Here is a 288,358-nt window from a genome sequence, read left to right as displayed (position 1 = left end):
CATCACTGCTCACTTAGGTATAGTTCACCCCAAATTAGCCCATGATTTACTGACCCTCAAGTCATTCCAGGTGCATATGACATTCTTCTTTCAGACAAATACAATCAGAGTTATATAAAAAAAAATGTCCTGGCTCTTCCAAGCTTTTTAATGACAGTGAATGGCCTCTTTTGAAGTCCATAAAAGTGTTCGCCATCATCATTGCACTCAGCTGTTCCCCATTATCATTGTTAGTTCTATGTTATATATACCCTGCCCGTTTAGTGTTTGTTACGGAGTCCTTGTTGTTTATCACACCACTTCTGATACCCTGGGTTGCCTGTATGTTCTTGTATTTGGATTGCCTAATGGATTACGACCTATTGCCTGGACTGTCTGTATGACTACAGATTTCCCCAATAAAATACTGCACTTGGATCTTCCCTGTCTTCTTGAGTGTGGATCGTGACAGAAGGACTCACAAGATCCAGCGGTATGTTTTTCAATGTCTCTTCCCCAGCCACCGAGCGGGAGAGAAGACAATTTTTTGAGGGGACACGGTTGGTCAGATTTCACGGGACCCGTGGAGGCCGCAGTGGAGGAGGTGGTCGAGAGGAATCCCGACACTATTCTCCACTCTGGCCTCTCTTCGACCCTGCACTCTAAAAACCGCTGGGTTGTTTAAACCCAATTTTGGGTCAAATATGGACAAAACCAAACCTTGGGTTAAAAAATTTATTTAAAAATGTATCCCAACGGCTGGGTTTGTCCATATTTGACCCAAAATTGGGTTGAAACAACCCAGCAGTTTTTAGAGTGTGGGTTGGTGATGTCCAGTCCAGAGCTCCATCCGCCGCTGATTCCGCCCAGCCAAGAGCTCTGTTCGCCACGGTTTCCGTCCAGCCCAGAGCCTGCACTTCGCCATCAGAAATGGCGGAGGAGGAGGAAGACCTCCAGTCTCCCCAAAGACCCGGAGGTCGTCCTCGAGCAGTCCGCTGTCGTCCCGGAGGTCGTCCCCGAACAGCCCGCTGTCGTCCCGGAGGCCGTCCCAGAGCAGCCTGCTGTCGTCCAGGAGGTCGTCCTCGAGCAGCCTGCTGTCGTCTCGGAGGTCGAAAGCGAGGGAAAGTCTCCGCCCTGGCCGTCCGAGGGAAAGTCTCTGCCCTGGCCGCCCGAGGGAAAGTCTCAGCCCTGGCCGCCCGAGGGAAAGTCTCCGCCCTGGCCGCCCTAGGGAAAGTCTCCGCTCTGGCCGCCCGAGGGAAAGTCTCCGCCCTGGCCGCCAGATGGACTGTCGTCTCCACTCTGGCCGCCCGATGGACTGACATTTCCGTTGTTTTTACGTCTTGGAGCGTCTGGTAGATTATCTTACATTATACAGCTTGGAAGACAGGGTAAGGCAAGTTTATTTATATAACACATTTCAAAGTGCTTTACACAGAAAGTAATAAAATTATTCACAAAATAAAAGCAAGGGAAATTAAAACAGTTATAAAAGGAATGAGACAATACAGTTATAAAAGGAATTAAAAGAGTAAAAATATGATAGATAAACTTTGCATCTGGCAAAACAGATTTTTGACAGATGCTTATCTTACTGTTGTACTGTGTCTGTGGTGTTCTTTCGGTGCCTCTAAGTAATCTAATTGATGTCTCCAATAGACTGGATTTCCCCCTAAAATCGAACAGGAGGAGCTCTAGAAAAGGAATCGATCCAATCCGCACCCCAAAGATTTGTTCAGAGGCTCTAGGACTGACTGCAGTCCGCACCCCACAGAAGAGATTTGGTCCCCGATCTCGAGTTTCACATCGAAGACAACTTTTTCAATGATCTTGTGTATGAAAGGAAGATTACTCATTATGTAGATATGTTGCTATCTCTTTTCAGGAGTGGCTTAACAACTGCAGTTTTAAGGGACTTTGGAAAAGTCCCAGAAAGATTCAGATTCAACTTTTATTGTCATTGCACAAGTTTTCAGCCTGTACAACGAAATGCAGTGTTACATCTAACCAGTCAATAAATTATTAAAGTGCTTATTCTCATAGCAATGCTTAAAAAGTTCGATAAAAAATTCAGAAGGTCCATAGGCCATATTGATTTCATATAGTGCATAGTTAAGATGTATTGGTTAAATGCATAATGATCAGAGGTAGTCAGTCTATAATCCAAGAGCAATAAATAAATAAATAAATGAGAGAAACGGCGGCGGAGCAGCACAGGGACAAGGGACTTGATGTTGAGCAGCGTTATGGTGTTGGGAAAAAAGCTGTTTCTGAGCCTACTGGTGCGACTCCTGAGGCTCCTGTAACGTCTCCCAGACGGGAGGATGGAAAACAGTCCATGACTAGGGTGTGTGTGGTCCTTGGTGATATTCTGAGCACGTCGCAAATACCGTGAGTGATGTAGATCAGTAATGGCTGGGAGTGATGTGCCAATGATTTTTTGTGCAGTTTTCACCACTCGCTGTAGTGCTTTCCTGTCAGCCATTGTACAGTTCCCATACCAAACCGTGATGCAGTTAGTGAGAATGCTCTCAACTGTACAACGGTAGAAGTTACAGAGGATCTGAGGGGACAGTTCAGCTTTTTTCAGTTTCCTGACGAAGAAGAGGCGTTGTTGAGCTTTCTTGATCATAATGGAGGTATTGAGTGACCAGGAGAGGTCTTGTGAAATGTGGACACCCAGGAGCTTGAAGCTAGTGACCCGCTCTACTTCAGCCCCATTGATGTAAATGGGTGTGTGGGTGCCTGCCTTTGCTTTCCGAAAATCAACAATGAGCTCTTTGGTTTTGGAGGTGTTGAGCACAAGATTGTTATTTGCACACCATGCAGCCAGACGCTGCACTTCCTCCCTGTAGGCTGATTCATCATTGTCACTGATCAAGCCAAGCACCGTTGTATCATCTGCAAATTTGATGATGGAGTTAGTGTTGTAAATGGGGGAGCAGTCATGGGTGAAGAGGGTGTACAGTAATGGGCTGAGCACACACCCTTGTGGCACACCAGTGTTTAGAGGAAGTGTAGTGGAGAAGAGGTTATTTAACCTCACCTTCTGGGGTCTGTTGATCAGAAAGTCCAATATCAAATTGCAGATGGATATGCTAATGCCAAGCCTGTGTAATTTCATGATCAAATCAGATGGTATGACTGTATTAAAAGCTGAACTGAAATCGATGAATAGCATCCTTGCATATGAATTGCTATTATCTAGATGGGTAAGGGCAGAGTGGAGGACTGTGGATATGGCATCCTCAGTCGATCTGTTGGCACGGTATGCATACTGGTGGGGGTCTAGTGCAGGAGGAAAACTGGGCTTGAGGTGAGATAGGATTAGCTTGTCAAGACATTTGGTGATGATGGGGGTCAGTGCTACCGGTCGATAGTCATTCAGGCACTCTGGGTTTGATCGCTTGGGCACAGGGATTATGACGGTGGTCTTGAGGCACACGGGAACAACAGCCTGGTCCAGTGACAGGTTGAATATATGTGAAAACTCCAGACAGTTGCTCAGCACATGTTTTCCACACGTGCCCAGGGATCCCATCCGGGCCGGCTGCTTTCCATATATTCACCCTGCTCAGTACTGACTGCACGGCAGAGACAGTGAGTCTGAGGGGTTGGTCATCAAGTGGGGGAGTAGTTTTGACAGGCGTAGTGTTGTTGTCCCGATCAAAGCGGGCATAAAAGTTATTGAGCTCATTAGCAAAGGAGGTAGTGGTGGTAAGGGGGGTTGAATTTACTCTTCTGTAGTGTGTGATGGTCTGTATCCCTTGCCACATGCGTCGGGGGTCAGAGTTATTGAAGTGGTCCTCAATCAGAAGTTTGTGGCTATGTTGGGCATTCCGTATTCCCCTTTTCAGGTTAGCCCTTGATGTGCTATAGGCTTCTGCATTGCCAGATCGAAAAGCAATGTCACGAGCCTTTAGCAGTAGACGGACATCCTTGTTCATCCAAGGCTTCTGATTGGGGTATAACTTGATCTGCTTGTGAGTTGTGACATCATTGACGCTTGTATTGATGTATTCCAGAACAGAAGAAGTATATGTCAATGTCCAATTGGGAGTCAGAGATGGCATTGGTGGCGAACAAACTCCAGTCTGTGCGCTGAAACCCAAGCTGTAGTGCAGCCTCTGCACCCTCGGGCCAGATCTTTACATTCTTTACTGTGGGTTTCACCCTGTTAATGAGGGGTGTGTATCTGGGCAGCAGCAGCAGGGATAGATGGTCAGATTGACCCAGGTGGGGGAGTGGTTTAGCTTTGTAGGCCTCTGGTATGTTTGTGTACACCTTGTCCAAAATTCTGTCACCTCTGGTCGGGCACGAGACATGTTGTTGGAACTTGGGGAGTACAGACTTGAGGTTTGAGTGATTAAAATCCCCAGCAGCAATAAATGCCCCTTCTGGGTGTGCAGTTTGCTGTTTGCTAATGGCAGCATATAGTTCTTTCATTGCTTGCTTAGCATTGGCATCAGGGGGTACATAAACGGCCGTAATAACAGTACATGTAAACTCTCTGGGTAGGTAAAAAGGCCGACATTTAACAGACAGATATTCCAAGTTCTCAGAACAGTGACTCCCGGTCATGACAGCGTTCGTACACCAAGCATTGTTGACATAAATGCCCAAACCACCACCTCTGGTCTCACCGGAGTCTTCAGATGTTCTGTCAGATCTAAACATAGTCCGCCCCTCCAGTTCGATCGCGACGTCCGGAACACGGCCGTTTAACCAGGTTTCCGTGAAAATCATGATATTACAGTCCATAATCTGTCTGTGAGAGGAAATCCAGAGTCGTATTTCATCCAGTTTATTCGCCAGTGACCGCACATTGGCTAGGAATAAGCTTGGTAGTGGTAGCTTATATGGGGTTAGCCTTAGCCTAGCTCGTAGGCCACCGCGCTTTCCCTGCTTCTGTTTACGGTCTTGACGCCGCCTCCGAGCCCTCCTTCCTGGGAGAGCTGATAAGTTAGAGCCCGACGTTCTGGCTATCACCGGTGGAAGTTGAAGATTTTGAAAGATGTTACTCATGCAGAGTGCGTGGATGTCAAGAAGTTCTTGTCTACTGTAAAATATATTCCCATGATTGTAGCGAGGAAAAAGCGCTGCTAATAATAAACAAACACTCAATAATTCATAAAAACTGGGGAGACGCAGAGCCTCGCGCTGTACTCGGCGACACCATCGCCAGCGATCCTCAAAGCGATCCACAAAGAAGTGAGGAATTAACAACTTCTAGGAGATCTGCTTCTAAACAGTATAACACACTTTTGAAAAAGGAAGTGGGGAGTGTGTCAATGGTACAGGTTGATGTTTTAAGGTGCTGTACTCCTTCTTCCAAAATGTTAATATTAATTTATTTGAAATCAGCCATAGTAACTTTCTGAGGATGTGCCCCAATCTGTCTGACCTCAGTGCAAAAAAAGGATATGCTGATAGCCTTTCTGATATTATTGATTTTCTCAGAGAAGAAGGAAGGAAACTTACTGCATGGAAGAAGGAAGCAAAGAAGGAAGCAAACTAACTATGGAAGACCCAGGACATATTTCAATATAACTCAGATTGAATTCGTCTGAAAGAAGAATGTCATATACACCTAGGAGGATTTGAGTAAATCATGGGCTAATTTTCCTTTTTGGATTAACTATTCCTTTGATTTACTCATGTTATGAAGGTTGAAAGGGGGCAACTGTAAAGCAACACATTCTCACAACTTCAGAGGCACAACAATCATGTTATTTGTCATTCATTCAATCAGTCAGTCATTCTATGGTATCAGTAGCATTTAATATAATTTTGATTTCCAAACATCTCTAATCATGGAAGATGGAAAGCAACTGCATTTATTATTAATGATTCAATACTATATTAGCCGATTTGATAGTTTGAATTTGAGATTATTATTTTTTACTATGTCGGGCCGGATAAGGTGCAGAATTATATTTTTGGCAGCTGGACAATTTTATGTTATTAGTCTAAAACAATAACACACCCCTACTGGTTATTGAAGATTATTAGGCTGTTAACAAATCAACTCATGTTTAAATACTATTCAATGACAAGAAAGTGGATTGTATTGAGTCATACTTTATATTTTATATAAGCGATCTACAGATATACTGAGCTTAACTTTAATATCTCTTGTCACCATGAGAAGCATTTTAAAACTTCAATCAATCAATCAATCAATCAATCAATCAATCAAAGAAGTGCTGAAAGTATTGTTAGCACTGATATAATACAATAAGGCAGAATTAGAGCTTTTGAGAAAATTTTCACCTGTGACAGGATAAACCTGGAGTAACGAGAGAAAGCGGGGATGTGCGGCTTGTGTTAGTGTGTGTTAGGGGAAGCAAAGAACTGGCAAAATAGAACAAATGGCCCCTGAATGATGGTTTCATTACCGCTGTCTGGTCTCTGGACTCAAACAACTCCTCTCAGCATTTTGACTTCCTCCCTTTGCCTCCTCCTCTCCTTTTTCTGTCTTTTTATTTTACCTATTTGATTGGGTAAGATTGTTGTAGACCAGTGCTTTTATACTGCTTAGTGTCTAATATTCTAAGTATATTACAGTTACATCCAATCAATTTTTGATTTCCGTTATACAACCACGTCTTTCATTGATTCAACAAAAGACATGCGGTTTTCAATGGATTTATTGATTTTGACAGGGAAAGCTCTTTGGGTGGACACAAATTAAATGAAAATGTTTGATGCTACACAGGAATAAGGCTTGTTCTCCTGAATGTGGAAGGCTTGCTTTTCTCCAATTAGTTAAGAGGGGTCACTGTCATCCATTCCAAAGAACAAAATAAGTACAGGGCTTTTTCAAAACCTACAGTCAGCAGGTACAGTGTAGCAAACCGCAGAGATGATGAACTCCATCCACACCAGCTGGGCTGTAGAGTGTTTACGTGCTTGTCTGGCTGTGTGAGGTTTTGTGTTTGCAGAGACAATCTGGTGGTATTATCTTAGTTGTGACTATCCACAGCACTATATTCTAGCCTAGATATTTTACCATTAGTCTACCACTGCCCACAATAATAGAGCCTCCCAATCATCTTATTCGAGTGTTATTTTTCTGTAAAAAACAAAGACATCTGGACCAGCAGGTGCCTCTGTTCAAGCATTCACTCCAGAAAATCAATTACAATGTACTGAATGGGTATATGAGCCAACAAAGCATAAAGTCCCAAAGGAGATGTGAAGCACGATCAGTTCCATAAGACACATATGTAATGCTTAATTTAGCTTATATCATATTTTTATGTCCATTTTCTTTTTCTTTCTTTTTTTCACTTATTTGAATCTATGTAAATGAATACAGGTTTATTAATCAGCACAAAGTAATATTTAGGGGAAGACGGAGTGAGGTACCACCTTAACAGCGTGCATTACCTGTATATGTTCATGAAAATGCACCATCCAATTATTAAACGGAATAAATGGAAACATTTGCTAATTTATTTTTACCTGAGGCAAGAAGCCTCCAGGGGTAAATTGATACCAGCTCTCATCTGATTTTTGAATGGTTTGTTTTTGATGTAATTAATGTAAAATACTAAATCAAATAGTACATTTATTTATTTTGACAAATATTTTTGAATGGCTGAATAATAACAGACACAATTAAATAATAGAATCCAGTCCAACAACACCCCCAAAGCTTGCACAGTCATATAACTCTTCGTATGATTCAAATGTTTCTCTGAAACGTTAAGTACTTTTTATTTATATTATTATTATTTTTTAAATTATGCATAACAACTTCTATTCGCTCCTTCTGGTTTATGCAGATCTTCTTCTTCACTTGTTTTTGGTTACAGAGATGCTGTATTATTTTATAAGATCCATAAGAGTGCATTTTTATGTTGTTTTTATTTGTTGTTATTTTGTTCTAAATATGTTTTGCTGGCTTATACTTTGCAGAACATAAAAAAGGAACGCTGACTGCATGTTTTATTAATGTTGAGCCGAACAAATCGTATCCAGCCTATGACAGTGTGAAGGACAACACTGCCTGCAGTTTCAGACCATTGCTGCCAATCATTTGCTTTTCAGCATTATCACCTCGGTAATGAACTTCCTTCTTCCTTCCTTCCTTTTCTTCTCATTTCTTTGTTTTCCCATCTGCAAACCTTTATCCATGACGGCTATGTGGAGAGTCAGCAGAGCGTTTCAGAGGTTCAATCTCACAGATGAACAACGGCAGGTAGTCAAGCAGAACATTAGATGAAAGACAAATAATAAAGGAGAGAGAGAGAGAGAGAGAGAGAGAGAGAGAGAGAGAGAGAGAGAGAGAGAGAGAGAGAGAGAGAGCAGAGAGCAAGATAACCCAAAGCCTGGCCCAATTTTAGTGACACCTTTGAATCCATGAATCCATCCAGACCCATTGCATGTCAATACCCAATCAGATTCTTAGCTTTCTCATAGGGCCACCAAAAAGTGCCAAGGCCTATTCCTGCTTTAATGGTGCAGGGTATTAATCCTCGTCTACCATTTCAAAGAGACAGAAGACTATTACAAGCTTGACACTAATGAGCTGCACATCCATGAAACGAGGCCCAGCACTGCCAACTTCATTATCTGAATGAAGTGCTTGTGGAGTAGCAGAGAGCCCCACCAAAGTGAAGGGCCTGTCACAGCAACTTCTTATTACACAGATGAATGATAAGCTCTGGTGCCATAGTCAGTTTGGTGGTTTGCATGTCTCCTGGAATGACAGAATCCCAGCTTTACTGTACAACAGGTAAAACTATAACAAAATAATTTGAATATGATTCCTGGCCAACCGCAATAAAACAGGTTCATATTGTATAAATAGTACCAATTCTTTTAACATAACAATTAAGTTCACCGCTTATGTGAAATAATTTTTATTTTTGGACCAAAACATAGTTTGAAAATCCCTTTGAAGGGATAGTTTACTCATCATTTACTCACTCTCATGTCATTCCAAACCTGTATGACTTTCTTTCTTCTCTCTTTTGAAAAATGTCTCCATCCATACAAGCAAGTAATATGAACTATCCCTTTCAGGGTCTCTCGCTGCTAAGACAATGCTAGTTCTTCATGCAAACTTTACATAAGAAGAAGGTATGCACTGAGATGAGCAGAGTTTTGTCTTTTAAAATTGTGACTGGCCTGGAGGTTTGGGCAGCTGTGTTCTCCAGCAACAGGAGAATTCGATGGTCTGTTTACCCCCAACTACATCTCAGCAGCGATTCAGAACATTCGTCACTGAGCACAAAGACAACACGTGCGACCTACTGTAGACACGTGTGTCAAGACATGTGACACCGGAGAGGTGTGCTGCTGCCTTGGGAATGAAAGCGTAACAATGCTAATGCATCTTGTCTATAGCCTATGTAATGTTATTAATTCTACCAAGGAAATTACAGATTTATAGTCTGCTATTTGCCATTGTTGAATGCAGAAAATATACCAAGTTGTATGGTTTACCTTGTAAAAAAAAACAGAAAGAACATGGCAAACATAATGAACCGTTTAAACATAATGCACCTTCATAATGAAACTAAAAGGCAACCAAGAACCTGTTATTTCAGCTGAAAAATGTTTTGATCTTAGAAAAAATGAATGTTTGTGTGCTTATGGTTTGTGCAAGAGACAAGGAAGGGAGGAGGCAGGAGCTAGTGGTGTCAAACTGTGAAACACCAGCTGTTTTTCAAACAATCCTGTTGATTTTTACAGTAGCCACCCACAGGGGCTTTGCTTGGTGCTGGTTCCGCTGGTGCGCCAAACATTGTTATTACCTAACCATGTCTGCGGAGAACTTCTGGCCCTGGATTTGTGTTGCGTGGTGATCACAGCTGGAGATTTTTAATGCTGAAATCTTTTTTTCATAATTTAAATGGCATAGACATTCAGTTAATTAGCCATCAAGCTCTCTTTCAGCTGTCTTGCATCTAAATGTAAAGAATGCCCCTCTAAAAATAAAGGTACCAATTTCCCCCCCAAGACAGCTCACAATCACGCAGCCCAATGTTTCATCAGTTACCTACAGAGAGAAATAGAGGCAGGGGGGCTTTCATCACATACACACCGTGCAGGATCAGCTTTATCAGGGCCTAAAAGCTAAAAATACTGAATATTTATAAGAAAAACTAACTTTTATGTTCTAAATTTGTTTTAAATAAAATATATTTGTCTCAGATCTTACAAATGCTATATGTCCGTAATATCTTCTGACCTCCTAGTACAACCATTGTTGTTGGTTTTTCCCCCTCATCATATTTTGATTTATTAGCATTTCCATCTTTTGACCATCACTTAAAGGTAGGGTAGGCAGAATTTGTCAAAAAAAACTTTTCCCCAAATTTGTTTAAACTGTCTTTATATACCAATACATAATCAGTGTTGGGTGTAACGCGTTACAAAGTAACGCGTTACTGTAATAATATTACTTTTTTCAGTAACTAGTAGTGTAAGGCATTACTCGTCTGAAAATGGTAATATTATTACAGTTTCCCCGAGCTAGTTACTTGCGTTACATTTGCCAGTAGCACCATCGCACACAAGGCACAGAGAACAGAAGGGAAGGGGAGGAGGGCGTGAATGGAACACAGTGATTGGTCTGGGTTTGGCACGAGGTATCATTTACCATCACCGATTGGTCGACACCCGTGAGCCAGCCGCAGAGCGGCACCCTCAAAGACAGATGGGGAAAAATGGTAGCGTCAACAACGGCAAGCTCTTTTCAGAGGAAGGTTCCCAGCAACAGAAAGCTAGTTTCGACGGGTGGAGATTCAGTAATTATTTTGAATATGTTCAACGGAAGGAAAATAACTTGACGGTGAAGTGCACACTCTGCCCGGGGAGAAAGCTGCTCTCCACCGCTTGTAACTCTACCTCCGACAGCACGGACACATCAAGCTTGTTGCGAAGCGACAGAGGCTGCGTTTACACTTGGCATTAACATGCGACCTGTATCTGGATGTTGTCCACATACACATTGAAAAGACGAGTGTAAACGCGCTTCTGATCGGAATGTTATCCGATCAGCGTGTCCAGTTTCGGAGGTAGTCGAGGACGCATTGTGATCGGATCTCAGTGTAATGTAAACGCAATCCAGCCATCGTGTCTGCATTCACAGGTGGACGTCATTTAAATCCCCCCCCAGTCTCCCCACATGGCTGTCAGAGAATAATGGCCAGACGCATTTCAGTTTATTTAGACTTACATGATACTGTGTGTGTCATTTTTCATTTTAATTGTGCAACATTATCTGAACGAGGCGATCGCCTGTACAATCACAGCTGTGAGGCATGAGATCTTAATGAAGAGCGTGCGCTGCTTTGCCAGAGGAATAATAGGAATACACTTTTTATTTTTATTTATTTTAAATGATGACTGTTTTTATTGTTTCAGCATGTTTATTAATCTCCCATTTCTGTTAATATAGTCATTGCATGCTATAACCTTAAACCCCGATGATCGATGATGTGACTTATATGGTTATTTTTGTAGGCCTATGATCAACTCTGCACAAGTACAGTTGTTTGTAGTTATTTGTGCTAGACAGTGCCAGTCTGTTGTTGGCGTAATAAAGACCCAAAGAACACTCCTCCTTTGTATGTTCTCCCTCCATCTGATACATCTCAGGCAATTATGGTAATTAAGAAAAAAAATGTAACTAGTAATATAACTAGTAATATAACTAGTTACTTTCTCCAGGGAGTAATAAAGTAAAGTAAGGCATTACTATTTTTGAGAGTAATATGTAATATGTAATATATTACTTTTTTGAGTAACTAGCCCCAACACTGTACATAATTAAAATGTAAGCACTCTGAAAAAGAGAGTATACACATTGAGTGTCTGTAGTCCTCTCAGGTCTGCAATAAACACAGCTACTTTGCCTTTGCCTTTGCCTTTATGCCTTTATTGTCATTGTACTTTAAAATACAACGAAATTAGGATCGCTCTCCATTGGGCGTGTACGATAAAATACAATAAATAAACCTTATATATAAAACAGAATAAAAACAGAATAAAAATAATAAAAAAACAGAATTAAAACCGTAATCGCAGTGCAAAAGTTGACAGTGAGTGACTGAGTTTGTCTAACAACATTTGTTTATGGAAACAATTGCATTTGGAAAGAAACTATTTTTAAATCTGGTAGTTCTTGTTTGTATAGACCTGTAACGCCTACCCGAAGGCATCAATTGAAACAGATGGTGGCCTGGATGAGTATTGTCCTTGATGATGTTCTTAGCTCTTGAGAGAGTACGACTGAGTGCAATGTCTGACAGGGAGGGGAGGGGGCAGCCAATTATGTTTTCTGCAATCTTGATAATTCTCTGCAGAGCCTTTTTTTCGGCAGAAGAACATGCAACAAACCACACCGAAATGCAATATGAGAGAATGCTCTCAATGGTGGATTTGTAAAAGGACACCAGCAGCCTCAAATTCATGCTGTTTTTCTTGAGTATCCTCAGGAAGTGGAGTCGCTGCTGTGCCTTTTTTACAACTGTTGTGGTGTTAGTTGTCCATGAGAAGTGATCTGTAATATGGATACCCAGGAATTTAAAAGAGTGAACTCTCTCCACGCATTCGCCATTTATGAGGAGGGGTTGATGGTGTGTATTACATTTTCTATAGTCTATTATGAGTTCTTTTGTTTTTAGAATGTTTAGAATGAGGTTATTGGCAGAGCACCACTCAGAAAGATTCTGTACTTCTTGCCTGTAGGCGGACTCATCCCCGCCCGTTATAAGTCCTACCACAGTAGTGTCGTCTGCAAACTTTATGATGGAATTGGTGGGAAACGTTGGTAGACAGTCAGAGGTATACAATGAATATAGGAGAGGGCTCAGCACACAGCCCTGTGGTGAGCCGGTGCTAAGCGTAATGGTGGAGGAGATATGGGGACCGATTCGGACAGTCTGTGGACGATTTGACACACATAGTTTTTGACACACATAGATTTGATCACATACTTATTTCCATTCGGGATGAATTAAATGATTGGCTGGGCGACTGTCACTCTCCCTTGCTACCATGGCTACCACCCCTGCCGCTACAGGATCTGCCCACATGCGCGCACCCATTTGACTCGAGGAGGGGAAGAGGCACGGAAGCTAGGAATAATCACAATTATGGCAGAGAAAGAGCAGTCAAAATTCCCAGTACCTGCATATACAGTCAGCGAAGGCAAACAAGGCAAAAACAAGGCAAGGACCTGTCCTTGAGCCGACGATGCGGTAGGCTACTTGTCTCTGAAGCGTAGTCCTCATTAGAGTCAGTGCTTTCATCGTGGAAACTCTTAGATGCAAAACCCCGTATATGTTATGAATCTTACACAAAATTCACCTTCATCACAGTGTAACTGATGGTAATGAGAAAATGTGTATCAATGCAACCTGTTTTTAGTTTTGTCTTATGTTACTAGCTCGTTACCGAATCAAGCTCAATATATTTTAAAGGGGTCATGACATGGGTTTTTATTTTATTATTATGTTACCTTAGGCGCAATTATAGTATTACTATAGTTTTTTTTACAAAAAACTTTTAAAATGTAGAGATTTATGACCTTTTCCCACCCTGTTTCTCATCCTCTGATTCAAACAGTCTGTTTTGGGGGTGTTTCCCCTTTAAGAGTTCAGTGTTAACGCCCACTGTTATGATTGGCTAACGTCAGTGCCTATGCAGCAATTATTAACGCCCCCAGCCAGAACGTTTGCGGATTCAGCGTATTTAAAAAGTAGTTTAAAGTTTTAAATACATTACTTACAGTTTGCGTCGTCGTTGTTGAGCCCAGAATAGTCGGCACGGACTTATCTTTGAGCAACAGTTTTCTGGCAAAGCTCAAAACAGTCTGTTCTCAAAACAGTCATCCTTCAAATGTATGGAACAAACGCTTAAATTAACACTGCCGTGACTGAGACGTCCGCAAAAAATAAAGTGCATCCATTTTTCCCTGACGACTGGATCTTTCGCAGCGTATTCAAAGATGTTGTTTGTCCACAGCCAGGAACAGCACATCTGCGTGGCATCGTAATTTCCCTGTACACAGACCCACTCGCTAACCGTCGACTGAACACTTGTGAGGCGCGCAGCGCGCGGGCGCGACAATGATACGAAATGAGCGTAGTTGCCTTGCGCTTAAAGGGTAACTAAACACTAAACCAACTTTTTTTAGTTAATGATCTGTAAGAATGGAGCTTCATAAATGCTGTTCATTGATTCGAGTACTTTTTTTAACATTTGAGTATAAAGTGTTTTAATTTTCAAATATATGGTGTGAAAACGTCTGAGTGCTGCCCTCTTCAGGTTAAACGGAATCTCCTGAAGTAGGGGTACTCTCTGATGTAGGGTACTCTGTGACGCTACTCTGCCACGCCCCTTGGCAGCCCCTGGTATAAAAGCATCTGGTTCCGTCAACACCATAGCGAGTCAGGAGTTGGAAATTGGAATTACGAGTATTGAAAACGATCAGGATAGCGTATTTTAGCATCTAGTTAGCATAGCATTTATATAGTTATTTAGATTATTTTGTGTAGCCTAGCTAGTTATTTAGCATAGTTGTGTTGTTAGTTAGTAGCATAGTATTGCATCAGTTAGGATAGTGTAGATTGAGCTTTATCTGTGTTTAGTACAGTGGTTAGGCTGGTATAGGTGTAATGTTGCCGGTTGCAACAGCACTGCTGGACTGTATAACTTTCCACCAGACTTGGAAATTAGGCGCCAGTGTTTACATGCACTTGTGTGCCAAACGCTGCTCTTCCTGCATGGACTCCACAACCGCCGGCGCGTTTTGCTGGATATTTTTTTTCACATAGTGGCAAAATATGCTTAACGGAGGTCAATAGTAATAATAATCCACTCAGATACTGTCCCCATTCTCTCTTGCGCGTGTAAACTTGTATTGTACTTATTATAACTTGTTACACGCGGCTACTTCGCTAGCATCGTCGGATGCCGATCGCGATGCGGGAGTTAATGCGATGCAATGCAACACCGCAGTTTGAGCTCGCGGCTCGAATTGATATGGTTTTGGCTCTGTGTCCACAGACAATTCGTCCACTTCAGGGGAAGTTGGGGGAGAAAAGTCCTCGACTTTAAATGACCGCTCTGTTGTAAAGCTACTTGCGTCACCCCAGTCACTCTCCATCTTAGCGAGTCTGACAGCAGCTGTCAATCACTACGTCACTGCGGGTCTGTCAATCACCCGCTCAGCCCCGCCCTCGGTTCGTCCGTTGGGCTCTGCCCACTTTTCCAGCATTTTTCAAATATTGCCAGTGGGTGGAGTCATGCTCTGACCAGGGGTTTAGTTACCCTTTAAAGCATAGTTGTCTTGTGCTGGAGGCGGTCTATGTGCAAACGCTGGTACGTCACTTCGTACCGTGACGTCACTTACCATGGATCCAGAACGAGCTGTATTTAGAGCTTGATTAAATAAATGATTTGTTTATAATGGGGAGGAAGTCTTAAGCTATGAAACTTGCAGGACGTTTTAATGGTACAAAGACCTCTTATATACCAAAAGATCAAGGCAAATTTGGTTTCTCATGTCATGACCCCTTTAAACTTTACCAGTATCGATATGCTACCTTGATAGTGAGTACTAACAGCCATGTTAGTTGTTTATATTCATAATGATAAAGTTAGGTATTTTATTACATGTGGTTCTGACATGATCACTACATGCACTGCGCTCCTCTCCGCTCGGCGCTGGTAAACTCGTCCTCCTCCAGCTGAGTGGTCGGTATCACGCGTTCATGTGTTTTGGGTGCGTGGCTTTGGAAGGAGCCCAGAAGGGAGGGGGGTGGGAGTGAATTGAATAAGTAGCTGTGTTTATTGCAGCCCTGAGAGGACTACAGACACTCGATTTGTATACTCTCTTTTTCAGAGTACTTACATTTTAATTATGTATTGGTATATAAAGACAGTTTAAACAAATTTGGGGAAACGTTTTTTAGACAAATCCTGCCTACCCTGCCTTTAACAGTGACGACCCAACTGTGAGTGCTGCGACCTGGTGGGCCCACCAATTAGTGCAGTCAATTGAAGGCACATGCGTGGACAGCGAACACAGATGACAACATCGGCTTTATTGTTGCCTGAGACTGGACAGCGTTGTATATTTTTTGACATGATACTGAATAAATTATGACACCATTTTAAATTTGGGGGTAACTATCCCTTTCAGAAACTACAAGAAAGGATACTAGATATAATGTATTATGCACCTTTTATCAGCATTGTGATGATACTGACTTTAACCAAGGAAGGCTGCTCTCTGAACACATACTCAAAACATCCCCAGACACACACAAGTGACCCAAATCTATCAGTTTCTCCCTTCACTCACTCAGACAGATTCTGTACCTCTCACTCATTGTTCTCAGCCAACTTTGTCCATTTCGTCAGACTTCCCAAGTATTTTGCATACAGCTGTCAAAAGCTTTCAGTTCTGCCTACAGTCAAACTCAGTGTGCTCCAGTTCAATTTGTATTCAAATGAATTAATGCCGTCACACATATTTTTGGATTACAAATCATATCATTTTTATAAAAGAGGGAAGTGTGCTTTTTAACATACAGAGAGCTCAACCACTGAGTGCAGTCCTTCAAACAGTGAATATTCTAAGGCATAAAATGGATTTTCTTATTCAAATGAATTCCATGAAAAATATCAAATTGCATTGCGGCTTGTGCTTGCATGCGTACCATTTGCTACAGTGTATCCGTGTATCTGGCTGCTTGTTTGTATATAAAAAAAGAATGTGTTGAGTAACTGGCTTTTGATCATTTCATCTCATATCAGCAGCGTGAACATCTCTGAACCCTTCTCAACAGCTCAAATCAATTCGAACAGCAGATCCATCAGTACAGAGTCAGATGTACATCCGAATACATTAACATGACTGCTGCAATCTCAGCTCTTTGTGTCAAAAATCATTCGACATTTTGTAGCACACTGTGAATGGATTTGTCTGAACTCATGAACATGTTGTATTCAAGAGCTGGTGACTGTAGTTGAGTTCAAAATGAGACTTCTCAACTTTCAATTTGACAGATTCTGTGACCAGGCCATTGTATAATGTAAAGTCTATATTTTATGTATAAAAGAATCAAACTCAAGAACATGCTGATGATATTGCCTCTTGTAGTGAAAAAAAGCAAGAATATTACACTTAGCATTCATACAATTGTTGATTGTTCGCACTGAAATGAAAATTGCCATCACTTTCACATGTTATTCCTGCAGAATAGATTTTGGAAAGTATTTCAACTATCTTTGTCCACACAATGAACAATTGGGTCCAAAACAGTATTGACTTTCATTTTAAAGGGTAAATAACCCGACATTTAACTAGGGAGACAGTGGCTCAGTGGTTCATGTAGGTTGTCTGGTTGGTGGTTCAATCCCCGGTTCCACCTGATCAAGTGTCGAGGTGTCCATGAGCAAGACAACTAACCCCAGCTGCTCCCGACGAGCTGGATGGCGCCTTGTATGGCTGACACCGCCATCGGTGTATGAATGGGTGAATGTGAGGCAACATGTAAAGCGCTTTGGTGGCCATTGGGTCTGTGAAAGCGCTATATAAAATGCAGTCCATAACCCCTAAAACAATTTATTTTTAGTTAATGGTCTGTAAGACTGGGGCTTTATTAATGATGTTCATTGATTCAAGTAAATTTGTTGACATTTGGGTATAAAGTTTTTTTATTCTACAATATATGGTGTAAAAACGTCTGAGTGCTGCCCTCTTCAGGTTGAACGGTGGCTACTGCAGTTGAATTTTCCTATTGGATGTTGTGGTACTGCGTGATGTAAGCAGGTACCAGCTCACCACACCCTTGCCTACAGAGAGACGGGTCTCAGGTGCACGCCTGAATCACAAAAACAAACGTTTGTGTCAAGTGAAAGCATCAGGCACATTGGCTACCTACATAATAAGCTGTTTTAAATGTAAAATGTTCAATGCCGTGCTGATGTGGGCTCGGGTCGGGTATCAATCCTCTATTTCAAACACACAGCGCAACATTCACTGAAGCATCGAGCAACAGTTCGACTGCAATGTGAAGTTTATGCAACAATACTAACTAATATAATTCAGAATTATTTCTTACCTTAAAATCTTTCTTGTCTTCAAATCGCGTTCTTCTTCTTCTCAGGCCCGTCGCGACAAGGCAAGCAAGAGGGTTAAAAAAAAAATCATACAGGTTTTGGATGACATGAGCATGTTGACAGAATTTCCGTTTACTGTAGCTGTACTATCCCAATAATATGCTACCTTTTGTTATCACCCTATTTCCAATTTTCCAAGTGTTAATTTTCTTTGTTCTTTGCTTATTAATTAATTTAAAATCTTCTATGCTGACTTGCTTGAAGGTGTCCTAAACCTTCATCATACAGCTTATCTACAGTCAGGCAGGGGTGACATCATGGTCCTCTTGATTATGTCTTGATGCCAGATGTTTAGGCACCTCCCTTTAGAAAGTCCATGCCAGAGCAATTTAAGTGTAAGGAACAGACATGTGCCAGGGACTGAGAGAGCCAGCAGGTGCATGGGCAGATGGATTTTGAGGTTACCTCTCGTGTCTGCCCTGATTAACGGGAAACTCTTTCTCTTAACTTCTTGTGCTGAGGCTGCAGTCTGCTAAGTAGCACAGCCAGTCCTGTGGATGTGGAGCGGCCTCTCTCCGCAGGACACATGGCTGTTCTTTAAAACAAATTCTTGGACTCACCCAACACCTCATCTAGCATGGTTAAATGGGTCAGCAGCTCTCAAATGCATTTTAAATTATATGTGTTTGGTGCTTCTGGTGTGTTTATAAGGAATAATCACGTTTCAAAAGACAACTTGAAATGCGTAAAAAAAAATCAGTAGACAGTATCATAAATCATGTTGTTTTTTTGTTTACCGTTTTTTAATAGCAATAGTCTTTATGAGTTCTGTCAAAGTCAATTCAGATAAATTAGGGGGTTTTTATATGTGAAATATTGCTCATCGAGCACACTTTGAGGTTTGGAATGGGTATCGTTTAGTGGTGCTCAAGAATAAAATGCTTTTTGTCTCTGGGAGCCATTTCCCCAAAGCCCTCAATATTTCCAGTCATATGTCAGTGTAGGCTGGAAGAAGAGGCCCAGCTGCAGCAAACAGTGGTATAGGATCAACAGAAAATCTATCAGCTTTTCACTCTGCAGTATCTATCACACTGTCAGACTGTGCTAGCATCAGCTCTGCTCTGTAGTGCTCAGATCAGCTGAGCCTTGCTTTACCTGGACCTCTTCTCGTCCACACTGCCTCGGTTTGACAGATAGACTGTCGGGACTTGTAAATGTGAATGCTGATTGCCTTTTTATTTCACTTCTGTATTTTCTTCAAATGCAATGCATTGCTACAACATTTAGATCCTTAGCCAATTGTTTCATTGTACTGAATAACAAAAGCCGCGTTTCCACTGAAATTACCCGGAACAATTTGTCCCAGGAACTTTTTTCCCAGGAACTTTTTTTGCCCCAGACCGGTTGCTTTCTGCGTTTACACCGCGGTCTAAAGTACCGGGAAGATTATAAACTGAGCGCAAGTTCGCAACTGCTCCTCCCAGTCTGAGACGGACAGTAATCAGTTTTGAGCACCACATTTATAATAAGTATGGAGGAGATTCAAACTGTGCTGCAGTTGTTTGTGATGTATTGGTTTACTAACGAGGTAATTAACAAAACGACAGAAAAGAGACAAGCACTGATAAGCGTGTTCAGAAAGCTCGTAGCTAATGCTATAAAATTAGACGATGCGGACATTGACCGCGAGATGGCTGGGACGAACGCGCAGAAAATTTCCTGTTACACAAATACGCTTAATAAAGCCTGAACCTCGTCGTCGGTCCAGCTGTGTTTTATTATTATTTTTTATTATATTCCATATTTGCAGACAGACAACTCTTACTGCATGAAGCCACAAACCGCAATAGATTTTTAAAAATGCCGGTTAAAATAGAATGCTGCGTGGAGTCATCCAATCAAAATGCGGCGTGAACACAACCAATCAGCATGTTCAGCGCACAAGTCCCACCCCCGAAAGTTCCTGAACTTTGAAAAAGTACTAGCTCGCGAGCAGGGACTTTCGGAAGGGGAAATATTTACCCGGAACTTAATTTAGACCCTGGTTCCTGCGGTGTAAACACACCGAGTACCAGCCCAAAGTTCCTAGTTCCTGGGGAAAGTTCCCTTGGTGGAAACGCGGCTAAATACAAATTTGTTCTGTGATTTTTTTAAACTCATGTGAGAATTGTTTTATTAAAAATATTATTAATAGATAAGAAACGAAATGATGCAAGTATTAATATGAATACATTATGATTGCATTACAAGACCTATGTAGCAATGCCCAGTGTGCACATTGGGTTAGCCTGCTTCATTCAGACTTGATTCCTTGACTTGAGACAGATTATTCTTTTTTTCTTCTTTTTATGTCTGCTACTGTACTTAAGTACATTTTTCAAACATCTGTGCTCTAGATTTTGGGGAATTTTTGATTAGCTATATTTAAATGTATGATATCTTATTATTAATAATAATAATAATAAAACTGTTCTTCATTACTTTGAACTAAAGAAATTAAGACGCTCCGAGATTGTGACTGATTTGTGCTGAATCATTATTTTGAGGCTTTTCTTTTTAGAAAATCCGCTGAACTTGTTCACATAGTGACAGGAATGAATTATTCTGGAATTGGGCCTATCGATTGCCTCAAAGTAAGAACTCATTGATTCATTGATTGAGTCTGAGCAATAATGGTACAAGTTAGATTGTACATAGATAAAAAAAAATGACATACCTGAATACATTAAAAAACTTCCGTGGCAGAAATGCAAAAGGAGTAATTTTACTGGATTAATATTTCATAAGAGTATCTGTTCTATAACTCAAGTGCAGGATATTTGTTCTTTGCCATTGACCATTTTATCCAGGTTGTGCAGGTCAGTGAATACACATAAGAACAAGTATGGCAAATGGATCACAGTGCAATAGCATGGTACCATATGTGTGGCAAGGTGAAACACTTATAAAATAAAATGTATTTGGCCTCAGTTTAATCCATTTACAGAAGAAGTATCAATATAAACACTGTGCTGCATATTTGCCTACACTGTGTACTGCAGTGAACTGTTGATGGGATTGAATGCATAGCACTATAAGCTTCTGGTTTAGTTAATCTTAAAAGTGAAATGCATTCTCACACCTTAATCAATCAAGGTAAGCTCATAGTTGCAACTTTCCAGGACTAGTGTGTTTTTTCAGCTGTAAACTCTTTTCATAGTGCTGTCTCTTTAACTTTAACATTTATGGTTATAAGGAGGAGAAAAGCCTGCATACTATCCAATCACTCACCAGCCTCTGGCTCCTTGCACTTAATAAGGAATTAACAGTACCAACTGGGACTCACGGAAGAAGATTTATGTAATCTAAAACAGGCACAAATAAAGTTACTTGGCACTTAAATGGACCCATTCGGTGCAAATCCCACTCAAAACGGCACTCAAAGTGAGAAGTATTCTGCTGTGCAATGTGTCCAATAACATTAGAGACAAAAGAATTTCAAAATTCAGCCGCTCTGATTTATTTCCATGTGCATATGTGACCTCGATTTCAAAAATGAGCTCAATGTGTATTCGGAAACATGTCTGTATTTGTTACTGTAATGTTCTCCAAAGCAGGTTGATCCGAATCTGTGTCGACAATTTGCAGAAGAATCATTCTCTTTCACTTCTGACTTCAGGCCTGTGAGCAACTGTCAAAGAAAGAACATGTAAAATGCAAGTAAATAAAATATCATAGAGAGGTTTAGCAGCATTGACTCGCAGTCACTTCGATTAATCTGTCACTGCCTACCCTCGTTTACTACCCATGGTTTTCTTGGGTGGCCTTAGAGGATAGGACTACTGGGTCAATGTAATTCTCCACTACAATATAAATAAACCGCTCTGGCTCTCTAAAGTAAAATATGTGTTTGAAAAAGCCTTCATCTGTATCACTGCCAGCAATACGAAATGTTTTATCAAAGTCTATAATAAAAAAAAGGAAAGGTGACTATGGGGAAGAAATAGAACAATAAGTGGGGAAAAATACAGAGATCTAACTTTTCTTTGAAAGTATCTTTCAAGTTGGAGCTTTTTAATACAATAAACATTAGAGTGTCTCATTCAGTCCCTCACACAGAATAAAAGAGCGGCTGGGGAATATGGGTTCCTTCTGCTGCCGTGTACTGACAGACCTGTGAATGAATTCCCACAGAACAGAACGACTCTTCTTCCACATTGAACTTTGGAATAAACGTTATACTGAAGGCACTGCAGATCATTTTTTTTCCCTAGAGCCGAGGGATTATGTTTGGCTTGTCTGCATTTAACTACAACAGAGATGAGAGAAAGTCTTGAACTGCGTAACTCTTCTCTTGAGGCAGTGCATGAAAGAGACATCCACATTAAGAGCATCAAGGTGCTAACAAATAATTGCATGATTTTGATTAGATTTAAATCATCAAATCCTTATAATGGCTTTTTTCCCTGATAGAAGATTAGTGTACGTTTTTATTCTGTAGCGTGATTCAGAGGAGAGTAGTTGAGTGATGTGCAGGCATTGAAATAGCAGACCACCTGCACAGCAGGACAGACAACACACTTTGTAATCATTGTGTAGTGTATTCTGTCTGGAATTGTTTCCAGCTCCTGTTAGCTTTTGTTCTTTAAATATAAGTGTGAGAATGGAGAGACAAAACTCAGACCTGACAGTGCAATTAAGCATGTGGCTTACATGAGTTGAGGTCATGGAAAGAGAGATGCATCATCTGTAACCCCATGATACAATCCATGTTGTGGCTGTTTCAGGCTTATCTTGAACTTGCAGTCAAAACCTCAACGAGAATGAACAGAGGTACAGTATCACACAAATGGGTTGTTACTTTCACTCATATCAAATATGCCAAGCTTGAACATTATATTTATACAGTTTTTGTAGTTGTCATAATAAATGTTTTCAGGAAAAGAGAAGAAAACTGTGTTTTAAGTCCAACTTTACAGGCTATATATTATCTCCATATCCATTATTTTTCCATATTCCAGAGTTCCAGGGGATCTGGGGCAATTCTCTTTTCAATGTGACTATGTGTGTGGCATGGTCAGGAGAAAGATATATAAGATAGTTACAATGGTTTACAATGCCACTCAAGAGTTATGGGTAGAAGATGCCATTAACTGCCATTAACACATAGTTATAACATATAACATTATCCCGCATGGTCATTCAATGATTCAAATAAATGGTCATTCAAATAAATAGATGTCTAGAGACCTGTGATACAAATATGACTATTTGTTTCTAGTTAAAAATAAGGCATACGTTACAAAAATGTCAAGAGGGCCTGGTGGAAACATACAATGAAAAAAAAAAAAAAAAAACGAACAAAAACAAAACATATGTGACGGGTCATGGGTGTTTGCAGGAACGCAGACGAAGACAAATAACTAAGTTCCAAAACACAAAAGTTTTATAAATATTCCAAGCAGAACACACTAAATGACACATAATGAAGACTGGACCAGGGGTGCAGGCAAGGGTGCAGCATAAATAGTGACTTGAACAAGGTCATTAATCTAACACATCTGAAACAAACAAACTCATGATGTGACCATGGAAACTAAAGAGTGGCGGGAATACAAACAAAGAAACACAGGAACTGATGAAATACAAAATAAAAGTCAGTGAAAACTAAAAGTCTGTGAAGAGTGTTGTTTTAAGTGACATGCACTGACGATGAATAACATTAATTGGTAACACTTTACAATAAGGTACATTAGTTAACTACCTTAGTTAACATGAACTACGAATGAGCAATACTTATTCAGCATGTATTAATCTAGATATTAGTTTCAACAATTACTAATACGTTATTAAAATCAAAGGTTGTAATTGTTAACATTAGTTAATGCACTCTGAACTAACACCAACAAACAATGTACAGCTGTATTTTTATTAGCATTAACAAAGATGAATACATACTAAAACAAATGTATTGCTCATTATTAGTTCATACATGAACTAAAGCTAACTAATAACCCTTATTGTAAAGTGTTACCAATTAATTATTGTTGATTTCACCGCAAACACAAAATCATAAGTGACTTAAAGCTGTCTTGCTAACAGACCATTTTATTATTATTAAACAGACCATACTATTTTTAGTAACCATTGACTTCCATTGTGCGATACAAAAACCTCCATACAACAATGTGGTGGGGGGTGAAAAAAGTAATTCATTCTATTAATAATTTAATACTTTTTTAATTCCAACTAGTTTTAACTAGTGATGCTACGTCATGTGCCAGCCTTCTCCATATGATTGTAAAATACAAAATAAATACAATATTTTTTTAAATAGATTTAATAGGCGTAAGTACATTTATTTTGACAAACCTCGCTCTAATTTTCAAAAGAGAGTTGTTTTTTGGGGGAAAAACAGTCTCTCTTTGTGCAACCTTTGAAATAAGCTCCCTTGGTCTCTGTCTTTGTATCTAATCTTTTTACAAAGAGTTTTGGCATGCCATTTGAAGTGCTGATTAAAATCAGTTAATATAATCATGCTTTGATCCCAGCAGGCAGGGTTTCCAAATGAAAGACAAACACATTCACCATAAGTACATAAGAAGATACTGTCAAAACAGATTCTAATTTGATTCCTTGCTTGGACAAATATGTCTCTAAGAGCAGGATGATTGCAAGTACATGGGAAGCCAGGGGAAGAGGAAACAGCCAATCAATGTCGAAAACAACACAGATGAAATTGTGTCATGGCTCTGCCATACAAAGTTGTCACAATGGATTGATGTTCCAGCTGCATATTCCAGCCCTATATGCAATATATCCACATGTTGAATTTGAATTAAAACAAAATTACCTTTGCCCTTGTGAAGATAAATCATGAGCAACAAAGGGTTATGTTGCTCTTTTGTGTGATTGCAACATTCCCATGGCACAATGATTATGATGTGTGCCAAATTTTATATGCAGCTTAAGGCAAGCTCACACAATAAGACTTTGGGTTGGATTTTGGTGTCAGATTTCCAAGGTCTGAACCAAAAAATGATTTGTATCGCGGACAAATCGGTGCTCGTTGCGATGCGTATCATATGCACGTCAAAACATTTTTGCATATAAATTCCATGATGAATACACTGCTTGGTATAGAGATGCATTTAGTGTGACCGGGTTGGTCAAATATAAGCATATCAGTGAAATGATCTGCGCCTGTCTCAACCAATCACAGACACTGCGATATTTTCAAATCAGTTTGATGTCATGGCCAAGTGATCTTGTAGTGTGAGCAATGAAACAACAATTGTACACTGCTCTAATATCATGCACCTCAATGTACATGAATACAAGGCGACAATTTGATCATAATTCTTTAATTAATTTGCATAATATTGCCCCCCCCCCTAACGGCAGTCACATGGAACTTTCAAACTGATTGTGAAGCAGCTGTTACACAAAACCATTAACCACAAATAAGTTGGAAACAAAAAAGTATGGTTTTCGGGCTAATCATAATTATTAAATTAAGTAAATACTTAATCATTATAATTCACAATTATTTTGAACATAATTATTTATAACCACCCATTTACAGAAATAAGATGTAAAGAATAACATTTTAATGAATTAATTATTGGTAATTCTCACCTAATACTCTCATATTCTCATAATACATAGTCATCTTATGAAGGTAGTAAGTACTATGCTTGCTTGGCAGTGCTGGAGTGGAAATAGTAGAATATTACAATTGTTAATGTTATGCTTTTTTGTGCTATATTTTATTCCTTTGTTTACGGCAGGGAAGAACAATTAGACGTTTCAGTGAATTAGCCTACTTGTTTGTAAATATGGCATTATTATTATTCTACCAAAAAGACTTGACAGAAAAATTACGTTGCAAAGCATATTAACAGCCCAGAAAGCAAATATTGAGTTATAGTTCTTTGGCGTAGGCCCTGTCCGTAGCTCGCAATCCGAGGGTAACGGAATCTGCATATCCTGTCTGAAGACGAAGGCAGGGGTGCAGCCGACACCCTGGGAGGTATAGGAAGGGACCATCCTGGTGGTGGTTGGGGAGGATGGAGGTGAATTTGTGCGTCAGCATTTGTGAACTCAGACATGTGCAAGTACCGATCTTTTATACTACGAGTTAGATCAAAATTGGTTGGATGAGAAGGTAATGAGACGTGAAGTGATGAAACAATTGAGTCTCCCTGGCAGACCATACGCTAAAGCTTTCATATTTATACAGCCCATCTGGTCTGGAGGTCGCATACTATCTTACCACAAAATCCATGACTAAAACTCAACTAAAGCTTGAAATCTGGAATTCCATATTTCCATTCTAAAGCCACATGCACATATGGTCGTAATTCCATGGGGTTTCTGTACTTTCTTTTTGAAATGAATGACTTCCAGAAGCCAGAAATTTCATTCATCTTGGTTGGGTGCATCTATTTGGAGTTTAAAGTTTCATCCCAACAAACCACTTGCAGTAAAAATATGTGTATTTCCCCACACAACAACCATATGTTGTACACTGTCTCATACTGTGCAACACAGCTCACCTTTGACAGACACTGCAGGATAAGCCTCAGATATTGTGAATAATATATTGCACAATTTGATTTTGAGTCTTTGAAGCAGGTTTCAATCTATTAGCACAAACACTGGCATGAGCCTCCTCATGCTCTTTGTGCTGTGGTGTAGGTAGGAGAGCTCTATGAACTGAGGTTATCAGCTCAGTTATGAATTTTTCATCAGGTGCTATCTGGCTTCCATTTGCGCAGGGTCACATTTATCAGGTATTGGATGTCCTCATGCTAAATTATTCAGACCTGCTTGTCAAATTCATGATCACGGAGACCTATGATGACTTTTTCTATAATGCCTAACTCATGAGTTACCAGTGTTGGGGAAGCTACACTAAGCTACAAGCTACTCAAAAAGTAGTTAAGATACAGTCGAGCTACCCTTCAGAAAAAGTAGTTAGCTATACTACAAGTTACTATCAAAACGTAGCTGACTATATTGAAAGTACTTTTTTCTTTTTTTTTACAATGACATTGTATATGACAAATAACAAAATAATTGTTAATGAAGAATGTTATAAGTAATTAAGATTGTGGGTTTAAAACAACAATGCAATTCAATTATGATTTCAAAGAGTAACCTATTGTTTTATTTTGTAAACTCTACAAAGACACCCACAATAGTCAAATATAGCCTATGGGCCCTATCTTACACCCGACGCAGTTATCATTTTCACGCCCTGCGCCACGATGTTTAAATAGCAAATGCATTTGCGCCCATTTGTGCACCCATAGTACTGAAAATGCTGGTCTGAAAATGAGGTGTGTTCAGGCGGATTGTTGGCGAGTTGCTATTTTGAGGCAACAGAAATAGACTGCGCCATTGACCAACTGATACCTGGTCTAAAGTCAATGGCGCAATATTTATTTTTTTTGTTATTTAAAGAGCGCGTTAGTAATGTGCACCCATTGGCGGGTCCACAACGCGCTTACACTCTGCTTATTAAACACACAGGGATGCACAGGAGCACTCAAACATGCCACATATTTAAAATAAAAGGATTACAATGTAAACTATTATTATTGTGTACATAAAGATATGGTGGAATCCGGCTTGTCCCGTAGATGGTCTGCTGGCCCACTTTTACCTCGCGCACGAGCAGTTCCGTTTGCGCTCTCGAGACGCGTTCGGTCTTTCCACTATCAAATTCCGGCATCTATATAGCGAATCCGCCATAACGCGAACGCAACTGGCATTTAAAGGGAATGAGAGATGAGTGTAGAACTTTCCAGCAGGTATAACTAGTGTTACATATGAATATATATGTATATAGATCTATATATTACAAATGATGGATGTTTATGTTATTTTCTTACTAGGTTAAAGGTTTGTTTATTATTATTACTGGTCACCAGGTTATTTTTCTAGGCTATTTGTCTGTATGCTTAATTAGTTAGTGCGCAGGCTCCTCCGCCTTTAGGTTTCAGTTTTATTTAGTTGATGTTCAGGACTGGTATGCCTTGCCGGTGAGTGACTATAAACTAGCATTGCTAGTATTCCAGATAAATAATTAATGTCGCATAATTGGGGTTATTTTATTAGTTAATTCTGGTGTTTGTGTTTTCATTGCAGGTTTACAACCTAACCCAACTAACTAACTAACGTCACTATATCCAACTGACAGGCTAACGTAGCGATAGCATGCAGGCTACCTAGTTTGTGGATGAGTATTGTGTATGTGTGTGCGCAATAAAAGCTCAAAGTGACTCGAGTTGTATCCGCCGTACTTGTCCTGAAACCCTTCCAGTGGGGAGTTTATTGAGCTATAGCAGGTAGCTTAGTAAAGAACTAGACAATGAGACTCTGATTGGTTTAACACACATAAATCATAAAACACACTCATTACTCATTAAGAGAATAGGGACAACCCTTTTAGACCATGCGTCTGGCACACCGACCATATTTCCCGTCGTTAAACTAGCAAAAGTGGATTTGTACACACCCTAAGTGAACTTGCTCCCTGCGCTTTATACCATGCACTTAAATTGTTAAAATAGGGCCCTATATCTCAAACTGCAACTGATACAAATGTAACATCAATGTAAGAACGAAATGTATGCAAATTAAATTTGATACATAGGAGTAGTCAAAAATGTAGGTTAAACACACAGCACATGCCCTAATGGAGCTCGCAGCATTTACTGTGAATGGAGCCGCTCTGAGACGAGAATCATGAGCAGCTTGCATGAACACAGCAGAAACCTGCTTTCAACCTATTTAATTAGATAACAGACTGTATGATAATTCTAGTAATATTATGATTTTGTTTTCAAAACAAAGGTGCAAAACACAAAGTTGGTAATCTTATAGGTCCTGTTTACACCTGGTATTAAGATGCATTTTGGTCAATTGGATCACAAGTAGACAAGGAAGACACATACCCGTTTACACCTGGTATTTTTATCCGTCTCTTTTGTCCACTTTCAACCACTTCTTTCCTGATTTCTTCAAAGGGAAGGGTACAGGGGCGGATAAATGTATGGACTTTTTTAGATATTTCGATCTAATGGACAAAATAAGCTTGCACAATTTACACATGAATGCTCCTGGAGACGACGGAAAAACATATGGAGAGCATCAGCTTTCGTTTCTGCTCTGACAGCCGCAAGACCACGCCGAACGCTGTGAGTGTGTGTTAGAAATCAGAAATGGCGCGATAACATTGTTCTTGGTACGGTTTTCGTCTTCAAACCAAATCCGGGTCTTTAGCCGATAAAGTTTAAATCCCATCTGGCTAGCACATAATGTTTTACCCATGTGATAATGAGCTGATGAGTTGAATCAGGTGTGTTTGATTAGGGAGACAAAGAAAACGTGCATTGTTGGGGGTCCTTCAGGAGCAGGGCTGGAAAAACTGCTCTAGAGGACACTTTTGGGAATGTCTCTAGTGGTGTCTACGGGGGCTTTTATACTGGGCTCATTTGCTGCAGTCCGAGCCCGAGCACAATTGTTCCCGGCGGCCCCCGCAGCGTTGGTCTGGTTTCAAACTCAATTTGATGTTATCGAACCCAGGTGCGTTTGCAGTCATCTTACGTCATCGCAAATGCACACGGAAAACGCATGGGGAACACAACTCGACTGAGCATAGTTTTATTTTGTTGTTATTTTGGTGCTATTATGCACAGCATAGTGAACGACAACTGTGTTTATGCATTTTGTAATTAAGCACATATCCAGGTGACGGCGTGTTTTGGCAATTTACATGCCATCTGAAATTTGCTTCTAAAATTAGCATTTTTATTGTAATAGCAACGAAAATGACCTATTCATTGCCATTAAAGTGAAACAACTGAACCTAATAAAAATGCTAATTATATATATATACATATACATATACATACATACATACATACATATACATATACAGACAGAGAGAAAGTATTGTTTATTGTACTCTTTTCTACCTTTTTTTAATAGGCCCTATGCACAGCTTCACTACTTCCTGAACTTAAGCAGTGTCCTTTGTTTCCTGTCTGCCAGGATTGGCCAAACTGATTAATCCAGGTGTGTCTGACCAACAACAATAATCAGACACACCTGGATTAATCAGTTTGGCCAATCCTGGCAGACAGGAAACAAAGGACCCTGCTTAAGTTCAGGAAGTAGTGAAGCTGTGCATAGGGCCTATTGGGACTTTTAGGAGTGTGTAGATTAAACCATGGCTATCTGTTTGGTGGGGGGGAATAAGTGCCCATTGGACAGACACAGAATGGCTACTAAACTTCAGGATGAGAAAGTCCACATTCCATCATTTATGTAACATACTTAGGCCCTTTCTCACAAGACAGGTTACAAGACTCAGAGCACCAATCACTGTAGAACATCATGTAGCAATTTGCCTGTGGCGGCTTGCTACAAACCTTCAGTACCGTTCCATATCACATTTGTTTAGAATTGGTCTATCTACTGTTTGTAAAATCACACATGAAGTCACAGGTATTATTTCCACCCATTTGCTACCAAAGTGGATTAAAACACCTAATGACAGTGAGTTTTGGGACATTGTAAAAGACCTCAGTGAACGCTGGGGAATATCCACAATGTGTGGGTGCCATAGATGGCACACACATAGACATTATTGCCCCACCTGAAAACGTACTCGGTTACTAACGTAACCTCGGTTCTCTCTAGAAGAGGGAACGAGTACTGCGTCGAAGAACGCTACGGGAAAGATATTTCTTTGTCGAGATTGAAGCCTAAAATTAATCCTTAATTTTGTAATAATGTAAAACGCTTTTCTGAAGCATACAACCTAGGCGGAGCAATACAGCTCACCCATTGGCTGCTCTGCCAGAAAAGCACAGCCTATGCGAGGCCAGGACGCTGACCAATGAGGGAGCTTCGCGCCCTTCTGCGTCACCTCCCGCCCAAACAGGCGTGGCCTAGGCCTATAAATACGAGCATAGCTGTCTAACACGCCGATTTTCGTCAATGAAGCGACGTAGCGCGGACACGCACGGCCATGAGACGCAGTACTCGTTCCCTCTTCTAGAGAGAACCGAGGTTACGTTAGTAACCGAGTACGTTCTCTTACGTAGAGTTCTCTCGTACTGCGTCGAAGAACGCTACGGGAACCCCATGTAAAACGCCGTGCGTGCTCTTGGACCGACACAGACACCTAAGGGCGAGCGCGCCCTGGTATACAAGTGCCAACCCCAAGAAGTATAGGGAGAGCGGCTAAATTAGCATCATCCCTTTATAGTAGTGCCTCTTAAGGCATAATAGCATATATATGTAAATATAGATATATATGAGGGGTAATAGCATGCTCATGGGACACATTGTCAGTGAGTGATGCTTAAACATTGAAGTGACCTGGGCCGCAGCGCGGGGCAGGAACACTTATACACATTAAACATTGAAGTGACCTGGGCCGCATCGCGGGGCAGAAACACTTATACATAGTATTCTAGACCGAGAGCAGTTTAGCCTGCAACGCAGGAACCTCTAGGTTATAGAACCTAATAAATGTAGACGGGGAGGCCCAGCCTGCCGCCATACAGATATCTTGTAACGAGATTCCGCTATACCAAGCCCATGAAGAGGCCATGCCTCTCGTGGAATGTGCTCTGATGCCCAAAGGGCATTCCAAACCTCTAGATGCGTAGGCTAGCGCAATGGCGTCCACTACCCATCGAGACAGACTCTGTTTCGTCGCGGCTCGCCCCTTGGAGCGTCCGCTGAACGAAACAAAGAGCTGCTCCGTCTGTCGAAAAACAGCGGAGCGGGACACATAAGCTCTTAATGCCCTGACCGGGCAAAGGGGGCTATTTCCGTCCTCTGAAGCCGGCAGAGCCGACAGGGAGATGACCTGAGCCCTGAACGGTGTGTTGAGGGACTTAGGCACGTACCCATGTTTCGGTTTCAATACGACTACAGAGTCGTTTGGCCCGAACTCCATACAAGAAGCTCTCACTGAGAGTGCTTGCAAGTCTCCCACACGCTTCACTGAAGCGAGAGCCAAAAGAAACACGGTCTTGAAAGACAGGTGTTTCATGTCAACTGAGTGAATAGGCTCGAAAGGGGCCCCTTTCATAGCGTTCAACACTGTAGAAAGGTCCCAAACGGGGACTGAGGGGGGCCTTGGGGGGTTTAACCTCCTGGCGCCTCTAAGGAAACGGACCACCAGGTCGTTCCTGCCTAGTGAACGGCCAAGCGTTGGATTAACGAACGCTGATATGGCAGCCACATAGACTTTGAGCGTGGATGGGGTTCTTCCCTTATCCAATAGCTCTTGCAAGAAGGAGAGAATCTCCGGTTCTCCACACTGAAGTGGTGACAGACCTTGATCTGAACACCATCCAGAGAACACCGACCATTTGGAAGCGTAGAGCCGTCTAGTAGACGGAGCCCTAGCTTGCTCGATCGTGTCTAACACTCCTCTTGGGAGGTTAGCGGGTACCCGTTTATGGCCCATACGTGTAGGGACCAAAGCTCGGGGTGAGGATGCAGGATCGCGCCCTTGGCCTGTGAGAGGAGGTCTCTCCTCACTGGAATCGGCCACGGGGCAGTACTTTTTAGTCGCATCAAAGCTGGGAACCAGGTCTGATTCGTCCAGTATGGAGCAACCAGTAGTACCGAGCATCCGCTCTCCTTGATACGCTCCAGCACTTGAGGCAGGAGTGAGACAGGAGGAAAGGCATAGAGCGGACGGCGGGGCCAGACTCTGGCCAGCGCGTTCGCGCTCTTCGAAAAGAATTCTGGGCAGTGAGCGTTCTCCTGGTTTGCAAACAGGTCTATCTCCGCTCTGCCGAACCTTTTCCACAGCAGACGCACTGTCTGTGTGTGTAGGGACCACTCTCCCGTAGGAACATTGTTCCGTGAGAGTCTGTCCGGGCCTACGTTCAAGTGGCCTGGCACGTGTGTTGCTCTTAACGAGCGCAGGTTGTGCTGGGCCCACACCAGTATGCGTTCCGCTAACCTGAATAGGTTTCGGGACCTCAGGCCACCCTGGTGGTTTATGTAGGCTACTACCGACACGTTGTCCGAGCGGACCAGGACGTGGTGTCCTTTTATCCGGGGACAGAAACGCCTCAGCGCAAAGTCCACCGCCATCATTTCCAGGCAGTTTATGTGCGGTAGTTTGGCTCGCTCTGCCCATTGGCCAAAGAGCGGTCTGCCGTCGAGCAGTGCTCCCCAGCCTGAGGTGGACGCGTCCGTGGACACCACCTTCAGGCTCGAGGAAGTCCCCAGGCTTACACCTGACCGGTACCAGTCTGACGCTCTCCATGGTGTCAGGGCTGAAATGCATTCCTGAGTGACCTTGAGGCGATAACGACCGTGTAACCATGCTCGGCGCGGTACGCGCGTTCTCAACCAGAACTGTAGTGGGCGCATGCGCAGCAGGCCCAACTGCAGCACTGTAGAGGCTGAGGCCATGAGGCCCAGCATTTTCTGAAATCTCCTGAGCGGCACTATGTGGCCGCTGCGGAAGGATTTCGCCATTTGCAGGGTATTTCGCCTGCGCTGTGATGACAGGCGTGCTGTCATAGACAGTGAGTTCAGATCCAGTCCTAAAAAGGAGATCCTTTGACTGGGAAACAGTGAACTTTTCTCCCAATTGACTCTCAGACCTAAGCACTCGAGGTGATCGAGTATTAGTGTCTTGTGGTGAGCGAGTTCTGACGGAGATTGAGCTAGAATCAGCCAATCGTCCAAATAGTTCAGAATTCGAACGCCTCGGAGTCTCAGGGGTGCCAGCGCCGCGTCCATGCACACTGTAAATGTACGAGGTGCTAGGGATAGGCCGAATGGCAGGACTGTGTACTGATATGCCCGGCCCTCGAAGGCGAATCTCAAAAATCGCCTGTGACGTGACGCAATTTGTATGTGAAAATACGCGTCTTTCAGATCTATCGCCATAAACCAGTCTCCTCGGCGAATTTGCGCGAGGATTTTTCTGGTCGTGAGCATTCTGAACTTCCGCTTTGTTAGCGTTTTGTTCAGACGCCTTAGATCTAAAATGGGTCTGAGACCCCCGTCTTTCTTCGGTACCAGGAAATATCTGCTGTACAGACCCCCTTCGCTCTGAGCTTGAGATAAAGGCTCTATGGCCCCTTTGCTCAATAGCTTCGCTATTTCGGCTCGAAGTAGATGTGCTACTTCTGTTTTTACCGTGGTTTCGACTTTTCCCGTGAAACGGGGAGGGCGTCGATGAAACTGTAGCGAATAGCCTCTTTTTATAGTCTCTAGCACCCATTCTGAGACCCCGGGAAGTCTTTCCCATGCATGTGCACGTGTGCTTAGGGGTTGAATGTAATCTGGGCCCTGGTCGCGAAATGGCGGCGACACGAGAGCAACCGTGTGCTGTAACATGGACGCCGTGGCGTCTGAGGCGGGGGACATGTTTAACACAGTATGCGTCCCGCGCGCGCTCTGTTCTCTGAGTTGAGAGAGAGCACGCGGGGCGAGCCCTACGGGGCTCGTTATGTTTGTGAATAAACGTGGGCGCTTGGTGGCGGGCACATTTATAACACCGGGGACACTGTGTTTGTGTACTGACTGACCGTTCGTTAGTTTCGTTTTTACAGAAACCGCGGAACGTGCAGTGTGTAGTGGTTGTGGGCACTGGATAGTGGGCACGCTCACTACATGTAAAGCACAACCGGCATGAGCCGATTTTATGTGTGCAAACCCTGTGTTGAACGGGGCTGTGCTTGTGTGAATGAATGGGCACTGGGTGGGCATTGCAGTTACACACATTACACCATCGGCCTTGGCCGGAACACCAGAAATTAAACTCTTTTTTAGATTTATCTGGGTCGCCGTGAAAACGGCGTTTGTGTGCAGGCAAACGGGCTTTACGGCCGGTTTGTTGGCTGCTAAATACACTGGTACAAACACGGAACTTAGGGCTGTACAAGCGAAAACCTTTGGTGGAAGTCCGGCCGCAGCGGGACCCGAACACCGTCGTTTTCCTAGCAGGGCTAGGATGGCGCCGAGGCCTCGGGCTTGAGTGAGATCTTGGGCCGAGGACCACGCGGTGGCGGGCGGCGTCCGGCGGAGCGAGACCGTGGTCTCTCTCGGGCCTGTTGCTGCTGGGCCGGTGCGGCGGGCGCGGGGCGCTGCTGAGTTCGGGCAGGCGGCTGTTTAGGGCGGCCTGTTGCGGAACTGGAGCGCTTTGGCAGAAAATGTCTCATGGCCTGCGAAGTCTTCTGTACCTCGGCGAATCGGTCCGCGAAGTCCTTCACGGAGGATCCGAAGAGGCCAGTCGGTGAAATGGGAGCGTCGAGGAACGCAGCGCGCTCCGACTCCGCCATTTCGGAGAGAGTCAGCCACAAATGTCTCTCGGAAACAGTAGCTGAGGCCATAATCCTGCCGATGGCGTGTGCGGCGGACTTTGTAGCGCGAAGAGCGAGGTCTGTGGCGCTACGTAAGTCCGGAACACTGATCGCGCCCGGGCCTTCCTCGTCTAGCTTGCAGAGGAGGTTAGCCTGGTGGATTTGGAGCACCGCCATGGTGTGCAGCGCCGATGCAGCTTGTCCGGCGGCGGAATACACGCGGCCGTTCAGAGCTGACGAAGTGCGGCAAGCTTTAGATGGTAGGACTCCCTTAGCCCGCCGTCCAGCAGAGGGTGGGCAAAGGTGAGTCGCTACAGCCTCCTCGACCGGAGGGAGAGCGTGGTAGCCTCTGTCGCGAGCACCGTCCACTACGGAGAATGCTGGCGAGGCAGAAGTACGTACTCTGGCTGAAAAAGGCGCCTTCCACGATTTCGCTACCTCTTCGTGAAGCTCAGGAAGAAAGGGTGCGTGTCTGGAGGGGGGCGCAGCGCGGTCTCCAGCGAGGAAGCGGCCATCCAGCCGGTTGAGTGCAGGTTGTTCGGGCGTCGACCACTCGAGGCCGAGGCTCGATACGGCCTGTGTGAGCAGACGCATCAGCTCTGCTTCGATGCTGATCTTCCCTCCTCGACGTTCCGGAACGGCGGGGGAGGGGAGGTCCACAGAGCTCGCCCATCCCTCGCTCTCCGAAGCGAGAAGCGAACAGCAATCGTCATCCCCCTCTGATACGGCTTGCTGGTCGTCCTCCATAACGGACAAAGCGGCGTGCTGCGGCTGTTGTCCGTCGGTGAGCGACTCAAGCGACACGTTGAGAGGAGCTAACGGCGGTGGCGGCGGCGAGCTCCTCGTGGAGGGAGGTTCCGGGACCCGCTGAGCGCGGCGCTTCTTACGGCGCGGCGCTACAGGGGGCGGTTGAGCAGTCTCGGCGAAAGATGCAAGGCGAGTCCGCAGAGTCGCGATTGGCATCATGTCGCAGTGATGGCAGCCGCCATCACCGAGAGCGAGAGCTGCATGTTCCTCGCCCAAGCAGGAAACACACAGTTCGTGGTGGTCCCCGTCGATGAGCGCGGCTCGGCAGGAGCCGCAGGAAACGCGAGACATCTTTAAAAAGACACTCGTTGCTCTTTTGTGAGGAAAAAATGTGTGCCGCGGTAGGCGAACACACACACAAAACACACACAAAACTGAAAGGATATTCCACGCCGGAGAAGCGCAGCAGGGAACGGCGGCTGAAGGCGGCGATGACCAGCGGCTTCAGGTAAGGGCTCGTCCTGCTGAGGTGCTTGTTCCAAACGGCTGTGGCGGCTCGAATCAATCCAGCGATGCGTGCAGCTTCGTTAAATTTAAGAAAATCGGCGTGTTAGACAGCTATGCTCGTATTTATAGGCCTAGGCCACGCCTGTTTGGGCGGGAGGTGACGCAGAAGGGCGCGAAGCTCCCTCATTGGTCAGCGTCCTGGCCTCGCATAGGCTGTGCTTTTCTGGCAGAGCAGCCAATGGGTGAGCTGTATTGCTCCGCCTAGGTTGTATGCTTCAGAAAAGCGTTTTACATTATTACAAAATTAAGGATTAATTTTAGGCTTCAATCTCGACAAAGAAATATCTTTCCCGTAGCGTTCTTCGACGCAGTACGAGAGAACTCTACGTAAGAGAACCCTGTAGAGTACTACAACTAGAAGGGGTCATACTCGATCATCGTCCAGGCCATAGTTGATGACAAGTTGAATTTCTGGGACATAAATGTAGGCTGGCCAGGGAGAGTGCATGATGCCCGTGTTTTTGCTAATTCCTCCATTTACCAGAGAGGTCAGGGTGGCATGGTCTTTCTCAGCTTTACAGAGACAATGGAGGGGGTAGATGGTCCACTCATGCTCCTGGGAGATTCAGCATATCCTTCGCTGCCATGGCAAATGAAGCCCTACCCAGAAAGAGCTGGATTATCTCACATTCATCAAAATTTCAATTGCAGGCTAAGCAGAGCACGAATGGTTGTGGAGCTTTTGGGCATATACATTTTGTTTATATGCACAACTGTATCAGCATGTTGTGTGCTTCACAATTTTTGTGGGGAAGATTACCAGGAGATGGAAGAACAAGATGAGGAGCATGGAATGCACCGAAAAGTGTAATTCAAATTCTCTAAGTATTTTAACTGAAACACTACTGAATGAACTAATTCTCAAAATATCTTTAAAAAAAAGTATCACAACAACAAACAAAATCTTATAAAATACATCTGGTTAATTAAACATTATGGTACCATAGTAGCATTGAACTGCATTGAAAATGGTACACTGCTGCTCAAAAAGATATTTTTTTTATGTTTATTATTTAGTCCCCTTCTTCACAACACACTCCACTGCTGGTGTAGCATAAAGAAGCTCATTCATATAGGGGCATCTTGGTGTTGTTATTAGAGGACGGTGTAGCTCACTCATATAGTGGCCTGATGCAGGTGGAGGGGACTGTAGATCACACATGTAGGGGCCATGGCTGACGTGGATGGAGAGCGGTGCTGGTTTCTCATGTAGGAGCCCACTCCTGATGTGGATTAAGGAGATTGTAGCTGACTCATGTGAGGACCGATGGCAGAATTACGTGGAAGGTTTTGTTGGTTACTCACAAAAGAGCCCATTGCTGATTGATGGGATCGTAGTTGACACATGTTGAGACCTATGCCTGATGTGGGATGGCCAGCACAACGCTCCGCAAAGATGTTGTTCATGAGTGTCATAAACATCTGAGTGGTAGCTGCCTGTTGTTCCTGCAGTGCTTTGTACTGGCGCTCATCTGCCTCCTGTTGTGCTTTCATATATTGTGCTAATGTTGCACATTCCTGCTGGACACGTACCTGCTCTGCCCAACTAAACTCCTCATGCTGGACTTTTTAAAGATCCATAAAGGCATTTAGAGCATCAACCATGTTCTCTCCTTTCCTCTTTCTTTTATTTCCTCTGGGAATTGGGGTGTCCAGGTGTGGGCCCTCTTCTGTGTCATGCTGACTGGTGATACCACTGGTGCTTTGGCCTCTCACTTCATCTACAAAATAAAAATAAAGCAAACTCAGCTGGTGCAACTGCATTAATCAGGGTCCACCAAAGGTACAATGGCGTTAAAAAAGTTTTTGATGTGTAAAATGTTTAATGTTTTTAGAAGAAGTGTCTTCTGCTCACAATGGTTGCATTTATTTGATAAAAAATAGTAATATTGTGAAACATAATTAAAATGTATAATAAATGTTTTCAATTTCAATATATTTTAAAATGTAATTTTGTTCTGTGACGCAAAACTGAATTTTTATTCAGTTCAGTTTTATTATTTTATTTGTATTATTTTTATTTTTGGGGTTTTACCAAACTCAGAGTTTATTCTGTTTTCTTCCAGAAACTGAGGCGGCCAGGCGGAATGACCTTCTCTTGCCTTGTGATAGTGGTGCTGCAGTGGGTTACACTTTTTAGAAATGCCTACGTGTGTGATCCACGTGCACAGTGACGTGTGTGTGTGAGTAGAATTGCGCTTTTGGAAAAGCCATTAAGTGATCCTACCGCCGGTATACTCAGCCTGGTTGTTTGGTTAAATTATTTCTGTCTGACTTTGGGGAGAGTGAGATTTACAGATTTTTCTTGAAATTCCTCCTACCCTTGTGGGTAGAGGACAGTGTTGGTGTTGCCATTGCATACTGCCCTCTGTGATCACCTCTCTTGTAAATTGCCATCATTTGTACATGTAGCGCTGAGCGCCCTTTTTAATGAAGATACTGTTTTAACTATTTTTGTACGTCAATAAATACCATTTGTAAATTGCTTGTACTCATGTCTCTGACCTTCCTGGCACACACAAACCTGTGACCTAGTGTTAATTGCTAAGTTATTTGGATATTCCCTGATTGATTTAGGGTGGTGTAGTCGACAATTATCAACATAAGCTAAATCATTTAGTAAAACCATATACCGCTCCGTCATATATATACTATACAGAATGTCCTCTTAATGCTATCAAATACATACACACACACACACACACACACACACACACACACACACACACACACACACACACACACACACACACACACACACACACACAGTGTATTGTTAACGTTAAGGAATATAATACTACTGTAAAGAAAAGGCCCTACCTTTATCTGATCGCTCCAATTCAGACAGAGATGTAGAGGACATGTAGTGACTGCTACTGCTGCAAAATTATCTTCGTCCATGCCTTCAACAGAATGGGTGGCGTGTTTCTGGGAGACAGGTGTGCTTTCCCAATAGGATTCTAGAGTATGAGAATTAAGGGTCACTTGTGGGTTTTGTACCCATAATTGCATCAAGTTCATCAAACCACATGAAATGAAGCTAGCGCAAGTTCTGCCAGGAAGACTCAATCGTTCACGTCACTAATTACCTTCTCATCTATCCAATCATATCATATTTACTGTAGCATAAAAGGGTAGTACTTACACATGTCTGAGTTCGCAGATGCTGTCGCTCCAGTTACCACCATCCTCCCCGCCTCCACTAAGATGGGACCTTTCTTTCAACCCCCCTACTCCACCAAGTCGGGTCCTCCCTCCATCATCCCTAACACCACCAGACAGGCTATCTCCTCCATCCTGAAGACTTCAGAATGTTCTTTTTCTCCATCCACTCCGCCACCACCAGATGGCCCCTTTCCTTACTTTGCGGGGGTGGGCTGTGTCCCTGCCTTCGTCTTCAGGCGGGACACGCAGATTCCGTACCCTCTGAATGCGAGTTACGAACGGGGCCTACGCCAAAGAACCTGATGCATCAATTGAGCTGCCTGTTTTACGCAACTCGTCTCGTATTTTCAAGTATTGCTGACAAAGTTTTTTCAGTTTGAAACGACATTGCTCGCTAGTTCTGTTGAATCCAAACTCTTTTAACTTGGCGCTTAGCAATGCAAAAACGTCTGCCCTGTTCCAAACTAAACTGTCTGTGAGAACGCCCCCTAAAGCACGTGTTTAAATGTGACAATGTCACTGGCTGACAACAGTCCGTGACGTGACTACTGGTGCAACCTTGAGTATAAAGGAGCACCTGTATTAGACGTCATCAACTTATTTGTCTGAAGGAGACATTGACATGCAGACCTGATGCATAGCAGAGAGATGCAGTGTCTTGTTTCCCCTCTCAGGGAACCATGGTTTGATGCATAGCCTAACCCGTGAAATTCCCTTTCAAATGGGAACTAGCACTGGATCCTCTAGACTAGAGGACACTTTGGGGAACCAATGTGCCTAATTTGAATGACTGCCTAATTGGCTGATAAAGTACAAACGAAGACTTAACGGATTTAGATGGCGGAGTCAGATTCCCTCACTCAGGTCCACAGAACTATCAGTGACACTATTCCCTACAGCCACCACCTAAGCTCCAAGCCCTGAGACAGGCGGAGCTCAAAATTCTGGTAATGTCAGCCACTACTCCAGACATTATCTTTAAGGGAATACTGGCACAGGAAAACAAAGGTTCCCTCGCCTGTCACTCATGACCTGAGGGAGCTACTTAAGGGCCCGCTATCAGGGGGAGACAGCTTCAACCTTATTATTGACTCATAAAGGCGCAACCTGCTTGGAAATCTAACCAGTAGGGAGGTAGCTGCGGCTTTATGAAACATTAAGAAGCTGCCTTAACATATGAAACCAGCCATAAGGGGGAGGCATAAACCGTATGTATATTTTAGTTGCAAAATGCTTCATCCTGTCTGACCTAGAATCAATATCACGCAAGGCCAGCACTTCTGAATTAAGGGTACTCAACCAGTGAGAAGGGATGCAAAACCCACTTCTCGCCAAGGCCCAGAGATGGGTTCTCTGGGGAGCTGAGGACTCAGCAGAAAGACCCTCACTCACCCAAGACTATGATCCCCAACTTAGACTAGGCTAGAACTAGGGACGATATACCCTAATAAAGCAACCTTATGAGGGAAATGTACACTACGCGCACAAGAGGAAACTAGAAAATGGCTGCAAAGTGTTAGCTGTGCTATAGTCTCCGAAGTCTGCCTGAGCCGGAACAGAGCGTGGAGGACCCAAGAGAAGGGATCCCGGTAATGAGGAGGCTACACTCCATGGTAGTGCCTGCAGTCTGGACATCATCTCAAGCTCTCTTGAGGGAGCAAAGGACCTGATTAAACTGCCTGCTTAGGGGCGGAAGGCCATTTCTACTTCACTGCTAACACAAGGGAGTATGTTGCTTAAGAACCCACTATTGGTGGGAAGCAGCTACGACCTTGCAAATATGCTAAAGTTTACATTCTAGGGAAGCTGACCATTAAAAGAACCCGAAACAGGGAAGGCAGTGTCCTCTAGATAAATAAAGTAGCCTGCTGCTTAGGGGACCCCGATTCTTGGGGAGGCAGCTACGGCATCATTACCACAAGGCAGCCACCGGTTTATATAACCTCACACCAGTGGTAGGCCGCTGCAACCTTGAAACTTCAGCATATTAAAAAGGGAGCTGCCTACTAAAGCCTCTTAAAAGAAGGCTGCTGCCCAAAGGTTATTAGAAGGGAGCTATCTTTTTCTTAAGGGAGCCCAAACAGAGGTGGCAGGAAGCTCACCTTTTTGGAGATTGATGTTGCTGTTAAATGGAGCTCAGAAGAGCAGAGGCCTCAGCAGTAAAACTCTCCATAGTGAGAGGAGGCCAAGCTGCGCTCGACCTTAAAGACAGATTATCACATCGGCTCACAGAGAGCCAACACAATTGATGCCACTGTTAAGACAGAGCTCAGGTGAGCGGAGGCCTCAGCAGAACAACTTTCTATAGGGAGAGGTTGCCAACCATACTAAACCTCAAAGACAATTTATCAAAGCAGCCTCACAGAGGTCCGACACACTTGATGTTACTATCTCGCTGGAGCTCAGGTGAGTGGAGGCTTCAGCAGAATGACTCTCTGTATAGAGAGGAGGCCAAACTATGTTAAACTTTAAAGAAAGCTTATCACAGCAGGCCAGAGAGAGCCAACACACTTGATATCACTGTCTAGACGGAGCTTAAGAGAGCAGAGGCCTCAGCAGAACGACTCTCTATGGCAAGAGGAGGCCAAACAATGGCGATATTGAAGACGGGTTACTACAATGTCCCACTGAGGGCTGACACACTTGCTGTCTTAATGTAGCTCATCTAGAGTGAGAGGAGGCCAAACCATACTCAACTTTAAAGACAGATTATCACAGCAGCCCACAGAGAGCTGCTACACTTGATGTCACTGTCTAGATGGAGCTCAAGAGAGTGGAGGCCTCAGCAAAACGACTCTCTATAGCGAGAGAAGGCCAAACTACACTCAACCTTAAAAACAGCTTATCACAGTGTAACCGGGTATTTAGCCCATCTTGTAGGGGAAATTTGTTAGCGCTGCCCCGGAAGACTGAATAATGAAAGGATCTTAGTCCCCACTTCCAGTGCTTTTAGTCTCGTTACACACTACTTTTATGCATGTTGTGTCCTACTTTATTGGGATACACACTACAGACTGATGAGGGTAGGCTTCAGTTTGAGTATGTCACAAGAGGTGAGTTCCTGAAGTAAAAGTATTTGTGAGACACAGTCTAATAGTACTCCTCCCTCCCCTGGCCTAATAAATTAGCTGAGACGCCCCTACTCCTTGACAGCTCTAAACAAAAAGGTACAATGCAGGTAAGTACAAAAATTAAACAATATTTATTTTCTGTATAGCTATAGTGTATATATTTTTCCTTGTAATTAAGTGTTACTTCAGTCTTAGAAATCACTAAATAAAATAAAATAAATAAAATGTATGGTCTTTGAGTTTTCTTTTAAACTCAATACAACACAACCACCTTCAATGTAAACGTTATAAACCGTTCACTTGTACAATTGTAAATCCCACTTCAAATGAAAGAACACATGTATTTTTTTTGTAAACACCACTTAGGATGAGTTCTCAGTTTTCAAATGATCAACTTGAAATGATCAAACAATCACATTTAAAAAAACAACAACAATGACATACACATTGACATTTCACAGTAGGACGAGCACTTAAGTGAAACGTCCCTTTATGTGTTCACTCACAACTGAACTCTCACAGTTCACTGTCCATCAGATCAAAATATCAAAAAGGAATAAATTGAAGAGTTGAGCATTGTCTTGATGTAGCGTGCATTGAAATTAACCTGAGTTTGCATAGTTGAATCACTCAAGCTCAATGAAATGTCCCCAAAAAAATCCAAAATGAGTCAAAAAGCAAATGAATCAAACTGAGATGATTTAAACTCAGATACACCAACTGCGATGTGTCAAACTGAGATGTCGTTGGATGGCAGGGTAACACAAAATAGTCTGAAACTCAAATCTTCTTGAATGTTCAGCACCAACTGCAAATACAGCAGTTCCCATCTCAAGTGCAACGACAAGTGCAGAACACTCAAATGCGCGTGCCCAGTTTGGTTGAATCATTAGTTTGTAAGGCTGCTTCTCAATCAAGATGAAAGAAGAATATCTTCAATCGTCAGCAATCAAGCTAAACTTGTACTTTAAATGCACTCACGGTTCTCGTAGCCTTCACAAAGCATTACTGCATCACTCTAGCAGACCAATGCAATGCAATCCATGGATCAAAATACAAAACAAACTGCGAAACGCGGGACAAAGTCTACAAACATCACTTGATGTCGTCCTTTATTCGACTAAAGCCCAGATTAACTTCCATTTAAGTTACTTTATTGAACGAGCTTCTCAAACACGACACAACACTCACTTTTTCTGTGAGGCACTCTCATACACCGCACTCTTCTTCTTCTTCTCCCCTCACAGCACACACTGAACGCCGAAAACCAATCCACCCGTCAAAATAAAAGTCTGCAAATATAATTATTATTTTACAATAATATATACCCGTTACAACAGCAGCCTGCAGAGAGCTGACACACTTGATGTCACTGTCTAGACCGAGTTCAGGGGTGCGGAGACCTCGGCGAACGACTCTCAAGGATGAGAGGAGGCCGAACCACACTCAACCTTAAAGACAACTTATAATATAAAATATATTTATTCAAGAACCGCTATAAAGACAAAACAATCTCTGTTACCTTAAATAATCAGTTTATCACTGTAAAGCCGCTTTGAAACAATCTAAATTGTTAAAAGCGCTATATAAATGAAGATGACTTGACTTGACAACTTATAACAGCGGCCCACAGAGAGCCGACACACTTTACATCACTGTCTAGATGGAGCTCAGACGAGCAGGGGCCTCAACCGAACTATTCTCTAGAGCGAGAGGAGGCCAAACTACACTCAACTTTAAAGACAGTTTACCAAAGAGGACCACAAAAAGCAGACACATGAGGTCACTGCCTACAGTAAATGGAGCTCAGGAGGGCAGAAGCCTCAGCTGAACAGCTTTCTAGAGCGAGAGGAGGCCAAACTAAGCTTAACCTTAACGACAGCTTTTCATAGAGGCCCACAGAGAGCATACACACTTGATTTCACTATCTAGGTGGAGCTCAGGAGAGCGGAGGCCTCAGCAAAACATTCTAATTTAAAGGCTCATAAAGGAGTTGCTTGCTTAATCCCCAGACTATGGGGGAGGCGACAGCAACCTCAGAGAGCAAAAGGAAGCTGCCTAAGGACCCATTCTGGGAGTCTGCCTCAACCCTTTAATTCTGTGTCTAAATCCTCAGAATTAGATCTAGAAAACGAATCAGTACCAGAGCTAGCAAGAGGAGCTTAAACAAAAATATACCTCTTCGACTCCTCCCATGCTGCTCTGTCTACAACCCCGTGCTCGATCCCGCCTCACCGCTATGACCTATTAAAAAAAATATATATATATCTTGGCATGTCAAAAAATCTCAAGGACCCCAAAAACACCTTGGTCCCCAGAGGGTTAACTGTTTCTGAGATAGTTTTGCGAATACATCCTACCCAGCACATCCAGCCTCTTCCGTCGAAGGCATTCCACCCAAATGCACGTCACTTGAGTACGCAGTGTGAGTTCCCATTCGAAAGGGAACAGAATCTAGCTTTTAGTCGTGCTACACCACTACTTGCTGCAAAATGTAGTATGCTACTCTAAAATCTACACTGTTTTAAAAGCAATGAGCTTTTGTCAAGCTAATGAAAAATATAGTTAATAGTGTCGCTACTTGTAGTTAGCTACTCCTCAACACTATGGGCCCTATCTTGCACCCAGCGCAATTGACTTTGAACACCGACGCATGTATCATTCCTATTTTGCACCCGCGCACAGCGGGACTTTTCCCTCCACAGACGCACGTCGGTAAATTAGGGAATGAACTTGCGCTCGCGGGGGCGGTTCAGCGCAAAGAGGAGGCGTGTTCCGGCGCAAAACTGCCCTGGTGCTATTTTCCAATTTTAGAAAGCAATTGGGCCACTGACCAGGAAAAAACAGTCTAAAGACAGTGGCACGTTGCGCGTTAGTGATATGGTATTTTAAGGGCACGTGCTTGGCCATAATGTAGCGTGTTAACGCGCATCCACTTTGATTCTCTAATAATTATAAACAGACGAAGCAGTTTTCATTTTTGCAAATCATACATTATTACAAGGAAAAATATTAACACACGAGGGAAATCATTGTTGTGTCCGTGAAGATGTGAAAAAGATCTATCTAGATTTTTTTTTTTAAATCTAGATTAGGCTACACATTTACCCAAATTATATGCCTGTTTAACCGAAGCTAATTTGGGTGGGTTTCTCCCATCATCCCCAATGTCACTTCACTCCCCAATGTGTTTTACGGCCCTGACGAGAACATCGGTCTCTTTGGCTGTGAACTGCTCCTGTCGTGCGCTGGCAAATCCGCCGTTATAATAGCGATCCGCCATGGAACAAGCGCGCCTGCTCTTAAAGGGAATGTGAGACGACGCTCTGATTGGTTTATTTCACGTTAAGCCCAAACCACACCTATGAATAATGAAGATACTTCAGACCAACCCCTTTTAGATTTGCGCCAGGTGCAAGAGTCGTTTATCCCGCCGGGAAAATAGCAACAGCGCCTGGATCCACCCACAAAGTTACTTGCGCTTTGCGCTTTGACACTTGCGTTTCAGATCGTTAAAATAGGGCCCAATGAGTTACTATCCTGTCTTTCCCTCCTCCTCTCTCCCTCTTTCTTTCCCATTGTCTCCACTTTACACTGAAATAACGGCATTTCTGTAGTGTAAGAAGCGTTCTATAAAAATAACCTAGTCGACAACAGTATTAATAGTTGCAGATCCTATTGTTTCCAATTTCAGAATGAGTTCATTAATCTCCAACCACAGTCTCACGGAGGAAGTGAGTGTGTGCAATGCTGGGCAGTAAATGAAGCGAAAACCTTCCAAACATTAGAATTGTTAATATACATTTTTTTTTCATGCTATATTCCTTATTTTATTTATGGCAGGGCAGAACAAATTTAGACTTTTTAGTGAATTACTCTTTTAAACATGTGAAGGGCTAATACAATGTGGAAAGTTTCAGGCTATTCAAAAATGTATGTATGTGTTGTGTATATTACTGGAAAGTACTGCCTTTACATCACACCACAGATGTCATTTAGTAGTTTTCAACTAATTGCATAAACATTTAGGAAGATGTTTATTTACAATTTAAACATAAACTTTAGGTTGTTTGTTTGTTTATTAATTTATTTACTTATGTGAGTGCACATAATAATAAGAATAATAATAGATTTTATTTATAACGCACTTTTCATTCCAAAGAATCTCAAAGTGCTACACAGTAAAACACAGTAATAAAAAAAAAAAAACAACAAAAAAAAAACAATCAGCACATAAAAGCCTTTTTGAATAAAAAAGTATTCAATTCTGCTTTAAAAGTGTCCAGGCTCTGTACTGCTCTCAGCTCACTCGGGAGGTGGTTCCAAAGCTGCGGTGAACAGAAAGCTCGGTCCCCCATGGTACGAAGCCTGGTGGTGGGGACCTGAAGAAGCAGGTGGCCTGATGATCTGAGGGTGGGTGCGGGGTGAGGATTTCAAAATGATGAGTTCTTGTAGATATGGTGGTGCATGTCTGGTGATACATTTTTGTGTGAGCAGGAGGATTTTGTAGTCAATCCGGAATGAAACAGGGAGCCAGTGCAGTGAGTGTAGAATGGGAGTTATATGATCATATTTTCAGACTCTTATTTGGACTCTGGCAGCGCTATTCTGGATGTATTGTAGCTTCTGGATATTTATGCCAGAAATCCCAATGAAGAGTCCATTGCAGTAGTCCAGCCTGGTGGAAATAAAGGCATGAACAAGTTTCTCTGCATCTGGAAGAGTTAGAAGGGGATGGAGTTTGGAGATGTTTCGAAGATGGTGGAAGAAGGTTTTGCAAATGTGTTTAATATGGTCATTGAAGGTCAGCTGCGGGTCAAACCGAACCCCTAGGTTTACGACTGAGGAGGAGAAAGTGATGACCTGGTCGTCAAAGATGAACTGAGATATGGGAGAGTGGATCTGATGAGGGGTGCCAACAAGTAGTGCCTCAGTTTTACTGGAGTTCAGCTGGAGGAAGTTGCTTTTCATCCATGCCTTTATCTCCTCAAGGCATGTAGTGAGTCGTGATAGGACTGTGGAGGGGCTCGGGGCAGTTTTGATATAAAGTTGCATGTCGTCAGCATCACAATGGAAAGATAGTCCATGTCTGCTGATGACAGAACCGAGGGGAAGCATGTAAAGAATTAATAAGATTGGGCCAAGAACCGACCCCTGCGGAACACCACATGTAACAGGGAGCAGCCTGGACTCACATTCTCCCAATATAACACGCTCAGTCCTGCCAGAAAGGTAGGACTGAAACCACTGCAGTTACTGTTCCCGACAGTCCAACTGTGTTGTGGAGGAGGTCCCATAGGATGGTATGGTCCACTGTGTCGAATGCTGCTTTTAGGTTGAGCAGAATGAGCAGTGATGGTGATCCTGAATCAACTGCCATAAGAAGGACATTTGTCACCCTGAGCAGAGCTGTTGCGGTACTGTGAGCCGAACGAAAGCCTGATTGAAATATCTCAAATAGGTTGTTGTGTTTTAGATGGTTGTGAAGCTGAGAGGCGGCTTCCTTCTCAAGAACCTTTGACAGGAAGGTGAGGTTGGAGATCGGCCTGTAATTTCCCAGGACCTCCAGGTCTATGGTTGGTTTCTTGAGTATTGGACGGATGACAGCAGCTTTGAGGGCAAGAGGGACAAAACCAGTTTTGAGAGAGAGATTAACAAACTCTGTGATGATTAATGCACATAATCTCAATTTTTTTTAACTAAGCATTTTATGTACTATTTCTTTATATTTTAAAACATTGTTAAATGTGCAGAACTATTTTATCTCTGTGTGTATGACTGAGGGGGAAAAAACAAAACAAAACAAAAAACACAGAAAATACATTGGACAAATGTTGGACCTGATGTTTCATGCTTTTTTAAAGTGCCCCTATTAGGGATTTTTGAAAATTACCTTCCATGCAGTGTGTAATGTAGCTGTATATGAACGTAAGCAGTCTGCAAAGTTGTAAAGCTGCAAGTGCATAAAGTTGGTTTATCTCAAAGAAGGAGTCAATTCTGAACCGCTCAAACGAGTCGTTTGGATTTCAAATCTATTCCACGTCACAATTTAGTACATTTGCATAATGCCCACGTACATTCTGCTTGGACAGGACATCTTGCTGTACCTCGTTCGTGTGGATATCATGTCCCCAAGACGCCATGGTCTCCGCTTTGAAAGTAAATTTGGTTTATTTTCACTTCCAAAGGATGAGGCTGTGAATAATCAGTGGTTAAAATTAATCTTTACTATGATACTATAACAGTATAATACCAAACATTTGCTGTGTTCCCTTCATTTTACTGATGACTGCTTCTCATACCTCAGAGTTCAACTCGGGATTAGCAAAACGCTTGCTCTAGAAAGATAGGTCAGTAACCAATTTATTTGTATAAACTGTTTATTGATGTATATATTTTCTACCGGGTGTTCAACATACTTAGTTTTGTGTTTTATATTGTGTAGGTCTCCTGCTAACTGGGTAACTCACGTCATTACTGTATTACCGACATATTGCTGCTAATCAACTGTGGGCCACACACAATTATCTAAAACTGCATCTATGTATGCAGATTGTCTGTCAGAAGGAGGGAATGGAGACGACTAATGACTGAACCGACTAATAGGAATCTCACTACAGAGGCCAATCTACTTAGAGTGTAACTAAATGAGCCAATGCAGATTGCCGTGCAATCATTTGCAGCAGCTGCTCTGCCACACAGTGCGGATATATAATGAGCAGAAGGTGTGATTGCACTTCAGTTTTTCGCTGAGTATCCGAGCAATTGGCCAGGCCGCTCAGCGGGATACAGGAGCAGTGGCGACGGGACGTGACATCTCCGTTCCCTTTCAGTCGGTCATGTTCGACACCACGTCGGACTGAACCGACTAATAGGAATCCCTACCAAAGCGTCACATCTGCTGCCCCCTTCCAGTGCCCTGTGCAAGCCTCCTGCCCCTTCATGCCTGGAAGGACGATAGGAGAGGGCTTACACAGAGAGTGTCTATCACTGTTGTTCCGTGGTAACCCATAGAGTGAGACTATTGGATAATACTGGTAAAGTGTGCCCTTTCCGTTAGGAAGGAGAACGCTGCAGAAGCCACATTCTTCCCTGAAGGAGTTATGTGGAGATATACATATGGACTAACCCGAAGGTTGTAATTTATATGAGATATCGGGTGACTTAGCCCAAAAGAAAGACATGGGCTTCCACTTAGGAGTAGCCGTGGAAGAATACACATATGTGATCCCCGCAGTGTCCTACATATGGCAGCCAGCCTAGACCTGGTTCTCAAGAATTCAACAGATAAAGACCTGGCCTCCTCCGAGGGTGGAGGACTCAACAGGTTTTTCACTCTGGAGCAATATAGGCACACAGTAAGGTGCAGCAAGCCGACAGAGCCAGGTGTTTCTACAGTCTAAGTGTTTCTACCCATTCCGGGAGGAGGCCAGCTCTACACATAGGCTATACAATTTAGCACGTGTTAGGTGTCGCCCAGCAGCTCTACAGATATCTGTAAGCGAGGTGCCACATGACAACGCCAAGGAGAATGCAACGCCTCTCTTGGAGTGAGCATGCAATCTGAGTGGGCAGGGCACGCCTTGTGTTTGGTTAGCCAAGGCGATGGCATCCTCTATCCAGTGAGCCAACCTCTGCTTGGAGACAGCATTTCCCTTCTGCATGCCTCTGTAACAGACAAACAGCTGGTCTGAGGTACTGAGGCTTTGAGTTCTGTCCCCTACCCTCTTGATAGAGGCCGATGCAACCAGCAGCATGGACAGAAGCTTTAAGTCTGCTGACTGAAAATGCATAAAGGGAGTATCCTGAAGTGCTCGCAGCACCAGGGAAAGGTCCCAAGAGGGTATGGAGGAGGGTCGAGGTGGATTTAACTGCCTCACCCCCCTAAGTAACCTGACGACCAGGTCGTGCTTCCCCAATGATTTGCCATCTATGTGGTCGTGATATGCTTAAATGCAATATAGAATGGTGTAATATGGGTCAGTGCAATATCAGGTCAGTCAGGGCATGTGCAAAATTGTGGTTTGTGCAATACAGTCTATGCTTTCCTGTTTTCTATATGTCTTTTGTTGTCCACTCTTGTTGTTATTGTTTGTTTTAACATGATGCGATCACTGTTCTTGTCCTTGACTCTCTGTACATAGTTTGTATATAGTGTATTTGTATGTATTTATTAATTTGTGTGTAACACCAACCTGCCAGGGGGTCTGCAGATGTAAATTAGCCTAAGGCTATAATCTGACTTATTTACATTTGTGAAAATGTTCATTAATATGTATTGTCCCTTTTGATTTTCAAATAAATAAAATAAATAGCAGCAACATGTACTTAGAGTGTGGAGGGAGACAGCCCTTGCTCCATCCCTTGCTACAAGAAGGAAAGCACAGACCCTATTGAACATATTTGGGTCCTCTCGCCAAAACAAGTTCCAATTCAAGGAGCACGCCCGAGCCGAAGCAATGGTGTTAAGTACCTCTGGGGGAAAGTCACCTAGAACCTGGTGCCATAGGGTGCCCCATCTCTAAGAAAGAAGGTCCTTCCTCAGAGGAATGGGCCAGGGACGGGCTGTCACAAGGACCATGAGTTCTGGGAACCAGGTCCTGGTGGGCTAATAGGGAGCCACCAGCAGGACCTTCTCCTCATCCTCCCTGACTTTGCACAGGGTCTGTGCATGTAGGCTCATTTGTGTAAACGCATATTTGCAAAAGCCCCGGGGCCACGAGTGTTTTCTCGGTCAGGGATTAAAACAGCTGGCAGTGGGAGGTCTCTGAAGAGGCAACCATGTCTACCTGAGCCTCCCAGAACTTTCTCCAGATCAGCTGAACCGCCTGGGGGTGGAGTCGCCACTCTCCCAGGAGCGCATCTCGTTATAGCTCGTCGGCCACACGGTTGAGCACGCTGGGGACATGAATGGTCCAAAGCGACCTCAGATGCTTCTGACTCCAGAGGAGGAGATGCCATACGCCCCAGGAGCCTCTGACAAAAAAATCAGTTGGACCGGCGTCCTTCCTTTGAACGTATTCAAGCAGTTCAGCACAGACTAATCGCTTTCCTCTGTGAGGTGTGCTGTCTGTGCGACCGAATCCAATTCCATACCGAGAAAATAGATACTTTGCACGGGGGAGAGTTTGCTCTTTTCCTAGTTGACCTGAATACCCAACTGGCTGTGGAGACTGAGAACCAGGTTCCTGTGTTTGGATAACTGATCTCAAGAGTGTGCCAGTATGAGCCAGTTGTAGTTGATCCAAACGCCCTGTTCTCTCATGGGAACAAAGGCCCCCTCCATGACTTTTGTGAAGACGCGGAGAGACAGGGACAGCCCGAAGGTCAGTACATTTTACTGATATGCTCGTCCCCTGAACGCAAAGCGCAGAAATGGCCTGTGTCGAGGGAGAATCCTTAAGGTCGATCGCAGCAAACCAATCTCGGGGATGGATGCATTCGAAAATGTGTTTCTGCATTTTGAACGGTATTGTGGAGACTCCAATTCAAAACTCGCAGGTCCAAGATCTGTCGTATCCTACCACTTTTCTTGGGTACAATGAAGTAGGGGCTGTAAAACCCTGACCTCATGTCCACTGGAGGGACTGGCTCTATCGCGTCCTTCGCCAGTAGGACTGTGATCTCCGCTCGCAAGACATGATGTTTCATAAACAAAGTTCGGGAGGAGCATGTTCAAATAATCAATCCAATCAACTTGTCATCAAACAATCACCATGTCTACCCTATCAGCATGAGAGGACGCATATATATTCACTCTGTCAACTCACCTAACATTCCTTGACAGTTTTCTGCATCCCTCCACCACCCTGACTCCTCACTCTTGGCTTATTCTTTCACATTCAGGAATACGGGGGGAGTTCTCTGGGTTCGTTCCGAATACCGAGCCCTCTCCTCGGACAGCACGCCAAATATGCATTTATTCTATCTGACTTATTTGTGAAATGGGCATCCCCGAAGGAAGCACACTCACCGTAATCCTCAGGTCACCTGCGCTACATCCTGAACTAACCCCCTGAGGATGGTTAGATCGTGGCAGAGGTGCAGGGACTCAGCCTCTTTGCAAGAAACTGTCTCGCCAGCAGCTCAGAGATGGTCATCTTCACACAATGGGTACATGACTCATCCACGAAAGCTGCCTCAACGTGATCAATGCCCAGACACGTGAGGCAGCGATCATAACCATCCCGCGATCCAGGTAACGACCGCATCTAGAAGTAAACAAGTAGAGTGACATCTTTAAAAAGACCCAGCACTACTTGTGTAAGCTCTTTCAGGGAACTGCTCTCCTTGGTGCTGAAGCACGCAGGGGAACAGTCGCAGAAAACACACACAGGGATGTGTGCAGCCTGTACTGTGCTGTCTTTCTCTATGGAGGGGGTCTTTTACCAGCTGTGAGAACGGCCTTTCAGCGCTCACAACAGCGCAACGTACCAGCTGTGAGAACAGCCTTTGTTTTGCTCAAATGAAAGGCAAAAGAAAGAAAGAGAAAAGAGAGAGAAAGAGAGAAAAATCGACCCCGCTGCCATGTCGTATTGCCAGCACCAGACATGAGAGGTTCTTCCTGGAGAGCTTGTTCTTGTTGAAACGTCAACACTCTCTGTAGACAGCATTTGAAATGCTCAGCTCCTCATCGAAAATCTGAAGTGCAATCACACCTGCTTCTCGTTATATACCCGCGCTCCGTGGCAGAGCAGCTGTTTCAAATGATTGCACGCCAATGTGCATTGGCTCGTTTATTTACACTCGAAGTAGATTGGCCTCTCTAGCTAGGTTCCTATTAGTCAGTTCAGTCCAACGTGGCGTCGAACATGACCGACTGAAAGGGAACTAGTTCTTCCAATGTTTCATGGTAAAATCGACATCATCATTATTTACTGTCTTTAGTCTAGAGCTGTAGGAAGCCTCCGGATGGAGCTGAAGTTCAGTGTTGGCAATGGGCATTTTTGTTTCTGACACACACTGCACAGAGTAGACTAGTCACAACAGACTGAGCTGTCTGGCCAATCAGAGCAGAGTAGCTTGCGGAAAGGAAGGATTTACAGAGATTGATTCATTCATTGAGTCGTTTGAGAATCATTGAAAAATTAAACCGTTTTTTGACATTTGATGTATGCAAACCTGTTGTAGGAGACCCCCACAACAAAATTAGGAGACTTTAAAATAGCATAATAGGGACACTTTAAGAACTTGATGTATGTGTGTATGCTATTGGAAACCATCACACAACACGTGGCATTTAGTAGGCTACATGTACAGTGCATTTATATATATTTGAAATAAACTATGCATAACTATTAGAAAGACATGCTCTAAACTGATGCTTTTATATAACTTAAGATAAAGATAAATATGCATTGGATATTACCATTTTAATCTAATATGAGATGAGAAAGACCTTTGTGCAGAAAGGACAGAAATCAGTTTTGGTTTCAAACACTCCAAAGTCGTCTGTAAAGGTTATATCCGACACCTCTTAAGGTCATGGTTTAAAGAGAAAAAAAGATCAGCTATTAATAAGATACTTAAGATTAAAGTTAGGTAACACTTTATCTCTACAGTATACATTAGACATTATACTAACTATAATATACTGTATATACCAGTCATATGTATGTACATGTGATTCCCTGTTTGTCACGTGATCCTGCCATGTGTCTTGTCATTGGTTAATCATCTGATCATTGTTCACAGTTGGTCCTTGTCTTGTAATTAGTCTGCATTTAAGCCCTCATGTTTGCACTGTGTCTTGGTCGAGTATTGAATGTTCCCTTTCGAACGGTCACTTCGTACTGCATAGCTATACGCAGTGGGGGAACTCCTTTTCCTCGATTTACTGAAGCCTATAATGTAAAACGCATTTTGCAGCTGCACAGCTAGCACAGTGAGTGTCTGGCTCACTCATTGGCTGTGCTGTGGCAACTGTGAGCTAGCATAGCGCCATGTCACGTCAGAGCCCGCCAAGGGGGTGTGGCCTTAGCCTACATTAATCAGGGGGGCAGTGTTCCCGGAAGACATTGAAGCTTCCCCGGGCGCCGCCATTGATTAGCGGACCCCCACCTGCTGTTAGCATTCCATTGACTCCCATTCATTTTGGCGTCACTTTGACATAAAATAACTTTACATCTGAGGCATTTAAAGACATTTGTCCATTGTTTATTTTTAAAGAAACACGAAAATGTATAAAAGGCATAATTACCTTGTATCTTACTTAATGGCCCCGTAGAAGCAGTTTTTGTAAAAATAGGCTAACGATTGCATCATAACCACGCGACTCTGTCGCACAAGTCGAGAAATTACCGTATAGACAGGCAGAGAAGCTCGCAAGCAATCGGGGGGACGTGGAGGCATAAAGTCAAGGGAGAAGCCCATAGAGAGTGATAAAGTTGCTCCTGCTGCTAGCTCATGGACAGCTAATACTCACGCTCTCCGTCTCTGCGAGATTCGGAAGGGAATGATTCAGATTTCTCTAAGCGCAGCTACTAGAAGACCTACAGCTGTCATACAGGTTGCTCACGTCACATCTACGTCGTCAAGCTTAGTTTGAGCCTGCGCAGTTCGCTCAGTCATCAGGAAGTGAGTGCTTTTAATTGACTCCACTTTTCTCCGTTGAAACCTATGGGGTCGCTGTGTCTAGTTTATATACTGCCTATGACTTTAGTCCCAGAAAAATGCCATTTTAGCAGATTTCACTCCTTCAGCGACAACTTCACGTCTCTGAAATCTTGAAAGCCTTAGCCGTCGAACAAGCCCTTTCAGCCTGAGCGAGCAGCACTAAGCGGACTGCGCCTTTACTCCAGAAGTCGTTTCTCCTGCCGCCATTAACCTGTGGCTATCCGGCGTCAACACATATCCTTTTTTATCTGTGATTAAGAGCGCGAAGCGTTGCTCCAAATGCCTCCCTCCTCTTATGCCATGTGCGGATGCAATCTGCAAGCTGCATATCATGCCTGGGAGTCAACCACGCCGAGTCTGCCGGCAGCTGCTCTGTCTGTGAGAGCATGCACATCTCTGTGCTGCGGACACGGCTAGCTCGCTCGCGAGACTTAGGAAAAGGGCTATGAGTCGTTGCCGCCCCTAGAAGAGGCCGTGGCCGCTCATCTTTGCCTGCTGATACCTGCCGCCAGGCGCGACCAGCGAAGCGCTACCCACTGCCCTGTCGTGCTAGACGCTGTGCCACCGAAGACCTCTTAGCGTCGAAGGTAAAAAGAGAGGGCTCGTGTCTCGCGCTAGCCGGACCACCCTCAAAAATACCTGCAACACTTCTCACAGCTCCCTGTTCAGCTCAGGCGGCTGGAGTTTTTACTATTGTAAACAGGCCCGCTGCATTGCACGCACCTCTACAAACAAATGCCGTTTTCACGGCGACCCAAATAAACCACAAAAAGAGTATGTTTCACAATCACAACACATGGGTTCACGGTCCCCCTTCACTAGGCGGCCCACTCCCAGTTGTTACTCTGACTTTCCTCCAGGCAAAAGCCTTTACAGTCAGTCCAACACTCAGTGTTGTCAAACGCTAGCCAAAAGGGGCGATGGCCTGGCAATTGCCATCCCTGATGTGTCGAGTTGGGTCATAAACACTATAAAGCGAGGCTACTCACTCCAATTCGCTCGCAGACCCTCAAAGTTTCAGGCGGTTGTGAATCTGTTAGCAAAAGGGGCGATAGAGCTAGTCCCCTCTGCGCTAAAACACTACAGCCGCTATTTTCTAGTCCCGAAAAAAGACGGCAGTCTCAGACCCATACTAGATTTGAGACATTTGAACAAGGCTCTCATGGGACGGTCTTTCAAAATGTTAACTACCAAACATATCCTCGCGCAAGTTCGCCCGGGGGATTGTTTTTTACAATGAATCTGAAAGATGCATACTTTCACATTCAGATAAACCCCTGTCACAGGCCATTCTTGAGATTCGCCTTCAAGGGTCAGGCTTATCAATACACCGTTCAGCCGTTCAGCCTATCCCTAGAACCCCGTACATTCACGAAGTGCATGGATGCAGCGCTCTCTCCCCTGGGACATCAGGGAGTGCACGTGCTAAATTATCTCGACGACTGGCTGGTGCTGGCACAGTCGAGAAACAAGCTACTGTCACAGCTACAGAGATTTGATTCTGGCCCATTTGAAATGTCTGGGTCTCAATATCAATGTAACCAAGAGCAAACTGAACCCCAGCCAGAGTGTGGTCTTTCTGGGCACAGTTATCGACTCTATAACGATGACAGCGCGGCTTACACAAGAGTGCGTGCTCTCGGTGCGACCGCAAGCAGCCTCATTCAAAGCGGGAGAGCGCGCACCTCTAAAGAAATTTCAGAAACTTCTCGGTCTCATGGCAGCAGCATCATCAGTACTCCGTATGGGATTACTGCACATGCGCTCGCTGCAGCACTGGCTCAAACGCCGAGTGCCAACCCATGCATTCCAGTCAGGCAGCCTGCGCATCATGGTGAATCACAGTTGTTTACGGACCCTGATTCCCTGGCGGGCTCAGGGATGGTACCAAGAGGGTGTGACCATGGGAGTAGTTTCCAGGAGGAAAGTGTTTTTTACAGATGCATCCAACCAAGAGCTCTGCACAAGGGCAAGCCTGCCTCCGGCCTCTGGACGAGTGTGGAGCAGAGCTTACATATCAACTGTCTGGAAATTAAAGCAGTTTGTTTGGCCCTCAAAGCATTTCCGTCAAACCTCAGAGGTCACCATGTCTTAGTCCACGTCAGTGGTGGCCTACATAAATCGCCAGGGCGGCATCAGGTCGGGCAACCTGTACGCCATAGCGAGAGACCTCCTCTTGTGGGCACCAATCTGAGTTCTCTGAGGTCAGCGCATATCCCTGGCATTCAGAATCTGGGTGCGGATATGCTCTCACGGGGCAACACTCGCCTAGGTGAGTGCCCCTGAACTCTCAGACGGTCAGTCCTCAAATAACTCTGGCCCAGCCTCCCCGTTTATGCGTTTCCCCCCGTTTCAATGATCCCCCAGGTCATAGAACGGGTCAGGGAGAGTGGATGCCCAGTCCTCCTAGTGGCCCCCCTCTGGGAATCCAGGCCGTGATTTTTTTCAGAGCTGGTTCAGTTATCGGACAGGGTCCCCTAGCCTGTTCCGCTGAGGAGAGACCTCCTCACACAGGCCAACGGGACGATATGGCATCCGCGACCCGACTTATGGGCCCTCCATGTCTGGCCCCTAAACGGGGACCCTTGAGGATCTACAGACGGTTCCGCTGGTGTGGCAAAGTGAAGAACCCCAAAAGGTTCCTCCAGGCTCCTTTTATTTTTACAGTGGCAGGCTTCAGTAAATCGAGGAAAATGAGTTTCCCCACTGCGTATAGCTACGCAATACTCGTTCCCTACTCTCAGGGAACTGAGGTTACGATAGTAACCGAGTAGTTTCCTGTCTATGTTCTTGTTTTGAGTTTCCAGTTTCATGCCTCTTCATGCCTTTGCTTTATGTTTGATCACGTTTTGTTAATAAATTCCATTTGGGTTCTCACTTCAACTTGCCTCCAGTGGACTAAATCATTACATATATTTTTTTTTTAATTGATTTTTTTATTGTCATACTTGCCTACATCCGCTTGCTTTGCCCCTACTGTACATGGGGATGATTATAGATTTTCCGGGTCATGCGTCCAGCCTATAATTTCCATTAAGCTTTGCACAGTTACATATGCTTGAATAAGCTGTGTTATAAGTATGTGGTTATTGTAGCAGTTTAGAGCATAGACATGTGAGTGTATGCCATTTGTAAGTAGAAATCTAACTCTGTAAGGCGTAATTCAAAGTAAAATGCTTTGTACAAAAGGAGCTTATAGCAATTACAGGACTATAATTTACAATAGCTTTTAGCTTAAAAAGCATGTACATGGTGCATGTGCAATTTCTGGTAGCCTACTTTCTTTTATCGAATGAAAAAATATTTAAAACTAAAAAGATGGCATCAGAAATTATTTATGAATCAGTCCTCTCCTTACAAAAATGATTAGAATGTAAAAAAAAATAAAAAATAAATGAATAATATCAGGTATATATAATTAATTCTGCAATATATAATGACTTTTCCTTATCAGTCATGTGCCACGGTAGGTCGTTGTCAAAGCATTCCCTATCTGCAAACAAACACAAGAATATTATCCTGGAAAATGACATTATACCTGGACAGGTCTCCTTGCTGATGGGAGTTACGTGTAATGTCACACACAGACTGTTTTCTTAATGTGTGTTTGACTCTAAAAGCATAAAGCAGAGATGTTATCAAAGCATAAAAAGCTTAGCTTCTTATCTGAGAGAGCACAGCAGCTTTGAGAACATGGAACAAAAGATACAGGAAACACCACTCCAGTAACACAGTATGCATGTATTATTGTCCCGCAACACGACAGAGGTCTGGATAACGGTTAATTGTTTTTGTAATTGCATGCTGTCAAGCCAGAAAGCAGCGTGACACTATCATGTTGAAATTAACTGAGGCATTTGGTGAAATCCATTTACACATGAGGTGACTGAACAAACTCTCATTTTCATCAGTGGAGTTGGTGGCAGGAACCTCACAGATGTTCTGTTTAATCTGGACGCAGTGCTGTCAAATCTTTTGTAATCCTCTTTGCACTTTTTGCATAGTTACATTTATACAGCCATTGTGATGCAATACTGGTAAAATATATATATATATATATATATATATTTTTTTTTTTTTGCTATGCAAGCAAATATTATTTTAAGCTTCAGGGATGCTAAAATATTCATGTAGTTTATATTTAATATTAACTATAGATGCTGTGAGTCCTGTTCATGCAGTGAGCCAAAGGATATTAAGAATAGTGTAGGTATAGAGGCAAACATTCATGTGAGCGGTCCTTCTCAGTGCACTGCTTAGAGCCAGAGAGTGAGCGAAGAGATCACATGAGCAAATCCAGCTAGATATTAGCTGACCCGACTGAGCCAGAGGTTTTCTCCTTTTCCCTCTGGCATGAGAAAGTGTGTGAATGTAATACAAATTAATTAATTCTGACCTTTTTAATGAAAATAAGTCATTTTCAGAAGTCAGAGGAGCATAATATGACACTTAGGGCCCTATCTTGCACCCAGCGCAATTGACTTTGAACACCGACGCATGTATCATTCCTATTTTGCACCCGCGCACAGCGGACTTTTCCCTCCACAGACGCACGTCGGTAAATTAGGGAATGAACTTGCGCTCGCGGGGGCGGTTCAGCGCAAAGAGGAGGCGTGTTCCGGCGCAAAACTTCCATGGTGCTATTTTCCAGTTTTAGAAAGCAATTGCGCCATTGACCAGGAAAAAAACAGTCTAAAGACAGTGGCGGGTTGCGCGTTAGTGATATGGTATTTTAAGGGCGCGTGCTTGGCCATAATGTTAACGCGCATCCACTTTGATTCTCTAATATAAACAGATGCAGCAGTTTTCATTTTTGCAAATCATACATTATTACAAGGAAAAATATTAACACACGAGGGAAATCATTGTTGTGTCCGTATAGATGTGAAAAAGATCTATCGAGATTTAAAAAAAAAAAATTCTAGATTAGGCTACACATTTACTACCCAAATTATACGCCTGTTTAACCGAAGCTAATTTGGGTGTGTTTCTCCCATCATCCCCAATGTCACGTCTCTGTGTTTTACGGCCCTGACGAGAACGTCGGTTTCCTCGGCTGTGAACCGCTCCTGGCGTGCGCTGGTAAATCCGCCGTTATAATAGCAATCCGCCATGGAACAAGCGCACCTGCTCTTAAAGGGAATGTGAGATGATGCTCTGATTGGTTTATTTCACGTTACACCCAAACCACACCTATGAATAATGAAGATACTTCAGACCAACCCCTTTTAGATTTGCGTCCGGCGCAAGAGTCATTTATCCCGCCGGGAAAATAGCAACAGTGCCGGGATCCGCCCACAAAGTTACTTGCGCTTTGCACTTTGACACTTGCGTTTCAGATCGTTAAAATAAGGCCCTTACTCTGTTCATGTTAAATAAAGCCGCTTTTATTAGGGTGCTTATGTATGTGCTTATGTATGTATGTGTGCATGTATGCATGTACAGTATGTGAGTGTACGTACACTATTGTCAAAATGTTTTGAAAGAATAATCTTATGCTTACCAATCCTGCATTTATTTAACCAAATATGTGGCTCTGACAGTTCAGGGGGCCAGGGTGGATCCGACAGTTCAGGGGGCCAGGGCGGACCTGACCATTCAGGGGGCCTGGATGGATCGGTCTCTGAGGCCTTAATCAGTTACCTACTGCCCCTCCCCAAAATTTTCTCGAAACGATACTCTGGAACGGCGGCAGCCATCTCGGGATGAAGGTTCGCGGGCTGGAGCCGATGTGTGTGCTGCCCATACACACATCATAGCCGTGCTGACTATGAGGAGCGCTGCATCATCCAGAGCTGACTCAGACGCGGCGGCCATCTTGTCTGGAGACACTGGCTCGGCGGACGTGGCGTGAACAGCCTCTGGCTCGGCGGACGTGAAGAAGCTCAGGCTTGGCAGGACTAACGCGAAGAAGCTCAGGCTCGGCAGGACTGACGCGAAGAAGCTCAGGCTCGGCAGGACTGACGTGAAGTGGATACTGTGGGTTTGCGGGGCTCCTGCAGAGTGAGGCCTGGAATTGACTCAGTTCCCAGGAAAGATGTCATATTGATGCCATTGAATGTCTCTGTACAAACCCAATATATGCCTCCACGTCAGTGGTACATTCACACACATGCATGTCACCCATACAGTTTGCACTGATGCACCCCATGGCATATGTTTGCTTGTGTAGGCTACCTGTTGCTGATGAAAGTCTGTATGGTCACTTTTGTCTTCGGGACTGAGAACTCAATGTCTGTTATTACCCCAAAACAAGCTGCAATGTGGACTCATATAATCGCAGCAAGGATTTCCACTGTATGTTAGATCATCTGAGATGAGCTCGGGTCCAGAGAACTTGCTGGCATCTCCACATAGAACTTATGTATAGAATTCTCCTTGCATGACAGAGATTCAAGTGGCATTCCTTGATGCACCAGCAGACTGTTAAGTGAAAACGGTTTTCCAAACAACTCCCGAGCCCATGTGGCTGTATTTAACAGAGTGGAAAGACGGTTTCTCATGCAATGCCATCTCAAAGGTCACGCACATTCAACAGACATTTCCTGAATTGCCCTATACATGTACTGAGATTTGTCTCGATTCCCTGAATCTTTTCACAATATAGTGTATGGTAGAGGGTGAAAGACCTTAATTCTTTGCAATCTTGCATTTAGAAATGCAATTTATGAGTTGTTTGACAATTATCTCATGACATATGGCACAAAGTGTTGAGCCATGACCCATATTTGTTTGCAAAAAGTGAGATGCTTTGTAACAATTTCAAGGAAAAGGAATTAAGAGGACAGGGTCAGCATGGTTGAGACTTGTGCGTTTTATTCATAAAAATAAACTCCAAACAAAAATGCATGCCCTTAGCACATTCACTATAGTTTTACTACAGCACTCTCAGGGGGCTTTCACACTGGGCTCGTTTGCTGCGGTCCGAGCCCGAGCGCGATTGTTCCCGGCGCCCCCCGCAGGCTTGGTCTGGTTTCACACTCCTCTTGATTCCATCGAACACTATTGCGTTTGCATACATATTACGTCATCGCAAACGTGCACGCCGCATGATAGAAAACAACGTGAGGCAATATTGTGTTTTTTATTAATTCGGTGCAAATATGCGCAGCTGAGTGAACAACACAGGTTTACTGTACGTGTGTCGCATAAGCTTCTGCTGCTTGCTAACAGACTCTTTTGAGGAGACAGTGGATTTCCTAATTTGTTGCCCTGATTTCACACGCTATGCGCGAATACACTGCAAGCTCACTCTCGCTCCTTTCCAAGGTAAATCATCAACTCTATCATCCCCTTACATGTGTTTTATCTAACTAAATACATCATAATCAGCTAAAACGCACACGCAGGTTACTTTACATCCTGAACAAGTGCGCACCCGACTCCGTGATAATTTCACATTCACGCCAACGGTTCGGGAGCAACCGAACTCAGACCACCTCCTCCAGGTAGTCTTGGGTTCGGTACCCCAGTGCACACCGGGGTCCGCACGACGGCATTCACATTAGCGATTTTTCATGCGAACCATGACCCGTTCCGAACTAAACTGCCAATGTGAAAGCCCCCTCAATCTACTCCAGCGGACTGCAGGACCACACAAGTCTCCAACTCTCTCTCTTCTCATTTCTTGGTGGCTTTCTATTGTCTCTCCATGCCAATTACTGAAACGGGACACAGGTGTTTGTTATTTGGACTTAACCCACTTTCTCACCGCTCGTCTCCCAGCTCTCTCTCCTATTGCAGACCTCGCTAAACCACGCACTGAAAATTGCATTTCTATTGCATCTTTTCTGGATTTGGGGTTGTATGAAATATTATTACAATTTTAAATAACTATTTTATATTTCATATTTTCTGTCATGTTAACCCTCTGGAGTCTAAGGTGTTTTTGGGGTCCTTGAGATGTTTTGACATGACCTGATATTTGTATTTTTTTCAGTTGCTTATAAACATATTAATGGCAAAGGTGTAATTACACTCTATTTAGCACGAACATGACTATCATAATATGTGAGCAACATGTATGTACATGTTTGCATTTTTGAGAGAATATTATTTATGCGTGGTTATTCAAAAAACTCAAACTTAAATGTTCTGATATAAGACCACAAACGACCAACTTCACATATTCCCACAATACTTTTGACTAATGGATGTTGTCGGCTAGAGTATTTACTTCAAAATGATCTGAAAATCATCCGGGCTAATCGTTCACATTAAACAATAGATTGATTTAAATTTTGTAAGACACTTTTTGTTTGGAAAGGCAATATGCAGGGGGGGCGTGAATGATCCAACAAGGTCATGAATAATGTCCTCATTCACACCTGGAGACAAAGAAGACCTGCTAATGCTGCATACTAATTATTATAACCTTTATTTTACCAGGAAGAATGAGCCTTTCACTGAGTGTGTCACTGAGCCACACAGAATGCAAAGAATGCAAAGACAACACACACACACACATATATATATATATATATATATATATATATATATATATATATATATATATATATATATATACATACATACATACATACATACATACATACATACATACATACATACATACATACACACACACATCTACAGAATTGGTTCAGAGTTGGAAACATCTTGAAAAAAAAGTGTATTTTTCCACAAACTGTGTAGGCCTATGCTTGCAAATTGTATAATATCCAAGGTAAACATTTCTAGTAATTGTGCAGTTAATTCTCATTCGTATTTTCAGAAAGTTTTGGATTATGTAGGCTATCCTCTCCCCAAATTTGTCACTAATAAAACACAAAAATAATTTAAAGAGAAGGCTTATATTGACCTTTTAAGATTTTGTTTGCACCTTGGAAATTAGGTTTTGATGTGGCAGTAAACTTTATAATCTATCCAAAACGAAATGTTGTCTTTCATATTTCGTCTGTAACATATCGTCTTTTATAATATAGCCTATATTAGGGCATAAATGTTAATTTGCAGTTTAAAATGTTGCTTATACAAAGACATTTTATTTCAACGTACTCAGTCGATTTTTACTCATCTCAGTAGGCAATAGATATTTCATTCACACACACAGACACGCGCGAGCTGTAACGTTAGTAAACAAACGCATGCACATGCGCCGTGCATTCATTCAAACACAGAAACGCGATTCAAATTTAAACAGTCTTTTGCGGATTACAGACACCAGTTCATATCGCGATTAGAACAAAGCACTTACTGATGATCTGCAGCTGGATCCGTTGTTCGGCTACTCCAGCACGTTTGAGGTAAAATTTCCAGGATAATTACGATATTATTAGCAGAGCTATTCCTCACAGCGAGTGTGTTGTCCAGCTGTTGTGGGCGTTGACTGGTTTGCATGTGTTGCTCCAGATTATCTGTTTGAATAGCGCGCGCTCTCGATGGGCGTGTCACATTAGCGGAGTAATGAGGTGCCAGAACGATAATGAGCACAGCTGATCTCTCGCTCTTTTTATATAGATTACATAAACAGAGAATATTTGTTTTAGATTTGAATTAGATAATTTAAAACTACACACTTAAATGATTATAGAGATATATAGCTCATGTCTGAGTGAATAGTATTCGCTGAGTTTTGTTTGAGTTTAGAGAAGTGCTTCAGAAAAAAAGTTCACGGAGATGGAGAGGCATAAAGCACTCCCTGTTTACTTTCTTTATTTTACAAAAGCACAATGTTTTATTTCGATTGTAAGTGGACACATAAAAAAGTAGACATTTAACAGCTTATTTTTTCATATTTCTTAAGTCTGTATGACCAAAACCGACGGAGTATTTTAGGTCTATTTTGCTGCTATGTAAAAAAAAACGAGCAAAACGCGCCCACGCGTTTGCCGACCTCAGGGGGTTAAAGCTGAAAATTTGGTAGCCATTACTCCAGTCTTCAATGTCCCTGTCATGGATCTGCCAGGCTCGCACCAACAGCCAATCACAACGCACACCCTCACCACTCACACCTGCACCTCGTCATCACCATCATCAAGCCAGCTACAAAAGCACACATCTTGTTTTACATCATTGCCTGGTCTCGTTTCTATAAAATGGACTACTTACCAATTCTACAGTGTTTACACCAGCAATTATCTCCAGTGTTAGTACTCCAATGTCTATCTCCCTTTTGTGTTCCCCTGTCATCAACCTGCAAAGGACCATTACCGGCATACTCACCAAACACGACGAGGTGTGGGCATACAGCCATCCGTCCAGCTATCCACAATCTCCTGCACCTGTAAAACAAGGAAAGTCTTAAAGGGCACCTATTATGGAATTTTGAAATTTACCTTTCATGTAGTGTGTAACATGGATCTAAGTGAACAAAAACATCCTGCAAAGTTTGAAATATGAAAGTGCACCGTATATAAAGTTATTGTCTTTCAAAAGTAAGAGTCGACTCTGAGTCATTTTTATGAATCGTTAGAAGACCGAAGCTTTTACTCTGACTAGATGACGTCAACTTGTCAAGTTATTTGAATACGATACGCCCACTGCTCTCCAAGGCCAGGGAAAAACATCATGGTGACGAGATGCTGTGTTCTGAAGTGCGACTCAAGTGAAGTCAGCATTTGAAGACTAAGTGGCTACAATTCATATATACAGCTATACCACAGAAGTTTAGTCCGAGCCTTGTGCTTTGTTCGCGCCATTTTGAAGATGATTGCTTTACCAACTTAAATGCAATCAAACTTGGATTCGCGAGCCGAATGATACTGAAGGAAGGTTCAGTTCCAAGTGTATTTGCATCAGCTTCCTCCTCCGTATCACAACCTGTAAGTGTTATTAATAATTGTGAAAAAAAATCATGCTTAATAATTATTTAGTTTGTTGTGTAAGCACCGTTTAGCTTTTAGGTCTTCAATGACAATTGTATTGAGATATGTGAAGTGTTTGTCGTTGTTTTCGGAGTTGTCTTAAAGAATAGAATAATACCTCGTAGTAACGTACCGGTAACTGCATTTTTGTTGTTGTTGTAAAAACGTTGTTTATGCATCGGGCTAATGCAAACAAAGACTGATTGTGCTTTTACAATATGAACTCTGGGCTATGCTCGCTAACATAACATTAAATTCTTTATCTTATTTTTAGTTTTTTACTACAAACTACAAAGCAGTGGACTATAATCATTATTATAACACAGTTTAATTGATAAAAGCATCATTGTACTTCGTGTTAAACAATAAGTATTATCTCTGTAAACACTGCTGGGTCATCTGACCAATCAACGATTAGCGTGGCGCAAAGGAGGGGTTTGGAAAAATGAGTCGTTGAACGATTCATTTGGGAGTCGGTGAGCAAATCAGGTAAAAATAAATGCATATTATACGACAACTAAAGTGTTTTTTTTGTCATTGCATGCATGTAAAACTGTTGTTGGGGACTCCCAAAACAACATTAGGAACATTTTAAATGTCATAATAGGTGCCCTTTAAATATTAAGTGTTACTCATTCTGCAAAATCTATTTGAACCGCATACTCACCTGTACTCTCCATTCTTCTCAGTGCTGTTAATAAAGCTCACTGTTCACTGTGTCTGAGTCTGCATTCTATAAAAGTCACATAATTATTCAGGTATATGTGTGTTTGGTAAGGTAGATGACTGTATGCATGTGATGAATCTCAGCTTGCAGACAGAATGGTTTCCCAACTCCCTCGACAATTCCATTTAGCCTGCATTTTTGCCCATTCAGGTCACACAGTGTCTGACCTAGGTAGATGGCAGAGTAGAGAGAGAGGAAAAGGAGAGTAAAACTGAGAGCAAACACCCCTCAGATGCACACATTCATCCACACGACTCTGCTCCACTGCTCCTTTCGCTCACAGATAATTAAAGTCCTGTGGGAGTTCCTAGAAGGACTGCATCCGTAAGTCCAGCAGTCCTCCTGAGCTGTAGAAACACAGGGCAGGAGAGAGGTAAGGCTGAATATAAATTCAGCCTTCCAGACAGGCACTGTCAGACAGGAGCCATTTTTTACTTCTCTAGTCATTTTGCACTGCCCAAAGGCTGTTAGGAGAAGAGTGGAGAAAATCTAAGCCTGGGGTCAGTCAGGCAGCAAAGCAAAGGGCCATAGTCATCTCCTAATATAATTATCCAATCATTATGATTGGTGATGTGCCTGAGTTATTTTAGGCCTAGAGAGTCTGAGTGTGGATGGAACTTGAAACTCCAGAGCAACTCTCTGCCCTGCAGACTGTGTGATATGAGGGAGGCAGAGCATGACGGCATCTGTCTGTAGTGTGCTTGCTAATGCTGAGGGTTTTTCAGTCTGAAGTCAGTGAGGGGAAAGGGTGATAAACATACGACAGAGCAGGGGACACTGGTGTGATTAATTTCAAGGTCTGATGGATAAAAACAAGTAAACAATGAACAAACAAAGAGTTTGTCCCTTCTCAACTGATTCAGCACTATTTTCACCAGAGTTCATCTCCACAGATATTATAATTAAGTCAGATTATGCTACTTTATCAAACTTAGATTTTTAATAGTTAGAATTGCTATAAACTTAAAGATACAATATGTAACAATTTTGTAATAAAAGATCCAAAAATCAATTGGACAGTGTGATATATTTCCTGCAGTTATGTACTTACAATATCCCAAAAGTCTCCAAAGATTTTTTTATTTCAGAGAAATTCCAATTTTAAATAATTGTCCGTCCCAGAAAAAAATGTCGCCTGTCAGTGACGCAATATCCTTGGTTTCCGCAATATCACGTGGACAAATGCGGAAGTGTATAGCTGTTGTGTACATCATGGATCACCATTACTCTTTGGCGAGTATTGAAGTGCCAACAAAACGTAAGCGTCCATATGGGGATGCACGCAGAATTTGTGACAAACGGAGGAATAAAACAAGGATAAATATCGGTGTGGCGTTTTCGAGATGGAGAGAGCTTCGCGAGAGAGAAGGGGGACAAAATCAGTAAAGTTCCTCTAGCTGGGACACCACCTCGGGTCTCGCACGTTATATGATGACACACTTACCCACGACACTATCGTGATGTGATATATTATCAACATTATAAATTATACAGAATTGTCGGCCGCGTCCCCACACCCACGCAATAGCCTATTATGATTTCCGTCATTATTTTAATATATTTGTGTACCAGGTGGGCCGGCCCACATTGGCCGGCCAGTCCGTGACCAAGATTATGGCAGTGCAATTAAATACAATTGGATATCTGTTGTTAAAAAAATATTAAGCCATTACTTGCAAATGTCCGTTCAAATTTAATTTTACTACGATTGGTTTGAACACGCAAAACAACACTTCATTAACTATAAACATCCTAAAACTACACAGCATTAACCTAACAAATCATTTGACAAATAGCTGTAACAGGATAATATAGCATAACATTTCACGTTCCTTGTAGTTAATTCATTATCATGACATAAAATTTCACGTTCAGACGTACAGGTAATCAGTGTTGGTCAAGTTACTTGGAAATAGTAATTAGTTACTGATTACTGATTACTTCTCAAAGAAAGTAATCCAGTTACTTTACTGATTACTTATTTTCAAAAGTAATTAGTTACTTTACTAGTTACTTTACTAGTTAGGCCTACTTTACTTCAAAAACATGATGCACGACCTGAATACGCTATAAAAGCAGACCTTTCAGCCTAATTCTATTCTTTCTGCATATTCCATCATCTAAAATTGAATCAAATTAAACATTCTCTTTTTTAAAACTTGTTTAATTAGTTTCAATATTTTAACTTTATGCACATTGCATCAACCAAAAATTGAATTAAATGCAACAGTCTCAGACTTGAAGAAAAATGTTGAACATTTAACCAATTTCTGCAGAGTCCACCATATTTTAACGAAATACACAAAGTCCTTCTTCTGTTAACTTATATTTCTGCATATTCCAGCATATAAAATGCAAATATTTTTTTGTAAAATCCTCTATTCGAATAGATTCAAATAAAATACAGCAATAAAATAATTAAAATGAAAGTCTCTCAGACGTAGAAAGCCTTTCTTTAAAGTGAATTTCGTTTTGTATAAATTGTATCTTAATTTTAATAAATATTGCATCAACCAATTGCATGTATTTAATGAATAAAAAGCAAATATAGCAGACAATAATAACCGTGACATTGAGGCGGTAGCGCGCCGCGTTCACTTGCATTGCATTGTTAAAAGCCTTTCTTTAAAGTGAATTTCGTTTTGTATAAATTCAATTCTTTTTGTATCTTATTTTAATAAATGTTTCATCAACCATTTGCATGTATTTAACAAATACAAGGCAAATATAGCAGACAATAACCGTGACATGGAGGAGCCGGCGCGCCGCGTTCACTTTCACTTTCATTGTTAACTAGAGCGCGCACCTCATAAATGAATGAAACTCAGCGTAGGCCTATGTCTCATGATACATAACATTAGCATTAAATATCTTTGCTGCATCCTTTCTAGAACAGACAAGGGCTTTCTTGCGGCTCGCATCAGCATTTACGGATGATGAGTTTTGTGATGCGGTTGCGGATTAAATAAATAATACCCCATTCGCGCAGCTCTATCGATAACAACATTGAACACTAGGCTACACAAATAGTATTTTTTTATTTTATTTAGGCGATTAATTTTCCATAGTGACATAGGGGGTGCCGGATCCAATAAAAAAGGTTCCGTATCCAACGTCGGGCGTGTTCCGGCTCAAATTAAGCCACGACTCACGAGACAGTCTAACGAAACAACATCACAGTAACGCAGTAACGCTGCCTCCTTACGGGGAAGTAACAGTAATCTAATTACTGTTTTTGCAATTGTAATCCCTTACTTTACTCGTTACTTCAAAAAAGTAATGGGATTACAGTAACGCGTTACTTCTAACGCGTTACTGCCCATCACTGCAGGTAATACAAAAACTAATAAATTACCTCATTTGTGATCATTATTCATTAATTCCATACGTCTCTGGATGTTGAAAACGACATCTCCCATCGTTCCACTCTCCTTCCTAGCGTCAACAAGCTTCGCCTTTGTTATTGTTGGAAACAGTGCCCTCTTGTGGCTTAAAATCTTACATACTGTAGCTTTAAGTGAAAAAAGGTTTTCCTACTTTATATTACGCAATATTATTTACTAACACTCAAAAGTCAGTATGTTTTTGTTTATTTAGTGTCGTGCTCACCAAGGCTGCATTATTTTTATTCAAATACATTAAAAACAGTGATACTATTACAATTTGAAATTATTGTTTTCTATTTGAATGTCATATATGCCTGTAAAGGCAAAGCTGAATTTTCAGCAGTCATTACTCCATTCTTCAGTGTACATGATTCTACATAACATATTATATGCTGATATGGTGCTCAAGAAACATTTTTTTATTATTATTATAAATGTTGAAAATGTTGTGCTGCTTAATATTTTTGTGGAAACCATATCTTTTTCCAGTGTCCTTGAAAATAAAGTTTAAAAAAACAGCTTTTTAAAAATTAGAATAAATATTTTGTAACATTATAAATGTATTGGTTTCACTTTATTTTTTAAGTTTTTTGATGGTATTTTGATCACTTTATTTTGATATTTGATTTGATGGTTAACATATTCGTTGATTATAAGTAACGTTGCACCTACATGTCATGTCAACTAAAGGCGGACATACACTGTGCAATTTTCAACCAATTTTGAGCCAAATTCTGACTTGTGTGACTATTTTTTTCTGGCATGTCAAAAATTGTGACTGTATTGCACCGTTGACGCAGAGCTATGAACCGATTGCCCTAAACTGCAGTGCTTTTCCCCTCACTGCGCCTGAGCGAAAACATAAGTTTAACCATTTCATCTGCAGCAAGAAAGAAAATAAAAAAAAGTAGATCTTAAATTCTGTATCAAACTAGCCACAAAATATGGTTGCTTACCCTTACGAAAAATACGTTTATTTAGGCGTTCTATTAGTATACTTCTTCCCATTTAAGCCCGCAGTGTATAGTTGTCATTTTCCTGTAAGTATTTTTCTAGATGTTATCCATGTTTAATGTCTCAATGACATGCAATCAAGCAACCAAGTAAAGGATTTCAAGAAAAAAAAAAAAGGTATTCACTTCCTTCCTGTCACATGAGGCTTTCAACTTCCTACTCCTACTTCCAGGAAGCATGGCGAAGGCAAACCCTCCCAAAGAAAGGTCATTTTCATGTTAACAATACGATTTTTTTTTACATATATATATCTACATAATCATGAAGGTCTCTAGAATTATCCAAACAAAACAAATCTTACAAGAGATCTATAGTTTTTTGTATACTTAGTCAAAAGTGCAAGCGGCAATATTTGCCTTGTACATATATCATGGGAAAATGGAGTATACTGTGTTAATAGGTTAATAAATCAAGGTTATTGGTCTTGTTTAGTGCATAAACATAACTTAACCCTTTAAATGACATCTGTATGCACTGTTATTTTTGTTATTTGCCATTTTGTTATTTGTTTTTTTGTTTGTTATATAGATATATTTTTTTCTTCATTCTATTTATTTGTATTTAATGCCTTGGATGGCTGCACTTTGTTCTGAACTATGTTCCACCACTTTAACCCTTGTGCGCGTTTCATTTGTGGTTTACAGTCGGGCTGTTTGGAGTCTTAGAGACCCCAGGCAACAAAATGTAATTTTGTAACAAAATAATTGTTTTTTTGTTTTTACAATGTCATTTTACTCAGTTTATTAATGTTTTTACTTCACATTTGGACATTTTACTCCACAAAATTTATATAAATAAATGTAAAAAAATATATTTTTAATATATAGGTTTTTATTAAAAAATAAAAAATAAAATAAAAATTGTCAAATTCACCTTATAAAAGACCCACATTTCTAAATTTCATTCATTGGGATAACATGGATAATTTGACATGGTTTAGTGTAAGATTTTTGCCCATATTTCGGAAAAATTCAGTTTTAAAAGTAAAAAAAAGATATCACTTTAACCAGTAGATGGCTGCAGAGCTCTAAAAGACATCTTTTCACTAATGTTTCCAGTTAGATTCATATCTACATATTATTATTAATTAATAATATGTATATGAATACGACTGGAAAAAGTTGTGAAAAGATGTCTTTCAGTTAGTCAAATAGCAAATAGCCATCTACTGGTTAAAGTGATAATTTGTTACTTTAAAAACTGCCTTTTCCAAAAGATGTGCAAAAATCTTACACTAAACCATGTCAAATGATCCTTGTTATCCCCATGGATGAAAGTTAGAAATGTGGGTCAAAAAGACCCCAAACAGCACACAAGGGTTAAGACAAATGGATTTATTGTTTGTTGTGTTTTAAGATTTAAGAATCTCACTAACACCTCTTCCATGATGCCAAATGTTTTCCTCCTATTCATATTTTACATTGAGGGGGTCCAGAAATAAATCCAGAATATGTTCATATAGGAAACTATTAACACGACTATATGCATGAAACCATTCAGAAAAAATTGGGCACAAATGGATTTTAAACTAAAAATAAGAAAGTATACTTTGTCTACTTTTTATGTACTTCTCAGAAATACACTTTATGTACTTCTCAGAAATATACTTCAAACTGGACTTAAGTATACTTCATAAAATTAGCTAAAGAAGTGTACTTATTTTGCATAAGGGTACATCCAGTTCGTGTTGCAACATGGATAAACCATATATTACCCACGTATTCAACTGCAATGTAGCTATACTAAATGCTAAATCATGTTAACATTGATAGATGATGCCTATTTTTACAATATGCCTGGATACATGATATCGTCTATTGCCGTAACCAGGCACGAGGGTGTTTGTTATTTGGTTTGTTATTGAGGTCATCCAAGCTAAATAAAAGCATTAATTTATCCCATTCCCCCCAACCCCCACCCCACCACAAATTAATAAAATCATACTGACCTCAAACTTTTGACTGGTAATAAGGGACTATTGTATTTTATCTTTCTTAGCTTTTGAAACTGACTGTTATATCAATAGTCTCATTAAAATAAAATGTTTAAAAATGTTCTAAAGCAACATAATTACACATGTGAAACTTGTTAGGTGACATTTTTAACTTCGAGCAGATGTTGATTTTTGAATATAGCTGTTTATAGACTGATCATTGACTGTACCCAGGTCATCCATCTTCAGCAATACCTATAATTAAAACCTGTAGCTTGAGGTCAAAACCTGTGTTTTGGAGACTAATGAGATGTCTCTTCACAAAGACAAATGAGCATAGCTGTTTCCAAATACAATTTACACTGAAATGGGTGTAATTGGCTCTACAAGATCAGCCAGGAGTGAAGTTTGATTGGTTTGTGAGTTCAGAAAAATTAATAAAGGTCTTTCAAATTGTAAATTGTAAAATGTATAATAATGATGTACAACTACTCAAGTACTTAATATCCCTGCACATATCTTATCTTAATAGGCAGTCTCACACTCATCAGAAATGACAAAGTAGTCCATATATATATATATATATATATATATATATATATATAAAGCGAGCGGTGAGTTTTTTAACCGCGTATGCTGGGTGTGCTTTATGTCAAAAATGCACCTAGTTCAGATACGTTGGATGGGTTTTCGTGTTCTCAGCTTAGTGCTTACTCATGACACATGGCAACAAAGCTAAAGTTTATATATATATATATATATATATTGTGGCGGACTACCATTGTTCCGACACCAGTCGCCCCTGGCAACACACTCAGAGCAGCTGACCAGTAATCAACACACACCTGACAGCTATCTCCGTTCATCCCGACATCAGTTGCTCCTGGCAACAGACACAGAGCAGCTGACCAGCAATCAACGCACACACCTGACGGCCATCAACCAACTCATCACTGGGGCCATATAAACACCAGTGAAGAAAGACAAGTTTAGTTTTGATCACGCAGACATTCACTAATATCTGTTTACCCTTTTCTCTTACAGAGAGTGATTAATGAGAAGGAACCTGGAAGCCTTGGAACTGGAAATTCTGATAATTTTACTGACTCTCTCGTTCATCAAAATGAACAAATCTTTATTTGAGTAATTTCGTTCATTTACGTGGCTTTAAAATGTTATACTTTTAACAGCTAAATTCAACGAAAAACATCCACATACGCAATCTTGATCATATTTTGAATTAAGAAATCATTATAATGCAGCCAAAGTTTAGAGGGGGCGAGACTGCCGAGACTGCACCTCCGTCCGCTGCGGTGCCGCGCCGTATAAGCTAATGCGGATTCTTGAAACAGAGCTGATGCGTTTACTCACGCAGGCCGTAGAGAGCCTCGGCCTTGAGTGGTCGACGCCCGAGGTGCCTGCACACAACCGGCTGGATGGATGTTTCCTGCAAGGGGACCCCGTTTTGCCGTCTTCAAGACCCACGTCTTTTCTTCTTAAGCTACATGAAGAAGTCGCGAAGTCCTGGAAAGCCCCCTTCTCAGCCAGAATGCATACCTCTGTCTCAGCAGCATTCTCCGTGGTGGACGGTGCTAAAGACAGATGATACCATTTTCTTCTCCTGTGGAAGAAGCTGTAGCGGCCCATCTGTAGCGGCCCATCGAATGCTGCAAGCACGGCGTCTATGTTACAGCATACCGAAGCTCTCCGGTCGCCACCACGTCACGGCCAGAGCCCAGATCAAATTCAACCCCTAGCTATTCATGCAAGTGCATGGACAAAGCTTCTCGGGGTATCAGAATGGGTGCTGAACATTATAAAGAGAGGCTATTCACTACAGTTCGCTCAACGTCACCGCTGTTATGGGGTGCAAATCAAAATTACGGTAGAAAAGGAAGTAGCACATCTACTTCGAGCTGAAATAGCGAAACTGTTGAGCAAAGGGGCCATAGAGCCTTTTTCTCAAGCTCAGAGCAAAGGGGGTCTATACAGCAGATATTTTCTAGTACCGAAAAAAGACGGGGGGCTCAGACCTGACCAGTTATATCAATACAACGATTGGCTGATTCTAGCTCGATCACACTCAGAGCTCATAGAACACAGGACCATATTACTCGAACATCTCGACATTCTAGGTCTCAAAGTCAATTGGGCTAAGAGTTCACTGTCTCCCAGTCAGAGAATATATTTTCTGGGCACAGAACTGGACTCGCTGTCTATGACAGCACAACTATCGCCACAGCGCAGACTATTCAGAATATTCAGCGTATGGCGAAAACCTTCCGCTGCGGCACTATATTCCCACTCAGAAAGTTTCAGAGGATGCTGGGTCTCATGGCCTCAGCATCTTCAGTACTCCAGTTGGGTCTGCTTCGCATGCGCCCACTGCAGTTCTGGCTAAAAGCACGAGTACCGCGTCGAGCGTGGTCTTTTTCGCCTCAAGGTCGATCAGAAATGCGTCTCAGCTCTGAAATCCTGGAGAGCGACCGATTGGTACCGGTCAGGTGTAAGCCTGGGGACTTCATCGTGTGTAAAGGTGGTGTCTACGGACGCCTCCACCTCGGGATGGGGAGCGCTGCTCGAGGGCAGACCGTTCTTCGGCCAGTGGTCAGAACGGGAAAAGCTTCTACACATAAACTGCCTGGAAATGATGGCAGTCGACAACGTGCTGAGGCGATTTTGTCCCCAGATAAAAGGACACCACGTTCGGACAACAAGTCGGTGGTGGCCGCCTATATAAATCGCCAAGGAGGTATCAGGTCCCGAAACCTTACAGGCTGACGGAGCGCTTCCTGGTCTGGGCTCAGCACAATCTGCGCTCGTTGAGAGCAGCACACGTGCCAGGCCATGTGGGACTAGAGCCCTGCATTTCAGCCCGAGCCCGACGGGCCCCGACTTATTTACGCCCCTAGGGCCGGGCTTCGGGCCAATTTTCACGTCATAGTTCACACGCGGGCCGGGCCTCGGGCCTGTTTTAGGCTTATCCTTCTTTTTATAGCCTATTTCAGACATGTATTAAAATTAAATATGAGAAGTTGACGATGGAAAAACAAACATAGAAAGACGTTTTAAACCTATCACACTGACATATGACTGACACATGACAGTCTGCTCGCTCGCGCTCGCGCACACACACACACACACGCACGCACACAGGTTTCCCGGCGGCACGACCCAAGATTTGCGCGACCAGCTCGCTGTTTTTAGTGTCCCCGCCAGCAGCAGAAGTATAGCGAGCGTGACTTCAGCGCAGCTGGAATAGTTCAAGAAAAAAGTAGCCTACGACTGGATTAAAACCTTCCACTGTGGATGCTGTGATTTTTCTTAATGATGCTCTGTAAGTAACTGTTCTTAGGGGGCTGTCTTGTTGGTTTTCGTTTGAAAACGACTTTATTTTCATCAGTCTGTTGGAAACTATTGGAAATAAGAATGGCCATGTTCTGTAGTGAAGACTTGATTTTTGAGGTAAGATAATCTGCATGTTTGTTTTTAATTTAATGCCATTTATTTGATTTGTTTAGATTGTAGGCTATAGCTCATTTCGTTTGCGAGAGCTGTTGCGACTGTGAGCAGCAGAGCAGTTTGCCTCAGCTTTTAAAAAATGATAATAAACGTTTAAACTATAACTGTCTATGTGTGATATGCTTAAGGTGTTTTATGGATTTTATTGTAGCCAAGTAAAGTGTTGATTTGAGAGGCTAAATGGATCAAACATGTTTAACTCGCTGTCGGCTGCTTGGTCGTCAATAAAAAAACAAAAAGAAACCAAACATTTGTTTAAATTAACTTAAAAAAGAAATGAAAAGAAACATAACTAACAAAACGGACCTATTTTAATGGCTGCAAATAGCTAGTTTGCCCTAGGCCAGGCTACAGCTGGGTATATATAATATAAAGGTAAACAATGAGTCCGCACACCAGAAAGTGCTCCTAGGCAAATTTAATGATTGCTCACCGCATGTAACGTTTCGGGCCCAAGCCCTTCATCAGACATATAATATAAACAGATATATAAAATAAAAAAATATAAAAAAAATAATAAAAAAACGGGCTCGGGTCGGACTCGGGCTGATAATTATGATGAGCTGTCGGACACGGGCCGGGCTAGGGCCTGAGCGTCTCGGGCCAGGGCCGGGCTAGGGCCTAGATTTGAGGCCCGTGCAGGGCTCTATGTGGGACCAGATAGGCTGTCCAGAAACAATGTTCCGGCAGGAGAATGGTCTCTACACCAGCAGACAGTCCAACAGCTGTGGAAGACATTCGGCAGGGCAAAGGTAGACCTGTTTGCGTCTTAAGAAAATGCTCACTGTCCGGAGTTTTTCTCCAAGAGCAGGGATGCGCTGGCCCACGTCTGGCCCCGCTGCCCGCTCTATGCTTTTCCCCCTGTCATGCTCCTGCCTCAGGTATTAGAGTGAATCAGGGAAAATGGATGCTCAGTGCTTCTTGTGGCTCCATTATGGAAGAACCAGGCTTGGTTCCCAGTTTTGATGCAGCTGACAAGCACTGCTCCATGGCCGATACCAGTGAGGAGGGACAGAGCTTTGGTCCCTCTACATGTGTGGGCCATCAATGGGTACCCGCTAACCTCCCGGTGGGAGTGTTAAACACGGTCACTCAGGCTAGGGCCCCGTCTACTAGACGGCTCTATTCCTCGAAATGGTCTGTGTTCTCTAGCTGGTGCACAGCTCGTGGCATATCACCCCCAAACTTGTGGGGTGACGGAGGTTCTCTCCTTCCTGCAAGAGCTACTGGATAAGGGCAGAACCCCATCCACGCTCAAGGTTTATGTGGCGGCCATAGCAGCGTTTACTAAACCGACGCTTGGCCAGTCACTTGGACGGAACGATCTGGTCATCCTTCCAGACCTCCCTCAGTCCCGGACCTTTCTACGGTTTTGGAAGCCATGAAAGGTGCCCCATTCGAGCCAATCCAATCGATATCAAACACTTGTCTTTCAAAACAGTGTTTCTTCTGGCTCTCGCTTCGGTAAACCGTAAAGCGCTCTCAGTGAGCACGACGTGTATGGAATTTGGGCCAAATTACTCGAAAGTCATACTCAAACCAAGGCACGGGTACGTTCCTAAATCCCTCAACACACCGTTTAGGGCACAGGTGATTTTCCTGTCGGCCCTGCCGGTCTCTAATGAGGAAAAGGACGCGAGCTTCCTTTGTCCGGTCAGGGCATTAAGGACTTATGTGTCTTGTTTGACTGTCTTCAGACAGACGGAGCAGCTCTTTGTTTCGTTCAGCGGAAGTTCTAAGGGACTAGCTGCGTTGAAACAGAGTATATCCAGATGGATAGTTGATGCTATAGCGCTGGCTTACACTTCTAAGGGCCTGCAGTGCCTGTTAGGTGTCAGAGCGCACTTCACAAGAGGCATGGCCTCATCGTGGGCTTGGTCTAGTGGGATTGCCTTGCAAGATATCTGTATGGCGGCAGGCTGGGGACACGACTCGACGTAGTGGCGTTGGGGGGGATGGAGTAAGGTCCCGACTTGGTGGTGGTTGGGGAGGAAGGAGGTGGTTGAAGCGACAGCATCTGCGAACTCAGACAAGTGTAAGTACCACCCTTTTATGGTGGCTATTAGGATATGATTGGATAGATGAGAAGGTAATAAGTGACGTGAACGATTGAGTCTTCCTGGCAGAAATTGCAAGCGCTTTAGATACTGCTTTAGATGCGACTAGCTTAGTGAACTCTGTACATTGTTCGGTTCCAGCTGTAGAGCCTGTGCAACAGGGCAACTGGGTGACCGTGAGACACTGTAGTCACGGGACAAAACACTGCTCTTCCGTTTCGATTACAACATTAAACAGGTTCTCCCCACCCAGTGAATTTGCGCTAGGCTTCATCTCTGAGCTCGGAGCCCTCCCCCTGCCTCGCTGTCTTGCGTCTGTATAGCTTTCCATTTTTAATCTCTATTTACTATCATTCCTTTTTGTTCATATCTGTAAATATATCGTACTCATCAGACAGAATTAGATAATATCAGATATCTGGTTATCACATTGATCTGACTTAGCTAGCTTTATCTAAATCACTATCACTCGCAAAATGCGCTAGCCTTCCGCTAGCCTGTTAATCTGTCATCTGTGTTTGCCGTCTTTTTTTTCTCACGCGCGCGCGCTCCTTTTCGGGACTATCAAACAACTTCGGTGAGTAGGATCACTCAACAAACACAGTGACTTGTCTTCTCCTGTTATTGTCACCTGCACTTAATGTCACGTATAGTATAGCCTTCTCTGTCAGCGCCGATGACTTTACATGTGATAAATGCAGGGAGACAGTCAGGCTAACAGAGAAGATTTCAGAACTAGAGACACTCATCCAAACTTTAATTGAGGATAGTAAGAGTGCAAGCGCTTTAGATACTGCTTTAGATGCGACTAGCTCAGTGAACTCTGTACATTGTTCGGTTCCAGCTGTAGAGCCCGTGCAACAGGGCAACTGGGTGACCGTGAGACACTGTAGTCACGGGACAAAACACTGCTCTTCCGTTCCGATTACAACATTAAACAGGTTCTCCCCACCCAGTGAAACACCCACTGAGAATCCTGTTGAAAGTACCCTAGTTATTGGCAATTCTATTACATTCTACTATGTAAATTACATTTAGCCAAGGCTGCAAAGCCGACTCCGTGTTATAAATATGTTAGACCTATCACTTCTGCCACTAAAGATTGCTTTATCAATTATCTTTCTAATCAGTTTCATCATCTCCACATCTTTGATAATATAGAAGTACTAGAGGTATTAAGGATTTCATGGAAGTAGAGCTCGATTGCTTGAAGAGAGGCTTTAAAAGCAGCTAGATCTGCTTATTTTTCAACCTTATTAGTAGAAAATAAACACAATCCGATGTATTTATTTGAAACAGTGGCTAAACTAACGAAAAAGAAAGCTTCAAGCCCAGAAGTGTCCAAGCAACACAGCAGCAATGACTTTATGAACTTCTTTACTTATGAGATCGATAATATCAGGGACAAAATTATAACTATGCAACCGTCTACTACAGTATCGCATCAGCGAGAGCATTGTAGTCTCCCTGAGGAAAAATTTGATTAATTTGTTGCTATAGGAGAGGAAGAATTTTGCAAACTCGTTAATTCATCTAAATCGACAACTTGTATGTTAGACCCTATACCGACTAAGCCACTGGATACTCATAGATCCTCTTCTTAATATCATTAATTTGTCTTTGTCTCTAGGATACATACAAAAAACCTTTAAGCTGGCTATGATTAAACCGCTTGTTTAAAAAATGCAACTTGATCATTCAAAATGAGTCAATTACAGGCCGATCTCGAATCTGCCTTTTCTGTCAAAGATATTAGAAAAAGCAGTATCCTCACAACTGTGTTTCTTTCTAGAAAAAAAAATTATATCTGCAAGGATTTCCAGTCCGGATTTAGACCGTACCATAGTACCAAGACAGCTCTCTTTAGAGTCACAAATTATTTGCTCATATCATCCGATCGTGGTTGTATCTCTCTTTTAGTGTTAGTCGATCTTAGTGCTGCATTTGACACAATTGACCACAACATCCTTTTAAATAGACTAGAAAACTATGTTGGCATTAGTGGAATTGCACTAGCATGGTTTAAATCATACTTATCTGACCGTTATCAGTTTGTAGCAGTAAATGAAGAGATGTCTTATCGATAACAAGCTCAGTACTAGGACCGCTGCAGTTCACTCTGTACATGCTACCATTAGGAGATATCATTAGGAAACATGGAATTAGCTTTCACTGTTATGCCGGCGATATTCAGCTGTAGGCTATATTTCTTCGAAACCGACCAATTCACAAAATCAACGGAATGCATAGCTGATATAAAAATTTGGATGACTAGTAATTTCCTACTACTAAATTCTGAAAAAAAGAGTTTCTAATATTTTGGAGAAAAAAAAACTCTGTACGTATTAACAGAGAATACTGTCTAACAATTGATGGCTGCTCTGTCAAGTCTTCGTCATCTGTTAGGAACCTGGGTGTGCTCTTTGATACCAATCTTTCATTTGAAAGCCACGTTTCTAGCATCTGTAAAACCGCATTCTTCCATCTAAAAATATATATCTAAATTACGACATATGCTTTCAATGAAAAATGCGGAACAGTTAGTTCATACTTTCATGACCTCAAGGCTAGATTATTGTAATGCTCTACTGGGTGGTTGCCCTGCACGCTTAATAAACAAACTACAGCTGGTTCAAACACAGCAGCTAGAGTTCTCACTAGAACCAGAAAATATGACCATATTAGCCCCATTCTGTCAACACTGCATTGGCTCCCTATTAAACATTGTGTAAATTGTTTTATATTGCTGACTACTTACAAAAGCACTAAATGGTTTAGCTCCCCAGTGCTTGAGCAAGCTCTTAATGTATTTTAGTCCTTCGCATCTATTGCGGTCTCAAAACTGCCCAGTTGAGAATATCAAAATCAACTGCAGGCGGTAGATCCTTCTCCTATTTAGCACCTTTGGAACAGTCTTCCTAACATTGTCCGTGAAGCAGTCACACTCAGTCAGTTTAAATCTAGACTAAGAATGCATCTCTTTTACCTGGCATTCATATAGAGCATTATGCATTTATATTATTCAAAACACTTAAATGATTATTAGGCTGCATAGATTAGGTCAGCCGGAATCGGGGACACTTTCTATAACACCTGATGTACTTGTTACATCATAAGAAGAATGGCAATCTTTCTGTTTATTTTGAGGTTTGAGAAGAGAGAGAGACAGATGCAAGTAGGGAGTATATCACTGATGTGCTGCGGCTGTTGATAAAACCTGATTGGAAAGGTCAAAACAAGGTTGTTGTCAGCTCAAATATCCAAGGAATGCTGGGAAATGCTTGGTTGCATTTTGACAACACAAACACAATCAGACAAATAAGAAGTAGGAGGAAAAAATGGAAACAACTGTGTTTCAGCTTTGCATTCATGAATCTGCAGTCATATGACTGATTAATTTACACTGTAGGCCTATGTTTTTTTTTTTTTTTTTACTTTGTGTGTGGGCTTGTGTTTGACTGTATTTATGTGCTTGTATTCAATTCAATTCACATTTATTTGTATAGCGGATTTCACAATACATATCGTTTTAAAGCAGCTTTATAGAAAATGCATGTCTACATACAATTTAGAGTGTTCTGTTATTAGAGGTAACTGACTGTATTTCAGAAATGTACAAATCACGCAATTAGCTAACATCATGTATTTTTGGCAGAAACAATGAGCTCATTGATTATTACAAGTTGTGAACATAATGATTATATATAGACAATTTTGAATCTGTGCATGTTGATTCAGAGATTGCATCATCTGAAGTCATCTCTTCACAGGTGTTGGGGCGTCTGAAGTCTTTGTAAGAGGCTGGATCCAAACTGGAGCTGGTGTAGACTTTAGTTACCTCAGGACCTCAGGATGGGCATCCCAAGATAAAACAGAAAAGCAAATGGAAAATAATTAGTGTAGCTGCTGTTCACAACATTTCAAGCAAAGATAATCACATACATTTGATCTGATATAACTGGAGTACAAAGTTATGAAATGTATTATGTGAATGCTTGGCTAAAGAGATGTATCTTTAGTCTAGATTTAAACTGAGGTAGTGTCTCTAAGCCCTGCAAATCTTCAGGACTGCTGTTCCAGAGTGTAGGAGCCAAAATTCTGAAAAACTCTCTCTCTCTCTCTCTCTCTCTCTCTCTCTCTCTCTCTCTCTCTCTCTCTCTCTCTCTCTCTCTCTCTCTCTCTCTCTCTCTCTCTCTCTCTCTCTCTCTCTCTCTCTCTCTCTCTCTCTCTCTCTCTCTCTCTCTCTCTCTCTCTCTCTCTCTCTCTCTCTCTCTCATGCTAAAGTCTCTAAACTTCTCCTCTCGAAACAGACTACTACCGGCCCCCTTGACCCTATTTTCTTAAAGCTCACGCACACACATCAACACATCACTCCTCAATGGCACTTTTTCCACTATATTCACTCCACTGCTTAAAAAAATTCTACACCCTTGACTTGGAAAATTACAGACTACTTTAATGGATTGTAGGGCGATAGAAGATAAATTATATACACAGGAGTTGAACCATTTAGGTCCTTTTAAAGTCTGCGTGAACCGGAAGTTGCAAACGACTTTTCTCAAGTGTTGTGACGCATTTCCGAGTGAAACGGAATATTGAACAGAGGGCACGGTTTTACTTCAGCGCTCCTCCTCTCCATCTCTCGCCCATAGCAGAGTAATGGTTTGAGGGGAGTGGTTAAGTGTTTAACCAACCCAAGTTGTCAAGCCTATGTCATCAGAAAAAGACTCATTTCAGACCCAGAAGTAACTTTTCAGACTTTGATTAAAGATAACTTCGGCAAACAATTTTTTTCCGTGTATTAACTTGCACAGATTAATTGTTTACCACAAGACGAGTAATATCCGCAAACAAAGTAAATAGGGTCAATTTTGATTTCATGCCTACTTTAAGTCAGTAGCAATACTTTGTAATCGATAAGGAACTTATGTTGACAGATAGCATGTTCTGTAGCTTAGCGATTTGTCTGAGGTGGAAGGCTGTTTATGAAATATGATTTTCGAAAGACAAGTTGCTGACAAATACATCACCCAGGTATTTTACTCTGGATAAAGTAACAGTGCATCCTTCTAGATGCAAATTAAAAGATTATGTGTATGTTTTTTGGTCCAATACGTAAAACCTGAATTTAATAGAAGAAAATTAAAGGTCATCCAATATGTTATATCTTTAACACACTCTGTCAACTTTAGAGATTTCATCTGGTTATGATGAAATATATAACTGAGTATCATCAGCATAACAGTGGAAACTAATTACATGTTTTCATATAATATTACCAAGTGGCAGCATTCTTAATGAAAGTAATAGGGCCTAACACAGATCCTTGGGCCACTCTGTAATTTACTGACGTTATCTTCGATTTCCCCCCATTTAAAATAGACAAAATGGTAACGGTCTGATAGGTACAATCTATACCACCTTAATGCCTGTCCCTGAAAATAATATATACATTTTCTAGTATTTTAAACATAAATGGAGTATTTTAAAATGGTTTAATAACGAAAGGCTTAACTTCCAGCTTGAACGGTCTTGGGATATGACCTAGAGATAGAGACGAGTTAATAATATTGAGAAGAGGCTCTTCTGCTACATTTTAAAACTCTTTCAGTAGTTTAGTGGGTATTGGATCTAATAAACATGTTGTTGTTTTAGATACAATAATACGTTTATTTAGCTTTTCCTGTCCTACTTGTAAAGCTCTGCAATTGTTCTTGAGGGGCAATAATTGCGGCTAAATCATAAAATGCTGTCCTTGTTTTGCTCACTCGTTTCAAACAATCAATAGATTTGTTCTTGACCTGAAGTGACATGGCAACCAATACAGTCGAATGTGTCCATGAATAAGCCCTTCTCTTTCTTACTAACTCCAGCCTACTCCTCAGTCAACCTAAGACAACTAAACACAAACCTTGACCAAAACTATCCTCTTCCTCTTCCATTTCCTTTTACAAAATCCAATGAATTACTTGTTTCCTGATAGTTTTCAGTATTCTTTGTCCATGCAAATGTGTCTTGAAAATACAGCATGCTTTAATTTTGCAAATGACATTTAACTAAAGAGACATGTTTTATTTAAATGCACTCTTCGTTGATTTGCACATACTATGTGCATGCTCTTGACATTTTTGGAAATATCCTTTTAACTCTCTCACTTCGCTCAGAAGCAAAGCAGGAAGCAGTCTTTTTCTGTAACCGTTTGTTGTGAATAAGTGTTTCTTTTTTTCTATGTCAATACTTCATTTTAACCCAAATAATTATAGTCATTTGACAGATAGCAAATAATTTTAGCACAGAAGCTGAAAGATTCCCACTGCATTCAGTAGCCTATTTGCTAAAATATAGCATTGTATTTATTGTGTTGACTATATTCAGAGGTCCTTCTGAACATTCAATGTAAAACCCTGTTTGCAACCCATGTTATTATAATGAAAATGTTTTTTCTTGTACAAATACAACACTCTTTTTTCTCGAGAATAATGTGCACTGAATTATGCATAATAATATCACAAACGTATTAAAATAGTAAATATGGTTTTGTCATTTATTATTTTTTTCAGATTTCCTGCTGACATGGTATGGCAACTCTGATCTTTTTTCTGTGTTCACATGCATGTGTCATGCAGCTTATCTTCCCGTCTTGTGTTGGACTCGTAATGTTTTTTTTTCTTTCTTTTTTTTTGTGTTTTTTTTCTATTGTTTCTGTGCTCTCCTCCTGTGTTTAGTTCCCTTTTCCCTTGTTGCTTTAGCCGTGTTTCCACCGCGGGAACTTTCCCCAGGAACTAGGAACTTTGGGCTGGTACTCGGTGTGTTTACACCGCAGGAACCAGGGTCTAAATGAAGTTCCAGGTAAATATTTCCCCCTCAGAAAGTCCCTGCTGGCGAGGTAGTACTTTTTCAAAGTTCAAGAACTTTCGGGGGTGGGACTTGTGCGCTGAACGTGCTGATTGGTTGTGTTCACGCCGCATATTGACAGGGGGACTCCACGCAGCATTCTATTTTAACCGGCATTTTTAAAAATCTATTGCGGTTCGTGGCTTCATGCATTAAGAGTTGTCTGTCTGCAAATATGGAATTTAATTATAAAAAAACACTGGACCGACGACGAGGTTCAGGCTTTATTACGCGTATTTGTGTAACAGGAAATTGTGTGCGCGTTCGTCCCAGCCGTCTCACATTCAATGTCCGCAATACATCACAAACAACTGCTGCACAGTTTGAATCTCCTCCATACTTATTATAAATGTGGCGCTCAAAACTGATTACTGTGCGTCGCAAACTGGGAGGAGCAGTCGCGCGCAGTTTATAATCTTCCCGGTACTTTAGACCGCGGTGTAAACGCAGAAAGCAACCGGTCTGGGGCAAAAAAAGTTCCTGGGAAAAAAGTTCCTGGGACAAATTGTTCCGGGTAATTTCGGTGGAAACGCGGCTTTTGACTACCTTGTTAGTGTCACGTGGTGACTTTTCCTGGGGCGGAACCATAGTGGCGGAACCATAGTGTCAGAGATTTGTTCCGCCCGGATCAAACACCACCACTTCCTGTTGACCTTCCCAGCGCCAAAAATCAGGGTTAATCGACGTCAGGTGTGCCAATGAACAGCGCGATCCCCGGATTGGATGAAGGGGAAGCAGGAGGAGTATAAGGAGGGCTTCCAGAAATCAGTTGGGGTGAGTTGTTGCAGCGGTCACACACAGCTGCAGCTGTTAGTTCCGGGTCGGGTTCATACCAAGCGTGGTGGTAGCCGCTTCCAGCCGTCGCGGCGAGAGGATCTGGGCATCTGGGCAAAATACAAAGGACGACACCTGGTGAATATTGTGGACTGAGCGAACAAGGATCCGGAGAACTGCGAAGAGAAAGGAAGAGACGGGGTTGAGTATAATACAGACCGTGTTTTGCATTGTGATTCAAGTGTCAAGTGTGTGTTCGCTGTTGAGAGGTTACCTGCAGGACAGCTTCCCGGAAGTGCCGATAACCGAATCCCTTTGGGAGAGAGAGAGAACGGCGGCCAGGACCCGAGCCGAGCGCTGCAAGAGAGCACAAGACAAGCATACAGATTGATCCATGTGTGAGTACCCTGAGAAATCTATGCAGTAACAAATTCATCGAAAGTGTATCATCTGTGAGCTATGTGTAGTTGGACCTGGGAACACGAGTGGCCCCACTGTGGAAAGTGAGCGTGGGAGAGCCAGAGGTGGTGGACAGGAAGGACGCCGGGGTGGTGTGGCAGCGACGTCTCTCTTGCTGGCCCTTCGCTAGAACAGCGCTTCAGCGATCCCCCCGAGATAAACGACGTAGGGAAAAGTGGTCTCTGGACCTTAAGTGCACTTGGATTACGTGTGAAGTGCCGTGGGTGAGTCAGTGTCTTGACTTTGAAAGTGTACACTTGAAGTTTGCCGTGTTGTCACAAAGACCACTTTCCTGACCGGCTCCCTCTCTGGGGAGGATAGGATCCTGAAGTTGGCGGAGCAGCTGGCCCATATATTTATGCCGTGAACATTACACCACTCTCTGTCTCTATAAACTCCTATGATCAGAGCCAAGTAAGAACCCCTTGAGCAACTGTATTAATACGTTAGCTGTGTTGGAGGAACTTGTGTGTGTGTGCAGTGCCGGAGTGGAGAAGAGGGGAACGCTCCCGCATGCTCCGAGCAGACGCATCCCGGGCGGATACACTTACCTGTGTGGAGTCGCCTGGAGAAGCGCTCGATCCAGCACCGCCGCCGTGTTCAAGCCCCCGAGCCATCGCTATCACCGAGCCTGAGACGAAGAGAGAAACGGACGCATCGCGCCTACGAAGTTTGTGAGTGAGACCCATTGAGCGAAGTTCTACTTACCTGTGTACCAACCGAAAGACCCAGAGTTGACCCAGATCCAGCGGATGTCCTGGAGGTGCTTGCCTTTATACCGCCGGACCACCGACCCACCCCTCAAGGAAGCCACCGAACCCCGCCCGAGACTAGAGGTAACCCTGTCACCCCTGACCCCAGTACTTCCCTGCTGTGTCTTTGTGCCCAGGAGAAAAGAGCGCGCCGTGGCGTGAATGTTCGTGAGGTGCTTACCTTTATACCGCCGGACCACCGGCCCATCCCTCAAGGAAACCGCTGAACCACGCCCGAGACAAGAGGTGCGACCTGGGAAAGAGAAGGAGAGACGAGTAAGCAAACAGAAGGACAATAGGGCCAAACATTGAGACAAAGGACGAGACGACTCATCTGAGGTTCCCTCGTGCCTGGGAGAAGGAGCGAGCCGTGGCGTGGACGCCCTGAAGGTTCGACCTAGGAAAGAGAAGGAGAGGCGAGTAAGCAAACCGAAGGACATCAGAGCCTGACATTGAGTCGAAGAACGAGGCAACTTATCTGAGGTTCCCCTGTGACGGAGACAGCGGGCTCCGAGGCGGCGTCCTCACCCTCCAGCCCCCCCCCCCCCCCCCCCCCCCCCCTGGATTTTAGCCCCCTTCACTCCCCCCTCCCCCGATTTTAAGTAGATAAATAAAGAGTTGTCTTTTAAACTTTCACTCCAGTGTCCTCGTTGTGTCTGGACGTTTGGGGTATCCCTGGGAACCTCCCCGAGGTGGAAACTAAGGGAGGAGCGGTACTCACGCGGTCCGCTCCGACCTGTGACACTAGTTTCTACAGTTACCCTTGTTTGTCACCATAGCAACCCTAGTAGGTTTCCTTGAAAATGAATCACCTTCACCATATATATATATATATATATATATATATATATATATATATATACTATGAAAGTCAATGGGACCAGTTAACTGTTTGGTTTCCGACATTTGTGTTCAGCAGAAGATAGAAATGCATACAGGTTTGAAACAACTTGAGGGTGAGTATATGATGACAGAATTTTCATTTTAAATGTTTATTTTAAACTATAAACCACAGTGTTTTCCCATGTTCCTTGTCTGGTGTTGCTCCTCATGGATGTATTGTGTGTGTTTTTTTTAGTTTCTGGTTCCCCTGGATTATCTTGTTCTTTGCCTGGATTATTTGGATTTGTTGCATGTTATTTTGTTTAAATAAACTGTATACTCCATTTGGATCCCACATGCTGGATTTACTAAAACAGCCATATTACAGCATGGTACCTGGCTTAAAAGCCACATTATCATTATATATGTATTTATTGTGCTAGTTTTATGCAAGAATAACAGCTGGCAGCAGACACTTAAAATCATTTTTGTCCATTTGAAATAAGGTTTATTATTTAACTAGTGATGAAAAGAGTGAGAAATAATGTAGATATGACAACAAATATTTGTGATAAGATAAATGAGTGAAAACAAAGATGGCATAATAAAGTGATTGTTGTCATATATATTTAGGTAACAGATCACTGAAATATTGATAGTTGAATCCAATCATAGTCGGAGGCATTGTCATGTGTTATTTCCACTACTTGGACATAGACAGTAAAAAAGGGACTCATTGAATGGGTTTTGTTCAATGTGGATACAGAACAACACAGAGAAGCAGAGAGAACAATAGAGAAAAATAATGTCTGGGTGAAGGAGAGTAATAGTTGAAGGAGAAGAGGAGTAGTTCAGGACGATGGAGGAGAAGAGTTAGGGAAGAGGAGGAAGAATGTGTGCTGGACTGTGCATCTTTATATATATATATATATATATATATATATATATATATATAAACAATGGTTTTCATATTGTCTGCAAGTAGAACTGAAACATCGCAAGTAATGCAGTTTTCACTATGTGATCAATAGTATTTGGACAGTCAATTGCACTATTATTGACTATTATGTTCATGATGGATAGGCAACTAGTGCTAGTTTTGACTGGATGATTATATTTTTAATTTGGTATGCTGGGTTTTGATAGAGTTAGTATGTAGAAAAAGTTTTTTTTAACGTTTTAAAATGTAGAGTTTGTATTTTTTTTTAACAAAATGTGGTTTTGGCTAATTGTGTGATGTATGTGTGTTACTCCGTTAAGAGTTTAGAAAAAGCACTTTGAGCATTGGTAAACACTGGTTAGCAATTGTAAAAACTGTAATTAACCTCCAGACATTTTAATTATTTGAGTTACTTACTTTATTATATACTCACTAATTTATGCAAATTTATTATTTTTGTGGACAATGGTTGTGCTTGAAGTCAAAAAGTTTGAGAACCACTGTGTTGGATGTTTCAAAATTAGAAGCTGAATGTGGTTGTGTTCACACAGCAACAGAAAACGGATGTCAATCTTGTTTTAGGGTTCACACTCAGTTCAGATATGAACAAAAGTCAAAGACTTAAATATCCAAAACTCAACCACAATTTGATAGTGAGTTTGGCAATTATAATTTTTGGTCATTTCAGGAAATCACAAACTTTGATATGTACTTTATTTAGTTTCACTATGGTTATGATTATGGTATGATAATCATTGTAATACTTGTTTGTAAATTGTCACCTCATGCCAAACACTGACTTTCTTAACATATCCTCTGTTTCTGAGCTGTTCCCTTGTGCTAACCTGTATTTAGGGCTGTGCTAGAGTTGCTTTTTACTGGCTGAGTTGTCTGAGAGAGCTATACATCACAGAAACTGGCCCTTGTCCTGTGAGTCTCCATTTAATAAGCTATGCACTCGAGATAAAGATGATTCATCCAAAACAAATGAATTGATACAGTGGAGTTGGGCATCTGTGAGGCAGTGTGAGTGTGTTCACAGAAGCAGGAGCCTGGCACACACGACAGATAACAGCAGGAGTAATTCACACTAATGCTGGGCATATATCAACAGCCAAGAGAGGACTTAGGCTGGCAGAAAGTGAAAAAGAAAGTGAGCGTGAGACTGAGACTGAGCGGAAGCAGAGCCCTGCATCAGATACACAGAGAGAAACAGAGATGCTAACAGGATTATTTTTGTTAGGTTGTTTAATCGTGCACGCACCAGAAAGCCTCCCATTTCTCAATCTGAACTCCTTTGAACCATGACATGCACGTTTCAGTTGTAGGATTACATTCAGCATGTTCTGTTGTAGGTCTCTAAAAAGAAAATAACTGGTCTAGACAACTGATACATCTGCCATGGTGGCACATGTGCCAATCACATCCTTGGAAAAATATTTTCTTAAACTGGGAAGCACAATTGAATCAGTGATCTTTTGAATTGCCATTTAGCACAGATAGCAACATCAGCGAGGAAATTGACAATGGTGATTGTCAACGAATGGTTTCTCCTCAACGATCCATTATTGAAAAGATCACTGAATCCTTATTTTACTGGCAATATGTCACAACAACTTCAAGAACTTTGCAAAATTAAAGGAATACATAATTATTTGAGATTGGCAAGTCTCAACTGAATTTGATGATCATTCACTTGATATTGTTTCTCCATCCGATTTTATGATATTGTGTATTAGTCATTACTTAGTCATTACTCAGTAAAGTGAGTATACACCTACCAACATTATTTTATAATAAAAAAATATATAATTTAAATTATTATTCAAAAATATATATGTTCATTATCATCATTCAATTTAGACCTGTTCTTAAAAAACTAAATATAAGCATGGAGCAGTGGCTAGGAAAGATGTTCATGATCACCACCAACTAATAAACTGCCACAATTTAATCTTGTTTATTAAATAAACCTACGCCTGATTTGAGTTTATAGACCTATTGGTATCAAAACACCTCTAAGATGAGATTTGAAAAATGGAACAAGGCGTCAACTCTTGAATTTCATCTGCACGGAAAGTTACAGAATATTTCAATTTCTGAAACTAAAGTCACACATAGCAACCTCCAGATGTTCTGAATTATCTCCCAAAGCCACAGAACACTAATGAATGTTATTTTTCTGGTTGTGACCAGGGATCCTTAGGGCTGGCCAAAGGTTTTGCCATGGCGGCAGGTAATACCCCTCCATCTCATATGATCCCATAGGCTGTCTAGAATATATAATTATATCATTTTATGATTCTGCCTTTTTTTTCCCTTTTCCTTCCTTCCTTCTTTTTTTTTTTTTTTTACAAAAAAGACATCCATTTAAAGCTGCTGTGGACATATTTTCTTACTGATTAAAATGTAGATTCTTATGTGTGATGCTTGTCATGAGCATCAGCTGAACCTTCATAAGGTTCAACATTCAAAAGGTTTTAATTTGTACACTTTTGGTACCAACATGTACATTTGAGGTACTAATATGTACACTGTAGGTACAAATGTTGAAAGGGTACCAGCTTTTGTACCTTTTTTTCAGATAGTGTTGAAATTACGTCATACAACTATGTGTTTCTGTCGTTGTTGTTGTTGTTATTGTTTTGTTGTTGTTTTTTGCTTTATTGGAATGCATAATTTTGCTCTTTTGTTTCACCTTCAAATTTAGTCTTCATGTTTACCATCTTGGCAACACCCTGAGGCAGCTTTTTTCTAGTCATGCAATTACCACTTTTATTTACTTGATTACTTTGGATCAAAAAGTCCAACATTATTGTCAAAATTGAATTTCAATAACTAAATCAATGAAAAAAATATAATTGGCATGTAGCAACAAAACAATTGTAGAAATGTTGCTTATTCAGCTCAAATCACACTAAATATGTATTTTTTCTTTTGGTCCAGCTAATTTTCTTAACATTCTAGGGTTGTGATGACACAATATCAGATAAATAAATGCATAGTCTTTTATTAACTGTATACAGTATTTTTCATTGTATATTTCTTATGTAGCTAAAATATTACTTGCATGTACAACACAACACAGATGTAATGTTTAACCCAACATATAGAGCCAACTGCCACAAACTGTGAATAAGCAGAAGTGTCACTGACTAAGCGCCCTACAACTGATGGCACTGCCAGCTTGCTGAACCTGTTGCCACGGTATTGGTCAATTGGTCAATACTGAAGCCACTTTTTCAAAACTCTTCATACAGACTGCATTACCAAGTTGCATCTTGGCCAAACAGTTAATCTCACTTACAAAACGTCTCGGGTAACGACTGTAACCCTTGTTCCCTGAGGAGGGAACGAGACACTGCGTCGTTGAAAACGACTCTTTGGGGACGCTCCCTAAGCGTACGCCTCTGAAGTATGAATGAAACTAATCCAATCCTGATTGGTGTTGCGTCGTGACGTAACGTGACGGCATAACCGGATGCATAAAAGTGTCGCCGGCGCACACACATATTAGCCTCGCGATGAAGCAAGCCGCTCCCAGGCGTTAAGGGGAGTGGCAAGACGACGCAGTGTCTCGTTCCCTCCTCAGGGAACAAGGGTTACAGTCGTAACCCGAGACGTTCCCTTTCGTAGGGAACTCGCACTGCGTTGTTGAAAACGACTCTTTGGGGAACGAATACCCACTAGGCCACTCACCAAAAAAGCCTGTCCTAGAGTGAAGCTGATCTCAGGCACTTAAGCTAGGACGAGAGCACTCATGCGCCAGACGCACTAAGGAGGTGAAGACAATAAAACCTGATGAAAGTGTGCAGGGTAGCCCAACCGGCTTTCTCACAGATCTCCTGGAGGGGCACTCCCGAACGGAGGGCCCTAGAGGACGCCATGCCTCTGTTAAAATGAGCCCTTACGGCCAAAGGTGAATGCAAATTGCGCACCTTGTAGGCCTACTTATGGTTTGTTTGGATGCCGGGAGCCCCTTATTAGGTGACCCAAAACACACTAACAGTAGGTCCGACCTCCTCGAAGAAGAGGGCCCCTCAAGGTGAATACTCGGAACCCTGACTGGCAGAGCAAAGGAACCTCTCTTCTTCTGCCGACACATGAGGTGGAGGATGAAATGCTCGCAGGACCATGGACCTAGCCATGTTAGAATGCACTTAAGGCACAAAGCTGGGTCTCGGGTGCAGGATGGCCTTAACACTGCCGGGGGCAAAACCCCAAGCAAGCTGACGTTAGTGCCAGGGCTTGGAGATCTCCCACTCTCTTAATAATTTTAAGAAATAGCTAAGAGAAAGGCTATCTTGAACGTGAGGTCCTAGGCGAAGCCGACTGGATTGGTTCGAAGGGAGCCAGGGATAGCCCTTCGAGAACCACCACCAGGTCCCAGGAAGGAACCCTGGAACTGACTGCCGGTCTCATCCTCCATGTACCATGGAGAAATAGTATGACCCGTTGGTGCCTCCCCAAAGGCCCATGGGCCGAACTGGCAGCCACGTACACCTTAAGTGTGGACGGGGAGAGACCCGCAGAGAAACGATCTTGAAGAAACTCCAGAACTGGAGCCACTGGGCAGTTAACTGGATCTAACTCATGTTCTCTACTCCAAGTGGAAAAACCTACCACTTGAGGCCATATAATCTCATAGTAGACGGAGCCCTAGAGCTAAGTATGGTTTTGACTACCCCAGCTGATAGACCGGCATCTAGGTACTGGACCCCCTCAGGGGCCAGACCCACAATTTCCACAGCTCCGGGCGAGGGTGGAATATTGTGGCCTCCGCCTGAGACAACAGATCCCTCCTCAGAGGAATCTGCCACGGCGGAGCTATCAGAAGTGAAAATATGTCTGAAAACCATACTTGGGCCGGCCACAACGGGGCTATCAGAAGAAGACTGATGCCCTCCTGACGGACCCTCTCCAGGACTCCCGGGAGCAGAGCGATCAGGGGAAAAGCGTACAGGCGAAGCCTCGGCCAAGCCTGTACCATGGCATCCAACCCCAGTGGGGCTGGATGAGTGAGGGAGAACCAACGTGGACAGTGGGACGTCTCTCGAGACGCAAACAGATCCACTTCCATTGGTCCAACCTCTGCCATATCAACTTCACCACCTCTGGGTGAAGTCTCCATTCCCCGGGCCTCAGCCCCTGCCTCGACAGGATGTCTGCTCCCTGATTCTGAACCCTCGGGACATATATTGCTCTAATAGATAATAATTTCCCCTGGGACCATAGATTAATCTGATGCGCCAGTCTGGATAGAGGGTGCGATCTGAGTCCCCCTTGTCGGTTCAGATAAATTGATGTCTGGGAGGAAGCTCCTCGGAGCCCTGAACACAGCCAACATCTCTAGGCAAAATATATGCCAAAAATGTTGATGGTTCTGCCACAGACCCCTGGCAAAGCGGCCATCCATGACCGCGCCCACGCCAGTGAAGGAGGCGCCTGTCGAAACGGTTTTCCGGCGACATGATGCTGCTAACACTGGCACTTGGGACAGGAACCAAGGTTTCTTCCATATTAATTAGGGAAACGAAGGCATTGGCGCGTAACGCTGATTGTTCGGAACGGATTTCCCCTTGGGGAAATCCCCTTGGCTATCAGCCACCACTGAAAGAGCCTCATGTGTAGAAGGTCCAAAAGGTATTATGTTGGACACAGCTGCCATGAGGCCCAGCAGTCTTAGAAATTGCTTTACAGTGATGGCCTGGCCTAGCTTTACCCCGGACGCCATGGCCCAGATGGACTAGATACACGCAGGAGACATATGTGCCCACATTGTATCTGAGTTCCATACCACGCCCAGAAACTTAGTTTTCTGAGCTGGTACAAACACGCTTTTCTTCGTGTTGAGTCTCACCCCCAAGCCCGGAATACGGCCAAGGACGACATTTCGATGCCGAACTGCCATTGCTCGAGACTGAGCCAGAATGGGCCAGTCGTCGATTAAATTAAGTGTGAGGATGGCCTGAAGCCTCAGTAGGACCAGAGCTGCATCCATACACTTGGAGCTTTTGCGAGGGGAGAGTGCTAGGCCAAATGGAAGAACCCGAATTTGGTACGCTTCGCCCCCGAAAGTGAACCTCAGGAACCTCCTGTGTATTGGAAGGGCGGAGCACGGAAGTATTCGTCTTTTAGACCTATCGTGATAAACCGGTCCTCGGACCTGATTTGATTCACGATGAGCATCTTGAACCTGAAGCTCCTCAGAGAACGATTTAAGTGACTCAGATCTAAAATCGGCAGGAACCCTCCATCCTTCTTTGGAACTATAAAGTACCGGCTGAGAAATCCGGACTCCCTGTCTGGAGGAGGAACCCATCATATGGCCTCTCTGACCAGTAAAGAGTATATTTCTTGTCCCATCACCCAATCCTGCTTATAAGCAGGATCCATGCAGATATGTTGGGTAATCGTTTGACACGCTTCAACAAAATCTATTACGGGAACCAGCCCCTCGAGGCTGGTTTCGGGTATTCTTTGAGCATTGTTCTCGACCCCCTGAAGCAGATGACCGGCAGGGATTAGTCGAGACCGATTTTGTAACCATTGTCAATGCCCTTTTTCAAGCCTTTTGGAGCGAACACAACGGTATGCGTTCCCTGGAAACTGATGTGTAACTGAAACTGAAACGAAGCGTCTTGGACGGCGGGCAACCACATAGTTTTGGGGTGGGTGGGAGGGAAAGGGTCTAATTTTTATTTCAGGTAGAACCTCTTTCCTGAAGCCCTCTTGCCTGAAGGACGGCCCTCAGGTCATCCTTGTTTGAACTATCTGCTTCTGAGGGAGTGGGTATGTTCAGCATCGAGGCGGATGAACGTGAATTAGTCTCGCCAGCTCACGTTCTCCATTGTTCAGGTTCTGGTTGATTTATTTTTTAAAAATAATAATTTGTGTGAGAATGCAGGGTCAGAGTCAGTAGGTTATTACACACACTGGCAGAGATCGTCAGCAGGGAGTCCGAGACAGCCAATCGCAGCGCAGAGGCAGAGAACAGGTCGTAGTTCACAGCAGGAGTCAGTCACTGACAGGATAATCCGCAGATGTGGTCCAGAGCACAACAATAGTCCAGAGCAGGCACGCCGTCCACTCACACATTAACAGCAACACAATACTCCACTAAAGCCAGCGAACAGAGGGTGTATAAATAGTTAAATAGTCCAAAGACAATGACAAACAGCTGGAGCCCATAATGAGCCTGTGCAGAGGATTCTGGGAAATGTAGTCCAAGAGTCCAGCTGTTTAGATAGCCGGGATCTGGTGTCAGTGCGAGTGGAGATAGCGGGATCTGGCGAGACTAATTCACGTTCATCCGCCTCGATGCTGAACATACCCACTCCCTCAGAAGCAGATAGTTCAAACATCAGGTTCTCATCACGGGCAGAAGAAGCCGCAGCGCGGGCTTCTGCACCATGAACGGGAGCCCCAGAACCTTTAAATAGGGAATGAGAAAGTGCCGCAGCAGTCTCATTCTCATCTGCAAAATCCTATCGCGAACCCCGCGATCTGATTCGCCGCGCGCGAGCTGTGTGAATTTAACTCACGCTCACCCGCCTTGATGCTGAACACATCCACTCCCTCGGAAGCAGATAGTTCAAACATCGAGGTCTCGTCACGGGCAGAAGAAGCCGCTGCACGGGCTTCTGCACCATGAACCAGAGCCTTAGAACCTTCAGATGAAGAATGAGAAAGTGCCGCAGCAGTCTCATCCTCGTCTGCAAGATCCCTTTGCGAACCCCGCGATCTAAGTCACCGCGCCGCCTCAACGGATACGGGACCTGAACCACGGGGAACGCGAGTGCAGTACTGATAGGGAGTGTTTCACAGAGATCACAGACAGCCCCCTCGAGAGCTGCCCGTCCGTGTTACACTCCCAAACAATTCACACACAACTGATGCGTGTCCCCACTCGTAATATATTTTGGGCAGGGATGCACACATCTAATGAATTGCTCACTCGCCATAATACAGTGACTGGATCAGACAGACAACACCAAATAAGAAAAAAACAGAGAGCGCTTGCTGAAGAGCGAAAGCTAATATGTGTGTGCGCCGGCGACACTTTTATGCATCCGGTTATGCCGTCACATGCTACGTCACGACGCAACACCAATCAGGATTGGATTAGTTTAATTCATACTTCAGAGGCGTACGCTTAGGGAGCATCCCCAAAGAGTCGTTTTCAACGACGCAGTGCGAGTTCCATATGAAAGGGAACTTATTTCAGCAACAAGGGTGAATTGAAACATGTATCTTGCATTGTTTGCTGTTGAATTAATTGATTGTTAAAAGTACTAAATTGAAAGAAGATCATACTGTTGTGTTTCGGTGATTAAACCAAATGTTCTTTACATATTTCAAATGTTCTTTCATTACATATTACAATAATCTTATGTTTGAAACATTGATTATATGGACTAACATGTGTTTAACTGTAATGAAAGCATGAGATTGTAGACCATTGGTTCTCAAAGTGCGGCCCTCTGGCGGCCCGCGATAACATCTGATAACATTTGTAAAACTGTTAAAACTGTACATTGCTTTGAAAAAATTTTTTTTCGTTTAGTGGTGTTTAGCGGCATCTATAGGCATAAGCGGTAATTACGACCGATCGCACTTGACCTCTCACTCCCAGAAGGCATCAACGGAACGGTTGTCTGTAACGTTAGATGGATATGATGGAGCGAGAGCCAGGGCGGGAGCCTGGCCCTTCGAGAAAAAAACGTCATGTTAGCGAGGAGAAAAGGCAGTTTCAAGATAAATGGACAAACGATTACTTTGTCGAACCTCACGGGTCGGATAAAGTCGTTTGCCTGATCTGCAAGAAGGTAATTGCAACAGAGGAACATCAGAGGAATCGTGGCCAACCGAAAAGAGCACCACAAATCCCATTGAAATTCAAATCCCATTGCAATTTAAAAGGGTATGTTGACCAAGTAATCAATATTCAGTGTGATTTAATGACAAGCTTATTAATAGCCTCGTTTCCATTACCTTAAATTTTTTTTATCTAATTTCTGATCATACATAAAATAATAATACATTATTCGCAACTACTTTTATTTATGTGAACTCATAATAACAATAAAACTTTGTGCTTTTGTCAAATAAAATACAACAATGCTTAAAAAAGTGTCAAAAAGTCATAAACAAAAATCTGAAAATTCGTCGATATTTACTTTTTTTGCGCAGCAGTTGGTGTTTCAAATTAAAATTTTGGTGTTCAAAAAGACTTTTTGAGAAGTGTTTCGTTTCAAAAAGACAACAACCGTTCATTTTTCAATTACGGATTAAAATAGATAGATAGGCTAATAATAGGGCAAAACATTTGCGCAAATCTGTAATGGTGCTTTCACACCGGACGCGAATAGCGCGTCAGGCGCGAGTCATTTCAATGTTAAGTCAATGCAAAGACGCGTTATGCGCGTAAAACGCGTGTAACGCGTCTTTGCATTGACTTAACATGGAAATCACTCGGGCCTGACGCGCTATTCGCGTCCGGTGTGTGGGTGCAGTAATAATGGAAACGCGACTGACTGCACCCACACACCGGACGCGAATAGCGCGTCAGGCGCGAGTGATTTCAATGTTAAGTCAATGCAAAGACGTTTACGCGCGTAACGCGTCTTTGCATTGACTTAACATTGAAATGACTCGCGCCTGACGCGCTATTCGCGTCCGGTGTGAACGCACCTTGACAGGCAATGATATGATGATATGCATGATGATGATGACTTGTTTGGTAAGCTTCTATTTTAAAAGTTTCTCTCTCTCTCTGTCTGTCTCTCTGTTTTCTCTCTCTCTCTCTCTCTCTCTCTCTCTCTCTCTCTCTCTCTCTCTCTCTCTCTCTCTCTCTCTCTCTCTCTCTCTCTCTCTCTGTCTCTCTGTCTGTCTGTCTGTCTGTCTCTCTGTTCTCTCTGTGCTCTCTCTCTCTCTCTCTCTCTCTCTCTCTCTCTCTCTCTCTCTCTCTCTCTCTCTCTCTCTCTCTCTCTCTCTCTCGTACTTGAAATGGACTGCACACAGGACTGTTATATCCAAAATTTGTCTGTTGAGGGTAGAGAACACTAGGGATTTTGTTTGAATTGCAATTTTTCTCAAGATTTTCACAAGTTTTGCCAGGTTTAGCCTCAGTTATAAATTAAAATGTGTTTATTGCAGTAAATTTAAACTGTAGAGATGCAACCTGGTCATTAAAATTATTTCAAATGGGATTTTCTCTTCAGTTTTTTTTTTCTTTTTCTCCCCCGCCCCTTTGGCGGCCCTCAGTTCAATGTTGGGTTCCTAAATTGGCCCTAACCTATCAAAACTTTGAGAACCCCTGTTGTAGACTAACTGTAATGAAAGCATAAGATTGTAGACTAACTGTCTTACAGGTGTGATCAGTTTGGATTTCTGTAAGCGAATACAAAAACCTTTAACTTTTATCTTAAAAGTTTGAATGATTTTTTTTCACATACAGTTAATCAGTATTTCATTATAGGATAAGAATAAGATATTTTCATTTTACTGACTGTATTAGGGACTGTGGAGTTCTCTCCATGTTGGTGTTGGTATCCTCTGGTTTTCCCCCACAATCCAAAGACAGGAGAGGTGAATTGGATACTGTTTGCCTTTAGGTGTGAGTGTGAATATGAATGTGTGTGAGTGTGTCATCCCTGTGTTGGACCGGCCATCAACCCGTTCACACTAAATGCGTCTATATAGCACACAGTGTGTTTATCGTGCAATTTATACGCGAAAATGAGTTTTTACGTGCATAGGATACGTTTGGGTAGGTTAGGGTAGGTTTAGTAGTGGTGTGGGGTGCGTATGTATTATGCATTTGGTTAGAATTAGTGGTGTGGGGTGCGTGTGTATTACACGCAATGAAGTGCGTATCAAATGCACGCGAGAACTCCGTACCAAATGCACGTAAAAACTAATTATTGCATATAAATTGCACGATAAACACACTGCGTGCTATAGAGACGCATTTTCATGAGATCAGGCTGGGCCATCTGTCCAGGGTGTATCCTTGCCTATTGGCGCTTTTCCACTACACAGTACCAGCTCGCCTCGTCTCAACTCGACTCGCCTTTGTTTGGTTTTCCACTGTGTAAAAGTTGTACCGGTACCTGCTTCCAGGTACTTTTTTTCGTATGACCTTCAGCGAGGTTCTAAGCTAGCTGAGGCGATACTAAAATGTGACGTGAAACACGGCAGACTGCTGATTGGTCAGAGAGAATCGTCACTATTCACTGCGTCATCATTGCACGCGCCAGACGGAGTATCCTGAATAACCCCGACATTTTTAAATAGATTGCGTGATATACCCATTACTAATATTATGTAAAACAGCATACACTCGATTTCCTCCACTGTCATGTGTGTGTGGGTAGCGGGTGTGTGTCACGTTGCTATGACGACCAGGTACTATTGTGGAGGTAACTACTATCTGCAATGGAAAACGGAGCGAAACGCGAGCCGAGCCGAGACGAGACGAGGCGGTACTGGTAATGGAAAAGCTCCATAAGACTCAAGACGCTCCTCCCCACGACCCTACATGGGACAAGTGCTTTTGAAAATGGATGCATGGATGGACAGTACTCTGAGGGTTCAATTTATCCCTCTCTCTGCCACTCTTCTTTCCCCAGATGTATATCTATGTTTCACTCTGAAGCCATCCTGATTCACCAAAATACTACTGTAATAGAGACTAAAAATAAGACACCTGGGTAGCTTTCAGCTGAAATTCTAATTAATTGTGTTTTAAGATAATTATCATTTACAGTTTTTTTACAGTCGCTAGGACACATTTCTCAATACTTAGGTCACTTTTTCAAAACTCTTCACACAGTGAGCACAACATAAGTATATGTGGGCTAAACTGTGGATCATTTATCATTGCTGTGGCACAAAATGCATTCAATGACTACATCTTTCAAATGACAAATTATTTTTTCACTTCGACACAACAACCGCCAAAACTCTGTGTACCTACAGGCCAATTTGCACATGCTTACTGTTATCAAAACTGTTAAACTTAAGTTCAAAACAATAACATATTACAAAACTGTATACTGTACGACAGCATTTTGCCACATTTCTACAGTAATATTGTAATGAAATATATTTTGAATCTAAAAATGAAATGGTATAAAAACAATTGATCTGTATCGGTGGATGGTGTGTATTCTATGATTCACAGTTTGGTCTGAATAGACTTCTGTTTCACTGAATGTGTGAAGTTTTGAAAATGTGCCTTCAGTATTGACCAATGTTTGTAAGCAATTGAACAAAAAAAAATATTGTAATGTGCTGCCTGTGGAATCTAATCATGGGTCACAGAGCAAAAAAACAAACAAAAACAAAAAAACAGACCAGGCCTCTTTCAAAAAAGCAATTCAATCATTTAATTTGAAAGCTGTATTTGCATTCCTACAGCCCCCATATTCCCATTTACTTTCCTCTGAATGGTTGATCTGCTCTTTTTACTGTGAGATAAAGCACTGTAAACTTGCTTTTATTTATTATTTTGTAATTATTTTTATTTTTTTGTCAAAAAAAATCCCTAGAAATCATTAGATCTCCAGGTCTACTATTACTAATTGTACATATTTTAACTATTACTACCAGTATGTTAAATTACAAGTTGGTCTATATTTTAGTTTCTGTGAATGCCAGTTTCATTCATTTGTTTTATAACATGGACTTATTTGGCAAAAATGTATTTAATTTTTTGCCAGGCGCTATTGTGTACATAAATATATGGTGGAATCCGAGCGAAAAGAGAAGGCGTGTTCTGGCGCAAACTTTCCCTGGTGCTATTTTGCAGTTCCAGAAAACAATTCCGCCACTTACCAGGAAAAATCATTATTGTGTCCATGAAGATGTGAAAAAACAAATCTAGCTTACTTACACATTTACCCAAATTATTATACTCCTGTTCAACCGAAGCTAATTTGGGTTGGTTTCTCCCAACCTCAATGTCACTTCTCTGTCTTTCACGGCCCTGACGAGAACGTCAGTCTCCTCGGCTGTGAACCGTTCCTGGCGTTCGCCTGGCAAATCCACCGTTATAATAGCAATCCGCCATGAAACAAGCACTTCTGCTCTAAAAGGGAATGTGAGATGATGCTCTGATTGGTTTATTTCACGTTACTCCCAAACCACACCTATATGAATAATGAAGCTACTTCAGACCAGACCATTTTAGATTTGCGTTGTGCACAAGAGTCATTTATCCCGCCAGCTAAATATAATAGCAACAGCGCCCGAGATCTGCCCACAAAGTTATTTGTGTTTCGCGTTTGATACATGCGTTTCAGATCGTTATAATAATAGGGCCCGCTCTGTCTTTCCACTATCAAATTCCGTCATGTAAATAGTGAATCTGCCATGGTGCAAGCGCAACTGGCATTTAAAATGAATGGGAGATGAGACTCTGATTGGTTTATTGCACGTAAAGCCCAAAACACACCCATTACTCATAAATTATATTTATAAAATATTAGTAAACTGCATTTAATAAATGAGACTATAAACATAATGTCATTGATATGACAAATTAATTCAATAGAATCAAGATATTAATGCCACAATTTGAATATTCTTAAATAAGGATTCAAACACACATTTTTGCTTATGTAAAGTTGTTAATACGCAAATAATGTACATTTTGCTGTCAATACATCAACATATTACGGTCCAGTGTCTATGGAAGTGTAAGTAGCCTAAATGCACGTTAGGTAAAACCACACTTGACATAAAACACTCATGAGATCACTTTGGTCATTGTTTTATCTGAATCTTCAATTTATCTTGAATCTTCTATTGCAGCACAATTTTACCTCAACACGTATAGTTGCAGTCATCTGACAGCATGGAGTAACGGTCACAACACTAGTGAGCATCTCAAGAACCACAACTCTGATTGTTACAGCACTTTTGATAGCTAGTGTGACTTTTGCCTCGCAGCATTTTTGTGACAACTGTTGTATGTTTGAAAAGATTTGCCCTGAAAAGTTGTTTTTCAACACATCTATCACATCAGTCTCCCAGAGCAGCATTCATCCCCTGTGTCTTATCCAACAGCTCTAGTCTTAACTGTTTTGCTATACTGCAATTCTCACGTGGCCTGCCCTGCAATCTTATTTTTAACCTCAGAGGTTCAATGAGATCTCAGACAGATGGGTCAAAAGCCTTCAGAATCAGATATGACTCCAAGAAGTTCAGAGGCAGATAAAGCATCAGCGATGGGAGAAGCAAAGGTGAAACAACTTGATTCTCCTTGTTTTGTCTGTTGAATGCTAAAGATTATACATGTTTATTGCCACAGTTCCAATATTTTGGAATACATTCATGAGTCTTTAAATAGTGTCAAAGTTTTCGTTGACATGTAATCTACATGACGCACAGAAAACACTTTTCTTACAGTTAATGTGTTTTCCAAAATATTTTTTTTTATAAGATTTTGTAACAATGCAAGGTATCACTTTGAAGAAAGCAGTGTTTTTTTTCCAGTTGAAATAGACTCAAATAGTTATGTCTTAGTCTTTCAATCTTGACTAGCTTTGCTAGCTCTTGACTGAGTCTGTTTTGTTTTTGTCATAAAGTGGCCACCAGAGGAAGGCCGCAGATCTGTAGTGACTTCCTTAGACACAGACACCTACAGGTTAAGCTGATACCTTCTATTAGTGGAGGTGTAAAGCACTTTTTTGAGCATTCAAATGGGCTTAAAAATGTGTATGGGTGTGTATGATTTTTTTTGTAATTTTTTCTTGTGCTCTGAAAAGATATGCCAGAGACGAAGACTCAAACAAGTCTGAATAATTCTCACTCTTATAACTTATATTACACATTATGTTACATGCACTAATTTGAATGAGAACATACTCAGATTCAATCTTTTTTTTTAACTGTTGATCTATGTATTTCAGTTCTACACCACCCTTTTCAGTCTGATCGAAATTTCATTAGGATCGACCTCAGTCGGATTGATTGAGGTGTTTATATGAAGGCTTTTCAGCCTGATCACTCGGCCATATCTGATTATAAACACATTGTTTGAGTGCATGAAACAGAAGCTATTGAAATTTTGGTGGTGGGAGAGTTGGTGTTGAACTTACTGTATGTGACATGAGGTTGAAGACTGTTTACACCTGTGGGGATTGGATGGCGAGTTCTCCCTCTGATGTGATGAGGCTCATTTCATGTCTTCCACCTTGTGAGCTGCGGCCAAGCACTGACATGTCATTGGCATTCTATAGAGAAAGTAAGCGACACATGTACAATAGTGAGCCCAGAGTGACAGATAGGTACAATATGAACTCCCTGAAAGGGTATAAAATCTTAAACACCATCAAATATTTGGGGTGGGTGTCGTTAGCATGACATGTATGACAAGACTTCTTAAACTGAGAGCCAAAGGCATGGTTAGTGTCACTCAGCTTCCTGTTGACAGCCAGTGATAGGGGGGTGACAAGTCTCATGCCTGGATTTATGTATGCATTTATAGATACCCTTGAGTCCAAGTGAGGGCAGTGGCTGCCCCCTGCTGTGTGTGTTATGGGCAAAATTAGCAGCCTTCACCAAAGTGTTGTTTGGCATGTCCCTTGACGAACCGGGATGGATGTTGTTTGCGTAAACTGTCTCTCAAATTGGGCGCACAAGTCGTTAGGCATGAAGAGGAAGTGGAGAGCACTTGGTGCTGCCGTAGCAATGGGGAGGCTATCACAAGAGCCTATTTCTTTTCCAGTTTTGTTGAGCTCATCTGATCTGGTGATCAACAGTTATCAAGCATCTCATGTTTGCCCAAAGAATAATAATAATAAAAAAATATTGGTTGTTCTGTTTGTGTTTTGTTTTGAGTTTGTTTGAATAAAATTTAATAAAATAAAATTTGAATAAAAGTTACTGTCAGCGCATAGATGCTATTCTCCTGTTTACTTCAACCGTCTGTGACAATATGCCATAATTAGAATTTTTTTTCGTCTCATAATTGTCTTAGTATCTCCTAATTATGACCTTTTTTATTTATTTTACTTTTTTTATTTACCAAAGCATGTTTTCTGATATAATACCAACGTATATATATATATATATATATATATATATATATATATATATATATATATATATATATATATATATATATATACGTGTCATCGAACATGTCATTCTCCATGCTTGGAGATGCCTCCTCCTCTCGTGCTTCACAAGGATCTATTTTGTGTCCACCTTCTGTTTACCATGTACATGCTACCCATGTCTCAAATTATGCGTAGTCATGATATTGATTTTCACTGCTATGCAGATGACACACAATTGTATGTCCCTGAAAGCCTGGTACCACATATCCATCCTGCATCATGTCCTGCTTCACCGAGATTAAAAATTGGATGTCAAAAAAAACTTATAGTTGAATGCAATTGAATGACTCCAAATTAGATGTACTTATAATTACCCCTTGGAGCCCCAGTACTAGTAGCATTAATAATCTCTCCTCTAGTCTGAGTGCCTTATCCAATAATGTTCGAAAAGAGTCCTGCAACCTAGTTGTCATCGGTGCAGTCTTGCTTTGCACAACTGAGACAGCTAACGAAGATCAAGTCATTCCTTTCTTTTGCAGATTTAGAATAGTTAATTCATGCTTTTATCTTCTCCAGACTTGACTATTGTAATGCACTTTTTTATGGTATCAGCAAGAGAACCAGCTGATTCTAAACGCTGCTGCTAGGCTTTACGCACAAAAGAAGTGACCACATTACACCTATCCTTTCTGCCCTTCTCTGGTTACTTGTGAGTTTTAGAATGGATTTTAAGATAGTTTTTAAAGCCTGGAATGATCAGGATCCTGCCTATATCTGTGATCTGCTAACTCCCCATGCGCCTGATCGCTGCTTGAGATCCTCTGTTAGGGCCTTACTAATAGTTCCAAAATCTTGACTTGTCACTAAAGGGGCTTTTGCTGTCTGATGGATCTCAGGCAGGCAAGCACGTATCCTCCTTTAAATCTCTTCTTAAAACTCACTTTTATTGTATAGCTTTTTCTTAAACTAATAGTATTTGTTATAATTATTAAAATGATTCTATCATTTTATATTTTAAGTTATGTATCTTATTTGTTTTGTAATTGTCTTTTTGTAAAGCACTTTGCAACTTTGTTTTAAAAGGTGCTATATAAATAAATAAAACGTTTTCCTCTGGCAGTTAAGATGAGCGAGGTATGAAGGGGGTGCTCCCTGCAGGTTTAATAAGTGGACAAATCCACCAGGGGCTTTCCATCAGTAAGGTCTGATGTCAGCAATAATGAAACATGGGGGCGGGGATGGTTGGGGGGGCATTTGCATGTTTGCTGTCAACAGAAGCTTTATGAGAGCACACCGCATGAATCAACATAATTAGTGCAGCTAATGCCTGCTTTTGATATGAAAAAAAGAAATAGCCTCACCATCCACTCTCCCTCTCTCTATCGCTCTAACACATTTTGTTTGTCTCTGTCTGCTATGGATGACAGGTGGGCAGTAGTGTTGTTGTTTCTATTGCAGCTGCATATCCAGTGCAGGCACAGGTGTCTGTCCATAATGGGGCTCATCCTGGCCTCACAGCAGACACTTCTGTCAAGGATATTTCAGTCACAAAGAGGATGCAGCAGAGCTTATTATTTCAGTTTGCCATATTCCCCATACACCCCAAATTTTAAGAAAATAATTAGTTTATTGAGAGTTTTATATTTTCAAACTATACAAACGTACTACTCACTAGGACATATGTCTTCTTTTATCATGCATAAATAATATATTTTTATATTCAGTGTTGAAATGTAAAAGCTTATTAATATTAGTATTATATTATGTATTAAAGTCATCATGAAATAAAAAATCCACTATTCATATTTTTTATGGAACATTTCAGTATTAACTATAAATTATTTATCCATTATTATTAATAATAATAATAATAACTTTCTAAATCAACTTCCCCTCTCTTTTGCAGTGACATCTGTTTGTGTTTACTGGCATCAGGGTGGGACAACCTGTCACTCAGATGAGATCTATCAATAGCAAACCACAATAGCACCAATGAATTCCCATGGAGAAAATCAAGTCCTGAATTCAATTTTGTCTTGTTCAAAAAGACGTTTCACTTGTATATAATAATGAAGAAAATACAATTGAAGCTTAGATATCTTTAATGCATAAATTACTAGGTGTTAGTTATCTGAGTTTTAGATTTCTCACTATCACCTTCCTTCTTTATGTTGTCACCTGCTGGCAACAGGATGTGCTGTTGTTGTGACTTTTGTGTCACCAAAGCAGGCAGCAGACACAGACTACTGACAAGCCAGGCAGGGGCTCCACTGCTTCTACAAGAGAGAGAAAGACAAAGGAAAATGGAGAGAGAGAGAGAGAGAGAGAGAGAGAGGGGGGGGGGTGCAGAGGAGAGGAGAAGCAGATATGGAGAGAGAGAAGGAGGCACAGTGAGACAAAGAGAGACAGAGTACAGAAAAGGACTCACGACTCCAGAGAGAACGGAGGGAAAATGAAAAGAGCAAATCGAGAGGCAGGAGTGAAGGAGGGAGCAATAGGGAAGGATAGGTGGGTGTTAGGAGAACAATGTGCTATACAACAGATGTTTGTTTTTCAAAACTGCAAGATCCGCTGCCCCTACAGCCACTGATTATTGTTTGTTATGTATGGGTTTTTATTAAATGATGTATGTGTTTTGTTCACAGAAAAGAACCATCTCATTATTAATTTGGGAGTCGGGCTACTCACCCCAAAACGTCATATACTGACGGGTCTTGACCATACGTCAACATACGACGAAAAGGGTACCCCTATAACGTCAATATGAGACGCAGACATAAGCGCACCAGCAGAGCCTCCTAGCGGTACCCTAACGCATACCTAAACCCAACCATACCCGAATCGTCACACATGGACGTTATAGGGGTACCCTTTTCGTCGTATGTTGACGTATGGTCAAGACCCGTCAGTATGTGACGTTTTGGGGTGAGACTGTGTTAGTTTGCGCTACGTATATGTGTTTGATTCACTTTAAAGAATTTAATAATTGTTCAAGAATCAGACTACATTTGTCACTCGCACCATATGTTTTGCTTTGTAGATGCAGTAGTGATTTTTTTTAGAATGGTATTCCATTCACATCGCTGCAAGACTGCATGTGTGAACCTATCTATATATCTTGCTTCCAAGTCCAATACATTGATTTCTCATCAAATAAGCTAGTTTGATTTGGAAAAATGTTTTCTCTTTAACTCAGGTGACAGAAACAGGTCCAGAATAATGACATTATTGTCAAATTTTATTTGGTGAATTATGTTATTTGATACATTTTTATCAAAACGTAGGATCATATTTAAGCAGTATTACACAAGCAGGGGCGCTGTTGTTGTTTAACAAATCAGTTGAGTGAATTATTCAAAGATGCACTGATTCAAAGGCGGTCACTCTTTTCATTCCTGAATAAATTAAAGTGTTTTTAAACGAATCGGCTGAATTTGAAATTAATTAAATGAATGAGTCAGTGATTCCCTCATAATCCCAGTGCTTGTCAGCGCTGATGGAATGCCGCTCAACCAATCAGATTCGATGGCCAGAAGTAATTATTTTTCCACAGTTAATAACAGTAAGTGGAAGTCTATTAATTACAACACCACTTAGTTAATGTTGTGGTTGTGTTTAGTGTTCTGTCTTACAGTTGGCCTGGGGCCTGTACCATGATGGTAGAAACTCAGGGTTACGGAATTTGTTTTGAGTTGACAAAACCAAACCAACCCAATAAGGCTTTGTTGGAACCATGATGCTGTTCATCAACGTTCTCTTTGAACGGCTTTGATCCTGAGTTCATTAAAAGTGTGACATCAGTAGAGAACAGCCAGTCACATGCCTTGAAGCTTTTAATTTTGTAAAAGCTTTACAGAACTTTATTGTAAAGAGTTTAAACAATGTTTTTTCATGATTGTTCAATGAATATACCATTTTTGCACATGCACCTGTGGAACTGTCCTTAAGACACTAACAGTTTACAGACTGTTACAGTATGACAAGTTGAAAGTGGGAGGACATCTCTTTTTTTGCTGAGTTTATAAATAAATATACAGAAACTCGAACATGTAACCTCACATGTATTTTTTAAAGCCAGCTGTCTATCGATTCCAAATCTTATTCATATCACATATTATTGGTATATATTTATATTAATTTAATTGAAATACTTAGTAAATATTGAAAAACTAGATTAAAAGATTGTGTAATGAATCATGGCTATACTATTGTATAAATTATACCAAACAACATCATTATAATAATCATTGCTAAAAGCCAGACAATTTTGTCTTCAAAAATATTTTACTATGTCGTGACCTTTAATTTTGAGCAAGAGAAACTGGGTGAGTGATTTATTGTGTCAGATATGTGTCACTTTGCTCACAGCTGATTGGTCAAATTTCAATTTGAGATCTTTTACCTAAGAACATAACCTGCCGTGGAACATATGTAACTATGGTTATGCACTGCTAAAAGCCAGACCACTTTTAAGATGCCTAAAACCCAAGGTTGGTGCAAACTAAACTGAAACATACCTGGCTAGCCACCTAAACTGGCTTCATGGTATAACACTTCAAGTTGGAGTACACCAAGTTAGGCCCTTTGTAAAGTTGGCTTGTTAGTTATACCTATGCCATCACATGCATAATCTGTTGTACATTTAAAAAGGAATTATTTCTGAAAACCTGATTTTTTTATGTGTGTTATATTTGTTTATAGTTCAAATGTGATCAGATCAGTATAATGTGTTATAGAAATAAAGGCCTACTCCTTTTAAGGTTTCACTTTATTTGGATGGTCCCTTTAACACATTCTGTTGTCTATAAGTAACATTGCCCCTTCATGTCTACTAACTATCATTAGAGTGTTAGTAGAGCATTAGTAGACTGGTAGGGTTAGGGGAATAAGTTGGCATGTAGTTGCAAAGTTACTTATAGTCAATAGAGTGTCTGTTGGAGGAGCATCACAATAAAGAGTTTGCAGATATTAAGCAGACAGTCTACTAATACTCTAATTGCAGTTAGTTGACATGTATTTGCACAATTACTTATAGTTAACAGAATGTTCAAAAGGGACCATCGAAATAAAGTGTTACCCATTTTGCTTGTTTGTTATCTTAATATAAGGTTGTTGTTTTCCCCCCCCAATAGACTGTGTTATTGATTGAATTCTACATAAACATGGGAAGTTACCCATGTGACTGTGTGCAGTCTTGAAGTTGAGACAGCGAATTGGGAAGATATCTAGGAGATTTACTCATACTAGACCTTTGGATTTAGTTTTGCCTTTATCAATACAATTCAATAAAACACCTTTTTGTGTTTTAGTAAAGCTAGGCTTTTCCAACATTTTTAGAGGTGGTACCAGAACAGTCCTGCGAGACTAAAATTGCTATAAATTTGAGCATAAACAACAACATTACATGATTGATTATGACTAGGAATGAATAGGATATTCCATGACTCTCCAGTGACAACAGAACATGTAAAATTGGATACATTTACTCAGTGAGGACAGAGAGCACTCCAGTGGCGTAATGCTGTGTCCTCTTCTTTTTGCATTCATTGTAGTGAATGAGATAAGATTGTTTGTTTCTCTTGTCCTGTGAAATCAGCGATTGTGTCCATATAGAATGGAGACAAAACATTGTCAGATTGTTTTCTCCTCTCAAACTGAGATTTGTTGCTATGGGAATAAAGTGTTCAAGCTGTATAAAGCGTATGACTATTTGCATCATTTCAATCTCACAGGATATGTGAAGACTAAGTACTTTGCATATACTAATACATAAACACAAACATATATATCTGCTCATGCTTTTGTGCTTGATCAGTGCTGCTCTTTCTCTCTTTCATAACATTCTTGAACTAAGTAAAATGTTTGAATTTGGGAAATTAAAGTATTTACTGTTTTTTTAGTAGGCTACATCAATCTTTTTTTGTTTCAAATATAATTGGATTCCTGAATTGATGTGATTCCATAAATTGTAATAAAATAAAAATAAGTTATGTGTTTGTCTTTTCATGTTTGTCTTTCTTTTTTTGCCAATCTAATCCAGCATCAGTGAGCTCACAATGTCATTGTTTGTCTAGTTTGAATATTTATAAAGCAAATTCCCTCCAGCTTCCTTCTGAATATTGTCAGTAAGAATTGTCACATTCTTCACTTCCATCTACTGCAAATAAAGGTCATTTGAATTTTTTTTTTTTTAATAATGTAATTTCTTTATTTATGAGTAATAGGCTACATGATTTTTGTACTTTGAACAACCATACTTGATCAATGAATGCTAAGAGATCTGTTATGAGGAAATGTCTACATAAACCTGTTTTAGGGGTCTCGACAATCACCATCTTTAGAAATTTCTATTATCAAGCACCCTCCCCCTTTTTTAGGATTATAGGGTATATGTCGAACGTCGCATGACGAAACCGGAAACCTGGTCACATCGCATCCGCTTGTCATAGAAAGTGTTAACAGCCGTATGAACTGACGCCGATATCTATGGAATTTTAAGGTAATCAGCTAACCTACCTATCTCACTTTGTTATTGGCGTTTTATTCTATTTAAATATCTTAACGTTAGTGTGAAGATTTTTATTTTTTTTTTACTTTTAAATATCGATCTTCACATGCGAGGGACATTGGTTATGATCATCTTTGCTCGCTCCTTTTAAGTTATCTTGAGTAAAACAGTAAAAAAATGCATGAAGCACATACAAAAGACCTGAACCGGAAGCGATGCGTTCTGTTTTCCGGTTTCGTAATGCGACGTTCGACATATACCCTATTACACGTCTGTAGACATTTCAATTTCATTTTGCTTTGGAAAGAAAACAATTTATTATAAAGACCAAGTAGCGGTTGCATCAGCAACCTGCAAGTGTTTAGCGGCAAACCCACTGTGACTAGCAACTATTTACTGGCGTCTTCCAGTAAATCAAGTTGGACTGCAGTGCAAACATCATATAATTAATATTCATGAGTCAAGCTGATACATTTTGGGACAATTTATTTTCTGGTTCAGACTAGGTCATGTTAGATTATTGCTAAATACTAATTTAACAGTTGGTCCTCTTATTATTTAAGGATTTTGTGGAATATTTTATAGCTAGACACACATACACACTTTCTGACGTGTGGATGACTTATGAAGTAAGTATTTGCAGACAGGCCAAGGGTAGTTTATACCACCCCAAGCATAACAACCGAAATATATAATTGATGGCAAAGTGAGAATATGCAGACACTAAAGTACAATTTTTTTTCTTTTTTGGTCTGTGATGGCAAAGCTGAAATTTCAGCAGCCATTACTCCAGGCTTCAGTGTCACATGATCTCTAAAAAAAAATTGCATCATGTGTCTGATGCAGTTAAATGCATCCTTGCTAAATAAAAGTGAGAAAAGAAGATTTGAAGAAGCAGAAGAGAAGTTGCTGGCACATAAAACTTTTTAAAATGCATGTTTTTTTAAAAAAGATATATCTACAAAGGGATCACCTTCAGTGCGCACAGACATACATTTCACCTGAAAGTGAGAAACTTCAGGCAGTCCTCAGGGTCTGTGAGGACCAAACATGTTTTTGAGCCAGAAAAAATCATGGCGGCAGCTTCACCTGTTGACAGCTGATGTGAAAGCTGTCCCACACACGATTCATACCTAAAGGATATAGAAAGTGTCAGAGGGAAGTATAAATGTATAGGTCTTCCTTTAAAATAAACAAAAGTAAAAATACAATATTTTGATTGTGAACAGCACGGAACCCCAGACCTTGTTTCTTTGTATATTTTTATAACAGTGCCCACACTGAAGCTAGAACAATCTTCAAATAATAAAATCTGTTGTTGAATCTATAAGGCTGCATATGGCTGATATTCACATCGAACATTTTGCCTGCTATACGCCTACCTAAAGCAGGATATTGATTTTAGATGCAATGCTCACATAAAGGCCATCATTACAGTGAGAGCAGCTTGTTTCATGGTTCCTGGCCCCTCTGTCCTCTACAATGCACAATCAAAGGCCATTATTGTAACTCCCCATACATCAATAGCATCACCCAACTGTGTGTGCATGCGTTCGCTGTGGGCGAGTCTGTCATGAGAGACATGCAGGCTGGACTGTGGAAAGGCTGTGCCTGTGAGCAGCTTAACCTGTGTCACGGTGCAGCTGAGTGGAAATCAGTGACAATCAGTGGCAGCGCAGGTCATTTTGGAAAGCAAGAATATAGAATTAAATTAAATTTAAAAGAGCAGGCAGGTATGTTAGGAACTTCACAGATTTTTTGTAGTTTTCCTTTCTTTGAAAGTAAAAAGTATATATATATATATATATATATATATATAAAAAAAAGGTATAAATCCAAATATAAAAGCATATACAAATAAATTAGGCAATACCAGATATATCCTTCATAGGTGATATATTAACCCACAATGAAATATACTAGATTAAAATCACTAGAATATAACAATTTCATAATATGTTCATATACTGTATGTGTAGCATTTCAAGTTATTTTTTTCTGTGCCACTTTGGGGGGAAACTGCAAAAACACATCTGAATTGATAACAAGACACGTGGAATTACATTTATTTACTTCCTAAAGAACAGCGGGGTGCGTTTAAAAGTTGGCACCTCACAGCGCATTGAAGAGAACTGATTGAAACTGTTCAAGAAGAATGAAAGACAATGGATGAGCAGTGTTCTCTGAAGCTGTCCAGCAGTCTACTTCAGTGTGAACAAAGGAAATGATGGTGTGAGCAGCCGCCTCTTAAAATTAAGAGGCAATGTACCAATATACAATTATGTCTGCATTTAAATCACAGAATTAATGTTGTGTTTTGCTTAAACATATTGAATACTATAGTAGTTTTCTCATGTGTAACCCTTTGTAATGCATTATGCTAATGTGAGACTTTATGATGTGATTACTTTGAATGTAAATTGGGTAATTTGATTTGCTGTTTATGGGTGATGCAATGGTGACGCTATGAATACGTATGGGGAATTGGTGCGCTGACATGCACAGTTATTGTTGTGTGAAAAAAAAGAGACATGAGCAGAAAAGAGTGTGCACAGCACAGGTGAAGCTAGAATGACAGCCGTGTGTGTCTCACTATATGAGCTCTGATAAATAAAGGTCAGTAAAATCCCATATTTCCATGTATGCCTGCATCAATACGTTGGACCCACTTACAAGAGACTGGAGCTTCCTCTTATGTTCGACAGCCCCTCTTACACTAATTAATGAGAAACATTATGTTAGTATCACAAGGGTGGTACTGAAATACTGTAACAGAGTTGCAGAAGAACCCATGTGCAGTTTATTAACTCCAAACATGCACAAAATTAAAATAAACAAAGACTTGACACAAACCATTACCTCACCAGCAGTTACTAGACAAGGGACAATGGTAACATGAGGGCTATACATACACAGAGACTAATGACTAACAAAGGACACCTGTGCACAATCAAACAATGAACCAATGAAAACACAGGAAACATGTTAGTATACCAACCAATATGAACATAATACATAAAACTATGACAGGAATGGAATCACATGACACAGGAACCTAGACTAAGCCAAGTTACAAAAAACTAAAAAACAAACATGAAATATAAACGTGATACAAAACCCCAAACCAAACGTGACAAATACACTACCGAATTTGGTAACACTTTATAACTGCACGCTATTAATAGGTAAGCATTAGTAAACAGTTAATTTGTCATTTATAAAGCATTAATAGACATTAATAAGCAGTTTATAAATATGGCTATAAATGCTTTATACTTGATCTAAAAGCATATCTTTAATGTGTTTAATAATTGTGTTTTCATACTTTATTAATTATCAATATTTATCATTTCTAAATGAAGTATTGCATTATTTACACACCAGTTATTTAGTTGTCAGTGGTACATAACATCACTTAAAAAGTGTAAGTAAATTATTAATAAACAATTTAAATGTACATTCTTACATATTATTATTCATACATATAGTAATAGTTACTTAGCGTTAATAAATGCTAGTTATAAAGCATTTAGTAGTTGTTAGTTAAATATTTTTGTGAGTTGATCTAAAGTGAGGACTATTCATGCCAAGTATTTACAAAGGAGATTTAATGGCTGTTAATATTTCTATGTTCTGTATCACTGCGTTGTGTTTGTTTCTTTTTTCTGTTCAGAAGACAAATGAGACTTTAAATCTCATTTGTAAATGCTTTGCATATCTAGTCCTCACTTTAGATGAGCTCACAAAAATAGTTAACAGACCACTACTAAATGCTTTATAACTACCTCAATTTACTACATTTACTAACAATTTCTAAGTGATCTTATGAATCACTAACAACTCTCTAATAACTGGTTTGTAAATAATGCTATACTTCATTTAGAAATGATAAATTGATCATTAATAAATGACAATACAATTATTAAACACATTATAGATATGCTTTTAAATCAAGAATAAAGCATTCTTAGCTGTATTTATAAACTGATAAATTAATGTCTATTAATGCTTTATAAATGTTTAATTAACTTACTAATGCTTAATTAATGATTATTAGCGTGCAGTTATTATAAAGTGTTACCCCAAATTCAATAGGCTTTTATTCAGCAAGGATGATCAAAGCTGACTATAAAGACATGGTTTGAAGCAGCACAACTTTTTTTTAATGTTTTCAACATTAATAGTAATAAGAAATGTATCTTAAGCAGCAAATCAGGATGGCTAGATTAATGGCTGCTGAAAATTCAGCTTTGCCATCACTAATAATAGTTTCTTGAATCTTAAAATAAAAAAAAACAGTTCTTTTAAATGAAAAATAAATCACATCATTACTATGTTTACTGTATTTATTATTACATTTATTATCACTTGTGACAAAATATTTTATCTCACACAGATCATCTGTTCATGATCTAATTTAGAAAAGACACTCTGCATTTAGATTCAGTTTAAAAATAGCCAGTAAGTATAAATAAAGTGCTATTATTTACTCTCTGCTTTCAATTTTAAAAGCTTGTTTATGTGTTTGTCTCTTTCTTCTAAGTCACTATGATGTCTAAAATCAGGATGATATGAAAAACATGGCTCTGGGGTCAAGGCGAGAGAGATCGACAGAGAGAGAGAGATGTAATTGGCCCTGAACAGCAGTCATATCACTTGCCACCTGGGTTCCTCAAACCCCCTTCACCTCAGAATAGCAACAGAAATGCTGCTAGTGCCGTTCCTCCCTTCTTTCTTCTGAAATTCCAAATGTCTTTCATTCCTGCCCCTTCGTCATCCTGTCATCAGTCCGTTACTTTGATGAATTGACATGAGTGAGATTTCTGAGATGTCATACCTTAAGGCTTTTTGCTTTGAAGTTAGTGCTGAGCTTTTGCAACACATCTATTTTCATTTCAATTTACTGTGTGATTCAACTGCAGAGGGGGCCTAAAAAGTGTAAGGGACTAATAGATATCTGGCCCCAGCTCGACCTCTGAGTGCTTGGGTACCAGGTGAGTTGAAACAATGTTGCATTACAGCTCAATAATAACCTCTATGTCAGTGAATCAGGCCAGACATACTTGAGTATCAGCGAGCAATAATGCGATTCAGACTGAAAACGAAAATGAAGTTCCTGTATAAGAGATTAATGAGTTGATGACAGCTGAATTGGGATTATATACAGCTGGCGAATGTCTTCCTCAAATAAATGAACCAAATCGTCCCCTTGGAATTATAAGGTTCTATCTGCATTCTGACTGGTTTTGAGATATTGAGCTTTAAAGTTTTTGCATTCCATTCGACTGTGTAGAAATAACCTTTTTATTTTCTAAATAAAAAGTTCCAAAATGTACACAACTTAAAAAACAACATCACATAATGTAAATAAGTTGTTACAGAATAAGAATATGTGAATAACTAAATTTTGACAAAAATGTCATTGAACCTTATAATTCCAAGGGGACGAAATGGCTCTGCAAGGGGTTGTTTCAAGGGGTTTATTCAGTCATATTTCAAGTGTGGCTGCCTGGAATGAAAATGTTTGTGTAGAAAAAATCCAGGGCAGAGATTCACAGAAATGTTACTGAAATAACAAAACTAAGCTTTTATTGTTCGATGCAAAATTATTTTTAAAATGTATCATAATGTATTCTCTGAACTCTAGAGAAATCCTCCCTCTAAACATCAAGATCAACATAAAATCACACAGACTTAATTGTGTGTGTGTGTGTGTGTGTGTGTGTGTGTGTGTGTGTGTGTGTGTGTGTGTGTGTGTGTGTGTGTGTGTGTGTGTGTGTGTGTGTGTGTGCGTGCGTGTGTGTGTGTGCGTGCGTGCATGCATGCATGTATGTGTGTGCGTGTGTGCATGCGTGTGTGCATGCGTGTGTGTGCGTGTGCATGAGAGAGGGGGGGGGGGGGGGGGGTATTAGTTAGTTAATAGGAGTTAAATGAAAAGCGTGAATGTGGGTGTACTCAATAAAAAGTGTACACATTTCACCAAGGTTAGATTTCTGGTTGCAAGATAAAGATCCATTTAAATAAAAAAAAAGCGAAAATATTTTAGGGAAATGTAACTAAACTGAATGCAACATTTTCAAGTTTCATATCAAAATCCTATGTGCTAGTGTATAAGAGAGCATTTGTACGCAGTAAACATCTTGAATGGAAATTGATTAAAGAAAAGCTATGCTATTTAAATAATTACTGGATGGCTGGAGACATGTCTTGAAACAGAAGTGTGTTATCCAAACACCAGATAATTACCCTATTAAACATGTACACAGATACAACATGAATGCTTTGCACTTTTAATTAACAGGGAGCTGTCCTTGGTGCTGAACTATGATTCAAGCTGTAGTTTAAGTCAGCAGTCATGTAGCAAATGCTTTTGTCCAAAGCGACTGTACGGACACTTATTAGAGGGCTGGTTTCCCTGCAGCATCCTGGAGTTCAGTGTCTTGCTCAAGGGCACAAATGGTGATAGCTCATGGCTCGCTTTATGTGGGGATTGAGCAAACTTACCACAACGCAGCAGAGAGCCACATCATCATACATCAACTGTTTTAAAGTTTTCCCATTAGATAGCCCAACGGATTCATGTTTGTCATGTAGACATGAATATGTCAGACCTGCTAGCCAACTTCAGTAGCCCTTTCATTCATTTGATCTTTCACTGATGCCCACTGTACAGAGATATCTTCACTCTTTCACTTTGTGGCTCTCTCCTTCCCCTCACTCCCCTGTGGGAGAGAGCAACATTGGCATTCCATACAGACATTCCCTGCACACACAGAGAGGGAAGTTGCACATGGACACGTAATTGAATTCTTCACGTACCGGAGACAGGAGTATGTTGGACTCTGTTCTGACAGCGTACAGACAGAAGAAACACAGAGGCGTGGACTCCTGGCACAGTTACAGAGAGAGGATTTGTGTTTATCCCTGCATGCGTCCTTCCGATCACATCTCTTCCTGTCCATCTCTCTCTCTCTCTCTCTCTCTCTCTCTCTCTCTCTCTCTCTCTCTCTCTCTCTCTCTCTCTCTCTCTCTCTCTCTCTCTCTCTCTCTCTCTCTCTCTCTCTCTCTGTGTGTGTTTGAAACTTTATCTCTTTCAGACACTTTGTACTTTATTTGCAACAACGTTATATCACGAGAAACAAGAAGCTGAGTGGAATGTTAATCATAATGATTTTTTGATGTTGTTGTTGTTTTAATTGCAGTCAGAGCATTATGTTAATAACGACTGATAATGAAGCACTGTCTCTCAGGTGTAGTTAGATCTGTTAATCTCCCACGTGTGTGTGTGTGTGTGTGTGTGTGTGTGTGTGTGTGTGTGTGTGTGTGTGTGTGTGTGTGTGTGTGTGTGTGTGTGTGTGTGTGTGTGTGTGTGTGTGTGTGTGTGTGTGTGTGTGTGTGTGTGTGTGTGTGTGTGTGTGTGTGTGTGTGTGTGTGTCATTATCTAACACAGATCTTCTCTAGTGACTGAGGGAAGATTACAGTAATAAGGACAATCTACCATAAAAAAAACTAAAGCATTTTACTGAGTGATGTTAAGCTTTCTTTCTTTTATTGCATTCTTAATTTTGTTATTTCAAGTGCGTGTAGTCAAAGAACAGAACATTAATTCTACCTCTCATGATTGTGTATATAAATATATTTCTATTTTTGCATTAAAATACCTGTTCATAACAACTGTTGTGGGCATTACCACAGAACACATTCACAACATAATGCTTTGAGATTATTTAAGGTAAATATATTATCTCCGATAATGCTCTTAAATTTACTTTAGTTACATATTACTGTTTAGTCATATTTCCTTTCATGCACTCTCATGTCCTGTTTTTGGTTTTGTATAGGGCTTAAAAGTGTATAAAGGGCAGTCCTATGTTGTATATTAAGCTGTTGTGAAACTGTTTTGTCCGTTCAGAGAGTTAAACAAACAGATAACAACATTAGGTATTTAAAAAAAAATAGTTTTTCTTCAGCAGTGTTCTGCCAGCTTGTTCTTTAACTCATCAAATATTTCTAGGTAAACTGAGACATGAATAAATCTGTAAGAGTGTGTAGGTGTAAAGCATTATTCAGAGCACAGCATGACTCTTTGAAATAATGTCCCACGGAAAATTATCATTCTTACCATTTGAAAACTTTAGCTCCAGGCAAACAACATTAAGACAACGAGATAAGACTTGACCCAAGTGATCCCTTTTAAGAACCCAAAACCCTTAAAACTCTGTTTTGATATAAAAACAGAGATGTTGTAACTTGTAAAGTGATGAATAGGCTTTAAAGTGATAGAAGCTTTAAGATGTGGTGCTGGGCAAGGCAAGTCTTAAAGACTTCAAGATGATGTAATGACCGTAATGAAAAAAAAAAACCTATACCAAAATGTATTTAAAATACCTTTCATACCAAGTATACAAATCCTTTAAAGGGATAGTTCACCCAAAAATTTTAATTATTTCATTAATTACCCTCATGTCGTTCCAAACCATAAGACTTTCGTTCATTTTGCTCTCTGTCCCTCCATTGACGGCTACATGACACTTCAAAAAGTTCATAAAGTGATCGTAAAACTAATCCATATGAATTGAGCCGTTTAGTCCTATTTTTCTGAAGATACTCAATCGCTTTATATGACAAAAATATTTAGTTTATGCCTTTATTCACATTTACAACAGAAGCTCAACCGAACCTGGTTGACGCGCGAGAACAAACATTGTGTGGAAGCTCAAACTCAAAGCGTAACACGAGAATGACGACACAAGTTCCATTTTAGCACAATCAAATATATTTAGGTACAGTATATCTTTAGTTGGACCTCAGCACTATTTCCAAATAACTAAAATGCATTTAAAACAAAAGTAGTGGTTCCAATTTAACAGACTTTTAAGTATATCAATGTAGTATACCATAAGTATAAATGCAGTGTACAATTGCAGGGTATTTATATTAAGTACATAAATATGTAAATGTATTTTTTATATACTAAGCATAAAATAAAATGTATTTCAAATACATGTTGGTATATTTATTTTCACTAGGGGATGCATGTGAATGAATTTATTTGTTTCCAATACTGCTGACATGTACACCAGGTAAACATGAATAAACGTAAAAACATAACTATGAACATTTACAATGCAGTTTAAACATATAAGTGCATGTATGTAAATACAAAAATATATGTATCTAACGAATATTGTTAGCATGGGGTTGCAGCAAACACACAAAGAAGAAAATGATTGTAAAACATTTATTTAATAAACTTGACAGATTACTCCAGGAACAGGTAAATAAAGAAAACACAACCTAAACAGTGCTTAACTTAAATGAGACCGGAAAACTGAACACTGAAAACACAAGAACTTAAATAGTAATGCAAATTAGGTCATTAATGACACACAGCTGAAAGAAAGAACCAATCATATTCGTAACCATGGTAACCAAGGAAAAGTGGGGAAACTGAACAAAAAGAACACATGAGCTAATTAATGCAAGCTAAAAAGTTCCAGAATAATGACACATAGGCCTACATGACAAATATAGAGTACACTGCATTACATTGGGAATGCATAAGTTGTTGTATGTAATCGCATTAATGATGTACATATGGTGGATTCCAAATATGCTCCTAATTTTTTTGCTCTTCTTACTCTAAAAACTAGTTTTATATATACATAAAAAAAGGTACGCAAGCTGTCACTGGGGCTGTACCCTTTGTAAAAGGTACACTTTTGTAGGCTACCTTTTAGGCACGAATATGTACCTTTTAGGTGCAAAATATACCTTTTCGGGATGAATATGTACCTTTTTGGTACAAAAGTGCACCTTTTAAGAAGGGTACAGCCCCAGTGACAGCTTGCGTACCTTTTTTTCTGAGAGTGGTATACAGGTATATGTATGTATATAAACAACCCCATACATCTCTTACGTGTGGGAAGATTTACATTTGGAAAACGAATGCAACAAAGCGATTTCACTTGATTTACAGAGCTCTTGAGAGGTGATATGCAGTAATCAAACAGTAATTGGTGTATATTTCCGTTCGATTAGCAGGCAGAATATACAGGCGAGGAGCTGTAAATGGGGAGGCCAGAAGTAAGATGAATTACCAGACAGGGAGGAAGAAATTATAGTATATTAACATTAGCCGTATATGCTACATAACAGTTTGCATAATCAGTGTTGAGAGGGGCCATACTGCCCTCTGACAGCTGCTGGCCCCTAGACAAGTCACTTGATCAACCACAATGATTCAAAGGCTGTGACAGAACATCCATGGTCCCAGGATCCTCTGATTTCTTAATTAGTGCATGCTTGTGCAGTGAAGGTTCTCATTTTCCAAACACAGATCTTAAAATATAAATATCCATTTGTGATTTGTGCGTATAGAATCAAATTAATGTAAGCAAAATAATAACCTTGTAGGCATACTTTGTAGGGCAACATGACTTCAAATACCAGTGAGCCATCAATCGCATTAGTGTCAGCATGATCAAACACACAAACCTTGTTCCCTGAGTGCTTAATGAACAGGCATAATTAATTATCTCTCTGTATTTGCGAATAATAACAGGGAATTAAAAGGCATCCTCTGGTTTAAGCACTACCTGTACAAAAGGGATCTGCTTCAGATTAGCTATTGAATTTTGATGAATTTACTGACAGATTCTTAATCCAATAATATGACATGCTGTTGCCTAATATGGTATGATAATTCTTCATTACTGCTACTTTCAAGTTTTACAGGATTAGACTGTGATTAATCCACTGCCTGTATGTTTGCTAAGCAAATTGTCTTTAAAGCACGTCCCTCTAACACATGCAAAAAGCATAATGCCAGATAAATATGATCGGAATCTAAAATGGAAGTAGAGACATGACCAAGAAGTTTTGAAAGGCCCAAAATGCCCTTGCCTATCTCCACAATTAAGGACATAAACACATCGTTTCAGCTATTCATGTGTGGCTGATTCTTTCTCCTTCACCAAACTCTCCTTGTCTCTTCGCAGTCCCCTGATAGAGTGAACAAAGTTCCCTGCCTTGGCTTGAAGACAGAGACCTTTGTCCTGAGATAAGGCCATCAGCACAAACAGTCCCACAGGCAGCACTGACGTGTCCCATCACTGTGCTGCTTGAGACATCCCGAGTTCGCTGTGGAAGGACTGTAGGGAGCAACCAAGCATCTGGTTAAGAGTTCGGAGAACTGGCATCAGTGACAGCTTATCTGGCTGTGAGATCTGAACTGCGCTCAGCGTGAAATTGTCGAATGCCAGGGATGACATTATCTGGGTTTCTGCATGCTTTCCCTTGCCTGGAGCATCTGATGACATTGTCAGCGCAGGTGACCAATCCGCAAGGAAGAAGATACCAGACGGCATCAGCAGCATTAGTACCAGGATCGCGCAATTCTTCAAACAAGCAGCAATCTAACTGTCAGAGTAAATCTGTAAATATGTGTCATTTTTACCAATTGAAAACATTTTTCATAAAACAGAGCAACGCTGGATTCTCAAATTTGTAGTTTATGAAATGTGTATAGCCTACATTCAGAATGAAAACCATGTTTTTGGAAGAATGTAATACAAATTTATTTCATGCCCCAGTATAGTCACTTAATTCGTTTCTTATACGGCAATTAATCAGTATAATAAAGCTGCGAAGGGAGTGTGTAATTTAAATTCAGATCAAAACTATCACAATTAGTTTGACCATAAATCAACTGTTTTATTTCTGCCACTTTGTTCCAAAAAGCACTGAGAAACTAGACACAGTCTGACACTTCAGATTTTCATTTAGATAATAGTATCCCATCTGGTTCCCGCCACGCCTTCTGTCACTCTCAGTCCTCCCATCCAACCTCCTTATCAATTACAAAGCCACTTTTAAGTCCCAGTTAATAGGATGTTAATGCATTATTGGTTCTGAGGGTGATGTGCTATTGAAGGGTGAGATGGACATTATTGCCCTTGAGCACAATCTGGGACCAAGACAAGATCTGCATTTTAATATTAGCAGATTATTTTAAAGTGGCAGTATGCACTTTTTTCTTTATGCGTGTCAGCATGTTCTGTGGGACTGTGTTTTTGTCATTGATACAGTTTGGTATTTCCCATACAAACACATATGAGTGTGGAAAGCATTTGTTCACTTCATGCAGTGATAGTATATGCACAATCACCATGTATCATCAGTCATTTGTTATTCGCAGTGATAACACTATACCTCATTCATGTTGTATGAGGCAAAAACCATGTCCTTTATCCAGGGAGCGAAATCTCTTCATCTGTGTTCTGTAAATTGAAGTAGATGGAAGACAAGATTACTTATTGTGATAACACAACTCAATACAAATGCTAATTGTAACCTCAAGGCACAGACAAGTAATGCTGAGATCATTTTCTGTTTACAACTTGTACAAAGTTAGTATGAGCAAAATATGAACAAAACACCAGTGTACGTTAAACTTTTCAGTATTGGCTTGCTCAAGGTCAAGGGCAGTTGATAAAGCAGAATGACGTGGATGAGACAATGTGTCTGGTATTTTACCCCTACTGGTACAGAAGATGCTGTAACTGCAACATTATATATAATATCAGCAAAAATATCTGTCTCCATTGATGTCCAAGTAACATGTAAACTGAAGAAAAAAACAACAACAGTATATTATAGTAGATGTTTTACCAGTCCCTAATTTTTGATAGGATTCTAACAGCTTGAAACCATCTTAACTGTTTGTTGTTGTTGTTTTATTGTTTCCGGGTTCTGGGTAGTTTCAATGCTCACCAAGGCTGCATTATTTGGTCAAAAGTACAGTAAAAACAGTAATATTGTGAAATATTATTACAACTTAAAGTAACTGTTTTCTGTTTTTTTTAAATATATTTTCAAATTGTATTTATTCCTGGGATTGTAAAGTTGAATTTTCAGCATCATTACTCCAGTCTTCAGTGTCACATGATCCTTCAAAAATCATCAATATGCTGATTTGCTTCTCAAGAAACATTTATTCTTATTATCAATGTTGAAAAAAAAAAAAAAAAAAAATATATATATATATATATATATATACAGAAAATATTAACCAAAGATGGCAGCACCGGATTGCTTGCCATTAAGATTAATGAGGATGTTAAGGGGAAACTCCCTCCAGGTATAATGGATTGATCACAGTGGTCCAGGAGGATGTAATCTCTACCCACTAACTTCCTCTTTTATTGTATTAACCAATCAAATATGATGTCATATCTGTCCCCTCTTTCATGACCAAATGCAATAACTTTCTTCTTCCAGCTACTAATCAATACTGAAAAAGTCGATTGATTAAAATGTATTTAGTCCTCTGAGATATATGATTCATCATATTTTAGACGGAAAGGTTACACAATCAAAAAATGAAAGCCCTTCATTAGGTCTGAGGATGATGGAATGAGAAAATCGATGAATCGCATGGAGGAAGCTTAAGATACTCATTGCATATTTAAAGCAGCATTGACCTGAATCTCATTCTCGTTTTTCTCTAAAGTGCCAGAGAACAGAGAACCAAGGGTCATTTATTTTCATCCCCACTACAGTAGCATTTTGTGGAGAAAGACATATCCCTCTTAGTGTCCTCATGTAGGCATTGTAAAGCGCTTTTGAAGTGGAAGTTCAACACTGGAAATCCTTGCATCACTCGGAATCTAAAGAGACAGGCGGATTAATTGCTTTGGCAGTGACGCTATCATTGGAAACTCTCTCTGGTTGAGTGTGGGTACACAACTCTGAATGTGTGTGCGTGTACGCAGTGTCTGACCAGTCACTGACCAGATATGGCACTTGTCGTAAAACGTCTGTGACATAATCCCCTTCTCAAAGAGCCGGTGTCCAGCTGTGCGAAAATAATACATGGGTGCAATGGAGAGCCATGGAGAGCCGAGTCTGATGCGAGGGGTCAGTGGTCGTCTGTCAGCTTTTAATGTGCTGTTAGCAGTTCAGGAGCAGCGGCATGATACAAGGGACTTAAAATGTCTTAGTGGCCTGTGCTCTGAATGTGGCTCTTCTATCCTTGCCTCTGGGATTACTTCTCTTAGAGATAAACTCTCTTTATGTCACAACCAAAGGACAGGAAGTTCAGCCTGGCCTTGGGTGAGGAACGTGTTCAGGCACGTTGCCAGTCTGGGTTGTAAAGATACTGTAACAAAAGCTGCAGCATTCTGTCTCCTTCAGATGGAGGGTGAACCAACTCCAGGGTAAAGCTGAGGAAATGTATTTGTTATTAAAGCATGCAGGTTCACAAACCAAAACCAAAAAAGTAAGCATAATGTATGCAGGACAAGACATTAATGGTATTTTAAAACCACTCAAAAAGCTGTCACACATCTTAGTTCTGTTGTAATCAATAAGGCTGCTGCACAATTACATATCTTATTTAAATAATTGTTTATTACAATGAGAGGATTTGTGAGTGTGCAGAGCTCAGAATCCAATGCCAGAGTTTTTGTTCAGTGCTAACTTAAACACCTCTGATTGGCCATTTGTTTGTGATTGGCTACTCAACACAGCAAAAAACACATTGTAGATGACGTTCTCCAGAGCGCAAACACTGATCCCCACTAGATCGTTTGCCAAATATGTTTCGCCAATATGCTATTACAGAGAAAACTGATCCTAGAGCAGCCTTTTCCGTCTAAAAGTAATCAGCAGCAGGCAGTGGTTTGAGCGATAAGATTTCATGCTAGTCTTGAGCTTTACAAATGCTTCAACTCCGCCTATGTCTAATCAAAGTTTGTATAGCCTACAGTATTTTTGTTTTTTTATAACTTGCCTCTATCTGGGAAAAAAAAAATTGCCCTGTTTCCGAAACAAACATATTTGTAATTTATTGCTGTCTCCCTGAAGAATTAGAGATGTATAGTTGGGACTTTCCCTTTCTAATGAAACTAATAAGCAGCCTTGTGGAAACAGCAAATGTCAAGAGGGACACAACGGATACAGTCTGGAGAACGCCCGAGCCAAACTGCATACTCATAGATTAAAAATGTCAATAGCGTTTATTTTCAGTTGACAGAGAAGGAAATGCAGCCTCAAATAGCTGAGGCTCAATTGCAGGCAAACTGCATCACATTGATCAAAGCTGATGCTGTGGCAACAGCAGGCAGTAAAATCAGACGTACTTACTGGATTTATTAAAATGGGCTGTGGGAACTTGACAAGCTGTAACCCAGTCAGTGTAGATAAACAGGAATATACAAATGGGATTGCTTCAGGAGATATTCATGGAAACAGTCTTTTGTAATAGCCATGAGTATGCAAATCCAATCTGTAAATGCAACAGAGGGATGTTTGGGTAACACCACGTAAAAGACGAAATAAAATAAAATCTTCCTTGATGTCTTTTGCTGGCAAAATACAGTTATTAAAATAGGAATACACATAATCAGGAGTTTTCTCATTTTTAAGTTGGTCACATGAATTTGCTGCATTGACTTATGTGTGCAGTGTGCACTGTATTTCATATATCTATACACTACTGAAAATAGACTTTTTTTTTTTTTTTTTTGCCCTGCAAAATGTTACCAAAATCTCTACAGGGAAATTTCCAATAGGAACAAAACACAACCAGGATTTTGCATGATGGTGAAAGGTTTGCCAGAAACAGATTTTGCAACAGGTTCAAGTTGGTTATTGTGAATTCACAATGACCAACAGAAAGCTACTTGATTTGAAAGAAACTTCAAACTAAGCCACATTCAAAGCTGTTCTAAAATACTCAATAAACACACACGTGACCACATTACGTAAGTGTTATTTTGCTGCTACATCTCTGAGATGCTTGACAACAATTCTGCTAAACATAACTACATTACTTGGCAGAAGAATTGTTATTTGGTTTCAATACATTCTTACATTTGAAATGGTTTCATGAATTTTACAGAAGATATAGGCTGTTCTCTCATTTTAATCCACAGCGTCATGGCTACTAGAACCAGCTACTCTTCCAGATCACAGCCGACTTCAGATTTTCCAGAAAGGTTTTTACTTATCATTGCTTTCTTTCATGCATGTTTTCAATACCAGTGTATTCTTAAAACAGGTTCATCACATAGCCTACTATTTTTGTTTTTGTGAATGAACTAGATTTATTGTGAAATAGAGGTGTGCTAACAACAATCTCAATGGTTTCTCCAAAAGGTAAAACTGTAGAAAAACTTTAGACGTGATGTCACCCCGTCTCTTAGACGTTGACGTCAGGAGCGCGCATACGTCAGCGCCGTCGGTAGATCAGTTCAGTTCGGCAAGGTCGATCTCAGCGCCGCTAGCTGACAAACATGATGTCCCTTGCTGCTCGTTCGGGGACGTTTTCCCCTTACTTACAAGCTACAAATTATGTCGTGGCGGGTCCACTAAAGCCTCTCATACCCGGCGTCGTCATGAAGACCGATAAACTGTTGATGGACACGAAGAAACCGTTCCTGTGCCGCGAGTCCTTGTCTGGGCAGAGCGCTAAGAGCGGCCTCGCCGTATCCATCAGCCTCAACGGTGAGTCTCACTGCACGGTTTGGTGAAATCGAGGGTCCCGGTCTCATCGTAGCGCGAGGAGGTCGTGCAGCGGGCGCTCGCTCAAGGGCACGATTAAATCACTATGTTGAATGTGTATTGTAAGATAGTTTCTTGTTTTTGTAGAGTTGTACGCAGGTAATGCCGAATTTGTATTATTATTAATTTGTGCTGAATGCATACTGTATAACGAAAAACATTAGCTCACTTGCTACATCAGTTAGCTTGACTTAGGCCTCGCTAATGTCCTTGCTGTTAACTTACGTAAGTAAGATGTTAGAAAATCAGCCTGTGACTCTTGTGGTGAAATAACTTTATTGCCATTTCAAAGTCCTTAATGATCGGCTTACGACAACATAGTAAACTAAATGCCAGGATATTGTAGAATTCGGGTAATTTCGTGTAGCTGCTATGTTTTAGGATAAATCTAGCTAATAGTTTCTTGCTAAGATAGGCCTAACGTTAACTTACGTAACTTATTGCTAACGTAGAAGATCAACTAGTTTGCTCTTATAGAAGCAGTGTATTTAATGTTATATATTAGCAGTTTCGGAGTGAGTTGATAAGTGACCAGTAGCTAACGTTAGTTGAAGAATCTTAAACATGATCAAGAGTTTATAACATTTACAGACCCAGGGACCCCTGGCCATGACAAGCTAAACAGCCCTTGTTTGATTACCAATATGAGTTTGGCTATACAACAATGTGTAACAGATCATTAGTTGAAAGTAGAAAATATTATAAACATTTTATTAATGTCTTTGGATGTTTTATATACCAGCATAATATTGAGGCCACATTGAATATCTGATTGATTTACAGATAATGTTGTGAATACATGTCATATAGATCAAATGAGATTTCCCCAATGGTCTGTTGATATAGAGAGCATGTCAGTTTAATTACTTTGTGCATACGGATATATAATCCAAATATGAAATGAGATGCATTCTGTTTGATGTATAACATTATACATTTACTCAATTTAGAAAATGCAGATTTGGTAATTAGTGCCATTATAAATTCCGTAAATGCCGTGTCATTAAATGCTTTTTATCTAAAACTGGCCAAATATGATTAGACAATGCGGCCTGGTCAATATAGTGTCCTGTCACTACATTTCATTTCATGCAATTTATTTTTCATTCTTTGTTTTTTAGCTCGTTCTTCAGTGCGTTTCGCCCACACAGACATCAAGATCCCTGATTTCTCTGACTATCGCCGACCTGAGGTTTTGGACTCAAAGAAGTCCTCACAAGAGAGTGGCGATGTCCGGCGGGCCTTCTCCTATCTGGTCACAGGTTCCACTGCTGTGATTGGAGTATATACTGCCAAGACAGTCGTCACACAGTTTATCTCCTCCATGAGTGCCTCAGCTGACGTGTTGGCTCTGTCCAAGATTGAAGTCAAGCTATCAGACATCCCTGAGGGTAAGAACATGACCTTCAAATGGAGAGGGAAGCCCCTGTTTGTGCGTCACAGAACAGAAAAAGAGATTGCAACTGAAGCAGATGTCAATCTCTCAGAGCTCCGGGACCCCCAGCACGACAAAGAACGTGTTCAGAACCCGACCTGGGTTATTGTCATCGGTGTGTGCACCCATCTGGGCTGTGTGCCCATTGCTAATGCTGGTGACTATGGTGGCTATTACTGCCCATGCCACGGCTCTCATTACGACGCATCTGGTCGCATTAGGAAAGGCCCTGCTCCGCTCAATCTGGAGGTGCCTTTCTACGAGTTCCCAGACGATGATACAGTAATTGTAGGATAAAGGACTGTGCTATAATACTATAATCAGCAATGAACATGCGCTTTACTTATTTGATTTTTTGTCCTGTATCAGACACATTATCTGCATTGACTCGATGGGTAACAAAGGTTAATTGTTAGTAATAAAGTGTATTTTATCTGATGGAAACCTCACTCAGCTCTTATTTATTCAGTCTCAATATACAGCATCGCATGGGTTGTTTGATTTTATGCATTGCAGGTTTTTCAGATAAGGAACAAATTAGATCTTTACATTGCCATAACGCACAATTGTTACAGTGATAAAGACACAGAAAGTCAGGCAGGTGATGTTTGCAGAGTGTAGGCCAGGTGAACAAAAAATTAGCAATTTACAATACACAAGCAATGACTCTTCACTGATATTTTCTTTTGTCATAATCAGTGGTAAAGTGACAACTGTTTGATTTTGGCTTGGTTTCAGTAAAAGCTGATGAGGACAGCAAACAATTTGAAATGTGGAAGTGTTAAAATGCCCTTTCTGAACTATAAGGTGTACAGAGATATGAATTAAATAAAACTGTCTGATCACTGTATGATGTCATTGGTTTTTTTAGTCCCTTTTAAGGTGACTTAAAAAAAATAAAAGACTGATATTACCAGAACATGATCTCAAATAATAAACTTGATAAAGATCATGATTTTTAAACATTTACTGGCGGTCGGACTACATTGTTAACATTTACTCGCCTGATGGTTCAGCAGCTGTTCAAGAACTGCAAATTCAGAAATGTTTTGCCATGTGCTTCATCTCTTTTGAGAGAAGCTTCATAAATTAACAAAAGCAAACTATATTTTGGGAATACCTGATGGGTTTCCCTGGTCTTGTAGATCTGTTACAAATTAAATACATTATAAATTCACCATTAAAACAAATCATTTTGTTTAACTTGCAGTGCATTTTATATTTGAATGCATTTTCAACAATATGAATGTTAGTTGCAATAGCAAGTGGAGTAATTGCAACTAAGAAAATCTTAGTTACAACGAACAATTGATTAAAGGTACCAAGAACACTTAAATTCTGTAAAAGGTAATAGCTTGTTCTTTAATCAAGGTGATCATGTGGTGCTAGTGGAAAGTAAAAAAAAAAAAAGGCTAATATGAACAGTAACGATTAAGAAGGTAAAAACTGGTCAACAGGTCTGAAATTCTCACATTGATTTTATTGAATAACAAACAGCTCTAAAATAAGTATCTGATGTCTGTAGATGTGGCAATAGGGAGATGGTATATATAATTTCTATGAGCTTCACACAATTTCTATCTCTTCACACAGAGATAAACTAATGAGCTATTTGATCATTTTTACTTTGTGAATAGTTACATACATAATCTGTACTATAATACCATAATCAGCAATGAACATACGCTTTACTTGTTCGATTTACTTGGGTGCAACAAATGTGTTTGTGTATGTAAATCTCAATCATTGCAGAAATTTGTAGCTTTAAACATTTAATTTTGTTTTCATAAAAAAGCAGAAGTCATAATATGCATACTTGTCACATGTTTAGTAGAACCACTATCTAACAAACACAATTATTTTTACTCCATAAGGTCATGTTGGATTTTGTCTTTTTTTAATCAGAATGTTCAATTCAATTCAAGTTTATTTGTATAGCGCTTTTCACAATACATATTGTTTCAAAGCAGCTTTACAGAAAATGCATTTCAAAAATATACATACAAAAATACAGTTAGTGAATCATAAAATTTAGGGCATAACATATCGCCGGCGTTGGGTCGTCTCTTCACAGGCGTCGAGTCGTCTCATCACAGGCGTTGGGGCATCTGAAGTCTCCATGAGAGGCTGGATACATAACTGGAGCTGACGAACTCTATTTGAGTTATCTCGGGACAGGCGTCCCGAGATAACAACAAAAAAGGCAGATGGGAAATAATTAGCGTAGCTGCTGTTCATAATATGAATGCATTTGATCTGATTTTACTGTAGTATAAAAGGTATGAGATGCATCATGTGAATGCTTGGCTAAAGAGATGCGTCTTTAATCTAGTTTTAAACTGGGAGAGCGAGTCTGAACCTCGGACAATATCAGGAAGGCTATTCCAGAGTTTAGGAGCTAGATGTGAAAACGCCCTCCCTCCTTTAGTGGACTTAGTTATCCTAGGTACGACCAGAAGCCTCGAATTTAGCGATCTTAAAGAGCGCGATGGATTATATGGCGATAGAAGATCCCTTAAATACACAGGAGCTAAACCATTTAGGGCTTTAGGGAATGTCCATATGAAGTTGATGTTCTGACGCATTTGCTACAATTTATGTTGTAGGTCTTGTCCACACTAATATGGTTTTCTAAACACATCTTTTTCTCTCTGGTTTGACCTTCCGTCCACACTGAGACTGTGTTTTTAGCAACGAAAACAAAGCTTTTTGAAAACTGTCCAAAGTGGATACATTTAGAAACGCAAATATGTAGCTAAAATATGTTACTTTGCTCACTCTTTATACCACAGTCCTGCAAAGATGACAGAAAATTAACTTGCATGTGCAATAGATACATTTATTGTCCTGCAGCAAAACATGAGAGCAGTTACACTTTAGACCAAATATATAATGGTGAGTGCGACCTGGGCGCATCAGTGAATGGTGAGATATTTTGCTAAATAAAATTATCCTGCCAGAAGAATTGCGTGATAACTTTACTATGTCTTGTTCTATTTGTATCATCTCAGTGAACTTTTATGAGGGTCTGCGCATGCACTGTAAGGTGAATTTAGCGTTTTCCGACATTCCAGCTAATGTGGACAGAGACCGTTTTGAAACGAAACCTCCGTTTTCAAATATATCCGGATTAATGTAGGCGTAGCCTTAAAAACTTCCAGATAAAGCTGAAAACGTAGCGTTTCCAGATAAAGTAAATAGTAGTATACTGAAGCAGCACAATGACAGGTAAATGACAGCGTTCCTCTCATTCAGATATTATTTGAATAGATGTTTCATGGCCATATTATCATATAGAGTAGCTTTTCTCCTTGGGTGCATTTCGGTTTGAATGTCTCACAGGTCTGAGAAAGACATCGGACATGTCTGCAGGTTAATACAGTCGATATACTTCTAAGCTGGGCTACAATTAAGGCATATTGATGCCACTTGACACAGGCACAAAGCATATGATTTATTTGAAACATTTTGTACAACCTAACAAATGGCACATTTAGGTATGCCTTTTACTATTGCAGTTCTAATACTATTCTAGCCAGTCTTTTTAAAATTTTGACCTTTTCTCTGAATGTGTCTAGATAGCTTCCCTGAACATGCATTGATTTCATTTTCTGGCAGGCTTTGGGAATTTTAATACATTTAATGCACTGGATTGCCATATTCTCTGCCTTCCAGAGCATCCAGCACTTATATGCAACCTGCTCAGACGTCCTGGAGTCCTCAGCTCTTGCCAGGTCTTGCTGCCAGCAGCTTGGCGGACATTCAGGCCTCACTGATAGAATGATGATATCCCAGGGGTTGGCAGGGTACCATTGTGTATCAGCTGAAAATCAAAGAGATCCCTGGATCCAACATATGTGTTTAGCATCCAACAGCAATATCTTTATTTGGGCTAATTTCTGGGCAAGAACTTGCTCTGAAATGCAAATTTCTCAAATTCAGCTCAGGGTTCATCAATCATTATGGGCTGATTAAGACCCTTGTATGAAAGACAAACTCAAGTTTAATGAGGGTTTTTTTTTGACTGAGGTATAACATATTGTTCTTTTTTTTTGTCACTTCATTAATTTATTTCAATTTGACATGTCTCAATTGGATTCCTCTAGTTTAAGATGCACATCTGCCTGTACAATACTGCATATTGCACAACCTCCCTGTAGGGACAATACAAATCAGTCCAATGGGAGAATCAGGTAATTCGTGTTTTTCTTTTTTTTTTTTTTTTACAAATAACTCAAGATTTAAATTGTATTTTGGTAACAAAGGCTTGTTTGATTGAAATGAGTTATTTTCTTCTGGTGCAATAAAGTGCTGGGCAAAGACCAAAATACAGCATTTTGTACTCGCATCACAATGCTGGTGCCTTGTTGATCATTCTTCATGTTGGAGTTGATTGCTTCAAAGCCTATGGAGGAAGTGTGTGATGATTCAGATTCTGCATCCATTATCTTTGAAGAGAGTATGTGACTATGAGGGTGGAACAAGAAAACTAAGACAATTAGCTTAAAATTTTCTCAGATTTGCTTCCCTATTATCTGATGTGTCACATTAATGTTATAATCTTCCATTTGTCTCAGGGGTGATCAGATTACGATGAAAGATTTATTAGGCTCCCCGTAATTCATTTGAACTTGTTTTGCATAACTTAACATAGTAATGAGTTTTCCTTTTCTTTATTAAGAATGGCTGCTAATGCATCTTTTCCTCTTTTCCTCATTCAGTCTGTTTAGTAATCTGTTCCATCTTCATGACAGTGCACTTTTATATTCAATAAACCAAAAGTGTCTTAATCACAAGTGATGCATACTTTTGTTTAACCTTATTTCAGAATTACTGTTTAACTAATCCATCTCCATATAAGATAGAACTTAAATTCGTAAACATTTTAGAATCATTTAGCTATCAAAATATTATAGGTCATGCTCTTGAAAAAAGCCTGGGCTTCAATAGTGATAATTTGACACTGTTCATAATATATGCTGGTTTATATTTATGAATGCTTTTAAGATTAAGCCGCAGGGCCTTCTAATACAAGTAATTTTAACAATAATGTTCTTGCTATTGCTGAATAAAACAACCATAGCAATAACTGATTTATCAAATTACTTGACATGCATAACCATATGATCTCAGTCAAAACATCACTTTCACATAGGCGTGGGAATTTTTTTGTATTTTTTATTGGTAACACTTTACAATAAGGTTAATTAGTTAACATTAGCTAATGCATTAACTAACATGACCTAACAATGAGCAATACATTTGTTACAGTATTTATTAATCTTTGTTAATGTTAGTTAATGAAAATCCAGCTGTTCATTGTTTGTTCATGTTAGTTCATGGACATGGTGCATTAACGTTAACAAATACAACCTTTGTTTTTGATAATGCATTAGTTAATGTTGACATTAATATTAACTAAGATTAGTGCTGTAGAATTATTGTTCATTCTTAGTTCACGTTAACTGTTAACTAATGAAACTTATTGCAAAGTGTTACCTTTTTATTTAATAAAGCTGACATGGAAGAGATGCTGCTTTCATAACATATAGCAGATTTCTCCAAATAAAATCATTCTTACATAAAAACATTTCTTATTAGATTTGAATATTAATACGCCAGATCCATTTTGTGATCTCCAGTGTCTTTAAAAACAGACTGATTCACTGTGCAAGTGGCTCTGTGTATATTCTGATGGTGAGCTTTACAGGGCGAGAATGGAAAAATTCAAAAAGATGCCCCATTGTCGTCCCCTCTATGTGCATGAGTGTGAATAGGTGGAAATGAGACATCACATAGAAATAATCGTATCATTAGGGGAAATTGATCTCTGCTTTCATACTATGGTGCAATGTTGCCTGCAGCTGGAGCTTTACAAGCCCCGTCTAAAAAGCACCCTCCACATGTGGCACTACGCACTCTGCCCACATGTGCAATGAGTGCCAAGAATGGAGCCTAAATGACTCTTCACTCTGGAGCGAAGCTGGGGAGCGAGGTTGACGTGGGGGACTAGAGAATAATAAACTCTAATGAAAGTCTCTCTTTTCTTCCTCCTTGTGTGCCAGGAGCTTTTGTGCTCTCACAAGCAGGCGCTGATCTACGGGTTGGGCTGTGAAGAGCTTCATTAATCCTGTCAGTCAACAGCAAACGACAGCTGAGTCATCCTCTGGGCATAAGTAAAAAGACAGAAAACAGCGCCCCAGGTCACCCTTCGGGCCACTCCCCTTGTGAATGCACAATCACTCTGTTCGATTACTTAAATTTTAGATTTTTTAAAAATCTCTATTTATGTCATGCTTCGAGCAGCCACCCCTGCTATGGCCGTATCTCTCCAGGATTTTGCTTAATTTATGGATTTGGTCCTCTTGCTCTCTTTATTGCACTTGTGCATCCCAGTGACTATAGCTGGCCTGGCTTCTCTCAATGCACATTAAAGTGATAGGTCACCCTAAAAATGAGATTTCTGTCATTAATTACTCGCCCTCATGTCATTCCAAACCCGTAAGACTTTCGTTCATCTTTGGAACACAAATAAAGATATTTTTGATGAAATCCGAGAGCTTTCTGTCCCTCTATTGACAACTATGCAACAACCACTTTGATGTTTCAAAAAGTTCATTAAGAGATTCAAAATAATCCATATGAATTGAGCGAGTCCAAATTTTCCGAAGAGACTCGATGGCTTTATATAATGGCCAGATTTGTTGCTTAGTGACGTGTATGTTCAAGTAAGCCAGAAATGCGCAGATTCTGCGCAATACGCTGTATTTAATAGATCATGATGACTCGAGTTGAGTATTTGCGCTAAATCCGCGCAGATTTGGCTTACAAGAACTTTCCCAGCAGTGAGTAAACACAGTAACACAACAAATTGGCTAGTGATACCCGCTAAAGTAAATTTTGACCTGCATTTGGCGGGTTAGCAGTTGTTATTTTCAAAACCTGGATATATTGATCATCTCCTCCCCTTTTTTTAAATGACCAATAGCGTTTAGTTTATATCACAGCTCGGCCAGAGCCATTGAGCTCAGTAAACCACAGTTTCCTCCGAATCCCTAACCTGTTTCTCCTCCTAATCCCCTCATCATCGCTTTAAAATATAGTATTTTGTGCAGAATTCAAATGGGTTCAATATGTTTTTTTTGGTATGTGCCTACTCGCACATATGACCTGCTCTGTGCTGTCGTCTTTCTGTACCGAAGCAGACTGTGTGCGAGCTCAGCGGTTTGCGTGACTAATATGAAACCAGACTTCATTCGCCCCATTGGAAAGCATATTTTATTTTATTCATATAGTAAATGTGTAGACAAGTGATCGAGAAAGTATTTCTAAAACTCAAGCTCAAATATTCTTCTTCTTCTTCTTTGTGTTTTATGGCGATTGGCAACCATAGGGCCATTTGATTTCATTCCCGCGATGCGTAAAACACGGAATCGTGGAATCCAGGCATAAACGGAATTTACCTACTGTAACGCGGAATTTGTCAGATCTTGAACAATTTTGTCACATTTGCCAGAAAAGTAGGTCATTCAACTTAAATAAAATTGCAATATGGACTAGTGTCTGTGAATATTAAACTGCATAAAGACTATTTAAATTAATCATGCATGATCTGCGTGTGTCAATGAATGGTGCAGACGCGCAGTTTCATTTACACACACACACACACTAAGGCACGCATGATGTATGAGGACATGAATGCATGCACTTCATCTACACAGCTGCTCTGAGAGTCACTTCAAAAGCATTTTAGCTTGATTTGAGACAAAAACTATCGTCATATCATAAAAACACAGAGAGACTCAAAGGTCTACATGGCAACCCGTCAAAATAAAATGAATTACCCAAATCGATCACCCAAAATCTATATAGTTTAAATGTGAACAATTATCATACAGTTTTATACATGTTTGGTATCATTTGAAATGTCTCAGTATGACTGGTACAAATGTCTCATTCCCAAAGTAAACCAAAAGGTAATAGTTCTTAAGAGTTTAGAAATATCTTGCACACAGGAGGGTGTGTCTTCCAGGCAAATGGCCTACTGCTCTCAAAATGTGTAACCTCTGAATGCAAATTTCCATTGTTAGCACATGTTTCCATGTGAAATAAGTTTTCTGTCTATATAATGAAATGTGGCGACTTGTAAGTCAATGATGCTGAGAGTGACCAAGACTCTAAGCTTCATGTATTTTCTAATGTCAGATTTGCATATTTTCTCTTTATTCCAGAGTATTTGATGTTTTGTATATATCTTTGAATTGATTATGAAATTGGCATGATACATTTCCCTGACATAATAAATTGTAAACATTTGATTTTATTCCAACTGACTTGTTGGAAATTGGCTCACATTTTGATGCACAGATATCATTAAAACCTTTTAATTTATGGAGTCAGATGAAATAATATAATATATATGATAAAATGCATAAAATTACTTTGCCACGAGGAAAGACAGTATCGTATTCCTTCACCCTTTGATCGGATGCCGCCATTGGGCCGACTGAGCCAGGCTTACATAGATATGGTTTTATATGGTTTTGTTTTTTTGTTGCCAAATTTGTTTGGAACAGTTGTTGAATAAACAATTTAACTGAAAAATGATGCCTGCCCATCTGTTTGACTGACAGTTTTATTGATCGCTGAGATAGCATTGACTTGGAAAAAAGTTGGTTCAAGATAAAAATTAAATAATAAAAAAATAATTGCTACTTTTGCCATATTGCTGCTGCGGAATAGAATCACATTTCCCAGTGTGGTAGCTTCAGTGTAGTGAAGCTACATTTGAACTGCTAGCTTAGCTCACTACATTTTCCAAGTAGCTTGCCCAACACTGGTTTTAGCACCAGCTTATATTTATCATGTAGGTGGCGGGACACTTCAGATTCTAGCATTTGATTATGAAAATGTCTCTTCAGAAAATTTTAACTAAATTGCTCAATTCATATTGATTAGTTTTACTATCTCTTTATGTGGTAGTTGCGTAGCTGTCAACGGAAGGACAGAAAGCTCTCAGATTTCATAAAAGAGACATTCATTTGTTCCAAAAATGTAAAATAAAAATTTCCGAAACGGGTTTAGGAACGACATAAGGGTGAGTAATTCATGAAAGAATTCTCATTTTAGGGTGAACTACCCTAACTTATCGTTAATACACATAATAAGCAGTGACAAAATAAAATAGGCACTGAAAAAATAAAAGCCATTAAAACAATAAATCAACATTGAACTTTAATATGATGATCAAAACAGCGACTGGTTTCTTAGGGTGCGCAGCTCAAATATGAGTTTTGCTGCAACAGATGCTTGACTGTCCTCCCCCAGTAACACCTACATTTGAACTTTTTCTGACAGTTATGGAAAATGAGGTTTAAGAGTTTTTTAAGTTTCTGTCTCTTATGTTCCTAAATGTATTACAGTGAAGGAGAAAGCATGCCTCTGTCTGAACCTAACCAGTGTCACAATGAGCACAGACTTTCTTTTGAAGCCATTTCTATCTGTTTATACTGTGATCAATGAGCTTGTAATTTATATCACTCGACTATGCAGAAATATTCTGCCAGGTCACGCTTTCTGTTTAGAGTTATTTGTTCTAGTTTTTACTACAGGAGCTCCACAGAGTCACCTTTGGTCACTTGTGCCAATGAAAGTGTCAGTTTCATTGGTGCCCAAATCTTTGGCTAGGACAATTTGAAACATGTATTGTTCCCTGAGTCCACCTTGTCTTCCCCACATCATAGGAGCTACGGTGTGGAGAAGCCCCAGAAAGGCTTAACATCTGACTGTTGTGTGCCCAGAATGAAGCACATGGTGGATCAGTGATGGTTTGGGCTGCAGTATCATGGCATTCCCTTGCTTGATGGACGCTGGCAAGGACGCTGATGGACACTGCCAAGGACTACCGAACCATTCTGAAGGACCACATGCACCTAATGGTTCAGGGCCGTGTGTTAGGATGATAATGCACCAATACACACAGCAAGACTGGGGACATAATAGTTTGATAAACATGCAAGTGAAGTTGAATCTCATATGGCCTGAATGATAACCAGATCTAAATATTTGTGAGCCACTTTTTCCTTTTTTCTTTTTTTTTAGGAGCAAGTCAGAAAATGTTTTCCGCCACCAGCATAACATAATGACCTGGCCACTGTTCTGAAAGCAGAATGGCTCAAAATCCCTCTGGCCACTGTGCAGGACTTGTATCTGTCATTCCCACAATTAATTGATGCTTTAATGGCTGCTAAAGGAGGCCCTACACCATACTAAAACCAGGTGTTTCAGTTTCATTGTCCAATACATATTGGGATAAAAAAATGTTTCTTTCCATTCACTGCCAGACCCTCCCGATGCTCTGATTTTTAAATCAAGGTAGCCATATAGAGTATGTCATAAAGCAGAATTTCCCAGCGTGAAGGTGTATTCTGGTTTCCTATGATCACTAGGTTGTCTGCATAAAGAGGACATTTCACCATGGAATTGCTGATTGTTCCAGCAGTAATAACTCATGAATGCATAAGCTGAACAGAGCTGGACTCAAACTGCAGCTCAGCCTCACTCCATAGCCTTGTGTGAAAGATTTAGACTTTTATTGCCTAATTTACTCTCTTTCTCTCTGCCCTCATTCTATCTCTCCTCCATGCTCCTTAGTCCTTTATATCTGTCCTCGGAGGAAGAAAGAAGCTGTGCTTTGAGTGATAGGGATGGGGCTCTCAGCAGGACTTCTTAATCTTGTTTATATCAGAGTAATTAACACTTCTTTGAACTCAGCGTATTTGGCATATCCAATTAGTTGCGTTTCCCTTTCCACCAAATAACACAGAATGTGCCTTTTCTGATCGCATGCTCTTAAACAATAGTTCGAGCACATATATGTCAAGACGGTCTTGACATAATCTACTTGAATAAAAATGCAGGAATTTTAGGATGAAACATTGATTTGGCGGGCCAATTTATGTGTTTATCAAAAGCATGGCTGGAGCCTCTACTGTGATATAAAGAGAATGTCTTTTGTATGCTGCTTTTTAGAAGTCCAGAGTACAAAATTATGGCTTTTTGGAGGGGATAATTCTCCTTAGAGTGAATTTCCAACTCTGAATGATATTGCTTTGAAACAGAACATAAAGTTATATTAAAAATGTATGGGATGCCATAAACACAGTCCAAAAGTCCCAGTGCTGTTGGACTATATAGCAGCCCTCTTGAACATCCAATCACATTTGAGGACCAGAAAGCATCATGTATCACCAAATATAAACCTTAAAACACATATCAATTCAGTTTAATTACTTTCAAGGTACTACTGCTTGAAAGTTAAATCTATTATTTTATCCCAATCATTGAGGGTGACATTTACATGTTGGCTCTACCTTTCAACATAGTAAACTTTTTTTAGCTTCCATCTCTTTAAGATTTATTTATTGTATTGTATACAATATTGTATATATTTATTGTATTGTAAACAAACTAAAATTGGAACCTGAAATTGAGAAATGTCTGGATAAAAAGTGAGCTACTTAAAAATAAAAAATAAAAAAATGTTGCTGTGTATTTGGACAGAATGTAAAAATAAAGAAGCTTAAATGAAAAAATACCTTTAGAGAACAAGAAAAGAGTTAAAAATGGTTGGTTGATTTGCACTGAAGTGCATTTGTTGTATTTTTATAATTCCATGCCTTACATCATTGAGAGTTCATTACACTGAATTTATTTGAAGGTTTTGTGTAAAGAAAATTTATGTTTTGTGCTCTGTGATGACATGATGACCATGACAATTCAGCAAATTTAAGCACACAAACAAACATGGTAGTGGTACCATATTATTGATAAAGAGGCCTTTTTTTCTCACAATATGCATTACAAATATTTAAAATTCCAATGGTACAATGAAATGGTTCACACCTGTATCTCTTAACACTCTAGGTGAGGAAAATTAAGCATTTGAGGTTGACGAAGAGAGATATGTAAGAAATGGGCAGATGGATGAATGAAGCCATTGGGCTAAAACATCTGCTGGCGCTACAGTGATGATAGGAGGCTGAAATATATCTGCCTGTATGAAGGCTGGCATGGCCAATCTGCTTCCAATGATTCACTGAGAAACCGTCCAGATTCATCACAGAGAGGGGCCGTCTCCTCGCGCTTAGATGGGCCGGTTTGTTCAACAGATCATACGGACAGAGCAAAGAGATGTTCCAGCTCTGAGACTCTGTTATGATATTCAGATTTTCATACAATGTACTGAGATGAAATTGTGTCATTTATCTACCTGTTGGTAAGAATAAATTGTTGGTAATAAGAAACCAAACACATGAAGAGACACATTCATTTGCAGAGTTATTCGTAGAACAATTTGTTCTGTCCTAACAATCAGAAAATGCTACAAACTTCTACCATTTAATAATAGGATGCACAAACATCCAATAGTACATTTACAAATGCAATTTGCATGTGCATGTTTCTGTGCTTACATTTCTTACCATTGGTCTCAGAGGATGAGTCAAGGAAATTATTAAGTTTAGTTGATCATTTTTTTCAAGTTAATTGCAAGGCTTTACCCTTAGTACTATGGTGTAAAGCTACAAGCAGGATACTGAGCAAGATTGTGCATTTGTGCATCCACTGTGCATTTGTGGAATAAAAACCCTTCTTATTGTCATGACTGTAAATAAAAGAGTCAGCAGGATCCAATTGCGAGTGAACAATGGTAGGTTTATGAATAGTGAAACAGAAAAGAATAGAGATGCTGGTCAGAGTCGAGGTGGGCAGAGGAAGAACCGGACTCTGACTTTTCATTCATTCTAATGCCTGATCACCAGTGATTTCTGATATAATGATTCATGTACAGTCAGATGTTCTTTATTTCTCTTAGTGGGATGAAGATAATCTGTTATTTAATCTAGGGCTGTCACGATAACCGCAATATTACACTACTGAAAAGCCAATCGCAGAGGAATGCAAGTAACTGCAGCAACCGCGATATTCGCGTTTTCTTTTTTCATAAGGCTATAGCCTTCTTGTTTTGAACTTTGTGCATGTGTATTGCATGTTAAATAAGTTAATAATGATAACAAGACTGTTTATCATGGTGATTTGGACAGAGGCTTCGTGGATTTGCACTTAAGCCTATTAGAGGCATCGACTTAGCGCAAGTGATTACCTGCGTCTGTCTTTGAGGTTAAGTCATATATATTCGTGAAAAGGTTGCAGTGTCCAAGGAAAGTGAAACATTTGTCATATCATCTTTTTAACGTTTAAGGGTATTTACCATCAATGTCGTCAGTGTCACCGCTGAGTTTGGAGATATTCGACAAACTATTTACACAAACAATAAATAGGACCGGGGCAGGCGGATTAATATGAGAACGAAACATGGGTTTTAATTTGGAAACGTGAAAAACGTGATGAATTCTCCTGTACGCAGGAGGGAGTTTGAGGTGGACTGCCACTGGGCTAAGAATCTTAGTGACAGTGAACGGGCGGATAAATTTAGGAGCCAGTTTATTACTAACGGAGCGAAGAGGAATATTCTTGGAAGAAAGCCACACTTTTTGACCAACGTATACAGGAGGCTTTAGCCGGTGGCGATCGGCCTGAGCCTTGGTGCGCGCTCCCACCTGGAGGAGAGTCTCACAGGCTCTTCTCCATGAGTGGCCACACCTCTGGACGAAGGTGTGAGCAGAGGGAACCGCGACTTCGGATTCCAGACTTGGAAAAATAGGTGGCTGGTAACCTAGATTACACTCAAACGGAGAGAGGCCTGTGGACGAAACTGGAAACGAGTTTTGAGCGTACTCAACCCAAGAGATTTGCTGGCTCCAGGAGGAAGGATTGTGAGACACCAGCTCGCTCAGCTTGACCGTTAGTCTGGGGATGGAACCCAGACGACAGACTAACACTCGCCCCCAGTAACCGACAAAAACTCTTTCCAAAATTTGGATATAAACTGGGGCCCTCTGTCGGAAACCACGTCCGTCGGGAGGCCATGGATGCGAAAGACGTGATCTACGACAGTAACCGCTGTCTCCTTAGCTGAGGGTAATTTGGGAATAAAATAAAATTGAATAAAATCTGCCGCCTCGAAAACCGGTCCACTAAAGTAAAAAAAACTGTCTTGCCCTGGGAGGGTGGGAGGCCCGTGACGAAATCTAGTGTGATATGGGACCAGGGTCTCGAAGACAGCGGTTGAAGCAACCCATCAGGGGGTCGATTGGAAGTCTTACCATGGGCGCAAATTGAGCAGGCCATAACAAAATCCCGAATATCACAAGCATAGCGGGCCACCAGAATCATTGTTTGACCAGAAATCTGGTACGACTAACTCCTGGATGGCAAGCCACATTGGAACCATGACCCCATCTGATAATGTCGGACCGGACTCCCTCCGGCACGAATAACCGTTTCGGTGGGCAATCGGGCGGAGGCGTTACCCCTTCTAAGTCCGTGCGGACCTTCGACTTGACCTCCCATGTGAGTGTAGAGACAATGAGTAGATGGGCGTTCGGAGCGATCAAAGATACGAGACAACGCGTCGGGTTTTATGTTCTTGGAATCCGGGCGGTACGAGAGCGAAAAGTCAAAACGACCGAAAAAAAGTCCCCACCGATCTTGCCTGGAGCTCAGTCGTTTAACAGACCTGTGGATTCAAGGTTCTTATTATCTGTCCAGACAATAAAGGGTTCCCCCGCACCCTCTAACCAGTGGCACCATTCTTCCAATGCTAACTTAACTGCCAACAACTGCCAACAACTCAACGAAAAAGAACCCCGCACCAGCGGGAGACAATGAAGGACGAATGATCCCGTCTGCCAAAGAATCAGAAATATATTTATCCATGACCTCCCTTTCTGAAAAATAAAGCGAATATAACTTGTCCTTAGGTGGAGACATACCTGACAGTAAATCTATAGCACAGTCATAGGGACAGTGCGGAGAAAGGAAAGCAGCCCGGGACTTACTGAACACTTTATTCAGGTCGCGATAATCCTGTGGCATGTTTGACAGGTTTACTGGTTCCTCCTGCAACACAGACTGAGAAACAGGCAGACATGAGACATGAGGCATAACACTGAACACTCCAGGCTGAGACAGTGTGGTTTTCTGACGTAGTGAAGGTGATGAGACCAGTGGAGTGAGTAATACCAGGAAGCTCTAGTCCATCTAATACGTTGACGGAGATGAAATGTTCCAGGGATGTGATGGGGATTTGAAGCTGTCGGGCCAAGGAACAGTCCATTAGATTGCCCTCAGCTCCTGAATCCACCAGTGCCTGACAGCTGAAGAAATGGTCTGCCCATTGCAGTCTTACCGGGAGGAGAGTGGTAGACGAGGATTTCCTACTGTCGGGCTGGGTCTTTTAACGGACAGGTTGCCAGAAAGTGTCTGGCCTTGCCGCAGTAGAGGCAAAGTCCCCTCGCTCTCCAACGTTCCCTCTCCTCCCCGGAAAGCCAAGCTTGACCTACCTGCATGGGTTCTGGATTGATCGGTGGGCTGACCGTGTTCTCACTCCTGAAGCTGGAATACTCAGCAAATTCGTGCACCAAAGCCTGGTGTGATCGGTTCTCTCTCTGCTGTAAACTCGCATCCACGCGCAAGGCTAGCTCGATAAGTCCATCGAGACTCCTGTGTAGTTCAAGTGTGTAGATTTCACGTTGGACATGGTCAGCCGACCCATGCAGGAACATGTCCCACTGCGCCTCCTCGTTCCATTTGCACTCGGCCGGTAGAGTCCAGAATTTGATAGAGTAATCGGAGACGGTTCTGTTGTCCTGGCGAAGGTCGGCGAGTCTGCGGGCCGCCTCGCGACGCTCTCGCACTCGACCCGAGTGCATGGAACGAGGAACAGCAGGGATGTTGGTTCTCCCACACTGCCATTCAGCACAGAGCCGCGCATCCAGAGAGCAAGGTTGGTTAAAAGCACTTGGTTAAAAAGGTTCTGCAGAGGTTTAGCTCGCCGGAATACCTCTCTGGTGTAGGAATGCACGGCTCCTGCTGGTTGATGTTGAGTGGATCTTGGGTAACGGGCGGCGGGGGTGGCGCAGTGGGAGATCTCAGTTGTTGTAGTTGAGAGGTGAGCTCGGACACCTGCGTTACCAGAGCCTGTACTGCCCGACCAGTGGCAACTATATGTTCATCCTGCCGGTCCATTCGGGCACAGTTGTTCGCGAGAACTTCCTCGAGTCCAGGTGCACTCGCTGAATCCATCGCTTGGTCAGATCGTTCTGTCATGACTGTAAATAAAAGAGTCAGAAGGATCCAATTGCGAGTGAACAATGGTAGATTTATTAATAGTGAAACAGAATGGAATAGAGATGCTGGTCAGAGTCGAGGTGGGCAGATGAAGAACCGGACTCTGTAATGCAGGGACGCAATGGGCAGGTAGAGTCACTGGAAATGCAGCAGCTCTGCAAGGAGGCACAGGAATGAACACTCGCAGGAAACCAGCACGGCGGAACAGGAGATAATCCCTGGAGAGCCTCGACAACAATCTGACAAAGACAGGACGAGATCACAAACAATAAATAGGACTCTACATTCGAAACAGCTGGCGCTGATCAGCTCATCAGCCGCGCTAACAAGCCGCGCTGATGAACCGCGCCCATTCACACACCCACGCACACACATAGCGAGAGCGACTCAGTGAATCCATGAACCTTGACACTTATTTTCATTCCCCAATATACATTAATCTATCCATCTGTTGAGTTTTTCTCATTTTCTGCCTATATTTCCATAAAAAAATGCTTCTGGTATGGACGTGCTGTCACAGAACACTGAAAATTTAAGAAGATGATTTTTCCAGGCTGAGTGCAAAAACTGCTATTCTCAGCATCTATCTGAAAAGACATAAAAGTTTTTTTTTCTCCTTCTGCCAGTTCACCATGAAACACGCAACTTGAAAAACTTTTAACTTTTTAAAACCACGGTGCTCAGTGCACTCATCTATCTATCTATCTATCTATCTATCTATCTATCTATCTATCTATCTATCTATCTATCTATCTATCTATCTATCTATCTATCTATCTATCTATCTATCTATCTATCTATCACTATTTGTTTTTTTGCAGGCATGTTTGTACATGGCAGTGGGAAATAGAGAAAAAAGTATTTTCTTGATGCATGCGCAGGGTGATGCCTTCTTTAAAAAAAATCACAGGGGTTTGATCCAGGCCCAATTGTCACGATCACACACAACACGAGAAGATCCAAGTGCAGTATTTTATTAAAAGGGTAATCCGTACTCACAACAGTCCAGGCAAGGGTCGAAATCAAAAGGCAATCCAAAACACAAGATAAACATGAACAAACAGGAACGGAAGTGTGGGGACAATATACAAGGACTCCGTGACAAACACTGAAACAGACAGGGTATATATACACAAGTGCAAACAAGGTGACGAGAAACAGCTGAAGGAAATGAACACTCAGTGACAGACAGGATTATGGGAAATGTAGTGAAAATGCCTAGACACCGTGAAAACTGAGACCTCTTGTGTAAAACCCAGGGAACCACCAGACACTGTGACACCAATAAACCATATTGAACAGCACAATGATGACATAAAAATAAACAGTTTTCTCAGTTGCTTTGGTACATTTCTTGAATCATCCTTAATATTTGCAAACCAGTAAGTGCATTTCTCAAAACAATTAGTAAAAACAGCACCACACACTGGATTACATGCAAAAGCCTGTAACTTGCTCAAGATCTTTAGTTCATCTCTCAAAAGTATGTATTTATGTCAATTAACATTTATTGACAGAAACATTTAAACATTTATTTCAAGAACTAATATATTATATAGACTCATTACATGCAAAGTGAGATATTTCAAGCCTTTATTTGTTATAATTTTGATGATAATGGCTCACAGCTTATGAAACCCACAAAATCAAAATACCAGACAAGAATATTACATGAAATCACACAGTAATTACACAGTAATACCATGTTCATTGAACCAGGTTTTGGTTCTTTTGGCAGTGTCGGCAGGTGCAAATCCTGCTGGAAAATGAAGGAAGCATGAAGTGCTCTGAAAATGTCCTGGTAGACAGCTGCGTTGACTCTGGATTTAATAAAGCACAGTGGACCAAACTCCTCTTTTCTGATGAGAGCAAATTTTGAATCTCATTTGGAAATCAATGTCCCAGAGTCTGTTGGAAGAGAGAAGAGGCAGATAATCCACGTTGCTTAAAGTCCAGTGTAAAGTTTCCACAGTCAGTGATGGTTTGGGGTGCCATGTCATCTGCTGGTGTTGGTCCACTGTGTTTTCTGAGGTCCAAGGTCAACGCAGCCGTCTACCAGGAAGTTTTAGAGCACTTCATGCTTCCTGCTGCTGACCAACTTTATGGATATGGAGATTTCATTTTCCAACAGGACTTGGCACCTGCACACAGTGCCAAAACTACCAGTACCTGGTTTAAGGACCATGGTATCCCTGTTCTTAATTGGCCAGCAAACTCGCCTGAAACCCTACAGAAAATGTATGGGGTATTGTGAAAAGGAAGATGTGATACGCCAGACCCAACAATGCAGAAGAGCTGAAGCCCACTGTCAGAGTAACCTGGGCTCTCATAACAGTGCCACAGACTGATCGACTCCATGCCACGCCACATTGCTGCAGTAATTCAGGCAAAAGGAGCCCCAACTAAGTATTGAGTGCTGTACATGCTCATACTTTTCATGTTCATACTTTTCAGTTGGCCAGCATTTCTAAAAATCCTTTTTTTTGTATTGGTCTTAAGTAATATTCCAATTTTCTGAGATACTGAATTTGGGATTTTCATTAGTTGTCAGTTATAATCATCAAAATTAAAATAAATAAACATTTGAAATATATCAGTCTGTGTGTAATGAATTAATATAATATACAAGTTTCACTTTTTGAATGGAATTACTGAATTAAATCATTTTTTCATGATATTCTAATTATATGACCAGCACCTGTATATCAGTGCCATCATGAAGAAAAGTCCTTGTGTCATTCACAAACAAAATGCTTAGTCATGTTTTCAATATAACAGTGTACTCTATCAGTATTTTCAGATGTAAATTATGGCTGCGATTTTGATGACAATGATCGAAAGTAACTAATCTGTATTAGCATACATTTTAACAGTACACATTACTCTATGTGGGATATTGATTGCAAGATAGTGGATTGTACCATGTGTAAGCATTAGGTATATACAACATGTTTTTCTACCAATTAAGTTGAAAGTCTTATTGTGATGTATATAAGCTCAATACTACCGCCGAGAAACATAAAGGCTTGAGGGGGTTGAGTAAGGAGAAACATAGAGATGATGGGGTAAGGAAGCAGAAACCCAGACATTTTTTTACAGCTGGCATGATGGGGTGAGAGGATAGATACATGGGAAATAGAGAAATCTGAAATGAAGACCTCCTCACTTATAGCCTTTATTATTAAATGCCTGTTTCTCTGTCTGACATGTAGGTGTTCAGCTACAGTACATCCTACAGTAAGTTCTCCCTTTTGTATAGATAATGAAATTGAAAGAAACAATTGTGTAGGTGTTCAGTTTTGATAGTTTTTTATTTTTTTTTAGATTGGAATACATTTCAATATGGTACTGTGAAAATGTATTGTAAATATCTGTCTTATATTTTTTTTTTTGCTCAGTGTGTGAAGAGTTTTGAAAAAGTGACCCAAGTATTGAGAAATGTGTCCTACCGATTAAAACAAAAGTGTTCATAATATATTTCAATATGGCATTACTGTAGCAACTGTTTTATAAAATGTTGTCATTTGTTTGGTTTTGAACTTAAGTTTACAGTTTAAAAATTATTATTAAACGTGCAAACTAGCCTGTGGATAAAGAGAGTTGTTGCTGTGGTTGTCTAATTGCGAAATGTATTCATGTAGTTTGACAGATGTTGTCATTGAATGCATTCTGTGCCAATTAAGCAATGCTAAATAATCTTAAGTTTAGCTCACACAGACTGATGTTGTGCTCACTGTGTGAAGAGTTTTGAAAAGTGACCTAAGTATTGAGAAATGTTTCCTAAAGCGATTGTAAAAAAAAAACAATAAAAAAACGTCCCCTTTCTCTGTTGAGTTCTAATTATTATTCTAATACATTCGTCGCCCACTTGACAATGAATGCTCCTTTTATTAAACCTCATTTGCCATGTGCATATTAAATGTAAAGTGTGAGATGCCCTGTATCCTATCTTTCCGTATGTGTCTGTTGTTGAAGAACAGCAGCTAATCATCTCAGTGCTTGTCTCTGTCATCAGCAAAGTCAAGCGACCTCAACTGCTAACATGTTTATATGAGCCCACTCAAGTCACACTATATTAACCCAGCCGTTTTATGAAATTTCTCAATCATTCCAAGTCTGTCTTTATCTTTTCAACTGCCAATTATTTAATTCTTTGTCTTTGTAAAAAGAAAAAAAAATTGAGCAAAAGTAGAGCTACATAATTATGAATTTAAACTAAACACAAAAAGTATTCTGTGTGTGAATCACCAACAAATGGCTCATTGGAGAAGCATTATTTAAATATAGATTAAATCTAAATATATCTAAAAATAAAAAATAATAATAATGTTTTAGTTATTTCAATTTTAATGTGTTTTTGTTTGTTTGTTTTGTTTTTACAAGTGAACACATTCCAGTTGCATCACAAAAGTTTAAAATAAATATCTGCTGTAATGAGAGTCTAACCTTGTAGCTCTTGAACTCTCTACCCACACCCCAAATAGGAGATGTAACAATGGTTTCCTGAACTGATCCGAGAGAAACTTGTTTGGAAACCAGTCTATGACAAAACTAAGAAGTGGCCTTCAGTCTGCCATACATTTATAATGTCCTTAATGATGTATGCAGGGGCCGTCTTACAACTGTCGTCCCTAAATGCAACATAGATTTATCAAAAAATCCGGTAACACTTTATAATAACTGCACGTTATTAATTATTAGTTAAGCATTAGTAAACCGTTAATTCATCACCTATAAAGCATTAATGGACATTAATAAGCAGTTTATAAATACAGCTATAAAGGCTTTATACTTGATTAAAAAACATAAAATGTGTTTAATAATTGTATTTTCATACTTCATTAATGATCAATTTATCATTTCTATATTAAGTATTGCATTATTTAGACACCAGTTATTTAGGAGTTGTCAGTGGTTCATAAGATTATTTAGAAAGTGTAAGTAAATTATTAACCCTCTACCGCACGCATTATGCTAGACCTATAAAAAAAAATATTTGACTCTTTTTCTTTTCTTAGAATGGCTTAACTTGAAGTGCTGTAGAATTTTTTTTTGGAAAAAATATTATTCTAAGGTACTTTATGATATGTTGCCATATGGCAACAACATACAATAGTGGAAATGACTTAGAATAAGTGTAAATTTACTTATAGTTAATATTTTTGTTGTTTGTGTTGATTCAATTTGTGCTATAATAAGCTTTAACACAGTACTTATAAACAACAGCTTATACATACTTTCCAACAAATGATTCTTCCAACTGATTCTATTTATTCCATTCTTTTTAACTGAATAATGCTTTATATTCTTTGAATTTCATAATTTTTTTTATTAATATTATTCAATTGCAAATGTATACAGTTAGTAACAAATATAATAATGTTCATCATGTATCATACAACATTGACATAAAAACATTTACATAAAAACATTGCAGTTCATGGAAATTCAACATTCCATCCTGGAACGGCTTCTTTTGGAATGGTGGGCACTGGGCAGCTCTAACCTCTTCTTGATCTAATGAAACATAAGCAAACATGCATTAATGTTATGTGAAAACCATGTAGAAATCTAGGGATGATTTGATTTCTGGACCTATTCTTTGACCTGACCCATAACTCTGTCTCTTTGTCACTTTCTGCACAAGTACAAACCTACACACGCACACACACACACACACACACATGTCTGGTTCACTATATTTAAATGTACATTAATACATATTATTCTTCAGACATATAGTAATAGTTACTTAGTGTTAGTAAATGCTTTATTAACATGTATTTCTACAGCAATTCAGGTTAATTCATGTAGTTATAAAGCATTCATATTTGTTAGTTAACTATTTGTGTTAGCTCATCTAAAGTGAGGACTATTCGCCTTGTAAAGTATTTACAAAGGAGATTTAAAGGTACAATATGTAGGATTTTTTTTTGCCGCCAGGGGTTGCTAACCTCTTACAATAACAAAGGCGTATATTGATGACACAAAGCATTAGGCGGAATTATGGATCTTGTCGTCAAGCTGATGGATCTTTTATGGATGAGTGAATACATTGTTGTTTTTAACATGACTGTGGTATGAAGCAGAGCGCGATTGCTAATGAGAGACGTAACTTAGCCTATACCAGCGCCACACGAAACGCGAGTCCCGCGGATATAAAGGAATAAGGACATTTCATTCTACCGAACTACATGCAAGTGCTGAATTACTACTCACACAGGTCAGTTTATTAAACAAATTAAACTTGTGAGGTAACGCAGCGCTGTTTCACTTGCTCTAACAGTTACACTATCACACTAAACGGCATTTGAGTGTGTTGAATGTTGTTAGTTAGGTTGTTTGTTGGCTATATGAGACTAGTAGTAAGCTAGATCAAAATTAAAATAACATACATATCATATTCTAACATTTCATCACGTTGAACTAAATAACATTGATTAGTTGTAAGTACATTTTCTCACCTGTCTAATAAAGTACATGCAACACTCGCGTCTCTGTCAAGTCGAAATTAGTCGCGGAGCTCTCGGCATCTCGAAAGATGTTGATCTTCGTTTTAGTCCTCTTTTTGTCTCAAAGTCTGCTTGCCATGGTCCATAATGTTTGAACAAAACAATAACAGTATGAGCATCCTGCTAGGCATAACCCAGTTGTCCACGTCTGTCACCATGGTTACTATGGCAGTACGAGCGGAAACCGAGGGTAACGCGGATATGACGCCATTGACTGGCGACACTCTGCTCACACGCCCCGTTTCCTTGGTTAAAATCGCAAATTTCTCATGATTTACAAATAGTTGGAAACATTTGGGATATTGTAAGTAATCAACTAAACAACATATATAACATTGACCTAGTGGTTTTTTAGATATTTTACTGCAAAAATCCTACATAGTGTACCTTTAAAGGCTGTTAACCCTCTGGGGACGGCAAACGCGCCGGCGCGTTTTGCTTGTTTTTTTTTACATAGCAGCAAAATAGATTTAAAATGCTCCGTCATTTTTGGTCAAAGAGACTTAAGAAATATGAAAAAATAAGCTGTTAAATGTCTACTTTTTATTTGTCCACTTACAATCGAAATAAAACATTGTGCTTTTGTAAAATAAAGAAAATAAACAGGGTGTGCTTTCTGCCTCTCCGTCTCCGTGAACTTTTTTTCTAGTGCACGTCTGTAAAAATAAACAAAACTCAGCGAATACTATTCACCCAGGCATGAGCAATATATCTTTATAATCATTTAAGTGTGTACTTTTAAATGATCTAACTCAAAACTAAAACAAATATTCTCTGTTTATGTAATCTATATACAAAGAGCGAGTTCTCATTTCAGCTCATTATAGCTCATTGTCTTTTAATGTGACCACGCCCACGGAGAGCGCGCGCTATTCAAACGCAAATGATCTGAGGCAATACATGCAAACCGGCCACATCAGCTCGATAAAACACATCAAGTTTAATCAGATGAATGTACTGTGTCATCTTGCGAGGCTGTGAGGAGGAATAATCCTGGGAAACTTACCTCAGAAGTGCTGGTTTCACTTCGAGGAGCAATGGATCCACTTGAGGATTAGTAGTAAGTTTTTTTATTCTTATATGCTTTGTTGTAATTGCGATATGGAATAGTGTCTGTAAACCGCAAAAAGACTGTTTAAATATGAATCGAGTTTCTGTGTGTGATGAATGAATGGCATATAGGCCTATGCGCGCTGTTGCTACTAGTTTTGGATAGACTATAAAGTTTTTACTGTAAAATAGACATCAAATAAGCTTAGCCAGTTTCTGCTCATATGTTATGTTTTGTCAAAAATAAACTCATAAACTATAGATGTTATAGTGTTTGTTCCAATGTAACGTTAGGCTATATCAAACTAATGAATCCTTAACTTTGAAATATGTATGATACTTTAAAAAAGAAAGATTACACTTGAAATATTGTTAAAATTGTAATTGTTGTTGATTCACATGTGAACACTTTTTAATAAAATAGCAAAACAAAATATTTACAAGGTAGATGTAAAATAATATTTATAGGTCAATATAAGCCTTCTCATTAAATTATTTATTATTGTTTTTTATTAGTGACACATTTGGGCAGAGGATGTATTCCAAAACTTTCTGAAAACACATTATGAGAATTAACAGCACAATTACTAGAAATGTTTAACTTGGATATATATAATTGTGAAAAAAAAGAAAAGTTTCCAAATCTAACTTGAACCAATTCTGTAGAATGGCTCATATAGCCTATTTGAACAGGATTTTTTTTCCAGGTATGACTATGTACTAAAAATGTGCATTTGACTTTAATTTATATTTGGAGTATATATAGATATATATTTATCCTCACATTCTTTCTTGTGTGACACACCTGAATGAAAGGCTCATTATACAAGCTCATTATGCGGGGTCATTATGCGGGCCATTGTCTTCTCAGGTTTCACCACTTACTATACATGATGGTGTTGGATCAGTCACGCCCCTGCGCATATTGCCTTTCCAAACAAAAAGGGTTTTACAAAATGTAAATCAATGTATTGTTTTATGTGAATGACTAGGCAGGATGATTTTCAGATCATTTTGAATGAAAAACTCTAGGCGACAACTTCCATTACTCAAAAGTATTGTGAACACATATTTACTATGTGTTTTGTGGCGTTATTTCAGACACTTATTATTATTATTTTTTTTGAATAACCATGCATAAACATTATTCTCTCAAAAATACAAACATGTACATGCATGTTGCTCACATATTATGGGAGCCCTGTTCGTGATAAATATAGTGTACTTACACCTTTGCCATTAATATGTTTATAAGCAACAGTGTTGGGGAAGTTACTTTTAAAAAGTAGTGTTTGCTCGTTACTCGTTACTTCTTAAAAAGTAATCCGTTACTTTACTTAGTTACCCCCTTTGGAAAGTAACATTTTACTTTACTTGTGACTTTTACGTTACATTTATGTTGCTTGAGTTTGGGCAGAACCCAATCTGTTCCTAAATGTGTAGGCCTACATAAAGTTATACTATGAACTGTAATTATTGAAAAACTAGAAGAAGAAAAACTAGAAAAAAAGAGAGATTTTAAAATTGAAAAATAAATACTTTTATTTAAAAAACATTTGAAAAACCTGTATAAAGTGAACACCAAATAACAATATTAACCATTGAGCGGTGGTGATGCGTTCATGAAAAATGTCACAAAGAACTGGCAAAAGTAATGATTATGAATATGTCAAATATAGCAAGGAGACATTTCAATTGTTTATTAATAAACAAGTGTTTTCTGTCGGTGTCGGCTGCAAAGATGAAGTTGACAATGCTGACTCGCGATCTTCGCAGTAGTGAACGCGCCAGAGAGAAATGCACATTTCATACATAAGCAGATCTGTTTTCTTTCGTTTTTAATAGTTTTGTTTAAAAGTACACATTTCAAGCTGTCAATACATTTCTCAGGTATTTGAGTCAAAGCTTAGTTTGGGTTAATTTGAGGCGAGCTCCAGTTCACGCGCGCTCCTAAGAAAGTCCTGATTATATTTCCTGCTATATTTCCTTCTTATTTTTTAAATCCAGGCAAATGGTTGATAAAACATTAATTAAAATTAAGATACAATTAATACAAAACGAAATTCACTTTAAAGAAAGGCTTTCTACAAAAACAGACTTAATGAAGTGGTCAAAATCATGTCTGCCCACTCCATTTGTCTTCCTATTGCGCATCTTATAATCTTACTCATGCTTTTCACTTTTCATATAATCAACATAGATGAAATAAAAAATATATATATTTTATTTAAACATGAATAAAAAACTAAATCGTTTTCTTTAATAACTAGGCTACAACACGTAGGCCTATTAGACTACAGTAGGCTACAGAGAAATGTAATGTCGGAGCGGGATTTGAGTGAACGCCGTCTTACCGGTGAGCATGTGGGGGAGAGGTACGATTTTCGAAGAATCATCGAATATTTTTTTTGCTTGATATGCCAATCCTTAATATTTGGTGTTTTAAATGCCAACCCGTTTTCAACCGGTGGGTAGTATTACTTTTGGTTTGCGCAGTGAATTGACTGCTCTGCTTCCAGCCTGTCACGTAGACCGTGTGGAGCTTGTGACTATTGCAATCGCGCAGCTGAGAAGACAGTGTCATTGTCAAATCTGTTCCTGGGAAAAGTAATGTCGTGGCGAATTGTAAAAGTAAATACGTTTTGTTACCACATTTTCAGTAGTAGCGCGTTACACTACTTTTTACCCCGAAAAAGTAGTTACGTTACTGTAACGCGTTACTTTGTTACGCGTTACACACAACACTGATAAGCAACTGAAAAAAGCACAAATGTCAGGGCATGTCCGAACATCTCAAGGACCCCAATAACACCCTGGTCCCCAGAGGGTTAATATGTCACGACACACACACAGGAAAAGGTAAGGTCCAGGCGCAGTATTATTTATTAGGGTAATCCGTACTCACAACCAGTCCAGGCAAGGGTCGAAATCCAAAAAAGGCAATCCAAAAACATGAAACACAAACACTAGAAACAAGCTCAAAAGCACAACGGAAGTGGGGGGACAATATAGAAGGACTCCGTGACAAACACTGAAACAGACAGGGTATATATACACAAGTGCAAACAAGGTGACGAGAAACAGCTGAAGGAAATGAACAATCAGTGACAGACAGGATTATGGGAAATGTAGTGAAAATGCATAGACACCGTGAAAACTGAGACCTCTAGTGTTAAACCCAGGGAACCACCAGACACTGTGACATAACCTCCCCTCTACGGAGCGGCTACCAGACGCTCCAAGACCACAAGAAACAAACAAAACAAGAGTCCAGGTGGGAGGAGGAAAGGTGGAGGATCAGGGGCTGGGATGGGGGGCCAGGTCCATGGAGGGGAACAGGAACAAGGGGGAACGGCTTAAGCGACAGCCAGGGCGAAACAGACAATCCATCGGGCGGCCAGGGCGAAGCAGACAGTCCATCGGGCGGCCAGGGCGGTGATGACCTCTCGGGCGGCCACGGCGGAGAAGACCCCTCGGGCGGCCACGGCGGAGACAACCAGGGTGAAGACGACCACTCGGGCGGCCATGGCGGAGGCGACCAGGGTGAAGCCGACCATTCGGGCGGCCATGGCGGTGAAGACCAAGGCGGAACAGAGACAGACCCTGGCTCAGGAACAGTCACAGACACCACCGGCTCAGGAACTGGAACAGACACCACCGGCTCAGGAACTGCAACAGACACCACCGGCTCAGGAACTGCAACAGACACCACCGGCTCAGGAACTGCAACATACACCACCGGCTCAGGAACTGCAACAGATACCACCGGCTCAGGAACTGCAACAGACACCACAGGCTCAGGAACTGCAACAGACACCACCGGCTCAGGAACTGCAACAGACACCACCGGCTCAGGAACTGGAACAGACACCACCGGCTCAGGAACAGACACGGGCACCGGCTCAGGAACTGACACGGGCACCGGCTCAGGAACAGGCTCGGCGGGCTTGAAGTGAAGCTCAGGCTCGGCGGGCGTGACGTGATGCTGGATCGGGGCCGGTAGGGCGAGCAGCTCGGGCGGGGCCGGCAGGGCGAGCAGCTTGGGCGGGGCCGGCAGGGCGAGCAGCTTGGGCGGGGCCGGCAGAGCAGCATGCCTAACCGGCGCGTCAGGGATGGCAGTCACCTTTGGGATGGTCTCTGGGTTAGGAACCACCGGACGGTCCGTTGAAGAGGTCCTTCTCCTCTTCCGTCTCCGGACCACCGGAATCGGAACCACCAGACCCGACTCAGGAACAGACACTGGCTCCGGCTCTAGAACAGCAGACACTGGCTCCGGCTCTAGAACAGCAGACCCTGGCTCCAGCTCTGGAACAGCAGACACTGGCTCTGGCTCTGGAACAACAGACACTGGGACCGGCTCTGGAACAGTAGACACTGGGTCCGGCTCTGGAACAGTAGACACTGGCTCCGGCTCTAGAACAGCAGACACTGGCTCCGGCTCTGGAACAGCAGACACTGGCATGTCCAGGATCCGAGTCAGACGCTCCAAATAGTCCATCATTGCCTTGGCGGCCCCACAAATGGGCATCTCTAGACCCGTCTCAAACTGGGCAGACGGGACGTGAACAGTCTCTGGCTGGGCAGACAGAACATGAACAGTCTCTGACTGGGCAGACGTGACGTAAACAGTCTCTGAATGGGCAGACGTGACGTGAACAGTCTCTGACTGGGCATACGGGACGTGAACAGTCTCTGACTGGGCAGACGGGACGTGAACCAACTCTGACTGGGCAGACGGGCTGTGTCTCCTCCTCCTCCTCCGTCCATGATGGCGTGGAATAGGCTCCGGGCTTGGAAGGAACAACGGAGAAGGGAGCTCTGGGTCGAGCATCACCGGCCCAGGGTGGAGGAGAGGCTGAGGCGGAGAGTGGTGCTGGAAGTCGCCTCTAGTACCTCCCTCCCTGCGGCCTCCACGGGTCCCAGAAAACTTGGCCAGGCGGGTTCCCTTAAATGAACCTCCATGGGCAAAGGTGTTGGCTGACCAGGCGTCTGCGGTGCCAACGGAAAAGGGCTCAGTGGAGGCGACCGCCATGGTCTCCTCAGTCCTCCGAGCCCACAGCGCGAAGCAATCGAACAGCATCATCCGAGGCTCTGACTCACCAGATGACGATCCTCGCTTCTGCTGTCTCTTCTCCCTTTTCGTAGTGGGGGGAAGGCTACGGGAACCCATACTGCTGGATCCTTTAGTGACGGAGTCCTTCTGTCACGACACACACACAGGAAAAGGTAAGGTCCAGGCGCAGTATTATTTATTAGGGTAATCCGTACTCACAACCAGTCCAGGCAAGGGTCGAAATCCAAAAAGGCAATCCAAAAACATGAAACACAAACACTAGAAACAAGCTCAAAAGCACAACGGAAGTGCGGGGACAATATACAAGGACTCCGTGACAAACACTGAAACAGACAGGGTATATATACACAAGTGCAAACAAGGTGACGAGAAACAGCTGAAGGAAATGAACAATCAGTGACAGACAGGATTATGGGAAATGTAGTGAAAATGCATAGACACCGTGAAAACTGAGACCTCTAGTGTTAAACCCAGGGAACCACCAGACACTGTGACATAATATCTCTATGTTCTGTATCACTGTGTTGTGTTTGTTTATTTTTTTCAGTTTAAAAGATAACTGCCCCTTTAAATCTCCTTTGTAAATAATTTACAAGGCATACGTAGTCCTCTCTTTAGATGAGCTCACACAAATAGTTAACTGACCACTACTAAATACTTTATAACTACCTGAATTTACTATATTTACTTACAATTTCTAAGTGATCTTATAATCACTGACATCTCCCAAATAACTGGTTTGTAAATAATGCTATACTTCATTTAGAAATTATAAATTGATCATTAATAAAGTATGACGATACAATTATTTATAGACCTATAGGGTCTATAGATAGGATCTAAGGATATAAGTCTATAGATGTAAGGATATCTATATGCTTTTAAATCAAGAATAAAGCATTTATAGCTGTATTTATAAACTGCTTATTAGTTTATTAATTCTTTATAAATTATGAATTAACTGTTTACTAAAGCTTAATTAATGATTAATAGTGTGCCTTTATTATAAAGTGTTAACAAAAATCCTTATCTGGAGTTTATGGAGTGTGATTACTTGCATGTCAAGTTTATGTTATGATGTAAAGGACTGTGTCTCCCTAAGAATACTGCAAAGGGGTTTGTGGCAATAGCGCATGAGTCTCATGCATAGTACTAATGGCTCATTTCCACCGAGCGGTACGGTACAGCACAGTACAGTGCGGTACACAATTATTTCCATTTTGATTGTCAGAAATACTGAACCGTACCGTACCACTTTTTTGGGATCCTTCCGATACCTAGCACAGTAGTCCGGTCCCTAAACGGTGGACCGTCACCGCAGAATGTTGATTAGATACAGAGAATTGTCACTTGTGCATGCTTTTTTGGCTGTGTTTTTCCTTGCAGCGTGCAGCCATTGCTCAAACAAAGTTGAACACGATCTGCTGTATATCCTCCATTGTTGTTTACTGTATCGCTTTCTTCTTCATGCGAGAATGGTGTTGATCGCTACACCACACCTATCAAGTAAGGCTACCGTTGGCGGTGGAACTGTACTGTACCGCTCGGTGGAAATGAGCCATACAATTCCCAAATAAAACTTTCCAGAGCTGTAATTTTGCAGAAAACTTAAAATTGTTTTGCAAAAATGGTTCATAAAGAATTCTGTCCCTCTTTGCAACTTGTCCCTGGGCCTTACTCTTTTTCTCTCACAGGCAATAGGCTTATTTTTAATCTTTCAAGAATTCATTGAACAAGATGGAGGACAAGCATTTCCTCTTCTCTATCTCTGATGAATGAAGGACAGGGCAACTTCAGAAAGACATTTGAACAGCCAGCCACTAGATGAATGTTTTATTCTTACAAGTGTTATATCAAAAGCTCATTCCTGGCATTCCAGATCATTATAAAGGGTTGTTGTGAATATGATGTAATACATATTTAAAATGTGCAATATCTTCAAAGAATAATATATCTTTAATAATATAGGTGCCTGGGTTGCATTTGATGGGTTTAGTGATGTAGTTACTTTGCTCTGGCTTACTTTGTACACTCTCCACTGCTAAATGTTACATAATAAAGTTCCAGCACAACTTGTGCCATCTGCCACCAGCTTTGAAATAGTCCTAGGTTCAGAGAAGCATTGAAACAAAGCGGAAATTCCATTTAAGTACAGACTGTAGGCCTATTGGTAAGCGATCAAAGGGCAAATACTCTGATATCATTTTAATGAGGATGAGGGGTGATAAAAGGAGTGAAGAGAAATAAGTTTATTCTTTCTTTCTTTCTTTCTTTCTTTCTTTCTTTCTTTCTTTCTTTCTTTCTTTCTTTCTTTCTTTCTTTCTTTCTTTCTTTCTTTCTTTCCGAAATATTTTCCTGGGTCTTGAGATCGATTATACTTGTCTAGGTGGGTCCTGAATTTGGAAAAGTTTGGTTCCCTTTCAAGAGTACTCTCGTGTTGCACAAGCTGGCTTACGCATTGGGAAAATCCCTTTTCTCAAGAAGATTGAAGCCAAAAATGATCCTTTCATTTTTCTTTAAAACGCACTTGCTGCAGCAAGCAGACCTAAGCGAGACGGCTTGCGCGCTTATTGGCTGCTCTGCGGCAACTGCTGCAACCTATGGAGAGGCAGCTGTGACGTACGAATCAATGAGGGAACTTTGCGCCCTCCGTGCGCCACAGCCCGCCAAAATGGGCGTGGCTTATGGCTATATAAGCCGCGCCGCCCATGGTTGCCTTGATTTCATCTCCTTCAGTGAATGATCCTCTTCGCTGACTCTGGAAGAAGCAAACGTATTCCATTTCTATGTAATAGTTGTTTATACCTGGTTGACTGTAAAGTGAAGACGCATCTACAGCCTGCCTCCTGAGTGACACGGGGGATGCTATTAATGATCGCTTTCACCAACATCTGTAGTTTGACAGAGGCAACACCACCTGATTTTCCAGTTAACAACTGGATACAAAAAAAAAGTTGTTGAATTTGTATCTGAGCTGGTGATTGGCTGGGCAATTGAAAGCAGCAGCCAATGAATAAGCAGAGAGTTACTCTGTGAGTACTATAGCACACCAGGACAATGAGCAACATCAGGATGTGACTCTAGTCTCGCTCTTTAGATATTACTTTTCAAAAAGTAAGTTTAATTTATATCTGAAAAAATTAACAGACCTTCAGTCTGTCAACATACCCACCTCTCCTGTAAGGAGTAAGATGATCTTCTGCATTCTTGATGTGTATGGTCAACAGCTACTGTTATTAGGATTGCGCATCATCAGAGTCTGTCATCTGCCCCACTATGGGGCACCAGGCCTTATAGAAACGTGTGAGTAGTGACATCCAGAATGGTGAAGGTACTTGGCATACTTCTTCAACAGTGATGTAATCCTAAATGAGGAGAAGAAAAAAACTATTTGATCCAAGGGAAGACAACTACAGACAACAAAGCAAGGCTTTTTCTAAATTCAGAAGGAGGTGTGCGCCCCTCTCAAAATAATAATCATCTACGGAATGGCTGTGCATTATTGTTTTATCAGGAAAGCATAAAGAGAGCTGTGACAGATGTGGAAGGATAATTAAAATATCAGTCATGTAACTGCAAATTAAACGTCATTTTGATTTCGCATACCGCCTGACATGCAACCAATAGGCAGCTGGGTAATCATCAAAATACCGATGAGGCCGTTCGTCAAGGGCCATATCGCAATCCTCTGTTTCGGCTCACCGTCTCTCTCCAAAAGACACTCTAATTAGTAAACCCTCTGTGCTCTCAAGATAAAGCAAAGGCAGCAAGTGCTTTCTTTTTAGCAAGGCCTTCTTTTATACCAATGAGCCAGCCTTTCCCTGGCAGACAGATCACATGCATAAGCAATGGTGACGAGGGGAATTAGGTTTACTTATAAGTCTAAATCTGACTAAATTAAACACTGGAATGTGAGAAAACTGTGTGAGATGTCAAACACAGAGAAAACAAACAACACATGCTCATATTAACTTGGCCTGCTACAGTACATTGCCATTGTATGTTAGTATTTATTATTTGTAAATTTATAAAAAAAAGTTAGTATTAATTCTTTTTTTGGTGTTGCTCTCAGCAGATGTTCAACATGCTGTGTCATTTTGTTCACAAGAAGGATTTTCTGCACGTTGGGTCCCACAAAAAAACTGGCATGGTGGTCCCTCAGAGCCATCTGCTATAGTGTTATCAAATTAGGCACCACTTCTGTGCCTCTCTTTCACCTGTCCTCTGCCTTCAGAATGCAAAAAGGAGAAACATTCAGTGTTCAGAGAGAAAGTTGATAAAAAAAAAAAGAACAGAATATGTCAGATACATCAAAAGATGTCATAATGTCTCAAAAGCTGCTGTTCTGAACTGACAAGAATCCCCATAGACTGCCCTTACTTTACTTTCCACTGAGAGACAGTAAGTGCTCAACCACGAGAGGCACACGCAATGTCTCTCGTTTATGCATTCTCTGAATCTGTGTATCAATCCTTTAAGAAAACTAACAGCTAACATAAAAGGCCAAATCAAAATGCGGAAAGTGAAAATTGATCTCTGTGCTAGACTTAAGTATAATACCATATCGTATAATCATATTGTGGAGGATGTTAGTTTAGCTGTGGGTTATTTTTTATTATTTATAGTATACAGTATATACAGTATGTCTGTCTCCATATTTTGTGATATCATCACTCTAATCATCATCAAATCTAAATCCTCAAACAGAATCATCAATTTGATTAAAATATTGATTAAATGGAGCACCGGGCGCCAAGCGAACGCAGATAGGCCTACATAATACAATCATTTTTGTATTATATACTTGTGTAATGCTACTAGACCGCCCCCAAAGGTGTGTCCCTCGCTTTGTGTCCGCCAAGCGGGAGAACAAGGTTTTTTCACCGCAGTGAAGATGTTGTTTTCGAAAGTCTAAATGGCAACACATATTGAAGCAGAATATTTCGGTAGATATATACACAGGTGCTGGTCATATATTTAGAATATCATGACAAAGTTAATTTAATTAACTAATTCCATTCAAAAAGTGAAACGTTTATATTATATTCATTCATTACACACAGACTGATATATTTCAAATGTTTATTTATTTTAGTTTTGATGATTATAACTGGATGTACTCTGGGTTTGGGCCGAATTCCGAGCTCGGAGCCCTCCCCTCGGACTGCACGCCAACTATGCATTACACTTTACTCCCTCTAATTATATGTAAGTGACTTGTGAAAATGATTTAAAATATGTTATACTGTAAAATATGATTGAAAATAAAGGAATTAACATGCAAGCCAGTGGTTGTATTTTTAAGTTTAGAAGATGTAAGTTAATTTGTAGACATTAATATCATGAACTTGTGCTATACATAGTTCCAGGTAAATCCTTCAGCAGACATGCATGAAACAGCAAAATACGGTACTGTGTGGAATGTGGGGTGAAAAAATAGAGGATGACTATAAAGTCAAAATGTCATGACAGAAGCTGCAGGACCCACAGCACGCGCAAAGAGCAACACTGAAGATGCCCTCACTCCTTTTCTTTGGTTGATGGCATGTTGAGTTTTTTTTACTCATGGTTTTTACAATGCACTGACATACTTGTTTTTATTAGTTATTATATCCAAAGATGTGTTTTTATTTTACAAAGAAATTAACAGAATATGGATCTACTTCAAATTTGTATCTGTACTGAGCTACAATAGCAGGTTCTGTGGTTGTCGATAAACTAATAAATTTTCACATTCATTAGGATTTCAATTTCATGCCCTGATGTTTATTATTACCTATTCTAACATAACACATCCATTTATTCATGGATTTTGATTCCAGTGGTGGCTGCACAGGTTTGTTTTCGATTCGTGTGATCCAAACATTTCCAATAACTACAGAGCATTGTAAAGCATTGTAAAATAATTTCCAAAACTCAAAACTTGTTTTTGTTGTGGCCTTTTACTTTCCATTGACCAAAGATCCTCTGACTCCAACTGGTTCTCTCTCATCAAGACAAAATCAGCAAAGATCAACTGGAGCCTTCACAAATTGCATGAGAACAGTTTTATTCAAATGGGCAATATACAGGTGCTGGTCATATAATTATTTCAAGAATTCAACTTAACAGGTGAAACTACAATATTGTATAGACTCATTACATGCAAAGTGAGATATTTCAAGCCTTTTTTTGTTATAATTTTGATGATTATGGCTTACAGCTTCAAAATCCCAGAAATTTTGAATATTACATGAAATCACACAGTAATACCATGGTCATTGAACCATGTTTTGGTTCTTTTGACAGTGTGGGCAGGTGCAAATGGGGTTTGGAAAATGAAAAGTGGGCTGGAAAATGAAGGAAGCATGAAGTGCTCTGAAAATGTCTTGGTAGACAGCTGCGTTGACTCTGGATTTAATAAAGCACAGTGGACCAAACTCCTCTTTTCTGATGAGAGCAAATTTTGCATCTCATTTGGAAATCAATGTCCCAGAGTCTGTTGGAAGAGAGGAGAGGCAGATAATCCACGTTGCTTAAAGTCCAGTGTAAAGTTTCCACAGTCAGTGATGGTTTGGGGTGCCATGCCATCTGCTGGTGTTAGTCCACTGTGTTTTCTGAGGTCCAAGGTCAACGCAGCCGTCTACCAGGAAGTTTTAGAGCACTTCATGCTTCCTGCTGCTGACCAACTTTATGGAGATGCAGATTTCATTTTCCAACAGGACTTGGCACCTGCACACAGTGCCAAAACTACCAGTACCTGGTTTAAGGACCATGGTATCCCTGTATACTAGAAACTACTAAAACTACTAGAACGGTAATAGTTCTATTACCATAGCGGTAATTTTGACCACCACCCCACACCAGATGACTCACAAACGTACTCCTAAGGCCCTTTCACACCGGACGCGTACACGAAAAAGCAAAACGAAAAAGCGAATAGTTCGCGTGCGAAATAGGGACAATTTGAGGAGCTCGTTCAGACAGTGGCACCGCATCTGACGAGACAAACCACTAACTTCAGGGAACCAATCGGTCCGGAGCAGCGTCTGGCAGTCTGCTGAGGTGAGGGCTACGTTTACATGCAATCAAATAAACAATCCACTGTGTGTGATTGGCTGAAGCCTTTTCTGTCGCCGCAAAAGTAAAAAAAAAATCGACATCGAAGCGAAAAAAAAAAAAGTAGTTTTTTCGCCGCAGTACATTTGCTGTCACTAACCCGGGAGGAATGTTGTGTAGTCCCCACCAGCCGTTTGTTGTAGTCCTTTTCTTTAAAAGCAAATATCTTCCTTTGCTTTGAACTTTGAGTGTTGTAACTTTGCAGATGTTGTTTATGCTCAAACAGCAACATTTCACACTAACTAAAGTTAGAAAAGTTTTGTTCATACTTTACCACCCCTTTAATACATATTGCCAACATTTAAGCTTGTTTTTGAACCTGTCCATAAACAATCAGTTTACAGTTCTGGGAACATATTTTAACATCATACATATCTATATTATGAATCTTTTTTTAATAAAATCATAAAATTCCACACGAAAAGTTTGACGCAACACTGCTTTGCTTTGCATAAAATTAAATGATATACAGAACACAATAAATAATTTATAGATAAAATAAAATTAACACAAACCTGCTATTTTACCGAAGACATGTGTAACCGGTCTGCAACTGACCGCTGTTACGTTACTGTCTCTGCGTTGTGTAATAGAAGGACCAGGACACTGTTACTGCGGTTCACCAGACCAGGGATGTTTATTAACAGTCGCTCACGCCCAACATGGACTTATCACCATCTGTGGATCAACATCAATAAAGATGACAAACTGCTTGTGAAGATCTCATCATTACATCACCTCTCTCCACCGCATGCAATGCAAACTCCATTAACAATCAAAAATAATACACATAACATTGAAAGATGTGAAATACCTGTGGCTCAACATCAATAAAGATGACAAACTGCTTGTGAAGATCTCATCATTACATCACCTATATGATACAACACTAGTTTAGTTGATTAATGATTCAAAGCCCTGTTAATGCATATCATACGGCCCACACAATATATCTTCACATTATTGATCCACTCTCACATATAACATGGAATAAAACACAATACACAGTCTCTGTACTGTTCACAAAGGGATATCAACTCAATTAACATACTTTACAAACTTAATTCGCTCATAGATTGAAGAGCTCTGAAAAACGCTTACCTCTCTCCACCGCATGCAATGCAAACTGAAGAGAGGCGCGCGCACACTTCAAAATGGCACCACAACAGCGGCAGAAGAAAATATCAAAATAAAAGTCTCTGGAGAATAAATAGCAAAAATCAACATAAATTGCTCAGAGAAAAACGGAAATGAATCAGTAATAAAATAATAAGGATTTTAGTGAAAAAGCAACAATACATTAAACTTGTATTGTACTTATTATAACTCGTTACATTCACCCCTTCCGGATTTCACTCAAATCCATACTGAATGATCCAAATAAAATAACAACTGGTACAGGTCTGCAATGAAACAGTCATTAGTTCAACTTGTGAGTTACCCACTAATAGGTCAAGAAAAATCTCAGGGTGATCAAATCTAAGATTATCTTGGAACACTACGGTGCCTTGTACACCATAATATAACCTGACCCTTGTGTTTCACATTTGAAATCAAAATGTCTTCACATCATACAAAATCAAAACACATTAGAATACTCTTCAAAACAAAGAAAGGAATGACCCAGTTCTCTTTTTCAGATTACTTCCTACCCCTTGAAGATAAAAGGGTTTCTGAACCATTGACTCAATTAATCTGTTCACTTTCTTAACGACTCTACCTGCCCGTGTCCTAACACCCTGAATGTCAGTGACTGGAACTTGGGTATCAGTGTCAGTTTGAGAGTCAATAAGAACTTGGGCTTGTGTGTCTGTGTCACAGTCAATGTTGACATCAAGAGATGATGGGCTGGATTGAACTCTACTCTGAGGGAGATCTCTGCTACTACTCTCTTCAATTCGTGACTGGTCACTGGACTCTTTTCCTTTCAAACTGAAATGGTCTGTTCCCACAGCTCCCTCATCATCAGAATCGGGAACTACAGGACTTTCAGAGTCTACGTTCACCCATCTTCTGGTTCTCTCCTCCAGATCTGTTGGTTCGAAGTCATCCGCACAGGACTCACTTCTGTCGCTACGTGACTCACACTCTGAATCTTCCGCAGAGAGCAGAATGCTTTCCTCCTCATCAGGCGATTCAACAGGTAGGAAACTAATGTCTAGAAGCAGGTTCCGGTGCACAATCTTCACATTTCCATTCCCATCTTCTAGCTTGTAAATGTGCTTCTGCAGGTTCCTGTCTATTACAGTGTACACAACAGGGTCCCACTTATCCGCTAGTTTCCTCTTGCCTCTTTCTCCTTTATTTGCCACCAACACACGGTCCCCAACATTGAGACATGTCCCTCTGACTTTTTTGTTGTAACCTTTTGCCTGTTTCCTCTGCTCTTTTTCAGAATGTCGCTGCGCAATCTCAGCCGCCTCATGGAGGTATGACATCAACGATTTCAGGTAAGTACCATGATCAACAACCACGGGGTCATGTAGCACCTGTCTGAACATGACATCCACTGGCAGCCTTGGGACACGACCAAACATAAGCTGAAATGGAGCATACCCAGTTGTCTCATGGACTGTAGCGTTGTAGGCAAAAGTCAGCGTTTGTATTTGCTCTGGCCATTTGTGCTTTTCTTTCAGAGGCAGGGTTCGGAGCATACTCCCTAAGGTCCGATTAAACCTCTCTACTCCTCCGTTTCCCATGGGGTGGTACGAAGTGGTGTGAGATTTGGCAACTCCTGATAGTTTCAACAACTCTCTTATAAGGGCACTCTCGAAGTTGGCTCCTTGGTCTGTGTGGATGCGGCTCGGGAATCCGTACACACAGAATACACGATCCCACAGCTTCCTTGCGACTTGTTTTGCAGACTGATTTGCGCAAGGGAAGGCATGAGCCAACTTCGTGAAATGGTCCGTCACAACGAGCACATCCACAGAGCGTTTTTTCCCATCCTCCGCAGACCAGAAGTCCAGGCATACCAGCTCCATGGGCATAGAGGTCTTAATACTTTCAAGAGGGGCCCGCGCAGATGGTTCGGGAGCCTTGGCCAGGATGCATCTTTGACAGCACTTGATGTATTCACACACATCGTTTCCCATTCCTGGCCAGAAGAAACGTTGGCGGGCTAGATGAATGGTTCTGGCTTGGCCCTGATGACCCGCAAGATCATGTACACCCTTTAAAGCCTGCCCCTTGAGGCTAGAAGGTAAGACCAGCTGATACCGCTTCTGTTTACTGTGTGGATCTTGTGTGACTCTGTACATTATTCCATCCTTGAGTTTTAATTTGTCCCAATGCCTGAGAAGAGATAGGGTTCTGGAACTCATGTTGGCCTTCTCTCGCCTCGATGGTTGACGCTTCAAGTTTACAAAGAATGTCACTCTTGAAATTACTGAATCAGCCTCTTGCATTTCACGAATTTCATCCGCAGCGATCGTAGGAAGGGTGTCAATACCAGCAGGTATTAAATCTGGGTAAGACTGAATTAGCTGCACAGCTCTTGCTCGAGATGTTTCTTCCCACTGATCATGTAAACTTAAACAGGCTTTGATAGTGGCACTGTCAGAGGATAAGGCAAGACAGGACTGGAAGCAGATCTGCAGATTCTGAGCTCCTTGACGAAAGGCATCTCGAACTCCATCTCCATCAACTGCTTCAGCCTCCACAAGCAAATCATGATATGGCTCCTTCATTAGCCTGCTGCTCACGGTCTTGACAAAAGGGTCTCTACTTAGAGCATCCGCCACCACGTTTTTCTTCCCGGCTATATGCTTCAGTTCAAAGGTGTAAGCTGCCAGTTTGGACACCCAACGTTGCTCACATGCCGCGAGTTTTGCCTTGGACATGATGTACGTGAGCGGATTGTTGTCTGTCCATACGGTGAATGTCTGACCTTTCAACCAATGGCTAAACTTCTCGCACACGCTCCATTTGAGTGCCAGAAACTCGAGCTTATGAACTGGATAGTTCCTCTGTGATTTGCTCAGAGTCTTGCTTGCAAATGCGATTGGACGAGCTCGCTCTTCACCCGCAGGCACTTGGGATAATACAGCCCCCAGTCCGTCCAGTGAGGCATCAATCGCCAAGATCAGAGGCAGAGTAAAGTCAGGGTGGGCTAGAACAGCACTTTGAAGCAGACTCTCTTTAAGACAACATAATGCGCTATCACATTCTGAAGTCCAATCCGTGGGCTTGAGCTTCCTGTAAGTTCCCCTTTGAATGTCTCCCTTGGTGCCTCTTTTCCTCCTCTGCCCACCCGTAAGGGCAAAAAGCGGTTTTGCCAAAGTAGAACATCCAGGAATGAAGTGTTGGTAATATAAGATCATACCAAGAACGGATTTGATCCTCTGCACTGATGGAGTACATTTATCATCTTCCATAAGATCTGCCTTAGTAAGCTTCGAGATGACCTCGACTTTGGCAGGATCTACTGAAACTCCATCCCTGTCGATGATGTGACCCAGGAATTTTACAGAGGATTTCAGTAGATGGCACTTCTTAGGACTCAGCTTAAGATTGTACTGCCTCAGACGACTGAACACGACCTCCAGTCTTTCCAACGCTTCCTGCTCATTCGGAGCAAACACCAACAGGTCATCAAGATAACACAACAAGCTGCTGAAGTTTAAGTCTCCGAAGATGCTTACCATCATCCGCATAAAAGAGGCTGGACTGTTGCATAGTCCTTGCGGCATCCTATTATACTCGTGCAGCCCTACAGGAGTCGTGAATGCAGTGTATTTCTTGTCCTCTTCAGCCATGGGGATGTTATAAAACCCTGACGTCAGGTCCATGGTGCTGAAGAGTGTGTTTCCGCCCAGAGCAGCTAAGCAGTCAGCCTGGTGTGGAAGTGGGTGTGCATCCTTTATTGTTCTGGCATTTAACCATCGGAAATCTGTGCATAGCCTCAGACTGCCATCCTTCTTCCACACCAGGACTAACGGAGAAGCATACTCACTCACAGACTTCCTAATTATCCCTTGTTCTTCCATCTGGGACAAAACCTGCCGCAACTTTTGGTAGTGTGCAGGCGGCACTCTACGATAAGGGAGTCTGAATGGACGCTCATCCATTAGTCGTATGCGATGAACAAAACCCTTCACTTCTCCACAGTCCAATGCATGCTTAGAAAACACGTCGTTGTATCTCTCTAGCAACTGCACTAACTTCTCCTCCGTCACTTGGCTGACAGAAACAGACTCAATGTCGAGATCAACGAGACCAACCGTTTCCAATCTCTGTTTGAAATCAGCTGACAATCTAGGGGACTGCTGACTCTCCTCCGCGGGCACTTCAGCTCGACTCAGCCCCTGGAAAAGTTCAAAATCTTCCATGGCAACACATGGGAACACATCTGCTAATTTGCGATTCCTCTTAAGGGTGACTGGCTTATCAGAGAAGTTAGTGACTTTTACAGGAACCCAGCGATCACCCCATAATGGCGTTACCACCCGCCCGACCATAATGTCTCTTGACACAGACCTTGAATTTGTAGGTTCCACTACCACTGTGCTCCCGGGTGACATAGGGGCATTCTTTGGCAGCTTTCCCCAGACAAGATGTTCCTGCCTGGGTAAGAGAGTGACACACTGCTGTAGCTTGATTGTTCCCACCTTGTCTGGCAGCTCTGAACCCTTCCACCGACATGTGTTGGCCATTACATCCAGGAACTGTTCACATCCCGCCAGCGGCTCCACTGTATGATTAGAAACAAGTCTCCAAAAGTCACTGGTACCTTTCATGCGATGCGCAAGGAATTTTATGACATTTGTACCGATGATCAGATCATCCCGCTGGCCAGGTACAACGAGAATAGGCACTAGACAGCTCTCTCCATAAACTTTCAATTGGACCTCATACATGCAATTTGGTTTTGTAACCTTGCCACCACATCCTACTAAGATGACTTCCTCATGAAGTGGTGTAGGTGAAGGCAGTACATTCTCACTTAACATCCTCTTTTCCACTTTGTCACTAAAAGTGCAGGCCATGGAGCCTGTATCAAGCATTCCTTTTATTGAAAACACTTCATTAATACTGACTGGTGCATAGAACAAATCGTCGAATGCCTCAACTGCCTGGACATTTTGTGCTATCACCTTAGTCCCAGTGGGAGCCTGTGCGCGTGCATTCTCATAAAAGTGGTGAAGATCAACACTCTCTAGGGGTTCTTCACTTATGCTCACGCATCCCCCTTCCAAACGTGAGCGATCTAGTTTAAACCCAATGGACCCCGGAATTGTGCTGGACCAGGTCTGGACCTGTCACTTGTACAATCCCTCTTACTGTGTCCAGACTGAAAGCATGCAAAACACAGATGTTCTCGTCGACAATGTGTTACAGTAGAGTGATCATGAGATTGGCATACTCTACAGAGCTTGCTTTGGGGCTGGCGGGATGGCATTTGGACATTTTGAGAGAGTGCACGATCAAGGAGATTAATCAGAGTTCTCATACAATTGTCATCCTGTACAGTGTGTGCTTTACTGGCTCTGCTGCACTCACCTAGCTCTGGAGAGTCAACATCCTGTTCATCCTCATTGAATGTCTGAACGTGAGCGGTGACATGCCTTGTAGCAGGGTGACGCTTTGGCTTGGCTGACATCTGCTCTTTCAACTCTGTGTGGTACCGGTCAAGCTGTTCTTGGACTTCCTGTGCGGTCCACCTTTCTGGAGCTTTGAGACGGAAAACTGCAGCAAGAGTGGAATCAGGGCAGTATTTCACGAACATCATTGCAGCTTCTTGGCATGGATCTTCCATTCGTCGCCCAAGTCTCTTTAAAGCTTCTTCTGCAAGATCCACTGCTTTGTTCAAACGCACCCAGTACTCGACAGGATCCTCCCCTGCTAATGGAACAGTTCCATAGAAATCAGCCAAGGGCATACATGAGTAATTAACATCGCTAAAATGTTGTTTCAGGATGTCGATGATAACCTTTGGGTTTTCAACTGGGTTCAAAGCTGAATTACAGCGAAGAGTGACTTTGACGACATCTTTAGCTTTGCCCATCAATCTGCTTAGAATCTCTTGATGCTGCTCTGCTAATGGTATTCCTCTCTTTCTCAGATATGTGTCCATCAGCTCCTCCCACTCACGCACACCAAGCTTGTCTGATGCATCACCACGGTAGACTGGGGGCTCTTTTGCTTCGCTTTGCATAACCAATCTCACTCCAGTCAAGTTAAGTGAAGGGATGTCTGAGAATGTCTTACTGGTACCTAACCCCTGTGTCTGTGCACCCTTATTCTCTCCTCCACCATAACTAGCCTCTTTTTGAGATGCTAACATGGTTTGCCCCACTTGTTGAGCAATATGTGCTATCAAATCTTGCCAATTTGGATCTGCTATGTCTGGAAAAGCTAAGGGTACAGTATCATGATCAGTCACACGTGTGGAGCTTAACACAGGAGGTGTTCTGTTCACATTACGCTGTCTCACAATTGGGGTTTCACTAAGAAATCTTCCCCTCCCAAGACCTAATCCCGTAATTGTCTCATAAGCATCAACTTCATCATCTTTTAAACTAAATGCCATGTTTACACTTTAAGATTAATTTTCAAACAGAATAAGCAATTGAAAAATATCAGAAAACGTGAGAAAAATAAATCACTTAAATGGAAAAATGCATAATTCGATTTAAGAAATATCAAATGTCCGTTTGTATTCTCACAGTTCTTTTATAAAAAACTGAACCTCAATGCAGCGTCCCTCGGCGACCCAACTGACGTTGATCCTGAAGCAAATCTTCTGATCCGGGTCACGGCACCAATGTAACCGGTCTGCAACTGACCGCTGTTACGTTACTGTCTCTGCGTTGTGTAATAGAAGGACCAGGACACTGTTACTGCGGTTCACCAGACCAGGGATGTTTATTAACAGTCGCTCACGCCCAACATGGACTTATCACCATCTGTGGATCAACATCAATAAAGATGACAAACTGCTTGTGAAGATCTCATCATTACATCACCTCTCTCCACCGCATGCAATGCAAACTCCATTAACAATCAAAAATAATACACATAACATTGAAAGATGTGAAATACCTGTGGCTCAACATCAATAAAGATGACAAACTGCTTGTGAAGATCTCATCATTACATCACCTATATGATACAACACTAGTTTAGTTGATTAATGATTCAAAGCCCTGTTAATGCATATCATACGGCCCACACAATATATCTTCACATTATTGATCCACTCTCACATATAACATGGAATAAAACACAATACACAGTCTCTGTACTGTTCACAAAGGGATATCAACTCAATTAACATACTTTACAAACTTAATTCGCTCATAGATTGAAGAGCTCTGAAAAACGCTTACCTCTCTCCACCGCATGCAATGCAAACTGAAGAGAGGCGCGCGCACACTTCAAAATGGCACCACAACAGCGGCAGAAGAAAATATCAAAATAAAAGTCTCTGGAGAATAAATAGCAAAAATCAACATAAATTGCTCAGAGAAAAACGGAAATGAATCAGTAATAAAATAATAAGGATTTTAGTGAAAAAGCAACAATACATTAAACTTGTATTGTACTTATTATAACTCGTTACACATGCACCATTTTGATGGAGCTGCACTGCTCTCTCCCGAAGAGGTCGCAAAAAACCCGCGATAAATTAACGTTTCTTAGAATTAATAAATATTTATAAGTGTTCGCTGGACGAACAGGTTAGTTGATTGTTGATTTCTATTAACTGATATTTATAGGTAATTATATCGAATTCTAATAATAAATTTTCCCTTGAGCTCATTTTCTCTACTCTACTTAAATTAATTTATATTATTAGTATTTTTTTTATTTTTTTTTTTTATTTTTTTATGGAGAGTCAAGGACAAGCAATGATAACTATAGAAAAAATTCTTTTTTTCCTTAATTTCCCTGTGCTTGTCTTATATAGATATGTTAAGCCCCCAGGTGCTAATTTACAGTTAAATGGAGCATACATTAAAATTACAGTAATGCCTTTCTCAGAATTTCATGCCTGTTGCACATACTGTAGATGATACAAGTCAAATATAGCTCTCTTGGTGTACATACTGTATCCACATTATTTTTTAACATAACCATAACCATTTTTAACCCTTATACGCATACCTCGGGTCTTGAGTGAGCCGGGACGTCATTCACTACCCTTTTCCTCATTTTTTTTTTTTTTAAGTTAGACATCAACCTTAGTATTCCAATCAATTCATTATAAACAATATAACAAGACAAAAAATATAATAAAAGAACGCCTGTTTTCCCATTAATTATTTTGTAAAAATGGTATAGGGTCGCTAACACCTCAAGGTAACAGTGTAAGTATATATATTTCTGCACATAATAATTTAATCTTTGATGACTGAATATGTGCAATTCACATTTATTCCTCAATGTGACAATGTGATACACAATGATGAAGTGATGTTACCCTCATAGTTACCACAGGCAGAAAACAAAATAATAGGAAGAATGATCAGCAAAACTTGAAATAGCTCAGTGATTTACTGCAGAGCAAGTACTGTTGAACACAATAAAATATTAGTGTCACAGTCACTTGTTGGTGGATCTGGTGAAAAAACTGTCAGTTATTGATTTTGATTATGTTGAAAATTATGTATGAATATGTTTGAAATGGCGAATATGAGCCAGATGCTGAATGTGCTGAAATGAGCTCTGATGAGGACAGTAATGATGGTATAAAACATCTGATCAAACGGAGCTCTTCCAAGATCCAAAAGGTAACAACATATGATATATTTTCTTCTTCTGTAATTGTTACTCTAATATAAGGAGAGTTTCATAGTATTGCGACAGGTAGAGATCCATCCTAGATATAGATCTGGGTATAGACCCGAATATGTAATTATGATTGGTGAAACATTGATGAATTTAAGGGTTAACATGACTGTGCAAGCCACCCCATTCTTATAAAAAAAGTTCTATAGCACCCTAGTTTTCTAGACTCAATTTTAAAGTACCCTTTGTGACAAAAATATTCGATATAAAAAGAAATGTCTAACAATAATTTCATGTTTAACAGGATATTTAATTTCTTTATACTGAACATTACATCCCATCACAACGATTACAATAAATACATTTTGGATTTTGCCTTGAAATAAGAACATATATAAATGTAAACAAGAATAAAACCATCTGAATGTGGTCCTGATTTTGTGAAAATATTTTAAAACATCCACGTAGCAAGAACTTTTCAGCAAACACAGCTGTGCTCAATAGAGATATCAGCAGTCTCTAAATTACCATATTTCCTCAGCAATTAGTCACCTGTGCAAACTCTGGACCTGAGTGGGTAAGCAAGGGCGAATCGTCGGCCTCCTACGTCTTCTGCATACCAGATTAAACAAGTGGCCCGAGACACACATGAGACGTCTATGAGGTCACACTGTGCTTTGATACATGGGCAAGGGATTCAGCCGGGTTGTTGTGATGTGTTTGGGTGGGGGTGTGGGGAGTTTGTGAGGGAGTTTTTTTGTTGTTGTTTTTTTATGTTACTGTTTGAACATAATGTGGCCAGAAGAGAAACTGCGGTACGATAATTGCTTTAGCCCTGCAGATAAGGAGAAAACTATTTTCTCCATAGTGATAGGAAATGCCCAAGGCCTCTCTATCTCCTTCTTTACAGTCTCTCAATAAGGATCTGCAGTTCTGAAAATATTTTTAAGTTTTGTGTTGAAATGGAGGGGAAAGGGGTTTAGAGATGTTTTAATTCATTTTTTTTATTTCTGTATAACATCCACACTTAATCTGCGTCATATATAAAGACATTATATATCAATTATATATTTATTTCTATAGCTCATTTACTCAACACCATTACAACAAAAATATATTTATTTTGCATTTGATTTTCCATGAATCCACTTATTTACCTGCTATACATAAAAAAAATAATCAAATCATTGTGCTGCATGTCTGCACAAGTTGTGGCAAAATTACCCATGAATTCAAGCTGAAATCAAAGGTGCCTCAAGCACGAGTATGAAAAAAGAAGGAGGGCTGTATTTATTTAAATTACAATTAGTATCTGTTTTGTTCTTGTAAATGTTCATTTTTTCAATGGGGAGTGAACTAGTGTCATGGAAAAAAGCATAAGAAAGATAAGAGGTTTCAGTTGTGTGAAATAGTTTCACTGACAGCTTGTAATTGTAACATTTAACCATGCAAATAGAGAACCATTGCTCTTGTCAAGTCAAGTCATCTTTATTTATATAGCGCTTTTTACAATACAGATTGTATCAAAGCAGCTTCACAGTGATAACATGAAAATAATACAAAAAAAACAATTTCATCATCATCCACCTTTAAGGCAGATCTATAATATTGTTGAATATTAAATGTCCCCAACTAAGCAAGCCAGAAGGTAAGGCAACAGCGGCAAGGAACCAAAACTCCATCAGGTGACAGAATGGAGAAAAAAACCTTGGGAGAACCCAGGCTCAGTCGGGGGCCAGTTCTCCTCTGGCCAATGAGTGAACAGTGTATGAAGTTCAGAATGAATCAGAGTATTTGTCCAGTTCCGGTTGGTTGAAGTCGGAGTGGAGAGGAGGAGAGACTGGTTGACACTTCAGGTCAGCGGCGTCGTCGTCGTGTCCTGGCGCTGGTCCTTCATCAGATCTGGATACGGCCTGGTTCCGGTGGACAGCAGTAAACCTCGGGATAGACAGAGAGACTAATATTAGCGTAGACGCCATCCTTATTATGATGTACCAAGTACATCAGGATTTACGGGAAGTGTTCCCGGTCCCGGCTGTTCTAAACTATGCAGCCTAATTATATAAGTCTATAATGTGTTATGTGTATGCTAGGCCGAAGAGATGTGTTTTTAGTCTAGATTTGAACTGACAGAGTGTGTCTGCTTCCCGGACAATGGTAGGAAGACTGTTCCAAAGTTTTGGTGCTAAGTAGGAAAAGGATCTACCGCCAGCAGTCGATTTTGATATTCTAGGTATTATTAACTGGCCGGAATTTTGAGATCGCAGTAGACGTGAAGGACTATAATAAGTTAAGAGCTCGCTCAAGTACTGCGGAGCTAAACCATTTAGTGCTTTGTAAGTGATCAGCAATATTTTAAAATTTATACGATGTTTAATAGGCAGCCAATGCAGTGTTGACAGAACGGGGCTAATATGGTCATACTTCCTGGTTCTAGTAAGAACTCGAGCTGCTGCGTTTTGAACTAGCTGTAGTTTGTTTATTAAGCGTGCAGGGCAGCCACCCAGTAGAGCATTACAATAATCTAGCCTTGAGGTCATAAACGCATGAACTAATTGTTCTGCATTATTCATTGAGAGCATATGACGTAATTTAGATATATTTTTAAGATGGAAGAAAGCGGTTTTACAGATACTAGACACATGACTTTCAAATGAAAGATTGGTATCAAAGAGCACACCCAGGTTCCTAACCGACGACGAAGACTTAACAGAGCAGCCATCAAGTGTTAGACAGTACTCTAGGTTATTACGTGTGGAAGTTTTTTGTCCAATAATTAGAATCTCTGTTTTTTCTGAATTTAGTAGTAGGAAATTACTAGTCATCCAATTTTTTATATCAGCTATGCATTCCGTTAATTTTGTGAATTGGTAGGTTTCGTTAGGTTTTGAAGAAATATACAGCTGAGTATCGTCGGCATAACAGTGAAAGCTAATTCCATGTTTCCTAATGATATCTCCTAATGGTAGCATATACAGAGTGAACAGCAGCGGTCCTAGTACTGAGCCTTGTGGTACGCCATACTGAACTTGTGATTGATAAGACATCTCTTCATTTACTGCTACAAACTGATAACGGTCAGATAAGTATGATTTAAACCATGCTAGTGCAATTCCACTAATGCCAACATAATGTTCGAGTCTATTTAAAAGGATGTTGTGGTCAATGGTGTCAAATGCAGCACTAAGATCCAGTAATACTAATAGAGAGATACAACCACGATCGGATGATAAGAGCAAATCATTTGTGACTCTAACGAGAGCTGTCTCGGTACTATGGTACGGTCTAAATCCGGACTGAAAATCCTCGCAGATATCATTTCTTTCAAGAAAGGAACACAGTTGTGAGGATACTGCTTTTTCTAATATCTTTGACAGAAATGGCAGATTAGAGATCGGCCTGTAATTGACTAGTTTTGTAGGATCAAGTTGCTGTTTTTTAACAAGCGGTTTAATCATAGCTAGCTTAAAGGTTTTTGGTACGTATCCTAGAGACAAAGATGAATTAATGATATTAAGAAGAGGATCTATGACATCTGGAAGCATCTCTTTCAGCAGCTTAGTCGGTATAGGGTCTAACATGCACGTTGTGGATTTAGATGATTTGACGAGTTTGCAAAATTCTTCCTCTCCTATAGCAATGAATGAATCAAATTTTCCCTCAGGGAGACTACAATGCACTTCCTGATGCGATACTGTATTAGACGGTTGCATAGTTATAATTTTGTCCCTGATATTATCGATCTTATAAGTGAAGAAGTTCATAAAGTCATTACTGCTGTGTTTCTTGGAAGCTTCTGGGCTTGAAGCTTTCTTTTTCGTTAGTTTAGCCACTGTTTCAAATAAATACCTAGGATTATGTTTATTTTCTTCTAATAGGGTTGAAAAATAAGCAGATCTAGCAGCTTTTAAAGCCTCTCTGTAAGCAATCGAGCTCTCCTTCCATGAAATCCGAAACACCTCTAGTTTTGTTTTCTTCCAGTTGCGCTCCATTTTTCTGGCTGCTCTCTTAAGGGCCTGAGTGTGCTCGTTGTGCCACGGCGTTGGACTATGTTCTTTAATCTTCTTTAAGCGCAGCGGAGCAACTGTGTCTAAAGTGCTGGAAAAGAGAGAGTTAAAAGTTTCTGTTGCAATATCAAGTTCTTCTAAGCTATCCGGGATGCTGAGATGATGAAACTGATTAGGAAGATTATTGATAAAGCAATCTTTAGTAGCAGAAGTAATCGGTCTAACATATTTATAACACGGAGTCGGCTTTGCAGCCTTGGCTAAATGTAATTTACACGAGACTAGATAGTGATCTGAGATGTCATCGCTCTGCTGCAGTATTTCAACGGCATCAACATCTATTCCATGTGATAGTATTAGATCTAGAGTATGATTACGACAATGAGTCGGTCCTGACACGTGTTGTCTAACTCCAATTGAGTTTATAATGTCTTTAAATGCCAATCCCAATGCATCTTTTTCATTATCTATGTGTATATTAAAGTCACCAACAATTAGTACTTTATCTGCAGCCAATACTAATTCTGATAGAAAGTCCGCAAATTCTTTGATAAAGTCTGTATGGTGCCCTGGTGGCCTGTATACAGTAGCCAGCAGAATTTTCAAACGTGATTTATCGTTTACACTATATATTTTTACATTAAGCACCAACACTTCAAAAGAATTATATTTACAACTAGATTTCTTAGTGGTTTTGAAAATATTACTATAAATTACAGCAACACCTCCTCCTTTGCGTTTCAGACGAGGTTCATGTTTATAACCGTAATCTTGTGGGGTTGACTCATTTAAAGCAATGTAATCGTTTGGTTTTAGCCAGGTTTCTGTTAAACACAGCACATCTAGGTTATAATCTGTAATCATATCATTAACTATTAGCGCTTTTGAAGTAAGAGATCGAATATTCAGCAACCCAAGCTTTATCATTTGCTCATTTGTATTATATCTATTTTTTATTTGTTGAAGATCAATTAAATTTTTAACCTTAGATGGGTTTGAACGTATTTTTGATTTCCAAGTTCGGGGAACAGACACAGTCTCTATATGATGATATCTAGGTGAAAGAGGCTCTATGTGATGGGATTTATCTGACCTTGGTGACGTGAGGCCGCTAGCAGACGGTCGGTTAAGCCAGTCTGTCTGCTTCCTGACCTGAGGCCCAGATTGTCATGTTTTATCTCTAAGACTATGAGCCAAATTACTAGAGAGAAGAGCAGCACCATCCCAGGAGGGATGAATACCATCTCTTTTCAACAGGTCAGGTTTGCCCCAAAAACTTTTCCAATTGTCTATGAATTCTATATTATTTCGTGGACACCACCCAGACAGCCAGCCATTGAGTGAACACAATCTACTAACTATCTCATCACTCCGCCGAACAGGAAGGGGGCCAGAGCAAATTACAGTGCTTGACATCGTACTTGCAAGTTCACACACCTCTTTAATATTAATTTTGGTGATCTCCGACTGGCGGAGTCGAACATCATTAGTGCCGACGTGAATAATAATCTTAGAGAATTTACGTTTAGCATTAGCCAGCACTTTCAAATTTGCTTTGATGTCAGGCGCTCTGGCTCCCGGCAAACATGTGACTATGGTGGCTGGTGTCTCTATTTTCACGTTCCGTGTAATAGAATCGCCAATAACTAGGGCACAATCAGAATAATTCTCAGTGGGTGTTTCACTGAGCGGGGCAAATCGATTTGTTATCGGAACGGAAAAGTGGTTTTTTGATCCGCGACTAGAGCGATCCCTCACTGTCACCCATCTGCCCTGCTGCACGGGCTCTACTTCAGCCGGAACCGACTCATGTAAAGAGTTCACTAGGCTAGGTGCATCCAAAATAGTATCTAAAGCTCTAGCACTCTTCTTACTATTCTCGATTAAAGTTTGGATGCGTGTCTCTAGTTCTGAAATCTTCTCCGTCAGCCTGACTGTCTCCTTGCATTTATCACATATAAATCCTATATTGCCGACAGAGAAGGCTATGGTAAACATGTGACATGAAGTGCAGGTGACAATAACAGGAGAAGACATTACTCACCGTGTTTGTTGACTGATTCTTACTCACCTGGGCTTTTATGAACTCAAAGGCGCGGGCGCGCGAGAGAAAAATAAATAACTGAGCGCACGGGTGGTGCGTTAAAAGGCTAGCGAGTTAGCGTGTTGTGCTGACAATAACGGAAGCTAGCAATGTCAGGTTAATCTGAGATGTTGAGTAAGCTGTATTTAGTAGTATAAACAACAACTAGAATTTATAATAAATGATGATTCAAAACAGAAAGAAATACGAAACTAATACGAGGCTTAGACGCAGCAAACAAACTCACAGCAGCAGCAGTCACAGCGAGGCAGACAGGAGCAATCGACCTCCGACAGGAGCAATCGACCTCTGTGGTGCTCTTGATAATTAATATATCACACATACCACATGTCACAACTCTTTTGAGAATTATACTTTCTCAGGCTCTCTCTTTCTGTGTATCTGTTTAAATTAATGTGACAAATTAGAACAGCTTGGTATTGGCTGCATTTATATGCTGATTACAATCCTGACTTGCTGCTTGGCATGTATTATATTATAATGGTTATTGTGCAGAAGAGATCTTTGTTCCTCTTACTATGTCCAACTTCACTAATGGAATGTTTTTGAATGTGAACAGCCATGATCTGATTATTGTGATTGATGTAAATTACACTGCATTGCATATATTGTCACAGTGTCTGGTGGTTCCCTGGGTTTAACACTAGAGGTCTCAGTTTTCACGGTGTCTAGGCATTTACACTACATTTCCCATAATCCTGTCTGTCACTGATTGTTCATTTCCTTCAGCTGTTTCTCGTCACCTTGTTTGCACTTGTGTATATATACCCTGTCTGTTTCAGTGTTTGTCACGGAGTCCTTGTATATTGTCCCCACACTTCCGTTCCTGTTGATCGTTTATGTCTTATGTTCTTTGGATTGCCTTTTGGATTTCGACCCTTGCCTGGACTGATTGTGAGTACGGATTACCCTTTAAATAAATACTGCAAATTGGATCTTCTCGTCTTGTGTGTGTTCGTGACATATATTATATAATGCGAGCCTGACATTTAGCTATTACAATATAGTGGTTACTTGTGGACATCCACAGAAATGTAAAATATTTTGAAATAATGAAGAAGAAGAAAATCAATTGTAAAAAAATGAAATGTTTTTTTTTGTAAATATTAAAATGAACTTTTTATTTCTCTAATGCACATCTTCTATATTTCCTCTTGATTAGAGCAAGTGGAAGTATTGTGAAGATAAAGTAGATTGAATGATAACTGAAGGACACAACAATAGGGTTAAACAGGTTTTTATTCCCCCTCTTTCAATCTCACCAACTATCTGATTAAATCTTTTCAGGGAGAAAATCAATAGAAGGACACTTGTTTAGGGTCATTTGGAGAGGTGGCTGATTTAGCAGACAGTGCCAATCGCACCGGATGCTTGTACCTGCAACTGCCTGTCTGTTTTAGCCCATCTTACATGAGAAGGCGAGTTCCCTTTCGAAAGTGGAACTCAACACTGCATCATGGAGTTGATGCTATGGGAACGCTTCACATGAGCCTGTGTCTGAAGCACATGTCGATACCTCCAATTTTGGCTACCGCAGTCAGGTGATGTCACAGGCGTGCAGACGGGCTATAAAAAGGTGCCTATGGAAAACGTCATCAGCTTCAGATTGTCTGAAGGAAGACATAGGCATGTCTGAAGCAGTGGCGACTGCTGGTCTTTCAAAGAGGGGAAGCTCATTTTCGGCCTACATCATAAAAATGGTCCAAAACTTCCATAAAAATATGTGTATTGTGATTGTCAAAACATTAGGTAATTAAACAGAATTTTATTAAGTTTAGTAAAAACATGTTACAATGTTTACATGGTACAATGACTGTAGGCTACTGATTTTATTATAGTTTGACACACGATTTCATTTCAATTCAATTTTATTATTTTGATTTGATTCGGATCTTGATTCAATATCGATTCATTTGGATAAATATTAGGTAGCCTAACTAACATTCTTTTTTTTTTTTATAAAAAAAATCTCATCTAATGCTGTAAACATACAGAGAGCCCTGTCAGCTGGTATTATTATTATTAAAGGTTAAATAACTCAAATTAAATATAATACAAATATAATATTTATGTCATACAGTGCACATATTTAGCAAAATACTCCTCTCTGTAGCAAATTTTTCTAGCCAACTAACGTGCAATGGTTATTAAATGGCTTTCTTGATCCTGAGGTAAGGTAACTTTACGTTAAACCTAAACGTTGTGACATTTTTCTCCAGCTGTTTTATTGACCTCTTTCCGCGTTGAAAAACAATGATTGCTCGATATTAATATACATTTTGGTAAGTTGTACTGGATTTTTCAACATGCTGATTCGTGTTTGGGCTATTTATTATTTACTAGTTGTAAAGAGTGAGAGATGATCTGTCACGTCACATTTACCAGTGCTAAAGCGATATTTCTTGTTTGAATTTCGTAATACAATTTACAGAATCGGAGAGCTGAGAATTTGCTTATCAAAAGTAACCTTCTCTTTGTTGTCTGTCAGTGTCAGTGTCCTCTTTGCTTCGCGATTTTTCCCTGCGTGAGAAAAGCGTTTTTCAGTTTACTTTCACTGAGCTCGAATAGCTTCAGCTATTGACAGAAATTCTGTCAATCAAAAGGAGATGACAGACCCTCCAATCACCACGCAGACGCCCGGAGTCCGGGCCCGCCCACTCCTCCATTCCCCCCAGAGACGCTGAGCGTCCGTGGGCGGGACATAATCGCAGGATTTATCCAATGACCGTCTAGTTTCGGAGCACTGAAAAAAACTGTTCAAAGCAGCCCCATTGAAGTCAATGGACTCTCGGCTTCAACAGAAAAATGCACTGTGACGCTACGGCAGGGATAGGCAACTCCGGTCCTGGAGGGCCACTGTCCTGCAGAGTTTAGCTCCAACCCTAATTAAACACACCTGAAAAAGGCAATCAAGGTTGTCAGGATTACTAGATAGATACAGGCAGGTGAGTTGTTATCAGGGCTGAAGCTAAACTCTGCAGGACAGTGGCCCTCCAGGACCGAAGTTGCCTTTCCCTGCGCTACGGGAATGAATGAGAAGGAAATCGAGTCAGCTGACCAGCTGCTGATTCTGATCGAACTCGTTTTCGAGATGAACGTGTTCTAAAGCCTTTTTAGTCAATAAAATTATAACAAAATAGTACATATATTAACATTAATTGTTGACATTATAGGGGAAGCCGAGCTTCCCTTGTCTTAAAGAAATCGCCACTGGTCTGAAGTATGGCAATGTGACGCAGTGTCTCGTTCGCCTTCTCAGGGAACCGTGTTTCATTCGTAACCTAGACGTTTCGTTGCTGAATGAAAATTTGTATGAACAACAAGAGGAAAAAAAAGATCTAAAGAATCAATCATTGGGGTACTCATAACGACCTCATAAGATAGAACTGACATTGTTGAGGTACTTGTTTAAAACTTATGTCACTGCAATAAGAATAGGCTACTGTAAAACACTTGGGATTTAAAGGGCAGCTATTATGACATTTAAAATGTTCCTAATGTTGTTTTGGGAGTCCCCAACAACAGTTTTACATGCATGCAATGACAAAAAACACTTTTGTTGTCGTATAATATGCATTTATTTTTACCTGATTTGCTCACCGACTCCCAAATGATTAGTTCAACGACTAATTTTTCCAAACCCCTCCTTTGCGCGACGCTAATCTGCGTTGATTGGTCAGATGACCCAGCAGTGTTTACAGAGATGATACTTAGTTTAACACGGAGTACAATGATGCTTTTATCAATTAAATTGTGTTATAATAATGATTATAGTCCACTGCTTTATAGTTTGTAGTAAAAAACTACAAATAAGATAAATAATTTAATGTTATGTTAGCGAGCATAGCATCCAAATACACTTGGAACTGAACCTTCCTTCAATATCAGCCGACTCGCGAATCCAAGTTTGATTGCATTTAAGTTGGTAAAGCAATCGTCTTCAAAATGGCGCGAACAAAGCACAAGGCTCGGACTATACTTCTGTGGTATAGTTGTATATATGAATTGTAGCCACTTAGTCTTCAAATGCTCCTCCTTGGGCAGATAAAAAAAGTTGGCTTTTTAGTCACACTTCAGAACACAGCGTCTCGTCGCCATGATGTTTTCCCTGGCCAGTTTTCCCTGGCCTTGGAGCGCAATAAGTGGGCGTATCGTATTCAAATAACTTGACAAGTTGACGTCATCTAGTCAGAGAAAAAGCTTCGGTCTTCTAATGATTCATAAAAATGACTCCTATTTAATATATATATTAAATAATCTAATAATAATAATCTAATAAAATAATCAAAAAATCTAAAAAAATAAAAAACAAACAAAACGTTGTTTCACTTTGTATGATGCACATTATTTGCACTGTGTTGGTTTTCGACTCGCAATTTAATGTGAAATCTGGTTCTTTATAGAGGTGAGAGTACTTATGATTATATATAAGTGTTGTTCAAAATAGTAGTGCCTAATGAAAACAACATTCACTGACGATTTTATTCTAAGTGGCAAAGTGGTTCCCCTACAGGTCTTCCTTAAGGGGATAGTTCACCCAAAAATGAAAATTATGTCATTAGTCACCCACAAGTTATTCTTCTTTTACAAAATATCTTCTTTTTCAGCAGAACAAAGAAATTCATACAGGTTTGGAACAACTTGAGGGTGACTAAATGATGACATAATTTTTGGGTGAACTATCCCTTTAAGGAAGACATGTAAGAGTACTTTGCCACTTATAATCAAATCGCCAGTGAGTGTTGATGTTCATTAGGCACTAATATTTTGAACAACACTTATCTATAATCATAAGTACTCTCACCTCTATTCATTGATGCTTGGATAGATTTAACAGTATACAAACAACGACTGCAGCTGCCTTTCCACCATCCAAGCTTTAGCAGAAGGTGTATTTGTCACCATGGTGATAGCACTCAGTTACCACACTGCAGTCTTTTGTCAGATCAAACCACAATATGCAGGTTTCAATGTTCCTCTAAGTGTGTGATCAACAGTTCCCCAATTGTCATTCAGATACTCAAAGGTTAGTTTAATCATACTCCAGAATCCTAAAATCACAGTGTTATTATCTGGTAAATAAACACATCATCCATGACAGTGAGTGATGAATAACAAACCATGCAGAACCCAACATTTCTGTAAATTCTATCATCTAGCCCTAAAGGTGTCTGTCAATCTCACATTGAGGAAAGAAGCTAGCCCAGTAAACAATTACCGTCTTTCAACGTTGAAATATGGTTGAAAATATGTCGGTTCGCCTTGGACTGGTTTACGACGTGATTTCAACTAAGTAGTTTCGGCCGGACTGTTTGACTACGTGTTTTCAACTGATCATCTAAAATGTTTTCAACTGATAATCTAAGACAGCTAGGATAAGTCTGTTATACATGCTAAAACAACAGAGAAAACAAACTACCAAACCATGTTCATTATTATCTCAAATAAATTTAAAGAGTTTTACATATTCCGTCAAAGTTATAAAAAAAAATTAAACGTTGAAAAGTCGGACAAATTTGACGTCTTTTCAATTTTCATTTTCAACCTTCAGTGGACCGTAATTAGACCGTAAAAAATACGTCTATTCAACGTCTAATAGACGACTTTTTGCTGGCTGGGAGACCTCCTCATTAACACCATGCAAACACACGTTCACCAAAAAGAAAAAAAAGAAAAGAATTGTAATTGTAAAGAGGGCTTTTGTCCTATGTATTTTATTCCCATTGCTTTTCATAGGGAGAGATTTATAGCAAATCACAACAACAAAATGTAAATGCTCTTCCACAGATTAAAATATGGCAAAATATGGGGTCACTATGTTAGGATTCACACAGCATATTTACTCTATCTGTTGATCTGAGGGAAAGTTTCGACAGTATTTCTGTCTGTGTTTTGAGCATGCAATGTGCTCTTTAAGATGGCTGGAATGTTTGCTCACGTTGACCAGACGCTCACCCCAATCACCAGCGGAGGCTCAGGATAGAGGACAGAGCCCATTCACTCTCATGGGGGATCCATGATTCTTGTGTTTGGCAGAATTGCTTGTTCCCCATCCATCTGATGCAGCTTAGCTGCTTATATATATATATATATATATATAGGCCTATATTCATAGGCCTAATGCAAGCTTACATGTAGGGGCTTTTTTCATAGTTATTTTTTTGGATACTAAATTAGTTAATTAATTGTTACTCAGAATTACATAAATTAATTGAATTGAGGAAAACAAATTCATACAATTATTTCAACCACAAAATAATACTACAATAAACAAAGAAGATCAATTAAAAGGGTAAACTGTGATATACTCACTTAATCTAACTATATAAAATGCATTGATTTTGCTGTATCATTCTCCATGTCAGTCAGTGTACTACTGTAGTGGGTGAGATTTTCTGCAGGTTAAATTGTTATGCCAATAGGTGGCGACAGGTGAAACATTAATTTCTAACATTTAGTTAAACATAGTGATTGGAAGTGCAATAGATGAAACCATTGCCTGCCTTTATGAGCGAGTCATTGAATCATTCACACAACTGGTTTGTTCAAAACACTGATAGGCCTACATTTAGGAATAAAACAAGTGAATACCTGCTTTTAAGTATACTTTGTTATGCCCTTCCTCTCCTAACTTTCCTTTGTCTTGTTCATTTGGATGTACGTCATAATAATAATAAAAAACAACCAAATACATTATTTTTTTTAAAAGGTGGAGCTTCACTGTGATACAATTCTCGACAAAAGAATGGCAAGTATCACACAGTACATGCAGGTCGATTAAATTAATATATCAGAATCCAAACAGTTTTTAGTGCGGTCTAGAAACAGCTACAGTATGATGAAGGTACCGGGTGGGAGTCACTGAAGTCTCTCAGCCAGTCCTCAATGTCCATCTTCACTATTCTCTCATCCGCTGATGTCGCGGGCTCAAACCCCTGGTCAGACTCATGAGGGAGCTCCACTTCCAGGGCAAGGGTCAGCGCTGTCCTCTTCTCCTCGGGCTCTGGCTGACGCATCACGGCAGGCGGTAGCTCTCCGTTTGTGAATGGCTCACATCAATTCTCCTCTCTGGGTCTGGATCGAGATAGGATGCTCTCCAGACACCTAATGACAGTCTCCCTCCAGTCCACTCCTGTGGTGTCTGGGAGGTCAACAGGGTGGTGGAAGTTCACCCCGATCCAGAACAAGGTTTTAAGGTTCTCGTCGTCGACGGGGGTTTCGGCAAGATGGCTAAACTTTTCAATAAAGTTCAAAAGATTGGTGCTCTCCTGAGCCACCAAAATAAATTGGGCCATTCAGATCCATTTTGGGGGGTTGGGAGTTGCAGGCAGACAGACAGATGAAGACAGAAGAATAAAGTTCCAACATGAGTTAAACAATAAATATCCAATAAATATATAAGGCAAACAGATGGTGGCAACACATATAGTCATAAGAGAGACCAGACAGATAATGAACGTGAGAGTACATCTTAAATAGGAACTCAAACAAGATTATTAATAGAAAACAGACGAACCAAACAAACTCATAATGACGGTGACCATAGTAACAAAGGAACCCATGAGAATGAAAATAAACTATATGATAAACTATAAGTCAATGATACCTAAGACAAACTAAACATAGTAAGTTACTTGAAATTTCTACAGTGTACTGAGTATTGTGGTCATATTTTGATTTAATGTGAAAAGGGACCTCAAAACACTAACATGTTGGTCCAAACATGCTGACCATTTGCTTTCTAGAGAAGACTGAATTAATTATAAGCAGATTGATCAGTGATTGAGCTCAGTTCTGTCTTACAGGCAGCTTTATCATTTCTAATTAGGCTTTATTATCCCAGATGTAAGAGATAAAAAAGGTCTGATTAATCTGTGACCAGGTGTGTTAAAGGCACATATAATCACATGCACACAAGCACAGAAGACAATCAGGTAGAAATGCCTTGTCCAATCTGAGCAGAGTTTGAAGCCATGTCAAATTCTTGAAGTCTGGTCCATAATGACTGAACTGAAGTCTAAAAGCCTTTTGACAACCTTTTACACTGTCTCCATCAGACATTTTCTTTTATCTGCCTTTGCATCTTTTTTTTTTATAGAGCAAAGAGCTGAAGGTGGTTTTATAAGGGCATGGTCAAAGACAATGTCAAATAAAGCTCACATTTTCAATTGGAAGAGGCACTTAAACCACCTTTCCCCCATTATTCGTGATTCAGTTATAATTACTTGATGACCTGCAGGCTTATTTGGGTGGTTTATATATGCTATGTGTTTTAACACAACAAACAGGTAGATGAAGATGTGAGAAATCGACGTCTATATCTCGACGAGGCCAGGTCCGTGGCCATGGAAACGTCTTGTAATCGAAATGATATATTGCTAGTGACAGAAGTTTTTTTTTGGCCCTGAATGCATCAAAATATACATTGCAGAATTTAATGAATGGGGTGGAGTGTAGCTGGTTGCTCAATTTGATGTTTGGGGTTAAGAAATGACAAACATCAAAAGCAAAGTACAGCCTATAGCCTAATTTAATACAGCACTTTATAGCACAGGTGAGAAGGAACTTTACTGTTATGGATAATAATGTAACAATGGCATACTCCATCACAGCATTATGTGTAAAAGCTTGTGAGAGATGACCAATGCTATTTATTTTTAAAAATAGCTTGAGACTTTGTCACACAAGACAATACCGTAGGAGACTGGGGTTTTCAAATATAGCAGGCGTATTACAATATGTCTTTCCTGAAATAACACATTTTGGTCAACATTTGAGCATTGCATCTTTCATAGATTTGAGCTTTGATTCTTTCATAGATATGGTAATTCAACAATACACTGCGACAAAATAAGCTGAAACTTTTTTTTATCAAATATGGGAAGCAGGAGATGTTATATTCCAAGTATCCTTTTTTTTTCCATATAGGCATATCAAATCGAAAAATCCAGGCATGATAGATAGAGATAGAGATTAGATCAGATAACATTTTAAGCTGTCATATGGTCATGTTACAATGTGCCCCTCACATGTTACATCTTCACAAAGCCAGAACCATTCACTGTAATCCCAATTTTAGAATGTTCTCCTCTGAAATAAAGTCCCTTTTTACTTCCTTTAAGAACATGTCAAAAACATATCATCATTGAGTCTGGTTTAAGGAATCGTTATTTTTTTCATGATGACAAAATGCTATATATATATATATATATATATATATATATATATATATATATATATATATATATATATATATATATATATATATATATATATATATATATCATGGGTCTGGCACTTTTAGAGGGCTTTTAAGCATTAAGTGGACTTATATTTTTCCTCTGCTATCTTCCATCTGCTATTAGTGCAATAGCATTTAACACTCAAAAGATTTGCTTAAAAAGTTGTGGGTCCAGTTGAGCCAGAGCCATTAAGATGATAATGGTAATGGATAGCTTTCTCTGGGTATTATAAGCCTGCTTGATATACAGTAGATAGCCCCTGACGTAGATAAGAGTGGTGCTTCAGATATGTGATCGCGATAATGTCTTAATGAGAAATAATGTAAATCAACCACACACACATACACATTAACTCGCATGCTGCACCTGTATGAATAAACTGCACAGGCATGTATGCAGGCAGAAATATAGATACTGTATATAAATATGGAAAGAAAGAAAAACAGCACCTAATTGTGCTATTTTATAACCCGTAACATGGCTGAACATCAGCCTGTCCTGGAGCTTTGTCTTGGCGGGATCGACTGAACAACACGTGTTCTCAGATCTACAGTCTGATGTTTATCAAGGGCTGACAAGGTGCTGAGATATTTTCATTAACAGATGTAAATTAAATCTCCAAGCCCATTTGCAGCACAAAGTCTCAGACCCACTGTGCAACCGTAGTCTGACTGCAGGCAAAGGCATGTCAACATCATTATAGCAAATACAATAATATGACAGGCATGTGAAAAAAAGAAAGTCTGTGAACAAAACTGCAAACTGTAGGCTAGCTCCTCTCTCCATTGTCTCGCCTTTCTCTGTGGGAGGTTATCTGGAGGGGAGTGAAAGGAGTAAAAATAAACGGTAGGCCTACTGACCGACTGTCACTTCACAATCTAGTTGAGCTATCAAAGGTGAGGAGAGACAAATTTAAACAACGAGGGGCAGCTCCTTTCCACTTTGAGAACATTGTGTGCTTGTCAATAACTGATCAAAGTGGAAACAAACAGAGAGCACTTGGAGTTTTCACACCCTTCTTTATGTTTCTTACAACTGATGAAGGATGCTGCGAACATCTTTGCTGTCCTAGCTTTCAGTGTCTTACTTGATCACATATGCTCTTTAACTTGCCAAGTTTGTGCCTCTGATTTGATTTTTCTGGCTTTGTAGAAGCTTTGTAGTTGCATACAAAGCTTTGAGAAAAATTTGCTCTTCAAGCAAATTCATTAATAATAGATATGGGTTTTGCTGTGAATTCAGGTTCATGTTAGTCCATGCTTGCATAGGTGGCCACCCAGAAGTCCACACTGTCGTGAAATCAAGCACTGCATTTGCATGTCACTGACATATAGTGTACATCCGTGTTGTTACTGTTAACCATAACTAAAATTATTCAAATGTATTTTTGGTAATTCAAATAAACTAAAGTGAAATAAACATCAACTTAAGCCGATGAAGTACTAAATTGACTAAAAATAGAAATAAATAAATATAAATAAACTAATACAAATTAAATGAAATTATAATGAAAACTGAAAATCTAAAAATGAAAGCTAATTGAAAATATTAATAAATGGTATAAAAACAATACTAAAACAACACTTCTGTACATCACAGATACGAACACAGGTCACATTTAAAAATAATTATTTTCTTCATATATGCATCATCTGGTGTCATGAGCTTCCTGCTGAAAAGTAAATCTGTGTGAATGTCTAAACAGGGTCAGACTGAATGTCATGATCTGGGTGCTTTCTCTCACTCTATCACACACACACACACACACACACACACACAAACATTCACACGCTGTCAATTAACGCCCATTCACATACTCACACTCAGACCCATTTACGCAAACACCTTATCAATCTACTTTCATGTCTTTCAGCTGATGCTCTTTACCATTCTTAGCCTGTTACTCTTTTCACCTGTCCCTCCTTTCTTACTGATTGCTTCCCTATATCCTGGCTCTTCTTTCTATCAGACCTCGCTTGAGTATTGCATTTGCTATTGTGAACAGTATTGTGTCTGATTCTATTTTGTCCTGTCTCAGGCCTTGTCCACACGAACACGGGTATTTTTATAACCGTGACTTTTTTTACGCGGTTCGCCCGTTTGTCCACACGGAAACGCAGTATCAGGTCACTGAAACCGAACATTTTTGAAAACCCCTGCCAGGGTGAGGATTTTCAGAAACGCCGGTTGCAGTGTTGTCGTGTAGACAGTAAAACCGGAGTTTTTGCCTTGCGACGTCAAAGTGTGCGCCGTTATCCGCTGTGTTTGACGTCAGATTGTGCGCCGCTGACGGCTTCTGATTGGCCAACGTGGCTTTACGGTTAGGGTTATATCGCCGCCTGCTGGTGTGGAATGCTCTTGATGGCGCTTGATAGCGTGTTTTTGCGTTTTCATGTAGACGGAGATTTTTTCAAAAACGCAGGAGGAAAAACTCCGGTTATAAAAATACCCGTGTCCGTGTGGACATGGCCTCAGTCCTGTCGCATGGACCCGTGCGTGTCGGTTCCGAACCCTGTCCAGAGAATCACTGTCTGCCTCGTCTGCCTCCCAGACGCTATCACCCTCGGAGAATTCAGCCACGCAGCTCCAGCCTAACAGACCTCTGTTCACCTGTTTTGCTATACGCACTTCCCTGAGTTTCTAACTACCTCGGGTAGTCTTTTGTTTCTTTTGAGGCTGCATCTGTTTTGTCAAAACTTATCAACACTAATTAAAGTGACTGTTTCTCCAAACCTGCTGTGTTGTCCGCTTACCATCATGACACTGAAAATTAAAATACGCTACTCTTGTATTTTTAGTGTTATCACTCACTTTCCCTCTTTCTCTCTTTTTGGCTTCCAGTCTCTGCGTGGCACAGTATGAAAAGTTAAAATAGTCAAGATGAAGCTAGTGCTTTGTGGATGCTGCCATTTACAGATTAAATAAAATGAGGTGGGGAAACTGGTTGGCTGCAATGAATGCCTAGCAACATCTTTTTTGGGTGCCGTGCAGCAAATTTTGCACAGCACGGAGTTGGCACTGATATCCGGAGGTGGCAATGAAAGCATTTGGCACTCTCACGCAGGCCCTTCCATCCACTGCCCTCCTCCAGAAATGTATTCCAATCAAATTCCAATGCCCCTCTAATCCGCACAGACATTTATATTTCAAAGAATAATGCACTTTCAATCCATAAAAATCAGTGAGGAAAGATAAAGCAAATCAAATGGAGACCTGGAGCAGTGGCCCCTTTGCTCAGTTATGAAGGCAAACTGTCATAGCGAGAGGATAAGTGCAAATGTGGTTAAAAACAGAATAACTTATAGCTAAGAAAACGTTGGTTCTTGGTTGTGTAACATCAATCTGCAGCATGTTGAAGCCCGCGGAAAAAGGAGGTCTCAGTTAGCAAGCAATTAAAGTTGGAGCAAAAATACCTCCATCTCTGCCTCTCTTATATTTTGTGTTTAGTGTAGACTATTTCAGCAAACAGTGAATTATTTTTGTTTTTAAATACTCACTGAGCTTGTTTGGTTTTACATTTTAAAGGTAAAGTTCACAAAAAAAAATTAATTCTGTAATCATTTACTCACCCTCATGTCGTTCCAAACCTGTGGAAAGAAATATATATATTTTTTTTTTCTCCCATAATTAAGCTCTTACTTTATCATGACGGTCACCCGTAGATGATTTGTAACCTGTATGACTGAATTTATTTTGTGGGACACAACAACAGACTTGTTTGTGTCCAACAAATGAAAGTCATTCATACAAATCATCTACGGGTGACCGTCATGTAAGAGTTTTTGCAGGACCAGTGAAATACCCAAAGGATGCATGTGATAGGGCATCATGCAATCCGTGATCCTAAACATGTGAAGTCCACAGCATTACAGAGGCTTTAGCAACCGTGGTTAATCTGAGCCTCAGCCTGCTGCCAATTGAGTGAAACCAGTTTCTCTCTCCATGACAGGATGTTAGATCATTGAACTGTACCGTCGATCTGCTCCACTGGGTCACAAAGCTAGAGAATGTCAAGCCCACCACAGTGAGGATTAGTAAGTCGATTGATAAGTGTGTGTGTGTGTGTGTGTGTGTGTGTGTGTGTGTGTGTGTGTGTGTGTGTGTGTGTGTGTGTGTGTGTGTGTGTGTGTGTGTGTGTGTGTGTGTGTGTGTGTGTGTGTGTGTGTGTGTGTGTGTGTGTGTGTGTGTGTGTGTGTGTGTGTGTGTGTAAAATACAAGCCTTGAGTTGCACACAAAATGTACAGTAGAAAAATTATTCTGATTAAAGATCTCAATATCTCATTAATCATACTGAGCTTTTAAAAAAGATAAAAGCAGTTCTTGTCTCTCTGGGTTTGAAATTAGCAAAACATTTTGTCATCTTATGATTGTAAAACTTTAAATATATTTAAATTCCACAGAAACATTACATGAATGTCTCTCCAGAAAGAGAACACACCATTAAAAACTTATATTAGCCTTTTTGGATAATTTTTTTTTTTTTTATCCAACTTGCACTTGCGTATGTAATTGATGTATAAAAGAATCAAACGCACCAAATAACACCAGTCGATGTATGCATATGCATGTATTCAAATATCAAAATTAATCTAATGTAAAATAATAAAAAATATGTTCAAGTCTATGTTATGCAGTGAAATTCATAAAGTCCTTTTATATTATTAGTTGTTAATTGAAACCCATAAATTCTCTGTCTCTAAGTCTTTGCTCTGATGTGCTTCCCATGCCGGCACAATATACAGCAACACAAGCTGTATATTGACATTTTCTCAGTAATAAATGCCGCAAAGCAGAGATGACTGGAGCATCACTTCGTTTAGCAAAACCCACACTGTAATTCCAGCTTTTAAATAACAGTTTCTTTGTTGCTTTTACATGCCAGCCCCAAACCGGTTGATGTTGGTTTTATTTGCTCTTTTTAATTATGTAACTATTTTACATTGTACAAAAAAATGAATAAATAATTCCAAACTCACGCTAATGTATAACTCAGATTTTAAATGTGAGAGACACAAATTGATTGAAAAACAATAATAATAATGAATATATATATATATATATATATATATATATATATATATATATATATATATACACTACCAATAATAATAATTATTATTAAAAGGTCATTTTGAAGAATAGCTCCAGGGACATTATAAGTTAATCGCTAAGCAGAAACAAGATGCTTTGTCTGTGTGAGAAAGTTTGTCATTTTTGTTTGCATCAGTGTCCACAGCTTCTAATCCAACAGACCTCAGAACATCTGTGTTCTACAGTTGTTTTGGAAGAAACAGATCAATAACAATCTCTCTCCAAAAGAGACCTAACTGATTAGGGCAGCCTGTAGGCATGGCTTCAGAGTAGACAGCACAAAATGAGTTTTTATTTTGGAAAAAAAAAATCTTAAAAACTAAAAACTGGAAATATTACAAAGTATATTGTAAGTTCTCTTACGTAGAGTTCTCTCCTACTGCGTCGATTAGCGACGCTACTGGAAAGATATTTCTTTGTCGAGATTGAAGCCTAAAAATGAATCCTTAATTTTGTAATATGTAAAACGCTTTTCTGTAGCATACAACCCTAGGCGGAGCAATATCGCTCGCCCATTGGCTGCTCCGCCAGAAAAGCACAGCCTATGCGAGGCCAGTGACGCTGACCAATGAGGGTGCTTCGCGCCCTTCTGCGTCATCTCCCGCCGAAACAGGCGTGGCCTAGGTCTATAAATACCAAGCATAGCTGCTTCCACTCCGATTTTCTTTTCTTCACGAAGCTACACGCATCGTAGGACCGGATTCGAGCCACCACAGCCGTCTGATACAGCACCTCAGCAGGACGAGCCCTTACCTGAAGCCGCTGGTCTTCGCCGCCTTCAGCCGCCGTTCCCTGCTGCGCTTCTCCGGCGTGGAATATCCTTTACATTATGTGTGTGTGTTTTTGTGTGTGTGTTCGCCGTCGCGACACACAGTTTTTCCACCACTAAAAGAGCCGAGCGTCTTTTTCAAGATGCCTCGCACCTCCTGTGGCTCGTGTAGAGCCCCGCTCAGCGACGGGGACCACGTGCTTGTGTTTCCTGTCTGTGAGGATCACGCAGCTTCAGCTCTCGTCGATGGCGGCTGCCATCACTGTGATTTGATGCCTACGGTGACTCTGCGGACTCGCCTGGGGTTCATTTACTGAAGCTGCATCTTTCTGCCCGCTGTAGTGCCGCGCCGTGAAAAGCGCCGTGCTCAGCGGAGCCCGGAATCTCCCTCCACCACGAGGTGCTCGCCGCTCCTGCCGCCAGCTTCTCCGCCCGCTTCGCTGGACTCTCTGACCGACGGACAAGGGCCGCTGTGTGCCGCCGCGTCCGTCATGGACGAGGGTGAAGCCGCGTCTGTGGAGGACGACTGCTATTCTCTCCTCGCTTCGGGTAGCGAGGGATGGGCGAGCTCCGAGGATCTCCCCCCCCCCCCCCCCCCCCCCGCCGCTCGTGAGCGTCGACGGAGAAAGACCAGCATCGATGCGCTTACCGGCTGGATGGCTGCTTTTCTGCAGAGGAACGTACGTTACCGTCCTCACGACCCACGCCTTTTTCTTCCTGAATTCACGAAGAAATCGCGGAGTCCCGGAAAGCCCCGTTTTCAGCCAGGATGCGCACTTCTGCTTCGAGGAAAGCTAACGTTACAGTGTTAAAATCCCGCCGCGGCCGGATTTCACTAAAATGTCTCGCTCGCACAGTCCCAACATACGCGACCGTGCCAGTGTATTTTGCAGTCACCAAATCGGCATCAATGCCCGTTTGCCTGCGCACAAACGCCGTTTCCACGACGCCCCAGGTAAATCTGAAAATGTATTTTCTGGTGTCCCGGCCACGGCCGATGGTGTAATGTGTGTATCCGTAATGCCCACGACCCAGTGCCCATTCAGACACACAAGCACAGCCCTACACAACAGGGCTTGCACACATAAAATCGACTCTGTCGATTGTGCGTCACATGTAAGTTAGTGAACGTGCCCGCTTTTCAGTGCCCACAATCACTACACACTGTATGTCCCGTGGTTTCTGTAAAAACGAAACGAATGCACGGTCAGTCGGTTCTGATAGACAGTACTCTCTGTGCTACACGGTGTCCCGGCCACAGCCGATGATGTAATGTGTGTAACTGAATGCCCACGACCCAGTGCCCATTCGTATACACACAATACAGGGCTTGCACGCATAAAATCGACTCTGTCGATTGTGCATCATATATAGTGAGCGTGCCCGCTTTCAAGTGCCCACAATCACTACAAGCTACATGTCACACGTTTTCTATGAAACGAAACCGATGCACGGTCAGTCAGTTCTAATAGACAGTACTCCCCAGTGCTATAAATGTACCCGCGTTCACGCACCCACATTTATTCTCAAACATGCCGAGCCGTACGGGGCTCGCACCGCGCGCTCTCTCTCTCTCAGCTGAGAGAGCTGAGCGCGCGCGGGCTGCCCGCTCGATTAAGCGCGCCCCCCGCATCATACGCTGCAATGGCGCCCATGTTACAGCACACGACTGCTCTCGTGTCGCCGCCATTTCGCGACCAGAGCCCGGTTTTTCAACCCGTGCAAGCACAGCCCCGTTCAACACAGGGTTTGCACACATAAAATCGGCTCATGCCGATTGTGCTTTACATGTAGTGAGCGTGCCCACTGTCCAGTGCCCACAACCACTACATACTGCACGTTCCACGGTTTCTGTAAAAACGAAACTAACGAACGGTCAGTCAGTACTCAAACACAGTGTCCCCGGTGTTTTAAATGTGCCCGCCACCAAGCGCCCACGTTTATTCACAATATAACGAGCCCTACGGGGCTCGCCCCGCGCGTTCTCTCTCAACTCAGAGAGCCGAGCGCGCGCGGGATGCATACTGTGTTAAACATGCCCCCCGCCTCAGACGCCACGGCGTCCATGTTACAGCACACGGTTGCTCTCGTGTCGCCGCCATTTCGCGACCAGGGCCCAGATTACATTCAACCCCTAGTCACACGTGCAGATGCATGGGAAAGACTTCCCGGGGTCTCAGGATGGGTGCTAGAGACTATAAAAGAGGCTATTCGCTACAGTTTCATCGACGCCCTCCCCGTGTTACGGAGAAAGTCGAAATCACGGTAAAAACAGAAGTAGCACATCTACTTCGAGCCGAAATAGCGAAGCTATTGAGCAAAGGGGCCATAGAGCCTTTATCTCAAGCTCAAAGCGAAGGGGGTTGGTACAGCAGATATTTCCTGGTACCCAAGAAAGACGGGGGTCTCAGACCCATTTTGGATCTAAGGCGTCTGAACAAAGCGCTAACAAAGCGAAAGTTCAGAATGCTCACGACCAGAAAAATCCTCGCGCAGATTCGCCGAGGAGACTGGTTTATGGCGATAGATCTGAAAGACGCGTATTTTCACATACAAATTGCGTCACGTCACAGGCGATTTTTGAGATTCGCCTTCGAGGGCCGGGCATATCAGTACACAGTCCTGCCATTCGGCCTATCCCTAGCACCTCGTACATTTACAGTGTGCATGGACGCGGCGCTGGCACCCCTGAGACTAATTCTGAACTATTTGGACGATTGGCTGATTCCGGCTCAATCGCCTTCAGAACTCGCTCGCCACAAGACACTAATACTCGATCACCTCGAGTGCTTAGGTCTGAGAGTCAATTGGGAGAAAAGTTCACTGTTTCCCAGTCAAAGGATCTCCTTTTTTGGGACTGGATCTGAAATCGCTGTCTATGACAGCACAGCTGTCATCACAGCGCAGGCAAGACACCCTGCAAATGGCGAAATCCTTCCGCAGCGGCCATTTAGTGCCGCTCAAGAGATTTCAGAAAATGCTAGGCCTCATGGCCTCAGCCTCAGCGGTACTGCAGCTGGGCCTGCTGCGCATGCGCCCACTGCAGTTCTGGTTGAAAGCGCGCGTACCGCGCCGAGCATGGTTGCACGGTCGCTATCGCCTCAAGGTCAATCAGGAATGCATTTCAGCCCTGACACCATGGAGAGCGTCAGACTGGTACCGGTCAGGTGTAAGCCTGGGGACTCCCTCGAGCCTGAAGGTGGTGTCCACGGACGCGTCCACCTCAGGCTGGGGAGCACTGCTCGACGGCAGACCGTTCTTTGGCCAGTGGTCAGAACGAGCCAAACTACCGCACATAAACTGCCTGGAAATGATGGCGGTGGACTTTGCGCTGAGGCGTTTTTGTCCCCGGATAAAAGGGCACCACGTCCTGGTCCGTTCGGACAACATGTCGGTAGTAGCCTACATAAACCGCCAGGGTGGCGTGAGATCCCGAAACCTATTCAGGTTAGCGGAACGCATACTGGTATGGGCCCAGCACAACCTGCGCTCGTTGAGAGCAATGCATGTGCCAGGCCACTTGAATGTAGGCCCAGACAGACTCTCACGGAACAAGGTTCCTACGGGAGAGTGGTCTCTACACACACAGACAGTGTGTCTGCTGTGGAAAACGTTCGGCAGAGCGGAAATAGACCTGTTTGCAAACCAGGAAAACGCTCACTGCCCAGAATTCTTTTCAAAGAGCACGAACGCGCTGGCCAGTGTCTGGCCCCGCCGTCCGCTCTATGCTTTTCCTCCTGTCTCACTCCTGCCTCAAGTGCTGGAGCGTATCGAGGAAAGCGGATGCTCGGTGCTACTAGTCGCTCCATACTGGACGAGTCAACCCTGGTTCCCAGTTTTGATGCGACTGAAGAGTACTGCCCCGTGGCCGATTCCAGTGAGGAGAGATCTCCTCTCGCAGGCTAAGGGCTCGATCTTGCATCCTCGCCCGGAGCTCTGGTCCCTACACGTATGGGCCATAAACGGGTACCCGCTAACCTCCCAAAGGGAGTGTTAGACACGATCGAACAGGCTAGGGCTCCGTCTACTAGACGGCTCTACGCTTCCAAATGGTCGATGTTCTCTGGTTGGTGTTCAGACCAAGGTCTGTCACCACTTCAGTGCGGGGAAACGGAGATTCTCTCCTTCCTCCAAGAGCTATTGGATAAGGGAAGAACCCCATCCACGCTCAAAGTCTATGTGGCTGCCATATCTGCGTTCGTTAATCCAACGCTTGGCCATGCACTGGGCAGAAACGACCTGGTGGTCCGTTTTCCTTAGAGGAGCCAGGAGGTTAAATCCTCCAAGGCCTCCTTCAGTCCCCATTTGGGACCTTTCTACAGTGTTAAACGCTATGAAAGGGGCCCCTTTCGAGCCTATTCACTCAGTTGACATGAAGCACCTGTCTTCCAAGACCGTGTTTCTTTTGGCTCTCGCTTCAGTGAAGCGTGTGGGGGATTTGCAAGCGCTCTCAGTGAGAGCCTCTTGTATGGAGTTCGGGCAAAACGACTCTGTAGTCGTGTTGAAACCGAAGCATGGGTACGTACCTAAGTCCCTCAACACACCGTTCAGGGCTCAGGTCATCTCCCTGTCGGCTCTGCCGCCTCTGAGGACGGAAATAGCTTCCTTTGCCCGGTCAGGGCATTAAGAGCTTACGTGTCCCGCTCCGCTGTTTTTCGACAGTCGGAGCAGCTCTTTGTTTCGTTCAGTGGGCGCTCTAAAGGGCGTGCTGCGACGAAACAGAGTTTGTCTCGATGGGTGGTGGACGCCATTGCGCTAGCCTACGCATCGGGAGGTGTGGAATGCCCTCTGGGCATCAGGGCACATTCTACGAGAGGCATGGCCTCTTTGTGGGCTTGGTATAGCGGAATCTCGTTACAAGATATTTGTATGGCGGCAGGCTGGGCCTCCCCGTCTACATTTATAAGGTTCTATAACTTAGAGGTTCCTGCGTTGCAGGCTAAACTGCTCTCGGTCTAAAGACTAGGTATGGTGTTCCTGCCCCGCACTGCGGCCCAGGTCACTCAAATGTTTTAAGCATCACTCACTGACAATGTGTCCTATGAGCATGCTATTACCCCTCATATATATCTAATATTTACATATATATGTTATTATGCCCTTAGGGGCACTATTATAAAGGGATGATGCTAATTCTAGCCGCTCTCCCTATATACTCTTGGTGTAGGCGCTTGTATGCCAGGGCGCGCGCGCGCCCTTGGGTGTCTGTGTCGGTCCAAGAACACGCACGGCGTCTTACAGGGGTTCCCGTAGCGTCGCTAATCGACGCAGTAGGAGAGAACTCTACGTAAGAGAACGTACTCGGTTACTAACGTAACCTCGGTTCTCTCTAGGAGATGGAACGAGTACTGCGTCTCATGCCGTGCGTGCCCACGCTGTGTCGCTTCTGTGACGAAAATCGGAGTGGAAGCAGCTATGCTTGGTATTTATAGACCTAGGCCACGCCTGTTTCGGCGGGAGATGACGCAGAAGGGCGCGAAGCACCCTCATTGGTCAGCGTCACTGGCCTCGCATAGGCTGTGCTTTTCTGGCGGAGCAGCCAATGGGCGAGCGATATTGCTCCGCCTAGGGTTGTATGCTACAGAAAAGCGTTTTACATATTACAAAATTAAGGATTAATTTTTAGGCTTCAATCTCGACAAAGAAATATCTTTCCCGTAGCGTCGCTAATCGACGCAGTACTCGTTCCCTCTCCTAGAGAGAACCGAGGTTACGTTAGTAACCGAGTACGTTTTTTATTTATTTATTTATTCTTACATGTATTAGCCATGATGGTATAATTACTTGTCGTTATATACAGTTACTTGATTGTACATTGCTTTTAATTGCTGTTCATTCAACAGTGTATACTAATCTATTTATGGCATTCTAATGAGCTGAAGTGTGAGCTCACTGTTAACACCAATTAAGCACGTTATCCACACCACACAGAACTTGTTGCTAAAAGGTGATGATGTATTTCCAGGGGAAATATTTCTTTCAGATGGATGCAGTAGCATGAGTCTGATAAGTGGACAATTGTTTGATTCTTGAAGAAAATTGCGAATGGAAATGAGGGTCTAAAATGTACTTAGGGGTGACACGATTAGCATAATGTGAAGTGCAAGATGCTGCATGTTTGTTTAATGATCAGCAATGTGACAACTCTTTTATCAGTACTGGGGAACATAATCCATTAAGATGTGGGATAAATGTATCTAACCACTTTACTATACACTTAACCAGCAATAAAAATAATGAGAGTGTTTAATATTGTATATTGAAAGTGTATAATACTGCATATTTATATAGTTTTACAACATGTAAAACTTCATGAGTCAAATGAGTAACCCTATTGCTTTACTATCCCCTTCAGATGCATTTTAGCGATCAATGGATGGAAAAAGAAAATTTATCTTCAAATAATTTCAAACAATTTGTTTTGAATCCTTCATTGCAAAACAGACGACATAGCCAGCAAAATATGGGGACTTTTTTTAGGTTATTAATGCATTACACATTTTCACATTATAGGCGTATATAGCCTTTTCCCAAAGCATTCCATTTGGGAGAAATAGGCCACTGAATTCAGTCATGTGAGATAGTCATCACCTGCCGAACGAAGAGAACAAACATTAAGGAACGGATGTCTTGAAAGCCTTCACAGGATTTGCTACCTGTTTTCTATCCATTGGCTTGCCTCTTTCATTCACTGTAAAACTAATAATTTAATGTAGAACTCAGAGCATATTCACACTTCAAAAACACTGCTTGCACATAGCCGAAGCATTAATGTACCATGACAAAAGCACCATTTCCTTTTCTGTGCTAAAATACTACTGTGCTCCTGAGCAAAAAAAAAAATTATATGCGACACTTTTTCTCTTTCTCCTTATTGTCGGAATACCTTATATTAGCGCTGGCTACTGTATTTGATTTCTCTAATGGATCAGCCTTTTGTAGTTTCTGAGCAGAGGAAGAAAAGAATGAAACTAATTGGAAATGTAAAAGATGAAAGTGACCAAAAATTCGTTTTGCACTTTATATTGTCGGTCAGATGTGTCCGCTAAGATTTAGCCAAGAGAATAGAAATGATTGGATGGCAAAAAAGAAAAAAAAATGAGACCTAATATCTTGATTAAACACAGCAAGAGGCACTTTTTCTGCAGTGATTGAATTGATAGGCCACGTTGGGTATAGGAAGATTAATATTAGGAATGAAAAGGTCTTAGAAATCAGTTGGGCTGCACTGTTTCAGAGAGTCACACATTCTCTCATCACAAAATAGCAATTCTCTCAGCATCTGCTGATTCCATGAGATCTGGAGTCTGCTCTTATGTGATGGAAATTAAGTAAGATTACTCATTTCACCCCACTCACATCAGCACTATTTGGACGGCTAAATGTTTCATGGTTGTCAGAAATGTAGTGTATATATGATATATGTATATGAAAAAATGATTATTCTGATATTGGCAAAATTGCTTTTTCATCATAAAAAAATTACTTTCAGAGATTTTTCAATTACTTCTGCAGTATTTTCAAAAGTGGAACAATTTCAACATTCTGACACGTGAGGCATGACAAATGCATTTTTTTAATGTTTATTTTCAATTGACATTCAATCAATGACATTCAATCATGTACAGGTGAAACTCAACACATTAGAATATCATGCAAAAGTTCATTTATTTCAGTAATTCAACTTAAAAGGGGAAACTATTATACTATACTCATTACATGCAAAGTGAGATATTGCAAGCCTTTATTTGTTATAATTTTGATGATTATGGCTTACAGCTTTGAAAAACTGTTCACAATATTCTAATTTTGAATTTGGGGTTTTCATAAGCTGTAAGCCATAATCATCAAAATTATAACCAACTTGAAATATCTCACTTGGCATGTAATGAGTCTATATAATATATTAGATTCACCTTTTAAGTTGAATTACTGAAATAAATGAACTTTTGCACGATATTCACATTTTTGGAGTTTCACCATATAGATTGTCAATTTGATTTGTATTTGTGTTTGTACAGAGTCAACATCTAAATTAGATGTGTACAGCAGGGTCCATTTTGCACTAAGAAATGTTGACAGGTCTCTTTGACAAAGACAGGTCAATGACCATGTTTGAATCACCATTTGTGTTGGAAACCCTGTTGGATTTTATTGCCAAAAATCAGCACAAAAAAGAAGAAAACAAAAAAGAGTCTATCTTTAATTTTGTAAGGTCTCTTTCATATTTTTGTCCTTGACAAACTACAAAAAAAAAAAGGTTTGTTGTTGTTGTTGTTTTTCACCTGACTGTTTGCTGTTTTTGCATGTAAACCAATGGGGATCAATTTGATCACAGTCACATATGCAGCCATTCCAAAGTACATATGCCGAAGCGCACATTCATGACAATTAAAGAGAAAAGGTCATACGATTTCAAGAAGAAATAAATAGTTTAATCAGTGTTTCAAGCAGTTAATTTTGTTTTGAATGTTGGTCATTTACTTTCAACACAATAGGAGGGCTATAGTCAGGGCCGTAGCTAGAGGATCCGGGGCCCCCTGAAAAAATATTGATGTGGGCCCCCCACCACCCTCCACCAATATATTTTCTGCATGCATACTCATATATTGTTGGCGTACTGTACAATATGCATGGAGGCCCACATGTAAGTAGGGTTTTCTTACAAAAAATAAGAAATGATTATATTGTTTGTGCATCAGGTATGTGTTCTGTTACGTGTGTTTTATTGTTCTACGTGATTAATTGCTCTTTGCATTGATTATGCTGTGGAGAGGGTAACCGAGGGCAACTCTCAATAAGAGGCTGATTATATTGTTTGTGCATCAGGAAATAAAAGATCAGCGAAACTGCGAATGCTGTCCTGTTCTAAATACACAACGCAGACAACAGACCAGTTACACTTGGAAAATAACTCAAGAAAAATTATCTTGTTTTAACATTATTTATCTTACCCCATTGGCAGATTATTTGACATGTTTTAAGCAAAAACTCACTTAAATTTGATTTATTTCAACAGAAAACAAGACTTAATATTTTATTGCATTTCACTTATCTAGTAAATGCATCTTGATTTAAGAATTTTGAGATATTTGGACTGGAAACAAGACAAAAATACTGAGTAAGAAAGGCATTTTTTTGCAGTTTGAGTATCTTAAAATTCTATAAAATTACAACTAATAAAAATTAACAAAAAGCTTGAAGTGGAGTGAAGTGAGGTGTAAAGTCATCAAAGGTTAGGCCTATAAATCAAAAAAAATTAAATAATAAGAAAACCAATTTTTAAAAAAGGAACGGTAAAATAATGTTTTTATGGGTTGTAACACAGTCTCATCTCAAAACGTCACATACTGACGTGGTTTGACCATACGGCAACATACGACGAAAAGGGTACCCCTATAACGTCAATATGAGGTTCAGGTTATGGTTAGGTTTAGGTATGGGTTAGGGTACCGTTAGGGGGCGCTGCTGGTGCGCTTATGTCTCCGTCTCATATTGACGTTATGGGGTTCCCTTTTCGTCGTATGTTGCCGTATGGTCAAACCACGTAAGTAACAGTCTTAAGAATGTAGTCAAAGTTTTAAAAAAGATTGATCTTATTATGTATTTTAATAGAGATAATATGGAACTGGTAAAATAATATTTAAATAAAGCTCATACATTCAAGTGCAGTTGTATTCGTGTTTCTTGATGTAATAAACACATCACCAGCCAGCAGGTCATATTATGCATAATGCAATGCGTCGTGTCTCGTGTCAAGTTATTTACAATAGTGAAAAGGACAGGGATTTTAATCGCGTAATCATTCAGTCGGTTGTAGTGCCGCTCGCGCCCGTTAATGAAAAGTGAAAGAAGACGGTAGTTTTCTGATTCTCAGCGAAATAACAATACAATACACTAACCTGCGTTAAAGAAGGTTTTAATTGACTGGGATCCAACAACTCTCCTGGCCTCCCTCTCCTTCTTTTCGTGGCGTTTCTGATAACCAGATTTGTATTTTCTTTTTCCCGACATTTTTCCAGTGAGTCAGTTCCACCAGATTAACGTCTTCAGGCAATGCCGCCTCAACTCTGATTGGTTCTCTTCACGAGCTGGGGCGGGGTATTTATTAATAACTAATAAATAGATCGGACTAAACCATTTTTAGGGAGGTAAGAGAAGCAGCTATTTGGAAAAATATTTAACCAAGTTGCATGTTTTTTTGTGGTTTTCATTTTAAATCTCAGGCATACAACTAATAAATATTATAATTTTCATGCAATAATGTCCCTATAGTATAACTGCTGGATTTTGTGGGGCCCCCTGGGCAGCGGGGGCCCCTATAATTGTCACCACCTTTCACCCCACCAGCGACGGCCCTGGCTATAGTCTCCGCTTTTCGTTTTGGTTGTGGGGGTGGGAAACTGATACTACCAGCAGTTACAGGTATTGTGTAATCCCAGAGCAGCCACCTGAGTTCTCTCTGTAAACTCTTCCCAGTCTTATATGCACATCTACAGCTGTTGGTAATTCAAAAACCCTTACATTCAAATATAATTGTGATATGTAAAACCCTCAAATCCCAGAGAAAGAAAGAAAAAATCAATAAAAAAAAATCTTCCCAATCTTGGTGGTGGCCATTGGTGGTGGTTGAGGAGATTCCCCCTTCCATGTAAAGCACTTTGAGTACCCAGAAAAGAGCTATATAAATGTAATGAATTATTAGTATTATTAATCTATAAGTAACCTAATGTAATGAGAAACCTGCAAAGTTGGCTATTCTAAGCTTTGGAAATGTACAACTTCCTTGTGAAAATTAAAGAAAAGCAATAAAACAATATAACAAATTAAAGATGAAAGATATAAAAAGTAAGAGAGCGTTTTGGCAATTGTGATTTTCTGAAGAGCAATATAAGTAAATTACTCCAGTTCTACACAGAGAGCCATTGATAATAGCACTTTATGTATTTGATACATATCTAAAAGTGAGGGACTTCATATCTACAGCAATATTTATTTAGCTCTGCCAGCCAATAATTTTCAACTGTAAGTGTTCTTGACTATTAAATGGACTGAATGTCATGAAAGCTGTCACTAATTAGGAAAGGAGAATGAGGCTTTTAAAACATAAATAAAATACATGAAGCTTATTTTAATGAAGATGTACTAGCTCTGCTGAATCGACTTGCTTTTTGCAAACAAGAAAGTAAGTCTCTTGCCATTAGTAATCTGAGCATTATGAGTATGGATTTGGAATGTGGAAAAGCTATTTACACATCTGGAAGTCTGATGTAAATACATAAATAATGAGTTAGACTGTAAACATACATTCAACAGCAACACACAAAAACTGAAGCCTGAATTTGCACTATTCAATAGTCAGGTTTCCATCCACATATTTTAGGTGAATTTTGGAATATTCCATACAAAATAGTGGATGGAAACATAATGATGTGAATACAATGTGCATTAACTTACAGTATAAACTTGCTTAAGGTGGATACACATTAAGTAAACAAGCACATAAAATATGATGGAAACACATTTACCAAATAAGTTCCTATGCACCAAAGTCATGTTTTTTCTCAACATGTCACATAACTGAATAATTTATACATCTATACATTAGGACAGATGGACATACAGACAATGTGAAAAAAAAAATCACAACTACTATCCTGTGTATGAACTCTGTTAATAAAACAGTTGTTTCTATCACTTTTTATACTTCTTTACTTAATGTCTTAATTGTAAAAAGCTGTACTATTTGCATACCATGCCTTGTTACTCAGAAAACACTCAAACTACAACAAAGGTTTTTGGGCTTTTATTTTTAACCTGACTGTTTACTCTCTTTTCTTTTTGTGCATGTAAACCAATGGGGGTCTATTTGATGGAGAGACATATGGAAAATGTGAACAAAAAAAAATCCCAACCACAATCCTGTCATGTGTATGAACACTGCAAAATGTAACAGTTGTTCTAAGTGACACTTTTCTAAGTAACACAGTTAAGGTTCATTGATTGGTTTGAGTATCATTTGGTCAATCAAGTTTTTGAGGCGTGGCGATTCTTAATAGACTTTTCACTCATGTCCTCCACTTCTGCAGCTATATTTCTCCTTAGTTGCATTCACTCATTTTCCAAAGTTATCTTGAATGTTGAATTGTCAATAAAACTGAACATTTTAAGAGAACATCAAATATGTTGACTTCATAAATTGTTGTTTCCATGTAATTTCCTAAAATAGTTATGATTAAATTAATTAGCACAAGACAGCAAATAAAATTAGCAAATAAAGCTAAAAATAGCCAAAGCAATTTCTTAATTCATTAATGCCGTAATGCACTCTGGGAGTCAGTAATCCTGAGTAACTAAGAAGTAAATCTAAAGTAAATGATTAAGTACTCTCTAATGTTATTTTTTTAGTTCCTTGAACTCTCAAGTAAGTGAAATCCATTAACTAAGCATTTGTCAGTACAACATTCGTATTTCACTTTACTACGTTTTGTTTATATCTGTTTGTTTTGCTTAAAAAAAAAAGTAAGGTTAACCAATTATATTTTACCATGGAATAAAGATTTGAATTACAGGTAATACAACCGTATATTGAGTGCCATCACTGTTCCCCTTTCGTGTGCACATCTCTGCCTTTTTAATCAATCTAAAAAAATTAAATACCAGTTTTATATTGGTTAAACAAACTACATTCATGCGGTGTACCAGAATTGCAGTGCCTTTTCCCTTTTCTATCCTCCTCTTTTTATTATTACTCAATTTTCCACTCAAAAAACCTTGGGTAACAACAGCAATTATCCTCATCCCCATTTTGCATTATGAATTGCTGAGGCCTCCAACCATGAAGGAGGAGAATAATGGCCAGTGTCAGTGGGTTCAGCTGGGACCAGGCCATCTGGATGGCAGTCATGTCCTGGAATGTTAAACTCTGTCCAGATTTGTAAGCTTCTCCAATGGAGGGGTCAAAGAAGCCACTGGTTCACATCCAGACATGTCATGTGAATGGGTCTCGATCACCCTGGGCACTGGCCCACAGGTAATGTATGATGGATGTTCCAATTTGACAAGGCCAGAACACACACACACACACACACACACACACACACACACACACACACACACACACACACACACACACACACACACACACACACACACACACACACACACACACACACACACACACACACGCAACAGCCCAAGTAAATATGGAGCTAATAGCTTTGTCTTGTTTTATTGTGTTACAGTAGAACAAGAAGGGGGGGAAAAGACTACTGTGAAAAAATGTGAAAAAATAGGGGAGGATGACCTCTTTGTTGTTATGTTTCTACATTATCTGATGAAAACAAAAGACATAAACACAATTTTAATGGAAAACATGCATGTAATTTACTGTAATCTGGATGAAATCTGCTGGTGTACTTCAGGATCATGTTCCGTTTTTGACATCTCAGAGACCACAGAGTCAATTCATTTTTAGGATACAATTCTGGTCACACTTTAGATTAGGGTCCATTTCTCTCTATAAACTAACTATTAGCTACGACTTTTGCCTCAATAAACTCTAAAGCATAAAAATTAATGCTTATTATATACCGGTAATATGTGTTCTCTCTTTTTTTGTCGCTTGAATGTACTATTAACTACTAAAAGGTGCATGCCCACTTTGTGGTTAAACATTATTGAAATTCAATAATATATTCATACTGTTTTTATAACAGTCTCATACTGTTAATTCATACTGTTTTAAAATGGCAGAGAATAGCTCAGTTTAGAGAAAAAGAGTCAATTAAGAAATATAAAGCTTTGCAAACATGATTTGTGGTTTGTTTTTGGGAATATCTTTAAGTCTGAAAGTGCCTGCTGGTAAATATAGGAAGATCTGGCAGGACTGATGGCTTCCTTTCTACTGTAGTTCAGTACCGTTACCTTCTTCTATTCGAGTGTTTCTACAAAGATGACATTCAAGCAGCAGGCCAGTCAAATACAGTATCTGATGTATAGAAGTATAATGTATAATCAAAAGTCCATAAAGACCAAAGAAAGAAAGAAAGAAAGAACTCAAAGATATTCAGAGGAAAAGTAATCAATCACCTTATTTTAATAGATTGACCAACCTTATTTTAATAGATATTTTCAGTGACCATCACTGAATGAGTTACATTATATCAACTGTCTTATGTCACACCAACACCAACCAATTCTTTCAGCAAAGTAGCTGCTTAAACAACAGGAAGGCAAGCAGTCACAGGATATAGTGATGTTATATTCCAAAAGAAACGGGGGTGAGTGATGAGTATGTTGTCTTCTTACTTACTCTAAACTGTCACCATCGATTCAAATAATAGCCAACCTCCCTGCTGTCTTTGAAATGATATCAATGATACTCATTTTCACTGAGACAAATCTGTCCTCATATCAAGGTTAGCCTTGCCCGACACTGCAGAGGTCATTGAGACTCTTGAAATCTCCTTCAGAGAGCTCGCAGTCATACATTTACACTCATACACATTTATATGAACACACAGACAAAACACTCATGTGATGTAACTTGATTAAATGTTAGCTTTTTTGGGAGAAAATCATGCCTACACTGTGTTTATCGGTCTTGTTGCTTCCATCCCACATTATTTTATAAGTCCAATCACTGTGCGCGGACACAACTATCATGGCCTGGAAAATGAATGGGATAATATCATACATGCAGTAAGTATTTAATAATTCTTAGCTCCACAAATGTTTTTGCGAAAATGTGCTTCAGTAACGTGTAAGCAAAAAATAAATAATAGAGTGGAAGGGTTGCATGCATTGCATCAACCTTGATTCACTCTGGATTACCTAAATGATGCATTACAAAGCTACATTTTAATGTATTGATGAATATGTCAACATGGATGACGACATGTTGCAAATCCGACAACTATTGAACATACACTATTATACGCTGATGAGATACGAATTGTACCAATCGGATTTCTTCTGTTTATCATTATGTCAGATCTTACAGCATATGGTTAGATATTAATGTGCAATGCTGTAATGGAGACAGGATAGCAACAGCTCTATTGAGAGCTTGCGTCGGTACACAAACAGGATGATGGATGAGTTTCTGTATTCAGATATGCAGCAAATGCTCTGCCAGATAAGACAAAAAAAAAAACACCATTCAATGATGTGCCTCCTTAACTATTTTATACATTTGACGAGTCTCAAAACAATTTTACTACTACTACATACTACATTATTATGGAAGAGTAAAGCATTGGATATAAAAATGCGGCTTTAAAACAGAGGTTTTAACAACAAACTCCCTAGAAGGCCTCAAGGTTATTTTAATTATTTAAATTATGATAAAACAAGCATTAAAATAAGCTAAAACAACTAAATATATATATATATATATATAATTTTAATTCAGTCACTTCATTTTTTATTTATTTTTTTCCTTTTAAGAATGTATCGGGTAACAAATGTAACCACGGTTCCCGGAGAAGGGGAATGAGACACTGCGTCCTAGGATGCTAATGGGGAGTGCCTCCAGCGTAACCGGTGTCTGAAGCACGTGTCTAAATGCGACAATAACATTGGCCGGTGACAGCTTATGACGTCACTAGCGGTGCGACCAGAGTATGAAATGGAGCTTGTAGTACATATCAAAAACTTATTTTGTCTGAAGGAGACATGAGCAGGCGTACCCGAAGCATGGAAGTGTCTCGTTCCCCTTCTCAGGGAACCGTGGTTACATTCGTAACCCGAGACTTTTCCTTTCAAATGGGAACTAACACTGCATCATGGAAAGCATACGAATGAATGGGAATGAATGCCATAAAAGTCAATGACTCCACAGAGTAATTTCTCGTCCTAGAGGGTACGCATCAGCAACTGTTGTGACTCTATTCCTTAGGGCCAGAAACCCCAGCTATATACCCCGTGGGCAGAGCTCAGGTCCTGGTATTCTTCAGAATACCTTCAAGGGAATATGGCCAAGGATAAGGAATATCTCGCTCGTCACTTCAGAGGACTCTATATCCCTGACGAGTGGAGGTCTCAGGAAAACCACTCTCCAAATGAGAGGAGACCTGGCAACACTCAAAAAAATAAAAAGCTTGCAGAAAGCCAGCGACAGAGCGCTCTCCAAAGCCACGGCTCCTCCAAAACACATGAATGCACACAGCAGTCTGCAAAGCGGCATGAGACAAAAGACGGCTTTAAATTACCTCATGTCTCAAAGCACATAACATTACAATAATAATGAATGCAAACAACTTACAGAGCTCCTACTTCTACCACCTGACTTCTGCAGATTAATTTTTGGTGTTGATAGTGTTGAGAGAAACTCATAAATCGGAGAATGAAGATGTGACCAATTCCTGGTAAAAAGTCAAGGGTTGCAACCTTGTGATTACGGTTACGACATGGCATGAACACAGCATAAGCTCATTGTTTTGGTTCAGGGGGAACTGTAAAAGATGACTGCTGTTTGTTTATGCTGCCCGGTGACTGTTTGCGCAATGCAGGGATGTGCTGATGATGTGTGATGTCTACTCGAGCAGGGTGCGTGGAGATATGAAGATTCATGTTCATATACATATGTTGACAGGCCAAATGCAGTGATTGAAAATGTTTTGGTCCTAAGACTTCCACAGAAGATATATGTACATGTTGTAATATTTAGGACCACCTCTATTATTGATTGCTATCAGGCTGTGCAAAGAGCTCCACCACTATAACAAAAAGTGTTTAAACAAATAGCCTAGCCTAACTTTAATTTTAAAAGAGTATTTTCTAGCCATGAAAAATTATAAAATATATATAAAAATGTGTGTGTATATATGTATATATATATATATATATATATGTTTATACATTTTTATATAATATATATATATATTTAGTCCAAAACCCTAACCCTTAGCCAGGTCACAAATCATGGCAGAAATGGCAAAAAAAAAAAAAAGCTTTGCATTTAGGTGATACTTCATAAAATAAAAAGAAAATAAACATTCCATTGTGTTACAGTTTGCAGGGACAAAGAAAGGCAAGGATCTACATGCAGCTGTTTATTAACAAAACACTCAAACAAAGGTAATCCAAAGAAAGGACAATAATATTAATCGAGACATGAGGATGATAATACAAATGGGGAAGAGAAAACAAAAATCCAAAATAAGGAAAATGGAAATGCAACAGCTTTAAAAACATACATAAAGAAAACAACCGACAATTAAAGACTCAAACACAGGCAAACAAGAGGATAGAAAGGACAATAATATTAATCGAGACATGAGGATGATAATACAAATGGGGAAGAGAAAACAAAAATCCAAAATAAGGAAAATGGAAATGCAACAGCTTTAAAAACATACATAAAGAAAACAACCGACAATTAAAGACTCAAACACAGGCAAACAAGAGGATAAAAAGGAACCAGTTTTCCTTCTGGGAGCTTTGGAGGAGTGTTGGTAACGGCACAGACTGAGCAACCCTTGATGTACCGGGAGATATCCTGAAGCATAGTAAGCCACCAGTAGCGTTGACATTGGAGCGAGAGGGTACGTCGGCTACCTGGGTGTCCAGAGATGTAGGAGCGGAGACCTTCCAGCGCAGCAGGGCTGGAACAGGGTGGGTTCCCAATGGCATGGGAAATTTGTTCATCGTTGGCCCATCTTATTGGAACTGACGATCATGGCTGGATGGAGAATGGAATCAGGAGAAGAATCATCAGGAACAGATGGATGAAGACGTGACAAGGCATCAGCCTTACAGTTCTTATCCCCTGGTCGATATGAGACTGTGAATTTGAACCTGGTGAAGAATAACGCCCACCAGTCTTGACGTGGATTCAGTCTTTTAGCTTCTCGCAGGTATTCGAGATTACGATGGTCAGTGATAACCTCAAATTTGTGATGTGCTCCCTACAGCCAATGTCTTCACTCTTCTAGGGCTAGCTTGATGGCGAGCAACTCTCAATTTTAAATGTCGTAGTTCTGCTCCCCCGGGGAAAGCTTTTTAGACTAGAAGGCACATGGATGGAGTCTAAAAGGATCACCCTGCCGCTGGGAGAGGATCGCCCCGACCTCGGTAGATGAGGCATCCACCTCGGCGGTGGACGCAAGATCTGGATTAGGGTGAACCAGGATCAGACCAGTTTGGAAGGCCTGTTTGAGCTGTTGGAAGGCTTTGGATGCTGCTGGGGTTAAGGACAGAGACTTGGGCCGGCCTTTGAGAGCAGAGGTCAGAGGAGAATATAGTTGTGGATGAATTGTGCCTTGCTGGTCGATGTACCCAAGGAAGTGGACAGAGGTTGTATGGAACTCGCATTTCTCAAGCTTGAGGTAGAGATGATGATGGTGGAGCTTCTCAAGGACCTGCGTTACGTGGAGGCGATGTTCGGCCTGGTTCCGGGAGTAGATGAGGATGTCCTCTATATAGACCACGACGAAATGGTGAAGGAATTCCCGGAACACCTCATTCATATAGCCTTGGAACACCGCAGGTGAGTTGGAAAGGCCATATGGCATGACCCGGTCTTTGTAGTGACCTGAAGGGGTAACGAAGGCAGTCATCCACTCATCACCTCTGCGTATATTAATGAAGTCGTATGCGCTCCACAGGTCCATCTTGGAGAAAATGCGAGCTCCCCTCAGCTGTTCCAGGGCGGCTGGGACCAGAGGAAGTGGACAGCTGTATTTGACTGTTTGGGAGTTGAGATGACGGAAGTCAATGCACGGCCTCAAGCCTGAAGCGGCAGGGGATGTAGATGGATGAATGAATTGTTGTTGGAGTGCCTCCTGGATATACTCCTCCATAGCCTTCTGTTTCGGGATGGACAGTGTATATACTCTACCCTTGGGCAGAGTGGCCCCAGGTAGTTGGTCGATTGCAGAGTCCCATGGCCGATATGGTAGAAGTTGGGTTGCCAACCGCTTACTAAAGACATCCTGGAACACCCGATATTCAGGAGGGGTCTCCACCTTGTGATCTACCTCCGGACTCTCTGCCGAAGTGGAGTTGATGGAGAGTGATGGTTGATCAGGAGTTGTGGATGAGAGATAACGAGACTTTGAAGGTTTCTGGACTGAAGAGAGACGGGATTGAAAGCAGGCGTCACTCCATTGCAGTATTTCACCGGTATCCCAGTTGATGCAAGGTTGGTGTTGTGACATCCACGGGCGCCCCAGGATGAGATCAGCGGTGGATCCTTCCAGCACCATGAACGTGATTTCTTCTGTATGCAGGCATCCGATGCGGAGCGTCAGAGTCGGAGAGAAGTGCCGGATTCGACCACGACCCAGCGGTTTTCCTTGAATTGTGTGGTTTCGCAAATCCTGAGAGCAGTGTTTATTGTGGACGTTCAGGTTTTGGAGAAGTTGGGTGGAGATGAAGTTCCCATCCGAACCCGAGTCGATGAGGGCTTGCACTGGGACACAAACATGGGTGGTTAGGACATGCACAGTGGTACGGGACAGATAATTGATTTGAGGTGGAAGTTGAATATTACACACCTCCGGGCATGGTGGTTGAACTGGACAGGCTGTGATGACATGACGTTCTCTCCTGTCCACTTGCATGGGTTCAGGTGCTGGAAAGGCGACTGATGGTTCCGAAGGCGGAGAATATGCAGCGGGATTCAGAAGAGAGCAGGCAGTGAGACGTTGAGAAACTCGGATGGTCTTTTGGATTAAGTTTTCTATTCCTATGGCGTCTTCATACACAACGATTAGTTGACGGATATCTGCGTTGAGTCCTTGACGGAAGGCGATGAGAAGTGCAGACTCATTCCAGCCACTAGCGACCGCAAGAGTGCGAAACTGGAGAACGTAAGCACAGACAGAATTACTGGCTTGATGAAGGTTGAACAACTGGTCATGAACTGACAAATCTAATGCGGTTTGACCAAAAACTTATTTGAAGTGACTGAAGAAAGCTGACAGTTAAGTGATGATTGAGGCGTTGGATTGCCACAGTGACTAAGCCCGCGGTAGCGCGCGTCCAGACAGCAATGAGATGACAAAAGGCCACTCTGGCACGATCGTTGGCGAACTGGTGAGACTGCATCTCAAAATATAGGGAACATTGAAACAGGAATCTGCTGCAATCCTCCGCCTCACGAATGTCGCAGGTCGGGCCATGGGACTAGCAGAGGCAGCGGATTAAATAATGGGTGAAGAATGCAGGAGTGATTGGCGTGTAGCATGAATTACATTGGCGGTAATGGTGGGGGGTTATCCGATGTAGACGGTTGGAGGGATAAATGGAACAATCCATTTATCCCTCCAAATATATTGGCGATTCGTTGCAGTCTCCGTGGGGCTCTGAATGAGGTCTGCTCTTCTGTCACGGTATAGAGAGAAGCAGACAGGTGAGTTCAAAACAGAGTTTTATTGAACAGAGGCACAGAGTGAAACAGCAGAGATGACTGGTGAGTATGTATTGGATAATCTGAACTGGATTTGGAATTTAGCTGGATTATAATCTTGATCTCTTGTTTGTAGATGATGGCTGTTGATACAGTGGCTGGAGAGGGCTGGAGACAGAAGATGGATGACGGAAGACTGGTGATCGAAGATGAAGCACTGAAGAGGAATCTTCAAGGTACGTAGAAGCAGGTGGGTAGTTGGGTATAGTCTGTGATATTACGTTAGGATGAGACTAGACAAGGAAGTGAAGCGGAAGTGTCTCTTTATAGTGTGAGTGGGTGATGATGTGCAGGTGCGGTGAATTAGAATTCCAGGGAGAGAGAACGAGTGGGCGGAGCGTGCTGATCTGGTGACTCCGTGACAGTACAAAACTCTTTATTAACAATCTCAGATAAAAACTATGTTAAAAGGAATAGTGAATTTTTTCCCAACAGGCCACTGATGGTCTAGGGCAAAGTCAGGCCCAGGGACTAGAGCTTACCAACAGAGGTAGAAAGTTAGACGACGCCACTCGCAGATGAAGGATCACTGCACTCCACTATGCACACACACACACAGATGTTAATACAAATCACAGCACACAGAGAGGAAGATACCACCACCCATATAAGCCAGTCCTCTGCCCCTGGTGCTCAGGCCCTGCCAAAACACACACAAAGATGCACGTCAAACGAATTGTCACTTTTGGAGTTGGGTTAGTTTTAGGTCTCAGTCAACAAAGTGAAACACAAAACCAAAATAAAGAAAAATAAATGTTACACTTAATGAGTTAGTAAATAAAAAGTTACTTAGACCAAAGCCGAATGTCGACAAAATGCAAACAAATATATTTCAAAAGACAATCAATAAAGGAACCAAAACAAATCAAACTTAAACAAAATTACATATCAAACAAACAAATCTAATGCAAGTAAAATAAAACTAAAGAAAACCACAAAGAAAGATAATTAAAATTAAGGAAAAAGCAATAACCAATTCAGACTTCAGAACCGATCCTAGAAACGGAACAGCACTGTAGCAAATGATGAATGCAAAGCACCCCGACTGAAATGCAGTTTCATGCCTTCACGTAGCTAAGCAAAGTGAGACTGTTACTCTGCTATATATAGACACACACGCGCATATATATATTATATAAACCATATCTTTTACAGGTGAAAACCAGAGCAGAGAAACTACAATCCAGCAAATGCGTCAGGTTCTTACAGCTGAGAAAAGGAGTAAGTTAAGCAATGATCTGAATGACAGATCGGCATTTCTAGAACATGTAGCTCGTACGACTCAGAATGATTAACAAGAGATTAATAGCGCATTCTCCCTACCTCCTCCAGTGTTCCACGTCCAGCTTGTGCAAACAGCAATAAACGACCCAGTAGTAAGCTTGTACATTCAAAGAGAGAAGCAAACTCTCCAAACAAGTCAGTGCTAAAACATACGTTAGTCAGAATGCACTTCTCGTGACTGAATAAATATTATGACCAATCAAACAACTAACAGTGCATCCTCCTTACTGTCTCGGGTATTCACATCCGGTTCCTAGCAACAATGGTGCCAATGCGTTAACAACGCAGCAGTTCACCGAAAGTGATGCATACCAGGCAGCACATATGTTCCCGTTTTTATAGCCAAGGGGCGCACATAGGCCAAAAGGGCAATAATACAAGCAGATCGCCCCTCTTGTAACACAGGGAAACATAAATACAAGAAGGAGAGGTGATAATCCAAAAGGTGAACAGGAGAGAAAAAAAAAAAGAAGGGAATGGATCACAACAGCTCTTCAAACGGCGACCGATAAGTAAAGACTCAAACAAAGGGGCATATGGCAAACAAGAGGATAACAAGGTACAAGTGAAACTGATTAAACACTATGGAAACGAATGAGGGTAACTAAGAAAACAAATGCAAACAGGAACTAAACACAGGAAGTGAAAACATGGAAACAATAGAAACAGTGAGGCAACATAATATAAAAGTAAAAGTCCTTGATTTCCCATGTGTCTTGAGTGTTTTGTGTTCATGACACTTTGTACGGCTACATCAGGTTGTCTTTGTTACATCCAAATTAATTTGTAAATACGATGACTTTCCCCTTCACACAAGTGTCTAATAAACACTTGGCAAAAAATAAGTTTGGTTGATTCTAAAATACACTGCACTCAGTTTTATGCTGTTGTTATCAGACCTATTTGTTCTCAAAAAGGGAATTGTTGTTCATATAGAGAGCTGTAACCAGCTGGATGATTGTTCACAGCGGGCAAAGGGGGCAATTATTTGGCATCCTAGATAAGGCTTATGGCCAAACCCTGGAAAAGTATTTGAGTGGGTGTGTGTTGGAGAAGAGACGGAGGTAATGATGACTCTTGAGATGTGCGAGCAGTCCTCCTGCTCTCCTTCATCTGCAGGTTATTCCTGCTACATAAAGATACCATGAAGGCAGCAGAGATGTGACAGAGTCATGCACTGACAGGAGGAAAATGTAAGAAACCGGAGCAGAGAGCTGCTTCTTTTCAACGCCTGTTTTTTGTTTACTCATCGTGAGTGGCAGGCCAAGTCAAATCCACACGAAAAGACCCAAGAAAAGAGCCACAGCCTATCGCTAATTGGCACAGTGACTTGAAAGGGCAGTGAAGGAGAGCTCGATTTCAAAGAGAGAAACAGTTTTCCCAGACCCTGTGGGGACAAACACTGCTGTGCCCTTGTCAACAAATCTGACAAACAAATTCAAGATAGATTTCCCTGCATCCAATTTGGTTCACAAAAAGTGTGAAAAGTTTGTTTATGTTCAATTCTCTGTATCTTTCATCACGCTTCACCTCTTTGTGGAGGTTTACATTGATCCACATCACTGTGGAGTGTCTAATAAAAGTTAGAAAAACTAATTTTTCTATTTGTTGAAACATTTCACAACAAACTTGAGTGATTTAATCAGTTACCTATTATTACGGACAATTTCCAACATTTAATCCTTTATACACCACTGATGTTGTCATGATGTGTACTGAGATTTAAATGGTGGGGTGCCTCCACAATCCAATAACTGATGAAGCCTCTCAGGGGGTGTTTACATGAAACCATTTTGAACTGAAATGGAAAACTTTGTATGCGTTTTGGCCGTTCATTTACACGACAATGGCATTTTCTGAAACTTTTGAAAAAAACTATTTGGTTTCAAAGTGCATGTTTTTTGAAAATAAAATACCTTTATCTCTATGTAAACTATAACAATTTGAATTTGTGAAAACTGAGATGTCATGCTCATGGCTATTACGCTTTCCGTATGTAGGCAATGTAAAATAATGTGTATGCGCACAGGCGGGTAGTGTTTCTTCACAAAGTGACATCGCAAATTATTTGCCTGCATGCATCAGTGTTGGGGAAAGTTAGTTTTAAAAGTAATGAGTTACCATATTGTGTTACTTCTAAAAGAAGGAACTTATTGCATTACTTTTGTGTTACTTTTTCTCACCTCCTGGGCTTGGCTTGCTTGTTGTTTTTTTAATAGCCCCCCAAAAAAGACAAAGACATTGGTTAATAAAGAGAATAAATACATTTGTATATTTGTATTTAACATTTAATTACTGCAGGTTTGCATAATATTCTGGGTTTAAATTTCACTGTTTTTATTTATTTTAAGGAATACTGAATCTATTTTTGTGCTAGTGGGATGAGTAAATGCATTCTCACTTTTAGTGTAGAACTACAATAACCAGCGTTTACACAGTGCACACAATGTGCAATGCCTCTGCACCTTACTCCTGATTTCTCTCAATAATATTTATTGTTAATTTAAAATGCATTACATTTTATCTTGTGTTATTATGCACTGTGTTACTACCCCCATCAATGTGCATAATACAGCGTTTTTAGTCACATTTGTCATTCAGAAACACAATAGATTCTGGACTAATTTAGCCAGGCTGCTTCAAGCATGTACATAGACAGACATAATATTGTGATTAAGTATGCTATTATGTCGCTCAAGCTTTGCAGTAAATAATAATTCGCAATTAAATGAAAATGTATAGTTCAAATGTATATGAAATGCATATGATTATTTCATAATTACTTCTATTGGCTTATAAATATGGCTATTTAGAATGTATTGACAAACGTTTGTTAAACTAAAATATACTTTAAATGTAATTTATTTAGAAACTTTTCGACTAAACCACTCAATTCATATGGATTAATTTTAAGATCTATTTACAAACTTTTTAAAGTGTCAAAGTGGTAGTTGCGTAGCTGTCAACGGAGGGACGTAAGACTCATAAAACGTAAAAATCAAAAATATATTTAATTGTGTTCTGAAGATGAATGAAAATCTTATGGGTTTGGAAAAAAATGAGAGTGAGTAATTATTTATTAAAAACCCATTTTGGGGTGAACTATCCCGTTAAGAAATACATGAAAGTCTACGCTTGTGATTTAAATGGCATTTAATTTAATTTATATTATATTATTTGTGAGTAAATTTTTTTATTAATATACTTTTACGATTTGAAGTGCACATTCAATACAATTAATTGCACTTATTTTTTACTAGGGCAAAATTATACATACGCATTGTGTGTTTTGCAAAGCTGTCCAAAGGTGTTATAATGAGGTTGAATTACATGTTATTTGCATGAGCATATTAATACTTATGCAAAATATCAAACTGGACCCTTATGAGGGTTTATTTGCTGTATCAGTCCATTGTGATCCTTTGCCTATTGTATTGTAAAGCTCTTTGTCAGGGCTAATTATCCTGCTTAAGCATTTATGAGTGAAAGGTATTTTGTAGGAGAATCAAACAAACAAACAAACAACCTGGGACCAGACTATTTTCATACATTACACACACACACACACACACACACACACACACACACACACACACACACACACACACACACACACACACACACACACACACACGGACTTCAAACTCATCTTCATATTCATCCTGACACCTGTAGAAGTGTGTACTCTAATAATTAACATACAAATGTTTGTAACTTGTTTCCACTTTCCTTGTTGCCTGGAAACCTGACAGAGACAGGTTTGAGAAGTGACTCACTAGATTCATAGCTGTGGGTAAACTCAGACTAGATCAGCGACTGAATTGTTCCACTGCGGGAAAGTCTGTCATGCAACAGGAATTCAATACAATAATGATGAGTTGTAACTTATGGCTGAAAATCAACTTGTCTCCCTCCATCATACATTTTTGAATTGTCTTTTGTCTTATCTCAAAACCACATGCAAAGCTACTGGCGCATCCGCAAATTCAATTAATCTTAAATGTCTTTTAGTTTTGCATTGTACCATGTATAACGTAAATGGAGCAAGTCAGTTTATAAAACTTGTGATTCCATAAGGATAAAGATATTTTTCTACTTGCAACATGCTATACATGCAATAAAAAAAATCATTTTTCAGTCCCATTTGCATGTCATGCATGTTGCATGATACATAAACCTAACAGGAACAGAGAACAACTTGGTTTTAAAATACGTTACAGTTCTGGCTCCCAACACAGGTTGCGTTGGCATCTTTGAATCTATGCAGAGAAGGTCGGGAAAAAGTGAAAGCCACAGCAAAAATCCCTGTGGGCTTTTAGACAGTCCCTAAATTTGGTGTAGACGTTCCCTCATTCATTTTTTAACTACTGTCCATTTAAAGTTCAACAACATTGCTTTTTATAAGTGGCAGGCAGTTCTCCATCCCCTCCATCTTTGCTTTCATTCGTTTTTTTGCTTTTGCTCTCAAATAAAGTGCTCTTCCGAATGCACCATGCCATAAGCATTTTGCATTGCATTTGGAATGTGGAGGAAACAGAGGAAACATTGGGTATTTTTATATTAGCAAGGCATCACAGCTAAAATGACAGAGAGAGAGAGAGAGAGAGAGAGAGAGAGAGAGAGAGAGAGAGAGAGAGAGAGAGAGAGAGAGAGAGAGAGAGAGAGAGAGAGAGAGAGAGAGAGAGAGGGGGAGAGAGGATGAATGCATTAAAGGTGGCAGGCATTTTCCAGTTGGGTGACGGTGAAAAGAGCACCTTGTAAAACCAAGCTGTGCCATGGATCACAGAAGCAGGCAAGAGACTCCCACACCTGCCCCCTAAAAGCTTTCTGAAATAGATTTTCCTCCTCAAAGTGACATGCTAACCTCATTTGTCTTGCTAGCAGACTGACGTGTGGGCAAGGTGATAGTGGTGAGTGCTTTGAGACAGGACTGTTGTGTGACGCCCCTTTGTGTGTCATGAGCTGTATGAAAAATACAATGCTTTTGATGGATCGACTACGCAAAATCTTACCATTTGTTAAAGAAAGAAAGAATTCACCAAGATATATTATATTTGAAATGGTTTAGTTCTGAGAGGTGAAATGATTCCCACACGTCCCACAGTACAGCTGTTTGAGTCAGATGTGTAATTGTCTACTTAAAGATTTCGCTGAAAATAAATACAAATCAAGAAACTCAGCACTTTTCAATACTTCACAAGAACTTCACAAGCTCAGAAGCAAGTTGACAAACCTTGCAACAGTTGCCTTTAAAGACAGATATAACGATGTGTCCATGTTATGCTTAGACCTACAGTATAATTGACCTATCGGTAAGCCCCTCCCCTCGAACGCAGATGAGCAAATGACAGTTCAGTTGCAAGGGCACCGGAACTCGGACATCTTTAGTTTTCAGCGTCATAGAGACAGGGGAAGATCCGAGTATTCAGACAGTATTCACTTTTTTTTTTTTTTTGCTCCGCCAACAAAAATAGAAGCAAACACGCAGCAGATTTCACATCTCAATTTCAGACAATCAACAGAAAAAAAAAAATCAATCCACAGACTCAATTCAACTCCATCTGGAACAAAAAATAATAAAATGAAAATAATGATGGGAAAAATAACACATCAGACAATAATTATTTTCCTAAACATTATAGGCCTACCCCCCAAAAAAACGACAAGAAATTTGTTGTTCCAGATTAGTTGAACTGGAGTCTGTGGATTGATTGTTTGATTGTCTGATTGTTTGATTATCATCACCTGAAGATTTGTAGCACTTATTTTTTATATAGGCTTATATTGAGAACAAGTGAATTGTTACACTGTCAAAGGCAGACGGCAGAAATGTTTCCACTATTTTTATCTCCTGCTTGAACCTAATAAGTATTTTTAGAGTGCAGACCTTTTTTGCATTGTCAAAATAATAGCATAAAAAAATTGTTCTCTGTTGATATCTTGACTTTGTGCTATTTTATGAACAATTTAACAACAAGTTAAAATCACATGGTGTTTAGAAGTGCATTTTAAACAACAGGAAACTGCTTCTTAAAAGTTTCCCTCTTCACACTCGAGTTAGTTAGCTATGTCTTTGATGAATGATAGCATCAGAGGCGGGCTTAACTATTAGGCAAAACAACTATGTGTCACGGTCGTGCAGCTGCGAGCATCACAGCACAGGAAGGAACCTCAAGGTTGAACCAGGTAAGGGTTGTATAGTTTTCTATAGGGCCCCATTCCTATATTTTGCCTGGGGCTCCCAAATCGCTAAATCCGCCGCTGGTGGCAATCATCATAAAAAAAAGAAGATACAATGACAAGGTTTTATTGTATGCAAGAACATTAATTCCATTATCAATGTGCATTTCTGCTAATGTGTTAAGAGCATAAATGTAGGCTCCTGTGACGACATCATTTTACCAGTCACAATCAGTGGTCACAAGCTCCTGCATGCTAATCCCTCTCCTCCTTGATTTGTTTGGCAATTTTAAGGACAAGATATATATTTGTTTAAATCCTCAGATTGTATAATTACTTAATTTCTTCAGTTCAGAAATAATTAAAACAACCGGTCATATTCCAGCTATGCTTTGCAGAGAGATCTTTCACATTAACAGACCCTGTCAGCTCAGCCCTCCCTCTCCCTCTCTCGCTTACATAGTGAGAATGAATATTGGTCTAATTAAGGGGACCTTCAGGCAAGCTTTTTTGCATTCTATTGACAATGTGTTTGAAAGGGTGCAAGGTAGACAATGATAGTAATTCAGTCATTTCTTCTATCATTAATTTTATAACGTGCAATAACAGAGTGACTTAAAAGTAAATTAATATGATTTGGCAACAGACTCTGAGCTGCACGAAGGTAGTAAATAAGAAGATTATTTAAAACCATGTATTACAGAAAGGATTTAAACTAGCTATGTTTTTCCAATTGAGCTAGGATGTCCATATTCAAGATCTGGAACAAAACAGAAATCACAGCAGACATGCAAAGCAATTTTGTGTGACCAGCAATTGACTTGGTAACCTTCAAAATAACATTAATAATCCAAATATGAAGCTATTAATAGTCAACTTTAATTTATAATTAGATTTTTAACTTCACCTCCAAAATATCTCCAATAATAAAACTCAGATTTTTAAAGGCACATAACAGGCCAAAAGCAGTCTCAGAAGCCTCACAAACCACCTGAAATCACATTTTGCACTTCATTCCCTTTGGACCTTCATGTTGGCAGAAACTGACAGATTTTCACACCTGTTGAAAGATCAAAACAGACATGTCTCTCGTTGTCAACCCCTGTGGTTGGACACAACCGAGTCTCACGGCAGTTCGTGATATGGTCACGTAATTTAATCTATTGATTCGTGGCACGGGCACGTTTATTTCGTTATTTTCGTAATTCCAGCACGTTTTTTAAACTAATGTGTTTCAATGGGAAGCATCTTTCGTGATCAAAGCACGATTCTATCTCCCTATCGGGCTGCAGTAGAGAAGCTGTTTAATCAACATTTATTCACGAGATCTTATCATGGTTTATTTATTTATTTAAATTATATTATTTCGTTCTTATTGCCAGGGAAGCTGGATTGCTTTGCTGTTTATTGATATTTTAAAAAAATATTTTATTAGTAGGAAATCGCGCTGAAGAAGTCTCATTCAGAACACCTCGCGATATTTGGCATCAGTTCACGTGTGCCAGATGTTGGTAAGTAGTCGTAAATACGCTGTCCTAATAATGTTTGATATAATGTATTTTCTGTGTGTCGAAATTAATCAGATTAGCTCAAGTTCAGTCACTGCATTATATCTGTCATCTCCACGGAGGCTTTGCGTTTCATTGCTTTCTATGAAAATGGTTTCTATGGTGATTAAACACTGTCTGTCACGTGATGTGCTATACAGTAGGCCTAGAGTAGACCTTCAATCAGTTAATCATATTCATATCAGGTTTTAAGTTGTACAATTAGTTCCAAAGTTGTATGTGTAGTAGAAGCACAGTAAAAACAACACCATGCTTTTACCACAGTAACATTAGTTTTACTGTGATAAGTGTAGTAAAAAGACAGTAATCACACAACTTACCATGCTTTTACCACACTATTGGTAGTTTTAATGTGGTACTTATTGTAAATGCACAGTGACCACAACACTAACCATGCTTTTACCTCAGTAACCTTAGTTTTACTGTGATGGGTAGTAAAGGACAGCAATCACAAAACTTACCATGCTTTTACCTCAGTATTGGTAGTTTTAAAGTGATAATTGTTGTAAATTATGCATATTAACCACAACACCTACCATGCTTTTAATGCTTAATATTGTAACATCCAATATTTGTAAGGAAAATCAGTACTTTTCCCTTTAAATAATCCTATATATTATACATAATGATATTTAATTTTCTCTGTTTTCAGCTGAAAAGACCAAAAGGGCCTTTCGGACTCAGTCAGCCCATTATTGTTTGAGGACAAGTAAACAGAGGAGACGGACCGCTGCAAAGACAAATATTCGCAATGGTACGTATGTGTTGGTTTTAACCCTAAATCAAACATTTTATCAAGCATTTGTTGTTTCTTAAACCTGTTCTTACAAAACCCAAAGCCCAATCAGTATGAACAGTCTCAAAGTCTTAATAATTCACAAGATTTAACAAGTTGTCAAATTCGTACGATACTAGTACATATTTGTATACTCGTACATAATCCTGCAGCTTTTACTCCTAGTGCTGTCATTGGCTACTGCCTCAATTCCTGTACATATTTATCGCGACATTTGTAAATCAGTTGCGCCCCTTCTTGGAAAGTAGTCTGATGTCCCACACACTGTCAGAAAGTTTATATTAATTGCATTGTATTCATTAAAATGATTACAAATTGGTCCCTGTCTGTTCATGTTCCAATGTCCAATGATACATGATGTCTCTCCACACCTCATAACCTACCTCTGTTTGCAAGAGTGGAAAAGCTAATCTGACTTGTCACATGACATCAGATACTCGATTATTTTGTCGTAATCAGATCAGTTACACTGCTGATAACTGTCCCGTTTGCATGTAAATCATGTTATTTTTAAACGAGTTCATATGATTATTGCTTGCTATTAAAGACATACTTTTATTCATAGAAATGCCAACATATCAGTGAACGTATAACATAAAAATGCTTTTAACATTTAATTATGCAACACTCTTTACAGAAATATATCCCACAGTTATGGATAAACTCCCAACATCATCATCAAGTCCTGTGCTGGGCACATTGGGCAACAAGTGTCCTCCAACGTATTCGATCCGTGGCCAAGTTCTCCGCATCTTCCCATGGGACACTGACATTCTTCAGGTCTTCGTGAAACATCTGTCTCCATGTCTTCCTTGGTCTTCCCTGTCTCCTGCATCCTCCTGTTGGTGTCCACTTCATCACTGTCTTTGGGTGGTGTTGTTTGGGCATGCGTCGGATGTGTCCAGCGAGGTGCACCCTTTGCTCTGTCACAGTTTCTGAAAGTCTTCATGTGAAGTCCCACTCCTCCTCAGGATCTCTTTGATATATGCAGAACCAATATTGAAAATAGTGATTTATCTTTTTTCCATATTGTTAAAGCATTTTGTTTTCTCTTTTCAGCTTCATAAACTGTACTTGATGTCTGCCTAATCCCTTCATCAAAGAAGCGTCAGTGTGCATCAGGTGTTTTCCAAAAGGACATATTCATTGCCATCCATTAGTTCTAGTCATGCAGTGACTTCATGATGCAATAGACACATGTATATTTCTGCAAGTGTATATAGCAGGTGTTTGTCCGAACAATTGAAGATAGAGAAAACAATCAATATTTATGGAAATCTTATTGGTGCTGAAAGAATATTACAGAAATGACACACTTGACATACTGGACATTATTCTGAGTTTGTTACCTTTACATTTAGATGGACTTCATGTCTTACATTTAGCTTCATTAAACATTTTATTACAGTGGTCACTATAGTAAATGTCCACCATAACTACATCTATGGTATCATTATATCACTACCTGGTTAATGTAAATGTAATATACCCGTGAATGTATTTTATTGAAGCATTTTCTTACTGACGTTTATAATCATTAACTATTTTAAGTTGCCTTTCATTTAGTTACAATAAAAGTGACCAATAATCACAGGGATATAGAATTAAAGTTGAGAATGTAAAATGTTGTGCTTACATTTTTGCCTATTTGTTCTTTAAAGCGAAGAAACAAATATATTTTCACATAACAAAGTTGAATCTCATCTCTTGGTTTGTAAAAATGTAACTTCATCATAGCGATTTTTTTAACGTTCCTGTATGTGTCACTATAATGGATTGCCCCTGTATCTGGATATTTTTTTTATATATAATTAACTGATTTTTATACTGTTGTGCAGTAGGTTTGGCACTAACTTTGTCTTTTAAACAGTTTGACATTAAATATTGGAATATGCTTTCAAAATTGTGTTCATTCATTGTGATTTTGTTACATTTATTTGAATATAATTGATATACCTTTGATATACTATACATACGCTGTAAATGTTAGAAGCACTTTAGTATGTAATTATCTTTAATTAAAATACTGCAAAACTACCCCTGCTGTAGGCCATTGCTTAGAAAAAAGTTTATCTTTCAAATGTAATTTTGAATCAGTCTAATCAAATATAAACATTTGTGTCATTGATCATGTGATCTCGTTTTTGGATGGTAACCACACAGAGGAGTCTTGTTTTTAAATGTGATTTTATAATTTAATTAGAATGAATACATTACAGCCCAAATATTAAATATTTAAGGTATCTATCCCTACAGCCGGAACCAGAAGAGATCTGTCATCATTTACCATAAATGGGCAAGTAAGTGTGACGCATCTGTTCAGCTGGGTTGTTATTGGCTGTGACTTTATCGCAGAGCTCGCTGTGATTGGACTATCGTTTAACCCATATAAAACGGCGCTTCATGTTACAAAGCATGTTTTGGTGTTATTATTGCGTTAGTTATACATAAAGTTAACTATAAAGTGTCTCTATGTTGTGAGAAATTGCTCCTTTACTGAGATCCCTACCCTAACCCTAAGCATGTCTGCTCATTTCAATGAACTACAGGACAATGTTTCCTGTTCCATTGATAGAATGACAAAGATATCTGGGTAATGTAGTTTAAAACGTTTAGTAATGAAACAATAAATGTTAAATAAAGAATAACTTTAATGGACAACTGGATATCTAAATTTGTTCATTGTGCAAACGTTTATGACATATATGAGGGACAGGCTGAAATTTGATAATTTACTGTGAGTACTTTAAAAATAACCTTTATGCCAGCTTTCCGTATAAGTCAGAAAACTGTGCACAACAGTATTTGGTAAACATAGCATAAGCAGTTGTCCTGCTGATTTTCTCTTTGATACACTAACCGGACTGTGAGTTACAGCCATTTGAAATGTGCAGTTTTTTGCTCTTCTGGGGGCCGTTGCTGGGCCCTTGGGGGTGGAAGTGCAGTACAATCTACACACACTATTACTATTACACAGGAATAATGCACCATTCAGTAAAACAACAAAAAAACATTGCCAACATTTCCTTTTCACCCCCTCTGATTGCTGCTTATATGCCTGACATCAGTAATGTCTATGCTTTCATTTTAAATGCAGTAGGCTAGTAGATGTACTACAATGATCAACATGGATCATCTTCAATTATGCTTGAAGTGTTTATAGCAAGATAGCCACTGCAGCCTCTTGTTATTCACATAGCTTCCCTTTATTTCACTGCAAACTGCTTATACATGCAAGTATGTGCAACTTTTGTTGCATTGTTGTCCCAAATATCACTAACCAGATCTAAATGTGTATGTCCTAAGAAAAAGAATCATGGTAATTAATTACATGTAGTTGTTTTAAAATTAAAATTTAAAATTGTAGTTGTTTTAAACTAAACTAAAGAAATAAGAAATTAACATTTCTCAAATATATATATATTTTTTACTGTACCAAACACCACTTTCAATACACAATATTCACCATACTTTATTACACAATACTTTATTGGAGGACACAGCATAAAGTTGATAAAGTAGCATAAAGACAATGAGATTCAAGATAAATAAAAATGTGTTTTCAAAAATACATTAACATCATATTAATCCATTCACAGCTGCTGAAGCCACAAAATGAGTGCCAGAGAATCACATTCAGTCACCTATACAGAAAACAGATTTGATATTGTGTTGGAAAATAATTATTCATTATCACAGCTAAACTGGTTTCTTGCTCTTCCCTGTACATGTCTCTATCATGTTCATGTTCTTCTTCCTCGTCTAAACAGTTTGTTCAGGTGTACCCTACAGTACAACAGAAGAACAGAAGATGTGATCACTGATGTGGTGTAGCTTTTTCTCAACCAGAGGAAGAAGTCTCAACATCCCATTGTCAGGCGTTCTCCAGTCCTGGTCTGAAAGTAAAGCAAAAAACACAAACAATACAAATTAAGTTGTTTAATGGACAGTCATGTCAGCTTTATGGCTATGTTTACACGTGGAAGGCTATTTTCATAAACGGACATTTCACCCCTCTTCGTTTTAAAAAATAACATCGTGCACACGAACCCGTGTATATGCCGTCCAGAGCATGCCAAACCTGTAGGTGGCAGTGTAACGAGAAGCTCAAGCCCACGTTAGCCAATCAGAATCCCGAAAATAGTCACATACTGTGACGTCAGTTTACATGCAAACGTGCAAACAAAGTTTTCCAAAATCTCCACTTTGGCCCGAGTTCTTAGAAATAATCGTTTTCTGTGATAAAAACTCGGTTTTCGTGTAAATGAGAGGCCAAACCGCAGGGAAATATCTGTGTCTTCACTTCGTGTAAACGGGGCCTATGTTCTGCGATATATTAAGCAGTGATGGGCTACTCTGGCCCTTAGCGTCCACTGTCCTGCAGATTTGGCTCCAACCTCAAACCCTCCTGCCTATTGTAAGTAAAGCTGAAGATTTTCATATGTGCTCGATTAGGGTTGGAGGAAAACTCTCAACCTCAAAAAGGAGAACGCTAAAGGGCCAGAGTTGGCCGTTCCTGATTTAAATTTACAAAGCAGCAGTCAGTACATTATATAATATACACATTGAAGTATTTTATATATATATATTATATATATATATATAATATTTCAGCAAATAATATAAGCTAAGTACTGAACAAAACATTTTTTACCCATATCAACAGCAACCTATTTTAAAAGATCTTTAAGAAAGGCATGGTCTCTTTTGCCTTTGCAAGTGATGCTTGATTTTTTTCAAGACAACAAACTCTTCTGTCACTAGTTTCAAGAGCTTCACTTGGTCAAAAACCAAGTGATAACCTGTACAATGTAAAATTGTCAAAATCAAATTATGTACTACATATTACAGCATTGTTTCAATACAAGACATACCAATGGACTCGCGCACCTTTCTGTCTTCTTTGGGCAGCAGATGTTCCTTCCTCACCCGAAACAAAGGACTTATTCGATTAGCTTGTGTTGATATAAGGACTGGTCTTCCTTCTCTGCTGTAAAACAAGAAAGTCTCTACTTACTCTATGTGCAATTACTATTGTTCTTGAAACATAAATTAAGACAGTTATAATTTACCTTACGATTCAGGAGAGAGCATTTGATGAGTAAATACTGATTGAAATATTCTAGAAACTTTACCTGGGAAGGGCTGATCACGGCAAGATCCGCTGCGAATCACTAGCAGCTCTTGTGAGGGTTGGCTCTTAAAAGAGCTGTTGAGTTTGATGTTGTAGAGATCTAAAGTAATCCTGCAATACAGAAAGTAAGGTCATTTTATTACATTACATGCAAGCAGTCAGTTATACAACTGTAGGATTTATTTCTGTAAAGAGTGTTGCATAATTAAATGTTAAAAGCATTTTTATGTTATACGTTCACTGATATGTTGGCATTTCTATGAATAAAAGTATGTCTTTAATAGCAAGCAATAATCATATGAACTCGTTTAAAAATAACATGATTTACATGCAAACGGGACAGTTATCAGCAGTGTAACTGATCTGATTACGACAAAATAATCGAGTATCTGATGTCATGTGACAAGTCAGATTAGCTTTTCCACTCTTGCAAACAGAGGTAGGTTATGAGGTGTGGAGAGACATCATGTATCATTGGACATTGGAACATGAACAGACAGGGACCAATTTGTAATCATTTTAATGAATACAATGCAATTAATATAAACTTTCTGACAGTGTGTGGGACATCAGACTACTTTCCAAGAAGGGGCGCAACTGATTTACAAATGTCGCGATAAATATGTACAGGAATTGAGGCAGTAGCCAATGACAGCACTAGGAGTAAAAGCTGCAGGATTATGTACGAGTATACAAATATGTACTAGTATCGTACGAATTTGACAACTTGTTAAATCTTGTGAATTATTAAGACTTTGAGACTGTTCATACTGATTGGGCTTTGGGTTTTGTAAGAACAGGTTTAAGAAACAACAAATGCTTGATAAAATGTTTGATTTAGGGTTAAAACCAACACATACGTACCATTGCGAATATTTGTCTTTGCAGCGGTCCGTCTCCTCTGTTTACTTGTCCTCAAACAATAATGGGCTGACTGAGTCCGAAAGGCCCTTTTGGTCTTTTCAGCTGAAAACAGAGAAAATTAAATATCATTATGTATAATATATAGGATTATTTAAAGGAAAAAGTACTGATTTTCCTTACAAATATTGGATGTTACATTATTAAGCATTAAAAGCATGGTAGGTGTTGTGGTTAATATGCATAATTTACTACAATTATCACTTTAAAACTACCAATACTGAGGTAAAAGCATGGTAAGTTTTGTGATTGCTGTCCTTTACTACCCATCACAGTAAAACTAAGGTTACTGAGGTAAAAGCATGGTTAGTGTTGTGGTCACTGTGCATTTACAATAAGTACCACATTAAAACTACCAATAGTGTGGTAAAAGCATGGTAAGTTGTGTGATTACTGTCTTTTTACTACACTTATCACAGTAAAACTAATGTTACTGTGGTAAAAGCATGGTGTTGTTTTTACTGTGCTTCTACTACACATACAACTTTGGAACTAATTGTACAACTTAAAAACCTGATATGAATATGATTAACTGATTGAAGGTCTACTCTAGGCCTACTGTATAGCACATCACGTGACAGACAGTGTTTAATCACCATAGAAACCATTTTCATAGAAAGCAATGAAACGCAAAGCCTCCGTTGAGATGACAGATATAATGCAGTGACTGAACTTGAGCTAATCTGATTAATTTCGACACACAGAAAATACATTATATCAAACATTATTAGGACAGCGTATTTACGACTACTTACCAACATCTGGCACACGTGAACTGATGCCAAATATCGCGAGGTGTTCGGAATGAGACTTCTTCAGCGCGAATTCCTACTAATAAAATATTTTTTTAAATATCAATAAACAGCAAAGCAATCCAGCTTCCCTGGCAATAAGAACGAAATAATATAATTAAAATAAATACATAAACCATGATAAGATCTCGTGAATAAATGTTGATTAAACAGCTTCTCTACTGCAGCCCGATAGGGAGATAGAATCGTGCTTTGATCACGAAAGATGCTTCCCATTGAAACACATTAGTTTAAAAAACGTGCTGGAATTACGAAAATAACGAAATAAACGTGCCCGTGCCACGAATTAATAGATTAAATTACGTGACCATATCACGAACTGCCGTGAGACTGGGTTGTTGGACAACACATCTGTCATTTCAGTTGTATAAAAGTCTCTGCATCAGCACCCTGCAGTCATTGAACGACAGCACATTTAGTTTCACAGTCTCTGGCAACACAGCCAGTCAATGGTCAAAAGTAAAACATATTTCAGAAGAAGAAAGTTTGGAAAACCCAGCTGGAGAACATGCATGAGAAATTACTTCATTTGTCCAGCAACTGAATCCCTGGAAACATTAGAGAGATGTTGCTGGAATGGCATCTCCTCCTGTGTAAAGTGGTTGTACAGAGCAGGCCATTTGGAATAAAATCACACATCTTCTGCCCTAATGGGTAAAGGTGTTTCATGTATGACTCAAATACTGACAAACATCAGTGAGACATTAATTCCAGCTGAGAATGACGGAAGTGAGACCATTATTCATAGCCTGGGCTTCATGTTTTTACATACAGACAGATCCCTTATGATAAACTCAGCACCACAAGCCAAGATGCTCATAAATTCTGAGCTAATTTACCACAACAGGGTGTCTCAGTATGTTTTTTATGCAATTTGTATAAGAGAGAAAAATCTAATTAGCACAATGTGAGATGAAAGATGAGGAGCTCACTATAGCGTAGATCCACTTACACATGCGAAAATCATTAATCTGCCTGTTATGATGGCAGCGATTATTTCCATGGTGCTTGCGGTGCAAATAACAACGCGTACGTGTTTGGAACTGTACATGTATAAACTCAATAACTCTTATTTGATTCAGTAGTCTGGTCATAAGATGTAAATAATTAATTTTGCCACAAATAATGTGAGGGTTGTTAATGCAGGTGACATGTGGAGCTCACATGATTTATAATACCTCGGCCTAAATTGTGGAAGATAAAAAAAACAAGTTTTACACTTACAGTACTTATGTTCAGACCCTGACGAATGTTCACCTCTGGAAGATTTTTTTTTTTTTTATCCCATCACCATCCTTTAGGGAAGTAAAGGTATAATAACTCCTACCATAGCAATGATTACATCTTTTACCTTGGTACACAGTGACTGCATTTTGAGGGGAAATATGCCTAATCAAGTTGTTAGGACCTATGGGTCATGATTTTATTCAGATTTCTGTCTCAGGTGAATTAAGGACAGCTCAGATAAGCTGCTCTAATCATTACAGCACATCTTACAATCAGAAAGAGCACAATAGCCTAAAATACCCCCACCTCACCAGTCCAACAGACGTGCTGGAGAGTGCTGAATGAGAGGCGTAGCAGAGATATGCCCGCAGGATTCTGTGCACTCAGTCAATAAATTACTTTAGCTTCTTTTGAAATTAAAACAGCAAATATAAGTCTTGACTCATGCAATTGTCATCGTCTGCTCTTTCTTTCAGCTCAGAAATCGCTCATTCAGAAAACCATGCCGGCACAAAGTAGCCTATTGCAGTCTCACCGAAGACAACGACACAAATGTAAACCCTCCTAGCATGATTGACTCCAGCTCAGTGTTTAGAGATTATTTGTTCCACCAACTATGCGCATTGGCATTCAGCATGTGTATTATTTGATAGCTAGCATTTAATGAGATGGAAGGGAGTGACCATAAAAATGATTCTGCCATTTGTGAAGAAAAAATGTGTGGCACAGCCATAACTTTACAATGCAACAGTGACATGCTGGATCTGAGCTGTTTAGATATGATTAGAATGATACTTCTCATGTTATCAAAATCATGCATTATGAATTTGAAATCCACCTTATTAAAAGCAAGCTGCACCAAGGACTAGAGGATGGATACCCGACCCGAGCCCGACGGGACCCGCCGGTACCCGACGGGCCGGGCCGGGTTCGGACAGATATTTAGAAATGATGTTCGGGTTCGGGTCGGGCTCGGTCACATCAGCGCGATAAGGCATTGAACATTTTAAATTTAAAACAGCTTATTATGTATGTAGCCGATGTGCCTGATGCTTTCACTTGATGCAAACGTTCGTTTTTGTGATTAAAATACATGTAAAATATTACCATAACATCCGTCTTCCTGTGTGCGGAGCGGACATTTGTTTATGTAGCCGTGACAACGAAACACGTGCATAATGTGCGCGCGCCAAGAGCGCTTGTTGCTCCTCGCGCTGATGCGCTCATCCTGTTGACATTTCCGATTGCCTTCCTACAGTTGCTTAATAAAAGCAGGCTTTCCACACAAACAAACGTACAATTGTCATTAGTATGAGAAAAAAATGGGATTTTAACTGCCGGTCTCGGGTCGGGCTCGAACATAAATATCTTTATGCCTGTCGGGCTCGGGTCGGGTTCGGTTACTCTGTCGGACGCGGGCCGGGCTCGGACTGAAAAATTCGGCCCGATCCGCACTCTACCAAGGACGTTGCTCAGACAATGTTCTCTACTGTATGTATCTGTGTGTAGTGGGATAAACAGTGGATTTAGCATGGTGTTTGTTTTCTAACATGCCATAGGTGCGCAATTTGTCTAATCACATAACTTTTGTGGGTATAAAAAGGGGAATTTTAATCTATGTGTTTAATCCTCATTTTTCTGTGTGTGTTCACCTGTTCCTGTCCCTTTATATGTGTCTTGTGTTTCTGTCTTGTGCTGTGTCTTAAGGCAAGTTCACACTACAGGATTTTAAAACCTCGGGCTGAACTGGGGTGCGTTTCCCAAAAGCATCGTTAGCCAACTATGGTCGCAAGTTCCATTGAACTCTATTGGAAACGACAGAACTTGCGACCATAGTTGGCTTTGGGAAAAGCACCACTGTGCGGTTCACACTACATGACTTGCTCTCTGTGAAATCAGGAGTGTTCAAGTTGTTGAGCTGTTCACACCACACGACACAACGTGATTGATCTTCAACAGGAGGTAACTCACTACACGAGTTGACAACAACTCTATCATCCAATGATTATATCTTGTCTACAAACCACGTTTTGTCACGAAAAATCATGCGATAAAACGAACCGGAAATGACGCAATAAAGCACGCGCGCCACTACCCAGCGATGAAAAACACAAGTAAACAACACGCGAGTCTTTGTTTGAATATGGACGTCAGACAGCAATTAGTGCTGCAAACTGTTTGTGCGATGATTTGCTCTGAAAAAAAACCCCGCATATTTTCCCGGTGACCTCAACCCATGCCTTGCTCTGATTGGCTGTAGCTCATGACATCACATGTGGTTGAGTCGTGCGACAGCTCCGTATATTTAGCATGCTAGATATTTTTCTGGGCTCGGCGACGCGTCTGCGAGAATCTTTGATGCGTTGTTGGCTCTTTCATACTAACAGATTGGCGAGCGTTCATCGGCCGCAAATCCCCCGCGATAACAACCCGACCTGTCGGCGAGCTCAACGATTTGCAAATCGGGCTTAAATCGGGCTTCCCTGTGCCATGTGCTCTCTTATCTATTGTCTGACCCCGCCCATCTTGTTATTGGTTCAGTTTCCCCACCTGTCCTCCCTCGTTACCTGCCTTATTTGCTGTCCCATTTATTCCCCTTGTGTTTGCTGTCCTTTGCCAGATCGTTGTCGCACATCAATGCATGCAGTTGTTACCCTGCCTGTCTGATGAGTCCTGTCGTATGTGTTTCCTGCCAAGTCTAGTCTGTAGTGTTTTCCCCCACGGGGTAGTTTTTGTTTTGTTTTACTTTAATAAAGCTCATCTTCCTCTGCATCCTTAAAGGAGAACTCCGGTCAATTTTAACATTGAGCTCAATTTTTAGTAAATTTGGAGTGCTGTCAATACAGAGAACAACGACAAAAATCGGTGTTGCCTACACTGTGTTATCCTATTTAAAAAATTTGCACCCTGTTGACTTGAATGGGGCAAGTTTTAAACCTGCTTTTATTTCTCTTAACATCCTTGATGTGTCATACAAGTGCCCAGCCATGTTGAGTGATTCCTTCCGAGTGAACACGAGTGAATCTGACTGCAGTAGATGTGAAAGATATTAATAAAAATGATGTTATATCAGCCAGCGCAAATACCTGTATTTAGTTCCTGTTTTCGGTGGAAGTCCAAAGTAATCGATTGTCGAGTTCACGCGCGTGATCATAGTAACTAAACCTATGCGCGTGAACTCGACAATCGACTACTTTGGACTTCGACCGAAAACAGGAACTAAATACAGGTATTTGCGCTGGCTGATATAACATCATTTATTCATATCTTTCACATCTACTGCAGTCAGATTCACTCGTGTTCACTCTGAAGGAATCACTCAACATGGCTGGGAACTTGTATGACACATCAAGGATGATAAGACTAAGAACTGGTTAAGTTTAAAACTTGCCCCATTCAAGTCAATAGGGTGTAAATTTTAAAAAGAGGATAACACGGTGTAGGCAACACCGATTTTTGTCGTTGTTCTCTGTATTGACAGCACTCCAAATTTACTAAAAATTAAGCTCAATGTTAAAATTGACCGGAGTTCTCCTTTAAGTTCTCACTTCAACCCTACCTCAAGCCGTGACAGAAATCAGGCTTTGTTGGTACCATGACACAGCTCATCAACTTTATCTGACAAACTCAGGCTTTGATCTTTAAGCTATGATTACTCCATGAGCGCGAGCACATACCAAAGTGACGTTGGCACCAAACAACCAATCACGTTCAATATTTTTCCGCGGAGGAACAAGAGATATTCATTCAGAATTACAATGAATTTAAACATGTATTTCAAGCTCGAAGTAATACGGTCAATACAGAGAAGACTTGCGTTAATGCGCAAGTTAAACAAATACGTTCTACATTCATGTAAAATCATGTATGTATATGTGTGTGTAATATAGCCTGCCCTATATTTTTATAATATATAAAAAATGTGCGTGTATATACTAAGAAAGATTAATATTCATTGATGTTTAGATGCAACCCCAACTCCAAACGTTCTTGGCAGCAGATAAAGACAAAATATAGTTCAAAGTGGTGGATATTCATTACCACAACCTTTTATTATTTTTGTGAACATTTTATCACAAACACTTGTTTCCAGCAAACAGAAAAAAAGAGTTAAATTCAGAAAACCGGTGGAGGGCCGATTATGGATGGGATTACAGGTGCTGTACAATCTGACCCTGGTGCTGGCTCCTCTAAGCAAGTAACACTGGGTACGTGTGCGATACATTATTTTTTCAAGTTTTAATATGGCTGACTGTATGTTCTGCAGTAGAGAGAAATGCCATGTTGAAGCCAGCACACATGCACACAGAGGTCAGTATGCAGCATACAGGACACCAGAAAAATACTTTACAACAGTTATGCTTTATATTGGCCTACTTTTATTTATTAGGGTGGAGGAAATGGTGAAGACACTCTGGGTGCTTCTCAATATTCCTCCTCGTCTCCTCTCTCCTCCGTCCTCCATCCTATGACCCGGAAACCGATCAAGCTCAGCCATCTTGAAGGACATCTCAATTCTCTAATTGCACCGCGAGGAGGCGGGGATCGAGGAGTGAGGAGGCTTCCAGAGGAGCTATGAGCGAGGATACACAGGTGTATCCTATGCGGAAGTGTTTTATTGACTAAACGTGATGCACGTGTAAATTCTCCTCCCCCTTCACATCGGTCACAATAATTGTATAGTTATATAACTTTATTGCAGTTTATATAAACCGCACATCTCACATATTTCAACAGGGTATCTTGCTTTATTATTATTTATTATGAATTTCTTAAATAACCAAACTTCAACAACACAAGGGCAGATCCTTTGAGCGCTGCTGATGACGCTGTAAAGTGCTCACTCGAGTGATCAAGTATTCCAATATATAAAAAAGCATTAATTCGATTCCTACGTCCTCAATTCCTTTCCTTGCAGCCTTCCCTCGTCCTACAGGGGGTGGAGCTTAGACGCGAGCAAAGGAAGCGAGGAAAGGAAACGAGGATGCACAAATAAGAATTGAGAAGCACCTGTCTGTGTTCTGAGACAGTTGCTGAGGTGAATGCACTTGGCTTTTTATTATGGCAAACATTTGAATGTACCTCAATAGGCTTCAGAAGAAATGTGAACAAGGTAAGAATTTAAAACCCTTGACATAAATTACAGTCCTGTGTTTGCAGGAAGGTTTGCTTTTGTGATTTAATTAGCCTCCAGAAAACTTGTAATGATCATGTTTGTGGTGGAATTATGTTTTAGGTGGAAACAGACTCAGTCAGGGCCCTTTACAAAAGGAGCCTAGAGCTAGACTGTGAGCTGAGGAGGCTCCAAATAAAAAAAGCTGGATTAAACTGATCTCAGTATGTGAACTTATTTAACTTCAGCATGAATCTGTATTAATGCAACTTTCTCTTGCTCTCTTTCTCCCTCCCATCCCACAAAACCAATAAAACAGTTTGATACCTATCTGCAGTTTCAATGTGCTTCTATTAAATGTAATATTGTATGGTGATTGCATCTACATCTGCACCAGCTGGGTGGTCAAGTGTGATCGGGTCAGTTATATTGGGGAGAAGCTTTGTGGTGGTTCTCGCTCCTTTCTAATGGTGGCTATATTGTGTAGAATGGCAAATGCAGCCACTATCTGTGATGCCCGCTCTGCTAACTCTTAAGCGACGAAGACAGTTGAAACGTGCCTTTAGGATGCCAAAGATCATCTCTAACTTCTCTCTGGTTTTACTAAGGGCCACATTAAAGTGGTTCTGTGGCCCTGTCTGAGGGTCCTGATAGGGGGTTATTGTGTAGGTTGTGCTATCCCAATTCAAATTAACAGTGTTTTGTACTGTACCAAATTTAACTTGCTTTCCTCAAAGTGCTGACACAACACACTCACGGAAAATTCATGAGTCATGCCCTGGAGCCAGGCCATTTGGCATCCAAACTTGTGATCATACGTTCATGATCACAAATCATCTGCAGATGAAATGTTTAGTAGATCATTGTTATATCTGTTAATGTTACAATTCATTTAAATATTCATCCCACAGAAAATAATCATCTCATGTACTGTATGTCTACCTGAACATTAAGGCTGTGAAAGGACTTCCTATTAATATAATCTGTCTCATGTTCTCCTAGAGTAGTGGAGATTGCAACATGTGTGTCCAATGACTCTAGGGAATCCTATCATAAGATTAACAGAATAATAAAAATACAAATTCTTAACATGTATTGTATAGTACATTTGTGAAATTTGCCTTTTGAAAGAAAACGTACTCGGTTACTTACGTAACCTCGGTTCTCTCTAGAAGAGGGAACGAGTACTGCGTACTGAAAGTACGCACCGGGTAAAGTCTCTTTGCTTGAGATATTGAAGCCAAAATTTATCCTTAAATTTCCATATCTTGTAAACGCAGTGCAGCAGCAGTCAGACCTAGAGCGGGCAATCTAGCGCGCTCATTGGCTGCTCCGCGGCAACTGCTGCAGCCTACCACTGAGCCCCTGGCGTGACGTCACGCCCAATGAGGACGCTTCGCGCCCTCACGCGGCCAAGCCCGCCAAAATGGGAGTGGCTTAGCGTATATAAGGGGCAGTTCAGGCTGCTAACACTCGATTTTGATCGCTGAAGCGAAATGAGCTCGAAGCGCGACACGGCAGGGAACGCAGTACTCGTTCCCTCTTCTAGAGAGAACCGAGGTTACGTAAGTAACCGAGTACGTTCTCTTACGAGAGGTTCTCTCGTACTGCGTACTGAAAGTACGCACCGGGAACCCCTTGTAAACGCCGTGTGCGCTTAAGCAGTCACTATATGAATCCCAGGGGGGAACGCCCCGGGGGACATGGATAAGTGAAATTAGGTGGCCAACAGAGTGGGCTCGCACCTGTACATAAGCACTATATGAGGGGATATACATACAGAGCGGCACTGCCGGTCTTATATTTGAGCACATCAACCCTTGTAGCGCAGTTCACAAGTGAGTCGCTAGGACTTCTTTTTTTTTTTTTTTTTTTTTTTCAGACTGAAAGGAGTCTAGCCTGCAAGGCGGGGACTTCTAGGTTGTAGAACCTAACAAATGTAGATGGGGAGGCCCAGCCTGCCGCCGTACAAATGTCATGAATAGAAATCCCGCTGGACCAAGCCCACGACGAGGCCATGCCTCTGGTGGAATGAGCCCTAACGCCCAAGGGGCATTGCAGGTCTTTTGACGCGTAAGCCGCAGCAATAGCGTCCACTATCCATCTGGATAGGCTGTGTTTCGAGGCGGCGAGACCTTTGGTGCGCCCACCGAACGAAACAAAAAGCTGCTCCGAGCGCCTGAAGGCGGCGGAGCGCGTGACGTAAATTCTCAGTGCTCTGACAGGACAAAGGAGGTTCGTATCGACCTCGTTGTCTGATGCCGGCAAAGCTGAGAGCGAAATGATCTGTGCTCTGAACGGGGTACCGATCGCTTTGGGGACATAACCATGTCTCGGTTTAAGGATGACTTTAGAGTCATTAGGTCCAAACTCGAGGCACGTAGCACTCACAGAGAGCGCGTGCAAGTCACCCACACGTTTAACTGATGCAAGAGCGATCAGAAACACGGTTTTGAGCGCGAGGTACTTCAAATCCACAGAGTGAAGCGGTTCGAAGGGATGTGCTTTCAGGGCCTCTAGGACCAGGGAAAGATCCCAGAAAGGAACCGAGGGGGGCCGTGGGGGATTCATCCTCCTGGCTCCTCTAAGGAAGCGGATGATGAGCTCATTCCTTCCTATCGCCTGGCCGAGCGTCGACTCGGCGAACGCTGCGATGGCCGCGACATATACTTTGAGCGTGGAAGGGGACCTGCCCCTTTCCAACATCTCTTGAAGGAAGCAAAGCACCCACGAGACTCCGCACGTTTGAGGCTGTAAGCCCTTGTCCGTGCACCATTTAGTAAACACCGACCATTTAGACGCATAAAGCCGCCTGGTAGAGGGGGCTCTAGATTGCGTGATCGTGTTCACGACCCCTTCTGGCAAAACAACGGGTACCCATTGATTATCCATGCATGCAGAGACCATAGCTCTGGATGAGGATGCCAAATCGATCCGCTGGCTTGGGAAAGGAGGTCTTTCCTCACCGGGATCGGCCATGGGGCTGAGTCTGACAGCCGCACCAACTCCGAGAACCATGTCTGGTTCTCCCATCGGGGGGCTATGAGGAGCACCGAGTGACGCATTTCCCTGATTCTCTTGATTACTTGTGGTAACAATGAGACCGGAGGGAACGCGTATAACGGGCATCTGGGCCATGTCTGGGCCAGAGCGTCCTCGTTCTTTGAAAAGAACCTTAGGCAATGGGCGTTGTCTGTCGACGCGAATAGGTCGACTTCCGCCTTGCCGAAGCGGTGCCACAATAACTGGACTGACTGAGGGTGCAGGGACCATTCCCCGAGGGGAACGTTGTTCCTGGACAGTCTGTCCGGTCCGTCGTTCAGGCGTCCTGGCACATGCGTGGCTCTGAGCGAGCGCACGTGGTGCTGAGCCCAGACGAGGAGGCGTTCCGCCAGATCGCAGAGTGCCCTGGATCTGACACCGCCCTGGCGGTTCACGTACGATACCACAGACATGTTGTCCGATCGAACCAGTACGTGGTGGCCCCGCAGAAAAGGGAGGAAGTGTTTCACAGTGTACTCGACCGCTATCATCTCCAGACAGTTTATATGGAGGAGCTTCTCCGTGTCTGACCATAGGCCAAAGACCGGTCTGCCCTCGAATATCCCGCCCCAACCGAGGTTGGAAGCGTCCGTCGAGATAACTTTTCGGTACGAGACAGTTCCCATCATAACTCCCCGCTGATACCAGTCGGTCACAAGCCAGGGCTGCAGAGCTGAAACACAGCTCTGAGTCACTCTGATTCGGTAACCGCCGGAAGCCCACGCTCGGTGGTGTACACGAGCGTTGAGCCATCGTTGCAGGGGGCGCATACGCAATAGACCTAGCCGGAGCACTGCTGCGGCTGAGGCCATAAAGCCCAGCAATCTCTGAAACGTTTTCAGGGGAAACACTTTGTCTTTCTGGAAAGACGCGGCCAAACGCTGAACACGGCGCGCGCGCTGTGTTGACAAGCGAGCCGTCATTGCCACTGAGTCGAGCTGTATTCCCAGAAAGGAAGCTGACTGACGGGGCAGCAGTGAGCTCTTGGTCCAATTGACCGTGAGACCCAGGTTTTCCAGATGACTGAGTAGCACAGCTCTGTGAGACACAAGTTCCGCCTCTGATTGTGCTAAAATCAGCCAATCGTCCAGATAGTTCAATATTCGCATCCCCTGACGCCTCAGGGGAGCGAGCGCCGCGTCCATGCACTTCGTAAATGTACGGGGTGCTAAAGACAGGCCGAACGGCAGGACTGTGTACTGATATACCTGACCGTCGAAGGCGAATCTCAAGAATGGCCTGTGACGGGGTATGATCTGAATCTGAAAGTACGCGTCTTTCAGATCGAGAGAAATGAACCAGTCCCTCGGGCGAATTTGCGCGAGGATTTGTCTGGTCGTGATCATTTTGAACGGTCTTTTCATAAGAGCTTTGTTCAAATGTCTCAGATCTAATATAGGTCTGAGCGCTCCGTCCTTCTTGGGCACGAGAAAATAACGGCTGTAAAAGCCTGACTCGCTCATAGAAGGACGTACCGGCTCTATCGCCCCCTTGCATAACAGTTTTGCTATTTCTGCGCGAAGTAGGTGTGCTACTTCTGGGTTCACGCTCGTCACTGTACGGGCTCGGAAGCGCGGGGGACGGCGAGCGAACTGCAGTGTATAGCCTTGTCTTACAACCTTCAGCACCCATTCTGACACGCCCGGGATAGCTTCCCATGTTTTCGCACGCATAGCTAGGGGCAGAATGGTCTCCGCGTCCTGAGCGCCGCACTGCGCGGGCTCGAGGAACTGAAACGGAGGTATCAGCGCGGCGCGCGCGCCCTCGTTTGCTGAGTAATGCTGCTCGCTGGTCACAGCAGCCTGCCGTTTCGCATTCAGTAACTCGGTCGCTAGGGACGGAGAATAGTCTGTGGCGCGAACAGCGGTGCTTGTGAGCGATATGGGGGGAACAGTGTTCGTCAGTGAGCGTGCGTGCTCGTGAGCACGTGCGGCGCTTATATCTGAAACACGGCCTATTGGCTTTATTAGTTTCGCCCCCCGTGATAACTGTACAGCAGAGCGGACATTTTGTAGGTGTGGGCACTGGGACGTGGGCACAAATCCTACATTTAACACTCGAGCGGCACGTGCCCGCTTTATATGAGTGGGCTCTGTGACAAACCTGGGGGGCGTGCTTGTGTGTAGGGGTGAACACATTGGAGTGGGCACATTTTCTACACATAGAACACAATCGGCGTGAGCCGTATATACAGACATTACACTCTTTTTGTGATTTATCTGGGTCGCCGTGAAAACGGCGTTTGTGTGCAGGCGAGCGTGTACTGTGAGTGGCTCGTTGGCTGCTAAATACACAACTGCAGTAGCCTTGTTTAAGGGGACTGACAGAGCGGCTAACTTTGATGGCGGTCCGGCGGCGGCGGCGGGACTCGCGCATCTTTTCCTCTTCGCGATGGCTAGGAGGATTTCGCGGCTTCAGGCTTCAGCACGATCTTCTGTCGCGGTCCCCGGGGGGGAGGCGGTCTGTGACGGCTGTTTGAGCGCGATCGAGGGCGGCCGCCCTGTCGCTGCTGCGAAGCTGATGGAGGCTGCGATGGGCGTTGTTGCGATGAGCTTCGTGCAGGAGGCTGCTGGGAGCGGCCTGCAGCGGAGCTAACGCGTCGTGGGAGGAACAGCTTCATGGCTTGAGACGTTTTCTGTACCTCAGAAAACCTTTCCACGATCCCGGTCACCGCAGGGCCGAAGAGGCCGGCGGGGGAGAGCGGGGCGTTGAGGAACACGGCGCGCTCAGACTCACTCATCTCGGCGAGCGTCAGCCAAAGGTGCCTCTCCGTTACCGTGAGTGAAGCCATGCATCGTCCCATCGCCTGTGCTGCGGATTTCGTGGCGCGGAGGGAAAGATCCGTCGCGCTGCGCAGATCCGTCACGATGTCCTGAACCGGGCGTTTCTCGTCCAAACGGCGGAGGAGTTCGGCCTGGAGGATCTGGAGGACAGCCATGGAATGCAGGGCGGAAGCGGCTTGTCCGGCGGCGGCGAAAGCGCGGCCGACAAGGGCTGAAGTGGTCCTGCAGGCTTTCGACGGGAGGGCAGACTTTGAGCGCCATTTTGGTGATGGCGGGCAAAGATGCACTGCGACCGCCTCTTCCACTGGGGGAATCCGGCTGTAGCCTTTTTCGACGGCTCCGTCCACTTGGGAGAGAGTCGAGGAAGCAGGGGAGCGGAGTCTCGCGGAGAATGGAGCATTCCACGATTTAGAGAGCTCGCTGTGGAGCTCCGGCAGGAAGGGTGCTGACCTAGAGGCAGGCGCTAGGCGGCGGCTAGGTAAAAAGCACCCATCGAGCCTGTTGGGCGCGGGCGCCTCCGGTGGAGACCAGTCCAGGCCCAGTTGGTCGACGGCCATGGTGAGGAGGCGGATGAGTTCGGCGTCCACATTAGACCGGGCCTTGCCAGGTTCCTGCGTCGAAGAGGAGGTGGAGTGTGTAGATCCAGACCACTCTTCACTGTCCGACGCCAGGAGAGAACAGCTGTCGATGGCGTCGTCCCCCGCCTCGTCCCCTGTGTCGACGGCAGTGAGGGCCGAAGCCGTCATCTGCGCGTCGGGAAGGGGGGGCGGTGAAGGGGAACGCGAAGCTCGAGGGTTCCGGCGAGCGTTCGCGAGCGACGGGCTCCGGGAGTCTCTGGGCACGGCGCTTCTTCTTCCGCGGGCCACTGGAGAGAGGCGGAGCGACAGCTTCGACGTTGAAGAGGGCGAGTCGAGCCCGCAGGGTCGAAATCGCCATCTCGTCGCACTCGATGCAGCCACCCGTCGAGAGAGCGATGGCTGCGTGGTCTCGGCCCAGGCAGAGAGCGCAGATCACGTGGCGGTCTCCGTCGCTGAGCGCGGTTCGGCACGAACCGCAGGAAAGACGAGGCATTTTTGTACAAACGCCTTTGCTCTTTTAGGACGTGAGTCGCGGCGGCGAGCTCACGGAGAGGTTTGGAAAAGGATACTTTGTCGCCGGATAGCGTAGCTGGCACGGACGGCTGAAGGTGGCGAAGACGGCCGGCTTCCTCAGGCGCTGTCCTAAGCTGGCTGGTCGCTGGATTCGACGGCGGCGGCTTCTCTCGGAGGTCAGCGAAGCGTAGAGCGTCGCTGAAGAGATTAAAATCGAGTGTTAGCAGCCTGAACTGCCCCTTATATACGCTAAGCCACTCCCATTTTGGCGGGCTTGGCCGCGTGAGGGCGCGAAGCGTCCTCATTGGGCGTGACGTCACGCCAGGGGCTCAGTGGTAGGCTGCAGCAGTTGCCGCGGAGCAGCCAATGAGCGCGCTAGATTGCCCGCTCTAGGTCTGACTGCTGCTGCACTGCGTTTACAAGATATGGAAATTTAAGGATAAATTTTGGCTTCAATATCTCGAGCAAAGAGACTTTACCCGGTGCGTACTTTCAGTACGCAGTACGAGAGAACCTCTCGTAAGAGAACAATTTATTCATGTGATGTCACCCTATCAAGCAGTTCGCAAAGATAAGATATTCCTTCCGTGGAAAATCTGTATCTTTCATACAAGTTACTATCAGGAAAGGCAAGGGGATTTTGTCTGTCCCTAAAAACTTTCTCTACGAAGTGCTCATCTAACGATTTGCGCTGAGATGTCCACAGGATTTGAAAAAAATGGGAAATCATTGCAACAGACACTGGGAATAAATTACGTCACCTATGTTTTTTTGCTCACAGCTGATTGGTCAAACTTCAGTCTGAGATCTCGGATCCAGAACATAACCTGCCCCGGAGCAGTTTAGCTGTGCAGCGTAAGATACCATGGCGACAAACACCGATTAAAGCGAGCTACTTTCATAGTACCTATAACCCAGGGTTGGCGTAAACTAAACTGAAATATAGCTGGCTAAACCGGCTTCATGGAATAGGCCCACACTCTTAGAAGAAAAGGTTCTATATAGAACCTTAAAAGGTTCTATAGGCGCTTCGTATTTGGAACCCCTAAAAGGTTCTACACTCTTAGAAAAAAAGGGTTCATTGGGGTTCTATATAGAACCATAGGGTTCTTTACTCAACTCCAAAGAACCTTTTATGCTAAAAAGGTTCTATAATGACAAGAAAGGACCCTTTCTTGGGTTCTGTATAAAACCTTTTAGGGGTTCCAAATACGAAGCGCCTATAGAACCTTTTAAGGTTCTATATAGAACCTTTTCTTCTAAGAGTGCAGTTTTTCAGTTTTTGTTTCTTTAGTTTATTGTTGGATTATTTATATTTGCTCTTTAATTTGTATTTGGTTTGTTTTGTTCTCTGTACTGTAGGTTGCTTGTTTAAGCTCATTCTTCAGTGTATTAGTGTAACGATTGGATCATAAAAGGACGATAAAGATACAAATAATAAGATAATTTATTCCAAAACTAGATAATAAGCCAACATACGAAACAGTGTGTTCAAGACACAAACAATAACAATGACATGAGAGGAACTTGTACACAGATGAATAATGAAGAAAACAGCTGAAGACGGTGAGTGATGACGATGATGATTGCTGGCAGGTGCGGGTGTGGGTGGGCCAAGGAGGATGCTGGGAACTGTAGTGCGGACGGAGACTAACACATGACAGAGACAATGACAATTAGCTGGTAAGTGTGATAATTTGTTTATCTATATTATTTGTTTGATCAAATGTGTTCTTTAGTTTGTATTTCCTTTTGTTTACTTTTGTTTAACTTTATTTCAGTGTTTCTCAATCTATTTTTTGCTTAAGTCTAATTTGCTGTTTAGTCTAGCTATATTTTCTTTGGTTGTATTTATTTTGTTATATTTGTATTTGGTTAATGTATATGAAAGTGTTGTGAACATCCACTTTCACTTGGTACTAGACTTTGACCCTCATAGTCAAGTCAAGTCACCTTCATTTATATAGCGCTTCTAACAAAACAGATTGTTTCAAAGCAGCTTTACAGTGATAATAGGAAATTGGCTTTACATATAAAGTTATTGTCCAGCTAAAGTTAGTTTTGAATGATTCACTTCCATTGCAAATATTATTAGTTATTAACTTAGTACGACACCGTTCTAAAAAAAAACAACCTTAATGTGCTCCAGCCTGCTCATTTGCACAAAACAGTGCCTGGTGGCTCGAGTACACAAACCTTGGTTCCAAGGTGCAAGCCTTGAAATATTTTGAAAAAAGAGGTAATCTCTGCACAAACTTCAAAAACACAAACCTGTGAAAATGCTGACGGCGTTCACATGCATATTATGTGTTTAGTCTATAGGTATGCGCGCTTGAATTGATATGTGCGCATGCGCGTAGTCTTTCTTTACAAATTGACCTCAACAAATTATTTGTCTGGCCTTAAAAATGTGTAATACATGATTTTGCATGTATTGCTTCCGCATAGCCATGTGAACTGGAATTATTTTGACAACTTTTTATCTGTACAGAGGTAAAGGGAAGGGAAGGAGGCCTTCACATGGGAGGGACTATTGACACTTCAGCACTGCATTGTCATCGTATCCAGGAGCAGGTCCTTCATCAGATCTGGATACGGCCTGTATCCGACAGACTGCGGTAAACCTTGGGGTAAACAGAGAGACTAATATTAGCATAGACGCCATCCTTCTTATGATGTAACGAGTACATCAGGATTTATGGGAAGTGTTCCCGGTTCCGGCTGACCTAATCTATGCAGCCTAACATTGAATTATAGAAGTGTATAATGTGTTATGTGTATGCTAGGTCAAATAGTTGTGTTTTTAGTCTAGATTTGAACTGACAGAGTGTGTCTGCTTCCCGGACAATATTAGGAAGACTGTTCCAAAGTTTAGGTGATAAATAAGAAAAGGATCTACCACCAGCAGTTGATTTTGATATTCTAGGTAATATCAATTGGCTGGAATTTTGAGATTGCAATAGATGTGAAGGACTATAATGCGTAGGTATTTTTCTTTCTTTTCTTTTTTCTTTTTTTTGGTTTAATGCTTAAATATCTATGTTTTGTATGTTATATTTCTTCAAGTGGTATGCATTAGTATAATTACTGTCACTATTCATTGTTGTGGGTTGTTTGAAACTACCTTGGTTAAGTTTGTCTTTTGTAGCAGGAGCCGAGGCTTCAGGGCAGGCCTTTGTGTGCAGTGGTGGGACTGTCACGGAGTGCAGTGTGTTAATGCTTGATCATATTTGAATGCATGTGTGGTGTAGTGAGACCAGTGCACCTGGTGGTAAAAGTTTTGTGATTATGGGAGCATTGTGTTCATTAAACTATTTTCGATTTTTGCATATCCTCGTACCGGTCCTACAGTCTTTAAAATAATATTTTAAGATTCATGCTTGATTATTGTGAAATAAAGCTTTTGTATTTTTGTATACATGTCTCCGGCCCTCCTTTTGAAACCACGCTCCTGTGTCCTTTTTGTTGGCAATTAGCCTATAAGTATCAATATTTCCCAGTTTAACAGGGTGGTGTGGTCAGCTCCATTTAGAGGGTTTCTCACTCCGATTAAACTGTCCCGCTACATGTGCAAATCCAAAACCAAGGGTAGCCAACTTTATTGTGGATTTTAGAAAAGGAAAAGCATGTGATTGATGGCAAGGGTTGTGACATCCTTAATACATTTCAGAATGAATCATGAATGTTAACAAACTGTCAGATTCCTCCTTGGAAACTGTAACAACAGTGTTGAGGTTTAGAACCCAGCTGTTGTTAATGTGAGAGTTAATTTAAAGTTGTAAATACCTCATGTCTTAAAAAATAAAATAAAAATGAGTTTAGCAAGGCAGGAAACATTCAGTATTGTGTAACAAGCACAAAAGACATTGTTAAACATGTACAAGGAAAACATGAATTTCACAAGAACTAATGATTTATCAAGATATCTTTTTTTTATAGACCTTCACAGTCTACATTGTCACATATAGGGGTCAGTTGTATTAACATTGATCGTGGCACTAACTATTCTGTGATCAGATCCAAGTACGACAGTGTTGTAGGCTCGCACGTTCCTTACCGAATTGATCCATTTGCCACTAACTAATATGTGGTCTAGTTGAGCTCTGTTTTTGCCGTCATTTGCTTTCCTGTTGGCGTCTGGTTGCCAAGTCCAGATTCTGGATTTCGGGTGCGGGAATCCGGTTTGTGTTGGCCTGATGTTATTATTTTCGCAGAACTCAACTAGTCTATACTTCCGTTGCCGTTTGTTAGCTTGTGAAGTATGTGCTTGCCGATGACTCTAGGATTGGATTGATGACAGTCTTCTCCGATTCTCGCATTGAAGTCGCCTGCGATGATGAGCATGTTGTGTGGCGGGATTTCCTCAGTGCACTCGGTGAGCATGTCATAGAAGTTGTCTTTGTCTTCATCGGATTTCTCTTCTGTCGGTGCGTAGGCCACGATGACTGTTGTAGATGGGTTGCCGGCAAAAGTTGCTGTCATTATTCGCTCGGACACTTTGATTGTTGCTGTTAGGGACTCTGCCGCTTTGCTGCTTGTGAGGAGCCGACATGGACATGGTTGCCTTGCATTGTTTTTGTGGCTGAGCAGTAGTTAAATCTCCACTCTCTGCCATTGTAGACTTCGGTGTAAGTGTTGATGTCATTTGTTGCTGGTAATCGATGTTCTTGAACGGCTATGATGTCGATTCCGTTCTCTTCACATCCATGGATAAGCTGATGGAAGCGTTCGGATTGTTCGAATGTTGGTGGCACTGCTTTGTTTTTACTCTTTCCTGCTTTTCTTAGAGTGCGGACGTTGTAGGTGGCAATGATGGTTGATTTGCGGTAGGTGAATAGACGATGTTGTGTCGTAGTGATGGCGCTTGTGTTGTCCTGTTTTGTCGTTGTTTTATCGGGTGCAGTTGCCTGAACCGTCATAAGCGATGAGATCGCACAGCGACGTGACAAAGAAGTTTGATTGCCCGGAATGGGTACTTCTTTAGTGACTTCCGGAGTAAGTTGATTAACCCCAAGCGGATTACTAGCCCTGCAAGGGGGTGGATCAGTTTAACATCGTGATCCTAGATGAGGTCAGTTTAACGTCAAGAGTCATGGTGAAGTTAGACTCTGACCTAGGACGATAACGGATTAATAATTTTACTTGAATACATTTATCAGCATTATCTGTGCCTCGTGTGACAATCTGTACACCTCAAACTTTGAAAAATAAAATTGGCCACCCAAATACACCCCAAAACAAGACAATAGTTTTACATTAGAAAAAAAAAACTAAGTTTCATACTTGAAAGAAGGTGAAGGCTACATCTGTGGATTCAGTGGAGAATTGTTCTGCCTCATGTTCTAATACTCCAGGAATGGTCATAGACCAACAAGTCAAGACAATATGGACATGTGGTCCGAGGATACAGGTACATGATGGGCCTTTTATAGTCTCTCTGAGATGTGAGCTGCCAGGATCTCAGTGGCTGTCAGCTGTCACCTGAGAGATGAATGAACTATAAACTGTCATCAGTTAAATCACATATTACTGCACACATTTCTCACCAAGAGCCCAACAATTTTGCACTGTCTGAATTTAAGTCATCACCAATGGATTTATTAAACCTCCCTCGCAATCTTGTACACCAAAGATGTTGTGCATATTGATGGAGTGAATGTACTTTCAGTTGACAAATGTCAATTCACTCTCCACAGGCTACTGAATGCAGTCAATTGCACCGATTATACATGTACTCTGCACACTCAACAGCTGAATCACAGTATGATATAACAACTGCTAGGACACCCCAGGCCATCGCTGAGACATCCTTGCCATTGCCGCAAAAAAAAAAAAAAAAAACATCTCGACCTCGCAAAACCTGTTAACATAGTCTTTTCACACTCCTGGTCCTAGGCAAGCAGGCAAGATTGTAAATCAAGGACAGCCACATGAATAAGCAGATTTTAGGCCGTCGGGATTTGTGCATATTCCAGCCCACTGATTCCTTCCCCAGTTACCTCAAAGAGCCACCACTGTCTGTTGCATATTAGGGGTCATTTACAAAACACCATTTTGGCCGTTCGTAGTAGTTTTTCTTTACAAAGTGATATTGCCAACTACTGTCCTGGCAGCATAATACAATGTTCCCTTTCACTCGGTCACGTTCGAAGCCACGTCGGCGCCACGAATCTCGCTAGAGAGGCCAATCTACTTCACGTTCGACGCCACGAATCTCGCTAGAGAGGCCAATCTACTTTGTGTGTAACTAAACGAGCCAATGCACATTGGCGTGCAATCATTTGCAGCAACTGCTCTGCCATGCAGCGTGTGTAAATAATGAGCAGAAGGTGCGATTGCACTTCAGCTTTTCGCTTCGGAGCCGAGCGTTTCGAATGCTGGTGAGTGTTGACTTTCAATGAGCAGCTCTTCGGGATAATCTCTTAAGTGCGGTAGTGGCAACACAGTGTGGCAGTGGGGTCGATCTCTCTGTTCTCCTCTCTTTTTTTATTCATTTTTTAAATTTACTGAGCAAACAAAGGCTTTTCTCACAACAGGTCCGGTGCACTGAGAACGCTAAAAAGCTGTTGTTATGGCTGGTAAGAGACCTCCTACAAAGAGAGAGAGTCAGCTTAAGACAGACTGCACACTTCCCCTGTCTGTGTTGCTGCGGCCATTCCCCTGCATGCTTCAGCACCAAGGAGAGCGGGACCCTGAAAGAGCTTACACAAGTAGAGCTGCGTGTTTTTAAAGATGTCACTCTACTTGTGTGTTTCTGGACCTTGTATTGCGGGATAGTCATGATTGCTGCCTCACATGTCTGGGTATTGAACAGAGATGGAGGGGACTGCTCTTCAGGAGACTGCTCTTCACCACTCCCTCCCCCGGAAGAGGGCCGAGTGAAAAATCTTGTGTTTCTTTTTATTTGTGTTCCGCCGCTGGCGTCAAAACCAACGGTACCCAAATTTTCAATAAAATACCAGTTTCTTCAATCTCAGGGTCTGAAGAGGCCCCGGAGAGCAGTGGGAGGAGACAATCCTCACCATTCTTATCCGGCTCTTATATCGCCAGCGGGCTGCTGTGCGCAGTTCGAGAACGCAACCAAGCCTCCTTCTGCGCCCCTGCCCTGTGGAACCAGGTAAGTTCAGCACAGCACATTCAGACCCCACTACTTGCTGCTTCGCAAAGAGAGCCCCCTCGCTGCGTCCCTGCGTTCCACCTCGCTGCCCCACTGCGGGTAAGCCTGTGGTCCCTTTGGACCCTCTTGTACGTCTGGTTAGCACTCCCCAGTTCATCTCGCTGGCTCATTCGGACCATCAGGCTCGGCTATGCAATTTAGTTCAAACGCCTTGAAAGTTCAGTGGTTCTCCAATTTTTTAGAGTGCCGTACCCCCTCTCTTCCACTTAAGGAGCTTTTGCACCGGATAGTTCTAGGAACTTAGTTCTAGGAACTAGCCACCAGGGTGTTTCCCCGAGAACTAATGGTTCCCTATGGAATGTTTTCCTGTTGCTTTCGGACCGCCAGTAGGAACTCTGAAGTTATGTAAGCCATGCTCATTGTTGTGACTTTTATTTTGATGGCGCGGTGGACCATTATTTTGAATTTTAATTTGCCTGAGCAAGCAAACAGTGCTCGCATTCTCAGTGTTCATTATTTTACGATCTGTCTAACAGTCCTGTCTAATACTTTATTAGATAGTACTGTTATACAATGTAGACAGTATATGAAAATTTATAACCGTATGCCTTGTGGTTGAGAGGCCCATCTATCACTGTTTTCCATGTTCATAGGGTTAGGTTCTGGAATATATATATGTATAGGCTATAATCTGTGTGTTTACATAGCTTTTTTTTATAAATAGCGGATGGTGGTGTTTCGCGTGTGTTCTGGCAATCCGCGATCACTAACGCAACGTAGCTAAATTAGTTCCTCCAAAAGAGTTCCTAGAACTAAAATCATTCCTTGTTCCTGCGGTGCAAACACTCCGACATCCGGGTACTTTTGACAATAGTTCTAGGAATTATGAAAATGTTCCTCTGGTGATAAAAACCCTTTAGACTGCAGTCACACCTTTTCCATTAAGGGACAATATTTGCCCCCTTTAATCGATTTTTCCAGTTCTATTTATACCTTTATAAAATAAATAATGCAAAACAGCGCAAGTGTGAGGCGGCGGACTGGACAAAAGCTAATCGAACTGCGCGAGCGAGCGACACTGCGCGAGAGAGACCGAGTGTGTCCGAGCGAGAGTGTGTCCGAACTTCCATGCCTCTTATATAGTAATTATATATTACTATGTACCAATTACTAATGCTCGGACACACTCAGTCTCTTCCGCGCAGTGCCACTCGGTCTCTCTCGCACAATGACACACTCGGTTTTCTTCGCGTGCAGACACACTCGGTCTCTCTTAAACGTTTAAATGAAAAAAATTAAGCCTTTAAAGAATGCAATACACCCAAACATGAGCACACACACATGCACAAACCATTGTCTGTGTTTGCACACTAATTCACTGTACTCTCTTCACCCCCTGGCCTGCAACATTCCCAACCCAATAATGGGCTCTGTGCAGTGACAATAGAACTCATTACTTTGGTCAAATTACTTTATATACAACCTAATACATGGCACAGGCAGACTCCACTGGGAGAGCTGGGGCAGGCTTCATATTGACCATGAAATATTTAATGCAGAGGATGACAATTCAACGCTGCAGCCCCAGCAGTTAAAGCAACTGCAGCAATCCCCAGCACTCGCTGCAGTTCAGACAGGAAATAGAAGCACTTACTGTTGAGATGTTTCATAGCTCGCAGTATATCACAAGCTTATTAATTATCTGCTGTGAATTAAAGCCTGGCAGAAATTAAAGAGGATATTTTGCTGTTGTTTATATATGTTCCATCCTACTCTAATAATTATTTTGTTCAGCGATTATTGAACAGACTCAGGATCTAATTAGTGTAAGCGGAAGTCGTAAATTTACTGTGCTGGTGGAATGCAGAGAGTCAAGGATACAATAGTTTATGGATGTGCCCGAGGCCTAAATCTGAACTCGGAAAGGCACGAAAAAAAAAAAAAAAACAATCTACGGAGACCCTGAAATGGACATGGTTAGGCTTGCTGCGTTAGTCGTTTACAGTACATCAAAATGCACTTATCACATAAAGATAGTACGGAGAGATGACTGACTGGACGATGTCGGATCGTCAAGAAAGATCCTGAACGTCATTATCTTATCTTAATGTGTGGACAACCTCTCCCTATTCACATTTTACACATGATCGCGAATTCAAAAGTGAAAGAAAATCGCGATCAAACATTCAAAAATTATATCAATACCCTGCATATTGATTAAATTATATACAGCATAATATACGCAACGTAAAAGCATTGACATATTTTTTCCACCTTTCTCAAATATTGTTCCATCACCATGTCCCTTTAAGGCCTCTGTGGAATGTGTTAATTCATTTCCGAACATAAGGTGTGTTCACGCCATGTTGTAATTACAGTAATTATGAGATTTCAACTTGTAAAAAGCATTCACGTCCTCGTAGAGCTCGTAATTACAGCTTGTAAGATGGGAATTTCCTGAGAGTTCCTACTTGTAACCATGAGACTGCTGTACCACCTGACTGCTGCAGATTCATTTAGGCATTGGTAGTGTTGCCATATTAACGCATAATTCCCAGTCCGAGAATCAGAACAGCTCCAAATAGAACGTCACGTGTGGTCTGCTCAAGACTATTGTAATTATGACATGGTGTGAACGCAGTAATATAATGCAGTAGTTCAGATAGAAACAAAGTGAACTAACCTTCATGTACCAATCAACAATGCTTTAAGTAAGAGCTTTTCAACTTTTGTTAACTTTATTTTCACTTTTACCTCAACTATCAGATAGGTTTTGGTAAATTTTACTTTAAGATTTAATATTTTGAAATAAGTCTCTTAAAGGGTTAGTTCACCCAAAAATGATAATTCTTTTTTGGAAAAAAAATGAGAACGGTTCTGTTCATAATTTTTATGGACTGAATTTCTAGGCGCAGCAAGGGGCTGGAGGGTGTCTGGTTTGGGAACAACACGATTTCGTCTCTGCTCTTTGGAGATGATGTTGTCGTGTTGGCCCCTTCAGACCAGGAACTTCAGCATGCACTAGGACGGTTTGCAGCCGAGTGTGAAGCGGCTGGGATGAGAATCAGCATGGTCCTCAGTCTGAAAAAGGTTATAATACTTGTAGTATACAAGATCAGTTCTTACACATGTCTGAGTTCACAGATTCTGACGCCAACATTCACCTCCATCCTCCCCACCACCACCAGGATGGTCCCTGCCCATACCTCCCAGGGGGTCGGCTGCGCCCCTGCCTTCGTCTTCAGGCAGGAAATGCAGATTCCGTTACCCTCGGATTGCGAGCTACGGACGGGGCCTAGGCCAAATAACTTTATAACACAATATTTGCTTGCTGAGCTCTTCATAAATGAATGCTTTGTTATGTAATTTTGCCTCCCGAGTCTTTCTGGTAGAACATTATTGAACACCGTTTCTATTTTGTCATATCCCATCATTCAGACCACATGGTGGCTCACACACCTTATTCTGAACCCTCAGTGAACACACAAATGTCTTTGAGACCTTTGAGCTTGAAGCCTAAACATTAAATGACAAACGACAAAACTAAGATTAGCAGGCAAAAGCCTGGTTTCACAAACAGACAGGGCTTATAAGCAGAGTAGGCCTTTGTTAAATTAGTTAAATGTATTTAAATGTATTGTTAAATTATTTAAGTAGCTCTTATAAACATGCCTTAGTAAAAAATAAACTAATATTATGATTGCTACTTCAATTCTTAAAAGAATAGTTCACCCAGAAATGAAAATTCTGTCACTAAGTCATTGATGTTCTGTTTTATATGAAACAAAAAATAAAACATATTTTTTTTATATACAGTAAATCTCAGTGGGGTCCAACACACCTGACCTTAGTGACTTTCCTTGTATGAACATAAAAGTCAAACAGGTTTGCAATAAGATGAGGGTGAGTAAACAATAGAAACATTTTCATTTTGGGTGAACTATTAAAAACATAAACCATGACAATGAATTAATTGTACTTCATCCTGTATTTTGTACCATCTGAAAAATAACTAGACAGCAAGAGTTTCACTGTTCCACTGTTCCACTGTGCTGCTCTGCATCTATTTGTCATCCTTCCAATTTTGATTTTTGTCATTCTGCCTTAGTGTTAGTGTATGAAATCCTCCGCTGGTTTTCATCAAGGCCTGCAGTGTGTCTGGCCATCAAAGTTACTGTCAATTTCCACCACTGCCGATGCAATGATTACCGCTGCCTTCCCTAAATAACTGACAATTCAAAGGGCCAAGCATGACTGAGTCCCTGTGTTCCACGAGCAGACATGGCCATACCCTTGACAAGACTGTCAAGTCATTTGAGACATAACAAAGAATGTTTTTCTCATTGTCACTGAGTTGATACCATGGAATCCAGGGCATGAATGGTGCGTTATTGTTGCGGGTACAATGAAGGCCTATTTCTCTATTTGCTAGCAGAAATAAGTTTTGTTTTAGGGCTAGAATCACCACATTCCTATTAGGCATAAACATTTTAAGGCTATGCAAATCACTTCAACAGCACTGCCAGGAATTCCTCTTTGTTTTTAATTGCTTAGTGCAATTTCTTAACTCACATTTTCAAATAAGGAACAAAGACTGGAAGCAAATAGGTTACAACGTTCAACAACTCCCTTAGGCTTTACAAACAGTTATTCTGCACATAACTCCCTTGAAGAGAGGGGGGATGGGGGGGCTTTAAGAGTCACACCACACTCCTCAACAAACAAATCCTGCTCTAATGAGGAGCCGACTCAATTTGCTCTAATTATTGTAAGCAATGTGGCATAAACAATTTAAGGGAGGACCAGGGTTACTTAAGCTTGTCAAAGACATTGGCAAAGGGAGGGCCGCATGACCCAAGGGCTCAAACCCCGGCTCGGCTGTTCATTTGGAGGTAGGGGAATACTTAACAACTGACTGTTTTACTCTTCAGGCAGGCTCCTCTCTCTCTTAGCTTCAAACAAGCACCCGTGCCATGGCTGGCTTTGAAATTATGCCCTAAAGGCCTCTCTCTGCGCCTTCATCTGCTCTCAGGTTACAATGAGGGTGCAATGTGCCAGAACGTGTCCTTTCAATATGTTCACTTGTCTGAGATACATGCAAGGCATAAGACTCACAAGTGACCCACACTGTGGGATGTTAGTGTGTGTAGTAGATACAAGTGGGTTATATTTATGACCCGTGAAATTACATTTATAATGATCATTTAACATAGTGGGTTCATTTTGGAAGAACACGAGAAAGATGCCACGAAATGAAGTGGAAAAAAGGGGTGGTGTTTGCAGACGAAAAGTAGCAAAATCATAAAATATTTGATATTAAATATTATTATATAAATATATAAATAAATATATAAATCAGAATATCTAAAGTTAAATCCTACACACAAAATAAAATGGTGTTGGATTTACTTTGGAGCAATGTTTACTCTATTTTTACTAGACATTGCTAGTAAATTAATTAACGTATAATTGCAAAGAAATGACAAGTAGCTTTGAACTACATGTAGAAAGACTGAACTCATATTTTCTTGTAAAATGTACTCCAGTAAATTTAGTTATTTGCTAACTTAAACAAAAATTACAGTGCAGTGTTGATAAATTTACACATTGTTATACAGCAGCTGAAAAACTGTCACTGATTTTGACATGACTTCACCCAATTCTAGTTCTTCATTTAGTCACCCTTGTGTCGTTCCAAACCTGTAAGACTTTCGTACATCTTCGAAACCCAAATTAAGATATTGTTTTTATAAAATATGATCCAGTTCTGTCCCTCTGATGACAGCTACGCAACTACCAATTTCATGGTTCAAAAAGTTAATAAAGAGATTGTAAAACGAATCCTTATGAATTAAGCGGTTTAGTCCAAATTTTCTGAAGAGACATGATCGCTTTATGAACGGATTGAATTAAGGCTTTTATTCACATTTAAACATTGATCAGCGAACATAAACAGAAGCTCAATCGAACCTTGTTGACGCACGAGAACAAACCTCATTGGTTCTTGCGGAAGCTCAAACGTGCAGTGTAACACAAGAATGAAACTCATTGATTATCGCACGTCAAGCGAACATGCTTGAGCTAATGTGTGAGTTGATAAATGTTTATATGGAAATACAATTAAATCTGTTGTAAAAAGCAATTGTGTCTCTTCAGAAAATGTAGGCTATACCACTCAATTCATATGGATTAGTTTTACGATCTCTTCACAAACTTTTTTGTGTGCCAAAGTGGTAGTTATGTAGCTGTCAATGGAGGGACATAAATAGCTCAAATTTTATTAAAAAGATCTTCAGTTGTGTTCTGAAGACGAACGAAAGTCTTATGGATTTGGAATGACATGAGGGTGAGTACTTAATGACAGATTTTTTTTATTTTTGGGTGAACTATCCCATCGGGATAGTAACAGCCAACCTATCGTTTCCTGCATTGTGATATTTGCAAGAGATCTTCATGAGAATGACCTTTAACTCGCAGGAAATTGCCATTTCAAGCTCTCAAAAAGCTTCATGACTTCGACTGCCCTTGGCATATGCATCTCAACACTATGCAGCATAAAATGCAATCAAGAGAAATTGTGAGACATGATAACAGCGAGTGCTGGAGGCTGGGCCGCGTGTCCCTGAGAGAACGCATGATTGTGTTCCATAATGACCATCTGTAAAGAGGAGTGACCCCTCTCCTTGACATTACTGCAATTGCACTTAAGAAGAATATAAAAATTATGTGCTCTCAGCACATCACCGTCATGAGATGAAAAGCTCCAATCAGGTATTAGTAATGGTTTGTGTATTTCTAACTGTCATATTGGTTGTATCTACTAGAGAAAGTGTCAGAAGAAAATATTAGTTTACATTTAGAAACATTCCTTTTGCCTGTAATAATCCAGTGATATTTTTCTATGATCAAGGAGTCAACATTACAAAAGTTGGTATTCTCCACACAGAGATCTTATCTCACCATTCTTGAGTCTTTCTGTGATCTCAAAACTGAGACAGAATAAATCCAGAAGAACTGCGGCAACACTGTAAAACATGTCTAACCTCCCAACTCAAAATGTTCTAGTGACTGGTCACATCTAAATTTTCCAATTGGCCCAAGTGAAATTCTGCAAATTTCATTTTATCAATTTGCAGAATTTCACTTGGGAATGTGACCAGTCACTAGAACATTTTGAGTTGGGGAGGTTAGAATTTTACAGTGAATGTTTCCAAGACATTTAAAGAAACCTCCCTGCAAAGCTACCTGAAAAACTATGTGCAAGTGTACCTACAAAGGCTGTTTTAAATGCAAAGGGTGGTCACACCAAGTATTGATATGATTTAGTTAATAGAAGTTAATTGATAAATAAAATCTAGTTATGACATTATTTTTAAAGCATTATCAAGCAAGTGTGTAAAACTTTTCACAGTACTGTACAGTCAGCAGCCATATCACCCTGTAGCCCAAGACTGGTTGCCCACTGAAGCTAAGCGGGGCTGAGCCTGGTTAGTACTTGGATGGGAGACCTTCTGGGAAAACGAGGTTGCTGCTGGAAGAGGTGTTAGTGAGGCCAGCAGGGGGTGCTCACCCTGTGGTCTGTGTGTGTCCTAACACCCAGTGTAGTGACGGGGACACTATACTGACAAAGAGCACCGTCCTTCGGATGAGATGTTAAACCAAGGTCCTGACTCTCTGTGGTCACAAAAAATCCCAGGATGTCTTTCGAAAGAGTAGGGGTGTAACCCCGGCATCCTGGCCAAATTTGCCCAGTGGCCTCTGTCCATCATGGCCTCCTAATCATCCTCATATATATATATATATACTAATTGGCTTCATCACTCTGTCTCCTCTCCACCAGTAAGCTAGTGTGTGGTGAGCGTTCTGGCGAAATATGGCTGCCATCGGATCATCCAGGTGGATGCTGCACATTGGTGGTGGTTGAGGAGATTCCCCCTTCTATGTAAAGTGCTTTGAGTGCTGAGAAAAGCGCTATATAAATGTAATGAATTATTATTATTACTGTAGCTTTGAAGGAAAGTTTATTCAAGCGTCTTGGTGACGTTACCGCAGATCTTCTGGATTTAGTCTGTCTCAGTTTTTTCTTTTTCTTTATGTAACTACAGACTCAATGATGGTGAGATCAGATCTCTGTGTGGATCATACAGACTTTTTTCAGAGTCCTTGTGCATCCAAAAACTCACTGGATTATAACAATTAATAGCACAAATAAACTGTAAATTGATATTTCCTTCCGACACGTCACACGCTATAGCAAAATATATAAATAACTGGCTTAAAACCATTTTTTGTGTAAAAATACTAACATGCCTACGACTTTTGCACAGTACTGTAGATGTCATGGTATGAAATCTTAAATTAATATTTTACTTTTGTAAGTACAAAGAAATGCATGTTTATACAGAGAGGTTTGTTTACAGTCCCCCATACTGATCTGAAGATAATGGGGGATTATCTGTAATTACAAGAGGCACCAGCTGAACTAGTGTACGGAACTGAGCACTAATGAATTAGATTGATTCAGCTGCTCTTATCTCTCAGATTTACATGCACTCAAATAAATAAAACACATAAACAGAAAGAACTGACAACTGAATTACAAATGAGTTGCTTTATCATTAATGTCTTCCGTGATTCACCATAGACCAACTAATATCTTGAGGCACTGACATCCATTTGCTGAAAATGTTCTCACTCATGAGTCATTAAGTCAGCTTCTATCTAAATCATGCACTTTATACAAGTGAAGATATCACCTCCAGTCTTGTCTTTGAATGAAGTGAAAATAATTGTCATTAGCAATGAGTTAAAAGTTAAAATGTACTGAATTAGTAATGATTCCATCTAACATCTTCTCATTCTTCCTTCAACTGCCATTGATTACCAAAATATCACATAATCATAACTTGTCATAACATGAAAGTGCTCTGACAGGCTGTCATTTCTTGTCTTTTAAAATGTTGGAATCAGAGGATGTGGATATTTAATCAAATAATGCATCTTCAATTTATTTTTACATCCTCAGTCCCATGACCCATGCATCAATCCTCAAAGCAATCTCTCTACACTTGTTTCTGTATCTTTTAAATTGATGCATCTAAGCTGCACTTTTTTTCTTTTGTAAAGGTATCCTTTGCTGTCCTCATATTTCCATATTTTCAATTTTCACCTCACCCATGGTCAGAAGTTACCAAACCGACAAACACAATGCATCTCTGACATGTACTCTGAGAAAGTGATATGGCGCTAGTGATCGCACACTTTTGAATCAATCGCCTCTGTCTCACCCCTGGGGATTGAAACAACTCCTACCTATCGAAATGGATCTTGGTATGAGATAAAATGCTCAGTGAAAGATATGAGTTTTCGAAGTGTGTGCACATGTGCCTTTGTGTATGTGCAAGTGTGAATTATGAAAATGTCTGCTCTTAATTGCTCGTGCTGAAATTCAGCAGCCAACCTCCACAAAATCTCCTTTATAAAAATCTTTAGATTAGTATAAGGGTAAGTAAGCAGATACCCTCAACTTTCAGTTTCTAAAACGGAGGTAAACTAACCCTGGTTCTTATACAGTCTCGTTATCTTTGCAAACACACTTGTTATTAAGTTTAATCAGTCTTTATTTTTATAATTATCATCAAACAAACAATATAGTTTTTATTCACAGTAATTAAAGATTATTGAATGAAAAGACAATTAAGAATGTATTGTGCTTTATGTGTGAACATAATCTGAGTTGGCTGAACTTAGTCCCGCAAACGTTTTTGGATTTAGCAAGGTTTTGGTTAATCAACCGTAAGTTTAGGGTATATTTGATGGTGCAACGTAAGATAACCTTGCTTTCTGGTGCAAATTTGTCTTGTGATAAGATTTCAAGGTGAGGGATGTTTTGAGCGCAATTCTTGTTATTTTAGTCAAGTACCTGCATAATTGTGGTTGAGCATCTTCGCATGATCTGTGTCAAATTATTTGATTTGGTCTTGAAAATATATGTACATTAATGGGCTTTTCCACGTGGATGGCTGGCCATTTTCTTTTTTTAAAGTTTAAAACCTTTGTTTCATCACATATTTTCACTGTTGTCTGGGAGATTAGAGTTTAAGGCCTGTTCACCCCAAGACGTATGTGCAGTGCAATTTTGGTAGTGCAATTATGGTGTTCGTTTGATTTGGGTGTTTTTTTGTTCTTTGACAGAGAGGTGTTCTAATCTCTTTCCCAACAGATTTCGAAGAAAACCAGTCAACCAATAAGATTTGCACTTTTAGTCACATACCTAGAGCTACTGCTTTTACATTAAAGTACAACATTGTGATGCTTACTATTTTGTCAAGCGACAGTATATAGCAGAGAAAGAATCTGGACCGTTTGTATTTGCCATTGTTAGTTTGACAAAAATCTGCTGTTTTGAAAACATGTAAATAAGCTTTGATTATTTTTCAAAAAGGGAATGTTGTGCCGTGCTTTGTGTGCAAGGGCAATCTGGGTATTTCTGCTCTAGTAGCACTACCTGCTATCACAATGTGACTTTGCGTGACAAAACCAAACGGAATTTTCGTGCCTAACATTTGTGTGAGGTGTGAACTAGCCTTGACACTACACATATAATGTGTTGCTTGTTTAAACAGCTCAGAAATGTTTTTGTTTTTTTTACCCCATTTATTTTGGACTCTGTATTTAGCAATAACCACTTGTGATCTGATCATTCAAAATGGATATGAATACAAGCTATACATAAAGATAAAAACATTTGCTTAAATTACATTTGTTGTCCCGGGTCATTCTATGGCCATTTGCAGTTTTAAATTATTTAATCTTTTCACTTTCTTGGATTTTCTCAGGCACTCTGCCTCGTTCTCATGGGCCCACTGTCATTATAAGCCTCTTTGACTGATATTTGCTTTTGGTCTGACTTTAAGCATGCTGACTGAGCATCTGATTCCCGTGATTACTCCTCAAGTTGTTTGGAGAAGTAACAGCCTTCAGCTGATGATAGCCACAAGTTCCGCCCACCCCATTCTGGGGTTAATTTGCTAGATTATGGGCTTCTCTCTCCATTGAAGTGGATCTGTCATGGGACTCAGAAAGCTATACCATTTTTGTCCTCAAGATTGCTATAATCAGAGCAAAGTCACAGTTTCAGAGTTCATTAGTGTAAAGACGTGATGGGGGTAAGTTTGCATGTAGCAAAGATTTGCTTCTTGCGAAGATTGTTGCTTCTTGATGTGTCGCACATAAAGAGGGATTATGTTCAAATAGCGAAGACATAACTGATAATCTTCTTAGAGCTGCACTGAGCTTTTCCTATGTGTTAGAATAGTTTTAATTTCTTTGAACCTGGTGCATGTGTGGCTTTCATCTAATTAGGAAGAATCAACATGGCTTCTATTCAAGATGATAGGAACGTGGAAGATAAAATGTAACGCAGAGCTGATGCAATGTTCATTAGAGTCTTGCAAACATTCTTCCGCTTTTAAGTGCTCTATTGAAATAGCTTTGATCCTCAACTTAGTGCTACACAGTTGGTGTGGCAGCAGAACATTTCAAACCCTCTTTGATCTGAAGTGTACCACAATTTGGAATTGCCAGCACTTAACAAATATTACTGAGTATTTTGTCACTAATTAATTTCTTCCTTAAAATGTGCATTTATTAAGCCAGTAAACGTTCAGCTCTTAGAATTCTTGAATTTAAATAGACGCAACAAAAACAGTGCACTCTTAGCATTCAACAGAGTTCCCTAGGGCTCTGAAAGGTCTGTCAACTTCTGTCCTTCCCAAATATTCTGAGCAATGAACATGTGGTAAAGTGTGTCAGTGGTGTTGTTGTAGCAGCACTATCATTAATAGCAGTGGAAGGTCAAGGCAAAAAAAAAAGGCAAAAAATAAATAAAAATAGAGCTCAAGAGGACTGTGGGAAGATGTGCCTTGGTTTACCTGTACACAAAATACCTGTGGCCTCATTATGGATTCTCATTTGATGTTCATAAAACAAGCATCTTCACTAAACCTTTCATTAATTATAAGAATTAGTAATTGGGTACTTTACATTATATTAATGTGGACACTGAAAATCCACTATTCCCTGACTACAAACATACTGTAGATCCTTCTCCGGTGAATTTATTTGTACATTTTTCTTTATTTTTTTGTATTATCCTAATAATGAAAATAAAACCTAAATATGTATATCATGCTCTTTAATTAGATTAGGTAACATATTTGTGCATCCTTGTGATATCATTTACAATAAAATAGTCTATTGATGCATACAAAATTAAAATAAACTATTGTAATATGTGTGAGAGGGAGAGCCTACATACATTTTCCCAAACCTGCCAATGGCCCGTGACTCAACTCATCTCATCTCATCTCAGACAGACGCAAATATTGTACATTTTATGAAAACTGACTTTTTACTCATGGATATTAGATTCTTATATTAGATATTGTTTAAAAAAATATGAACAATTCGAAATCCTAAAAATGTCTTATAGATCAGGGATAGGCAACGTCAGTCCTGGAGGGCCGCTGTCCTGCAGAGTTTACCTCATATAATGGTTTTACGCGTTACAATATTTAATGGTTTCATTTTTGAGTATGTGAGTTAATTTAATTTATTCTTCCCTCTTTCTGAGAACATCTTAGTGAATGGCAGACCACGTCTGAGTCAGCCCTGAAATCTGCTAGTGGACAGTGGAAATATGCACTCATCCCAGATGTCCCGCCGGCAGAGGCTTTACCAGCATCTCTATTGTGGAGCCCATCCAAGACCTCCTGCTCAGCTCAATTATTTCTTCCAATATGTTTTATGTATACTGTTAATTTAAGCTTGTATTTTGTTTTTCTTATCTTAAACGTAACTTGAAATATTTGTAAAAATAAAAATAAAATAGGCTACTGTAAGTAAAAATGTATAGAACAATTTATTTTGTATCAAATGTACAAATTATTTGACAGGACAAAAATAAATGTACAGAATAATTTATTTATTACATGTATTTATTACGGAGATGTATTTATTACATTTATAACTTATAACTTGGATTACAAAAATAAACAATGCTCAGAAATATTGAAAAAGAAGATGTGAAAAAGGTCTATCTAGATTTTTTTTTTTTAATCTAGATTAGGCTACACATGTACCCAAATTATACGCCTGTTTAACCGAAGCTAATTTGGGTGGGTTTCTCCCATCATCCCCAATGTCACTTCTCTGTGTTTTACGGCCCTGACGAGAACGTCGGTCTCCTCGGCTGTGAACCGCTCCTGGCGTGCGCTGGCAAATCCGCCGTTATAATAGCGATCCGCCATGGAACAAGCGCGCCTGCTCTTAAAGGGAATGTGAGATCAGATGACGCTCTGATTGGTTTATTTCACGTTACGCCCAAACCACACCTATGAATAATGAAGCTACTTCAGACCAACCCCTTTTAGATTTGCGCCAGGCGCAAGAGGCATATATCCCGCCGGGAAAATAGCAACAGCACCGGGATCCGCCCACAAAGTTACTTGCGCTTTGCGCTTTCACACTTGCGTTTCAGATCGTTAAAATAGGGCCCATAATCTCAAAACGACTCTCACAGTGAGAGGAGACCTAATGCTCTAGTCTAAGGTGGCTATCAAGGTGGCCCGAAGAGGGCCAAATGCTTGACTCTGTAGTTCTAACTGGAGCTTGACAGAGCAGTGGCCTCAGTAGAATAACTTCCGCTTGGGAGGAAGCCATCTCATACAGAATGTCTTTTTGGTGCTCAGATGAACGGTGGCCTCACCAGAGAATTTTCCATATAATAAAGCCAACCTGTTCACTACTACAGATTGGCACTACCCACTATATAAGCCTGCTGACTCTAACATAAGAGGAGGCAACTGGGAAGGGTATGCAGAGCTGGAGCGTTATGGAAAGCAAATCTTTCGTCAATTCTGGCACGAGCAGTCTCTTTCCTCACACGCTCCAACGGCAGCTGAAGCCTAGCTGAAGTGCGTTACATAACACTCACAACTCATCATAGGGTGGCTGTGAGGCTTCGGGTTGTACATCCTCTTCACCCTCATCAGCCATCTCCTGCTCTCTTGGGCTGGTTGTTTGTATAGCCAGCAGAGTGCTTGCTGCTGGATCAGACAATTATCTTTTTTTTTTTTTTTTTTGACAACATCCTCATCCTGCAGCTCACTCTCGCAAATCTCTGAGGGGCTTGAGAGATTAACAATTCTCTCCAACTCCTCAGCGAGCTCCCTCTGAAAAAACCCACGATTCCAATATCCAGTCTGCCTCAGCGCGAGCAGGACCCGAACCGCCTGGTACAGATGTATGTCCTTCTTCCCTCGAGAAAAAGGGACAAAAGTTTTTTCAAGGGACAAACTCATAGCTGGCACAAGCAGATCCCTCAGGAACTGATCGTGCGTGCTCTGAGCCCAAACAATAAACACACAAGTTGTGTGTGTCATCAGGTGTTAAATATCTTAGACACATATGCACACACTTCCTAAAGCGTTTTTCACAAGCCATGATTACCTTTTTGAAGTATCAGGTTGAATCGTACAGACAAAACAGTACCTGAAGACGAAAAACCTGTTGACATGTTCTCCAGGCTCCCCTTATATACTCCCGGGTTGCACTAGTAGTGATGTCATAGGCTGTCACCGGCCAATAGGATTGCCGTGATTAGATATGCTTTTCAGACACTGGTTCACCCAGAGGCGTTCCCCATAGTGTCATCGACGCAGTGCGAGTTCCCTTTCGAAAGGGAACTGTTAAATATTACATGATTTCCAATTGGATACACACATTTCACAGAATCAGATCCAGTTTCCACAAATTATACATGCATCTCATCAAAAAAGTTTATTATTTCAAATCTTGCATACAAAAACGCATTACACACACACTACTTAGACAGTAAAACACACACAAAACTGCACACAGAAGTCAAAAACAAACTATCCAACAAATGTCTCTCAACAGCATTACAAATCTCAACAGCACTGATTTTTTTGTTCTAGGAAACAATAAAAACAAATTACACTTAATAGATATTTTTTGAAAGAAAAAGTTGTAATGCCCGCAACCAAATGTGTAGTATTATGATATGATATGACTTGCATCTGGAAATGTAACAAATACTGTGTATTTGTTCTTGTATGTACTTGCATGTACATTTACAAGACGTGTGACATAGAATGAATGATTCAAAGACAACTTTAATAAACACTGAGAAGTTCTGAACATAAGCTACACTTTAGCAGAAACGTTAACAACACAGACAAAAAGAACAACGAGAACAGAGAGCCTATATACACACAAGGATAATCAACGGAACAAGAAATAGGTGCTCAACTCAGAAACTATCGCAACAAACTAGAAACAAGAACAGGGAAAACCATGAAACCAAAACTAAACAACATGATGATGAAACTATTAAAATAAACAAGAAAAAAATTGACAACAGTAGTCTGAGTTCATAAAAAGGGTATGATTTCAGATGGACTAAAGCAGTTACACTAATACTAATTACAATGAATTACAAATTGGCTTTTTTTCTTTTTTTTTTTGTCTGAAAATGATTTTTTTATACTGGTCTGGTTAGATTTTCAAGAATGTGACATGACTTATTCTAGTTCTTTGGCTAAAAAGCAAGTAGTGCATAAAATGACAGGCCTCTGACGTGATGTCATTATAGTTAAGTGGATACACATATTATTGAATATTATTCAGTGTCTTCGTCTACTTCTGCTTATTCTCTTTTTTAAAGATGAGTTTGTGAGAGCAACACTCTTTACAATATAGCATGTACAGAATATATGACCAGTATATCACACCTTAAGGCCAAGTCACCGAAGAAAACCAAGGAAACCACTTAATTATCGTCAGTGGACATCCTGTTCCTTATTTTGTGAAAGGGGGGAAACACAGAGAAGTGGATATCTGAAACACAAAGAGAGAGAAAAATAAAAGACTGTGTGTGTGTGTGTGTGTGTGTGTGTGTGTGTGTGTGTGTGTGTGTGTGTGTGTGTGTGTGTTTCAAAAGAGAGAGTGAAAGGGAAGTCTTAATCCTCCTTCATGAAAGAAGTCGTCACTGGGGAGCAGAGCAAGAGCAGCGGTGTCACACTGTACCTGAGAGAGGTGTTGCTGGAGGGGCTCTAAGCTGGATATATTGGACACTCATGCTGTATTCACACTCCCAGCAGAATCATGGTGCACTCTGAAAATCCCACACTATTCCACAAAAGAAGATATACAAATAAAATAAAAAGCTTCAGGTCCAAACATTACAGATTATAACATGTCATAAGATGCAATTAAGTTAGTCTACCGGAGTCGATATGAAGTGATTTTACTTATACAATGCACACAGGAACAGACAGACGGTTTAACAGTGCATGCGTGAAATGGGGGTTAACGCACACAACACGCGAACATCAACCGACAACTTAAGGATGAAACAGAGCAACTTAAATACACAGTTATAATAAGGTGATAACAAACAGATGTGATGATTTTGATGAGTGTCCATGACAACTGATGACTGGTGGGAAATTAAGACAAAGAAACACATGTGACTGATGAAAACAAAATGAAAGCCCATGAAAACAGATACTAAGAATAACCAAAACTGAGTCCAGGGGTCCGTTCTTCGTACGTTGCTTAAAACATCCGAGATCAAACGAGACATCCAAGATGATATAATCGGCCTAATCATGATCTGGCTAATTGGGTTCTTCGAACACACCAGCCGGTTATGATTAGTATAGCTGGATTGAGTTATCTGAGATAATTGCGCGTGCATGCGCTGGTTTAAAAGGGGATATGTATCGATAGTAGAAACATTGATCAGCAACGCTGATTGGCTGCTCACCGTGGCCAAAGAGCACGCACAGTTTTTCTCCGCAGCAGAGCAAAAGCTAGTAGTCGAAGTTTATGCGGAATTTTAATGTTTAATGAAAACGCCAGGGAACACATCAAAGTCTGTAAAAGCCAGGAGATGGGGCTGGCAAATAGTAGCAAACAAATTAAATTCAATAGTGGGGACCATGTTAAATTTCATCACTTGTTACATATACATTTTTGTATTTTAATTTAATTTCATAATTACTTTGTTCATTGTAATGTCAGAGCCACCACCCACTAGAACATTGGAACAAGTAAAAGTGAAAATGGTAATCTTTACTAAGCTACTTATACTGTTCTTGGTCTCTTTTAAAAATACACCGTTAAATGATGTGCATGTGTTGTTCATGTGCAGCAACCAAGAAAAAGGCTATAAAAATTAATAAAAAACAGGTGGTGGTCACTTACTCCCCGACAGAAGGGCTGGCCCTTGGGTTGAATGTGAATTGACCCTATTGTGGGGGGCATCTCTTCCTTAGACCCACGGCAGGGACCAGTAGCAGCAACAGCTTCATTACTGGTAAATTAGCTTTTAATTATCACACTGTAAAATAATTTGTTGCTACATTAAATTAAGTAGGCCTATTATCCAAATGGCTGGTCTAAAGCCTGAATTGCTTTACTTTATGAAAGTGAACACTGCATGTAGGCTAATGTAAAAATATCTCTCTAAAAGAACACACAGAGTACTATTGCTGACCTTGCATAATATCTCTTATTGCAGGCAAAAGATGGCTTGATCACTGACTTTTCTTTACAAAGAATAATTGAAATAAAAAAGGAACTAAGCATATGTGTCTTGTCTTTTATTAAACATTTAGTGAATTTTAAAAATGGTGTCCCACAATTCTGTCCCGTGCCGCTTTGCTACTAGGTCCGTCCAAGTGCACTGGTGGAGGTCATCATCAGGCTGGAGATCATCATCAGGCTGCACCTCCACCACAGGGATCCTCTCCTTTCTGATGTGTAATGATGTGTAATACGGCACATGTAACAATAATGTCACAGTCCCTGTCAGGTGCAACCCTCAGACTTTTCAGACACTGAAATTTTCCCTTTAGTTTCCCATGCTCAATTTAAAACTGTGTCCTTGTCCTGGCTAGAGCTCCATTGTCCGGGTTGTGGGTCAGGGAATGGGGTCATAAAATACTGCCTGCAGGTATAGCCCCTGTGTCTCCAAGCATTTTGTAATCACCTACATAATGAAAAAAATATAGTTATGTTAGGCTCAGAATACGTGTAGCCTATGTAATACAGTGTGCTTGATATTTATATTTTCCGTTTCCATGTTCAAATAATGTGCTACATGTGACTATGTGACTGATATGGTATAGTGTCACACACCGCCAAGACATTTTAGTCAGTCAACTGCATACTTTTTTCTTCTTTTTTTTTTTTCATATAATAATATTACTAATATGATATATTTAGAATTGTAATAGTAACTTACCTGCACATTTACACTGTTCACAAAATCCTCTTCATTGAGGCCTTGATGGGAACGTGTGTACAGTCTCGTTAGTGGACACAAAGGCTACTGTAAATCATACTTATTGGCTAAGTCATGATTGCATGATCTTCATAAAAAAATATAATGTACCTGCATTGGCGCAAAAAAAAAAAAAAATCTGCTTTACAACCTTGGGTCTGGAAAAACCATAAAAACCCCTAAAAAAAAGCTTGAGCGCGAGGTAAACTTTGTGAATGGCACGACGGGCAGCCATCGTAAAGTTCACCATATCACTCGCAAAGAATCTCAGGGAAATGCACACAGTTTGTGCTGTTGTTAAAGCCCGACTCCGACATTAAATGTGTTGTTCAACAAATTAATGATACAAATGACACTCACGAGTCACGAGAAAAACTATCTCTCTAAAAGTACGCTATCGCGCTGCGCTAAAGGACTTCCCGGATCACCTCCGCTTATAAAGCCGGGATCTAATCCTGTTAACATGAAATAAGCCTGCTCGCGAGCAGGTTTAAGATTGCGCACCTGTTGCTATGACAGCAAGTCCAGGATGAGCGTCGAAGAACCAAACAATCCAAGATCATGCCAAATCGCCAACAATCAAATCCAGCTAAGTGAGTTAGCGACGTACGAAGAACGGACCCCATGTGACAACAATTACTGGAAAAATAAATAAATAAGCTTTACAACATTCTTCAAAATGTCTTATTTTGTGTTTCATAGGAAGTCATACAGGTTTAAAACGATGAGTAAATGATGAAATAATGTAATTTTTTGAGTGAACTCAGTGTCATAATGTCATTATATACTATTTGTCACAATCATTCTGTTTTTGTCATGTCTGTATTAGTTCTCGGTCGTTGGTGTCTGATTAGTTTATATTTATGTTTATTTTAGTTTTAATTTTACTTCTAAATTTAATTTTAAATTTACTTAATTTTAGTACTCATTTAGTTAGGATATTTAATGTTTATATTTTATTTAAATTTTTATTGCATAAAATATATGTCACGGATCCCATCAGCAACGACACATCCCAACCAAACTCAATTCAGCGCACCTGGTCTCGCTCATCATCTCTTCAGTTCTGATCAGTTCCACCTGCATATCATCATTACTCACCCCTGTAGCTTGCTGCTTATAAGGCCCTGTCACTTTACACTCAGCGTCCGGTCTCGTCTATACGTTACCCAGGACTATCTGGTTCCAAACCCTCATTGTCTGGTTCTAGAATACTCCTTTTGCAAAGTATTGTCAGTCTCATGCTAACAACCTATCTGTGTCTCCTAACGCAGCCTCAACGTGGAGATCGCCCTTGAATCATCCAGCTCCATTCACCTGTGCTTCCTTTGATCTGGAATCTTCACAAATCATCTGGTGATCAATCTGTTACCAAGGACTGTTCCAGGAAAAGTATATCCAGTGTGCTGAGTACATCTGTTTGGATCTTGTGTCTTCGGTTGTCTTGGAGCTTGCATTACGTGTCAAATAAACAGTGTATATTCTACTTCCGTATTTTCGTCCTTCAGTAGACTGTGACAATATAACTATTTTAATAGTTAACAATAAAAATAAAATTTAGATGAGTTTTAATCAGTCAACGATGAATGAATTTATGAAGTAGAAAAGTATTGCCTCTTGTAATTCTGCCTAAAAAAAAAGTGAAAACACATTTAAAACAAATTGACAGAGCTTATTAAAGTGGTACAGGGAAAGGACCCTATGTGAGCTGAGCGCTTTGACAGCTCCTCTGGGAGTTAGTTTGAGGGCAATATGACGTTAGATCTCCCAGCAGGTGTGATTGTCAGTTCTGTGGCCTGGCAAATACACCGCTGAGGCTTGGCCCCAGAACACAGTGTGACACCTTATTTCACCCGTCATGCCCTTTGTGTCTAAATACTTAATTTCTGCCTCTCTCTTGCTCACTCATTGTCTCTTTCTTACTTTTCATCATAGCTTATGATCTGTTTTCAATACAGTACATTGTGACTTTGAAGCCATGCAGTCTGATGTGAACTTTGACACAACAAAGCTGACACATGGAAGTGTGTGATCTTTGTGCATCAGAAAGGTGCCGTGACATAAATCAGACAGTGAAAAGTGATGGGCACTGCCATGTTGACTGTCTCCATGGAGACACAAATCCTTCTGATTGACCTCAACATACACCCAGCTGTAACTGTAACACATAACTAGCCACGGCTAAAGGACACAACCAATACATGCTCTCTAATACAAGACGAACAACATGAAATTAAGTATTCAACAATGACACGTTAAGTTTCTAAACCTGTTATGTGGCATTTAGTCTGGGGTGATTATCATTACCAATGCTTTTCCTCTCAAATGGCCTCATTAATACATGTCTGCTCAATCTCACACACCCAATGCTAATTTGTTAGCCTGGTTTAATTAATTCTCAAATTTGACATATCACGTATGAAGTTGAACCAGTACAGTTGCAAAATCATGTGTCTTGTTTGTTTGTTTTCATGATGTTTGTTTATTTTTTTTATTTTATTTTTAGTTTAGTAGGAGTTGTTTTGAATGATGTTAGGGTATAATGTGAATACTACAGACCCCCGTGGACAACCCCATTATACATCATCATTAAGATGAGAGCTGAGAGGACAAAGAGAGGAATAGAGAGGGAGGAAAGAAAGGAAGTGGGAGTGTAATAAAAAGGCTCCTTGTTGGCATGCACAGCGTGTAAGAGTCTACCACTCTGATTACCTCCCAAATGCCACTGAGGGTGTAAGAGGGAGGATGGAAGGAAAAACGAGGAGGAGAAACATCATGGCACACATTGATCCATAACTGGCTGGGTGGGATTCATTTTTAATTGCTTCAGCACAAGAAAAATCCATGATCATTACGGTTTTATACCTGCTACTAATAAACAAAATGCTTAATGAAGCAATGCTGATAAGGTCACCTTTGACATGCATTCTTTTGCAAAGACATTTTACTCTCCACTTGATTTTGGTCTCACGTTGATGTTATATTTCACATGAAACTAGCTTTGTGTTTGGAATATGACACAGGGTGTGAGCAGCAGTTCAAATGTTCACACAAAATTATATTTGTATTACGTCATGCATACATTAGATTTCAGAGAGACGTATACAGACAATTAAAGTGCATACAAAACACGCTATATGTAGCCTATGTTAAAAAATATATATTTATAAGAATATGCTAATAAGTTATGAAAAAAGTAATTTCTGAATGATCTCTGGACGTTCAAAACATCCAGTTTTTTATACTTTAAAAATGTTTTTGGAAATGTGAACAGTAGGAAACTCTACATTTCTTCATTCTCAAACATTCCGGGAACGTTACTTTTAAATGTTCTCAGAAGTATAAAAAAATGTTGGACGAATGTCCAACTAAATTATTTCTGAAAAGTTTTTGTTCTAACGTTTTTTAGAACCTTATTAAAGACCAGATTACTTTGAACAAACTTTCTACTTTCTATTTTTTTTGGAAAAAAAGTTCATAACGTCAGCTAAATTTCTGAGAACTGTACCTGTGTGTCAAAAACAGCTATACGTACACACACATAACACAATGTTTAAGCTACTATGTAAAAGTGAATTTCCTATGCGTGTGTTGTTTTGCATAAAAACCTATCGATCACACTGCAGGCCAAGTGGTACACACACTGAGCATGCCAACCTATATAATATAATGTTGCCGATAAAATATCTACTTGGCTTTCGTGTATTAAAATGTGACAATTGTCACACACACACAAAAAAAGATATATTTCCTTTCTCTCTCAGTTAGTTTGTGGGTTTTTATCAATAAGAAAATTCTGCAAAAAAAAAAAAAATAGAAAAAGACAATCACATGGGTTTTGAATGAGAGGCTTGAGAAAATGAAAACAGAACTTTCCTTTTAATGCTAACATTTTAACTTTGGATAAATCAGTGTGGCATTTTGGTAATTGTTAAGAGTATGAGAGTATGTTGCCTTGAATAAACAAACAAATTATTAATGCTTTACATACATTATTTATTAAGTCAACATCAACAATAAATCAAATGTCATTATTTAATAGGCTGAAGTCATTTAAAGATGACCTGATTTAGAAATCAGCATTTATTCAAACATCTAAAACAGAACAAGCATTTGAGGAAGCTTGCTGAAAATACACCACTGAGCGCCATTAAAACATTTGAGGAACTTTATCTCAGGCTGGTACAACAGAAATCAACAAAATAAATACATTATCAAAACAGCCTGGGTAATGTGATTAATAAAGGAGAATAGTAGACAGAGATGAAAGATCGTCAGAGATGGTTGTCTTTTTCATAGATAAACCTTCATATATACTACATGCATATAACAAGGATGAATTTTCATATATGCCCTATGTTATGGGGACCAAATGTCCCCAATATTAATACCAGAAATGTTTGACTTTTAAAATATTTTGGGTCCCCATGAGGAAAACAACTTATAAATCATACAGAATTATGTTTTCTGAAAATGTAAAAATGCAGAAAGTTTTGTTGTGAGAATGTTTAAGGGTAGGGTTAGGGGATAGAATATCAGTTTGTACAGTATACAAATCATGTCTTGGAAAGTCTATCTCCATTTCTATATCATGTCTATTTTCCCCATAAAACATGGAAACCCAATGTGTGTGTGTGTGTGTGTGTGTGTGCGTGCGTGCGTGCGTGTCTGTGTGCGCATCTACTAAACAATTTTTTAGTTGTCAAAAAGAGCAATAATATTATCCACCAGTATAAAGTACTTACAACATTTTTTTTACCTTACAAATTGTTTAAAAAATTTTTTTTTTAACACAAACCACTGTATAAAATGTTCAAGTGATCTATGCATCGCAAATGGAAGAATTGCCACTTAAATGATAACACTTCATTTCATTTCAGTATTAAATGGACTCAGCTGTGAAACTATAGAGTTCTGAAAGGGCATGAAAAACCTAGTATTATGATGGAAAAGGCCTTATTGGAGTTAAAAGGAAATGCTCAGTACGGAGATTAATAGCTTTTTTTGTGTGTGTAAAATCACTTGTTGGGTTACTGAGCGCAACCAAAAAGGCTCTTTTACAAGCTTTTGGAAGAACTGTGAAAGTAATGAAACTGCTTAAGGTCACAATAAAGATCTTCAATTGGCCTGAAATGTTGCACCAGTTGTTAAGACCAGTCAAAAAGAATTGTCCAAATAGAGATATACTTCAATGTGAATTTAATTTAGTAAAAAAAAAAAAAAAAAAAAAAAGGATTTGTATAAGAGAAAAGAGAGGCACTTGATCAGTATTCAAGTTTGATTGTGATCTAAATGGACGGTATATGGAGGGAGACATTTAGATATCATAGCCTGAAGCAGAGCTAAAAGGTTAATCATCAGATTTCTTTCTGAGACTGACATGAAACACGACAGGGTTTGTGCTGAAGGACACATCTATCAGAATGCCATCACGGCGGGGAATTGTTCAGATATGACAAATAATATGAGACAGGTAAATGGCACACTGAAAAACTATCTCTGTGGCTTTGTATACTACTAAACAGGGTCTGCGGACATCAGTCAGAGAAGAGAAATGGCTCGTAGTAGAATCATCCACCAATAATTCAAATTGTGATGGCATCTGGAGCCAACCATGTCTGTGAGATGGACAGGATGCTTATGAATAAGAGCTCACAGCTATGCATGCATCTTTATTATTGCATGAAAAAAATATGAGACGTTTCTCTCTGTGGTCCAAAAAAATCTTTAGATGTAACCGGTTGCATGATCAATCACGTTTTAGACACACATACATTTACAAACAGTTAAAAAATAAGTAAATAAATAAATAAACATTATATGTATTATGTGATGTGCTTTGAAAGTGGAAAAATGGTCAGAGGAAAAATATGCATTCACGTCAGAGCTTTGTTGCAGTGGACTATACACATCAGGTTATGTCCCAATCCCTCTTACACCAACCAGTCAATAAAATTTTTTTTTTTCATAAACTACCCCAAGGTCAAGGGATGATAAAACTAAGAAACACTGATGTCTATCTCCATGACCTCAAAAAAAACTTGTATATGAATTAAAATAACAGTTTAAAAAAAGAAATAGCCTGTCATCAGTGCATCTAAGCAAAAAAATAAAGTGTGAATAATTGAGAAACACGAAAGTAGTGATAATAACAGCTACAAGTCCAGTGAAACCGCTTACACCTTCCTGACATGTGCAACTGCATTCAAGCTGATGAAGTAACCGGACACATTTTGCCCTTAGCACTGATATAGCCTATGAGTATTGAATGAAAGTTCACGGTTCTGAAATCTTTCTGGCTGTAGGACAATCTTGGAAGAAGATGGGTATTGTTGGGCAAATTTTCCATATATTGGTTTACTTTAAACTGCAAATTGCTGTTAAAGATTTTAACCTTTATTTAACAAAGTCGCATGTGAATTGCATATGAATTGTTACATATTGCTGCACATTTTAAATATCATTGGGGTTCCCATATGAATAAGATCAATGCTAAGATATATTTATTTTTATCATCTTAATCCCAATTAACATCATATGTAAGTAATTGCATCATAATCTATTTACAATATGAATGGAATAAACTGATCTGTGGATAATCAAATGAAATGCATTTCAAGTTATGGGCCTACAAATTGCCTCTCAATTGGCCATTGATTGAACTTGTTGCTATGGCAGCATGATGCCAGATCTATTTCAGCAAGCTCACTCATATTGTTATCATTAGATGCCTGACTCTTGGGGGCTTTTACATCACTATGTCTAGATATATCAGCTCATCGCCAGGCCTGATCATTGAAGGGAGATTGGTCAAATAATCTGCAAAGATGTTTGTAGTATTCATGAAAAATTCAATGGTGCTGTGATTGTGTAATCACATGGAAGTTGAAAGAGAGCTTAACTATCAGCCAGACTTACATTATATTATGCATTCACACACATGGTGACGAGTGTCAAGATTACATTATATAGTTAAAAACAGATAACCTAAATCACAAAAAGGGGTCTGATTTAAGACTGTTTCTCATTGAAGAGTGCCGTGAGAACTGTAAATAACGGAGTTCTGTATTTAAATACAATTAGGTCAATCCTACCATGCAGTACAATTCCATGTCCCTAATCATTTAATATATTGGATGACAGATTAAACTCAAATCATATTAGTTAGTTTTCTTCAAAATATCACAATTGAGCGAGCATGGGGTGACATTTTTTTTTTTTTTACTTTGATTTGAGCAGATTAAGTCATTTTTGCCATGTTACCAGGTGCTGTGCTTCTAATTGAAACACTGACAATAAAAAAAAGGTAACACTTTACGATAAGGGTGCACTAATAAGCATTAATTCATGCTTAACTAATGCACAGATAATACTGAATTAATGTATTACTAATGATTATCTAAGCTATTCATTAATGATTTTCTCATCAGCAACTAATGAAGAGTCTGTCTGGTTAATATATTAGTTCATATATGAATTGTTATTAATTAAATGTGTAAGTGTGTATTAATTCCATAATACCTTATTTTATTAACTAATAGTGTTCATTAATTTTTTAATTACCACAATGAGCCAAAGCCTTATATTTCAACTTCCAGACAATACAGGTAAACTAATATGCATTAATACATTATTAATTACAGCATTAGTAGTGTGTCAATTACTACAATGTTTTTGGAAACCAGTGTTAAATAAACAGCTTTTATACACTCTAGTGATGGTCATTAATGATTAATTAATCATTAGCTAACAATCATTATGTTGTGACTTTACTTGTTGAGGCACATCATTATTAACTCATCATCTAGTAATTGTAGTAATTGACACACTACTAATGTTGTAATTAATAATGTATTAATGCATATTTAATTAACAAATTAATGAACACTATTAGTTAATAAAATAAGTGATTATGGAATTAATCCACAATTACATATTTAATTAATAACACTTCATATATGAACTAATATATTATCCAGACAGACTCTTCATTAGTTGCTGATGAGGCAATCATTAATGAATAGCTTAGATAATCATTAGTTAAACATTAATTCAATATTATCTGTGCATTAGTTAAGCATGAATTAATGCTTATTATACTACAGGGCCGTTGAATGCTTGAATCTGATTGGTTGACGAACGTTCTGAGGTGTGCAATTATATTCAGGGAACCGCACGGCTAAAGTAGTTCCAGGCAGGTCTTGACCTCATTACAGTTCCATATCACTTTGCGTAGTCAACTGTAATAACGGACAATAGGATACAATTCATAACAAGAGAAACTGCAGCAATCTGCAATTTTCAATGTCCTATATAATCAATAAAAAAATTAAACTGAATATTTAAATAAATTGATAGTCTTGTTGCATGGGTTTTCGTAATTATTGAAGATAATATAACAAATAAATAAAATTGATAGGCCTATACTTGTTAAAAGGACTTTGTGTTTCATTTATTAGTCTTCTAGTCTACTGTCACTAATAGAAAAAAAGAATGAACGAATTAATTAATAAATCGAAATGAATTAATAAATAAATAATAATATTGACGCACATGCTTCTCTCTAAGGCCGGTTATGAATGTAATTTGATACTTATGAGTCATGACTAATCATGCACGCGTTTTCAGCGCGTTCAGTCGGTTCACAGCGGTGTTTAAAATCTGCTGCATTCACAGTCAGAGAAGTGTCGTTAAGTGTGTCCAGCATTAGTCTGCTATCAGTGGCTCAAACCTCCGTTACTGTTACGATTCGGCAAGGACGAAGCGGAGAGCGAATCCACATGCACGCACTACTTTATTTAACACAGAACAGGACAGGAACAAGGAACAAGAAACAGCTACAGCAAACAACGACCGACAACCAACAACTGAAACACAGAGGTATAAATACACAGACAAACAAGCTAAACAAGATAACAAGGGGGTGTGGCTAATCAGAAACACATGGGAACAATGATCAGACAATTAACAAGACACATGGCAAACAGGGAATCACATGACAGACAACAAGGAACAAAACCCACACCGTGACAGTTACTAACTCTAAAATGACGTTTTGGAATTAGCAACGGAGCATGGGTTTAGATGCGCAAGGAATTAGTCCTACATACAAGAGCGTTTTAATGACAAAAACTTTACAAACGTCTTGAAATACATCATCTGAACAATATTTCGAGGTGTGGTAACTGTGGTATAAGCAGAATAATTGACTCCAGACCGTTGAATTATTATAAAAATAATGCACACCCGAGGTGTAACGGCCACTCCGCTTCGCGTCGTGACCGCATTACCACCTCGGGTGTGCATTATTTTTATAATAATTCAACGGCCTGTCGTCAATTATTCCTTACTTAGTGCACCCTTATTGTAAAGTGTTACCAAAAAAAATATTCCTAGTGTTTCTTATTTATTTTATTGTTGGTTGTTGTTGTTGTTGGTGATGATGTTGTTGTTTGTGTCTCAATAGGTTTCTTCTATATCATCAATTCCACTCTCCTGTTTCTCCGGCTTTGCAAAACAACTTTACCTAATACAAACTGTATGACATCTATAACAACTTTTGATATCTATATCAGCATTTTCCAGATGACACGTTCTATCTGAACACTCCACATCACAAGTACAACACTGTGTAAGCTACTGAGTGATTGAGCTACATTTAGGTCCTAACAAAGCCACATGAAAATGATTCTTTATTAACCAATAATTTGCCCCTGTAAATGTAAAAAGTAATAAAATGTTGCTGGTGTTTTACTGCCTCAAGTGTTCATTTCAGCTGGAAACTGTTTGCATAGGTATATTTTTGCATTTTTTCATGTCTAAAGAGGGCCTTTATGAATAGGTCAAGACTCACTGACGGATTCACTCAGTAAAGAAATAAAGCTGTGTTACTCGGTTCTGCTCTCGCTTAGTTTGATTATAGCTGAACTCTTTTCTTCGGCGAAATAGAGCAAAAACAGACAATATAGACAATATTTTGTCTCAAATGTAATTCACAATATTAACTTCTTGTTTACTAGTATAAATGAATATCACATCTACAATCACGCTGACATCCAGGAAAAGCACTATAATTGATTACATCATATGACATAAATAAAAGACAAAAACACATGCAGGAAAATGTCAGCCATATTGAATTTTGGGGGCATTCAAACTGCATTCAAGGTTACAGTACATCTCACAGTGAAAGTATACATTATATGCCATTTCTATCTGATCAGACCCTTGTACCCTTAAATAATATTATTGTTGTCAAGTCACCTTTATTTATTTAGCACTTTTTAAAAACCAGGAAATTAATGCAACAAAGACTGTTTTGGCTGTACAGCAGCTCTAAGTAAGTCATTGTCCAATTTAAGTAAGTTCAGCGATTCATTTCCATTGTAAAAATCATTTGTTATTATTTTGTTTCGTGTTATTTAGAGTTTTTATTAACCAGTCATGACAGCAATACGCAACGAGTGAGAAACAGTTTCCAGTTTCAGTTTCTTGATTGTGGAAGATAAGACACATTCAATTCTTTATAATAAATTGCACAAATTCCACAAAGATTACAGAAAAAAACATGCAACATTGAATATTTTTTTCTTTTTTGCTAGTTTGTAGCTATTTGGGGTAATGTCCATACCCTTCTGTGAAGCATCAATCTGTAAAAAATATAATGAACTTTCATTTTCAATGTATGAAAGTAGAGTGACCAGACATGTGTTCAGACAATTAACTGAAATCCTCATTATGTATTAGGTATTAATGATATGGACTGACATATGGTAGTTTACCCTGTTAGTAAATATTTTGGTAACACTTTACTTGAAGGGGTGTGCATAAGACTGACATGACGCCTTCATAATCTGAAATATGAAAGAGGTTTTATGCATGTTTGAGATGTCTTTGTCATGCCAACTTGACATAAACCAATACATCATAACCTGTCGGTGTCTTGGTAATGACAACTTGACAATACCAAGACAACATACATGGTCATAAATATGTAATAAACATGACATAGCAGATTAATTATCAAACTTAAGAAACCACTCTTGGCTGCAGCTTTATGGGTTAACATTACATTAAACTGTCATGTGGTTGGTTTTGACATTTGCTGTCATGAGGCCATTATAACTGTGTCATGAATATTTTTCTTGACCTCATCTACAGTGGTACAAATTCATAATCTCAAACAATGTCATATTTGCATAAAAAATTTAATAATTGAGCGAATGACACTTAATGACAGTTGTCATAAACATGTGACATGTCATGATTATGAAGGTGTCATGTCAGTCTTATGCACACCCCTTCAAGTAAAGTGTTACCAATATGTTTTATGAAATATAATCATAATGCCACATCTTTACATTAACAAATTCTATTCAATAGTATTACATACTAATATGATTACTGGAATAATATAACCTCCCTTGCCCAATGCACAGATATTGTGGACAATAATAGGGTTGCACATTTTGGATGTATGAACACACTGATTCAAATCATGAGCTCTTTAGTAGAAGAAAGATAACAAAATACCGTAAACTGAAAAAAGTAAAAACAGTTGCATTAGACATGTATTCAAATTATTCATAACTGTTGAAAATAAATAAATACCATATAAAGCCAAATTAAGATACATACATAATGAAGATTTTGTCAATCAGATCGCATCAATTCATTCCAAATGCTTGAATAAGTAAGGGATAATTAGCCGTGGATTATCCCGCTTATACCTTGGTTATTTGCCAAGTTAAAAACAAGTTAAAGCTGTAACTGTGTAATTATTTAACAGACGGGTAAAAATTACGATTTTCTTAAGTTACGGCTCGTTAGTTCTAGCACTCCGTCCGCTTTAAATAAAGTAGAGCCATCGGATTGCTTTTATTTGAATGAATTATCACATTTATTTAAATTCATTATTAAAAGAGAGAGACAGAGAACTGAAAGAGAAGGAACAGAAAGAGAGAGAGAGAGAGAGAGAGAGAGAGAGAGAGAGAGAGAGATGCGTGCGTGAGCTACCTGTGTGCGTCTCTTCTTTAAAGTCTACAGTCCCCTCGTTGCTTTAAAATTATTTATGAATGACAGGCAACACTGACAGTGACAAGGCAATCTTTATTTGAACTAATCATGTCATTTATTTAAATGAATTATGTAGAGTGTGAAATAAAACCACCGTCTCTAATCACGATTACTATATAAAGACACATTACATTTATTGAAATGCATTAAATTAAATGAAAACAAAAAAATAAAACAGTTGGAAATTTCGATAGGGGATTGTTTTACTCATCATTATACTAATTGATGTTAAACTCCACATTTCCATTTATCGTGAAGTTAGACATGGAAAAGGGTAGGGTTATTTCAGGTTTAGGCTTGGAGGTGAAATTATGTTTCACTTTGCTTGTTGAGGTTCTAGATGTCAGTATGTCACTCCATGCCCTCCTCTCTGACAAAGATGGGGCCCAATATGACCGCAAACTCGCCTCGCATCGGTGGCCTGTCACTGACATGATCTGGCGACTTTCTAGTCCTGCATCAGAGAGTCGTCCAACGGCAGTGCTCCGCAAACTATGGTTTGTGTACATTTGTGAGATACCTTCCGCCTGAACAACAAGAATTGAAAGTATACAATTCAGATTTGGAAAATAATATAAACACAGTTTAAATTCATAGGCAAAAACGAAATATCTATTACCAACCTCTTCACAAATACTTTTTAGAATATTGCCAAGGTAGTTGAGCCCCATCGGCTCCCTGGTGAACCACACTTCGGTGCTCTCGAGTTTGCACAGAGGTATGCGTCTCGGATGCAAATAGAACACTCCGGCATTTTCTGGACACTTTGACAGATATTTTTTAAAGCTGTCCACGGGACAAAGTGGGTCGCCGGGGCTCGCAAACATAAATCCTCGTAAATTTTCCCTATCCGATGCAGTGGGATCCTTGTGGTTTTTTGTCTCTGGGTTATGCGCCAGGGTCAGGTACTCTTTCCCATTCTCGTCTTGCCGGAGAACGAAAGACTCTTTTGATAGATTACGGTTTCCTTCTGTTCCCCTCCGTGCAAAACACAGCTGTATATCAAACCAAACTTTTCTTACAAGTCCTGTGGGTGTGATAGGGGAGAGTGCAGGTGCATTTCTAATTTTCTCCAAGTCAGACTCAGTAATACGCGGATGATGAACGCTGGTGTCTTTTCCATTTTTCCTGTAGCGCTTTAAAGACGGCATTGCTTGACTTAAAGTCTTTATCACTTATGATGTTGTATTTTGTAATGTGACTGTTTATACCTGCTCTGAGACACATCAAACTTGCAACACTGTATTCGCGTCCAGCGGTAGACTGAACAGAGGCATAAAACTCCCGCAATGTTTCATTTAAAAGAGAAGCAGAGTAGGTCTCGAAATCACAATTGTTCAGTCTTTGGCGCAAAAAGTCTCTGAAAGTGTTAACTGCCCATTTAGTTGTCTTTTTTCGTATTGACCTCATCTTTGTCATCTTCGATCTTATCTAGCTCTTATCTAGCTCTTATCTACACTCAAAAAAATATTATAGCTCTTAGTTCAATTTCTTTAATTAAAATGAGCACATATGACACAACTCTTCATAGAAATCATTCCAGCTTAATTTCATTAAGTGTAATCAATGTAATTAAAAAAAAATTAGGTTTACCAAAATTGTTTTAATTGAGTCAACATGAATATTTTTCGTTCGTCTTAAACCGGATATACGTCATCAACAGAACGAAAACTTTGACGCATGCGCAGATCATCAGAAGCAGAAGAGTGACAGGTAAGTGGTAATTTTAATCTATCACCATCCATATACTTTTGTAAATTATTTAACAAATAAATGTGCTTTATTGGCATCTTGTTGCATACCAGAAAGAAAATGTACTTTCAGTATGAAAAATAGCTGGTAATAGTGTCGTTTTGTAGATGACGTTAGTTTCAGCTAACGTTACATGTGTTGCAGTTATTCATATGCAATATTCAAATTCAATCATTACTTTTTTACTAAAAGTAACATATAGCATGATGAATGTCGATGTATAGCCTAATAGGAACAGTGGACAGGAAACCCTGTTAATATATTCAGTGTCGTGATAATGTAACTTCTATGCTATCAAGGGCAAAGCCATAACCGCCACAGACACGTTAATTAAAAATAGCCAAATTGTCTCCCCGATATTTGAAATTCTTGCTCTGTATTCAGCTGTTATTAGGATGACAAAAAGGTTTGAACGTTATATTTTAGGCTGTTTTTCCTCAAACCAACTTATTGCTCATCAATGTCAAAATGAATGAGATGACCAATCAAATTAAAGCAGACAGAGCTCATTCCAGTGAACGTTGAAAGAAAATGAGGTCAGATTGACGTATCGAAGCATTTAATATGATAACGTATCGTAATGCAAACTACACAGGGTCTGAAATGAACGGGGGTTGTAGCAAAAAATCCACCTAATTAAACAAGATGGATCACAAATTGAAGGTAAAGGGGCAAAACATTCCCCACACAAATGAAACTACAGTTGTTGCGATTAAAGTGAGATGAGACGTGATTGAGAGATGTTAATTCACGGCATTATATTTAGATCTGCACACGTTTATGTTTGTGTGTGTTTTCGTGCAGAGTTTGGAATCGAGGAATTGACTCCAAAAGATTCGATTCCTCGACTCTGAATAGCCTCAGAGTCAGGATCGATTCCAGCACAGGAATCGACTCGCGCTGTCGATTCTGTTGCTGTGTCAGAAATAAATGAAGCGAGGAATTTAGACACTGGTGTATTTCACTGCGTCAGAGAGCTGTCGCAGAAACGTTGTCACATGCATTTATCCTAACGTTACATCGATTACATTAGAAATAGTTAACTGTAATAATGACTATAGTTTATACATACCCCATGACATTAGTTTAAATTGCCATATAAATACAATAAATATAGATTTGGTTTTCCATGCTTAACGTTATGTTCATAATCAAACTAACCGTAAATCATAAAAAACTCACATCAAGAATAAACATATCAATAAGAGTACATTATATTTAACTCTTCTGTCCAGGCACTGTTTAAGACCAGAGGTGGAAAGAGTACTGAAAATTTGTACTTAAGTACAAGTACAAGTAGTTGCTAAAATAATACTCAATTACCAGTAAAAGTGCTGGTGTTAAAAATGTACTTAAGTAAAAGTACAAAGTACCCCTCTCAAAAACTACTCAAGTACTAATTACTTTTTAGCCGGTGATATTTATTGAATAAACATCAAATCCATTGAATCAAATCAGCCTCTAAATCTACGGCAGAACGCCG

The 288,358-nt window shown here is 40.5% G+C and overlaps 1 protein-coding gene and 3 long non-coding RNA genes across 8 annotated transcripts; 2 read left to right on the top strand and 2 right to left on the bottom strand.

Annotated features, from left to right (window-relative positions):
• The first annotated feature begins 66,316 nt into the window (after positions 1–66,316).
• LOC306992347 lies at positions 66,317–229,278 on the top strand. Of its 3 annotated transcripts, none has more exons than XR_013796263.1 (4): positions 66,317–66,360; positions 226,507–226,582; positions 227,292–227,393; positions 228,073–229,278. It is a non-coding gene; the product is annotated as an uncharacterized lncRNA (long non-coding RNA). The 3 variants fall into 3 exon arrangements; XR_013796264.1 differs by having other exon boundaries at positions 66,347–66,360; positions 226,510–226,582; XR_013796265.1 differs by lacking the exon at positions 66,317–66,360 and having other exon boundaries at positions 226,214–226,582; positions 228,073–229,277.
• Positions 128,241–131,109, top strand: uqcrfs1 (ubiquinol-cytochrome c reductase, Rieske iron-sulfur polypeptide 1). Its single transcript, XM_079604948.1, has 2 exons — positions 128,241–128,769; positions 129,948–131,109. Exons 1-2 carry the CDS (start codon positions 128,559–128,561, stop codon positions 130,556–130,558), a joined length of 822 nt encoding a protein of 273 aa, XP_079461074.1. The 5' UTR covers positions 128,241–128,558; the 3' UTR covers positions 130,559–131,109.
• Positions 229,279–231,005: 1,727 nt separating the features above from the next.
• Positions 231,006–234,579, bottom strand: LOC307012491. 3 transcript variants are annotated; one of them, XR_013800625.1, is made up of 5 exons: positions 234,246–234,579; positions 233,434–233,535; positions 232,571–232,680; positions 232,310–232,425; positions 231,007–231,331 (listed from the first exon to the last, which is right to left on the bottom strand). It is a non-coding gene; the product is annotated as an uncharacterized lncRNA (long non-coding RNA). The 3 variants fall into 3 exon arrangements; XR_013800626.1 differs by having other exon boundaries at positions 232,326–232,425; XR_013800624.1 differs by having other exon boundaries at positions 231,006–232,425.
• Positions 234,580–269,494: 34,915 nt separating this feature from the next.
• LOC307012499 lies at positions 269,495–274,140 on the bottom strand. Its single transcript, XR_013800627.1, has 3 exons — positions 274,088–274,140; positions 270,786–270,887; positions 269,495–270,596 (listed from the first exon to the last, which is right to left on the bottom strand). It is a non-coding gene; the product is annotated as an uncharacterized lncRNA (long non-coding RNA).
• Positions 274,141–288,358: the final 14,218 nt, after the last annotated feature.

This window comes from Phoxinus phoxinus, assembly GCF_949152265.1.
Source record: "Phoxinus phoxinus genome assembly, chromosome: 2".
Classification (NCBI taxonomy): Eukaryota; Metazoa; Chordata; class Actinopteri; order Cypriniformes; family Leuciscidae; genus Phoxinus; species Phoxinus phoxinus.
Note: the sequence above shows the minus strand (reverse complement) of the source record. Positions and strands in the feature narration are given on the sequence as shown.

Bases quoted from the DNA above. Each gene is read 5' to 3' on its own strand.
- uqcrfs1 (XM_079604948.1), top strand. From the start codon at position 128,559: ATGATGTCCCTTGCTGCTCGTTCGGGGACGTTTTCCCCTTACTTACAA. The intron at 128,770-129,947 runs GTGAGTCTCACT...TTTGTTTTTTAG, and splicing joins CGTATCCATCAGCCTCAACG to CTCGTTCTTCAGTGCGTTTC.